Source organism: Bufo bufo, chromosome 8, assembly GCF_905171765.1.
Source record: "Bufo bufo chromosome 8, aBufBuf1.1, whole genome shotgun sequence".
Lineage (NCBI taxonomy): Eukaryota > Metazoa > Chordata > Amphibia > Anura > Bufonidae > Bufo > Bufo bufo.
This window is the reverse complement of record NC_053396.1, coordinates 167,988,968-168,277,325: the sequence shown is the minus strand read 5'-3', so window position 1 is coordinate 168,277,325 and position 288,358 is coordinate 167,988,968. Positions and strand designations below refer to the sequence as shown.

The following is a 288,358-nucleotide window of genomic DNA, read 5'->3' as shown; positions in this document are numbered from 1 at the left end:
CCAAATTTGCCATTCTCAAAATAACTAGTTTCTGGTATTTGAGGCCTACTTGAAATCTATCCCAAAAAGAATATCTTACATTGAAGGTACTGATAGTGTCATTCAGAAAAACCTAAGACACACGCTACCGTGCAGATAGAAGTCTGATTCTGAGATTAAACCTTAACCTGTCACACAGTGCAAAAAAAAACAGGTCTCACATTTCTATTCAAGCAAATCTGCACAGTTTTAGCTGGTCAAGTTATTTGTAGCAAACGTAAAAGCCCTATTTTTTTTCTGGGTTGAAAAACTATTTCCAAATTTGCCATTCTCAAAATTGTGGTGAACGGGAACAATGAGGAAAACATCTAATAAGGGACGCGGACGTGGACATGGTCGTGGTGGTGTTAGTGGACCCTCTGGTGCTGGGAGAGGACGTGGCCGTTCTGCCACAGCCACACGTCCTAGTGTACCAACTACCTCAGGTCCCAGTAGCCGCCAGAATTTACAGCCATATTTGGTGGGGCCCAATGCCGTTCTAAGGATGGTAAGGCCTGAGCAGGTACAGGCATTAGTCAGTTGGGTGGCCGACAGTGCATCCAGCACGGTCACATTATCTCCCACCCAGTCTTCTGCAGAAAGCGCACAGATGGCGCATGAAAACCAAGCCCATCAGTCTGTCGCATCACCCCCATGCATATCAGGGAAACTGTCTGAGCCTCAAGTTATGCAGCAGTCTCTTATGCTGTTTGAAGACTCTGCTGCCAGGGTTTCCCAAGGGCATCCACCTAGCTCTTCACCAGGGGTGGAAGAGATAGAATGCACTAACGCACAACCACTTATGTTTCCTGATGATGAGGACATGGGAATACCACCTCAGCACGTCTCTGATGATGACGAAACACAGGTGCCAACTGCTGCGTCTTTCTGCAGTGTGCAGACTGAACAGGAGGTCAGGGGTCAAGACTGGGTGGAAGACGATGCAGGGGACGATGAGGTCCTAGACCCCACATGGAATGAAGGTCGTGCCACTGACTTTCAGAGTTCGGAGGAAGAGGCAGTGGTGAGACCGAGCCAACAGCGTAGCAAAAGAGGGAGCAGTGGGCAAAATCAGAACACCCGCCGCCAAGAGACTCCGCCTGCTACTGACCGCCGCCATCTGGGACCGAGCACCCCAAAGGCAGCTTCAAGGAGTTCCCTGGCATGGCACTTCTTCAAACAATGTGCTGACGACAAGACCCGAGTGGTTTGCACGCTGTGCCATCAGAGCCTGAAGCGAGGCATTAACGTTCTGAACCTTAGCACAACCTGCATGACCAGGCACCTGCATGCAAAGCATGAACTGCAGTGGAGTAAACACCTTAAAAACAAGGGAGTCACTCAGGCTCCCCCTGCTGCCTCTTCTGCTGCTGCCGCCTCGGCCTCTTCTGCTGCTGCCGCCTCCTCGGCCTCTTCTGCTGCTGCTGCCGCCGCCTCGGCCTCTTCCTCTGCCTCTGGAGGAACGTTGGCACCTGCCGCCCAGCAAACATGGGATGTACCACCAACACCACCACCTGCGTCACCAAGCATCTCAACCATATCACACGGCAGCGTTCAGCTCTCCATCTCACAAACATTTGAGAGAAAGCGTAAATTCCCACCTAGCCACCCTCGATCCCTGGCCCTGAATGCCAGCATTTCTAAACTACTGGCCTATGAAATGCTGTCATTTAGGCTGGTGGACACACACAGCTTCAAACAGCTCATGTCACTTGCTGTCCCACAGTATTTTGTTCCCAGCAGCCACTACTTCTCCAAGAGAGCCGTGCCTTCTCTGCACAAACAAGTGTCGGATAAAACCAAGTGTGCACTGCGCAACGCCATCTGTGGCAAGGTCCACCTAACCACAGATACGTGGACCAGTAAGCACGGCCAGGGACGCTATATCTCCCTAACTGCACACTGGGTAAATGTAGTGGCGGCTGGGCCCCAGGCGGAGAGCTGTTTGGCGCACGTCCTTCCGCCGCCAAGGATCGCAGGGCAACATTCTTTGCCTCCTGTCTCCTCCTCCTCCTACTCAGCTTCCTCCTCCTCTTCTTCCACCTGCTCATCCAGTCAGCCACACACCTTCACCACCAACTTCAGCACAGCACGGGGTAAACGTCAGCAGGCCGTTCTGAAACTCATATGTTTGGGGGACAGGCCCCACACCGCACAGGAGTTGTGGCGGGGTATAGAACAACAGACCGACGAGTGGTTGCTGCCGGTGAGCCTCAAGCCCGGCCTGGTGGTGTGCGATAATGGGCGAAATCTCGTTGCAGCTCTGGGACTAGCCGGTTTGACGCACATCCCTTGCCTGGCGCATGTGCTGAATTTGGTGGTGCAGAAGTTCATTCGCAACTACCCCGACATGTCAGAGCTGCTGCATAAAGTGCGGGCCGTCTGTTCGCGCTTCCGGCGTTCACACCCTGCCGCTGCTCGCCTGTCTGCGCTACAGCATAACTTCCGCCTTCCCGCTCACCGCCTCATATGCGACGTACCCACCAGGTGGAACTCCACCTTGCATATGCTGGACAGACTGTGCGAGCAGCAGCAGGCCATAGTGGAGTTTCAGCTGCAGCACACACGGGTCAGTCGCACTGTGGATCAGACACACTTCACCACCAATGACTGGGCCTCCATGCGAGACCTGTGTGCCCTGTTGCGCTGTTTCGAGTACTCCACCAACATGGCCAGTGGCGATGACGCCGTTATCAGCGTTACAATACCACTTCTATGTCTCCTTGAGAAAACACTTAGGGCGATGATGGAAGAGGAGGTGGCCCAGGAGGAAGAGGAGGAAGAGGGGTCATTTTTAGCACTTTCAGGCCAGTCTCTTCGAAATGACTCAGAGGGAGGTTTTTTTCAACACCAGAGGCCAGGTACAAATGTGGCCAGACAGGGCGCACTACTGGAGGACAAGCAGGACGAGGATAAGGAGGAGGTGGAGGAGGATGAGGATGAAGCATGTTCACAGCGGGGTGGCACCCAAAGCAGCTCGGGCCCATCACTGGTGCGTGGCTGGGGGGAAACACAGGACGATGACGATACGCCTCCCACAGAGGACAGCTTGTCCTTAACTCTGGGCAGCCTGGCACACATGAGCGACTACATGCTGCAGTGCCTGCGCAATGACAGCAGAGTTGCCCACATTTTAACGTGTGCGGACTACTGGGTTGCCACCCTGCTGGATCCCCGGTACAAAGACAATGTGCCCACCTTACTTCCTACACTGGAGCGTGATAGGAAGATGCGCGAGTACAAGCGCACGTTGGTAGACGCGCTACTGAGAGCATTCCCAAATGTCACAGGGGAACCAGTGGAAGCCCAAGGCGAAGGCAGAGGAGGAGCAAGAGGTCGCCAACGCAGCTGTGTCACGCCCAGCTCCTCTGAAGGGCAGGGTTAGCATGGCAGAGATGTGGAAAAGTTTTGTCACCACGCCACAGCTAAGTGCACCACCACCTGATACGGAACGTGTTAGCAGGAGGCAACATTTCACTAACATGGTGGAACAGTACCTGTGCACACCCCTCCACGTACTGACTGATGGTTCGGCCCCATTCAACTTCTGGGTCTCCAAATTGTCCACGTGGCCAGAGCTAGCCTTTTATGCCTTGGAGGTGCTGGCCTGCCCGGCGGCCAGCGTTTTGTCTGAACGTGTATTCAGCACGGCAGGGGGCGTCATTACAGACAAACGCAGCCGCCTGTCTACAGCCAATGTGGACAAGCTGACGTTCATAAAAATGAACCAGGCATGGATCCCACAGGACCTGTCCATCCCTTGTGCAGATTAGATATTAACTACCTCCCCTTAACAATATATTATTCTACTCCAGGGCACTTCCTCATTCAATACTTTTTTTAATTTCATTTTACCATTATATTGCGGGGCAACCCAAAGTTGAATGAACCTCTCCTCTGTCTGGGTGCCGGGGCCTAAATGTGTGACAGTCGCCTGTTCCAGTGGTGGGTGACGTGAAGCCTGATTCTCTGCTATGACATGAAGACAGATTCTGCGCTGACATAAGGCCAGATTCTCTGTTACGGGACCTCTCTCCTCTGCCTGGGTGCCTGGGCCTAAATGTTTGACAGTGGCCTGTTCCAGTGGTGGGTGACGTGAAGCCTGATTCTCTGCTATGACATGAAGACAGATTCTGCGCTGACATAAGGCAAGATTCTCTGTTACGGGACCGCTCTCCTCTGTCTGGGTGCCGGGCCTAAATGTGTGACAGTGGCCTGTTCCAGTGGTGGGTGACGTGAAGCCTGATTCTCTGCTATGACATGAATACAGATTCTGCGCTGACATAAGGCCAGATTCTCTGTTACGGGACCTCTCTCCTCTGCCTGGGTGCCTGGGCCTAAATGTTTGACAGTGGCCTGTTCCAGTGGTGGGTGACGTGAAGCCTGATTCTCTGCTATGACATGAATACAGATTCTGCGCTGACATAAGGCCAGATTCTCTGTTACGGGACCTCTCTCCTCTGCCTGGGTGCCTGGGCCTAAATGTGTGACAGTGGCCTGTTCCAGTGGTGGGTGACGTGAAGCCTGATTCTCTGCTATGACATGAAGACAGATTCTGCGCTGACATAAGGCCAGATTCTTTGTTACGGGACCTCTCTCCTCTGCCTGGGTGCCTGGGCCTAAATGTGTGACAGTGGCCTGTTCCAGTGGTGGGTTACGTGATGCCTGATTCTCTGCTATAACATGAAGACAGATTCTGCGCTGACATAAGGCCAGATTCTCTGTTACGGGACCGCTCTCCTCTGTCTGGGTGCCGGGGCCTAAATGTGTGACAGTGGCCTGTTCCAGTGGTGGGTGACGTGAAGCCTGATTCTCTGCTATGACATGAAGACAGATTCTGCGCTGACATAAGGCCAGATTCTCTGTTACGGGACCTCTCTCCTCTGCCTGGGTGCCTGGGCCTAAATGTGTGACAGTGGCCTGTTCCAGTGGTGGGTGACGTGAAGCCTGATTCTCTGCTATGACATGAATACAGATTCTGCGCTGACATAAGGCCAGATTCTCTGTTACGGGACCTCTCTCCTCTGCCTGGGTGCCTGGGCCTAAATGTGTGACAGTGGCCTGTTCCAGTGGTGGGTGACGTGAAGCCTGATTCTCTGCTATGACATTAAGACAGATTCTGCGCTGACATAAGGCCAGATTCTCTGTTACGGGACCTCTCTCCTCTGCCTGGGTGCCTGGGCCTAAATGTGTGACAGTGGCCTGTTCCAGTGGTGGGTGACGTGAAGCCTGATTCTCTGCAATGAAATAAAGACAGATTCTGCGCTGACATAAGGCCAGATTCTCTGTTACGGGACCTCTCTCCTCTGCCTGGGTGCCTGGGCCTAAATGTGTGACAGTGGCCTGTTCCAGTGGTGGGTGACGTGAAGCCTGATTCTCTGCTATGACATGAAGACAGATTCTGCGCTGACATAAGGCCAGATTCTCTGTTACGGGACCGCTCTCCTCTGTCTGGGTGCCTGGACCTAAATGTGTGACAGTGGCCTGTTCCAGTGGTGGGTGACGTGAAGCCTGATTCTCTGCTATGACATGAAGACAGATTCTGCGCTGACATAAGGCCAGATTCTCTGTTACGGGACCGCTCTCCTCTGTCTGGGTGCTGGGGCCTAAATGTGTGACAGTGGCCTGTTCCAGTGGTGGGTGACGTGAAGCCTGATTCTCTGCTATGACATGAAGACTGATTCTGCGCTGACATAAGGCCAGATTCTCTGTTACGGGACCTCTCTCCTCTGCCTGGGTGCCTGGGCCTAAATGTGTGACAGTGGCCTGTTCCAGTGGTGGGTGACGTGAAGCCTGATTCTCTGCTATAACATGAAGACAGATTCTGCGCTGACATAAGGCCAGATTCTCTGTTACGGGACCGCTGTCCTCTGTCTGGGTGCCGGGGCCTAAATGTGTGACAGTGGCCTGTTCCAGTGGTGGGTGACGTGAAGCCTGATTCTCTGCTATGACATGAAGACAAATTCTGCGCTGACATAAGGCCAGATTCTCTGTTACGGGACCTGTCTCCTCTGCCTGGGTGCCTGGGCCTAAATGTGTGACAGTGGCCTGTTCCAGTGGTGGGTGACGTGAAGCCTGATTCTCTGCTATGACATGAAGACAGATTCTGCGCTGACATAAGGCCAGATTCTCTGTTACGGGACCTCTCTCCTCTGCCTGGGTGCCTGGGCCTAAATGTGTGACAGTGGCCTGTTCCAGTGGTGGGTTACGTGAAGCCTGATTCTCTGCTATAACATGAAGACAGATTCTGCGCTGACATAAGGCCAGATTCTCTGTTACGGGACCGCTCTCCTCTGTCTGGGTGCCGGGGCCTAAATGTGTGACAGTGGCCTGTTCCAGTGGTGGGTGACGTGAAGCCTGATTCTCTGCTATGACATGAAGACAGATTCTGCGCTGACATAAGGCCAGATTCTCTGTTACGGGACCTCTCTCCTCTGCCTGGGTGCCTGGGCCTAAATGTGTGACAGTGGCCTGTTTCAGTGGTGGGTGACGTGAAGCCTGATTCTCTGCTATGACATGAATACAGATTCTGCGCTGACATAAGGCCAGATTCTCTGTTACGGGACCTCTCTCCTCTGCCTGGGTGCCTGGGCCTAAATGTGTGACAGTGGCCTGTTCCAGTGGTGGGTGACGTGAAGCCTGATTCTCTGCAATGAAATAAAGACAGATTCTGCGTTGACATAAGGCCAGATTCTCTGTTACGGGACCTCTCTCCTCTGCCTGGGTGCCTGGGCCTAAATGTGTGACAGTGGCCTGTTCCAGTGGTGGGTGACGTGAAGCCTGATTCTCTGCTATGACATGAAGACAGATTCTGCGCTGACATAAGGCCAGATTCTCTGTTACGGGACCGCTCTCCTCTGTCTGGGTGCCGGGACCTAAATGTGTGACAGTGGCCTGTTCCAGTGGTGGGTGACGTGAAGCCTGATTCTCTGCTATGACATGAAGACAGATTCTGCGCTGACATAAGGCCAGATTCTCTGTTACGGGACCGCTCTCCTCTGTCTGGGTGCCGGGGCCTAAATGTGTGACAGTGGCCTGTTCCAGTGGTGGGTGACGTGAAGCCTGATTCTCTGCTATGACATGAAGACTGATTCTGCGCTGACATAAGGCCAGATTCTCTGTTACGGGACCTCTCTCCTCTGCCTGGGTGCCTGGGCCTAAATGTGTGACAGTGGCCTGTTCCAGTGGTGGGTGACGTGAAGCCTGATTCTCTGCTATAACATGAAGACAGATTCGGCGCTGACATAAGGCCAGATTCTCTGTTACGAGACCGCTCTCCTCTGTCTGGGTGCCGGGGCCTAAATGTGTGACAGTGGCCTGTTCCAGTGGTGGGTGACGTGAAGCCTGATTCTCTGCTATGACATGAAGACAGATTCTGCGCTGACATAAGGCCAGATTCTCTGTTACGGGACCGCTCTCCTCTGTCTGGGTGCCGGGGCCTAAATGTGTGACAGTGGCCTGTTCCAGTGGTGGGTGACGTGAAGCCTGATTCTCTGCTATGACATGAAGACTGATTCTGCGCTGACATAAGGCCAGATTCTCTGTTACGGGACCTCTCTCCTCTGCCTGGGTGCCTGGGCCTAAATGTGTGACAGTGGCCTGTTCCAGTGGTGGGTGACGTGAAGCCTGATTCTCTGCTATAACATGAAGACAGATTCGGCGCTGACATAAGGCCAGATTCTCTGTTACGAGACCGCTCTCCTCTGTCTGGGTGCCGGGGCCTAAATGTGTGACAGTGGCCTGTTCCAGTGGTGGGTGACGTGAAGCCTGATTCTCTGCTATGACATGAAGACTGATTCTGCGCTGACATGAAGCCAGATTCTCTGCTATGGCATGAAGAGACTGATTCTCTGCTGACATGAAGCCAGATTCTTTGCTATGGCATGAAGAGACTGATTCTCTGCTAACGTGAAGCCAGATTCTCTGCTATGGGACCTCTGTCCAATTGATATTGATTCATTTTTATTTTTTTTATTTTTATTTTAATTCATTTCCCTATCCACATTTGTTTGCAGGGGATTTACCTACATGTTGCTTCCTTTTGCAGCCCTCTAGCTCTTTCCTGGGCTGTTTTACAGCCTTTTTAGTGCCCAAAAGTTCGGGTCCCCATTGACTTCAATGGGGTTCGGGTTCGGGACGAAGTTCGGATCCCGAACCCGAACATTTCCGGGAAGTTCGGCCGAACTTCTCGAACCCGAACATCCATGTGTTCTCTCAACTCTACTCAGCAACACCAAAATACCCGGAAGACCACGGAAAACCACTGTGGTGGATGACCGAAGAATTCTTTTTCTGGTGAAGAAAACACCCTTCACAACAGTTGGCCAGATCAAGAACACTCTCCAGGAGGTAGGTGTTTGTGTGTCAAAGTCAACAATCAAGAGAAGACTTCACCAGAGTGAATACAGAGGGTTCACCACAAGATGTAAACCATTGGTGAGCCTCAAAAACAGGAAGGCCAGATTAGAGTTTGCCAAACGACATCTAAAAAGCCTTCACAGTTCTGGAACAACATCCTATGGACAGATGAGACCAAGATCAACTTGTACCAGAGTGATGGGAAGAGAAGAGTATGGAGAAGGAAAGGAACTGCTCATGATCCTAAGCATACCACCTCATCAGTGAAGCATGGTGATGTTAGTGTCATGGCATGATGATGTGACTGCTGACAAAAGCTGCAGGATGAATTCTGAAGTATTTCGGGCAATATTATCTGCTCATATTCAGCCAAATGCTTCAGAACCCATTGGACGGCGCTTCACAATGCAGATGGACAATGACCCAAAGCATACTGCAAAAGCAACCAAAAAGTTTTTTAAGGGAAATAACTGGAATGTTATGCAATGGCCAAGTCAATCACCTGACCTGAATTCGATTGAGCATGCATTTCACTCGCTGAGAACAAAACTGAAGGGAAAATGCCCCAAGAACGAGCAGGAACTGAAGACAGTTGCAGTAGAGACCTAGCAGAGCACCACCAGGGATGAAACCCAGTGTCTGGTGATGTCTATGCATTCCAGACTTCAGGCTGTAATTGACTGCAAAGGATTTGCAACCAAGCATTAAAAAGTGAAAGTTTGATTTATGATTATTATTCTGTCCCATTACTTTTGGTTCCTTAACAAGTGGGAGGCACATATGCAAACTGTTTAATTCCTGCACAGTTCACCTGATTTTTATGTAAATACCCTCAAATTAAAGCTGACAGTCTGCCGTTAAAACACATCTTGTTCGTTTCATTTCAAATCCATTGTGGTGGTGTATAGAGCCAAAAATGTTAGAATTGTGTCGATCTCCCAATATTTATGGACCTGACTCCAGTCCTGTATCAGCCATTTGAGGGTGCATATCTTTTTTCAAAATGTAAGCAAATTGCCCATTTGGAATCGCACGTCGAGTATCTAACCGGGCGAATTTCAACACTGAGAAGTGTTAACAATTTGGAAAAGAGTTTGCTGCTCAATGAGCAAGCACTCTATAGGGTAGATATGGGGGAGGGTGGTAGCGAGGAGGCTCAGGAGAGTGAGGTAGCTAGCTAGATAACAATTATAAAGCGGGGTAGAGGGAAGAGTGCTAGGGAGGCTAGCCCTGATCTGACACACCCCAGCAAGTTTACACGGTTGGCAGATGAGAGGGATGTCAGTTCAGGGAGAGCACTGCTGCAGCCAGACACTTCCTCTGCCAGTCAGGGGAATGTCAGCTCCAGTAAGCAGAGGACCAGGAATGCAGGGCAGGCCAGACAGGTGACAATTATTAGGGGTAAAGATAGGGCGCTCTGACACAAGGACCGGGATCGTTGAACTGTGTGTTGTCTTCCTGCCGCTCGAGTTCAACACATCGCGGATCGGGTTGACAGATTACTAGGAGGGGCTAGAGAAGATCCAGCGGTCATGGTCCATATCGGAACCAATGACAAAGTTGGAGGTAGGTGGAGCATCCTTAAAAATAATTTTAGGGATTTAGGCCAAAAACTTAGGGCAAGGACCTCAAAGGTAGTATTTTCCGAAATACTACCGGTACCACGAGCCACACAAGAAAGGCAGCGGGAGATTAGGGAGGTTAACAAGTGGCTCAAGAACTGGTGTAGGAAGGAGAGGTTTGGGTTCCAGGAGAACTGGGCTGACTTCTCTGTTGGCTACAGGCTCTATCGTAGGGATGGGCTGCACCTCAATGGGGAAGAGGCAGCTGTGTTGGGTTAGAAGATGGCTAGAAGGTTGGAGGAGTGTTTAAAATAGGTACAGGGGGAGGGGAACTACGTTATAGGATGGGAAGATAGTTCAGATAGAGATCAGGGGCAACGTAAGGGGACTGAGGGGAGGAATTAAAGGAGGGACTAGAACAGTTCAGAAGGAAAAGTATAGGGTAAAAAATATACATAAACCTCTTAAATGTATGTATACTAATGCCAGAAGCCTGACTAATAAAACTGGGTACCTGGAATAAGTGATGTGTGAGGAGGACTATGACATAGTGGGAATTACTGAGACATGACTGGATGATAGCTATGACTGGGCAGTTAATGTACAGGGTTACAGTCTGTTTAGAAAGGATCGCCAAAACTGGAGAGGGGGATGGGTCTGCCTTTATGTAAAGTTCTGTCTAAAGCCCACACTCCGGGAAGATATAAGTGTAGGACATGAACATGTGGAGTCACTGTGGTTAGAAATACATGGAGGCAAAAACAATTAATAAATTATTAATAGGAGTTTATAATAAACCACCGAATATACCAGAGTCCACAGAAAATCTACTACTAAACGAGATAGACAAGGCAGCAGATCATAATGAGGTGGTTATTGGGGAACTTCAACTACCCAGATATAGACTGGGAAACTGAAACTTGTATATCTCATAAAGGAAACAGGTTCTTGGCATGGGCGTCCGCAGAATTTTTTCCATACTCTGCTTGTTTCTGAGAATGTAATGAAGGGGAGGGGCATAGTCATTATCACAAAGTATAATAACACATGAGCTGTGCAGTGGCGGATCCAGAGCCTGGTCTCGGGAGGGGCACTTCCAGATTATTTTCTGTCCACCGCCACAAAACAATGGTGCTTATAGAACAGACTACACAGTGTAGTGGTATACTGTATATTGTGTGGCACAGTGTAGGCTATATGTGTATAAAATAAACATATTTCACATGAAAACTTACAATTACTTGTCTAGGCCCTTGGGGATCTCGGACGCCACTTCCACACTTTGGACGGGGGCTCAGCGGAGCTGATGTGTTTTATCCTAATGAGAAAGATTTCATAATAAGGATTTGGAGAAGGGGCAGAGGAATAGCAGAGCAGGGAGAGGATGGTGCTGCTACTAGGGGGTCATACCATGTGGGAGTAATAAAGCCCACCATAATGCCCCCCAGTAGAAATAATTCTCCTTATGATGTGACCGTGCAAAAAATACCCCCTTGTAATGCCCCCAGTTGAGCTAATCTCCCCATAGTGCCCCCATAATGTGCCAGTATAAAATACCCCTATATAGTGCCCCCAGTAAATGCCTTCATAGTGCTCCTCTCCCCCTTCCTCCTAGTGCCCCCCATAATGTACCAGTATAAAATGCCCCAGTAGAAGCCCTCAGTGTCCCCCATAATTTGCAAGTATAAAATACCCCTTCTTAGTGCCCCCCGTAGATGACCCCATAGTACTCCTCTCCCCCCTTCCTTATAGTACCCACCATAATGTGTCCCAGTATAAAATTCTACTGTACAGAGCCCCCTATATAAAACACCCCTTCTTTGTGGCCTCAGTAGATGCCCCTATAGTGCCCCCAATAATGTGCCAGTAATAACAGCCCCCCATCATGTGCCAGTAATAACAGCCCCCCCATCATGTGCCAATAATGACAGCCCCCATTATGTGCCAGTAATGACAGCCCCCCATTATGTGCCAGTAATGACAGCCCCCCATTATGTGCCAGTAATGACAGCCCCCCATTATGTGCCAGTAATGACAGCCCCTCATTATGTGCCAGTAATGACAGCCCCTCATTATGTGCCAGTAATGACAGCCCCCCATTATGTGGCAGTAATTACAGACCCCCATTATGTGCCAGTAATGACAGCCCCCCCATTATGTGCCAGTAATGACAGCCCCCCCATTATGTGCCAGTAATGACAGCCCCCCCATTATGTGCCAGTAATGACAGCGACCCCCATTATGTGCCAGTAGCCAGAGACCCCCATTATGTGCCAGTAGCCAGAGACCCCCATTATGTGCCAGTAGCCAGAGACCCCCATTATGTGCCAGTAGCCAGAGCCCCCCATTATGTGCCAGTAGCCAGAGACCCCCATTATGTGCCAGTAGCCAGAGACTTCCATTATGTGCCAGTAGCCAGAGACCCCCATTATGTGCCAGTAGCCACCAGTATTGTACACAAAAAAAAAATAAACACTTATACTTACCTCCTTGGCAGCGATGCGATGCAGGCCTCTTCTGTCCTGTGTCCCGCGCTGTACAGCTCAGGCGGCGCAATGACGTCAGAGGCGCCGGCCTCTGATAGGCTGCAGCACTAGGCCGATCAGAGGAAGGGAAAGGGACACGCCTCTCCCTCCCCTGCCTGAGGAACAAAAATACCAAACTTCAAAAAAGCTAAATTTAACCAACTAAGAGAGGGCATAGGCCTAACTAACTGGGACAAAGTCCTCAAAAATAAAAATACAGCCACAAAATGGGATATTTTTAAAAGCATCCTAAAAACTTGGGCCCTATTCTCTTCAATATATTTATTAATGATCTTGTAGAAGGCTTGCACAGTCAAATATAAATTTTTGCAGATGACACTAAACTGTGTAAAGTAATTGACACGGAGGAGGACAGTATACTGCTACAGAGGGATCTGGATAGATTGGAGGCTTGGGCAGAGAAATGGCAGATGAGGTTTAACACTGACAAATCTAAGGTTATGCACATAGGAAGGAATAATGCTAATCACCTGTGCATACTAAATGGTAAAACACTGGGTAACACTGACATGGAAAAGGACCTAGGAATTTTAGTGAACAGCAAACTAAGCTGTAGAAACCAGTGTCAGTCAGCTGCTGCTAAGACCAATAAGATAATGGGTTGCATCAATAGGGGCATAGATGCATGAAACTGGGGGAACATCTTTTCAACATCACACATGACCACTATGTGCCAGTAGCCACCAGTATTGTACACAAAAAAAAATAAACACTTATACTTACCTCCTTGGCACTGATGCGATGCAGGCCTCTTCTGGCCTGTGTCCCGTGCTGTACAGCTCAGGCGGCGCAATGACGTCATCGCGCCGCCTGCGCCGGCCTCTAATAGGCTGCAGGCACTAGGCCGGCAGCCTATCAGAGGAAGGGAAAGGGACACGCCTCTCCCTTCCCTGCCTCAGCACAGTCATCTGTATCGCTGTCCTGAGGACGGCGATACAGTTGACTATGGAGATGAGCGCTTCCACAATGGAAGCGTTCATCTCCCTGTGCCCGCCGTCGCCCCCCCCCCCACTTCTGAGCAGCTCGGGGGCAAGGGGGGGAATTGCCCCATTGCCCCCCCCCTGGATCCACCAGTGCTGCAAAGCAGAGGCAGAACTCAGTTCACAGATTTCCAGGGCCCCAAATCAAAGGTTATGCACATAGGAAGGAATAATGCTAATCACCTGTACATACTAAATGGTAAAACATTGGGTAACACTGACATGGAAAAGGACCAAGGAATTTTAGTGAACAGCAAACTAAGCTGTAGAAACCAGTGTCGGGCAGCTGCTGCTAAGACCAATAAGATAATGGGTTGCATCAATAGGGGCATAGATGCATGAAACTAGGGGAACATCTTTTCAACATCACACATGACTACTATGGGATACTTTCTGAATCTGCAAAGTACTCCAGGCAGAGTGTTTGTAAAAACTGGTCCTTTTAGTAGATGATCATTCAATGCAACACCATTGTACTTTGCTGAGCAATCAAATACTACTCTAATCTTATCTGGTTTCTTTGAGTGGTAAACACCTTGATGTTGGATGTACCACACTTCTCCTTCTTTAGGTTGGTTATTAACTTTTTCTGCATGTCCTTCTTCAAGGATACCTTCCATGAATTTCAAATATTCCTGCTTGAATTTGTGATCTCTTCCCATCTTTTTCTTCAAACAATTCAATATTGCTTGGGCAAGATTTCTGTTATTTGGCAGACAAGGTTGTTTTCTAAAAGATAAGGGCATTTCAAGATGACCTTGGTGATTCTGCTGAATACTTTCTTCTAGAGTGTGTACGAACTTTATGTCTTCTTGGGATACACTCTTTTCTTTAGAACTTATGTCTGCAAAGTCAGATTCAAGGATCTTGATTACTTTTGCTGGACTTACAGTTGGTAACTTGGACAGATATTCAATGACACAATCCTGTCACCTGTCTTGAGTTTGCGATCTGCTGTTTTCCTCCAACAACACCCCATCCTAGATTAGTTTTAAAAGCGTAGGGTTTACCCTTTTCTCCTGTGATTACCTTTGGTTGTACCAAGGCTTTGGGACAATCGTAGCCTATCAACAGTCCAACACCAAACTCCTTCAGCGGGGACATTTCACGAGATATGACAGATAGGTGCTCCCATTTATTGGCTGTTTCACAGGTAGGTATGCGATCGCGATCTAGAGGTATATCATCTTTTTTATAAGCTGGAGGTAGAAAGGCTAGGGCAGCATGGAGATTTTAAATTCTGATATGCTGATTACAAGGGTTAACTTTGTGAGTACAATAAACCTTTTACGGGACATACAGTTGCAAGAAAAAGTATGTGAACCCTTTGGAATGATATGGATTTCTGCACAAATTGGTCCTAAAATGTGATCTGATCTTCATCTAAGTCACAACAATAGACAATCACAGTCTGCTTAAACTAATAACACACAAAGAATTAAATGTTACCATGTTTTTATTGAACACACCATGTAAACATTCACAGTGCAGGTGGAAAAAGTATGTGAACCCCTAGACTAATGACATCTCCAAGAGCTAATTGGAGTGAGGTGTCAGCCAACTGGAGTCCAATTAATGAGATGAGATTGGAGGTGTTTGTTACAGCTGCCCTGCCCTATAAAAAACACACACGAGTTCTGGGTTTGCTTTTCACAAGAAGCATTGCCTGATGTGAATGATGCCTTGCACAAAAGAGCTCTCAGAAGGCCTATGATTAAGAATTGCTGACCTGCATAAAGCTGGAAAGGGTTCTAAAAGTATCTCCAAAAGCCTTGCTGTTCATCAGTTAACGGTAAGACAAATTGTCTATAAATGGAGAAAGTTCAGCACTGCTGTACTCTCCCTAGGAGTGGCCGTCCTGTAAAGATGACTGCAAGAGCACAGCGCAGACTGCTCAATGAGGTGAAGAAGAATCCTAGAGTGTCAGCTAAAGACTTACAAAAGTCTCTGGCATATGCTAACATCCCTGTTAGCGAATCTACGATATGTAAAACACTAAACAAGAATGGATTTCATGGGAGGATACCACAGAGGAAGCCACTGCTGTCCAAAAAAAACATTGCTGCACGTTTACAGTTTGCACAAGAGCACCTGGATGTTCCACAGCAGTACTGGCAAAATATTCTGTGGACAGATGAAACCAAAGTTGAGTTGTTTGGAAGAAACACACAACACTATGTGTGGAGAACAAGAGGCACAGCACACCAACATCAAAATCTCATCCCAACTGTGAAGTATGGTGGTGGGGGCATCATGGTTTGGGGCTGCTTTGCTGCGTCAGGGCCTGGACGGATTGCTATCATCGAAGGAAAAATGAATTCCCAAGTTTATCAAGACATTTTGCAGCAGAACTTAGGGCCATCTGTCCACCAGCTGAAGCTCAACAAAAGATGGGTGTTGCAACAGGACAACGACCCAAAGCATAGAAGTAAATCAACAACAGAATGGCTTAAACAGAAGAAAATACGCCTTCTGGAGTGGCCCAATCAGAGTCCTGACCTCAACCCGATTGAGATGCTGTGGCATGACCTCAAGAAAGCGATTCACACCAGACATCCAAGAATATTGTTGAACTGAAACAGTTCTGTAAAGAGGAATGGTCATGAATTACTCCTGACCGTTGTGCACGTCTGATCTGCAACTACAGGAAATGTTTGGTTGAAGTTATTGCTGCCAAAGGAGGTTCAACCAGTTATTAAATCCAAGAGTTCACATACTTTTTCCACCTGCACTGTGAATGTTTACATGGTGTGTTCAATAAAAACATGATAACATTTAATTCTTTGTGTGTTATTAGTTTAAGCAGACTGTGATTGTCTATTGTTGTGACTTAGATGAAGATCAGATCACATTTTATGAACAATTTGTGCAGAAATCCATATCATTCCAAAGGGTTCACATACTTTTTCTTGGAACTGTATATGTGAATGTGCTTCACTATTCTGTGACCCCTTGGTTTTTATAGGTTTGGATGAGGGGAGGAATTTTATGAGTACTTACATTTCGTCCTGTGCTTGGATCTGATAGCGTAAAACCGCGGTGTGAAAGAGGACCTCAGAAATATCTGCAGCGGGATCCTATTTTCGTACAAAGCGCATAGGCGTATACCTTCTTGTTCCTCCTTTTAGGATTTGAAATGCACACTGGCACAACCATTGATGTGCCATTGCATTTCCTTCCCTCACTCTGCAAGAGAATACCGATACTTTCTTTCCTTCCTCAGTATCTTTAGGTATTGAGGATTTATCTTTCTTAGGACGTTCTTCATGTAGTGGTGTAGGATGGTGTCCTTTGCAAACGCTGCATTTGGACTTTTTTTTACACTCCTTAGTAACATGGCCTTTTCTAAGACATCCGAAACACAGTTGGTTCTCAAGTACAAACCTTTTCTTTTCATCTGAGGGCTTCTGCTTCAATTGTTGGCACTTGTGCATGGAGTGGTTCTCTCCACAGAACATACATTTGAAGGTAGTCTGATTATTTGTCGGTTTTGTCTCTCTACTGATCCCAGTAGTGACTTTAAACTTGCTCTCGTAGGTATCTGGACCTGGTAGCTGCTGCGTTGGTTGCAAAGGTAGTTGTTATTACACGTCTTATCTCTCTTGCAGGCCTTTCTTCTAAGGATTTTAAGACGTAAGATGATGTTAGTGGATTAAATGCTATCCGTGCTTCCTTATTGACAAACTCAGAGAACTCTTTAAAACTTGGTAAGTTCTTGCCTAGATTTAACTGTTCAGTCACATAGCGATTCCATCTAGAAGCCACTTCTTCAGGTAGCTTGGCTAGCATCCTGTGGTTTTCTAGATAGTCGTTCAGTACTTCCAGTCCTTGAACATGTGGGATGGCATTGCTGCATGCTTGCAGGAAGTCACCATACTTTTGAAGTCTGAAGTGTTCTTTTGGACCTATTTTAGGCCAGTTATTAAATTTCTCTCTAAAAGCTCTTTGTACTAAGAAAGGATGATCATATATTGCATTCAATTTTTCCCAAGCTTGCTTGTAGGCTTCTTTGTCTTTTCTATAGAAGTAAACTTCAAGAACTTTTTTTGCTTCCCCACCAACATATCTCTGAAGGTAGAATAACTTGTCGACTGAACTGAAGAAATGATGCTCCATGATCATTTCAAAACTTGCCTTCCACTCTATGAACTTCAGTACGTCTCCTGAAAATACAGTAGGTTCTAGAACGGGAAATCTAGATAGCACTGTGGTCTTGCTAGAACAATGGTTGTAACATTCTCCTGAGCATTGCCGTGGCATCTAGGAATTGAATCATGCGGTTCTATTTTCCCACTTAGCTCTGAATTAGGTGAGTCCCTTTCTTCTTCTTCTCTGGTAGAGATAGAGGGTAAATCCACACACCTTTTCCCTAACACTGGACGAAGCCTCTCTTTGTCTTTCTGAGCAGGGATGGAAGGATGCAGGAATGGAAGGATAATGACTTATTTCTTCACTACATGCTGGAGATTTCCTTTCATTCTCTTGAGCGTATAAAGGAAAATAGGAGTCTTTTTCTTCACTTAGTACAGATTTGAACCTATGACTATACTGACTCATATCCTCCTTGTGTACTCTTACTCTGAGTCTGGCTTCTATGATCTTAACTTCTTTCTACCTTTCCAGACTTTTCATCTGTTGGTGCTGTGCCTCCATTTCAGCTTCTATCTGATGGCATTGTGCATCCATTTCAGCTTCCATTTTATGGTGCTGTGTTTCCATTTGACAGCGCTGTGCCTCGATGGCAGCTTCCATTTCTATTTCTGCTCTCTTGAGAGCAAGTTGTTCAGCTAATTCCTTTCTTTTGGCTAAAGTATTTGAGGACTCTGATATATGGGTGGCACTTCTGCTAGTGAAGGAAGTCACACTTGAGATTGTGGTTCCCCCTAAGGACCTAAAATAGTCTCTAATAAAAATCTCATTCATTTTACTTCTTGCTTTAAATTCATCATAATTATCTGCAGATGAAAGTTCTCTCATGAGCTTTACTAAATCTTTAGTGACTGCAGTACATGTGTCCATGTTTCTTACAATATCCTGGGAAGGTGTTGTAAATGACCACAGGTTGACATATGCTGCCATAAGCTCTGATTCATATTCTTCTACTGTCTCTACCATATCACTTAAGTTCCTTTTTATACTTTCTTGCTTTAGCTTTCTACGAATGTCTTTAATGTATGATTTCCACCTATCATACATCCAGGCAAAGTTTTTCTCTTTTAATGCTGCTTCTTGCTCCAAATTTTCCAGCATCTTTGAGGTTGGTTTTCTGGCACGCGATGAACGTCTTAGTTCATTTGTTTGGACTAGATTTGTTTGAGACAAGACTAATGCTGCATCAGACTCTTCTACCTCAGATAGGTTCCCTTGCTCTACAACTTCTACTCTATCTATCTTTGTATCCTCTAACAGTGGCATGGTAATACTAGGCTCAGACATTTTACTTTCAATGCTATAAAAATCAATAATAATAATAAAATGCCTTTCACTTTAAATGCAATATTGACAAATGAAGAAATAAATGACTTTCGATTTAAATGTAACAGCGTCCGTGTATTACAAACTGTCCTTTATCTTTTATTCCTGAACACGAAAATGTCACTTTATACCAAAACCTATGTGCAATGATAAGTAATAAGGAAAGCTCTGACCTTATTCTGAAGAGCAGGAACAAATGTCTGTCTTAAAGAGATGTGTCTTTTCTTGATGATGCGATGCTATGCGCTGACTTGCGCTGACTTGCGATGCTCTGTGATGACTTGCGATGCTCTGTGCAGGCTTGTGATGGTCTGTGCAGATTTTGGGCCTAGTGGTGGGAAACTAGCTGGCTACAGTACGTGGCCCCTTCGTGGATAGCGGTGCGGACACTAGCTCTGGACTTTGGCCTCACACCATGCGTCTCTTTCTCTCTCTAGGGATCGCAGGAGGGTTGGCGCTCTTACTCTGACTATTTTGCCTTTGCCGTTCTGCCACTTTAAGAGTCGGCTGCAGTTTGACTAATGCGCACGTTCTATGGCCTCTATGGTAGCTCTGCTGAGGTGTCTTTGCTTGCTCACTCAGGGAACAGTTGCTGCACAGCTGCTCTAATGCGCTCTTTACTGTGCAAGTTGATGAGCGCTATCGCTTCTCCCTCTGAGGGTAATAGTTCCACTGTGGCAGGTGCAACACTATGAAGTGCCTTTTGCGCTGTGGCATTAGAAGAATTCTGATATCTCAGACTTTTTAGTCTAACCAGACTGTCTATTACTCTAGAATTCCTCTAGCGCCGTTCTATGGAAACAGTAGGTTTAAAGAGCACACCAAATGCTTGAAATAACTTCTTTATTAACTTCAACTTTTCTTCACATATAACACTGCCGCCTCCGCAGCAGATAGTCCATGTATATAACACGTGTTGAAAAGATATCACAAAATGGCGGTATGCATAAGATGGTGGTTCAACTGTTCAATCTTGTCATTCAACATAAAATGGTGGATATATTTCTCTCTTCAGTATCTGTACTCTCACTTTAAGTTACTTAAGCACTTTAAGATCTCTCTGAGAGGTATATCTGAGGTCTAATAGTTAACTTGCTGAATTTGGTCGCAATTTGCAATATGCAGTTAGCAGTAACTATTTGCACATTGGTTGAGTATGATCTGGTATGGTTATATGCAATTTGGATTGCAATATGGAATTTGAATTTGGATTGTGAACTTTGTAGTTTGTAATTGTATGGTATTTGCAATTGGTGGAACTGTAAGTAAACACACATATAACTGGTTCAATATACAGTTCTAATCACTATATTAACAGTAGGAACATTATATAACTGTTTTAAATACCTATTTTGGCCTCTCTGCTTCCATAAAACACAGCTCTTAGTTGAGTGAATGTCTGTTCAGCTTCTCTCTCTCTCTCTCTCTCTCTGGAGAATAATGATTTCTAGCAGCTCCTGCTAGGGGAATTTCCCACACAGGCTGTGTGTGATGCTGGCTGTGATTGGTCAAAACTCCTGCTGTGTGTGAGGCTAGCTGTGATTGGTCTAGACTCCTGCCCAGCAACAACAGTTTAACTCTATGCTTTCTGTTGTTTCTGCTGTGTCATTGAGCTTACCTCACATCCATATAATAAATCTTATATGCATATTATCTTTTCTGCGTCTGTGAACACAATATACACTCACCTAAATAATTATTAGGAACACCATACTAATATGGTGTTGGACCCTCTTTTGCCTTCAGAACTGCCTTAATTCTACGTGCCATTGATTCAACAAGGTGCTAATAGCATTCATTAGAAATGTTGGCCCATATTGATAGGATAGCATCTTGCAGTTGATGGAGATTTGAGGGATGCACATCAAGGGCACGAAGCTCCCGTTCCACCACATCCCAAAGATGCTCTATTGGGTTGAGATCTGGTGACTGTGGGGGCCATTTTAGTACAGTGAACTCCATTGTCATGTTCAAGAAACCAATTTGAAATGATTCGAGCTTTGTGACATGGTGCATTATCCTGCTGGAAGTAGCCATCAGATGATGGATACATGTTCTCATTCTGTTTACGCCAAATTCGGACTCTACCATTTGAATGTCTCAACAGAAATCGAGACTCATCAGACCAGGCAACATTTTTCCAGTCTTCAACAGTCCAATTTTGGTGAGCTCGTGCAAATTGTAGCCTCTTTTTCCTATTTGTAGTGGAGATGAGTGGTACCCGGTGGGGTCTTCTGCTGTTGTAGACCATCCGCCTCAAGGTTGTGCGTGTTGTGGCTTCACAAATGCTTTGCTGCATACCTCGGTTGTAACGAGTGGTTATTTCAGTTAACGTTGCTCTTCTATCAGCTTGAATCAGTCGGCCCATTCTCCTCTGACCTCTAGTATCCACAAGGCATTTTTGCCCACAGGACTGCCGCATACTGGATGTTTTTCCCTTTTCACACCATTCTTTGTAAACCCTAGAAATGGTTGTGCGTGAAAATCCCAGTAACTGAGCAGATTGTGAAATACTCAGACCGGCCCGTCTTGCACCAAAAACCATGCCACGCTAGAAATTGCTTAAATCACCTTTTTTTCCCATTCTGACATTCAGTTTGGAGTTCAGGAGATTGTCTTGACCAGGACCACCCCCCTAAATGCATTGAAGCAACTGCCATGTGATTGGTTGACTAGATAATTGCATTAATGAGAAATAGAACAGGTGTTCCTAATAATTCTTTAGGTAAGTGTATATAACAGTTATATGACATCCAAACATGAAGTCACTGTAAATAACTCTGCTTTTGTCTTTAACACACAAACATAGGAATTGTATTAAGGTTATTGGCAGGTTTAGCTGTACACTGCGTGCAGAATTATTAGGCAAATGAGTATTTTGACCACATCATCCTCTTTATGCATGTTGTCTTACTCCAAGCTGTATAGGCTCAAAAGCCTACTACCAATTAAGCATATTAGGTGATGTGCATCTCTGTAATGAGAAGGGGTGTGGTCTAATGACATCAACACCCTATATTAGGTGTGCATAATTATTAGGCAACTTCCTTTCCTTTGGCAAAATGGGTCAAAAGAAGGACTTGACAGGCTCAGAAAAGTCAAAAATAGTGAGATATCTTGCAGAGGGATGCAGCACTCTTAAAATTGCAAAACTTCTGAAGCGTGATCATCGAACAATCAAGCGTTTCATTCAAAATAGTCAACAGGGTCGCAAGAAGCGTGTGGAAAAACCAAGGCGCAAAATAACTGAACTGAGAAAAGTCAAGCGTGCAGCTGCAAAGATGCCACTTGCCACCAGTTTGGCCATATTTCAGAGCTGCAACATCACTGGAGTGCCCAAAAGCACAAGGTGTGCAATACTCAGAGACATGGCCAAGGTAAGAAAGGCTGAAAGACGACCACCACTGAACAAGACACACAAGCTGAAACGTCAAGACTGGGCCAAGAAATATCTCAAGACTGATTTTTCTAAGGTTTTATGGACTGATAAAATGAGAGTGAGTCTTGATGGGCCAGATGGATGGGCCCATGGCTGTATTGGTAAAGGGCAGAGAGATCCAGTCCGACTCAGACGCCAGCAAGGTGGAGGTGGAGTACTGGTTTGGGCTGGTATCATCAAAGATGAGCTTGTGGGGCCTTTTCGGGTTGAGGATGGAGTCAAGCTCAACTCCCAGTCCTACTGCCAGTTTCTGGAAGACACCTTCTTCAAGCAGTGGTACAGGAAGAAGTCTGCATCCTTCAAGAAAAACATGATTTTCATGCAGGAAAATGCTCCATCACACGCGTCCAAGTACTCCACAGCGTGGCTGGCAAGAAAGGGTATAAAAGAAGAAAATCTAATGACATGGCCTCCTTGTTCACCTGATCTGAACCCCATTGAGAACCTGTGGTCCATCATCAAATGTGAGATTTACAAGGAGGGAAAACAGTACACCTCTCTGAACAGTGTCTGGGAGGCTGTGGTTGCTGCTGCATGCAATGTTGATGGTGAACAGATCAAAACACTGACAGAATCCATGGATGGCAGGCTTTTGAGTGTCCTTGCAAAGAAAGGTGGCTATATTGGTCACTGATTTGTTTTTGTTTTGTTTTTGAATGTCAGAAATGTATATTTGTGAATGTTGAGATGTTATATTGGTTTCACTGGTAAAAATAAATAATTGAAATGGGTATATATTTGTTTTTTGTTAAGTTGCCTAATAATTATGCACAGTAATAGTCACCTGCACACACAGATATCCCCCTAAAATAGCTAAAACTAAAAACAAACTAAAAACTACTTCCAAAAATATTCAGCTTTGATATTAATGAGTTTTTTGGGTTCATTGAGAACATGGTTGTTGTTCAATAATAAAATTAATCCTCAAAAATACAACTTGCCTAATAATTCTGCACTCCCTGTATAAAACATATAGGCTATATTAGCAACCTAGGACATGTCTTAGCTGGTGAGCTACACGGACTGTGCCACATCTCCTGTATAAAGTGTGCACAACCAAAAAATATCTGTGACACACAGTGTACTTTTTCAATAGATGGTGTCCGCTGCGGACAGTGACATTAGCTGTGCCACATCTCCTGTATAAAGTGTGTGCATCCAAAAAATATCTGACATCCAGTGTACTATTTCTGTAAAAGATGTCCGCTGCAGACAGTTACATTAGCTGCGCCACATTTCCTGTGTAAAGTGTGCGCATCCAAAAAATATCTGTGACAGGCAGTGCACTTTTTCAATAGACAGTGTCCGCTACGGATACTGACATAAGCTGTGCTACATCTGCAGTGTAACGTGTGCGCTTAAAAAATGTATCTGTGACATACAGTGTACTTTTTCCATAAATGATGTCTGCTGCGGACAGAGACATTACCAGTGCCACATCAGCAGTGTAACGTGTGTGCTTCAAAAATGTATCTGTGACATACAGTGTACTTTTTCCGTAGATGGTGTCTGTCGCGGACAGTGATATTACCAGCGCCACATCTGCAATATAACGTGTGCGCTTCAAAAATTTATCTGTGAGATACAGTGTACTTTTTCCGTAAATGGTGTCTACTGCGGACAGTCATATTACCAGCGCCACATCTGTAGTGTAACGTGTGCGCTTCTAAAATTTATCTGTGACATACAGTGTCGTTTTTCCGTAGACAGTGTCTACTGCGGACAGTGACATTACCAGCGCCACATCTGCAGTGTAACGCGTGTGCTTCTAAAATTTATCTGTGACATACAGTGTCGTTTTTCCGTAGAGAGTGTCTACTGCGGACAGTGACATTACCAGCGCCACATCTGCAGTGTAACGTGTGTGCTTCTAAAATGTATCTGTGACATACAGTGCACTTTTTCTGTAGACGGTGTCTGCTACGGACAGTGACATTACCAGTGCCACATTTGCAGTTTAACGTGTGCGCTTCTAAAATTTATCTGTGACATACAGTGTACTTTTTCCGTTGACAGTGTCTACTGCGGATAGTGACATTACCAGGGCCAAATCTGCAGTGTAACGTGTGCGGTTAAAAAATGTATCTGTGACATACAGTATACTTTGTCAATAGACGGTGTCCGCTTCTGACAGTGACATTACCAGGGCCACATCTGCAGTGTAATGTGCGCGCTTCAAAAATTTATCTATGACATACAGTGTACTTTTTTGCGTAGACCCTGAGTACAGTGATAGTACCTCTAGTGGTACCTCTAGATAGTGGTACCTCTCCTGTATAATGTTTCCTCATCCCAAATACCTGTGACATTTCCTGTAATTTTTCATTAGCCACTGGTGACAGCATTAACATTATATGCGGGATATCTCCTGTGTGACGTTTCCACATCCCAAATACCTTTTAAAATTTGTTTGCGCAAACACCTCCAAATCCTACACTACTGTACGTGTGACAGACTTTCAATCATATATAACATTTAATATGAAGAAGGCGAGCAGTAAGGGACGGGGCAGTGGCCCTGATGATAATGGTGCACGTAGAGCCCGTGGCGCGGTGAAACTGTGCCTGCTGCCAGAGCACAAAAAAACAATCACCCACGATACCTAGCTTCATGTCCCAGTTTGCAGGGCGGCACAGGACACCGCTCTTGAAGTCAGAACAGTACGACCAGGTGGTCGGTTGGATTGCAGCAGATAATGCTTCCAGTCGGTTAAACGCCACCCTGTCTTCCACCAAGTCCAGTCTCAGTAGCCAAGAGTCTGCTCAACCCAATGCTCACCCTGATCCTCCTTCCTCCTACCATGGAGAGTCTGGCCAAACAAGTTATCCCACACTCGGATATTCCGAGAAGCTCTTTTCTGCACCATTCCTTGATTTGGTCCTCTCGCCAAGCATGCTTGAAGAGGGACAGATCTTGTGCCCTGATTCCCAAACTCTTGAGCAGCCACAATCACAAGAAGAGGTGGATGATGATAAGACACAGTTGCCAATAACTCAATGGCAATTACTGTCTCAAGAGGTTGAGGAAGAGGATGAGACACAGTTATCAATCACTGAGGTAGTGGTTAGGTCAACAAGTCAGTAGGATGAGTAGAGAGGAAGTGGAAGAGGAGGTGGTGGACAATGAAGTCACTGACCCAACCTGGGAAGGTGGAAAGCTGAGTGAGGACAGCAGTACAGAGGGGGAGGGATCTGCTGCACCACAACAGGCTGTGAGAGGCAGTGGGGTGGCAAAAGGGAGAAGGCGGGCCACACCAAACAGGCCCGCAACTGTTTCATAGAGCACCCCCTTGCGGAAATCTCCCTTGCCAAGGGGTAGGCGCTTTTTTGAGGAAAGTGCGGACAACAAAAGAATTGTAATTTTCAACCTGTGCCATACAAAATGAGCAGAGCACCCTCACCACCACCAGCATGATCCGCCAAATGGCTTCAAAGCACTGAAATAGGTGGGCCGAATGCCTGGGTCCACAATCTGTGTCTGCAGGTCACACCACTGCCTCCTCTTCCCCTGTGTTACATTCTGGCCAATCCCCTGTCGAAGGCGCAGGCCTGGATGCCTCCAACCCCCCTGCACCCCTGCACCCCTGCACCTGGACCTTTGCACCATCAGCGACCACATCCACTTCCGTTTCCAGCGCAGTGTAAAAATGTCCCTACCCGAGGCATTTGAACGGAAGCGCAAACACCCAGCCACCCACCCACAGGCCATAGCGCTAAATGCGCAGCTTTCCAAATTACTGGCCCTGGAAATGTTGCCATTTAGGCTTGTGGACACTGAGGCCTTCCGCAGCCTGATGTCAGCGGCCATCCCGCGTTACACAGTCCCCAGCCGCCACTATTTTTCAAGGTGTGCCATGCCCGCCTTACACCAACATGTGTTCCGTAACATCACACGGGCCCTGACCAATGCAGTTACTGGGAAGGTCCACTTAACCACGGACACATGGACAAGTGCATTCGGCCAGGGACACTACATTTCCCTGACGACACACTGGGTGAACGTTATGGAGTCCGGGAGCGAGTCGTACCCTGGGATGGCACAGGTGCCACCGACACCAAGGATTGCGGGCACTACTTTGATCAGTGTTTCTGCCAGCACCTACGTTAGTGGCTCCAACCCCCACTTCTCCTCCTTCGCTTCCTCCTCCACTTCCACCTCTGAATTATCCGCGTGGAGCACCAGTCAGTCATCAGTCAGTAGCTGGAAGCAGTGTAGCACTGCAGTGGAGAAGCGGCAACAGGCTGTGCTGAAGCTGATATGCTTAGGGGACAAACAGCACACCGCCGCAGAGTTGTGGCAGGGGATAAGAGACCAGACTGAGCTGTGGCTCTCGCCACTTAACCTAGAACCAGGCATGGTTGTGTCTGATAATGGTCTTAACTTGATGGCGGCTTTGGAGCTCGGCAAGCTCACACACATCCCATGCCTAGCCCACGTCTTAAACTTAGTGGTTCAGCAGTTTCTCAAAACCTAACCCAATTTGCCTGAGCTACTGGTGAAGGTGCGCCGCGTGTGTGCACATTTCCGCAAGTCATCGACAGCTTCAGCCGGTCTGTCAGCACTGCAGCAGTGCTTGTAAAATTGCCAGCTCACCGGCTGTTGTGCGACATGAGCACACGCTGGAACTCAATGTTCCACATGTTGGCCAGGCTTTGTGAGTAGCATAGGGCAGCAGTGAAATACCAGAGGCAACATGGTCGTCGCCTTTCCAGTCTACTCAAACGCTCGCTGCACACAATTAAGGAAGATGTGGAAGAGGTGGAAATGGGGGAAGACATTACACTCAGTTCGTCTTCTCAGCGCAAATTAAACAATGAAAAGGAGGAGGAGGAGCAGGAGACGGTTGCCTCCACTACCGAGGGTAGTACACATGGAAGTTTAACTCCATCTGTTCAACGTGAGTGGGCAGAAGAGGAGGAAGAGGATAAGGATATTGAGAGTGATCCTCCTGATGACGACAGCGAAGTCTTGCCTTTTGGTGCTCTGGCACACATGGCTAACTTCATGTTAGGCTGCCTTTCCCGCGACCCGCGCGTTATGCGCATTTTAGACAACACGGATTACTCGTTGTTCACCCTTCTCGAACAGAGCTATAAAGAGAACTTCTTATCTCTCATTCCTCTGGTGGAGAGGTCAAGCAAAACGATGCAATACCAGAAGATCCTTGTTGAAAAATTGCTCCAAATATTTCCATCTGACAACGCTCGCGGCAGAGTCCGTAGTTCATTGGCCAACCGAGGAGGGGAGACAAGAAGAACACACAGCAGTTCCAACAGAGGCAGGGCAACACTCTCCAAAGGCTGGGACAGTTTCATGACACCCCACCAGCACCCTCACCCTGTGCATGGCCTAGTGTGACAAGGAGGGAAACATTTTGGAAGATGGTGAAGGAGTACATAGCAGACCGTGTCAGCGTCCTCAATGATCCCTCAGTGCCTTACAACTACTGGGTGTCCAAGCTGGACACGTGGCATGAGCTGGCGCTCTACGCCTTGGAGGTGCTGACCTGCCCTGTCGCCAGCTTTTTGTCTGAGCGGGTATTTAGTGCTGCTGGTGGCATTATAACAGATAAGTGTATCCACCTGTCAACTGAAAATACTGCACACTACACGTGCAGCAAGCACAGCAGCGCCGCAACAACAGGACACTCTCCAGCATCAATCATCAGCATTCCTTCTGAAAAGGACATCCAGGAGAGTGCACCAGCGGGCTCACGGTGCCAAGGATACAGACTTGATAAAGGGGTCCTGAGTACCCCGAAACGCGTCGTCTATTCAAAATAAAAAATCTCGTATCCAAGCTCGGGTTGTGATTTGCGCCTTAAGTCCATTGGCTCGCCGCACGTATCCAGTGCAGACGAGACCTGTTTTTATATATTCTAACTGAAAATACTGACAGGTTGACTCTTATAAAAATGAACAAGGCCTGGATTGTCCATGACTCCTCTACTCCACCAGAGGAAAGCGGCTCAACACTTTAAATGTGGTGTTTATAATGTACTGAATACACTGTATTCCCATGCACCCCTTCCACCACAAACAAGGGTATATGGTTGAATCTTCCTTTTCTCATCCTTCTCCTCCTCTTATCAACATGCTTATTTGTCGCATATAATGCCCTCGCATATATGTCCTTCGCATATAATGTTTTACAAGGTCAGCTCAGCTGCAGGCCCTCGCACATAATTTTTTAGAGGGTCATTTCACCAGCAGGCCTACACCTACAATGTTTTACAGGGTCAGCTCAGCTGCAGGCCCTCGCATATAATTTTTTAGAGGGTCAGCTCACCAGCAGTAGTAATGCACGAACATCGGCCAGGACGGTTCACAAACACGATCGCGCAAACGCAATCAAATGTTCACGAACCGCAAGTTCGCGGCGGGGCCCATTCACTTTAAACCTTCAGCTCATATTAGTTAGTAGAAGTGCACAAATAGTCCCACAACATGGACAGTGACATACTAGAGGGGGATCAATGACAAAAATTCCAACAAAAAATATGTATCTTAATCAGGGGACATTTTTATGCGTCTTAAAGGGAAATTCTTTGAAATGTGCCCTGTTGGAGCCTAGAGAAATTTTATTTTAGGCCACAGAAGTACGGGCCTTAGGCATTCACCTGACATAAAAGAAATTCTGATTATGTGGCTCGAGGTACATTATGCGGTCAATGGATAAAATTTTTACTGTAGGCCAATGGACTACAGGCCCCAAACATTAGGCATTTACTGGACAAAAAAAATCTAGTGATTATGTGGCCGGAGTTATATTAAATGGTCAAGGGATATCAATTTTACTGCAGGCCAGCACAAATACAGGTCAAATACATATGTTTAAAAGAACTAAAAATATTAAATTGTATTAAAAACATGGCTAACGAAATCCCCCCTCTTGAAAAAACACCTAATGATAATAGTTGAAATTCGATAACACGTGGTCATCACTGGTGTTGAATTCCTCCGAGGCCGCAACAATTATTCATTCAGCATACATAAAAGAACAAGTAAGTATGTGACTGGAGGTAGATTACATGGTAATTGGATATCAATTTTACAGCAGACAAGTCCCAAAAATGATGCATTCAGCGTATATAAAAGAAATGATTTGCTCCAATGGTGTTTGTCACTATCTGCAGCTAAGGTAATGCAGCTAAACCGCAAACAAATGCTGCACTACCCAAATGCACTATATACTGTATAAAGTATATTATTGGTATATAACACCCCTGCTTCAATCAGTTTTTTGGGGGGCAACTGGTATATCACAACAGTAGAAATTATGTGTTCAAAAAGCGTTTGTCACTGTCTGTAGCTGAGGTAAAGCAGCAAACCGCAAACAAATTCTGCACTACCCAAATGCACTATATAGGAAGTATATAATTGGTATATAATAGTGATGGACCAACATCTGATGGGACGGTTCGCAAACTCAATCATATTTTCAGCCACAAAATACTTACTAGATGTGCACACATAGTCCCACAACATGGACACTGATATACCAGAAGTATTAAGCGAATCTGCGATCTACGAGCATTCTTTTTTCATCTGCGAAATTTCGTCAAAGTATTAATCGCAAGAGCACATGCGCTAGAAAGGCGTGGCCTACAGCAACTGGTTTGCACCGACTAGAAATTAGATGGATGCGATGGTTGGAATGAAGTTCAGCAACGAAGAGGAAGAAATTCTGGTGACTGTAAGTAATCTTACATTAAAGTAGTGTATTTGATTACATTTCACCTGCATGTCTGAACAATCGCTAATAAAGAGTGTTATAAAAAAAAATCGCCAGTGCGACCTTCTGCTATTCTAATTTTTCTTAAGTGCACTAAACTTCACAGTTTATAAGGTCTCACTAGATATTATTGATTTTTGCACTGTTGCACGGAAAGTATTCCTGTGACATCACACCCACTATGTTAGTAGCATATTTGTATGGAAAGCATAAAAATATATTTAACACGCACATTGCACATCCATTGTCATTCCGCACACTATATACCGCACAAACACACACTATATACCGCACAAACACACACTATATACCGCACACACACACACTATATACCGCACACATACACACTATATACCGCACACACACACACACACACTATATACCGCGCACACACACATTATATACCGCACACACACACACTATACAGTTGCAAGAAAAAGTATGTGAACCCTTTGGAATGATATGGATTTCTGTGCAAATTGGTCATAAAATGTATTCTGATCTTCATCTAAGTCACAACAATAGACAATCACAGTCTGCTTAAACTAATAACACACAAAGAATTAAATGTTACCATGTTTCTATTGAACACACCATGTAAACATTCACAGTGCAGGTGGAAAAAGTATGTGAACGCTTGGATTTAATAACTGGTTGAACCTCCTTTGGCAGCAATAACTTCAACCAAACGTTTCCTGTAGTTGCAGATCAGACGTGCACAACGGTCAGGAGTAATTCTTGACCATTCCTCTTTACAGAACTGTTTCAGTTCAGCAATATTCTTGGGATGTCTGCTGTGATTTGCTTTCTTGAGGTCATGCCACAGCATCTCAATCGGGTTGAGGTCAGGACTCTGACTGGGCCACTCCAGAAGGCGTATTTTCTTCTGTTTAAACCATTCTGTTGTTGATTTACTTCTATGCTTTGGGTCGTTGTCCTGTTGCAACACCCATCTTCTGTTGAGCTTCAGCTGGTGGACAGATGGCTTTCAGTTCTCCAGCAAAATGTCTCGATAAACTTGGGAATTAATTTTTCCTTCGATGATAGCAAGCCATCCAGGCCCTGACGCAGCAAAGCAGCCCCAAACCATGATGCCCCCACCACCATACTTCACAGTTGGGATGAGGTTTTGATGTTGGTGTGCTGTGCCTCTTTTTCTCCACACATAGTGTTGTGTGTTTCTTCCAAACAACTCAACTTTGGTTTCATCTGTCCACAGAATATTTTTCCAGTACTGCTGTGGAACATCCAGGTGCTCTTGTGCAAACTGTAAACGTGCAGCAATGTTTTTTTGGACAGCAGTGGCTTCCTCTGTGGTATCCTCCCATGAAATACATTCTTGTTTAGTGTTTTACGTATTGTAGATTCGCTAACAGGGATGTTAGCATATGACAGATACTTTTGTAAGTCTTTAGCTGACACTCTAGGATTCTTCTTCACCTCATTGAGCAGTCTGCTCTGTGCTCTTGCAGTCACCTTTACAGGACGGACACTCCTAGGGAGAGTAGCAGCAGTGCTGGTGTCACGGATGGTGTACAGGAAACAAGACAATACCATATAAACAATGTCTCTCTGGATCCACAACTAAGGAACAAAGGGAGACCCCTGCAATAGACCTGCCGCTCTCCCTCACTGCTCAGCCTATGCGAACACCCCAAAGGTGGATGGCCGCATATCCACGTTCCTCGGCTATCTATTACCTGAAGACCCTACAATAGTGAAGGGACACGACCACCGGCTCCCTACACTGACACGGAGGGAGTCAGGGTCACCTGGATCCAGAAAAGACAAAATCATAAATACATAAACAGCACTTATCTTGCAGACGACTGACGACTGAGGACTGGGAACTGGGAACTGGGAACAGCATGCACACACACTCCAGGAAGTTGTATCAGCCGCACACTACTGCATTATGGGGAGGAACTTAAAGGGTAGCAATCAGTCCAACTGCATGACAGCTGAGATAGACTAACGAGATGAGAAACTAAACCAAAACAAAGAAATTCAAGGAGGAGGATCTGAGAAGCTCCTGTGAGCGCTTCTCAGCTGTCTACCTGTGACAGTACCCCTCCCTCTAGGAGTGGACTCCGGACACTCAGAGCCCACCTTCTCAGGATGGGACCTATGGAAAGCCCTGATGAGACGAGAGGCCTTAATGTCCGTCACTGGGACCCACATCCTCTCCTCAGGACCATAACCCTCCCAATGAACGAGGTACTGGAGGGAACCGCGGACAAGACGAGAATCCACAATCCTAGAGACCTGAAATTCAAGATTTCCATCAACCATAATCGGAGGAGGAGGCAAAGGCGAGGGTACAATAGGTTGAACATAAGGTTTCAATAAGGACTTATGAAAAACATTATGGATCTTCCAAGTCTGAGGAAGATCAAGACGGTAGGCAACAGGATTGATGACAGACAGGATCTTGTAAGGCCCAATAAACCTAGGACCCAACTTCCAGGAGGGAACCTTCAATTTGATATTCTTGGTAGACAACCACACCAGATCACCAACATTCAGGTCCGGACCAGGCACACGTCTCTTATCCGCCACACGCTTATATCTCTCACTCATGCTCTTTAGATTATCCTGAATCTTTTGCCAAATAGATGACAAAGACGAGGAGAATCTGTCCTCATCAGGCAAACCAGAAGAGCCCTCTCCCGAGAAAGTCCCAAACTGCGGATGGAACCCATATGCACCAAAAAATGGTGACTTATCAGAGGACTCCTGACGACGGTTATTCAAAGCAAACTCCGCAAGGGACAAAAAAGAACACCAATCCTCCTGATTCTCCGCCACAGCGCAGATATGTCTAAAGATTCTGATTGACGCGCTCTGTCTGGCCATTCGACTGCGGATGAAAAGCAGAAGAGAACGACAACCGAACCCCCAAGCGAGAACAGAAAGCCTTCCAGAATCTGGAAACAAACTGCGTGCCCCTATCAGAGACCATGTCTGAAGGAATCCCATGCAATTTGACAATGTGGTCAATAAATGCCTGCGCCAGCGTCTTAGCATTGGGCAAACCAGGAAAAGGGATAAAATGCACCATTTTGCTAAAACGGTCCACCACCACCAGAATCACAGACTTCCCCGAGGAACGAGGCAAGTCCGTTATGAAGTCCATGGACAGATGTGTCCAAGGACGGGAAGGAATGGGCAAAGGAAGGAGAGGACCAGATGGCCGTGAATGAGGGACCTTGGCACGAGCGCAAGTCTCGCAAGCTGCCACAAAACCCTCAACCGACCTACGAAGCGCAGGCCACCAGAATCTCCGAGCGATGAGATCCAGTGTGGCTCTTGCCCCCGGGTGCCCAGCAAGGACCGTGTCGTGGTGTTCTTTAAAAATCTTGTGTCTCAAAGCGAGAGGCACAAACAACCTCCCAGGAGGACAAAGATCAGGAGCTTCTGACTGGGCTGCCTGCACCTCTGCCTCCAATTCAGGAAAAAGAGCAGAGACCACCACACCTTCAGCCAAAATGGGACCTGGGTCTTCAAAATTCCCACCTCCCGGAAAACAACGTGACAGGGCATCTGCCTTCACATTCTTAACCCCAGGGCGGAACGTAACAACAAAATTAAACCTTGAAAAGAACAAAGACCATCTGGCCTGTCTCGGGTTCAGACGCTTGGCTGACTCCAAGTAGGCCAGATTTTTATGGTCAGTAAACACGGTAATAGGGTGTCTGGCTCCCTCTAGCCAATGGCGCCATTCCTCAAAAGCCAACTTGATGGCCAACAATTCCCTATCTCCCACATCATAATTTCTCTCTGCGGAGGAGAGTTTCTTTGAGAAAAAGGCACACGGTTGCCATTTGGCAGGAGAGGAACCCTGAGACAAGACCGCACCCACCCCTACCTCAGAAGCATCAACCTCAACTATGAAGGGTAACGAAATATCAGGTTGTACTAGGATGGGAGCGGAAGCAAAACTCTCCTTGATAATAGAAAAGGCCTTACGCGCCTCTACCGACAAGGAAGAAAAATCTACCCCCTTTCTGGTCATATCAGTGAGTGGTTTAACAACAGAGGAATAATTCAAAATAAATTTCCTGTAATAATTGGCAAAGCCCAAAAAACGCATCAGCGCCTTCTGATTCTCAGGAAGCTCCCACTCAAGCACAGCGCGGACCTTCTCGGGTCCATGCGAAAACCAGAAGCGGAGACAAGAAACCCCAGAAATTGGATTTCTGGAACCGCAAACACACATTTTTCCAGTTTCGCGTATAATTTATTCTCCCGCAGGATGAGCAAGACCTGACGTAAGTGTTCCTTATGAGTCTTGAAATCAGGAGAAAAAATCAAAATGTCATCCAAATACACTAATACAAATTTTCCCATTAAATGATAAAAAATGCTGTTGACGAAATGCTGAAAAACGGCTGGGGCATTCATCAAACCAAAAGGCATAACCAAATTCTCAAAATGGCCCTCAGGGGTATTGAAAGCCGTCTTCCATTCGTCTCCTTCTCTGACCCTAACCAGGTTGTATGCCCCTCTTAGGTCTAATTTGGAAAAGACTTTAGCCCCAAAAACCTAGTTAAACAGGTCCGGGATCAGAGGAAGCGGATAAGGATCACGAATAGTGATACTGTTCAGCTCCCTGAAATCTAGACAAGGTCTTAAAGAACCATCTTTTTTCTTAACAAACAAAAAACCAGCGGCAACAGGTGACTTCGAGGGTCGTATGTGTCCTTTTCTCAGACTCTCAGAGATATAAGCCCGCATAGCGACCCTCTCAGGTTGGGAGAGATTGTATAAACGAGATTTAGGCAGCTTGGCGCCTGGGATGAGATTAATAGGGCAATCATACTCCCTGTGCGGAGGTAAACCCTGAACTCCACTCTCAGAGAAGACATCCAAAAATTCAGAGAGGAGAGGTGGTACAGTCTTAGTAGAAACCTCAGAAACAGATGTTATGAGGCAATTCTCTCTGCAAAAGTTACTCCAACCATTTATTTGCCTCGCTTGCCAATCAATGGTGGGGTTATGTTTAGTGAGCCAGGGTAGCCCCAACACTAGAGGAGGCAAACCGCTAAGGACGAAACATGACACATCCTCAACATGAGCATCACTCACAAATAAACGGATATAGTGAACTATGCCCTTTAATGATTTCTGAGAAAGTGGAGCTGAATCAATAGCAAAAACAGGAATATCCTTTCCCAAAGTGCATACCTGGAAACCATGAGTTATTGCAAATTGATTATCAATGAGGTTGACAGCTGCTCCACTATCCACAAAAATCTCACAAAAAATGCTCTTGCTCTCTAGCGCCACCCTAGCAGGCAGGACAAAACGGGAACTACAAGCAAACGGAAAACCTTCAATTTCCGCCTCAACCCTGCCAATAGTAACAGACGGAACATTTTTAAAAGATTTTTTCCTTTTTGTCTCTTTATTACTCCCAGAAAACTGCCTGAATCTCCTAGAGGGACAAACATTTGCCAGATGATTTATACCTCCACAACAAAAACAAACCCTCCCCTGCGGGCTGAATCTTCTATTGTCAGAGGCAATTAACCCCAGCTGCATGGACTCCTGCTCAGAAGGGGCTGACAGCGACTGAGACCCCTGTGCACAGAATGAGACCGCTGCACTGTCCCGGGACTGAGTATGACAGGAAGGAGAGATCTCTCCTCTCTCTCTAAGACGCCTGTCAATACGAACAGCCTGAGACATAGCAGAATCCAAGGAGGTAGGTCTTTCATGAAAGGCAAATGCATCTTTCAATCCCTCTGAAAGACCATAGCAAAATTGACTTCGGAGTGCAGCATCATTCCAACCCGTATCTGCTGCCCATCTCCGAAATTCTGAACAGTATATCTCTGCGGATTGTTTACCCTGGCATAACAGACGTAGTCTAGACTCAGCCAGAGCAATACGATCCGGATCATCATATATCTGACCCAGGGCTAAAAAGAATTCATCCACTGAATGAAGGGGCCGTGCCCCCTCCGGCAGCGAAAAGGCCCAGGACTGAGTGTTACCCCTGAGCAGCGATATAATGATCCCCACCCTCCGTTCTTCATCACCAGAAGAATGGGGAAGAAGGCGAAAATGGAGTTTGCAAGCCTCTCTAAAACGCACAAAATTCTCACTACCCCCGGAGAACGTATCCGGGAGCGAGATCTTAGGCTCAGCACAAACTCCATGAACGCAAGCTAAACCGGTCACTTGAAACTGAGAAAAAGTCTTACGGAGATCAGCTACCTCCAAAGAAAGACCCTGAAAGCGTTCAGCCAAAAGTGAAACCGGATCCATGCTTGAGACGGTTTTGGCGGCTGATAATGTCACGGATGGTGTACAGGAAACAAGACAATACCATATAAACAATGTCTCTCTGGATCCACAACTAAGGAACAAAGGGAGACCCCTGCAATAGACCTGCCGCTCTCCCTCACTGCTCAGCCTATGCGAACACCCCAAAGGTGGATGGCCGCATATCCACGTTCCTCGGCTATCTATTACCTGAAGACCCTACAATAGTGAAGGGACACGACCACCAGCTCCCTACACTGACACGGAGGGAGTCAGGGTCACCTGGATCCAGAAAAGACAAAATCATAAATACATAAACAGCACTTATCTTGCAGACGACTGAGGACTGGGAACTGGGAACAGCATGCACACACACTCCAGGAAGTTGTATCAGCCGCACACTACTGCATTATGGGGAGGAACTTAAAGGGTAGCAATCAGTCCAACTGCATGACAGCTGAGATAGACTAACGAGATGAGAAACTAAACCAAAACAAAGAAATTCAAGGAGGAGGATCTGAGAAGCTCCTGTGAGCGCTTCTCAGCTGTCTGGCTGTGACAGCTGGACTGTCTCCAATTATAAACAATTTGTCTTACCGTGGACTGATGAACAGAGAGGTATTTGGAGATACTTTTATAACCCTTTCCAGCTTTATGCAAGTCAACAATTCTTAATCGTAGGTTTTCTGAGAGCTCTTTTCTGCGAGGCATCATTCACATCAGGCAATGCTTCTTGTGAAAAGAAAACCCAGAACTGGTGTGTGTTTTTTATAGGGCAGGATAGCTCTAACCAACACCTCCAATCTCATCTCATTGATTGGACTCCAGTTGGCTGACACCACACTCCAATTAGCTCTTGGATATTTCATTAGTCTAGGGGTTCACATACTTTTTCCACATGCACTGTAAATGTTTTCATGGTGTGTTCAATAAAAACATGGTAACATAAATTTTTGTTGTGTGTTATTAGTTTAAGCAGACTGACATTGTCTATTGTTGTGACTTAGATGAAGATCAGATCACATTTTATGACCAATTTGTGCAGAAATCCATATCATTCCAAAGGGTTCACATACTTTTTCTTGCAACTGTATACCGCACACACACACACACACACACACTATATACCGCACACACACACACACTATATACCGCACACACACAATATATACCACACACACACACTATATACCGCACACACACACACACACACTATATACCGCACACACACACACACACACACACACACACTATATACCGCACACACACACAAAGTCTATAGATTATAGTTTGTATCCTGTTGGTCAGGACTCAGGAGAAGCTTTCTTTGTCAGACCGCCAGTATTTGCTGGTTCATTTAGAGTTACCCAGGGTGCATCCCACGGAGGCGAAACAGCTGTACACCCCATATCGTACCGTCACTTCACTAGACAGGTACATCTCTGCTTAGCTGGACAATATCTGATAGCTCAGACCCCACCCACATACAGTCGTAATACAATCTCATCTTCTAACCGTAACAGTAAGGCCGCTTGCACACTGTGCTCTTGTCCACTCTGCAGGACGGCAGGCTGGGTATGTACGGTCCGTAGTTGTGAAAAAACACGCCCGTGTGCAGGCGGCCTAAATCTAATATTTCCACTTCAAAGCATTAAATACTTTTTGCAGTTTACTTGAGTAAATTATTTTCAATACTATTATTGTTAAAAATTGGGATTAAATAGAGAGCTTAGAGATAGCTTTCCCCTCTCTCTATGTTCTTCCTCCATCCCTTTGGAGAAACTATTAAACTCAGATGGGACATTACTCACAGACCAAAAATTACTGGAACATCTCCAAATTATACAATGTAATCCCATCCCACTGAATTTCCTCAAGTCAGAAATCCTTTCCTCCCTTAAAAACACTCCATCCCTCAAAGAACTCCACTGGTTCGAAAAGTTGCTGAGCACCACTTTACATCCCCCCAAACTCATCTCCACAATTTATAGGAACTTGAAGTCTGCAGCTTCTGTATCCAAACCTGCAATAGTAGGTTTATGGGGAAAGGATCTACAACGGTCCCTATCTGACTCGGAAGTCTCCTCCATGATGATTGCTCCGCACAGGATCTCCAGATATACTCAAACACAGGAGAACAGTTACAAGATCCTGTCTCGATGGTACAAAACACCAGATAAAACGTGTCTCTACAACAAAAACTCTCCTAATCTTTGCTGGAGTTGTAAAACAGCAAAAGGCTCCTATCTGCACATCTGGTGGTCCTGCAGCTTTATCAAACCATGGTGGGAGGAGATAGTGAAAAGTATAAATAAAATCTGTCAGACTACCATTACTTGTACACCGGAGTTGGTTCTCCTCTCCTTGGGGCTCCAGAAAATTCAAAAAAATAAAGCCCCTCTTTTCTCCCTTATGATGGGAGCTGCCAGGCTACTTCTTCCGAGATTCTGGCTCTCCTCTGACACCCCTAGCCTCGAGAATTGGTATGCCAAGATAGACCAGATTTATAGGATGGACGAAATTTCCCACTGGGAACTAAGAACGAGAGCTGTCTTTCTCGATGTTTGGGGCCCCTGGAAGAGGTTCAGAGGTTACTCCTGATCTTCTTGAGTATACTGCCTTATCCCTTACCTTACCTGCTAACTTCTCCCCCTCCCCCCACCTTTCTCCCCTCTTAAAATCGACACGCCACTGTTTTTCTTAAAGATGTAATGTATGCAAGTCCTGTACCTGTACCTTTTACAATTTGTAATAGTCATAATAATTATGCTCTACCATATATATTTCTATGCAATACTTGTGATACCTACAGTCGTGGCCAAAAGTTTTGAGAATGACACAAATATTAGTTTTCACAAAGTTTGCTGCTAAACTGCTTTTAGATCTTTGTTTCAGTTGTTTCTGTGATGTAGTGAAATATAATTACACGCACTTCATACGTTTCAAAGGCTTTTATCGACAATTACATGACATTTATGCAAAGAGTCAGTATTTGTAGTGTTGGCCCTTCTTTTTCAGGACCTCTGCAATTCGACTGGGCATGCTCTCAATCAACTTCTGGGCCAATTCCTGACTGATATCAACCCATTCTTTCATAATCACTTCTTGGAATTAGTGGGTTTTTGTTTGTCCACCCGCCTCTTGAGGATTGACCACAAGTTCTCAATGGGATTAAGATCTGGGGAGTTTCCAGGCCATGGACCCAAAATGTCAACGTTTTGGTCCCTGAGCCACTTAGTTATCACTTTTGCCTTATGGCACGGTGCTCCATCGTGCTGGAAAATGCATTGCTCTTCACCAAACTGTTGTTGGATTGTTGGAAGAAGTTGCTGTTGGAGGGTGTTTTGGTACCATTCTTTATTCATGGCTGTGTTTTTGGGCAAAATTGTGAGTGAGCCCACTCCCTTGGATGAGAAGCAACCCCACACATGAATGGTCTCAGGATACTTTACTGTTGGCATGACACAGGACTGATGGTAGCGCTCACCTTTTCTTCTCCGGACAAGCCTTTTTCCAGATGCCCCAATCGGAAAGAGGCTTCATCGGAGAATATGACTTTGCCCCAGTCCTCAGCAGTCCATTCACCAAACTTTCTGCAGAACATCAATCTGTCCCTGATGTTTTTTTGGAGAGAAGTGGCTTCTTTGCTGCCCTTCTTGACACCAGGCCATCTTCCAAAAGTCTTCGCCTCACTGTGCATGCAGATGTGCTCACACCTGCCTGCTGCCATTCCTGAGCAAGCTCTGCACTGGTGGCACTCCGATCCCGCAGCTGAATCCTCTTTAGGAGACGATCCTGGCACTTGCTGGACTTTCTTGGACGCCCTGAAGCCTTCTTAACAAGAATTGAACCTCTTTCCTTGAAGTTCTTGATGATCTTATAAATTGTTGATTGAGGTGCAATCTTAGTAGCCACAATATCCTTGCGTGTGAAGCCATTTTTATGCAATGCAATGATAGTTGCACGCGTTTCTTTGCAGGTCACCATGGTTAACAATGGAAGAACAATGATTTCAAGCATCACCCTCCTTTTAACATGTCAAGTCTGCCATTTTAACCCAATCAGCCTGACATAATGATCTCCAGCCTTGTGCTCGTCAACATTCTCACCTGAGTTAACAAGACGATTACTGAAATGATCTCAGCAGGTCCTTTAATGACAGCAATGAAATGCAGTGGAAAGTTTTTTTTGGGATTAAGTTAATTTTCATGGCAAAGAAGGACTATGCAATTCATCTGATCACTCTTCATAACATTCTGGAGTATATGCAAATTGCTATTATAAAAACTTAAGCAGCAACTTTTCCAATTTCCAATATTTATGTAATTCTCAAAACTTTTGGCCACGACTGTATACCTGTATTGTTCCTTGTTTTTGAAAATTAAAATTATTAATATAAAAAAAAAATTGGGATTATATGCTTGCATTTTTATCTTGCAGCGGATGTTGGGGCGGGGATATGACCGCAACCGGTCCCACGCCGAGAAGCAGCGAATTGTGCGGGAGCTGGCCTTTGAGATCTGGCGCCAAATGCGTCTCAAACACCGCCGTCTGGCCATCATAAAAAAATGGTCAGACATGAAGCGAAGACACCCCCGGTTTATAAAAAGAATCCGGGATGAAGAATGCCCAGGTACATGCGCAAATAACTTTTGTATGTTTTGCCAACACTCTGTAATGTATACAGTGCTAAGCAAAAGTATTCACCCCCCCCCTTGACTTTGTTCTTTTTTTTGTTTCCTCACTACCTGGAATTAACATTGATTGTTTGAGGATTTGCATCATTTAATTTGTAGAACATGCCTATAACTTAGACCTTTTTTTTAATTGGTTAATTGTAAAGCATACAACAAATAGGACAAAATAATAGAAAAGGTCAATGTGCATAACTATTCACCACCCTAAAGTCAATACTTTGTAGAGCCACCTTTTGCAGCAATCACAGCTCCAAGTCGCTTTGGATAAGTCTCTATGAGCAGTTGCCACATCTTACCACTGGGATTTTTGCCCATTCCTCTTTGCAAAACTGATTCAGCTCCTTCCAATTGGATGGTTTGCGCTTGTGAACAGCAATCTTTAAGTCTGACCACAGATTTTCTATTGGATTGAGATCTGGGCTTTGACTAGGCCATTCCAACACAATTACATGTTTCCCCTTAAACCACTCAAGTGTTGCTTTAGCAGTGTGTTTGGGGGCATTGTCCGGCTGGAAGGAGAACCTCCGTCATAGCCTCAAATCACGCACAGAGAGGGACAGGTTTTGCTCAATAATATCCCTGTATTTAGCACCATCCATCTTTCCCTCAACTCTGACCAGTTTCTCAGTTCCGGCTGCTGAAAAACATCCCCACAGCATGATGCTGCCACCACCATGTTTCATTGTGGGGATGGTGTTCTTTGGGTGATGTGATGTGTTGGCTTTGTGCCAGACAAGTGACGGACTGAACCATCACTGTATCTGCAGTAGAAGCTTGAGGGCTAGCCTCCTTCCTATGGGCTATTGACCCAGGACTATAGAGACCCCCACTCTGACCTATTTTGGTTAGAGGGAACTATAAACCATGATTTTTTTGGTTGAGTTTATAGGCCACATCTTTCCTATTCCCCATTAAAGTTGCATGGTCTGAATCCATAAACGGGTATAAGGGTTAACTCTGCTCTGAGACTACCAATGAATGTGTTAGTTTATTTGTCCCTTTGTTCTATTGTGTTAGTGATGGGATTAAGAAGTAGCTGACTCTGGTGTAGAGAAGTAGATCATCCTATGATACACTCAGGAGATAATCCCATCACATGGGTCTCCTCTCGCTCTATTGTTTCTTCAAGACACTGTGGAGGGGATGTCTTTTTGCATGCTGTTCATTTTTGATTGAGGGTTCCTTCACACCTGCGTTCTTTTCTTCCGGCATAGAGTTCCGTCGTCGGGGCTCTATGCCGGAAGAATCCTGATCAGTTTTATCCTAATGCATTCTGAATGGAGTGAAATCCGTTCAGGATGCATCAGGATGTCTTCAGTTCCGGAACTGAACGTTTTTTGGCCTGAGAAAATACCGCAGCATGCTGCGCTTTTTGCTCCGGCCAAAAATCCTAAAGACTTGCCGCAAGGCCAGATCCGGAATTAATGCCCATTGAAAGGCATTGATCCGGATCCGGCCTTAAGCTAAATGTCTTTTCGGCGCATTGCCGGATCCGACGTTTAGCTTTTTCTGAATGGTTACCATGGCTGCAGGGACGCTAAAGTCCTGGCAGCCATGGTAAAGTGTAGCGGGGGAGCAGCATACTTACCGTCCGTGCGGCTCCCAGGGCACTCCAGAGTGACGTCAGGGCGCCCCAAGCGCATGGATCACGTGATCGCATGGCACGTCATCCATGCGCATGGGGCGCTCTGACGTCATTCTGGAGCGCCCCGGGAGCCGCGCGGACTGTAAGTATACCGCTCCCCGCTCCTACTATGGCAACCAGGACTTTAATAGCGTCCTGGCTGCCATAGTAACACTGAAAGCATTTTGAAGACGGATCCGTCTTCAAATGCTTTCAGTACACTTGCGTTTTTCCGGATCCGGCGTGTAATTCCGGCAAGTGGAGTACACGCCGGATCCGGACAACGCAAGTGTGAAAGAGGCCTGAGTTATGTGTCATAAAGCTGGCAGCCACTGCAATTATATATAGATCCCTCCATATTGTCATTTCTTTATAACTAATGTTGTTAAGATTTCGGAGTTGCTTATCTAAAATCTGAACATTCTGTGATCACAGAAGTTCCTATTCCCTCTATTCGGAGAAGGCGATGGAGGTTGAGGAGGAAGAGGAGGAAGAGGAGGAGGAGGCTGGACCCTCTCAGCCTATTGAGCCACCCCACCAGATGTTGGAGAAGTGAAGGAGGTGGAGGTGGAAAGTGCTGGACCCTCCAGCACTGCCCCATCTCAGGACTCAGAGGAAGAGGAGGCGATCACCAGCCCCCGCCAGGAGGGTAAATATGTGCACATAACATGTACATAAACATTAAAAGGGCCAACAATGAGGCGACGACATACACTATAGTAATACAAAAAAGAACACTGGACAATAACTCTTTAATCTACATTAAAACCATTAACTTAACAAATAAATAATATTAAACTCTATAGAACTATGACTAACTAACAAACAAAATAAAATTATACTGTACTGAAATATCACTAACTAATAAACTATATAATCATCATAAATATCACTAACTAACGTATTGAGATTTAAATTGTCAATGTGTATAAAGACTTTAAATTAAAAAATAAAATAAAAGTTTAAAAATAGACAAACAGACATATTTTGTACCGCCGTGTACATATCGACCGCCTCTATAAAAATATCCTATGATCTAACCCCTCAGGTGAACATTGTAAAAATTAAAAATAAAGAAACAACTAACATCACTAAAAGTGCAACACCAAGCTATCAAAAAAGGCATATGCCCCAAAATAGTAACAATCGGTCATTTCATTCTGCCAAAAATGAGACCCTAACATTAGACAATCGCCAAATAAAAAAAATAATATGCCTCTCAAACTATGGAGACAGTAAAATATGAATTGTTTTTGGTTCAACACTGCTTTTATTGTGTAAAATAGAAATAACTAAAAAATAAGGAAAAATATTAGGTCCTGCCGCATCTGTAACAACCAGCTTTCAAAACAAAAATGTAAAACTCTAAAAAAATGCATTTTTTTGGACTTTTATCACAAAAAGGTGTAATAGCAAGTGATCATAAAGTCAGATGCACCACAAAATAAAGGTTTAAAGGTTTAATAAGAATTGCAAATAATGTTCATATATTTTTTTTCAAACAGTACTGAAGACATTGAAGGCCAAATTGGCCAAAATGCAGAAGGAGCACGGCAACGATATGCGAGCCATTCAGGAGCGCATGAAGGCCATGGAGGAGAGGCAACGCCAGGCCATGAAGGGGGTGCAGATGATCCTGCTATTGGAAAAGTTGCCATAAATTTTTTTATTTTTCTAATAAGTTATATAATTATAATTAGACATTTATAATGTGTATTTTGTTTTTTGTAATATTGCTCTGTTTTAGTGTAATAGCTCGGCCTAAATCAGCCAGAACTGACAGCAGCTGGTAAATACATGTCAAATACATATAGGGTCCATTCACACGTCTGTAAAATGGGTCCGAATCCGTTCCACAATTTAGCGGAATGTTTACAGACCCATTGATTTTCAGAATGCAGCATTTATCGAAGCAAGGCCTGGAAGTGCTGCATTCCGACAGCCCTCTGTGATGGTGATAACATTTCCGCCATTTTTTGTTTATACCGGGGGTCTAAGTACGTTACCACCCAGTACTGGTCCTTGCCCTTTATGCTTTTTATACGAGGGTCCCTCTTAAAACACTGGAGCATGAAGGCCCCCATTTGCACTAAACTGGAAGCGGTGTAGCGGCCTGGCTCCTGCTCATAATCCAGGATAATGTCGTCCTCATTCTCCTCCCCCATCCACGGACCAGGGATCCCAGAAAGGTTTAAATCATGCTCTTCTTGCTCCTCCTCATCCGCCCCAGCACCATCCTCCTCTGACTCCTCTTCAAACTCCTGTTGTTGACTTGTCTCAGATGGAGTTGCCCCCCTGGGAATTCATATAGCATTGAGACTTCCTCATCTTCCTGCTCCCGCTCCTCGACGACGGCGTCATAATTTTTTTACGCTCTAACATTTGGGTCTTGGAAGCCTGCCTTTTTCCAGAGAAACGTGAGGACGGCATGATGGAAGGTGGAGTGAAGGACAATTGTGAGGAGAGAGGAGAAGGACAAGGAGAATAGTCTGGCCGGTGAGAGCCTGGAGTGTGGCTTTGTGGGTTCTGACGGCGTTGCTTCCACTGGGCTCGGTGATGGGAGGCCAGGTGCCTTCTTAAGGGGGTCGTCCCTAGGTGAGTGTTGGGCTTGCCGCGACTTATGCGTTGACTGCAAAGGCTGCAGATGGCAACACTATTGTCAGCAGCGGACACGTTAAAAAATGACCACACTGCGGAGCCATGTGCCGGCATCCTGGGAGCGCCAGATTTGACCGTACATGGTTGATGGCTCGCTCCTGATTCATTAGCAGTCTGGTTTGTCCCTCCTATGCAATGCAAGTTCGGCCTGCTTCTCCTCCCTATCTGCTGGTCCATCTCTCCCTCTGAACTCCCCTCCTCTTCCTCTCTTGTGGGCACCCACGTGATGTCCATAGACACGTCATCATCGACGTCACCTTCCCCACCTTCCCCACCACTAACATTAGAGATCTCGGAGTAGGCAGCAACAGCGGGGACCAACCTCCTTGGGCTGATCTGGGTACTCGTCAGACTGCTGAGTGGCGGCTGTTGCTACCTCCTCTTCCTGATCCGATGCCAAGAATGGCTGCGCATCAGAAATGTCTTGTGATGTATCGGAAAATAATTCCTGTGACTCAAGCGAAGGGTATATGGTGGTTGTGGTGTTGGTGGTGGTGTCCTTTGGGGTGCACACAGCAGAGAGTGAAGAGGGTGCAGATAGAGAGGATGAGGAGGGTGCAGAAGAGGAAGGCTGAGTGAGCCACTCAGCCAAGTCTGGTGCGTCCTTTGACGTAATCGAATGCACCTTCTGCAACTTCCCACTTTGGCTCCAGCCTGGTGCTCCTGCCCTACCCCTACTACCCCTGCGGAAGGGCCAGCCTCTTCCTTTGCCTGTCATTTTTTAAATGACCTTGTGACAAAAGTCTCTAGAGAAGCGCAGTGTATGTGGAAGAAGGTATATAACACAACGTTTCAATCTGTCGTTTTGGGGGGCCACTGGTCTGTCACACCAGTTATAAAAAAAAATTCCAGTAACGGTTTGTCACTGTGTGTAGCAGAGGTATCGCAGCGAAAGAGGCTAAATTTCTGCAGTACCCAAATACACTATTATGAAAGTATATTGTTATATAACACCCCACTTCAATCTGTCGTTTTGGGGGGCAACTGGTCTATCACACCAGTTATAATACTTTTTTCCCAGTAACGTTTGTCATGGTGTGTAGCAGAAAAACAAAAAAATAATTCTGCAGTACCCAAATACACTATTATGAAAGTATATTGGTATATAACACCTCGCTTCAATCTGTTGTTTTGGGAGGCCACTGGTTTATCACACCAGTTATAATACTTTTTTCTAATTGCGTTTGTGACTCTTTGTAGTTGTAGTGTCGCTGCAGAAAAGCTCACCAGTCACAATGCTGCACAATACAATTCCACTATCATATCCTTTCTATATTAGAAAGTATATTATAAGTGTATTACACCCCTATATACTGCACACCAAACAATAGCACATCTATACCGGTCCTTAAAAGGACTTTTGTGGCCCTATTAGCTAGCTATTTGTGTCACTAACAGTCTGTCCCTGCTCCACACAGCAACCTCTCTCTACACTGACAAAGGACAGAATGTAAAATGGCGGCCAGATCAGGTTTATTTATAAGGTAGGGGGTATGTCCATGTGTTGAAATATCTCAATTGTCTGTCCTGTACCACCTGATGGATGTGTCATGGGCAAATATCGCCGTATGTTTGCATGTTCAGCGAACAGCGAACGAGCAAAGTTTGCCGCGAACCGCAAGACCATCTCTAGTATATAACACCCCTGCTTGAATCAGTTTTTTGGGGGGGGCAACTGGTATATCACACCAGTAGAAATTATTTGTTCCAATAGCGTTTGGCTCTCTGTGTAGCTAGAGTATTGCAGCAGAACCGCACACAACTGCTGCACAATACAAATGCACTATAATATACTTTTTTATGTTAGAAAGTATAGTATAAGTATATCACACCCCTCAGTAAGTCACTCCTATCGATAGCACACCTATACCAGTCCTTAAAAGGACTTTTGTGGCCCTATTAGCTAGCGATTGATGTCCCTAACAGTCTGTCCCTTCTCCACACAGCAACCTCTCCCTACACTGGCAAAAGACTGAATGTAAAATGGCGGCCAGATCAGGTTTATTTATGTGGTAGGGGGTATGTCCATGCGCTGAAACGTCTCAATTGGCTGTCCTGTACCACCTGATGGATGTGTCATGGGTTAAAGTTCTTCACAATGTAAAAGAATATGGCGCCGGCAGACATCGCCATATGTTTGCCCGTTCGGCGAACTGCGAACGAGCAAAGTTGGCCGCGAAACGACCGCCGGGCGAACCGCAAGGCCATTTCTAACCAGCAGGCCCTCGCATATAATATTTTAGATGGTCAGCTCACCAGCAGGCCCTCACCTACATTGTTTGACAGTGTCAGCTCAGTTGTAGGCCCTCGCATATAATTTTTTAGAGGGTCAGTTCACCAGCAGGCCCTCACCTACAATGTTTTACAGGGTCAGCTCACCAGCAGGCCCTTGCAGACAATTTTTAGAGGGTCAGCTCACCAGCAGGCCTGCATCTAATATGTTTTACAGGGTCAGCTCACCCGCATGCCTTCTCATATAATGTTTTACAGGGTCAGCTCACCAGCAGGCCCGCACGTAAAATCTTTTACAGGGTCAGCAACTGGTTTGCACCGACTAGAAATTAGATGGATGCGATGGTTGGAATGAAGTTCAGCAACGAAGAGGAAGAAATTCTGGTGACTGTAAGTAATCTTACATTAAAGTAGTGTATTTGATTACATTTCACCTGCATGTCTGAACAATCGCTTTATATGCATAAAGAGTGTTATAAAAAAAAATCGCCAGTGCGACCTTCTGCTATTCTAATTTTTCTTAAGTGCACTAAACTTCACAGTTTATAAGGTCTCACTAGATATTATTGATTTTTGCACTGTTGCACGGAAAGTATTCCTGTGACTTCACACCCACTATGTTAGTAGCATATTTGTATGGAAAGCATAAAAATATATTTAACACGCACATTGCACATCCATTGTCATTCCGCACACTATATACCGCACAAACACACACTATATACCGCACACACACACACTATATACCGCACACATACACACTATATACCGCACACACACACACACACACTATATACCGCGCACACACACATTATATACCGCACACACACACACACACTATACAGTTGCAAGAAAAAGTATGTGAACCCTTTGGAATGATATGGATTTCTGTGCAAATTGGTCATAAAATGTATTCTGATCTTCATCTAAGTCACAACAATAGACAATCACAGTCTGCTTAAACTAATAACACACAAAGAATTAAATGTTACCATGTTTCTATTGAACACACCATGTAAACATTCACAGTGCAGGTGGAAAAAGTATGTGAACGCTTGGATTTAATAACTGGTTGAACCTCCTTTGGCAGCAATAACTTCAACCAAACGTTTCCTGTAGTTGCAGATCAGACGTGCACAACGGTCAGGAGTAATTCTTGACCATTCCTCTTTACAGAACTGTTTCAGTTCAGCAATATTCTTGGGATGTCTGCTGTGAATCGCTTTCTTGAGGTCATGCCACAGCATCTCAATCGGGTTGAGGTCAGGACTCTGACTGGGCCACTCCAGAAGGCGTATTTTCTTCTGTTTAAACCATTCTGTTGTTGATTTACTTCTATGCTTTGGGTCGTTGTCCTGTTGCAACACCCATCTTCTGTTGAGCTTCAGCTGGTGGACAGATGGCTTTCAGTTCTCCAGCAAAATGTCTCGATAAACTTGGGAATTAATTTTTCCTTCGATGATAGCAAGCCATCCAGGCCCTGACGCAGCAAAGCAGCCCCAAACCATGATGCCCCCACCACCATACTTCACAGTTGGGATGAGGTTTTGATGTTGGTGTGCTGTGCCTCTTTTTCTCCACACATAGTGTTGTGTGTTTCTTCCAAACAACTCAACTTTGGTTTCATCTGTCCACAGAATATTTTTCCAGTACTGCTGTGGAACATCCAGGTGCTCTTGTGCAAACTGTAAATGTGCAGCAATGTTTTTTTGGACAGCAGTGGCTTCCTCTGTGGTATCCTCCCATGAAATACATTCTTGTTTAGTGTTTTACGTATTGTAGATTCGCTAACAGGGATGTTAGCATATGACAGATACTTTTGTAAGTCTTTAGCTGACACTCTAGGATTCTTCTTCACCTCATTGAGCAGTCTGCTCTGTGCTCTTGCAGTCACCTTTACAGGACGGACACTCCTAGGGAGAGTAGCAGCAGTGCTGGTGTCACGGATGGTGTACAGGAAACAAGACAATACCATATAAACAATGTCTCTCTGGATCCACAACTAAGGAACAAAGGGAGACCCCTGCAATAGACCTGCCGCTCTCCCTCACTGCTCAGCCTATGCGAACACCCCAAAGGTGGATGGCCGCATATCCACGTTCCTCGGCTATCTATTACCTGAAGACCCTACAATAGTGAAGGGACACGACCACCGGCTCCCTACACTGACACGGAGGGAGTCAGGGTCACCTGGATCCAGAAAAGACAAAATCATAAATACATAAACAGCACTTATCTTGCAGACGACTGACGACTGAGGACTGGGAACTGGGAACTGGGAACAGCATGCACACACACTCCAGGAAGTTGTATCAGCCGCACACTACTGCATTATGGGGAGGAACTTAAAGGGTAGCAATCAGTCCAACTGCATGACAGCTGAGATAGACTAACGAGATGAGAAACTAAACCAAAACAAAGAAATTCAAGGAGGAGGATCTGAGAAGCTCCTGTGAGCGCTTCTCAGCTGTCTACCTGTGACAGTACCCCTCCCTCTAGGAGTGGACTCCGGACACTCAGAGCCCACCTTCTCAGGATGGGACCTATGGAAAGCCCTGATGAGACGAGAGGCCTTAATGTCCGTCACTGGGACCCACATCCTCTCCTCAGGACCATAACCCTCCCAATGAACGAGGTACTGGAGGGAACCGCGGACAAGACGAGAATCCACAATCCTAGAGACCTGAAATTCAAGATTTCCATCAACCATAATCGGAGGAGGAGGCAAAGGCGAGGGTACAATAGGTTGAACATAAGGTTTCAATAAGGACTTATGAAAAACATTATGGATCTTCCAAGTCTGAGGAAGATCAAGACGGTAGGCAACAGGATTGATGACAGACAGGATCTTGTAAGGCCCAATAAACCTAGGACCCAACTTCCAGGAGGGAACCTTCAATTTGATATTCTTGGTAGACAACCACACCAGATCACCAACATTCAGGTCCGGACCAGGCACACGTCTCTTATCCGCCACACGCTTATATCTCTCACTCATGCTCTTTAGATTATCCTGAATCTTTTGCCAAATAGATGACAAAGACGAGGAGAATCTGTCCTCATCAGGCAAACCAGAAGAGCCCTCTCCCGAGAAAGTCCCAAACTGCGGATGGAACCCATATGCACCAAAAAATGGTGACTTATCAGAGGACTCCTGACGACGGTTATTCAAAGCAAACTCCGCAAGGGACAAAAAAGAACACCAATCCTCCTGATTCTCTGCCACAGCGCAGATATGTCTAAAGATTCTGATTGACGCGCTCTGTCTGGCCATTCGACTGCGGATGAAAAGCAGAAGAGAACGACAACCGAACCCCCAAGCGAGAACAGAAAGCCTTCCAGAATCTGGAAACAAACTGCGTGCCCCTATCAGAGACCATGTCTGAAGGAATCCCATGCAATTTGACAATGTGGTCAATAAATGCCTGCGCCAGCGTCTTAGCATTGGGCAAACCAGGAAAAGGGATAAAATGCACCATTTTGCTAAAACGGTCCACCACCACCAGAATCACAGACTTCCCCGAGGAACGAGGCAAGTCCGTTATGAAGTCCATGGACAGATGTGTCCAAGGACGGGAAGGAATGGGCAAAGGAAGGAGAGGACCAGATGGCCGTGAATGAGGGACCTTGGCACGAGCGCAAGTCTCGCAAGCTGCCACAAAACCCTCAACCGACCTACGAAGCGCAGGCCACCAGAATCTCCGAGCGATGAGATCCAGTGTGGCTCTTGCCCCCGGGTGCCCAGCAAGGACCGTGTCGTGGTGTTCTTTAAAAATCTTGTGTCTCAAAGCGAGAGGCACAAACAACCTCCCAGGAGGACAAAGATCAGGAGCTTCTGACTGGGCTGCCTGCACCTCTGCCTCCAATTCAGGAAAAAGAGCAGAGACCACCACACCTTCAGCCAAAATGGGACCTGGGTCTTCAAAATTCCCACCTCCCGGAAAACAACGTGACAGGGCATCTGCCTTCACATTCTTAACCCCAGGGCGGAACGTAACAACAAAATTAAACCTTGAAAAGAACAAAGACCATCTGGCCTGTCTCGGGTTCAGACGCTTGGCTGACTCCAAGTAGGCCAGATTTTTATGGTCAGTAAACACAGTAATAGGGTGTCTGGCTCCCTCTAGCCAATGGCGCCATTCCTCAAAAGCCAACTTGATGGCCAACAATTCCCTATCTCCCACATCATAATTTCTCTCTGCGGAGGAGAGTTTCTTTGAGAAAAAGGCACACGGTTGCCATTTGGCAGGAGAGGAACCCTGAGACAAGACCGCACCCACCCCTACCTCAGAAGCATCAACCTCAACTATGAAGGGTAACGAAATATCAGGTTGTACTAGGATGGGAGCGGAAGCAAAACTCTCCTTGATAATAGAAAAGGCCTTATGCGCCTCTACCGACCAGGAAGAAAAATCTACCCCCTTTCTGGTCATATCAGTGAGTGGTTTAACAACAGAGGAATAATTCAAAATAAATTTCCTGTAATAATTGGCAAAGCCCAAAAAACGCATCAGCGCCTTCTGATTCTCAGGAAGCTCCCACTCAAGCACAGCGCGGACCTTCTCGGGTCCATGCGAAAACCAGAAGCGGAGACAAGAAACCCCAGAAATTGGATTTCTGGAACCGCAAACACACATTTTTCCAGTTTCGCGTATAATTTATTCTCCCGCAGGATGAGCAAGACCTGACGTAAGTGTTCCTTATGAGTCTTGAAATCAGGAGAAAAAATCAAAATGTCATCCAAATACACTAATACAAATTTTCCCATTAAATGATAAAAAATGCTGTTGACGAAATGCTGAAAAACGGCTGGGGCATTCATCAAACCAAAAGGCATAACCAAATTCTCAAAATGGCCCTCAGGGGTATTGAAAGCCGTCTTCCATTCGTCTCCTTCTCTGACCCTAACCAGGTTGTATGCCCCTCTTAGGTCTAATTTGGAAAAGACTTTAGCCCCAAAAACCTAGTTAAACAGGTCCGGGATCAGAGGAAGCGGATAAGGATCACGAATAGTGATACTGTTCAGCTCCCTGAAATCTAGACAAGGTCTTAAAGAACCATCTTTTTTCTTAACAAACAAAAAACCAGCGGCAACAGGTGACTTCGAGGGTCGTATGTGTCCTTTTCTCAGACTCTCAGAGATATAAGCCCGCATAGCGACCCTCTCAGGTTGGGAGAGATTGTATAAACGAGATTTAGGCAGCTTGGCGCCTGGGATGAGATTAATAGGGCAATCATACTCCCTGTGCGGAGGTAAACCCTGAACTCCACTCTCAGAGAAGACATCCAAAAATTCAGAGAGGAGAGGTGGTACAGTCTTAGTAGAAACCTCAGAAACAGATGTTATGAGGCAATTCTCTCTGCAAAAGTTACTCCAACCATTTATTTGCCTCGCTTGCCAATCAATGGTGGGGTTATGTTTAGTGAGCCAGGGTAGCCCCAACACTAGAGGAGGCAAACCGCTAAGGACGAAACATGACACATCCTCAACATGAGCATCACTCACAAATAAACGGATATTGTGAACTATGCTCTTTAATGATTTCTGAGAAAGTGGAGATGAATCAATAGCAAAAACAGGAATATCCTTTCCCAAAGTGCATACCTGGAAACCATGAGTTATTGCAAATTGATTATCAATGAGGTTGACAGCTGCTCCACTATCCACAAAAATCTCACAAAAAATGCTCTTGCTCTCTAGCGCCACCCTAGCAGGCAGGACAAAACGGGAACTACAAGCAAACGGAAAACCTTCAATTTCCGCCTCAACCCTGCCAATAGTAACAGACGGAACATTTTTAAAAGATTTTTTCCTTTTTGTCTCTTTATTACTCCCAGAAAATTGCCTGAATCTCCTAGAGGGACAAACATTTGCCAGATGATTTATACCTCCACAACAAAAACAAACCCTCCCCTGCGGGCTGAATCTTCTATTGTCAGAGGCAATTAACCCCAGCTGCATGGACTCCTGCTCAGAAGGGGCTGACAGCGACTGAGACCCCTGTGCACAGAATGAGACCGCTGCACTGTCCCGGGACTGAGTATGACAGGAAGGAGAGATCTCTCCTCTCTCTCTAAGACGCCTGTCAATACGAACAGCCTGAGACATAGCAGAATCCAAGGAGGTAGGTCTTTCATAAAAGGCAAATGCATCTTTCAATCCCTCTGAAAGACCATAGCAAAATTGACTTCGGAGTGCAGCATCATTCCAACCCGTATCTGCTGCCCATCTCCGAAATTCTGAACAGTATATCTCTGCGGATTGTTTACCCTGGCATAACAGACGTAGTCTAGACTCAGCCAGAGCAATACGATCCGGATCATCATATATCTGACCCAGGGCTAAAAAGAATTCATCCACTGAACGAAGGGGCCGTGCCCCCTCCGGCAGCGAAAAGGCCCAGGACTGAGCGTTACCCCTGAGCAGCGATATAATGATCCCCACCCTCCGTTCTTCATCACCAGAAGAATGGGGAAGAAGGCGAAAATGGAGTTTGCAAGCCTCTCTAAAACGCACAAAATTCTCACTACCCCCGGAGAACGTATCCGGGAGCGAGATCTTAGGCTCAGCACAAACTCCATGAACGCAAGCTAAACCGGTCACTTGAAACTGAGAAAAAGTCTTACGGAGATCAGCTACCTCCAAAGAAAGACCCTGAAAGCGTTCAGCCAAAAGTGAAACCGGATCCATGCTTGAGACGGTTTTAGCGGCTGATAATGTCACGGATGGTGTACAGGAAACAAGACAATACCATATAAACAATGTCTCTCTGGATCCACAACTAAGGAACAAAGGGAGACCCCTGCAATAGACCTGCCGCTCTCCCTCACTGCTCAGCCTATGCGAACACCCCAAAGGTGGATGGCCGCATATCCACGTTCCTCGGCTATCTATTACCTGAAGACCCTACAATAGTGAAGGGACACGACCACCAGCTCCCTACACTGACACGGAGGGAGTCAGGGTCACCTGGATCCAGAAAAGACAAAATCATAAATACATAAACAGCACTTATCTTGCAGACGACTGAGGACTGGGAACTGGGAACAGCATGCACACACACTCCAGGAAGTTGTATCAGCCGCACACTACTGCATTATGGGGAGGAACTTAAAGGGTAGCAATCAGTCCAACTGCATGACAGCTGAGATAGACTAACGAGATGAGAAACTAAACCAAAACAAAGAAATTCAAGGAGGAGGATCTGAGAAGCTCCTGTGAGCGCTTCTCAGCTGTCTGGCTGTGACAGCTGGACTGTCTCCAATTATAAACAATTTGTCTTACCGTGGACTGATGAACAGAGAGGTATTTGGAGATACTTTTATAACCCTTTCCAGCTTTATGCAAGTCAACAATTCTTAATCGTAGGTTTTCTGAGAGCTCTTTTCTGCGAGGCATCATTCACATCAGGCAATGCTTCTTGTGAAAAGAAAACCCAGAACTGGTGTGTGTTTTTTATAGGGCAGGATAGCTCTAACCAACACCTCCAATCTCATCTCATTGATTGGACTCCAGTTGGCTGACACCACACTCCAATTAGCTCTTGGATATTTCATTAGTCTAGGGGTTCACATACTTTTTCCACATGCACTGTAAATGTTTTCATGGTGTGTTCAATAAAAACATGGTAACATAAATTTTTGTTGTGTGTTATTAGTTTAAGCAGACTGACATTGTCTATTGTTGTGACTTAGATGAAGATCAGATCACATTTTATGACCAATTTGTGCAGAAATCCATATCATTCCAAAGGGTTCACATACTTTTTCTTGCAACTGTATACCGCACACACACACACACACACACACTATATACCGCACACACACACACACTATATACCGCACACACACAATATATACCACACACACACACTATATACCGCACACACACACACACACACTATATACCGCACACACACACACACACACACACACACTATATACCGCACACACACACAAAGTCTATAGATTATAGTTTGTATCCTGTTGGTCAGGACTCAGGAGAAGCTTTCTTTGTCAGACCGCCAGTATTTGCTGGTTCATTTAGAGTTACCCAGGGTGCATCCCACGGAGGCGAAACAGCTGTACACCCCATATCGTACCGTCACTTCACTAGACAGGTACATCTCTGCTTAGCTGGACAATATCTGATAGCTCAGACCCCACCCACATACAGTCGTAATACAATCTCATCTTCTAACCGTAACAGTAAGGCCGCTTGCACACTGTGCTCTTGTCCACTCTGCAGGACGGCAGGCTGGGTATGTACGGTCCGTAGTTGTGAAAAAACACGCCCGTGTGCAGGCGGCCTAAATCTAATATTTCCACTTCAAAGCATTAAATACTTTTTGCAGTTTACTTGAGTAAATTATTTTCAATACTATTATTGTTAAAAATTGGGATTAAATAGAGAGCTTAGAGATAGCTTTCCCCTCTCTCTATGTTCTTCCTCCATCCCTTTGGAGAAACTATTAAACTCAGATGGGACATTACTCACAGACCAAAAATTACTGGAACATCTCCAAATTATACAATGTAATCCCATCCCACTGAATTTCCTCAAGTCAGAAATCCTTTCCTCCCTTAAAAACACTCCATCCCTCAAAGAACTCCACTGGTTCGAAAAGTTGCTGAGCACCACTTTACATCCCCCCAAACTCATCTCCACAATTTATAGGAACTTGAAGTCTGCAGCTTCTGTATCCAAACCTGCAATAGTAGGTTTATGGGGAAAGGATCTACAACGGTCCCTATCTGACTCGGAAGTCTCCTCCATGATGATTGCTCCGCACAGGATCTCCAGATATACTCAAACACAGGAGAACAGTTACAAGATCCTGTCTCGATGGTACAAAACACCAGATAAAACGTGTCTCTACAACAAAAACTCTCCTAATCTTTGCTGGAGTTGTAAAACAGCAAAAGGCTCCTATCTGCACATCTGGTGGTCCTGCAGCTTTATCAAACCATGGTGGGAGGAGATAGTGAAAAGTATAAATAAAATCTGTCAGACTACCATTACTTGTACACCGGAGTTGGTTCTCCTCTCCTTGGGGCTCCAGAAAATTCAAAAAAATAAAGCCCCTCTTTTCTCCCTTATGATGGGAGCTGCCAGGCTACTTCTTCCGAGATTCTGGCTCTCCTCTGACACCCCTAGCCTCGAGAATTGGTATGCCAAGATAGACCAGATTTATAGGATGGACGAAATTTCCCACTGGGAACTAAGAACGAGAGCTGTCTTTCTCGATGTTTGGGGCCCCTGGAAGAGGTTCAGAGGTTACTCCTGATCTTCTTGAGTATACTGCCTTATCCCTTACCTTACCTGCTAACTTCTCCCCCTCCCCCCACCTTTCTCCCCTCTTAAAATCGACACGCCACTGTTTTTCTTAAAGATGTAATGTATGCAAGTCCTGTACCTGTACCTTTTACAATTTGTAATAGTCATAATAATTATGCTCTACCATATATATTTCTATGCAATACTTGTGATACCTACAGTCGTGGCCAAAAGTTTTGAGAATGACACAAATATTAGTTTTCACAAAGTTTGCTGCTAAACTGCTTTTAGATCTTTGTTTCAGTTGTTTCTGTGATGTAGTGAAATATAATTACACGCACTTCATACGTTTCAAAGGCTTTTATCGACAATTACATGACATTTATGCAAAGAGTCAGTATTTGTAGTGTTGGCCCTTCTTTTTCAGGACCTCTGCAATTCGACTGGGCATGCTCTCAATCAACTTCTGGGCCAATTCCTGACTGATATCAACCCATTCTTTCATAATCACTTCTTGGAATTAGTGGGTTTTTGTTTGTCCACCCGCCTCTTGAGGATTGACCACAAGTTCTCAATGGGATTAAGATCTGGGGAGTTTCCAGGCCATGGACCCAAAATGTCAACGTTTTGGTCCCTGAGCCACTTAGTTATCACTTTTGCATTATGGCACGGTGCTCCATCGTGCTGGAAAATGCATTGCTCTTCACCAAACTGTTGTTGGATTGTTGGAAGAAGTTGCTGTTGGAGGGTGTTTTGGTACCATTCTTTATTCATGGCTGTGTTTTTGGGCAAAATTGTGAGTGAGCCCACTCCCTTGGATGAGAAGCAACCCCACACATGAATGGTCTCAGGATACTTTACTGTTGGCATGACACAGGACTGATGGTAGCGCTCACCTTTTCTTCTCCGGACAAGCCTTTTTCCAGATGCCCCAATCGGAAAGAGGCTTCATCGGAGAATATGACTTTGCCCCAGTCCTCAGCAGTCCATTCACCAAACTTTCTGCAGAACATCAATCTGTCCCTGATGTTTTTTTGGAGAGAAGTGGCTTCTTTGCTGCCCTTCTTGACACCAGGCCATCTTCCAAAAGTCTTCGCCTCACTGTGCATGCAGATGTGCTCACACCTGCCTGCTGCCATTCCTGAGCAAGCTCTGCACTGGTGGCACTCCGATCCCGCAGCTGAATCCTCTTTAGGAGACGATCCTGGCACTTGCTGGACTTTCTTGGACGCCCTGAAGCCTTCTTAACAAGAATTGAACCTCTTTCCTTGAAGTTCTTGATGATCTTATAAATTGTTGATTGAGGTGCAATCTTAGTAGCCACAATATCCTTGCGTGTGAAGCCATTTTTATGCAATGCAATGATAGTTGCACGCGTTTCTTTGCAGGTCACCATGGTTAACAATGGAAGAACAATGATTTCAAGCATCACCCTCCTTTTAACATGTCAAGTCTGCCATTTTAACCCAATCAGCCTGACATAATGATCTCCAGCCTTGTGCTCGTCAACATTCTCACCTGAGTTAACAAGACGATTACTGAAATGATCTCAGCAGGTCCTTTAATGACAGCAATGAAATGCAGTGGAAAGTTTTTTTTGGGATTAAGTTAATTTTCATGGCAAAGAAGGACTATGCAATTCATCTGATCACTCTTCATAACATTCTGGAGTATATGCAAATTGCTATTATAAAAACTTAAGCAGCAACTTTTCCAATTTCCAATATTTATGTAATTCTCAAAACTTTTGGCCACGACTGTATACCTGTATTGTTCCTTGTTTTTGAAAATTAAAATTATTAATATAAAAAAAAAATTGGGATTATATGCTTGCATTTTTATCTTGCAGCGGATGTTGGGGCGGGGATATGACCGCAACCGGTCCCACGCCGAGAAGCAGCGAATTGTGCGGGAGCTGGCCTTTGAGATCTGGCGCCAAATGCGTCTCAAACACCGCCGTCTGGCCATCATAAAAAAATGGTCAGACATGAAGCGAAGACACCCCCGGTTTATAAAAAGAATCCGGGATGAAGAATGCCCAGGTACATGCGCAAATAACTTTTGTATGTTTTGCCAACACTCTGTAATGTATACAGTGCTAAGCAAAAGTATTCCCCCCCCCCCCTTGACTTTGTTCTTTTTTTTGTTTCCTCACTACCTGGAATTAACATTGATTGTTTGAGGATTTGCATCATTTAATTTGTAGAACATGCCTATAACTTAGACCTTTTTTTTAATTGGTTAATTGTAAAGCATACAACAAATAGGACAAAATAATAGAAAAGGTCAATGTGCATAACTATTCACCACCCTAAAGTCAATACTTTGTAGAGCCACCTTTTGCAGCAATCACAGCTCCAAGTCGCTTTGGATAAGTCTCTATGAGCAGTTGCCACATCTTACCACTGGGATTTTTGCCCATTCCTCTTTGCAAAACTGATTCAGCTCCTTCCAATTGGATGGTTTGCGCTTGTGAACAGCAATCTTTAAGTCTGACCACAGATTTTCTATTGGATTGAGATCTGGGCTTTGACTAGGCCATTCCAACACAATTACATGTTTCCCCTTAAACCACTCAAGTGTTGCTTTAGCAGTGTGTTTGGGGGCATTGTCCGGCTGGAAGGAGAACCTCCGTCATAGCCTCAAATCACGCACAGAGAGGGACAGGTTTTGCTCAATAATATCCCTGTATTTAGCACCATCCATCTTTCCCTCAACTCTGACCAGTTTCTCAGTTCCGGCTGCTGAAAAACATCCCCACAGCATGATGCTGCCACCACCATGTTTCATTGTGGGGATGGTGTTCTTTGGGTGATGTGATGTGTTGGCTTTGTGCCAGACAAGTGACGGACTGAACCATCACTGTATCTGCAGTAGAAGCTTGAGGGCTAGCCTCCTTCCTATGGGCTATTGACCCAGGACTATAGAGACCCCCACTCTGACCTATTTTGGTTAGAGGGAACTATAAACCATGATTTTTTTGGTTGAGTTTATAGGCCACATCTTTCCTATTCCCCATTAAAGTTGCATGGTCTGAATCCATAAACGGGTATAAGGGTTAACTCTGCTCTGAGACTACCAATGAATGTGTTAGTTTATTTGTCCCTTTGTTCTATTGTGTTAGTGATGGGATTAAGAAGTAGCTGACTCTGGTGTAGAGAAGTAGATCATCCTATGATACACTCAGGAGATAATCCCATCACATGGGTCTCCTCTCGCTCTATTGTTTCTTCAAGACACTGTGGAGGGGATGTCTTTTTGCATGCTGTTCATTTTTGATTGAGGGTTCCTTCACACCTGCGTTCTTTTCTTCCGGCATAGAGTTCCGTCGTCGGGGCTCTATGCCGGAAGAATCCTGATCAGTTTTATCCTAATGCATTCTGAATGGAGTGAAATCCGTTCAGGATGCATCAGGATGTCTTCAGTTCCGGAACTGAACGTTTTTTGGCCTGAGAAAATACCGCAGCATGCTGCGCTTTTTGCTCCGGCCAAAAATCCTAAAGACTTGCCGCAAGGCCAGATCCGGAATTAATGCCCATTGAAAGGCATTGATCCGGATCCGGCCTTAAGCTAAATGTCTTTTCGGCGCATTGCCGGATCCGACGTTTAGCTTTTTCTGAATGGTTACCATGGCTGCCGGGACGCTAAAGTCCTGGCAGCCATGGTAAAGTGTAGCGGGGGAGCAGCATACTTACCGTCCGTGCGGCTCCCAGGGCACTCCAGAGTGACGTCAGGGCGCCCCAAGCGCATGGATCACGTGATCGCATGGCACGTCATCCATGCGCATGGGGCGCTCTGACGTCATTCTGGAGCGCCCCGGGAGCCGCGCGGACTGTAAGTATACCGCTCCCCGCTCCTACTATGGCAACCAGGACTTTAATAGCGTCCTGGCTGCCATAGTAACACTGAAAGCATTTTGAAGACGGATCCGTCTTCAAATGCTTTCAGTACACTTGCGTTTTTCCGGATCCGGCGTGTAATTCCGGCAAGTGGAGTACACGCCGGATCCGGACAACGCAAGTGTGAAAGAGGCCTGAGTTATGTGTCATAAAGCTGGCAGCCACTGCAATTATATATAGATCCCTCCATATTGTCATTTCTTTATAACTAATGTTGTTAAGATTTCGGAGTTGCTTATCTAAAATCTGAACATTCTGTGATCACAGAAGTTCCTATTCCCTCTATTCGGAGAAGGCGATGGAGGTTGAGGAGGAAGAGGAGGAAGAGGAGGAGGAGGCTGGACCCTCTCAGCCTATTGAGCCACCCCACCAGATGTTGGAGAAGTGAAGGAGGTGGAGGTGGAAAGTGCTGGACCCTCCAGCACTGCCCCATCTCAGGACTCAGAGGAAGAGGAGGCGATCACCAGCCCCCGCCAGGAGGGTAAATATGTGCACATAACATGTACATAAACATTAAAAGGGCCAACAATGAGGCGACGACATACACTATAGTAATACAAAAAAGAACACTGGACAATAACTCTTTAATCTACATTAAAACCATTAACTTAACAAATAAATAATATTAAACTCTATAGAACTATGACTAACTAACAAACAAAATAAAATTATACTGTACTGAAATATCACTAACTAATAAACTATATAATCATCATAAATATCACTAACTAACGTATTGAGATTTAAATTGTCAATGTGTATAAAGACTTTAAATTAAAAAATAAAATAAAAGTTTAAAAATAGACAAACAGACATATTTTGTACCGCCGTGTACATATCGACCGCCTCTATAAAAATATCCTATGATCTAACCCCTCAGGTGAACATTGTAAAAATTAAAAATAAAGAAACAACTAACATCACTAAAAGTGCAACACCAAGCTATCAAAAAAGGCATATGCCCCAAAATAGTAACAATCGGTCATTTCATTCTGCCAAAAATGAGACCCTAACATTAGACAATCGCCAAATAAAAAAAATAATATGCCTCTCAAACTATGGAGACAGTAAAATATGAATTGTTTTTGGTTCAACACTGCTTTTATTGTGTAAAATAGAAATAACTAAAAAATAAGGAAAAATATTAGGTCCTGCCGCATCTGTAACAACCAGCTTTCAAAACAAAAATGTAAAACTCTAAAAAAATGCATTTTTTTGGACTTTTATCACAAAAAGGTGTAATAGCAAGTGATCATAAAGTCAGATGCACCACAAAATAAAGGTTTAAAGGTTTAATAAGAATTGCAAATAATGTTCATATATTTTTTTTCAAACAGTACTGAAGACATTGAAGGCCAAATTGGCCAAAATGCAGAAGGAGCACGGCAACGATATGCGAGCCATTCAGGAGCGCATGAAGGCCATGGAGGAGAGGCAACGCCAGGCCATGAAGGGGGTGCAGATGATCCTGCTATTGGAAAAGTTGCCATAAATTTTTTTATTTTTCTAATAAGTTATATAATTATAATTAGACATTTATAATGTGTATTTTGTTTTTTGTAATATTGCTCTGTTTTAGTGTAATAGCTCGGCCTAAATCAGCCAGAACTGACAGCAGCTGGTAAATACATGTCAAATACATATAGGGTCCATTCACACGTCTGTAAAATGGGTCCGAATCCGTTCCACAATTTAGCGGAATGTTTACAGACCCATTGATTTTCAGAATGCAGCATTTATCGAAGCAAGGCCTGGAAGTGCTGCATTCCGACAGCCCTCTGTGATGGTGATAACATTTCCGCCATTTTTTGTTTATACCGGGGGTCTAAGTACGTTACCACCCAGTACTGGTCCTTGCCCTTTATGCTTTTTATACGAGGGTCCCTCTTAAAACACTGGAGCATGAAGGCCCCCATTTGCACTAAACTGGAAGCGGTGTAGCGGCCTGGCTCCTGCTCATAATCCAGGATAATGTCGTCCTCATTCTCCTCCCCCATCCACGGACCAGGGATCCCAGAAAGGTTTAAATCATGCTCTTCTTGCTCCTCCTCATCCGCCCCAGCACCATCCTCCTCTGACTCCTCTTCAAACTCCTGTTGTTGACTTGTCTCAGATGGAGTTGCCCCCCTGGGAATTCATATAGCATTGAGACTTCCTCATCTTCCTGCTCCCGCTCCTCGACGACGGCGTCATAATTTTTTTACGCTCTAACATTTGGGTCTTGGAAGCCTGCCTTTTTCCAGAGAAACGTGAGGACGGCATGATGGAAGGTGGAGTGAAGGACAATTGTGAGGAGAGAGGAGAAGGACAAGGAGAATAGTCTGGCCGGTGAGAGCCTGGAGTGTGGCTTTGTGGGTTCTGACGGCGTTGCTTCCACTGGGCTCGGTGATGGGAGGCCAGGTGCCTTCTTAAGGGGGTCGTCCCTAGGTGAGTGTTGGGCTTGCCGCGACTTATGCGTTGACTGCAAAGGCTGCAGATGGCAACACTATTGTCAGCAGCGGACACGTTAAAAAATGACCACACTGCGGAGCCATGTGCCGGCATCCTGGGAGCGCCAGATTTGACCGTACATGGTTGATGGCTCGCTCCTGATTCATTAGCAGTCTGGTTTGTCCCTCCTATGCAATGCAAGTTCGGCCTGCTTCTCCTCCCTATCTGCTGGTCCATCTCTCCCTCTGAACTCCCCTCCTCTTCCTCTCTTGTGGGCACCCACGTGATGTCCATAGACACGTCATCATCGACGTCACCTTCCCCACCTTCCCCACCACTAACATTAGAGATCTCGGAGTAGGCAGCAACAGCGGGGACCAACCTCCTTGGGCTGATCTGGGTACTCGTCAGACTGCTGAGTGGCGGCTGTTGCTACCTCCTCTTCCTGATCCGATGCCAAGAATGGCTGCGCATCAGAAATGTCTTGTGATGTATCGGAAAATAATTCCTGTGACTCAAGCGAAGGGTATATGGTGGTTGTGGTGTTGGTGGTGGTGTCCTTTGGGGTGCACACAGCAGAGAGTGAAGAGGGTGCAGATAGAGAGGATGAGGAGGGTGCAGAAGAGGAAGGCTGAGTGAGCCACTCAGCCAAGTCTGGTGCGTCCTTTGACGTAATCGAATGCACCTTCTGCAACTTCCCACTTTGGCTCCAGCCTGGTGCTCCTGCCCTACCCCTACTACCCCTGCGGAAGGGCCAGCCTCTTCCTTTGCCTGTCATTTTTTAAATGACCTTGTGACAAAAGTCTCTAGAGAAGCGCAGTGTATGTGGAAGAAGGTATATAACACAACGTTTCAATCTGTCGTTTTGGGGGGCCACTGGTCTGTCACACCAGTTATAAAAAAAAATTCCAGTAACGGTTTGTCACTGTGTGTAGCAGAGGTATCGCAGCGAAAGAGGCTAAATTTCTGCAGTACCCAAATACACTATTATGAAAGTATATTGTTATATAACACCCCACTTCAATCTGTCGTTTTGGGGGGCAACTGGTCTATCACACCAGTTATAATACTTTTTTCCCAGTAACGTTTGTCATGGTGTGTAGCAGAAAAACAAAAAAATAATTCTGCAGTACCCAAATACACTATTATGAAAGTATATTGGTATATAACACCTCGCTTCAATCTGTTGTTTTGGGAGGCCACTGGTTTATCACACCAGTTATAATACTTTTTTCTAATTGCGTTTGTGACTCTTTGTAGTTGTAGTGTCGCTGCAGAAAAGCTCACCAGTCACAATGCTGCACAATACAATTCCACTATCATATCCTTTCTATATTAGAAAGTATATTATAAGTGTATTACACCCCTATATACTGCACACCAAACAATAGCACATCTATACCGGTCCTTAAAAGGACTTTTGTGGCCCTATTAGCTAGCTATTTGTGTCACTAACAGTCTGTCCCTGCTCCACACAGCAACCTCTCTCTACACTGACAAAGGACAGAATGTAAAATGGCGGCCAGATCAGGTTTATTTATAAGGTAGGGGGTATGTCCATGTGTTGAAATATCTCAATTGTCTGTCCTGTACCACCTGATGGATGTGTCATGGGCAAATATCGCCGTATGTTTGCATGTTCAGCGAACAGCGAACGAGCAAAGTTTGCCGCGAACCGCAAGACCATCTCTAGTATATAACACCCCTGCTTGAATCAGTTTTTTGGGGGGGGCAACTGGTATATCACACCAGTAGAAATTATTTGTTCCAATAGCGTTTGGCTCTCTGTGTAGCTAGAGTATTGCAGCAGAACCGCACACAACTGCTGCACAATACAAATGCACTATAATATACTTTTTTATGTTAGAAAGTATAGTATAAGTATATCACACCCCTCAGTAAGTCACTCCTATCGATAGCACACCTATACCAGTCCTTAAAAGGACTTTTGTGGCCCTATTAGCTAGCGATTGATGTCCCTAACAGTCTGTCCCTTCTCCACACAGCAACCTCTCCCTACACTGGCAAAAGACTGAATGTAAAATGGCGGCCAGATCAGGTTTATTTATGTGGTAGGGGGTATGTCCATGCGCTGAAACGTCTCAATTGGCTGTCCTGTACCACCTGATGGATGTGTCATGGGTTAAAGTTCTTCACAATGTAAAAGAATATGGCGCCAGCAGACATCGCCATATGTTTGCCCGTTCGGCGAACTGCGAACGAGCAAAGTTGGCCGCGAAACGACCGCCGGGCGAACCGCAAGGCCATTTCTAACCAGCAGGCCCTCGCATATAATATTTTAGATGGTCAGCTCACCAGCAGGCCCTCACCTACATTGTTTGACAGTGTCAGCTCAGTTGTAGGCCCTCGCATATAATTTTTTAGAGGGTCAGTTCACCAGCAGGCCCTCACCTACAATGTTTTACAGGGTCAGCTCACCAGCAGGCCCTTGCAGACAATTTTTAGAGGGTCAGCTCACCAGCAGGCCTGCATCTAATATGTTTTACAGGGTCAGCTCACCCGCATGCCTTCTCATATAATGTTTTACAGGGTCAGCTCACCAGCAGGCCCGCACGTAAAATCTTTTACAGGGTCAGCTCAATAGCAGGCCCTTACAGACAATTTTTAGAGGGTCAGCTCACCAGCAGGCCTGCATCTAATATGTTTTACAGGGTCAGCTCACCCGCATGCCTTCTCATATAATGTTTTACAGGGTCAGCTCACCAGCAGGCCTACACCTAAAATCTTTTACAGGGTCAGCTCACCAGCAGGCCCGCACCTAAAATCTTTTACAGGGTCAGCTCACCTGCAGGCCCTCGCATTGAATTTATTAGAGGGTTATCTCACCAGCAGGCCCTCACCTACAATATTTTACAGGGTCAGCTCACCAGCAGGCCCTCACTTACAATCTTTTAGAGGGTCAGCTCATCAGCAGGCCCTCACCTACAATCTTTTACAGGATCAGCTCACCTGCAGGCCCTCACCTAATTATACCTAATAGGTAATTTGCGCGCATGCTGCCTTGCTTGGAAGTGGTAGCCAGAGCTGTTTCTCAGGCTCTCTCTCCGGAATCAAACCCTGATTCCCCCGTTACCCATGGTCACCGTGGTTCCCTCTTAAAATAACATCGAAAGTTGTTAGGGCAGACATCCGAATGGATCGTCGCCGTGACGTGGACGTGGAATCGGGCGCAGGTTATCTTGAGTCACCAAAGCGGCAGCAGGCCCTCGCCCATAATGTTTTAGATGGTCAGATCAGCAGGCCCTTTCTCCAAATGTTTTTGAGGGTCACCAGTAGACCATCAATTATAATTTTTCAAGGCTGTGTATGATGCCCTCCTTTATGTGTAACAAAGGGTGCATTGTAGTGCCTGTTCCTTGTAATTTTTGGCAACTCTTTAACTTATTGCTTAGGCTTTATGAGTGTAGGAGTCCCACTACATGAACAATTGTACCACAATGTAAATGAGGCCCTCCTTTATGTGATATACAGGTTGTATCGGAATGCCTCTTCCTTGTAATTTTTGGCAGCACTTGCACTTTATATACAAGTAAATATTCAGGAAATTTTTTTCCTCTAAAATCAATTTTATCTTCGGTTTTGTGCGTATTATTGTCTCTTCTGCAAAAGTGGCGTACTACGCGGACAACATTCTTCCCAGCAGCGACCTGGGAGTACAAGATGCATCCGGACATCCTCTCCATGCTGTTCCTGAACCATTTAGATGGTGTTTCCATCAATTTCTGACCTTTTCCTATGAACCACGCACCATCCCCTCTTCAGAGCATTGGGTGCCTGGTTTAATGCTCGGGTTCTCCCATTGACCTTCTTTATACTCGGGTGCTCGGTAGAGCACCCGAGAATCCCGATGTGTTCGGCCCCTGCCCCCGAGCACTATGGTGCTCGATCAACACTAGTTGGTAGTCCTTAGGAACATTTTTATTACTGTTAAAAGTACAGTAATGCTGCTATTTCTGTGCATAACTTTGGTGGGTTTATGGAAGGATATGGATAGCTTTCCATTGAATGGACGTGGCTGTGCTCAACCAAAGTGGCACTGTAGAAATACAGCCTCGGAGATACCAGCATTGCCATTTGGGCCGTCCTCGGATAAGTAGAACCTCTGTGCACCCAATATTGTTGGCCGACCCGTTGGAGTGAGACCATATTGTCCAATTGTGCCCAACAGTAAAGTTGACTCTTATTTACCAAAGCTACTGCCTTGTTAGGTGCTGTCTCAGTCTGTTACATTCTAACTCTGCAGGTGCTAAGCCAGTCCCCTTTGCCTGCTATAAACTACGAGAGACCATCATTGCTTGTAATAGTAGCATGCATGCATGGGGAACATTGGTGGTGTCAGGACTTGTAGTAATTTAGCAGCGGTACTGCCGTGACATGAAATGACATGAATGCATGAAGAAGTCTAAAAGTCTTTGGGTTATTTGTTTTGTTTTTTGCTATTCTTTTTCTTTTACTGTCGGACAACCCCTTTAATGCACTGGTGCTCAGTGGGATTAGAGTAAAGGAGGGAACTTAGTTTATATAGGGCAGGTGATAGTCCCTGAAAACACACGTAACATTATGTCTGAGATTAGGGACAATCATGATAGTAATTCATTGCATGTTCTTCAGGTTTTCCATGGTTGGACAAGGATTTAGGAGTGTGTGTTATATGTAAATGTAACAATGGAGCTCACTGCTAATAGGCTGCTATAATGACCTGATTGTGCACAAAGCTGCATTGATCTAACATGAGAGAGCACAGGATAACTTCCTCTATGTGCAGTGTATATGTTTTTTTAACAATTTTCCAAAAATAGGGCACTATATAACTTTAATGATATTTCATGGCAATTATTTCTTAGGAAACTCTGAACTTGGCCGGCTGCCTAGTACCAGACATCCTTATGAAGGAACGTTATGTTCCACATAAATAGAGAGAATATCTATTAGATTCAATAGATTATATATTGAAACATAATTACTTTCAATATATCAATATAGAGGAGATTTTTACCGGCAGAAACGTGGGACAGCAATGGGGACAACATTTGCCCCTCATATGTTAATCTCTTTATGGGAGCATTCGAATCAGATGAGGGACTCCTTGACCAACATCAGGTTTTATAAAAGATACATTGATGACATCCTTTTTATCTGGCAAGGTGACCTCAGGACATTGGACAGTTTCATTAAGGAGATTAATTCCAATTCTTGGAACTTAACATTTACAGCCCACATATACCCCCCATACTGCAATTTTCTTGGATCTCGATCTGTCCTCTGCAAACAACCACATTACTACCAGTACTCATTTTAAAAGTGTAGAAGTGAACATCTATTTAGATTTTAATAGTTGCCAGAATAGGAAACTTAATATTCCAAATGGCCAAATAAAAAGAGTAAGGAGAAACTGTTCTGACAACACTGCACTTGAAAATCAACTGACTACCATACAGAATAGATTTTTGGATAAAGGGAATCCTTCCGGTCTTATCCAAGACTCTAAAGAAAAAAATGATGCAGCAAAGCCAGACTGAATGTCTAAAACCATGGGCCCACAAAAGAAAACAATGGAGCATAGTGCTCCAATTTCATTACTAGATTTAATTCAGATCACAGTCGAATCAAACAAACTTTAAGAAAACATTGGTCCATTCTTCTTAAGGACCCCATTATAGGGGATGATCTACCCAAGCAAGCAACTGTCATTTTTTTACACAGCTCGTACATTAAAGAATCTGTTAGCTCCATCACGCCCAAAAGCTTTAGATACGCGGATGGAGTTCGCACCTGGTGAATGTGATGACTCAAAGAAAAAGGCTTCATATAGGTGTGGCTACAGACGCTGTAAGTGTTGTGAAACTATCTCTCATGGTACTGATGTGGTATTGATAATGAATACAAGAGAAATTATCAAACTGAAACATTATATGAACTGTGGTTCCAGTGATATTATATACATGTTACAATGTCCTTGTGGTCTCCAATACATCGGCCGCACAACCCAAACACTAAGAGAACAATTGAACCAACATTGTTCAAATATTACCGGTCAGTACCTCAAACACAGTATATCTAAACACTTTTCGGAGAATCATAGGATCCCAGTGGGGTTGAGATTAACACCTATAGATTGGATACCAAATTCCTACGTACAACTCTGATGAAAGGAGATGTTTTAGATTTTTCAGTTTCACACTCTAACCCCCTATGGACTCAATGAAACCCTGGAATATGCCAATTATTGATTATTATTTTTAATTTTTTTTTTATCATATAGCATATCATATTCATTAGGTCCATCATAATGATGGACCTAATGAATATGATATGCTATATAATAAAAAAAAATAAAAAATGTTGTATTAAAAAATTTTTTAAATGTTGTATTTCATTCTGATTTTATTCATCATACATTGGATTATATCAGTTATCTGTTTAAAAAATGTTTTCATATTATGTCACTTCAATTTATCGTATGTCATATTTATTATCATTCATATCATTAGATTTACTATTATTATAATTATATTTATTATCATATTTTATTAAGATTTTATTTATTATTTATCATATGTATTATTTTTATACCCCTTGGGAATAGGTTCTTATTAAGGCACAATTGTGATTTATTATTATATCTTTTTATAAATTAAATTTTTGTAAGAGATAATTGCGGCTCTTATATATTTGTCTATGTTATCTTCTTGTTAGGTTTTCCTTTGTTAAGAAACCTTTTTAGATGGTATGCCCCATGAGGTGGTGCGTCCCACTCGGACACACACCGAGTCTCTTGGTGGGGCGACGTGCTTCATCCCAACATGCGCTGCCCCTACTATGGCGGTGCCTTTGATGGTGGAGCACTCCGCCTAATGCAGCATATTGTAGCCCGATGAGTTCCTGTGCAAACGCAAACCGGAAGAGAAGGGCCCTAATGCAATGCTGTTGCCCGCTGCGCTCCACACTGGAAGGCAAACTTAGTAGAAGTGTACAAATAGTCCCACAACATGGACCGTGACATACTAGAGGGGGATCAATGACAAAAATTCCAACAAAAAATATGTATCTTAATCAGGGGACATTTTTATTTTAGGCCACGGGAGTATGTTGTTCCAATGTCGTTTGTCACTATCTGTAGCTGAGGTAACGCAACAAAACCGCAAACCAATGCTGCACAATCCAAATGCACTATATAGAAAGTATATAATTGGTATAACACACACCTGCTTTAATCAGTTTTTTTGAGGGGAAACTGGTATATCACACCAGTAGAAATTATTTGTTCCAATAGCGTTGGGCACTCTGTGTAGCTGAGGTAACGCAGCAGAACCATACACAACTGCTGCACAATACAAATGCACTATAATATACTTTCTATGTTAGAAAGTATATTATAAGTATATTACACCCCTCAGTAAGTCACACCTATCGATAGCACACCTATACCTGTCCTTAGAAGGACTTTTGTGGCCCTATTAGCTAGCGTTTGGTGTCCCTAACAGTCTGTCCCTGCTCCACACAGCAACCTCTCCCTACACTGGCAAAAGACTGAATGTAAAATGGCGACCAGATCAGGTTTATTTATAAGGTAGGGGGTATGTCCATGTGCTGAAACGTCTCAATTGGCTGTCCTGTACCACCTGATGGATGTGTCATGGGTCAAAGTTCTTCACAATGTTAAAGAATATGGCGCTGGTGGACATCTCCATATGTTCGCATATTCGGCGAATCGCAAACAAGCAAAGTTTGCTGCGAAACGATCTCCGGGCGAACCGCAAGACCATCTCTAGTGAAGGGCTGCCCCGCTTCTGGTCCGGCCTTCTCGTTCTCCCGCGTAATACAAGCAGTTTCCATGCTGATTGGCACTATAATATTGGTATTTTTATTATTATAATGATGTAGCATTATATAATATATATCTATGTATTCCACAAGTTACAATTATATTCATTATGTACTCCAATAATGAAAAATAGAATACATTTCTGGTTTAGAGATCACATGAAAGGAAATTAATTTGAATGTCATGTGACTAGTCATGTGCTACCTCATGTGACTAATCATGTGCTACCTCATGTGACTAATCATGTGCTACCTCATGTGACTAGTCATGTGCTACCTCATGTGACTAATCATGTGCTACCTCTTTGCACCTATTTAAGTGTTTGATTTTCTGTTCACTGTCTATGCTCCTGAAGAAGAGGATTTTATATACATTCCCCGAAACGCATTGAGCTTGTTTCTAATAAAGCACCTTATGTTTGGAAGTACCCCGGGTCATCCTTGTGGACGTGGTGGTTTTAACATACTACAGGCGATCTCAGCGAGACAGGGGAGGGTGTCAAGTGTCTTGAGTTTATCTTGTACACCCTTAAAACATCAACTTTATTAGGATTAAGTAAAAAATTTCTCTTAAACCCAGAAATAAAGGTAACTACTGTGGGCAAAAAGATGACCCAACAGATTTAATAGATATAGTGTCCAAATCATGGCAGGTACCGTATGATGACAACAGATAGTAAAGTAAAAGGTACAGGGTAATTGGACAGTACAAGTTGGAAATGCAGAGCGGGGAGCACTTTCCCTATAGCTGCTTCATTGAGCACCCTACCAGAGGCAGCCTGGTGACTTTTTGGGCACTTCACATGTTGTTGTATCCTCTTCCTCAAGCCCATAAGGAACATGTGATGTATTTCTTACCCATTATCATGTCTGCCTAACCTGCATTTCTGTGTCTATGTAACTGCATCAAATATATCATTAGTGTGGATAGGACTATTTTTGACTAATACCGACCCCCTGAGAAACCCATCTGGGGGAATCGGGTTGATGTTATTAATAATCCAAACCATCTAGGGCATTCCAGGGTCTTGCAGGACAGGCACGAGGACAGGGACACCCCACCATTAGGGGTCGTCCCTGGGCCGAGGTGTAACTAGGGCCTCTATAGGGAAAGTGCTCCCCGCTAGGTATTTGCAACTTGTACTGTCCAACTTGTACCCCCGTCGCTTTTACTTTACTATCTGTTGTCATCATACCTGCCATCATTTGGACAATATATTTATTAAATCTGTTGGGTCATCTTTTTGCCCACAGTAAGTTTCCTTTATTTCTGGGTTTAACATTTTTTTTTAACTTAATCCTAATAAAGTTGATGTTTTAAGGGTACAGTACTTCCTTTGCAAATTAATTTACTTTCTAGTCTCTAAGGACACCACTACTATCTCCTACGGTATATCCCTTATTATTTTTTATCTTGTACACCCCCCTCCCTAGTGAAGTAAGCGTCATATTCGATTCAACTGGCCTATTATTATTTTTAGCGTATGTTTTAGGGTTATAATTCTAATCATTGTGTCTACCTCCTATGTGTATACCTTTTATGAGCTAAAAGATAAGATTGCTCTTTTTTATACCAATTGTGCCGTTTTATTCTATTCACTTGAAAAACATACTGTGGCACCCCATACACTTGTTGATTCTATTGTTTAGTACCAGACAAAGCAGGGAAGGGGTGACACTGGATCACTTTGCCACTCCCACCACCAGCCTCCGCACTAACCCAGAATCACTCCCTTTGGCTGCAGGGGCATTTCTATACAACAAGAGCAGAGTTTTGGTGAATCATAAATTTCCTTGTCTTACAAGTTTGTCAGAAGAAACGTAAGACAAGAAATTAACATACTGTGATGTAAGCTAAGAATTTCCCTAGCTTTTAGTAACCAGTGTTATGATCAGAGGCGATTCATTGTTAGATGTAGGAATACAGTAAATACACTTTGGTAGGTGGGACTTACAGAGGGGTGTGATATACTTAAAATATACTTTCTAACATAGAAAGTATATTATAGTGCATTTGTATTGTGCAGCATGGGTGTGAAATACCAATAATATACTTTCTATATAGTGCATTTCGGTAGTGCAGCATTTGTTTGCGGTTTTACTGCTTTACCGCAGCTACACAGAGTGACAAACGCTATTGGAGCAAATAATTTCAACTGGTGTGATAAACCAGTTGCCCCCCCCAAAAAAAATGGATTGAGGCAGGGGTGTAAAATACCAATTATATACTTTCTATATAGTGCATTTGGGTAGTGCAGAATTTGTTTGCGATTTTGCTGCATTACCACAGCTACACAGAGTGACAAACGCTATTGGAACAAATAATTTCAACTGGTGTGATATACCAGTTGCCTCCAAAAAAACTGATTGAGGCAGGGGTATTATATACCAATAATATACTTTTTATATAGTGCATATGGGTAGTGCAGCATTAGTTTGGGGTATTGCTGCGTTACCGCAGCTACACAGAGTGACAAACGCTATTGGTGCAAATAATTTCAACTGGTGTGATATACCAGTTGCCCCCCAAAAAAACTGATTGAGGCAAGGGTGTGAAATACCAATAATATAATTTCTATATAATGCATTTGGCTAGTGCAGCATTTGTTTGTGGTTTGCTGCGTTACCGCAGCTGCACAAAATGACAAACGCTATTGGAACAAATAATTTCAACTGGTGTGATATACTAGTTGCCCCCCAAAAAAACTGATTGAGGCAGGGGTGTTAAATACCAATAATATACTTTCTATATAGTGCATTTAGGTAGTGCAGCATTTGTTTGCGGTTTGCTGCATTACCGCAGCTACACAGAGTGATAAAAGCTATTGGTGCAAATAATTTCAACTTGTGTGATATACCAGTTGCCCCCCAAAATAACTGATTGAGGCAAGGGTGTGAAATACCAATAATATACTTTTTATATAGTGCATTTAGGTAGTGCAGCATTTGTTTGAGGTTTTGCTGCGTTACCACAGCTACAAAGAGTGACAAACGCTATTGGAACAAATAATTTCAACTGGTGTGATATACCAGTTTCATCCAAAAAAACTGATTGAGGCAAGGGTGTTATATACCAATAATATACTTTCTATATTGGGCATTTGGGTAGTCCAGTATTAGTTTGGGGTATTGCTGCGTTACCGCAGCTACACAGAGGACAAACGCTATTGGAACAAATAATTTCAACTGGTGTGATATACCAGTTGCCCCCCCAAAAAACTGATTGAAGCATGGGTGTGATATACCAATAATATACTTTCTATATAGTGCATTTGGGTAGTGCAGCATTTGTTTGCGGTTTTGCTGCGTCACCACAGCTACACAGAGTGACAAACGCTATTGGAACAAATAATTTCTACTGGTGTGATATGCCAGTTGACCCCCCAAAAAAATAATTGAGGCAGGGGTGTGATATACCTTCTTCCACAAATACTGCTTTTTTATAGGGACTTTTGTCACAGGGTCATTTTGAAAATGACATGCAGAGGAAGAGGCAGGCCATTCCACAGGGGTGGTAGTGGTCGGGCTGGTGCACCAGGCCAGAGCCTAAGTGAGAAGTTGCAGAAGGTGCGTGCGATTACGTCAAAGGACGCACCAGAATTGGCTCACTCAGCCTTTCGCTTTTGCACCCTCCTCATCCTCTCTATCTGCACCCTTATCACTCTCTGCTGTGTGCACCCCCAAAGACACCACCACCACTGCCATATCCCTTCCACTTGAGTGAGAGGAATAATTTTCCCATCCATTCCAAGACCTTACTGATGCGCAGCCATTCTAGGCATCGGATCAGGAAGAGGGCGTAGCAACGGTCGCCACCCAGCAGTCGGACGACTGTACCCAGATCAGCCCAAGGAGGGTGGTCCCCGCTGTTGCTGCCTACTCCGAGATCTCTAATGTCAGTGTTAGTGAAGGTCACGATAATGACGTGTCGATGGACGTCACGTGGGTGCCCAAAAGAGAGGAAGAGGAGGGGAGTTCAGAGGGAGAGACGGAGCAGCAGATAGGGAGAAGAAGCAGGCACGACTTACAGTGCACAGGAGGCAAAAAGCAGACTGCTAATGTATCTGGAAAGAGCCATCCACCATGCAAGGTCACATCTGGCGTTCCCATGACGGCGGCACATGGCTCAACAGAGTGGTCTTTTTTTAACGTGTCCGCTGCTGATAATAGTGTTGACATCTGCAGCCTGAGCTGTCAACGAATAAGTCGCGGTAAGCCCAACACTCACCTAGGGAGTTGCCAAATACCCCGGGATCCATGATGTCTTGCGGCAGGCCAGGAAAATCTCTGGACATTTTATAAGATCTAACACGGCCATGACTCGCCTTGCTGACGTTCAGCAACGACACCACCTGCCCGTCAGACATCTTATTTTGACTGCCCGACGCAATGGAACTCTACCTTGTATATGCTTGATAGGCTGCTCCAGCAGAAAAGTGAAGTTAACCACTGGGGATCTTAGTTTTTTTTCACCGCGCCAGTGGCTGCTCATGCGTGACGCATGCAGACTTCTGCGGCCATTTGATGAGATCACCAAACTGGACAGTCGCAGCCAGGGCGCCATCAGTGACATCGTACCTTACGCCATCTTTCTGGAGCGTGCATTGCGTTGTGTCATTGATCAAGCCGTCGAGGAGCAGGAGCAGGAAGATGAGGAAGTCGCAATGCTGGATGAATTCCCAGGAGGGGCTACTCCATCTGAGACAAGTCAACAGGAGTCTGAAGAGGACTCAGAGTAGGATGGAGCCGGGGCGGAGGAAGAGGAGGAGCAAGAAGAGCATGCTTTAAACTTTTCTGGGATCCCTGGTGTTGTCCGTGGCTGGGGGGAGGAGACGACATTATCCTAGACGATGAGCAGGAGCGACCACTTCACCGCTTCCAGTTTAGTACAAATGGGGGCCTTTACGCTCCAGTGATTGAAGAGGGACCCCCATATAAAAAGTGTAAAGGGCAAGGAACAGTACTGGGTGGCAACGTACTTAGACCCCCGGTACAAAAACAAAATGGCGGACATGTTACCAGAGGGCTGTCAGAATGCACCACTTCCAGGCCTTGCTTAGAGAAATGCTGCATTTTGTTTTTGCGGGCGCTGGCAGAGGAATTTCCACTCCCAGAGAAACAGTTGTGGGTATCAATCCAACAGCGCATGATGTGTTGGTCACTTCAAATATGAGATCATTCTTGCATCCAACCCATCGTCAGCCGCCTAGATGGAGAGGTGTCCGACTACATCGGGATAATGGCCGATGTGGACGCTCTGAGAAGCAAGGAACCCCTGGACTATTGGGTGTGCAAGCTTGACCTGTGGCCAGAGGTGGCACAATTTGCCATGGAACTCTTGGCTTGCCTCTCGTCCAGTGTCCTGTCCGAAAGGACGTTCAGCGCAGCAGGGGTGATCGTGACCGATAAGCGCACTCGCCTAGCTCACGACAGTGTGGACTACCTCACATTTATAAAAATGAATGAGGCATGGATCTCGGAGGAATTCAACACCTGTGACAACCACGTTTAATTGAATTTTCTTATGCCAGCTCACACATATCCTACAACACCAAGAACAAAGAATTTCCCTGTCTTATGTAAATAATGAGGCATAAAAGGCCTTTTCTGTCCGTTGAATGCCTAATGTTTTGGGCCTTGGAGGAATTCAACACCTGTGACGACCACGTGTTTCAACTATTATAATAAGTTGTTTTTTTAAGAGGGGGGATTTTGTTAGCAATGTTTTTATTCCAATTTTATATTTTTAGTTCTTTTAAACATATGTATTTGACCTGTATTTCTACTGGCCTTCAGTAAAATTTATATCCATTGACCGTCTAATAGACCTCCAGCCACATAATCACTTGATCTTTTATGTACGGTAAATGCATAATGATTGGGGCCTGTAAATACACTGGCCTGCAGTAAAATTGATATCCAATGACCGTGTAATCTACCTACAGTCAGATACTTACTTGTTCTTTTCTTTATGCTGAATGTATAATTTTTGGGGCCTGTAGTCCACTGGACTGCTATAAAATTGATATCCAATGACCGTGTAATCTACCTCCAGCCACATACTTACCTGTTCTTCTCTGTATGGTCAATGCATAATTTTTGGGGCCTGTAGCCTAGAGATGTTGCGAACATAAAATTTTCCGTTCGCGAACGGCGAATGAGAATTTCCGCAAATGTTCGCGAATGGGTGAACCGGGCGAACCGCCATAGACTTCAATAGGCAGGTGAATTTTAAAACCCACAAGGACTCTTTCTGGCCACAATAGTGATGGAAAAATTCTTTCAAGGGGACTAACACCTGGACTGTGGCATGCCGGAGGGGGATCCATGCCAAAACTCCCATGGAAAATTACGTAGTTGACGCAGATTCGGGTTTTAATCTATAAAGGGCATAAATACCCAGCTCTACAGAGGCTGTCCTCTTTTTTTTTATAAAAAAAATCAGTTCTTACCAGTTTAATCTCTGTTTTGTCCCCTATCAGGGGCCAGTGTGGTGTCTGGAATAGATTTTAGGAACCGGGAGATGAAAAAGATGCTTGGTCGGTCCTCTTACTTCCAATTTGGGGCACTGTGCTACCCGATATGAGTGGTATGTTAAGTAGTACTATTCCTATCAGTTTAATCCCTGTTACGTCCCCTATCAGGGGCCGGTGTATGGAATAGATTTTAGGAACCGGGAGATGGAAAAAGATGCTTGGTTGGTCCTCTTACTTCCAATTTGGGGCACTGCGTGTGTGCCGTGCAATCTACAGTGCTACCCTATATGAGTGGTATGTTAAGTAGTACTATTCCTATCAGTTTAATCCCTGTTACGTCCCCTATCAGGGGCTGGTGTATGGAATAGATTTTAGGAACCGGAAGATGGAAAAAGATGCTTGGTCGGTCCTCTTACTTCCAATTTGGGGCACTGCGCGTGCGCCGTGCAATTTACTGTGCTACCAGATATGAGTGGTATGTTAAGTAGTGCTATTCTTATCAGTTTAATCCCTGTTACGTCCCCTATCAGGGGACGTGTATGGAATAGAGTTTAGACAGCCGCAAAGAGTTGTCAATAGTTGACACACTCATGACATAAATTTTATTCCTCTATGCGTCAAACATTGGTGTAGTAAAGACCGTGTTCGTGCGCACATTTGGGAGATTGCAGTCGATGGCGGTTTTTCAAAGCCTATGGTCGTGCTGAGGTAGTTCAGTGACAGTTAAGTGACCCAGAAAACAATGATTCTGCAGTGTGGGCCCAATGTTGGCCTAGTAGGCTTTAATGATCACCTTAGATGATCACAAAGAAAATTAATGTTTTTTCTATGCAAAATTATCCAGCCGATCGCTTTTGGTCTGTTCACAATGAAGCAACAACCTTAATATCTGGGGTGTGCCAACATTGCCATTGCCAACACACTCATAGAGGTGATCGCTTCATTGTGATACGCAAGCCCCTTCACCACAACAAGGTAACGATCACGAAGGGGGATTGAAACATGTATGTGCCTTTTTTTTTTTGCAGCCACAGTGCAGCACCAGAGGCCAGAAAAATTAGGCATGTACACTACACATGCCTGAAAAATTAGGTATTGTTGCAGCCGCTGCTGTAGCAGCGGCCGGAAAACTTTATGTTTTCCAGGCAGAAAGTGCACTAAAACATTGCGGCTTGAACCCTAGTTGGTGGCGGAGAAGTCACGCAAGTCATCCGGCATGCAGAGATTAAATACAACAGCGTGTGGACCATTTTATAGCCCAAAGCATCTCATCAGGCCTTTCTTAGTCAAATGCATCCCCCACTGTCAGTCCCTTGGGATCCTTGCCTCATTCATCTTAATAAAGGTGAGGTAATCTAGACTTTTTTGACCTATGCAACTTCTCTTCTCAGTGACAATACCTCCTGCTGCGCTGAAGGTCCTTTATGACAGGACACTTGAAGCGGGGCAGGCCAGAAGTTCTATCACAAATTGGGATAGCTCAGGCCACAGGTCAAGCCTGCACACACTCTTTACGCTCATCTACGGCCTGATCCAGCACTCTTCGCAGGGCACGCTCCAGGAAGAAAACAAATGGCATGAGGTCGCTGATGGTGCCTTCGGTGCAACTGACTAGGTTTGTCACCTCCTCAAAAGGACGCATGAGCCTACAGGCATTGCGCATGAGCGTCCAGTAACGTGGCAAAAAAATACCCAGCTCCGCAGAGGCTGTCCTAGCACCCCGGTCATACAAATACTCGTTGACGGCTTTTTCTTGTTGGAGCAGGCGGTCGAACATTTGGAGTGTTGAATTCCAACGTGTCGGGCTGTCGCAAATCAAGCGCCTTACTGGCATGTTGCTTCGCGGCTGAATATCTGAAAAGTGCACCATGGCCGTGTAGGAACGCCTGAAATGGCCACACACCTTCCTGGCCTGCTTGAGGACGTCCTGTCAGCCTGGGTACTTATGCACAAAGCGTTGTACGATCAGATTCAACACGTGTGCCATGCACGGCACATGTGTCAACTTGCCCAAATTCAATGCCGCAAACAAATTGCTTCCGTTGTCACACACCACTTTGCCGATCTCCAGTTGGTGCGGAGTCAGCCACTGATCCACCTGTGCATTCAGGGCAGACTGGAGTGCTGGTCCGGTGTGACTCTCTGCTTTCAGGCAAGTCAACCCCAAGACGGCGAGACACTGTCGTATCCGGAATGTGGAATAGCCCCTGGGGAGCTGGGGGGGTGCAGTTGATGTGGAGCAAGACGCAGCAGCAGAAGAGGACTCAGCCAAGGAGGTTAGCGAAGAGGATGGAGTAGGAGGAGTAGAGGAGGTGGAAGCAGGCCTGCCTGCAAGTCGTGGCGGTGTCATCAACTCCTCTGCAGAGCCACGCATTCCATGCTTGACAGCCGTCAGCAGGTTTACCCAATGCGCAGTGTACGTGATATACCTGCCCTGACCGTGCTTTGCAGAGCTGGTATCAGTGGTCAGATGGACCCTTGCCCCAACACTGTGTGCCAGACATGCCATGACTTCCTTTTCCACAATAGAGTACAGGTTGGGGTTTGCCTTTTGTGAAAAAAAATTCGGCCGGGTACCTTCCACTGCGGTGTCCCAATAGCTACAAATGTTTTGAAGGCCTCAGACTCCACCAGCTTGTATGGTAAAAGCTGGCGGGCTAAGAGTTCCGACAAGCCAGCTGTCAGACGCCGGGCAAGGGGGTGACTCTGTGACATTGGCTTCTTACGCTCAAACATTTCCTTGACAGGCGTCTGACTGTGGGCAGATGAGCAGGAACTGCTGAAGGTGAGAGGCGGAGTGGCGGATGGTTGAGAGGGGGCAAGGAGGACAGCAGTGGTTGACGTGGCTGAAGATGTTGGACCAGAAGGAGGATGGTGGCTTTGAGTTTGTGTGCTGCTTGTACTTATCATGTGTTGATCCCATAGGCTTTTGTGATGTGAGATCATGTGCCTTCGCAAAGCAGTTGTACCTAGGTGGGTGTTGGACTTCCCACGACTCAGTTTCTTTTGGCACTGGTTGCAAATGGCATCGCTGTTATCAGAGGCAGACACACAAAAAAAATGCCACACTGCTGAGCTTTGCAATGACGGCATTCTGATGGTGGCAACAGCATGCGTTGATTGGCGTGCTGTCTGGCTGACCCCGGGTGCCGATACATGCTGTCTGACTGTGCCACTAGCTCCTTGCGACGACCTCCCCCTGCTTCCAACTCGTCTCCTCCTCCTCTCTGTCTCCCCATCTGAACTTTCCCCCTGTTCTTCTTCTCTTCGAGCGGGCACCCACGTGACATCCACGGACACATCGTCATCATCAACCGCTTCACTTGTATCTGACAACTCAGCAAAGGAAGCAGCAGTGGGTACAACATGATCATCATCACACCGTACGTCCATGTGCGTAATGCTGCCTGACTGAGACATATCATATCCCTGTTATCTACATCCTCTGGCAATAATGGCTGCGCATCACTCATTTCTTCCAACTGATGTGTAAATAACTCCTCTGACAGATCAAGTGAAGCAGCTGTGGTGCTAGTGTTGGTGATGGCGGCAGGCGGGTGAGTGGTAACTTGAGAGGTGCCCGAAGCTGAGCTGGAGGAGGATGGTGCGTCAAGGTTCCGAGCGGAAGCTGTAGAAGATTGGGTGTCCTGTGTTAGCCAGTCAACTATGTCCTCAGAACTTTTTTAGTTCAGGGTACGTGGCCTCTGAACACTGGGCATTATTCTGGGGCCAACGGAATTTTTTTTCAATTAGTTGTACTATGCGTGCAAGCTACTGTGACACCAGGTATGAGTGGTGGCACTGGGCACTGGCAGTAGTGGGCACAGTACACGTTGTAGGCCTGACACACACACTTTCAGGCAACTGCAATTATATTACAGTGAAAAATTGTTTTTTACTTTTAAATGCAAGCTACTGTGACACCAGATATGAGTGGTGCAACTGGGCACTGGCAGTAGTGGGCACAGTACATGTTGTAGGCCTGACACACACGCTTGCAGGCAACTGCAATTATATTACAGTGAAAAAATTGTTTTTTTAAAAATGCAAGCTACTGTGTGGAATGACCGGCGTCACGCAAAGGGAGGGAAATGGGAAGGCCCTGTCCAAGGGAGAGGGAAAGGTGGTGACCCGTGACTCACCTTGAGGCTGGCACCTGACTGCCCTGACGTTCCTAGACGGGTTCCTCACCCGTACGCCGATCCGGTGACTAAACCCTTGCTTTCCCTAAGATGAGCCCTATGTAGTGAACGGGGCGGTGGGATCACTAGTTCGCACCACTGACACTAAAAGGAAAACACCAAGGAGAGGACAGACAATACAGACAAACATATAATCCCAGGTGGGCGACAACAGCAGACCACAAAGGCCCAACAGGGATCCGGAGGGTAACGCTCTGAAACAACAACCAGGGAACACAGCTACACAGCTCTAGTGGGTCAGTATAGAAGTCCAGGCAGGAAGCTCTATATCTGGCAACCAGAGAAGTGGGAGAGGGGAATATAAGGAGGTTGGGAGTGCTGGACAAGAGACAGCTGAGGAGAAGGAGCTACGGATCCCTGAGTGAGCCAAAAAGGGTTGCAAGGCAAACCCAGAAAGCTACCATAAATAAACAGCACTATTTTTCTACATAGAGCACGCAGCCACCCGCTGCGACTTCCTGACCCCGGGTATAACGGAGCCAGGCGTGGCTCTTGACACCCTCGTGACACTGTGACACCAGATATGAGTGGTGCAACTGGGCACTGGCAGTAGTGGGCACAGTACACGCTGTGGGCCTGACACACACGCTTGCAGGCAACTGCAATTATATTACAGTGAAAAAAATAGTTGTTTTTTTTTAAATGCAAGCTACTGTGACACCAGATATGAGTGGTGCAACTGGGCACTGGCAGTAGAGGGCACAGTACACGTTGTAGGCCTGACACACACGCTTGCAGGCAACTGCAATTATATTACAGTGAAAAAATAGTTTTTTATTTTAAATGCAAGCTACTGTGACACCAGATATGAGTGGTGCAACTGGGCACTGGCAGTAGTGGGCACAGTACACGTTGTAGGCCTGACACACACGCTTGCAGGCAACTGCAATTATATTACAGTGAAAAAATTGTTTTTTATTTTTAAATGCAAGCTACTGTGACACCAGATATGAGTGGTGGCACTAGGCACTGGCAGTAGTGGGCACAGTACATGCTGTGGGCCTGACACACATTCTGGCAGGCAACTGCAATTATATTACAGTGAAAAAAAAAATATATTTTTTTTAATGCAAGCTACTGTGACACCAGATATGAGTGGTGGCACTGGGCACTGGCAGTAGGGGGCACAGTACACGCTGTGGGCCTGACACACACGCTTGCAGCCAACTGCAATTTTATTACAGTGAAAAAAAATTAGTTTTTTTTTAAAATGCAAGCTACTGTGACACCAGATATGAGTGGTGGCACTGGGCACTGGCAGTAGTGGGCACAGTACACGCTGTTGGCCTGACACACACGCTTGCAGGCAACTGCAATTACACTCACTTAAAGAATTATTAGGAACACCTGTTCTTTTTCTCATTAATGCAATTATCTAGTCAACCAATCACATGGCAGTTTCTTCAATGCATTTAGGGGTGTGGTCCTGGTCAAGACAATCTCCTGAACTCCAAACTGAATGTCAGAATGGGAAAGAAAAGTGATTTAAGCAATTTTGAGCGTGGCATGGTTGTTGGTGCCAGACGGGCCGGTCTGAGTATTTCACAATCTGCTCAGTTACTGGGATTTTCACGCACAACCATTTCTAGGGTTTACAAAGAATGGTGTGAAAAGGGAAAAACATCCAGTATGCGGCAGTCCTGTGGGCAAAAATGCCTTGTGGATGCTGGAGGTCAGAGGAGAATGGGCCGACTGATTCAAGCTGATAGAAGAGCAACGTTCACTGAAATAACCACTCGTTACAACCGAGGTATGCAGCAAAGCATTTGTGAAGCCACAACACGCACAATCTTGAGGCGGAAGGGCTACAACAGCAGAATACCCCACCGGGTACCACTCATCTCCACTACAAATAGGAAAAAGAGGCTACAATTTGCACGAGCTCACCAAAATTGGACTGTTGAAGACTGGAAAAATGGTTTCTTGAACATGACAATGAGTTCACTGTACTAGAATGGCCCCCACAGTCACCAGATCTCAACCCAATAGAGCATCTTTGGGATGTGGTGGAACGGGAGCTTCGTGCCCTGGATGTGCATCCCTCAAATCTCCATCAACTGCAAGATGCTATCCTGTCAATATGGGCCAACATTTCTAAAGAATGCTATCAGCACCTTGTTGAATCAATGCCACGTAGAATTAAGGCAGTTCTGAAGGCAAAAGGGGGTCCAACACCGTATTAGTATGGTGTTCCTAATAATTCTTTAGGTGAGTGTATATTACAGTGAAAAATTTTATTTTATTTTTTTAATGGAAGCTACTGTGACACCAGATATGAGTGGTGGCACTGGGCACTGGCAGTAGTGGGCACAGTACACGCTGTGGGCCTGACACACACGCTTGCAGGCAACTGCAATTATATTACAGTGAAAAAATTGTTTTTTATTTTTAAATGCAAGCTACTGTGACACCAGATATGAGTGGTGGCACTGGGCACTGTCAGTAGTGGGCACAGTACACGCTGTGGGCCTGACACACACACTGGCAGGCAACTGCAATTAGATTACAGAGAAAAAAAAAAAGCAGACTGATGTACTAGCCCTAAAAAGGGCTTTTTGGGGTGCAGTCAGGACGCTGGGGTGCAGATCAGATGAGTCTTTGAGGACTGTAGTGGACACAGAACACTGGCTTAGCTAACGATTTCCCTATTAAATCAGCAGCAGCTCCACTGTCCCTGCTCTCATTAACACTGCAGCTTCCGAATGAATCTAAGATGGATGCTGTCCTTGCTTTTTGATAGCAGTTGGGAGGGTCTGGGAGGGAGGGTCTGCTGCTGATTGGCTGGAATGTGTCTGCTGAATGTGAGGTACAGGGTCAAAGTTTGCTCAATGATGACGTATAGGGGGCGGACCAAACATCGCATATGTTCGCCCCCGCCGCGGCGAACGCGAACAAGTGATGTTCGCCGGCGAATAGTTCGGGACATCTCTACTTATGACTCCATCTAACGTATATGATCCATAGTAACAGATATAGTGGCAATTTGTCCTATGGGTCAATGACCCTATGAATACATGCCAGTATATATTTGCAATGGCAGTTCACTAGATAAGGCAGTATACGAAAAGTCTTCATTAAGGCCGTTCGGACTCAGTGACCGTAGCCTATGTATCCACCTAGTTTCCTCCTGTAGCAATTTCTGATCCAGATTCCCACTTCTTGGGCCTAACTTGATCCTTGCAAGTCCCCAGTATTTCAGGACTTACACATTGTTATTATGGACATAAGATACATGTCTGTATAGGGACGTGTCCTTTTTTGTATTTATAGCACTAATGTGACCTGAGATTCTTCTCCTTAGTTCCTGTACAGTGTTACCCACATAAAGTTTGGGGCAGGTACATGATGCAACGTAAACAATGCCACTGCTGCGGCAATTGAAAAAATCCCTTATTGTGTATTCACGTCCATCCACTGGGTTCGTAAAACCTTTAATTCTGGGTAAAAACCTGCAAAAAGTACAGTTCCCGCAGGGAAAAGAGCCCACAGTTTTTGATTTTAGCCACATTTCGTTATCAATTTGTGCTTTAGGGAGGAAGCTGTGGACCAACTGATCTCTCAGATTAGGTCCACGTCTATATGTGATACTTGGAAAGGATGGTATTACCCCATGTAGGTCTGGATCACTCGTAAAAATTTGCCAATGTTTCCTGAGGATACTTGTGATTTGCTGCTGACACCCATCATAGGTGCCAATACATCTGATGGTCTTAGTCTCATTTTGAGTACTTATCTGATTCTTGTGCAGCAAAAGGTCTTCTCTCCTTTCATTCTTAGCTCGATTAAAAGCTCTTTTGAGACTTTTACGTGGGTATCGACTAGTTCTAAAACTCTTATATAACTCGTCCGCCTCTTTTTTGAAAGCTTCCTCGGTGGCACAGTTTCTTATGGCCCTCAAGTACTGACCAACAGGTATACCATTTTTTAACGAGGTCGGATGCCAGCTAGACCACTCCAAGAAACTGTTCGTTGAGGTCGGTTTTCGATAAATATCTGTCAGGATGCGTCCGTCCATGTCCTTACATATTTTTAAATCCAGATAACAAATCTCATTGGGATGAATCTCATGGGTGAAATGCATCCCAATGTCGTTTTTATTTAGTTCACTGACAAACTCAAGGAAAAAGCTATATTCTCCTTCCCAAAACAACAGCACATCGTCGATACATCTGCCCCAAAATAAAATGTGACTAGTAAATTGTGACAACATATCCGAAAAAACTATTTGGTCTTCCCACCACCCATGGGACTCTATGGCAGAGGGAGAGAAATAGTGTTATTTACATGGGACTGTATATTGGGGGGGGGCTGAAAGGAGGGGAGTGATGTTATTTACATAGGACTGTATTTTGGAGGGGGCAGGAGAGATGGTGTGATGTTATTTACATGGGACTGTATGGTGGAGGGAGCATTAATTATAAATAATATATATAATATATTATAATTACTGAGGGCACTTCAGGGTGAGCATTATAACAGTAGGGGGCAGTATAAATACTGGGGGCACTGTTGGGTATTATAAATCCAGGGGACATTTTAGGCATTCTTTTAACTACCGGGGGTTCTATAGAAGGGACTTATAGATTCGCCTTATTTCTACTAAGAGCACTATGGGGGAAGGAGCTTTATTACTACTGAGGGGTCTGTAGAGAGTTTTATAAACACTGGGGAACAATAGGGGGCATTATTTCGACTGGGGGCTTTGTGAGGGTATTATCAATACTGGAGGGCTCTTCTACTAATGGGGGCACTCTTGGGGAGCGTTATCATGGTTGGGGGCACTGTAGGGGGCAGTATTACTAATGGGGGAATTCTTGAGGAGCATTATCACTGTTGGGGGCACTGTAGGGGCAGTATTACTAATGAGGGCATTCTAGAAGGAAATTACTATTGGTGGGACTATGAGGAGCACTATTACTATGGAGGCACTAATATTTCTTCAGGATAGTATTTGGGGGTATTGGGGGCACAGCGAGCAGCAGGATAACACTGTGGGGACTCCAGGTTGGGAGATGATGAAGTGAGGAAGCTTAGATGTCTGTGTGTCACGCTCTGCAGAGACAAGGTGCGGCTGAGAGAAGATGTACGGACCGAATGGAGAAGATGATGACAGAGAATATCTACATCAGAGGAGACGTCACCTGGAGGCCCTGGCTGTGAGAGGTATGTGCTGCTGTATAGCAAGTACAGCAAAATGCGGTGCGTGGGGGGGCAACTTAGAGAACTGGCCCATATTCATTGCGGCTTGGGACCTTTTGAGACCCTAGCAAAGCTTCTGTTCTTAGGCCTCTTTCACACAAATGAAATGGATTGTGTCAGGATGTGTTCAGGATGTGTTCAGTGAAACTTGCACCATTTCGCAAGCAATTCAGTCAGTTCTGTCTGCGATTGCGTTCAGTGATTGTTCTTTCAGCACGGGTGCAATCAGTTTTGATGCATTTTTCACGAGCGTGAAAAAAAACTGAAGACTTACAAACAACATCTCCTAGCAAACATCAGTGAAAAACGCATTGCATCCAGATTGCACTAATACCTTGGAACCGATGCCGAGTTTGGATCCAAGTTTTAAAGTGGTTTTCCACTTTAAAAATCAAATACCAAAGTCATTCAATGAAGTCTCACGTGACTTTGCGAATAATTAGCTTTGCCTCATCGGAGGCCATACATTTTAATGAGAGGGATCTCCGTACAGCATTAATCCGAAGTTTTGAGCAAAGCGACTTTGAATCTAGGATCCAAAGCTCGATTCGCTCATCACTACTGCTTAGGCTTTGAGAAAAGCACTTAAAAGTTCTGCCCACGCACAGCTCATGCAGCAGAGGGGGGAGTAGGACTGCTTTAGCTGCTCATATCTCTGGATTGGTAGCTGCTAGAGACTTGTGCCTCGCCTTGTTTGGCATTCCAATCTTTCATAGAAGAATAGAATTACAAAATGCAAAGAAAAAATAGGGGTTAGTCAACATATTCCAATACGTCGGTGCACATGTCATGGCTGAAAGCACAGAAGCAAAGACACTCCTAACTAAGCTATTCGTCCCATAGGCTGATTTTAAGTATAAAGCTATAACCTGATCTCCCTGCATTTATTGGATGACATCTGGCACCAGGAGAGGTAAAATATAAAGTGGGCTTAGCATGCATGTAAAGCCTGCATTCCCTGAATTTAATGGAGGCCATTTGTGGCACCAAAAGAGGTATAATATAGTGTTGGCTCAGCATGCATGTGGAACTTGCATCCCCTGAATTTAATGGAGGCCAGTATGGCACCAGCAGAGGTAGTAAAAGAGATAAGAGATCGTCTTGTCATTGGCGGACAGGCACAAATGATTTTGTAGAAATGCATTTGCCAAGAATCTCACATTTCCCTGAATTTAATGGAGGCCAGCATGGCACCAGCAGAGGTAGTAAGAGAGATAAGAGATCACCTTGTCATTGACGGACAGGCACAAATGATTTTGTAGAAATGCATTTGCAGTAGTACATTTTCTATAGCGAGTATGGCACTATTGTATTTACCTGATTATTTGAGTTATCACAGTGCTTTTGCATTGTGTTTTTTTTTTAAGAATTACAGAATCACAGCATTATTTTATCTCCACTACATCAGGAGATATAGTTGTTAGAAATTGAGTCAGGAGTAGAGTTGAGCGAACACCTGGATGTTCGGGTTCGAGAAGTTCGGCCGAACTTCCCGGAAATGTTCGGGTTCGGAATCCGAACCCGACCCGAACTTCGTCCCGAACCCGAACCCCATTCGGCACTAAAAAGGCTGTAAAACAGCCCAGGAAAGAGCTAGAGGGCTGCAAAAGGCAGCAACATGTAGGTAAATCCCCTGCAAACAAATGTGGATAGGGAAATGAATTAAAATAAAAATAAAATATATAAAAATAAACCAATATCAATTGGAGAGAGGTCCCATAGCAGAGAATCTGGCTTCACATCAGCAGAGAATCAGTCTTCATGTCATAGCAGAGAATCAGGCTTCACGTCACCCACCACTGGAACAGGCCACTGTCACATATTTAGGCCCAGGCACCCAGACAGAGGAGAGAGGTCCCGTAACAGAGAATCTGGCTTCATGTCAGCACAGAATCAGTCTTCATGTCATAGCAGAGAATCAGGCTTCACGTCACCCACCACTTGAACAGGCCACTGTCACATATTTAAGCCCAGGCACCCAGGCAGAGGAGAGAGGTCCCATAACAGAGATTCAGGCTTCATGTCAGCAGAGAATCAGTCTTCATGTCATAGCAGAGAATCAGGCTTCACGTCACCCACCACTGGAACAGGCCACTGTCACATATTTAGGCCCAGGCACCCAGGCAGAGGAGAAAGGTCCCATAACAGAGATTCAGGCTTCATGTCAGCAGAGAATCAGTCTTCATGTCATAGCAGAGAATCAGGCTTCACGTCACCCACCACTGGAACAGGCCACTGTCACATATTTAGGCCCAGGCACCCAGACAGAGGAGAGAGGTCCCGTAACAGAGAATCTGGCTTCATGTCAGCACAGAATCAGTCTTCATGTCATAGCAGAGAATCAGGCTTCACGTCACCCACCACTGGAACAGGCCACTGTCACACATTTATGCCCTGGCACCCAGACAGAGGAGAGAGGTCCCGTAACAGAGAATCTGGCTTCATGTCAGCACAGAATCAGTCTTCATGTCATAGCAGAGAATCAGGCTTCACGTCACCCACCACTGGAACAGGCCACTGTCACACATTTAGGCCCTGGCACCCAGACAGAGGAGAGAGGTTCCGTAACAGAGAATCTGGCTTCATGTCAGCACAGAATCAGTCTTCATGTCATAGCAGAGAATCAGGCTTCACGTCACCCACCACTGGAACAGGCCACTGTCACACATTTAGGCCCCGGCACCCAGACAGAGGAGAGAGGTCCCGTAACAGAGAATCTGGCTACATGTCAGCACAGAATCAGTCTTCATGTCATAGCAGAGAATCAGGCTTCACGTCACCCACCACTGGAACAGGCCACTGTCACATATTTAGGCCCAGGCACCTAGGCAGAGGAGAAAGATCCCATAATAGAGATTCAGGCTTCATGTCAGCAGAGAATCAGTCTTCATGTCATAGCAGAGAATCAGGCTTCACGTCACCCACCACTGGAACAGGCCACTGTCACACATTTAGGCCCCGGCACCCAGACAGAGGAGAGGTTCATTCAACTTTGGGTTGCCCCGCAATATAATGGTAAAATGAAAATAAAAATAGGATTGAATGAGGAAGTGCCCTGGAGTACAATAATATATTGTTAAGGGGAGGTAGTTAATGTCTAATCTGCACAAGGGATGGACAGGTCCTGTGGGATCCATGCCTGGTTCATTTTTATGAACGTCAGCTTGTCCACATTGGCTGTAGACAGGCGGCTGCGTTTGTCTGTAATGACGCCCCCTGCCGTGCTGAATACACGTTCAGACAAAATGCTGGCCGCCGGGCAGGCCAGCACCTCCAAGGCATAAAAGGCTAGCTCTGGCCACGTGGACAATTTGGAGACCCAGAAGTTGAATGGGGCCATCAGTCAGTACGTGGAGGGGTGTGCACAGGTACTGTTCCACCATGTTAGTGAAATGTTGCCTCCTGCTAACACGTTCCGTATCAGGTGGTGGTGCAGTTAGCTGTGGCATGGTGACAAAACTTTTCCACATCTCTGCCATGCTAACCCTGCCCTCAGAGGAGCTGGCCGTGACACAGCTGCGTTGGCGACCTCTTGCTCCTCCTCTGCCTTTGGGAATGCTCTCAGTAGCGCGTCTACCAACGTGTGCTTGTACTCGCGCATCTTTCTATCAAGCTCCAGTGTAGGAAGTAAGGTGGGCACATTGTCTTTGCATCGGGGATCCAGCAGGGTGGCAACCCAGTAGTCCGCACACGTTAAAATGTGGGCAACTCTGCTGTCGTTGCGCAGGCACTGCAGCATGTAGTCGCTCATGTGTGCCAGGCTGCCCAGAGGTAAGGACAAGCTGTCCTCTGTGGGAGGCGTATCGTTATTGTCCTGTGTTTCCCCCCAGCCACGCACCAGTGATGGGCCCGAGCTGCTTTGGGTGCCACCCCGCTGTGAACATGCTTCATCCTCATCCTCCTCCACCTCCTCCTCATCCTCGTCCTCCTCGTCCTCCAGTAGTGGGCCCTGTCTGGCCACATTTGTACCTGGCCTCTGCTGTTGCAAAAAACCTCCCTCTGAGTCACTTCGAAGAGACTGGCCTGAAAGTGCTAAAAATGACCCCTCTTCCTCCTCTTCCTCCTGGGCCACCTCCTCTTCCATCATCGCCCTAAGTGTTTTCTCAAGGAGACATAGAAGTGGTATTGTAACACTGATAACGCGTCATCGCCACTGGCCATGTTGGTGGAGTACTCGAAACAGCGCAACAGGGCACACAGGTCTCGCATGGAGGCCCAGTCATTGGTGGTGAAGTGGTGCTGTTCCGCAGTGCGACTGACCCGTGCGTGCTGCAGCTGAAACTCCACTATGACCTGCTGCTGCTCGCACAGTCTGTCCAGCATGTGCAAGGTGGAGTTCCACCTGGTGGGCACATCGCATATGAGGTGGTGAGCGGGAAGGCCGAAGTTACGCTGTAGCGCAGACAGGCGTGCAGCAGCAGGGTGTGAACGCCAGAAGCGCGAACAGACGGCCCGCATTTTATGCAGCAGCTCTGACATGTCGGGGTAGTTGCGAATGAACTTCTGCACCACCAAATTCAGCACATGCGCCAGGCAAGGGATGTGCGTCAAACCGGCTAGTCCCAGAGCTGCAACGAGATTTCGCCCATTATCGCACACCACCAGGCCAGGCTTGAGGCTCACCGGCAGAAACCACTCGTCGGTCTGTTGTTCTATACCCCGCCACAACTCCTGTGCGGTGTGGGGCCTGTCCCCTAAACATATGAGTTTCAGAACGGCCTGCTGACGTTTACCCCGGGCTGTGCTGAAGTTGGTGGTGAAGGTGTGTGGCTGACTGGATGAGCAGGTGGAAGAAGAGGAGGAGGAAGCTGAGTAGGAGGAAGAGGAGACAGGAGGCAAAGAATGTTGCCCTGCTATCCTTGGCGGCGGAAGGACGTGCGCCAAACAGCACTCCGCCTGGGGCCCAGCCGCCACTACATTTACCCAGTGTGCAGTTAGGGAGATATAGCGTCCCTGGCCGTGCTTACTGGTCCACGTATCTGTGGTTAGATGGCACTTGCCACAGATGGCGTTGCGCAGTGCACACTTGATTTTATCGGACACTTGGTTGTGCAGGGAAGGCACGGCTCTCTTGGAGAAGTAGTGGCGGCTGGGAACAACATACTGTGGGACAGCAAGCGACATGAGCTGTTTGAAGCTGTCTGTGTCCACCAGCCTAAATGACAGCATTTCATAGGCCAGTAGTTTAGAAATGCTGGCATTCAGGGCCAGGGATCGAGGGTGGCTAGGTGGGAATTTACGCTTTCTCTCAAATGTTTGTGAGATGGAGAGCTGAACGCTGCCGTGTGACATGGTTGAGATGCTTGGTGACGCAGGTGGTGGTGTTGGTGGTACATTCCATGTTTGCTGGGCGGCAGGTGCCAACGTTCCTCCAGAGGCGGAGGAAGAGGCCGAGGCGGCGGCAGCAGCAGAAGAGGCCGAGGCGGCAGCAGCAGAAGAGGTAGCAGAGGGGGGGCCTGAGTGATTTCTTTGTTTTTAAGGTGTTTACTCCGCTGCAGTTCATGCTTTGCATGCAGGTGCCTGGTCATGCAGGTTGTACTAAGGTTCAGAACGTTAATGCCTCGCTTCAGGCTCTGATGGCACAGCGTGCAAACCACTCGGGTCTTGTCGTCAGCACATTGTTTAAAGAAGTGCCATGCCAGGGAACTCCTTGAAGCTGCCTTTGGGGTGCTCGGTCCCAGATGGCGGCGGTCAGTAGCAGGCGGAGTCTCTTGGCGGCTGGTGTTCTGATTTTGCCCACTGCTCCCTCTTTGTCTTTTGCTATGCTGTTGGCTCGGTCTCACCACTGCCTCTTCCTCCGAACTGTGAAAGTCAGTGGCACGACCTTCATTCCATGTGGGGTCTAGGACCTCATCGTCCCCTGCATCGTCTTCCACCCAGTCTTGATCCCTGACCTCCTGTTCAGTCTGCACACTGCAGAAAGACGCAGCAGTTGGCACCTGTGTTTCGTCATTATCAGAGACGTGCTGAGGTGGTATTCCCATGTCCTCATCATCAGGAAACATAAGTGGTTGTGCGTTAGTGCATTCTATCTCTTCCACCCCTGGGGAAGGGCTAGGTGGATGCCCTTGGGAAACCCTGGCAGCAGAGTCTTCAAACAGCATAAGAGACTGCTGCATAACTTGAGGCTCAGACAGTTTCCCTGATATGCATGGGGGTGATGTGACAGACTGTTGGGCTTGGTTTTCATGCGCCATCTGTGCGCTTTCTGCAGAAGACTGGGTGGGAGATAATGTGAACGTGCTGGATGCACTGTCGGCCACCCAATTGACTAATGCCTGTACCTGCTCAGGCCTTACCATCCTTAGAACGGCATTGGGCCCCACCAAATATCCCTGTAAATTCTGGCGGCTACTGGGACCTGAGGTAGTTGGTACACTAGGACGTGTGGATGTGGCAGAACGGCCAAGTCCTCTCCCAGCACCAGAGGGTCCACTAACACCACCACGACCATGTCCACGTCCGCGTCCCTTACTAGTTGTCTTCCTCATTGTTACCGTTCACCACAATAAGAAAAATATTTTTCGGGCCAATGTATTGAATTAAAATTCAGGCCTTTTTTTACAGACACCTAACACTGTCTGGCTATCTATTTAGGTACCGTATTACACTAATACAGGCACACAAGTAATGACAGATTTGGTTGAATATAAATGTCAGGCCTATTTTTTACGCGCTGTGTGACAGATATACCTTTAATCATAGAATTAGACTTGTATCTGCACGGTAGCGTGTGTGTTAAGTTTTTCAGAATGACACTATCAGCACCTTCAATCTAAGATATCCTTTTTGGGATAGATTTAAAGTAGGCCTGATATAGCAGAAACTACTAATTTTGAGAATGGCAAATTTGGGAATAGTTTTTTAACCCAGAACAAAAACTGTGCTTTTACGGTCACTAAATATAACTTGACCAGCTAAAATTGTACTGATTTGGAGGAATAGAAATGTCAGGCCTATTTTTTACGCGCTGTGTGACAGATATACCTTTAATCACAGAATTAGACTTCTACCTGCACGGTAGCGTGTGTGTTAAGTTTTTCAGAATGACACTATCAGCACCTTCAATCTAAGATATCCTTTTTGGGATAGATTTAAAGTAGGCCTGATATAGCAGAAACTACTAATTTTGAGAATGGCAAATTTGGGAATAGTTTTTCAACCCAGAACAAAAACTGTGCTTTTACGGTCACTACACATAATTTGACCAGCTAAAACAGTACAGATTTGGTTGAATATAAATGTGAGGCCTATTTTTTACGCGCTGTGTGACAGATATACCTTTAATCACAGAATTAGACTTGTATCTGCACGGTAGCGTGTGTGTTAAGTTTTTCAGAATGACACTATCAGCACCTTCAATCTAAGTTATCCTTTTTGGGATAGATTTAAAGTAGGCCTGATATAGCAGAAACTATTAATTTTGAGAATGGCAAATTTGGGAATAGTTTTTCAACCCAGAACAAAAACTGTGCTTTTACGGTCACTAAATATAACTTGACCAGCTAAAACTGTACTGATTTGGAGGAATAGAAATGTCAGGCCTATTTTTTAGGCGCTGGGTGACAGGCTCAACTTGCCGCTGATGTAGTATATGGCCTAAAAATAACCACCCTATTGATGGTTAAATGCACTTGCGTGACACAGACTCAGCCTGCACCTGATGTAGTATATGGCCAAAAAATAACCACACTGTTGATGGTTAAATGCACTTGGGTGACACAGGCTCAGCCTGCACCTGATGTAGTATATGGCCAAAAAATAACCACACTGTTGATGGTTAAATGCACTTGGGTGACACAGGCTCAGCCTGCACCTGATGTAGTATATGGCCAAAAAATAACCACACTGTTGATGGTTAAATGCACTTGGGTGACACAGGCTCAGCCTGCACCTGATGTAGGATATAGCAAAAAATAACCACACTATTGATGGTTAAATGCACTTGGTGGTAGCTTGTGCTGGCGCACCACAAGCCACAAAATGGCCGCCGATCACCCCAGAAAAAAGTGATATAAAAACGCTCTGGGCAGCCTAAAAAAAGTGAGCAATTCAATATCAGCACTTCAATGATCCACAGCTGGAGATCGATCACTGAATGAAGTCTTTTGGAGGAGTTAATCTGCCTAATCTCGCCCTAACGTCGCAGCAGCAACCTCTCCCTACGCTTGTATCAGCAGAGTGACGTGCAGCGCTACGTGACCCAAGCTTATATAGAGGCTGGGTCACATGCTGCACTGGCCAATCACAGCCATGCCAATAGTAGGCAAGGCTGTGATGGCCTCTTGGGGCAAGTAGTATGACGCTTGTTGATTGGCTGCTTTGCAGCCTTTCAAAAAGCGCCAAGAAAGCGCCGAACACCGAACCCGAACCCGGACTTTTACGAAAATGTTCGGGTTCGCTCCTCCCTAGTCAGGAGTAAAAGCGATAAAACCAGATTTTTACTTTCACTTTCAGCTGTATTCGCTATCACAATTTCTAACAGCAATATTTTCCAATGTAGTGAATAAATTGCTGTGATTCAGGTATTATTTGAAAATTTGGAATGCCAGCTTTCAAAGAAGAAGCTGCTACCAATCCAGAGATATGAGCAGCTAAAGCAGCCCCCTCCCCTTCAGTCTGGAGGAGGAGAAGAGGCAGTTGGGGAGCTGACGGCCTGCATTTCATCATTGTACTTACTCAAATAATAAAGTTATGTTATTCACCACTGTGAACGTCGTAAATAAATTCCACAAAATAACATTAATATTACTGTTATCATTCCCCCTAAAAATAAAATTATAAAAGTTATTTAATACACTATATATACCTCAAAATGGTTCCTAAAAACTTACAACTAATCCTGCAAAATAAAAACAAAAATTTAGAAGAAAAAATGAAAAAGCTATGCCTACAGGGAACACAATCAGGGAATATGTTATTGATCCTTAAAGGGGTTGTCCGGGTTCACAGCTGAACCCCCACATATCCCCATTTTCACCGAGGCAGCCCCCCTGATATGAGTATCGGAGCATTTTATGCTCCAAAGCTCTCCCTTGCCCTGTGCTATATCGCTGTTTGTTTATGTTTTTTACATTGCTAGGAGGAGGCTTCCACCTAGCAGTGTTGCTAGCAGTGTTGCCTTGTGTGGGGTTTCGCTCTGGTAGATAGGTTAAAGGGAATCTGTCACTAGCATATTAGCAAAATAATTTTTTTATGAATCCATGTGTAATAAAGTACCTTATTTCCATATGTCTTGTTCTTTTTATTCTGTGTCTTGTCATTTCTTCAAAAAAACGCTTTTTATGATATTCAAATGAAGCTGTAAGGAGCCCAGAGGGGCGTTATTCTTTGTCCACGGTGCCCAGGAACGCCCCTCTGAAGTGCCGTGCCCGCCTAAATTTGAAAACTAAGAACTCCTCCAAGATCACCTAAATCGCCTCCCAGAGGCGAGGCTAAGTGCTCCCCCCCCAGCGTCGCGCTCTGCGGAAAACACCCCCGATCCTCCTCTCGCCCGCATCCGAAATCCCACGCAGGCGCAGTGCCGGCGATTGCCTGCGCGATGATAAGACGACTGAGGGCAACAGCTTCAACAGCGTCACTGGGCATGCGCCGATCCCAGCTGGCTGAGGAAACAGCGAACACGTCACGTCACTGGGATCGGCGCATGCCCAGTGACGCTGTTGAAGCTGTTGCCCTCAGTCGTCTGCGTGCGATTGGGGGGGAGCACTTAGCCTCGCCTCTGGGAGGCAATTTAGGCGATCTTGGAGGAGTTCTTAGTTTTCAAATTTAGGCGGGCACGGCACTTCAGAGGGGTGTTCCTGGGCACCGTGGACAAAGAATAACGCCCCTCTGGGCTCCTTACAGCTTCATTTGAATATCATAAAAAGCGTTTTTTTTAAGAAATGACAAGACACAGAATAAAAAGAACAAGACATATTTGGTACTTTATTACACATGGATTCATGGAAAAAAAAAATTGATAATATGCTAGTGACAGATTCCCTTTAAGCGGAGGCAGTACAGAGGCAAAAGACAAGTTCTTAATGCAAAACTTCAGTGTTTATTCACACTTGAGGCAAATGCACAAAGCAATGCGTTACTTTGCAGTCTTGGTGTTTACTTCACACACAATGGAAAGTACATATTGGTGTTACTTCACACAAATTGGAAAGTTCATATAAGACAAGTCATCTTGATGTCAGTTCTGCCTCCAGCAGTCCACGGCAGGCTTTATGGGCCCTGTTCCTCGGTCCATGGGTCTCAGCCCTCCAACCTGGCACCAGGCCTCAGATCCCAACACAGAGATCCTGCTGCTGAGCCCAGCTGCCTATTTAAGGACAGCCAGGTGCTGCCAAAAACCCAGACAATTAAAATCCAGTCCGGTATTTGACCCCACCTGGCTGCAAATCAGCCCAGCAGCACACGCTGGGAGGAAAATACCTATTTTCCCAGACCATTCCCCTCACTGTGTCAGACTAGCTTACCCATGGAAAGCCCAGTATGTCACCAGATCTCCAAAAAAATCCTTTGCCCTGCGAGATTCAGCCTAGGGCAAAGGAGAGCATCAGAGCATCAAAATGCTCCACTGCTCATATCGAGGGCTGCCTGGGTGAAAATGGAGATATGTCCAGGTTCATCTCTGAATCTGGACAGCCCTTTTAATGTTAAAATTACTAATGTCACTAAGGGGTTAAAAAATGCAATTGTGCCCCCTGAGTTGATTTAGATTTACTTCACACACATATTAAAAATAAACAATAAAAAGTAACATTTTTGGTAGAGTTTTTCAAATTTTATAGTGACTGTTATGAGGTTAAAAGGATTGTTGTGCACTACTGCTGCAGTGTGGCATCATGACTGAGGCTAGAGAATCAGTACAGCGTTGCCAGTGACAATGGAGATGATGTCACCAGTGGTCTTCTTGCCATGGAGCAGACCACATGGCTGCTACAGGGCCCGGGGGATTGGGATATCGGGAACTCTTTTTTCTGTTCCCAACAGGAAAACATAGCATTTTCATGCAAATTTCATAAGGGGGAGCGCAGTGCAAAGAGAATATTACAACTTCCATTGCAGACAATGGTAACTGTATAAATTCCTTTATAGTAGCTGCAGGCAGCCAGCTTTGTTGTATGTTATGTGAAGGGAAACAGGAGATTTCTCAATCTATGTTGTCTGGTGTTGTCTGTTATGCAGTTGTATGGTATAAATACATTGAGAAATATGGTTTTCAGCATGCGCTCCTCATTTTTGAAGCGCCTGTTTCACTTTTTCCAACATAGAAGTCAAATGAAGTAGGTTTGGCTGAGGGCAACTTTATTATTATAATTTATTTATTTTTAGTAAAATTTCTTCCACTTAATAAAAATATTGTAAATTGGTCTCAAATCCAGGACATTGTGCTTTGAATTCTTCGATTGTTTGACACATGAGTACTGGGAAACTAGGTAGGGCGGGGAAGGGGGGGGGGGGGGGGTCGATATTATGTTTCACTATGGCTCCCTATGAGATTTGTGTACACCCTTCACAGGGGTCCGGAACCAGCAGGTACGATGGAACTGAGCACCAGTGAATAGGTAAGTGTCTTGGTTTCTTTATGTTAATCACTTTCAGGACTACAATTGCTTTACAGGTCAGATAACGGCAGAAAAAACAGCAGCAAAACCCTGTATCAAAAAGACACATTTGAAAGAACCCAATGTATTTGTAATACTACTTTAAATTTAAAAGACCCAATACACACAATGTATGATGCCCCAGGGGAAATGTATGGCTAGCTGGTAATTTTAGCTGATTGCCAGGGGCAGAAGCTGGGCCCAGATCAGTTGATTGCTGGGTAGGCTTCACTTTTAGGCCTCTTTCACACGGCCGTCTGTCCCCCGTGGCCGTATTGCGGCCCACATACGGCGGGTCCGCATTACACAAGGCACCGGCCATGTGCATTCTGCATCACTTGAATGGGTCCGCAAATCCGGAGATGCGGTGCGGAACGGAACCACTGAACGGAAGCACTACGGAGTCCTTTATGGGATTCCGTTCCGTACTTCCGTTCCGCAAAAAGATAGAACTTGATCTATCTTTTTGCAGAACAGACAGATCGCGGACCCCATTCAAGTGAATGGGTTCGCGATCAGCATGCGGCTGGTCCACAGTCGGTGCCCGTGCATTGCGGACTGCAATTTGCGGTTCGCAGCACGGCCATGGGACACATACGGTTGTGTGAAAGAAGCCTTATGGTGAGATAACCCCTTTAACATTATTTTCACTTTAACACATTGGCAAACAGTACAGATGTTAGGGAAGGCCAGTGTCCCTGTATGTAGAACATATTCCATTTGCATTATTTCTTAGATGGAAATCCAGTTTTTGTCTTCTTTGTTTTAGATTTTTCGACTAGGAAGCACTGTTGTAATGTAGTCCTACTTCATTTATGTGACGTTTTCTGCAATCAGATTAATTAATCTCAAACTGTTTTATATACAAAATTAAATAGGTGTCCATTATGTATATACTGTACACAATTATGTGTGGAGGGACTAGAAATAAGAAAGTGCTCCCTTCATCCATACTTTCTCTGAGAGTGGCCAGCAGTAGGTAAGTTTCATCAAAAATAAGTGACATTATCACATCCTGTCTTCGACGTCACTGTTGGTATCTCATTAGCATCTTTGTGTTCAGTGTTGTCAGCAATATGTTCGTAACGTTCTCCACGATGCTGGGCCAGTGCCGGTCCCCAGTTGTTAGCTGGTCTGCAGGTCTTAGATTATATTTAAATGGTTAATATGTGATAAAAAGAGGATTTATGACATATTTTACACAATAGTGTACAAAGATGAAAGGGTCCCAATAGCAAAGATTAAAATGGGCTCCTCATTATGGATCAGGTTTTGCACCCAGGACAGAAAGATCAGTTTGAGTCAATTTCCCATCCGCTTGCCTGCTAACAGTGCAGTTACTCTGTAGATTCTGCAGAGTGGATGGAACCAGTCAATGCTGGGCCAACTGTCTACAAGGACCTCTTAACAATCCCATGGTCAACATCTTTGTTACGTACATCTTTGGTTTTAAAGTAAGTAAAAAGGTGCACTTAAAGGGACTGTGGCGTACAGTGTTCACAATTCAATGTTAAAAACTCTGGAGCTGCCGAGGAGTTGTTGTGAGGGGGTATGAATGTGCATCCTAGGACTTATGCACACTTTGTGGTAATGTTATAATTGCTGGAAATGGGCAGTCACTCGGGAACATGGAAAGGACAAATACTGGTTGTTTCAACCAATGGATTTTACTGGTCAACTAGACTGCAAATGGTTTATGCAGGGCAAGCCCGAGGCACAATACTTTAACAGTGAGTATGGGAAAGATGAGAACACTTCATCTAAACTTGTAGTCTCAGTACTAGCTGGCTGTAATATTTCTACTACTGCAGTCTAAATCCCCGTCTACGCTCAAGGTTTTGCCAGACTCAGTTCCCTGACAGTCTCTACTGGGCTACATCTTTGTGAACCTGAGTTTGCCTCTTAGTAGCAGAAAGCTCACCAGGCCTAGATCAGTTTCTATCTCTGTCATCTTCTACCGTATATACAATGTATGCTTTACTTACTTGCAAAAAGTTTCCTTTTGCTTGGACAACTTTTATTACAGCTACAATTGGAATCCATAGAAGGCAGAATATTATCATACACCAACCCAGAGCTATCCCCCAGGTAGGATACCTGATGTTCCCATATGATGGAGGTTCAAAAGTAATCAATGACCACAAAAGGATAGCCTGTAAAACACAGAAGAACATTTGTGGAACATCAGTTTTACAAACGATGACTACTTCAAATTGTAAGATGTATGACTACAATGACCTATTATGTAGGATATAAATATTTGTAAACCCTAAAGCATTTTCATCTACTTCCTTATGCTAAGCTCAAAGGCTAAAGTGGTTTGTGCATATAACTAATTCATGTTGGAGAATATAATTGTTTTCTGCAGGATTCAGTGGTGATCTAACATGTAGTGGGTCTAACATACTGTATCTTTCTAGGTTTACTGGTTTGAAGGACTAGTTGGGATGATGAGCTGGCCATGCTGAGTTTTCCCTGTGAATGATTTTGTTAGGACAACTCATAGCAGAAGCAACACCAAAGGTTTATTCTCCTTCCTCCTTCATGGACTGACTGAGCCAAACATGTACTGTATTAATAAAAGATGTCATCCTTATGACAGCTGAGCCATCAAATACAGACCTAACATGGAGCTTCTAGGTTCCAAAGCAAAATCTTTAATATCACCACCAACCTACCATGTGCCATTTATAATACAGGTAAATTCTTGATCACTAATGGTCACTAACTTATGATTAGAGTTGAGTGAACACCTGGATGTTCGGGTTCGAGAAGTTCGGCCGAACTTCCCGGAAATGTTTGGGTTCGGGATCCGAACTCGACCCGAACTTCGCCCCAAACCCCATAGAAGTCAATGGGGACCCGAACTTTTCGACACTAAAAAGGCTGTAAAATAGCCCAGGAAAGGGCTAGAGGTCTGCAAAAGGCAGCAAAATGTAGGTAAATCCCCTGCAAACAAATGTGGACAGGGAAATGAATTAAAATAAAAATAAAATAAATTAAAATTAACCAATATCAATTTGGAGAGAGGTCTCATGGCAGAGAATCAGGCTTCATGTCATAGCAGAGAATCAGGCTTCACGTCACCCACCACTGGAACAGGCCATTGTCAGATATTTAGGCCCCGGCACCCAGACAGAGGAGAGAGGTCCCATAGCAGAGAATCAGGCTTCATGTCATAGCAGAGAATCAGGCTTTAAGTCATAGCAGAGAATCAGGCTTCATGTCATAACAGAGAATCAGGCTTCACGTCACCCAACACTGGAACAGGCCATTGTCATATATTTAGGCCCCGGCACCCAGACAGAGGAGAGAGGTCCCATAGCAGAGAATCAGGCTTCATGTCATAGCAGAGAATCAGGCTTCATGTCACCCACCACTGGAACAGGCCACTGTCAGATATTTTTAGGCCCCGGCACCCAGAAAGAGGAGAGAGGTCCCATAGCACAGAATCAGGCTTCATGTCATAGCAGAGAATCAGGCTTCATGTCACCCACCACTGGAACAGGCCACTGTCAGATATTTTTAGGCCCCGTCACCCAGACAGAGGAGAGGTTCATTCAACTTTGGGTTGCCCCGCAATATAATGGTAAAATGAAAATAAAAAAGGATTGAATGAGGAAGTGCCCTGGAGTACAATAATATATGGTTAAGGGGAGGTAGTTATAAATGTCTAATCTGCACAAGGGATGGACAGGTCCTGTGGGATCCATGCTTGGTTCATTTTTATGAACGTCAGCTTGTCCACATTGGCTGTAGACAGGCGGCTGTGTTTGTCTGTAATGACGCCCCCTGCCGTGCTGAATACACGTTCAGACAAAACGCTGGCCGTCGGGCAGGCCAGCACCTCCAAGGCATAAAAGGCTAGCTCTGGCCACGTGGACAATTTGGAGACCCAGAAGTTGAATGGGGCCGAACCATCAGTCAGTACGTGGAGGGGTGTGCACACGTACTGTTCCACCATGTTAGTGAAATGTTGCCTCCTGCTAACACGTTCCGTATCAGGTGGTGGTGCAGTTAGCTGTGGCGTGGTGACAAAACTTTTCCACATTTCTGCAATGCTAACACTGCCCTCAGAGGAGCTGGCCGTGACACAGCTGCGTTGGCGACCTCTTGCTCCTCCTCTGCCTTCGCCTTGGGCTTCCACTTGTTCCCCTGTGACATTTGGGAATGCTCTCAGTAGCGCGTCTACCAACGTGCGCTTGTACTCGCGCATCTTCCTATCACGCTCCAGTGAGGGAATTAAGGACGGCACATTTTCTTTGTACCGGGGATCCAGCAGGGTGGCAACCCAGTAGTCCGCACACGTTAAAATGTGGGCAACTCTGCTGTCGTTGCGCAGGCACTGCAGCATGTAGTCGCTCATGTGTGCCAGGCTGCCCAGACGTAAGGACAAGCTGTCCTCTGTGGGAGGCGTATCGTCATCGTCCTGCGTTTCCCCCCAGCCACGCACCAGTGATGGGCCCGAGCTGTGTTGGGTGCCACCCCGCTGTGAACATGCTTCATCCTCATCCTCCTCCACCTCCTCCTCATCCTCGTCCTCCTCGTCCTCCAGTAGTGGGCCCTGTCTGGCCACATTTGTACCTGGCCTCTGCTGTTGCAAAAAACCTCCCTCTGAATCACTTCGAAGAGACTGGCCTGAAAGTGCTAAAAATGAACCCTCTTCCTCCTCCTCCTGGGCCACCTCCTCTTCCATCATCGCCCTAAGTGTTTTCTCAAGGAGACATAGAAGTGGTATTGTAACTCTGATAATGGCGTCATCGCCACTGGCCATGTTGGTGGAGTACTCGAAACAGCGCAACAGGGCACACAGGTCTCGCATGGAGGCCCAGTCATTGGTGGTGAAGTGGTGCTGTTCCGCAGTGCGACTGAGCCGTGCGTGCTGCAGCTGAAACTCCATTATGGCCTGCTGCTGCTCGCACAGTCTGTCCAGCATGTGCAAGGTGGAGTTCCACCTGGTGGGCACGTCGCATATGAGGCGGTGAGCGGGAAGGCTGAAGTTACGCCTGTAGCGCAGACAGGCGAGCAGCGGCAGGATGTGAACTCTGGAAGCGCGCACAGACGGCCCGCACTTTATGCAGCAGCTCTGACATGTCGGGGTAGTTGTCAATGAACTTCTGCACCACCAAATTCAGCACATGCGCCAGGCAAGGGATGTGCGTCAAACCGGCTAGTCCCAGAGCTGCAACGAGATTTCGCCCATTATCGCACACTACCAGGCCGGGCTTGAGGCTCACCGGCAGCAACCACTCGTCGGTCTGTTGTTCTATACCCCGCCACAACTCCTGTGCGGTGTGGGGCCTGTCCCCCAAACATATGAGTTTCAGAATGGCCTGCTGACGTTTACCCCGGGCTGTGCTGAAGTTGGTGGTGAAGGTGTGTGGCTGACTGGATGAGCAGGTGGAAGAAGAGGAGGTGGAAGCCGAGTAGGAGGAGGAGGCAACAGGAGGCAAAGAATGTTGCCCTGCGATCCTTGGCGGCGGAAGGACGTGCGCCAAACAGCTCTCCGCCTGGGGCCCAGCCGCCACTACATTTACCCAGTGTGCAGTTAGGGAGATATAGCGTCCCTGGCCTTGCTTACTGGTCCACGTATCTGTGGTTAGGTGGACCTTGCCACAGATGGCGTTGCGCAGTGCACACTTGATTTTATCGGACACTTGGTTGTGCAGGGAAGGCACGGCTCTCTTGGAGAAGTAGTGGCGGCTGGGAACAACATACTGTGGGACAGCAAGCGACATGAGCTGTTTGAAGCTGTCTGTGTCCACCAGCCTGAATGACAGCATTTCATAGGCCAGTAGTTTAGAAATGCTGGCATTCAGGGCCAGGGATCGAGGGTGGCTAGGTGGGAATTTACGCTTTCTCTCAAATGTTTGTGAGATGGAGAGCTGAACGCTGCCGTGTGACATGGTTGAGATGCTTGGTGATGGAGGTGGTGGTGTTGGTGGTACATCCTCTGTTTGCTGGGCGGCAGGTGCCAACGTTCCTCCAGAGGCGGAGGAAGAGGCGGAGGCGGCGGCAGCAGCAGAAGAGGTAGCAGGGGGAGCCTGAGTGAGTTCCTTGTTTTTAAGGTGTTTACTCCGCTGCAGTTCATGCTTTGCATGCAGGTGCCTGGTCATGCAGGTTGTGCTAAGGTTCAGAACGTTAATGCCTCGCTTCAGGCTCTGATGGCACAGCGTGCAAACCACTCGGGTCTAGTCATCAGCACATTGTTTGAAGAACTGCCACACTAGGGAACTCCTTGAAACTGCCTTTGGGGTGCTCGGTCCCAGATGGCGGTGGCCAGTAGCAGATGGACTTTCTTGGCGGCGGGTGTTTTGCTTTTGCCCACTGCTCCCATTTTTGCTACGCTGTTGGCTCGGTCTCACCACTGCCTCTTTCTCCGAATTCTGAAAGTCAGTGGCACGACCTTCATTCCATGTGGGGTCTAGGACCTCTTCATCCCCTGCATCGTTTTCCACCCAGTCTTCCTCCCTGACCTCCTGTTCAGTCTGCACACTGCAGAAAGACGCAGCAGTTGGCACCTGTGTTTCGTCATCATCAGAGACGTGCTAAGGTGGTATTCCCATGTCCTCATCAGGAAACATAAGTGGTTGTGCGTTAGTGCATTCTATCTCTTCCACCCCTGGGAAAGGGCTAGGTGGATGCCCTTGGGAAACCCTGCCAGCAGAGTCTTCAAACAGCATAAGAGACTGCTGCATAACTTGAGGCTCAGACAGTTTCCCTAATATGCATGGGGGTGATGTGACAGACTGATAGGCTTGGTTTTCATGCGCCATCTGTGCGCTTTCTGCAGAAGACTGGGTGGGAGATAATGTGAACGTGCTGGATCCACTGTCGGCCACCCAATTGACTAATGCCTGTACCTGCTCAGGCCTTAACATCCTTAGAACGGCATTGGGCCCCACCAAATATCGCTGTAAATTCTGGTGGCTACTGGGACCTGAGGTAGTTGGCTCACTAGGACGTGTGGCTGTGGCAGAACGGCCACGTCCTCTCCCAGCACCAGAGGGTCCACTAACACCACCACGACCATGTCCGCGTCCGTGTCCCTTACTAGATGTTTTCCTCATTGTTAACGTTCACCACAATAAGAAAAAAATTATTTGGCCCAATGTATTGAATTCAATTCAGGCTTTTTTTTACAGGCACCTAACACTATCTGGCTATCTATTTAGGTACCGTATTACACTAATACAGGCACAGCAGTAACGACAGATTTAGCTGAATATAAATTGTAGGCCTAGTATTTAGGCGCTGGATGACAGGTATCCCTTTTACGGACAGAATTAGACTTGAAAATGCACGGTAGCGTGTGAAGTTATTGAGGATGACCCTATCCGCACCTTCAATCTAATATACCCTTTTATGGATAGATTTAACCTTGTCCTGATAGAGCAGAAACCACAAATTTAGGGAATTGCTAAGTTGGGAAACAAAAACTGTGCTTCGGCAGACAGCAGAGAGTATTACAATTGGCTAGCCACAGCTGAAACACCAGATTTAGGCTACTGCTATTTTGGCAATTGTATTTTACCCCTCAATAAATTAGCAAGCACAGCCAAGCCCCTGATGTAGGCTATAGCAAAAAAAACAACAACACACTATTGATGGTTAAAAATGGACTTGGTGGCATCTTGTGCTGGCGCACCACAAGACACAAAATGGCCGCCGATCACCCCAGAAAAAAGTGACTGAAAAACGCTCTGGGCAGCCTTAAAACAGTGAGCAATTGAATAGCAGAGGTTGTATGATACACAGCTGTATATCGATCACTTCAGTAAATAAATCCCTGCCTAATCTCGCCCTAACAGCAGCAGCTGCATCCTCTCCCTACACTGATCAGCACTGAGTGACGTGCGGCGCTACGTGACTCCAGCTTAAATAGAGGCTGGGTCACATGCTTCACTGGCCAATCACAGCCATGCCAATAGTAGGCATGGCTGTGATGGCCTCTTGGGGCAAGTAGTATGACGCTTGTTGATTGGCTGCTTTGCAGCCTTTCAAAAAGCGCCAAGAAAGCGTCGAACACCGAACCCAGACTTTTTACGAAAATGTTCGGGTTCGGGTCCGTGTCACGGACACCCCAAAATTCGGTACGAACCCGAACTATACAGTTCGGGTTCGCCCATCCCTACTTATGATAAATCAATCATAAAGGTGAAAATATAAAACTGTAAAATATTTTACTACAGAAAAAACACTTATTTTTTCCATTTATCACCTCCCCCCCTAAAATCACTTTCTCCAACTCAAAAAAAAATGTCAGCTCTCCCATGCCATAGAAGTCAATGGGGTCCCCTCCTGTTCATTTTGTCTATAGCCTGTGTAGCTGCTCTCAAAAGACAAGAGGTCGTATTTTAGGCCTAGAGGCCAGTGTGAAAATTGTAGAATTATATGAAATTTTTAAATATAGATAATGACATTGAAAATTGATTTAAAAAACTCACAAAAAATATTTAACATAAAAACACATTTTAAACAATAGGTCGTTTTCTAATGACACATTGACTTTAATAATGGCTTATTGTATATGTCACTGTTTGACTATTTATAGGTAATATTTTACAATCATTCAGCAGAAATATATTATAACATTGCTACTGTAATATCAAATGATAAAGAATTATAACATATATTTTCATATCCCTAGTAGGATAATGTAGGCTGGAATAATCTCAAAAGCAGAATATATAATCCTTTCAGAAATATCCTTTACTTACCACTAATAAAGCTGGTGAAACAAAAATCCAGCAACCTCTCCACCACAACCAGAAGCTCCAGTGCTTTTTTCCAATCATCATTTCAATGTCCTTAATAAAATTATTGCCACCTACAGTAAAAGATCATGAACTTGGCATGAAAACATTTAACATTGTTAGATAGATAGATTGGAGGTAGTTAGATACACTCCTCAACATTGAAATTCCAACACCAAAAAGAAAATGTCATCGATTATGGAAATCCCAGGATCAATTGGGTCATTTATCAAACTGGTGTAAATTAGAACTGACTGTAAAGTAGAACTGACAATCAGATTCCACCTTTCATTTTCCAAAGGAGCTGTCAAAAATAAAAGGTAGAATCTGTTTGGTTGCTATGGGCAACTAAGCCTGTTCTATTTTACCTAATATACTCGGTAACTATGGGCAACTAAGCCAGTTCTACTTTATCTACACTGCTCAAAAAAATAAAGGGAACACAAAAATAACATCCTAGATCTGAGTTAATTAAATATTCTTCTGAAATACTTTGTTCTTTACATAGTTGAATGTGCTGACAACAAAATCACACAAAAATAAAAAAATGGAAATCAAATTTTTCAACCCATGGAGGTCTGGATTTAGAGTCACACTCAAAATTAAAGTGGAAAAACACACTACAGGCTGATCCAACTTTGATGTAATGTCCTTAAAACAAGTCAAAATGAGGCTCAGTAGTGTGTGTGGCCTCCACGTGCCTGTATGACCTCCCTACAATGCATGCTCCTGATGAGGTGGCGGACGGTCTCCTGAGGGATCTCCTTCCAGACCTGGACTAAAGCATCTGCCAACTCCTGGACAGTCTGTGGTGCAACGTGACGTTGGTGGATAGAGCGAGACATGATGTCCCAGATGTGCTCAATTGGATTCAGGTCTGGGGAAGGGGCGGGCCAATCCATAGCATCAATGCCTTCGTCTTGCAGGAACTGCTGACACACTCCAGCCTCATGAGGTCTAGCATTGTCTTGCATTAGGAGGAACCCAGGGCCAACCGCACCAGCATATGGTCTCACAAGGGGTCTGAGGATCTCATCTCGGTACCTAATGGCAGTCAGGCTACTTCTGGCGAGCACATGGAGGGCTGTGCGGCCCTCCAAAGAAATGCCACCCCACACCATTACTGACCCAATGCCAAACCGGTCATGCTGGAGGATGTTGCAGGCAGCAGAATGTTCTCCACGGCGTCTCCAGACTCTGTCACGTCTGTCACATGTGCTCAGTGTGAACCTGCTTTCATCTGTGAAGAGCACAGGGCGCCAGTGGCGAATTTGCCAATCTTGGTGTTCTCTGGCAAATGCCAAACGTCCTGCACGGTGTTGGGCTGTAAGCACAACCCCCACCTGTGGACGTCGGGCCCTCATATCACCCTCATGGAGTCAGGGCTCTGGCAGTGCTCCTCCTGTTCCTCCTTGCACAAAGGCGAAGGTAGCGGTCCTGCTGCTGGGTTGTTGCCCTCCTACGGCCTCCTCCACATCTCCTGATGTAGTGCCCTGTCTCCTGGTAGCGCCTCCATGCTCTGGACACTACGCTGACAGACACAGCAAACCTTCTTGCCACAGCTCGCATTGATGTGCCATCCTGGATAAGCTGCACTACCTGAGCCACTTGTGTGGGTTGTAGACTCCGTCTCATGCTACCACTAGAGTGAAAGCACCGCCAGCATTCAAAAGTGACCAAAACATCAGCCAGGAAGCATAGGAACTGAGAAGTGGTCTGTGGTCACCACCTGCAGAACCACTCCTTTTTTGGGGGTGTCTTGCTAATTGCCTATAATTTCCACCTGTTGTCTATCTCATTTGCATAACAGCATGTGAAATTGATTGTCACTCAGTGTTGCTTCCTAAGTGGACAGTTTGATTTCACAGAAGTGTGATTGACTTGGAGTTACATTGTGTTGTTTAAGTGTTCCCTTTATTTTTTTGAGCAGTGTACTTTACAAGTTCTACTTTATCAGTTTGATAAATGACCCCAAACATTTTCAAAATATCTTGATTTGTTCAGTATCGAGTATGTGTGCCACCCACAGACATACACACACTTACATTTCTTAGCATGCTATCAATGAGATTATTAACAATTGTCTGAAGAATGTTCTGCTATGCTGAATGCACTTAGGCTTGCAAATCATCAAGATCCAGTGCTAGCAGCTCCTTTTCCAACTGCCCGGATGATATAATCCCAGATGTGCTCAGTGGGCAGTCTGGAGAAGCTACAGACCATGGTAACACATTTAGGCAATGCAGGGTGCTCAAAGTAGTACAAGCAAAATGTGATCTAGCATTGCGCTGTTAAAAATGGCACCTGGGACATTTTGGAGAAATAGCCGTACCACTGGTTCCACAACCTGAAATGTAGACTAGAGTGGTCTGGCTATCGTATATTATCCCACCTCACATCATAATCACAGGAGTAGGACCAGTGTGACATTCCCTTATAAAGGCCTCTTTATAGTTTTGCCCACATGGTCTCCAGACCAATCTCCAGCTATAATTGTGTCCAAGACAAAAGATGAACTCATCACTGAAGAGGATAGACCTCCATTCCATCCTCCATTGCCATCTTTCTATGTCTATGACAGCCTTTGAGAGCTGTGGTGTGAGGTCATCGGAACACATGTTGCTGGACATCTGGGTCATATCCCAATGTCATGTAAACACCTTCTGATGGTTTGTGTAGACATTGTTTGCCATCCTAGTCTTGGAATGTGACATCCAATTTCACTTGCAGTACAGAATGGGTCACTACACACCATTCTTTTAATAAGACGTGATGGTTCGCCTCTGTGCACTTCTTACTGTCATTACAGTTTGTCATTGTTCTCCCATCCACCCAGACACGCAATGTTGAACAGTACTGACACCTAAGATTAGGTGCATAATGATCTGCTGGAGTGATAAAACCAAGTTCTCTCAGTTCAATGGTTTTGTTGGTCTCAGTTTGCAACAAGTGGAGATAACTGGAACCATCAACGAACAGGAGGCATCGAACAATCATTTCACATGACTGGATCCAATTTTTGAGGTTTTGGCTAAAAACAACAACTTTGCTTTCAATCTGGCTTTTATGCCCTTCCCACATGCCACAGATTGGAGCTAGGTGCTTGACAATTTAATCATCTGCAGATCTTATTGACACTTGCATAACCTTATAGCTTGTCTTCAATTTGCATAACCTTATAGCTTGTCTTTCTTGGTGTTGCAATTTCAGTGTTTAGGAGTGTAGATAGATAGATAGATAGATAGATATAAGATACATACATATAAGATGTATAGACAGGAAGAGGTTTGTAAATTTTATATATTATTGCATAAATTTGGCATAAAACTACATCAGATTTTCACTTAAGTCCTAAAAGTAGATAACCAAACCAAATAACCAAAGATAACCAAATCAAACAAATGAGTCAAAAATATTTTATTTAATTTTAACGGTTGAATTTACCGATTACTACAGCTACCATTGCTCTGTGTAATGTGACCACTTTTTTTTTTATATATATAAAGTTTTATTTAGGAAACAACAAAGTTACCAAAAAAAATTACATAATCGATTAATATAGTTCATGTCCCCCCTTTTTTTTTCTCTCTATTTCCAACCAATCACCCAAACCCCCAAACCTACCCTCCCTCAGTTTGTGATACGTCTCAAAAAAAGAAAAAATTACAAAATAAAAATTGCAAAAAATAAAGGGGGAGGTTTCTCTTAGGGTACTTTCACACTAGCGTTATTCTTTTCCGTATTGAGTTCCGGGTTCAATACCGGGAAAAAACAGATCAGTTTTATCCGAATGCATTCTGAATGGAGAGCAATCCGTTCAGTAAGCATCAGGATGTCATCAGTTCAGTCACTCTTACGGTATTGAAATGCATTAATGCCGACTGTGTTTCGGCAAAACGCAAAAAAATAAAAAATAAAAACAGATTTGTTTTTCCGGATGATACCGGAGATCCGGATCCAGTGTTTCAATGCTTTTGTTAGACGGATCAGTCTACCAATACTATCCATTTGCACACGGATTTCCGGGTCTTCACAACGCAAGTGTTAAAATACCCTTAAAATGCATTTGTTAAGCCAACTCGGGGTAATATGTAAAATATTAAATTGCACCAAAATGTGATTCGCTTTGTGCGATACTAATCTTAAATAAGCAAATATGTTTCCCCATTCCTGTGGCAAAACCATAGGACAGTAATTTTCCCAGGCCCTCTGGTCCAGGGAAACAGCCTGATTAAATAGTGCCTTAACTGATAATTTATATAATTGGGAAATCTTGCCCTTCTGGCCTGAGCTCCCTATCACTGTATTTAATAGTGAAGAAGTATCAATCTTCAACAATGGAGCTTCTTTTATACTAAAAAGTGCTGAACGTAATTGAAAGTATCTAAACCAACTTAAATGACCTAAATTCCCCAATTGTGCTAAATCAGAAAAGGAAAGTACCTCTCCATTTCTCGCAACTTGTGAAATATACTTAATATTACTATACTGCCAAAACTTATCACCACATAATTGACCAATTCCCTGTAAATAAAAATTGTGCCAAAGAGGGGTGCACAAGAGAGATTTATCCCCATCTTCTAATAGTGGTCCAAGATCTAGAGAATAGCCTTCCAGTCGCTCTATTTTCTTGTTCAGCCTTAATTCCAACAAAATGAATATATTATCAAATGGGGATCGTTCCACCAAAGTCTTACACAAAGCACTTTTCTCCCATTCACAAAATAACCATAACTGCCCGGCTATAAAATAGCCCTTGAAATAGTGAAGCTTCAGCCCTCCCTGCTCCAATGGCTTATAAAAATATGTGGGGGATTGAGTCAGCACAACCTGTATGTAGGTGCACATCACTATGGCGAAATACATATACAAACGGAAAATGCAAATGTGATCGTGCTCTACATCCAGCATTCTGCCCTGCCTCCATGCTGGATGAGACATTGGTGTACATTTTGGCCAAAGCTTAATAAGCCACTCACCACGTCAAGGTCGCCTAATTTGAGTGGTCCCTAACACTAGTTCCTACCTGTTTGTGGGCCATGACAGCCACACAAAGTCCAGGGAATGCAGGTCAGCATGCAAGCCAAGCACACTCTGCTTTTAACCCCGTCCGGTGCCATTACAGCTTTCATCGGATCCAGGGATGCAAGTACCAACATGCACGCTGAGCCCACCATATACTTCTCCTGGAGCCAAATGGCTACTGGTAGGTTCCATATAAGCAGACTCAGTTTTATACTGACTTTAAAACCAGCCTCCAGGACAGATTGACTGGTCAGGTGTGCATGACTCCAAGGAGATCGCTACGCCTCCAATATATACTACAAATAAAAAATGTGGGGGATTGAGTCAGCACAACCTGTATGTAGGTGCACATCACTATGGCGAAATACATATACAAACGGAAAATGCAAATGTGATCGCACTCTACATCCAGCATTCTGCCCTGCCTCCATGCTGGATGAGACATTGGTGTACATTTTGGCCAAAGCGTAATAAGCCACTCACCACGTCAAGGTCGCCTCATTTGAGTGGTCCCTAACACTAGTTCCTACCTGTTTGTGGGCCATGACAGCCACACAAAGTCCAGGGAATGCAGGTCAGCATGCAAGCCAAGCACACTCTGCTTTTAACCCCGTCCGGTGCCATTACAGCTTTCATCGGATCCAGGGATGCAAGTACCAACATGCACGCTGAGCCCACCATATACTTCTCCTGGAGCCAAATGGCTACTGGTAGGTTCCATATAAGCAGACTCAGTTTTATACTGACTTTAAAACCAGCCTCCAGGACAGATTGACTGGTCAGGTGTGCATGACTCCAAGGAGATCGCCACGCCTCCAATATATACTACAAAGAAAAAATGTGGGGGATTGAGTCAGCACAACCTGTATGTAGGTGCAAATCACTATGGCGAAATACATATACAAACTTATAAAAATAGTCCAGCTTTAACCTCAATCGCTTTCTTCCCCACAAAAGGTCGTTGATCAGCCTCTCAATAAGCTTAAAAAACGTATCTTCGATCCAAATAGGAGAGTTCCTAATGATATAAAGAAGTTGAGGCAAAATCACCATCTTAACCAGGGAGATTCTATCGGCTCTAGTTAAAGGTAGTTGATGCCATATTGTAATTTTTTATCTCAATTTACTTATCACTCGAATGAGATTAAGTTGGGTAAAATCTTCAATTCTACGGGATATTGTCATGCCAAGATACTCAAATAAATCAACCCTCTTTAACATCGAGAAGGGCCTCTCACTCAGATATTCAAAATTATCCAGTAACATAAGGGAGGTCTTTGACCAGTTAACATCAAAACCAGAGACTTCACCAAAGGAATTAACTTTACAGATGGTTCTTGGGAGGATTATATTAGTACGATTTCTAAAAAAAAAGAACATTGTCCGCATATAGAGAATCCTCTAGTCCCTGCACTCCAAAATTTTCAATCCTAGTATCTTGCCTAATACTTAATGCCAGAGGCTCAATATAGATGTCAAAGAGGAGAGGAGAAAGTGGACAACCTTGACGAGTGCCTCTAGTTAACGTAAAGCTTGAGGTGAGACTACCATTAAGATTCAACTTGGCTATAGGGGAGTTGTACAGGAGCCTAACCATATTTATGAACCTCTTACAGAATCCCATCCTTCCCAGGACCCTCCATGAAAATCCCCATGGGATTCACTTTTGAAAGATAACAAGTCACTATTTGATTGTCAATCGTCATTGGTACAAAATATATTTGCCTAATACATCCCTTAGACTTGGCCATTTATTTCTTGAGTAAAATGATCAAATATCACAAGTCTGAGACTGGCAGTGCTGTCAGTATCTGGTATGACCCTCTTTTGCAGCAATAATTGCAACTAAACATTTCTGATAACTGATTAGTCCAGTACATTGGCCTGGAAGAATTTTAGCCCATTCCTCCATACAAAACAGCTTCAGCTCTGTTATGTAGAGATGGCCTTGCGGTTGGCATGGCGGTCGTTTCGCGGCGAACTTTTCTCATTCACGATTCGCTGAACATGTGAACATATGGCGATATTCGCACACACCATATCTTTTTGCATAGCGCCAAACTTTGACCCATGACACATCCATCAGGTGGGACAGGACAGTTAATTGAGACATTTCAGCACATGGACACACCCCCTACCCTATAAATAAACCTGATCTGGCAGCAATTTTACATTCTTTTTTTTTGCCAGTGTAGGTAGACGTTGCTGTGTGGAGCAAGGGCAGACTGTTAGGGACGCCAAACGCTAGCTAATAGGGACACAAAAATCCTTTTAAGGACTGGTATAGGTGTGCTATCGATATGTGTGACATACTGAGGGGTGTGATATACTTATAACATACTTTGTAACATAGAAAGTATATTATAATGCATTTGTATTGTGCAGCAGTTGTGTGCGGTTCTGCTGCGATATTGCAGCTAGATAGAGGGACAAACGCTATTGGAATAACTAATTGCAACTGGTGTGATATACTTGTTGCCCCCCCAAAAAAAACTGATTGAGGGGTGTGATATACCTATAATATACCTTCTAACATAGAAAGTATATTATAGTGCACTTGTATTGTGCAGCAGTTGTGTGTGGTTCTGCTGAGATACCGCAGCTAGATAGAGGGACAAACGCTATTTGAAGTAACTAATTGCAACTGGTGTGATATACCTGTTGCCCCAATAAATAAAAACTGATTGAGGGGTGTGATATACCTATAATATACCTTCTAACATAGAAAGTATATTATAGAGCATTTGTATTGTGCAGCAGTTGTGTGCGGGTCTGCTAAGATACCGCAGCTAGATAGAGGGTCGGACGGTATCGGAATAATTAATTGCAACTGGTGTGATATACCTGTTGCCCCCCTAAAAAAAAATGATTGAGGGGTATGATATACCTATAATATACCTTCTAACATAGAAAGTATATTATAGTGCATTTGTATTGTGCAGCAGTTGTGTGCGGTTCTGCTGAAATACCACAGCTAGATAGAGGGACAAATGGAATAACTAATTGCAACTAGTGTGATATACCTGTTGCGCTAAAAAAAAAATTATTAAGGGGTGCGATATACCTGCTTCCACAAAATACAGATTAAGGGGTTTGATATACCTGCTTCCGCAAAATTCTGATTGAGGGGTGTGATACACCGGCTTCCACAAAATATTGATTGAGGGGTGTGATACACCAGCTTCCACAAAATATTTATTGAGGCCTGCGATACACTGGCTTCCACCAAATATTGATTAAGGGGTTTGATTTACTGACTTCCAGAAAATACTCATTAAGGGGTTCTATATACCTGTTTCCACAAAATACTAATTTTGATGTTGAAATATTGATTGAGGCCTGCGATACACTGGCTTCCACCAAATATTGATTAAGGGGTTTGATTTACCAGCTTCCAGCAAATACTCATTAAGGGGTTCTATATAACTGTTTCCACAAAATACTGATAGAGGGGATTGATACACCGGCTTCCACCAAATATTGATTGAGGCATGCGATACACCGACTTCAACCAAATATTGATTAAGGGGTTTGATTTACTGGCTTCCAGCAAATACTTATTAAGGGGTTCTATATACCTGTTTCCACAAAATACTGATAGAGGGGATTGTTATACCGGCTTCCAACCAAATATTGATTGAGGCCTGCGATACACCAGCTTCCACGAAATATTGATTAAGGGGTTTGATTTACCAACTTCTAGCAAATACTCATTAAGAGGTACTATATACCTGTTTCCACAAAATACTGATAGAGGGGATTGATATACCGGCTTCCACCAAATATTGATTGAGGCCTGCGATACACCGGCTTCCACCAAATGTTGATTAAGGGGTTTGATATACCAGCTTCCAGCAAATACTCATTAAGGGGTTCTATATACCTGTTTCCACAAAATACTGATAGAGGGGATTGTTATACCGGCTTCCAACCAAATATTGATTGAGGCCTGCGATACACCAGCTTCCATGAAATATTGATTAAGGGGTTTGATTTACCAACTTCTAGCAAATACTCATTAAGAGGTACTATATACCTGTTTCCACAAAATACTGATAGAGGGGATTGATATACCGGCTTCCACTAAATATTGATTGAGGCCTGCGATACACCGACTTCCACGAAATATTGATTAAGGGGTTTGATTTACCAACTTCTAGCAAATACTCATTAAGAGGTTCTATATACCTGTTTCCACAAAATACTGATAGAGGGGATTGATATACCGGCTTCCACCAAATATTGATTGAGGCATGCGATACACCGACTTCCACCAAATAATGATTAAGGGGTTTGATTTACCGGCTTCCAGCAAATACTCATTAAGGGGTTCTATGTACCTGTTTCCACAAAATACTGATAGAGGGGATTGATATACCGGCTTCCACCAAATATTGATTGAGGCCTACGATACACCGGCTTCCACCAAATATTGATTAAGGGGTTTGATATACCAGCTTCTAGCAAATACTCATTAAGGGGTTCTATATACGGTACCTGTTTCCACAAAATCCTGATATAGGGGATTGATATACCAGCTTCCACCAAATATTGACTGAGGCCTGCGATACATCAGCTTCCACCAAATATTGATTAAGGGGTTTGATATACCAGCTTCCAGCAAATACTCATTAAGCGGTTCTATATATCTGTTTCCACAAAATCCTTATAGAGGGGATTGATATACCGGCTTCCAATAAATATTGATTGAGACCTGCGATACACCGGCTTCCACCAAATATTGATTAAGGGGTTTGATATACCAGCTTCCAGCAAATACTCATTAAGGAGTTCGATATACCTGTTTCCACAAAATACTGATAGAGGGGATTGATATACCGACTTCCACCAAATATTATTTGAGGCCTGCGATACACCGGCTTCCACCAAATATTGATTAAGGGGTTTGATATACCAACTTCCAGCAAATTGTCATTAAGGGGTTCTATTTACCTGTTTCCACAAAATACTGATAGAGGGAATTGATATACCGGCTTCCACCAAATATTGATTGAGACCTGCAATACACCAGCTTCCATGAAATATTGATTAAGGGGTTTGATTTACCGGCTTTCAGCAAATACTCATTAAGGGGATCTATATACCTGTTTCCACAAAATACTGATAGAGGGGATTGATATACCGGCTTATAGCCAAATATTGATTAAGGCCTGCGATACACCGACTTTACCCAAATATTGATTAAGGGGTTTGATTTACCAGCTTCCAGCAAATACTCATTAAGGTTTTTCAGGTTCGCTTGCCATTAAAGTGAATGGGGCCCGCCACGAACTTGCAGTTTGCGGACATTTGATCGCTTTTGCGCGATCGCGTTCGCGAATCGTCCCAGCCGATGTTCGTCCATCACTACTGTTATGTTGGTGGGTCCTACAATGCAATGCACACTTCAGGTCCTTCCAGAACATTTTTATTGGATTAAGTCAGGATTTTAACTTGGCCATTCCAAAACTTTAAAGGGAACCTGTCACCTGGAAAAGACAATTTACACTAATCACAGTACCTTAAAGTATCTCTCATAGTGTGCCCAAAGATGTATTCATATCTTCTTTCTGCGTTGGGCTGTCTCATAAAATCGACTTATAAAACTGTGTTTGGCACCTTTTTGAAGTCGTGCTGAAGTCACGGGGGCAGCGGCCTCCTTGACTCAACCGTCGGATAAGCCCGCCCCTATGCCGCTCCTCCGCATATTGATGGATAGTTTTCCCTGTAGCCGCGACCGCGCTCTTCTCGCGCATGCGCCGTGCGCGTCCTGCCGCAGCGCGATCCTGGCTACAGCTCCCTCCCTCCCTGGCATCTGCATATTCACTGCGCCTGAGCCGTTCCTATACAGCGCGCTCGCGCCCATCGATTCTCCGCTGCGGCGTGAGCGCGATCACTGTCTGCTTGCACTGCAGCGCAGGCGCAGTGAACATGCAGATGCCAGGGAGGGAGGGAGCCGTAGCAGGGATCGCACTGCGGCAGGACGCGCACGGCGCATGCACAAGTAGAGCGAGAAGTCACGGCTATAGGGAAAACTGTCCATCAATATGCGGAGGAGCGGCATAGGGGCGTGCCAAACACAGTTTTATAAGTCGATTTTATGAGACAGCACAACTCAGAAAGAAGATATGAATACATCTTTGGGCACACTATGAGAGATACTTTAAGGTACTGTGATTAGTGTAAATTGTCTTTTCCAGGTGACAGGTTCCCTTTAACTTTCTTCTTTAACCATGGTTTGGTAAAACAACATGTGTGTTTAGGGTTGTTGTCTTGCTGCATGACCTCCATCATAGATTCAGCTCATGGACAGATGTCCTGACATTTTTCTTTAGAATGCGTTGGTATGATTTAGAATTCATTGTTCCATCAATAATGGCAAGCTGTTCCAGTCCAGATGCAGGAAAACAGGCCCAAACCATGATAATAATACCACCACCATGTTTCACAAATGGGATGAGGTTTTTATTCTACTGTAGGTGTTTTCATTTCTCCAAACATAATGCTTCTTATTTTAACCGAAAAGATCTATTTTGGTTTTATCCGTCCACAAAACATTGTTCCAATAACCTTCGGGCTTGTCAAGGTTATCTTTAGCAAACTTTAGAAAGGCAACAATGTTTTTTTTTTTGGAGAGCTGTCGCATTCTCCTTGCAATCTTGCCATACACCATTGTTGTTCGGGGTCATCCTGATGGTAGACTCATGAACATCAACATTAGCTAATGTGAGAACGGCCTTCTGTTGCTTAGAGTTTACCTTGTGTTCCTTTGTGATCTCACAGACTTTACTCTTGGCGCGATATTTTTTGGTCGACCACATCTCGGGAAGGTAATAATGGCCTTGAATTTCCTCCATTTGTACACAGACACAATCTGTCTTACTGTGGATTGGTGTAGTCCAAACTCTTTAGAGATGGTTTTGTTACCTTTTCCAGCCTGATGAGAATCAACAATCAACTTCTGAGGTCCTTAGAAATCTCCTTTGCTCATGCCACAATATACTTCCATAAAGGTCAGACTTTGATAGATGCCTGTTCTTTAAATAAAACAGGTCACCTACTCACACCTGATTGTTATCCCATTTGCTGAAAGCACCTGTCTCTAATTTGACCTTCAAATTATCTGCTATTCTTAAAGTGTCACATACTTTTGCTACATGTGATATTGGATAATTTTCCTCAATACAAAAGTGACAAAGTTTAATCTTCATGGCTCATTTGTTTGATTCGGTTAATCTTTATATACTTTTAGAACTTGTTTGAAAATCTGATGTCGTTTTTGGTAAAATATATGTGGAAATCTAGAAAATTCCAAAGGGTTTACAAATTTTTCGGCACCACAGTAGATAGATAGATAGGAAGATTATAGATTTAAAAATAAATTAATACATAATCTCTGTAATGAGCTATTTAGTACCGTATATTATTAAAAAAAATTATCTATGGAGCCTAATGGTATAAGCACAAGTGGCCAGCAGATGGCGAGGTAAAGCTATCTTTCCTTTATTACTCTTTAGACTACATGCACACGAACGTAAGGGCTCCGTGCCCGTGCTGCGGACCGAAAATTGCGGTCCGCAATGCACGGGCACAGACCGTGGTGCAGCCAAATGCGGATCGCGGGCCCATTCACTTGAATGGGGTTCGCGATCCGCATCCGACGGTCCGCACCGCCAAAAAGTAGTGCATGCGCTACTTTTTTGCGGTGCGGAGGCACGGCCACAAACGCCATGGAAGCGCTCTGTAGTGCTTCCGTGGGGTTACGATCCGTCCCTCTGTTCCGCATCTTCGTGATTGTGCACCCATTCAAGTGAATGGGTCCGCGATCCGTGATGTGGAATGCACACGGCCCGTGCCCGTGTATTGCGGACCCGCTGCATGCGGGCCGCAATATTGCCACGGGGGCACACGGTCGTGTGCATGTAGCCTTAGAGTGAAGCTTGTTGTAAATTGTTTTGTCTCACTACAATAAATTGCTGTGAAATCACTGTCCATAGGAAATGCATTGATAAGGTTTATAATCACAAATCAATGCAGCAATGTGAGCAGCTGGGAATTTTTTTTAACCTCTTAAGTACCGGGACCATTTTCATCCACCGCCCACATTCCAATAACCATAACTTATTTAATTTTCTGTTCATATAGGCATATGAGGGCTTATTTTCTGGCTGGATAAATTGTATTTTTTAATGGCATCATTTAATTTACCATGTCTTGTATTGGAAAAAAGGAAAAAATTGTTTGTGGGTTTAAATTACTGCAATACCAAATTTGTATAGTTAACTATAACAACCGATCATTGGCCCATGTAAAGGAGCCTTTAGACTGCTTGTCCAAGTTTACTGTCTACCCTTATTGGCAGAGGCTGAATATAAAATATATAGAATACGAAGACCATACCATATATCCAGCAAACGCCAATTAGCTCAAGCACTGCAGCAAAAAGAATGGCCCATCCACTACAGAAGTAGTCAATCAGATTTACCCAATAAATTCCGGCCTACAAGAAACAAAATATATATAAATATATTGCATTCTGTACAAGAATCTGTGGGGTCAGAGAACATTATTCTAGTGTGTATGGCTTAAAGAGTCACTGTACACAATTTGATTTAATTTAATAAAGAATGATGTAACTATCAAATTTTTAAATCATTTAATTTAAAAAATATACCTGCATCCACCTAAAAAAGCAGTAAAGTCATGGTTACTAGGGGTCTCACTTCCACCTACTGTACGTTGAAGTTCAATGCCTGTTGTCAGGCAAGATCCATCCCTAGTGATAGAGACTCAGAAGATGGCAGAGAGGAAGTGGTGACGGGTCGAGCTAGTGGAAATTGTGAACCTGATGAAATAACTGCTTCTATACTGGTTCTGAAGATCACAGGAGCCTCCTTCCTTTCTGTAAGTTTGATATATCCCTCCTTATCTGTTCTATTAGCTCAGGAGCTGAAAACAAACATAGTGGGAAGTAAGGAAAAGGATGCCACAGTGCTGGCAGACTTCCATAGAAGGGAGACGCACCCTGCTTCTGAGTGAAATGCATCTAGCTGTGCAGCTGAAACAGGGAATAATATGGCTGTAAAAAACTGAGAAGTCCAAACATAACTGTTCCTTCACAGTTATGATTGTTCAAAGAAACACATCTAATAAGCAAACTTTTTTTTTGAAAACTCAGATACTCTTTAATCCTTTAGTAAGCCCTTAAAACATGTTAAATATGCATCCTAGGAAATTTGTGCTTGCACAATTCCCATTGTCTCCTCCTCTTGAAGCAATACCTGAGTAACACAAAGGAGCCCAAGAAGAAACAGAACACAGCAACAGCAAATGGTGATAGGGATCCGATGTTTTTTCATCAACTCAGGAAACGCATCTAGTATGGATGTTGTGATAGTTTCTGTAAGAGAAGTTACTGGTGTTACGGAATCTAGCTAGATATAGTTATAATTTATTCCTAGAAAAGGCACAAAATGAATGGATTTACAGTAAATAAAATTTTGTGAAATGTTATAGATACATGTGAGCAGATCACACAGATAGGCAAGATACTCAGCTGTTTAGGGGCCTGTGGTACGGGGGTATCTTCTTGACTCTGAACTTTCCCCCACCCCCTTTGATACTGTAATATAGACTACCTACAATTGCCACTAGGGGCAGCTCTCTGCATACAGATTAATACAGCACCCCTTGAGTTTAATATTACCCACATAAATCCATATGTCATTAGGAAAATTCCTCTATACTCATGTGTTATGCAAGGGATATAGAAGGGATATAGAAGTATATATATATATATATATATATATATATATACATATACAGTACAGACCAAAAGTTTGGACACACCTTCTCATTCAAAGAGTTTTCTTTATTTTCATGACTATGAAGGCATCAAAACTATGAATTAACACATGTGGAATTATATACATAACAAACAAGTGTGAAACAACTGAAAATATGTCATATTCTAGGTTCTTCAAAGTAGCCACCTTTAGCTTTGATTACTGCTTTGCACACTCTTGGCATTCTCTTGATGTGCTTCAAGAGGTAGTCCCCTGAAATGGTCTTCCAACAGTCTTGAAGGAGTTCCCAGAGATGCTTAGCACTTGTTGGCCCTTTTGCCTTCACTCTGCGGTCCAGCTCACCCCAAACCATCTCGATTGGGTTCAGGTCCGGTGACTGTGGAGGCCAGGTCATCTGGCGCAGCACCCCATCACTCTCCTTCATGGTCAAATAGCCCTTACTTTCAAAGTTTTCCCAATTTTTCGGCTGACTGACTGACCTTCATTTCTTAAAGTAATGATGGCCACTCGTTTTTCTTTACTTAGCTGCTTTTTTCTTGCCATAATACAAATTCTAACAGTCTATTCAGTAGGACTATCAGCTGTATATCCACCTGACTTCTCCTCAACGCAACTGATGGTCCCAACCCCATTTATAAGGCAAGAAATCCCACTTATTAAACCTGACAGGGCACACCTGTGAAATGAAAACCATTTCAGGGGACTACCTCTTGAAGCTCATCAAGAGAATGCCAAGAGTGTGCAAAGCACAAGAAATTGTATCCAGTAACGGCCTAATGTACCTCCAGCCACATAATCACAAGGCCTTTTCTGTCAGGTGAATGCCTAATTTTTGGGGCCTCTACTCCAATGGCCTACAGTAAAAATTTTATCCGGTGACCGCCTAATGTACCTCCAGCCACATCATCACAAGTTCTTTTCTGTCAGATGAATTCCTAATTTTTGGGGCTTGTGCTGGCCTACAGTAAAATTTTTAGCCAGTGACCATCTAATGTACCTCCAGCCACATCATCACAAGTTATTTTCTGTCAGGTGAAAGCCTTTTTTTGGGGCCTACAGTAAAAAAAAAAAAATCCTGTGACCGCCTAATGTACCTCCAGCCATATAAATAACAAGTTCTTTTCTGTCAGATGAATGCCTAATTTTTGGGGCCTGCACTCCAGTGGCCTACAGTAAAATTTGTATCCAGTGACCATCTAATGCACCTCCAGCCACATCATCACAAGTTCTTTTCTGTCAGGTGAAAGCCTAATTTTTGGGGCCTGTACTCCCGTGGCCTAAAATAACATTTTTCTAGGCTCCAGCAGGGCACACTTTTGGAGTTTCCCTTTAAGATGCATAAAAATGGCCCCTAATTAAAATATATATTTTTTGTGGGAATTTTTGCCTATAATCCCCCTCTGGTGTGTCACTGTCCCTGTTGTTGGACTATTTGTGCACTTCTAGTAAGTATTTAGTGGCTGCAAATATGACCTGAAGGTTTTTTAGGTTCACCTGCCATTAAAGTCATTGGGGCCCACGAACCGCCCCGGCCTCCGTCCGTCCATCACTAATCCTGGCAGTTCCCTGGTACTCACCCTTTAACTCCTATACAGAGATATACAGAGAGGGGGGTCACCAGACAACTACCTCATGGAGTAGTCCCAGTGTGGTTATCAACTGACCCACAGATGTCAGAGACACCAGTGTTGGGCACTGAGTGATCAAGCAAAACTCATAGTCAGAAACAGGCCAAGGGCAGGGCAAGCGGAGTTTGTGCAAATCCGTGAAATAAGTCTGAGGCCTGGGCAGGCACCAAAGGGTCATTATGATAACCAGGAAGAGGTCAGTTCAGGCTGCAGAGGGTCTGAGTCAGGAATTAAGCAGAGTTCGGTACACTGGCAGACAAACGGAACAGCCCACCTTACACAGGGATTAGCAATCTAGATCAATTTATTGCTCAGGCAGAGAATGAAACAAACAGTACAGCATATATAACTGAAGCTGATTAACACATTTTAACAGCCTAGTGGCTTCAGATAGAGTCAAACAAAGATTAAACCCTTCCAATATTGCAGAATGAAATAAGTTTCAATGAAGAATATTCCCAATAGGCACACAGATCACTGGTGCCCAGGCACTGCAATCGTGACCACCTGAAGCAGAAGGTCAGCGGCAGGCATAAGCTGCCAACATAACAGACACATCTATATCTGGGGTATATATATGACAGCCAGAGACAGATATTGAAGGCAACTTTTGAAGATAGCATCAGTAGAAACAAGAAAGTCACTCTGCGGGCTGAACAGGGGTCTATGACCTCAAATATTGTACCTTTAGGGTGGACATATAGATATTGACTATTTACAGCTGATGCAATAATTAATAACAATTCAATATTTTTCCTGTATCCTGTTTAGTACATTAAGCACAAATCCTAATAGGGTGACACCCCACTGCCAACCGCTTGGTAATCATAATGCAATGGTATTTGAACAATATGAACATGAAAAAAAAATTATATTCTTACCTACTATTGCAAATTGAGAGTCCAGACCCAAAGTTAGAAGCATGAAGAAGAACAGGAACGACCAAAGAGGGGAAACTGGAAGTTGAGATAAAGCTTCTGGATATGCAATAAATGCCAACCCAAAGCCTAAATCACAATGGAAACAAATGTATAATGTGAATGTATGTTACAAAAAGACCCAGACACAGACACACCTCTTTAAAATGCTCCCCATATACATTAGTGTATTATTGGCAGAACTCACAGTTTTTGGCCAGATCAGCTGACAATCAAATGTGTATAGGGATCTCCAAACTTTCCCCCAACAGAAAATGTTGGGGAAGAGAAGGAACATGCAAATAAAAATTTTTCCCTTTTTCAATCCTTTTGTTCTCCTGTATCAGATTTTTCTGGCAATGGCTTTCTCCCCTCTTCCCATTAACAACACATCATCAACACAAAAACTAGCTTGAACTGAGACTGAGTGAGCGTTCAACCAACATTGAAGACTATTGAAGGTGTATGGGCTCTTTAAGAAATAAAGTAAGATAGCAATTGCCCTTTTGACCTAAAGGGGTTGTCTCAGTTCAGCAAGTGGCATTTATCATGTAGAGAAAGTTAATACAACTCTACAAAGCGTTGGTGCGGCCTCATCTGGAATATGCAGTTCCAGTCATAGAAAGGACGCTCTGCAGCTGGAAAAAGTACAAAGGAGAGCGACTAAACTGATAAGGGGCATGGAGGGTCTTAGTTATGAAGAAAGATTAAAATAATTACATTTATTTAGTCTTGAGAAGAGACGTCTAAGGGGGGGACATGATTAACCTATACAAATATATAAATGGGCCATACAAAAAATATGGTGAAAAACTGTTCCATGTCAAATGCCCTGAAAAGACAAGGGGACACTGCCTCTCACTGGAGAAGAAAAAGTTCATTCTCCAGAAGCATCAAAGCTTCTCTACTGTGAGAACTGTGAATCTGTGGAATAGGCTTCCTCAGGACGTGGTCACAGCAGGAACAGTGGACAGTTTTAAAAAGGGTTTAGATAAATTCTTAAAAGTAAATTATATTAATGCTTATGAAAATGTGTAAAAATCTGAGTCTCACTTCCAGGGCCCACGTCAGCACCCAGCAAAGCAGGGCAAGTGCTGGGGCCACTGCTCTTGGGGGGGGGCAAACAGATCTAGTCGCAGATCGCTAATCAGTGGGAAATCCAGATGAGTCGGGACTCTTCCAGGCTTAGGAGTCCCTGCTATGACTCCATATATGGATATGTCCATATATGGAATCAGTGCTATGACCATGAAGGGGGTATCCCCAAGCATTGTCAGTATGCTTGGGGACACCCTGTGAACAGTATTTAAGTCTAATTACCCTCTCTTTCTAAAATGTTCCTGCTGGGATTTGAACTCACAACCTTCTACATTAAAGGCACGGTCACTGCCACCAGAGAGGTTACCGCTTTTTCCTATAGCGTACAAGCAGGACCACCAGTGATGGATTGCAGAGTCATCATAGCCATGGAAATGTGCAATGTATAATGCAATGGATATATGGACAATCACAATGCATTAGTAAGTGCCTTACATGATAAATGCCATTTTCTGAAGAGAGACAACCCCTTTAAGTGTAATGGATTCCTCTATCTAGAGCTTGCTTCCCCAAAGGATGAGCTGATCAAGGACCACATGGATAGTGACTACAGCTTACTATTAACATAGTAGCAGCATTGCAGGGTAATTTCTGATTTTCCCATTTAACACAATCTACCATAAGGCTACATTCACACGACCATATGTGTTTTGCAAAAAAAAACGGATGACATCTGTACGCCATCAGTTTTTTTTGTGGATCCATTGTAACAATGCCTATACTTGTCCGCAAAACGGACAAGAATAGGACATGTTCTTTTTTTTTTGCGGGGCTACGGAACAGACATACTGATGCGGACAGCAATCCTATCCGCAAAAAAACAAAAACGGAACGGACAAGGAAACAAAATACGTTTGTGTGAATGTAGCCTAAGAGAAAGGCATTGTCAAAGGTGGAAAACCTATTTAAAGTGCAGTAAATATTAGTTTGTGAGCTGCTCACTTTAAAGTACAGGTGGCCCACAAAAAAAGTAGCCCGCCTCCAGCGGCAGTATGACAACATGAGCGAGCAAGTGTAGTGTTTTTTTTTAATTACCGCAAAAGATGCTGAAAGTGTTCCCCATTCATGTTTTGCATTTTTGAGATGTTGGATTATGTTGGCTGATGCTGCAGAAGAAATTGTTCTGCTTTTTCCAACAAGATGGGGCAACATGCCGCACCTCATGGAGCTCACTGGCACTGGTTTGTGAACTGTTTACGGAGGTGCACTGCGAACAAGTGGTAATGGCCACCGCGTTCCCCAAATGTACGCTAACAATCCACATGCCCTGGATGAACTGAAGGAAAATATCACAAACACTATCTGCAGTATCAGCCAACAACGTGCCCAAAGATGCAAAGACCATCTTTTGTAACTTGTGGGTAATTAAAAAAAAACAATCCCCTTGCTTGTTCCCCTTGTCATGCTATCGCTGGAGGTGGGCTACTTTTTTGTGGGCCACCCTGTATTAGGCTACTTTCACACTAGCGTTCGGGGCTCCGCTTGTGAGCTCCGTTTGAAGGGGCTCACAAGCGGCCCCGAACGCATCCGTACTGCCCCAATGCATTCTGAGTGGATGCGGATCCGCTCAGAATGCATCAGTCTGGCTCCGTTTGTCCTCCGCTCCGCAAGCGGACACCCGAACGCTGCTTGCAGCGTTCGGGTGTCCGCCTGCCCGTGCAGAGGCAAACGGATCTGTCCAGACTTACAATGTAAGTCAATGGGGACGGATCCGTTTGAAGATGACACAGTATGGCTCAATTTTCAAACAGGTCCGTCCCCATTGACTTTCAATGTAAAGTCTGGACGGATCCGTCTGAACTACTTTCACAACGGATCCAAACGTCTGCATTATAGGAGAGGATCAGTCTGTGCAGACAGCAGACGGATCCGCTCTGAACGCAAGTGTGAAAGTAGCCTTAAGGCCCCTTTCACACGGGCGAGTATTCCGCGCGGGTACAATGCGTGAGGTGAACGCATTGCACCCGCTCTGAATCCCGACCCATTCATTTCTATGGGGCTGTTCACATGAGCGGTGATTTTCACGCATCACTTGTGCGTTGCGTGAAAATCGCAGCATGCTCCTCTTTGTGCGTTTTTCACGTAACGCAGGCCCCATAGAAATGAATGGGGTTGCGTGAAAATCGCAAGCATCCGCAAGCAAGTGCGGATGCGGTGCGATTTTCACGCACGGTTGCTAGGAGACGATCGGGATGGAGACCCGATCATTATTATTTTCCCTTATAACATGGTTATAAGGGAAAATAATAGCATTCTGAATACAGAATGCATAGTAAAACATCGCTGGAGGGGTTAAAAAAAATAAAAAATAATTTAACTCACCTTAGTCCACTTTTTCGCGTAGCCCGTCATCTCCTTCTGTCTTCATCTGAGCTCTGTGCAGCAACAGGACCTTTGGTGACGTCATTCTGGTCATCACATGATCCATCACCATGGTAAAAGATCATGTGACGTACCATGTGATGACCGGAGTGACGTCATCAAAGGTCCTGTTGCTGCACACAGCTAAGATGAAGCCAGAAGTAGATGCCGGGCTACGCGAGCAAGTGGATTAAGGTGAGTTAAAAAAAAATTGTTGTTTTTTTTAACCCCTCCAGCCCTATTGTACTAAGCATTCTGTATTCAGAATGCTATTATTTCCCTTATATACAATGTTTTGCACTCGTGCGGAAAAATCGCTGGTGTTCCCGCAACGCACCCGCACATTTTCCCGTAGCCTTAACTGTATTGGCTGTCAGTTTCTGACAATTTTCTAGAAGGGTTCTCACTGCTGATTCCTGTGCAGCCAGCTGTAATCTGTAATGGAGATCGGTGGCAAGTGTTTAATTTGCCTGCATGACACCACAGGTGTAATGAAGAATTGCACAGTTCCTATTGAAACCAACAGAGCATAAAAATGTTAAGTCCTCCAGAGCAGGAGATGACCTCTGCACCCACTCTCCACTCTGGCTAATTGGGGAGGGTCCTAAATGAGAAACCTCTGTCTAATTACCTATACAGTCTTCAATATGGGTTTGAAAATAACTGGGTCATCGTAATATAATATTGCTGCATTTACAGTTCCTATGGGGTCGAGATTAGCTTTTCTTAAGCTTCTCAATGACAAATCATACACAGAAACAAAGGAGTGGGGGATGTGCGACTACAAGTACACTTGTTGAGCCGGTCACATTCCAGTAACAGAACATTCTGTCTTCCCATTTCATATACTCAGATTTACACTTTCACTTATACCCAGGGTAATGACATTAACAGATAGGAATTCTAGGTACATTGTATGTCTGAAATGTTCATTGATTTGCAAAAACTTATTTTGTAAAACATGCAAAAGTTCAAGGATGTTTCTTTCGGGGAAAATTCTTTTACAAAAATGCAGGAAATAAAGTCTATTTTTCAGGAATCTGTGTTTTTGTTTATTGTGTGGGACAGGTAACAATTCCCCTGATATGGTCTAAAAGTTACATTTACAGTGATTATTATATTATTATATTATATGTCTTGTACTCACTTATATAGCGCTGACATATTCAACAGCGCTTTACAGACATTAGCCCCAATGGGGCTCACAATCTAATGTCTTAGGCCTCCTGCACACGACCGTTGTGTGCACCCGTGGCCGTTGTGCCGTTTTCCGCTTTTTTTCGCGGACCCATTGACTTTCAATGGGTCCGTGGAAAAATCGGAAAATGCACCGTTTTGCAGCCGCATCCGTGATCCGTGTTTCCTGGCCGTGAAAAAAATATGACCTGTCCTATTTTTTTCACGGCCAACGGTTCACGGACCCATTCAAGTCAATGGGTCCGTGAAAGAACACGGATGCACACAAGATTGGCATCCGTGTCCGTGATCCGTGGCCGTAGGTTAGTTTTTATACAGACGGATCTTCTTTTATACAGACGGATCTTTTTCAAAGCTGAGTTTTCACTTCGTGAAAACTCAGAACCGACAGTATATTCTAACACAGAAGCGTTCCCATGGTGATGGGGACGCTTCTAGTTAGAATACACTACAAACTTTGTACAAGACTGCCCCCTGCTGCCTGGCAGCACCCGATCTCTTACAGGGGGCCGTGATCAGCACAATTAACCCCTTCAGGTGCGGAACCTGAAGGGGTTAATTGTGCTGATCACGGCCCCCTGTAAGAGATCAGGGCTGGCAGGCAGCAGGGGGCAGACCCTCCCCCCCCTCCCCAGTTTAAATATCAGAAGATTCATACTTACCGGCTGCTGCGATGTTCGTGTCCGGCCGGGAGCTCCACCTACTGGTAAGTGTCATTGCTAAATGAACTGTCACTTACCAGTAGGAGGAGCTCCCGGCCGGAAGCAGACATCGCAGCTCCCAGGTAAGTATGAATCTTTTACTATTGTACTATTGCTAGTAACCCGCTGCCACCAATGATCGGGGGGGGGGGGGGGGTAGATGGGAGGCCGCACACTGGCCACCAATGTTGTTAATGCTATAGAGGGAGGGGGGCCAATGGGGGGCGCACACTGTGCCACCAACGATTACAATAGAGGGAGGAAGGGGGGGGCACACTGTGCCACCAACGAATTATTACAATAGAGGGAGGAAGGGGGGGGGCCGCACTGGCCTCCAATGATATTCAAACTGGGGAGGGGGGAGGGGGGGGTCTGCCCCCTGCTGCCTGGCAGCCCTGATCTCTTACAGGGGGATATGATAGCACAATTAACCCTGTAAGAGATCGGATGCTGCTAGGCAGCAGGGGACAGTCATGTACACAGTTTGTAGTATATTCTAACTAGAAGCGTCCCCATCATCATGGGAACGCCTCTGTGTTAGAATATACTGTCGGAAATGAGGTTTCACGATCTAACTCATATCCGACAGTATATTCTAACATAGAGGCGTTCCCATGGTGATGGGGACGCTTCAAGTTAAAATATACCATCGGATTGGAGAAAACTCCGATCCGATGGTATAGGGACTCCAGACTTTACATTGAAAGTCAATGGGGACGGATCCGTTTGAAATTGCACCATATTGTGTCAACGTCAAACGGATCCGTCCCCATTGACTTGCATTGTAATTCAGGACGGATCCGTTTGGCTCCGCACGGCCAGGCGGACACCAAAACGACTTTTTTTTCATGTCCGTGGATCCTCCAAAAATCAAGGAAGACCCACGGACGAAAAAACGGTCACGGATCACGGAAAAACGGGACCCGTTTTTGCGGACCGCAAAAAAATACGTTCGTGTGCAGGAGGCCTTATTCATACAGTCAGTGTTTTCCATCAGTGATTTTGAGCCTAAACCAGGTGCGGCTCTAAACACAGAACAGGTGCAGATCTTTCCCCTATACCTAATGTCTGTGGAGGCTCCAATTCCGGTTTTGGCTCCTAATGACTGATGGAAATCACTGACCAAAACACTCACATGTGAATGAGGCATTGATGTGCATCTGCATCACCTAAGAGCAGGGGGTACCTGCAAAAGTGAAGGAGTTAACCAACGCTGACACAGCCCCCTTCAGGAAGCTTGGGTATTGATCCTAGATCCACCCAACTAGACTGTTAGAGTGAGTTGTGAGTCAGCAAAAGAAGAGTAAGGAAGCAACTCCATGTGCTCCCTCCTCACATGATTGGATCAAGGTGTTAGAGCATCATCTTCTCTGAGGATTGCCTACTAAATGAAAGACCTCACCAATTTTCAACAGTACTCAAGAAAGTAAGAGAGAAAGAGATAAGACGGTTCATAAATCTGCATGGCCGAGCATTAGAGCATCCTGTTTCCTAAGCTTTTTAGACTTTACTGCAGTGAGGGAAATACAATTAAGACTGTTAAAGGGATTCTGTCATGACATTTTAGGCCTATAACCTAAACATATGGGCAGGTCCGTACTAATAACCTGAATCCAAAACTTATTAAATCTGCCTGTGGCTCTATTAGCACATAAAACAGGTTTTTATAACCTGTCATTCACCTACCTAAGGTGCCCAAGGGGACGTCGCTTCATACAGTGTGCCCGGCTGCACCCATCTCCGTCTGGTGCCCAGCGCCGCCTTCCCTGTTGAAATCGCCGCCCTCCCTGTCTATAGTGCCGCCTTCCTCACCTCAGCGCCGCCTCCGCAATCATCCAGTCCCTCAGGTTATGCCTAGTGCGCACGCATACAAAACCATCTGGGGAGATTGTGGAACTGTCTTTTGTTTTTTCTATCGTTGGATGTACTCCAACTCCCATTTTGCACTACAGTAAAGAGAGACATTTATTCTTATTAATCTGGCCTGCTTACTCACTCCTGCACCATATGCTGGCCATTGCTTACCAGACACCCTGTCTTGCACCCATACAAACACTCAACATCACCCCAACTACCAGGAGAACCAGAACTAGGGTGTGCCTTGAGGGAAGAAAGGGTGCGATGAAAGCTCTAGGTGTGAGGACAGCCAGATCCACTATCATTCCCATATTCCACTCTGGCTCCTCCGGGGCCACATGTAGATGGCATGTCACACTTCCAATCTGGGGGGAAAGGGGGGGGGGTCAAAGAAGCAGAAACAGGATGTAGAAATATCTGAAGGGGAGACTTTTTTCTTTTAGCTTTTTCCTTTTAGACCATGCCTACCCTCCTGGATATTTGTTACAGCCTCAACCATTTTATGTGTTTTTCTGGGACTTTATTGTTGATGATCCAGTCTGACGCTAGGCCATCAATATCAGATCGCTGAGGATAAAACTCCAGGCCCTCCACCAATCAGCTGATGGACAGGATTGTGGCACTCCAGCATGCACTGTCACTCATTCAACTTCATTGCTTAGTAGGTGGACATACATGGAAACACAGGTCTTTGCAGCTCAGTTTCATTCAATTGATTGCATAAGCTGCAACACTCAGCAGAACAGCTATTCAAGGTACAGAACGGTGCCTGGTAAACAACGAAGATGACCACTGTGGACCCTTCAATCTGCTAATTGATGCACTATGCTGGTTTTATAGCACTGTCTCACTTTTAGGATTTTTGAGGTTCCTATCATAGTGCCCCATAATCTATAACCCTCTGTCGGTTCAAGCCACTGAAATTGTCAAATCTTCTTTCACGTTTGTGTTCATATTTACTTTGTAGCTCAAGTTAGGATGTACTTTCTGTATGTTAGATGTAAGTACAATAAAGGCGAATGATTATGTTCTTCTCAAATATGAAATACCTGAGTCTACTACTTCGGAAACAGATTTTTCAGACACATACGCCATGTGTCCCAAAATAGAAAATATAGCAAATCCGGCATACACACTGGTGACACAGTTGGTTACACAGACTATGAGTGCGTCTGAGTAGCAATTATTATGAAATTTGTTGTAGGAAGACAGAGCAATGAGTCCACCCCAGGCCGTGGAGAGGGAAAAAAATATCTGAGTAGCAGCATCTTTCCAAACCTGAAATGAATAAAATATTAAGACACATTAGAAATGAGAATGATCAGGCCTGATGAATCACGATGACTTGTGTAGAGTAAATCAAAAGTTAACGAAGTGGACTTCAATCTGAATTTCAGAAAAATTTAATTTGTTATGAAGCCGAATTTTTTAGTTCTTCGTGGTAACAAATCAATTTTCCCTGAAATGGCATTAAAATAAAAAAAATCATAATCACCACGCGAAGTATGACATCACGAGATTTCGCACTGGATCTTCAAGCAAGATAGCCGCGGCAGCCTCTTCGCACTCAAATGGATGCAGTAAGTACAATAGAATTTTTTTTCTTACTGAGCAATCCCTAAAATGCTTTCATTTTGATCTCATATGCCGCAATCAGCAATGAACACGGCATCTGAGGGGTTCTATGATGGGGGGTCAGCGCAATCGCTGTTCCTTGTCATTGCACCTGCTACTTTACTTACAAAAAATGTGCTTTGTGATGAGGAGGGAGTGATGTTATTTACATAGGACTTTATGTTGGAGTGGGCTGGGGTAGGGTGATGTTATTTACATAGGACTGTATGTTGGAGGGCGCTGGGGCAGGGTGATGTTATTTACGTAGGACTGTATGTTGGAGGAGGCTGGGGCAGGGTGATGTTATTTACATAGGACTTCATGTTGGAGTGGGCTGGGGCAGGGTGATGTTATTTACATAGGACTTTATGTTGGAGGGGGCTGGGGCAGGGTGATGTTATTTACATGGAACTGTATGTTGTAGAGGCGGTGGTAGGGGACTATGTTATTTACATGGGACTGTATGTTTTAGGGGGCTGGGGCAGGGGAATGTTATTTACATGGGACTGTATGCTGGAGGTGACTGTGGAAGGGAGTGATATTATTTACATGGGACTGTATGTCAGAGTGGGCTGGGGGAGGCAGTGATGTTATTTACATGGGACTGTATATTGATGACGGCTGTGGGAGGGAGTGATGTTATTTACATGGGACTGAATGTTACAGGGGTCTGAGGGAGGGAGTGATGTTACTTACATGGGACTGAATGTTCAGGGGGTGATGTTATTTACGTGGGACTGTATGTTGAAGGTGGCTGGTGGGGGGGAATGATGTTAGTTACATGGAACTGAATGTTGAGGGGGTGATGTTTACATGGGAATGCATGTTGGAGGCGTCTGGGAGGGGGTGATATTATTTACTTGGGACTGTATGTTGAAGGCAGCTGGGAAGGAGGTGATGTTATTTGCATGGGGTTATATTTCGGAGGGGGCTGTAGATAGAGGGGGTGTTATTTACATGGGACTGTATGGCGGAGGGAGGGAAATAGTGTTATTTACATGAGACTGTATGTTGGAGGGGGTGAAGGGAGGGGAGTGATGTTATCTACATTGGACTTTATTTTGGAGGGGGCAAGAGAGATGGTGTGATGTTATTTACATGGGACTGTATGGTGGAGGCGGGAATATAACAACAGGGTGCACTGTAAATTCAGAGGACATTATAGGCGTTCTTATTACTACTGAGGGCTCTATAGGATGGACTTATAGATCCGCCTTATTTCTACTAAGAGCACTATGGTGGCCTTATTACTACTGAGGGGTCTGTAGAGAGCTTTATTACCACTAGGGGAACAATAGGGGGCCTTATTTGTACTGGGGGCTCTGTGAGGGTATTATTAATACTGGAGGTCTCTTCTACTAATGGGGCACTCTTGAGAAGCATTATCATGGTTGGGGGCACTGTAGGGGGCAGTATTACTATGGGGGTACTAATTTTTCTTCAGGATAGGATCTGGGGGTATTAGGGGGCACAGCGAGCAACAGGATAACACTGTTGGGACTCCAGGTTGGGGGATGATGATAGAAATGTGAGGAAGCTAAGATGTCTGTGTGTCACACTCTGCAGAGATGATGCACGGCTGAAAGAAGTTGTATGGACCGAATGGAGAAGATGATGACAGAGAAAATCTACATCCGAGGAGATGTCACCTGGAGGCCCTGGATGTGACAGGAATGTGCTGCTTTATAGCAAGTACAGCAAAATGCGGTGTGTGGGGAAAGGGGGGGAGACTTAGAGAACTGGGCTATAATTATTGGGGCTTGGGCCCCGGATCTTTTGAGACCCTAGCAATGCCCCTGTCTGCAATGCCCAGTCTGCAGGGTGCACAGCTTAGATCCAGGTGGGCAGGTAGTCTCAGAATCTTATAATTGAGGTTTGTATCGGGACCAATTAACACTGTCCACATGCAGTAAAGTCTATTGTGATAATAAACATGGGTTTACCTTACTGTCTCAGTTCAAGAACTGCTTTTTAGTGGTTCTCAACCATATGAATATGTGTGTTCTCTTTCTCTCAGTGGTATTCTCTCAGTTCAGTTGCTTCTCGGGCAGCTTTCAGGGATAAAGGTTCCCCGCACTAGGCAAAATTCTGTGATGCTCACAACTGCAAGGCCTTGCTCTATGCCTGGGGGACAGAACCAACCTGTCTCCTGGTAACTTCATGACTGATTTTCACTTTTTTCATTAATCATGGGATAACCACTTTAAAGGGGGACAGAGGATAAGTGTCTGATTGTTGCAGGTCCATGCATTGGGACCCTTTATGAGAACTGGGCTCCTATGTCTCTCAGTTTGAATGCAGCATTGGTTTTGCATGTCCACTGCCACTCCTTCTCTATGGGACTGCTGGAGATAGGTGAGTATAGAATTCGGCAAAGGTGAATGGAGTGGCAACGGACATGTACAACCATCGCTTTATTCCAACAGGGTAATATTGGACCCTTGTTTTTATGGTGTTCGAGGTTCTAGTGGTCAACTGATCAGACACTTATCTCCTACAATGTGGATAAAGTATAAGTAGGGTTTGTGGGGAAACTCTTTTAATTTTTTTTTACATCATTTTATGGACATTGTTAAATCCATTTTGCAACTCAAGGAGTGTGTGCCTTGTGTGACACAATGTGCCAAATGTCAGCATAATTTCCATATAAACGAGACATAAGTAACATACCACAAAGTATTGTTTTAATTTCGCATTTTGCAATTATTAATATGCGCAGTCATATATTGTTTGATTCAATAGGTAAGGAATTTGGAATCTGAATAGAGTGCTGTTTTTCTATCACACCCAGGTCAGTCTTCCATTGCATGGACAGCTGCCAAGTTAATAATTAGCAAAATTTGCATATCATAAGACAAAAGCATGTGTCAGGGCTTAGTGTGACCTCAACATTCAAGTGTTTTTAATAACATAAGAAGAAAAAAAAGATTATATGGGTGCAGCTATAAAAAAATAAATTGTCCATCGGATGTATGTATTAGTGTTGGGCGCGAATATTAGATTCACAAATTTTAATCGCGAATATCGCCACCTTGAGAATCTGCGAATATTTAGAATATAGTGCTATATATTTGTATTCACGAATATTCTAGATTTTTTTTTCATCAGTAACTTCCCTTCTTGCTTGTGGGCCCATGTGAAGGTTCAATGTCTTTGTCTGAGCTTAGCAACATCCCTAGCAACCAATCGGAAAGTTGCCTACCCCTTACTATATAAGAACCTCCCCAGCAGCCATTTTCTGCAGTTTTATGGAGTTCTGAGAGAGAGAGCAGTGTCATTGCTGTGCTCTGTGCTTTACTGTTTAATTATATTAGATAGTTAGTTAGTTAGCTTATATATATAATACAGATAGTTAGAGGGAGAGTCAGTGTAGGTTAGATAGTGATATAGTGTAGATGAGGTTCTGCTGTCCATACATACATGCTACAGACATAGAGCTGTGATGTCACAAGTTCACAACAATACTTAGTTCACCAATCAGTAATATGTAGTCATGCATGCTAAAATGTGAAGTTGCCCGTATTGCGCCAAAATATGCGCATCATTAATTGCTGATTTGCACAATCGCAAATATAAAGCTATTGTAATGTTCTGCTGTGCCAACCCTTTTCTCCAGTCTCAGGAAACTTCTAGCAGCTTGAAAAATGTAGAAACAGTGAATATTACATTGCCGATTTTCACAATCAAGAAAATTATCGTGAATTCTCAAATTTGCGAATATATGACGAATATTCGCCCAAATATTAGCGAAATATCACAAATTCGAATATTGCCCCTGCCGCTCATCACTAGTATGTATGTGACGTCATTGAGTAATGCACCCCCAGAGTGGCATTACCACTTTTGCACCCCGCTACTGTCTTTATTGGTTAACCTCATGTCATCATATGTATTTATTCCAAGTCCTTCACAATGTGCATTTCCTATTTTGCAACTGTTATAATGTAATTTACCTGGTTCACCAGTAGGAGGCAGAAAGCATGGCAGAGCTACAGTTAGAGAGAATGGAACCCTTCTTTCCATTCTAACTTTCCCTCTAAGGAGGGGAGGGGACTAGTTAGTAAGAGGTCAGTTTAGCTTACACCCTGCTAGAGGAGAGTCTACCTTAACCCCTGCTAGGGGAGAAAAGCAAGGGCTAGGCATGTCACCGTTGGATGCGCCCCAGCACCCAACAACCCAGCTAGACCACCTTCAGCTCTGTTGGACATGGAGGCCACAGCTTAAAGCCTCAGAAGCCAGGAGGAGTTTTCCCTGGACAAATCTAGAGACAGACCAGACTACTACAAAGTGAGGTACAGCAGAAGCTGAGTTCTATAGCCAGTCAGTACAGCAGAGCCAGAGAGCAACAGATGTAGCAGAAAGGAGTTTGCGTGCCACAGTTTTCATGCTAAAGACTGCTGGAACTAAGATAAAGTCTATAAACCGTTTGGAGAAACGTTTGTGCCAAGTAAAGCTGTTATTGATCTTCATCACAAGGTCTGAACTGAATTTATTCTTCATCCCCAAGTTAACTACCTCCTTATTTTCTGATTTGGATGACAATGCCTGAGGTCCAGTTGTATCCAGGTAGGAGCACCGTGACACAACATTACTTAAAGGGACATTGTAGGCCACCCTATACCACTTGGCTATTCCTACACCATTCCTTAACGGGACTCTGTCCCGTTGTTGCTTTACTGCAACTGGCATCACGAAGATTTTTTAAAGGGACCCTTTGCCGCTGTCGGACGTTGCAATTGTATATCTAGTGGTGGTGGTTTAACTTCACCTGAACATGTTTCAGCTCTCACCCATCTGACTGTGGCAATAAGTAGGGCTGGTCGGCGCTGGCATTCCGTGTGTACTGATGTCAGAAGAGCTTGATCTATCAGAGAGCAGGGATGTTGGGCCAGTCAGGCTTGGTGCTGGAGTCCCTGCTTCCTTACAGCCGGATATTTGAACAGGCTGGCAACAGACGCATCTGATTGGTCTTCTTACCTAATATGGGTCATTTGCTCTATATCCTGGATTCCTGGATTTATGACCTTGGATTTGCCTTTTGACTTTACCTCTGACTGCAGATTTAATCATTGATGTTTATCCTGGTGCTGATCCTGTCTGATATTTGACTACGTGTTTGTTTCTCGTTCTGGTCCTGACATTACTGTCTGGTTTAGATTTTGCTTGTTCCTGGTTATGTGTTTGGATTCTAATTTGGCCCTTGTCGTTCCCAACTGCTTCTAACCTGGTTTGTCTGACTACATCTCTCAGGTTCCATGCACTTAGCAGTTTATTTACCGTCGCCCAGTTGGAGGCAGCTGTTTATGGCAGATTATCTAAGTAAGTTGGGACAGTGGTGTGGATTGAATTTTGGGTTGCACTGTTCCCTAACTGATGTGACAATATCTCAGTATTATAGTGCCACATGGTGGCGCCATACATTGTACTTATAGATTACTAGTACAGAGCTGTAGGGATCCTGTGCACCACCACATAGGCTCTAAAAAGCAAATTTTAGCTTGTTGGTAATGAATCAATAAATGTAAAAAAAAAAGAATTATAACTAAAAACAATGGACTTCACATCGCAATTGTAATGTTTGTATCAGAACTTACATGTGAATAATATTTATAACAGTGGGAATGATTTTTACTTGGAGAGTTATTAGTATCCAGCACTGTACATACTGTATAATTAACTGCATGCAAAGTAATTGGGGGAAAATCCCCAGTGTTGGTGAACCTTTTGCCGAAAAAAGACTATACGGTAACTGCCCAAAAGAGTAAAGTCAACTAAACCTGCCAATAGCTCAATAATCTATTTCGTAATCTCTTGACACCTGCCTTCAGGGAAAAGATTAGAGTATTGTATTTCAACATCCCAACTGTTGTGGCAGGGGATACACAATGGTAGTTAAAATGAACATGCTATGTCAAAGTTCTGGCTAGGTACGTTTATGAGGGAGTCAGAAGACGTATCAATTTACTGAACAAGCATTTGGATGTGTCATTTGTGTAATTGGCTTAAAACTGGCCATAGAAGATGTAGACCAATTAGTGGAATTAAAATAAAGTGTAACCTCGACCTTCGGATATCTAGGGCTGTGATACTCTTAAAGGGACATTTCCATCAATTTTGTAAATCACATATTAACATTCTAAACAGTATGTAGCTATTCTCTCTCTCTCTCTCTTGAGGAAGCCTTCCTAACATAAATTTTCCTTATTTCATAATCACACGGATATACAAATACTACTTAATAAGCTTGTGATCACTATACTATGTAACTGGTACAATGAACATATGTATAAACCCATTTTATACAAACTAGATAAACTCAGCATTGTATGGTGGTATGGTTTAGGGACTATTATTTGGCTTATTAGTTGGCGATACATGGTAGTAGCGTGTTAGCACTATATGGAGACATTGTGTTGAAATGATATTAAAAAAATGTCTAAAAATGCAGCCATATTTTTCTTAGTCTACATTGCCCCTATATTCTATAGAACCGATCCTGCATGTATTAGATGAAAAGTTGAGGTTATTGCACTTGCCTCTGCTTCCATTATCTTTGTAATGTTTGACTGTGTTCCAATATAATAATTTATGCCTTCAAATGCACCTTCTAGAGTTGCTCCTCGTACCAACAAGATGGTAAGGACTATATAAGGGAAAGTTGCAGTAAAGTACACCACCTGCAAATATATACATATATAATCATCAAGAGACACAATATATTGTCACACATACAGGGAGGGCAGAATTATTAGGCAAATGAGTATTTTGACCACATCATCCGCTTTATGCATGTTGTCTTACTCCAAGCTGTATAGGCTCGAAAGCCTACTACCAATTAAGCATATTAGGTGATGTGCATCTCTGTAATGAGAAGGGGTGTGGTCTAATGACATCAACACCCTATATTAGGTGTGCATAATTATTAGGCAACTTCCTTTCCTTTGGCAAAATGGGTCAAAAGAAGGACTTGACAGGCTCAGAAAAGTCAAAAATAGTGAGATATCTTGCAGAGGGATGCAGCACTCTTAAAATTGCAAAGCTTCTGAAGCGTGATCATCGAACAATCAAGCGTTTCATTCAAAATAGTCAACAGGGTCGCAAGAAGCGTGTGGAAAAACCAAGGCGCAAAATAACTGCCCATGAACTGAGAAAAGTCAAGCGTGCAGCTGCCAAGATGCCACTTGCCACCAGTTTGGCCATATTTCAGAGCTGCAACATCACTGGAGTGCCCAAAAGCACAAGGTGTGCAATACTCAGAGACATGGCCAAGGTAAGAAAGGCTGAAAGACGACCACCACTGAACAAGACACACAAGCTGAAACGTCAAGACTGGGCCAAGAAATATCTCAAGACTGATTTTTCTAAAGTTTTATGGACTGATGAAATGAGAGTGAGTCTTGATGGGCCAGATGGATGGATTGGTAAAGGGCAGAGAGCTCCAGTCCGACTCAGACGCCAGCAAGGTGGAGGTGGAGTACTGGTTTGGGCTGGTATCATCAAAGATGAGCTTGTGGGGCCTTTTCGGGTTGAGGATGGAGTCAAGCTCAACTCCCAGTCCTACTGCCAGTTTCTGGAAGACACCTTCTTCAAGCAGTGGTACAGGAAGAAGTCTGCATCCTTCAAGAAAAACATGATTTTCATGCAGGACAATGCTCCATCACATGCGTCCAAGTACTCCACAGCGTGGCTGGCAAGAAAGGGTATAAAAGAAGAAAATCTAATGACATGGCCTCCTTGTTCACCTGATCTGAACCCCATTGAGAACCTGTGGTCCATCATCAAATGTGAGATTTACAAGGAGGGAAAACAGACACCTCTCTGAACAGTGTCTGGGAGGCTGTGGTTGCTGCTGCACGCAATGTTGATGGTGAACAGATCAAAACACTGACAGAATCCATGGATGGCAGGCTTTTGAGTGTCCTTGCAAAGAAAGGTGGCTATATTGGTCACTGATTTGTTTTTGTTTTGTTTTTGAATGTCAGAAATGTATATTTGTGAATGTTGAGATGTTATATTGGTTTCACTGGTAAAAATAAATAATTGAAATGGGTATATATTTGTTTTTTGTTAAGTTGCCTAATAATTATGCACAGTAATAGTCACCTGCACACACAGATATCCCCCTAAAATAGCTAAAACTAAAAACAAACTAAAAACTACTTCCAAAAATATTCAGCTTTGATATTAATGAGTTTTTTGGGTTCATTAAGAACATGGTTGTTGTTCAATAATAAAATTAATCCTCAAAAATACAACTTGCCTAATAATTCTGCACTCCCTGTAAATACACATAATGTGAATTCATTCAACCCAATGGGAATCCAGTGAATTTAATCATAAAATACTAGAAAAACGTGAAAAATCTAAACTTTGTGGTTGGTAGATTGAGAGGCACTTCTAATATTACCTTTCCAGATGATTTGATTCCTTTAAACAGAGAAGCTCCAACAATTATCCAAGCTAAAAGTAGGCACAGAGCCAAGTACCAAACAACTTCACCAGTCTCATCCATGCCACTGGACTGACGGAGTGCTACTTTCCTACAAAAAGGGGGTATGAAATTATGTGCCAGTCCTCAGTCCTCCTAGGTACAGATGACTCTGGATTTTTGCAGTTAACAATAGCATTTTAGTTACTTATATACACTGAACAAGCAGGACATGTAGGGGAAATGTCAACCCTGAGGGCTGCTGAACTGTGAAATCAGCTGTTATAGGGGGACTGTCACCTTCAGAATTGATTATAAAACAAGCATACCGCCATGTCTGGTCTTCCAATACTGAGAAATGTTTCTTTTTCTTTTTATACAAATAAAGTGCACAGCTCTGTTTCATGCACCCTTGCTTCACCATAATGCCACCCAGAGCGTCTGCCTCTTGTTTGATTGACAGTTCCTGAGATTTCAGAGCCAGTAGTGATGACACAGGAAAAGCAAGGCGCAACAAATGGAGAAAATCCAGCCAAAGTACACCAAAAAATGTATTTACATAAAAACAAAAATAAACATTTCTCAGGATTAGAGAACAATAATGGTATGGTTATGTTTTAGGGCGCCTAGTCTACATGGCAGTTTACTTATCCTAGGGACTCTTTTACATAGGCTGACAGAGTGGCCACTGGTTGAGAATGAGGAAGCTCAATGATCGCCGCAGCAATGATCGTTCAAGTCCTGGAGAAGATGCTTAAAGGGCTTGTGTCACTTCAGCAAATGGCATTTATCATGTAAATAAAGTTAATACAAGGCACTTACTAATGTATTGTGATTGTCCATATTGCCTCCTTTGCTGGCTGGATTGGTTCATTTTTCCATCACATTATACGCTGCTTGTTTCCATGGTTAGGACCACCCTGCAATACAGCAGAGGTGGTCATGCTTGCAGACTATAGGAAAAAGCTCCTGCCTCTCTGGTGGCTGAGACCACGGGAGCGCACATAGGCTGGTGCCTTTTCCTATTGTGTGCAAGCACGGCCACTGCTGCTGGATTGCAGGGTGGTTGTAACCATGGAAGCGAGCAGTGTAAAACATGATGGAACAATCAATCCAGCCAGTGAAGGAAGCATAATGAATAATAACCATACAGTAGTAAGTTGTTTCTCTACATAATATATGCTATTTGCTGAAGTGACACAACCCCTTTAAATTCACACTTTAGGCCCCTTGCAGACGAGCGTTCCTCCCGCAGCGAGTCCGCATCGCAGCACCTGGCCTGACCTCCCATCGCTGCCGGGAGTCACATAGCATTATATTGATTTATGATGCTATGTAACCCTTACAGTTCTGGAATGTATTGGATAACACTGGCATAATGCTGTTAGTGTTATCCAGTACATTCCAGAACTGTAAGGGTTACATAGCATCATAAATCAATATAATGCTATGTGACTCCCGGCAGGAATGGGAGGTCAGGCCGGGTGCTGCGATGCGGACTCGCTGCGGGAGGAACGCTCGTCTGCAAGGGGCCTAACAGTCACTGGCTCAGTTGAGATTATTGCATGACGAGGAGATGGGTGAGGTCTTCACTCACTGTGACTGAATACCCAGAAGAGTTGAGTTTACTTATCACTTGGGCTTTGTTTACATGTGCAGTATGTGGTATAAGGTCCTACTTATATAAGATTGAAGTTGGCCATACATATTAAAATAATGCTGCCCGAACGCATCAATTTCTGATGACTACTTCCTCCTCTCTCCACCTTCAAAACACATGCACGCTTGGTCAAGCAGAGCAGGAATGTATATGGAGGAGTCTGGCCATCACCTATTTGTGGTGTATGGCAGGTCTTAGAGCTTCCTCTATTGCTTAATTTACATAAAGGGGACATCTTCCAACATAGGAAAGTACTATGCAGTCTAAACAATAACCTCCTGGAATGTTTTATCTTACTTTTGTTTCCTTAGATTCAGTCAAGTTTCTTTCTTAGGCAATCGTTCTAAATCATAGCACTTCATGGGTCTATTGATTGTATGATTTTAGCTCCACTGAAAACTTGAACAGGCCAAGTAATTTGATATAAAATGCTATGAATATGGTGCATAGAACCAACATAAAGACGTGTAACACAGAAAGGGAACTGGTATTGATAAGCCATAAAAGCACTTACTCCCAGTACTGTTTGCTTGGCAATTCCACATCGTCCAGGATAGTGGTGTTGACTATGCATGTATGGTTATTTTCTCTAACCCAGGTTAGATTTGTTGTACTTATGCTGTCATTTATTAGTACACTGCATATGCCTAAAATGAGACACATATGAAAATTCTTTATTAATATATGACAATCATAACTTGTAAAGATTCATATTAAAGTCACAGTAGAGATGAGCGAATCGATTCTAATGTATTTATTCATCTCATTAGCAGGACATCTTTACCTGTAAGGGTAAAGCCCCGAAGGTGAAGAGGCACCAACCTGCCACTAGATTGACAGGGCTGGACATTTAGCCTGGCCCTGTCAATTTCCTGCCAATTTCATGCACAGTCGCTGCTTCGGTACCCCCACAATTAGCAGCCGATTTGGTACCTCCATTAGCTTCTTCAGGCAGGCATGACGCTGAAAATTACACAGTATACAAAGAGGAAGGGTCCGTAAACGGTGTAGTTTATAGCATCAGCATACTGCAGTACCCTGGCCGGCCACTAAACTGTGTATGGAGTTGTGCTCTGTACGTATTATAGTTTCTGGCGGCACGTTTACCCGAAACAGCTCATTTTTGGGTGGCCAGGTATTTGAGAAAATTGGAAAAGTTCATTTCAGCCGCCGGATGAAACATTGGAATCCTTTATTGAAAAATAGTCATAAAATCCAGGTATGCCAAACACATAAAAAACACACACAAAAAACGCACCTCCTGTGACGCGTTTTTGGATGTATGTAACACCTTAAGTCATAGCAAGGTGGTCTAAATACTGGCGCTGCTTATATCTGAGGTTGGGGCGCAACTGGATTCAATTATATAGAAAATGTAATGCATGTATGACAACAGCTCACAGTGAATGACCCCCACTAGCCTCAGATACAGCAGACACAACCGGAGTGCACATAGGAAAAACTAAAGTGAGAAAATAAAAACACACCAAAACAGGTCAAAATCAATAGTGTAATATAAAATCTTGCTTGCGGTTTAGTCCATTAGGTACACAAGTATCCAATTTCAATATCCATCTAGCTTCAGCATTTGATAGTCTGCGGTGTGCATCTCCACCTCTGACTAGCAAAGTCACCTTTTCAATGGCTTACACCTCCAAGTGTGAACTGTTACCTTCATGCACATGGAGAATATGGTGGGAAACAGCAGATATATGTTTTAATGTTTTTTGCTCTTATTTTCCAAGTTGGTACCAACCGATAAGTGTCTGCAGATTCTGATTTTCATCGGTCCCACTGTGCGGCCCACGTACTGTAGGCTGCAAGTTTTCCATGTAATAAGGTATATTACATTGTTGGTATTACAGTTCATATACTCTTTGATTTTGTGCTTGGTACCATTGGCTGAAGGAACAAAATCTTTGAATATTCTTATTGCACTACTAAATAACTGATTGGGCTTCTACTGATTATTCTGATTGTGACATCCTCAGCTTGTTTCTGGATTATCCCCTTGGCTTTTGTTTAAGCTTCTACTGACTCTCCTGACTTAGACTCTGGCTTGTTTTACTCTCCTGCTTCTCCTTGAAATCTGGAAGGTCTGCTCTGCCTTACTCTGCAGACATAACCTAGGTCCCTAGCAACCAATTCCAACCGCCTTGTAGCAGGCTCTGGTGCACACCTAGTGGTAGCCTTAGATCTTATAAATACAGTAGGGAAAAAAGTTACTGTAGTTAGCAGATTTTGAGTTTGCTAGTGGTTGTTCAGGACAGTGACTATATTTCTCACAACTGTAGTCTTACAAGTGGAATAGACTTAGTGTCTGTTTTCAGTTTTGTAGTTGGGCAGAAGTACAGTCCTTTCCTTGGTGGTTTCTTTGGACACCAATTTGAATTTTGTAATAAAATATTTAAAAAACTTTTACTGATTTATTTCCTAAATATATCTTTACACTGTTTGGGGCTCCATTTTTTTAATGCTAGGGCAAAATACCCTCAAATGTTTAAATTATACATTTGTGGTTACCTGCAGCCATTACTAAGAGGATTATTAATGGGGTTGTGTGAAGAAGCAATTTGGTGCACATATTTTGATTGCACTACAAGATGTGCATCGCGTGTGTCCACACTTGAAGCAGCCATTGTACTGTAACCAAGGTGGCTGAGCGGGGCCCCCAGCCCTGTCCACAAACAGTCTGGGGGACAGTATCTGTGCTAAAGATTTAGCATTTTTTGGAATACATTGAAGGCCACCTTTGATTACTTCTGAGAAGCCAGGATCAATGTTCAGCACCGTTAAATACTTCTTCACAATACGGCTGATTGTGATTGCTTTAAATTCACAGCTGTATGAGGTAGGGAAATCCACCGTTTTAGCAGTTTTACCCCTGTACAGTGACTGATCTGTTGGAATACAACAAATCCATTCAGTTTTTTGACCTCACTATGTTCTCAGCTCTATTTAGCATCCATGAGGGATAACCGCGGTTGCTCAGTCTGCTCCTAATGTGAACAGACTGTTCCCAAAGTACTATTTGAAACCATCATCAGTGGAGAAGTTCATTTTGGTGTGAGTAAATTCACCAATTGGAACTGACTTGATAGTACTGAATGAGTGACATGAATCTGCATGCAGTATGGTATTGCACGCTGTGCTTTTCCTGTGGGTTGTACTTAAAACATTTTGGGTCTTCCAGTCTATTTGTAAATTTAAATCCCAAAAAGTAATATGTTCCTGATGATGGTAATGTGTAAAAATAAGATTGAGGGTGTTACTGTTCAGGAAATGGATGACCTCCGGTATGGCCGCCACGTGGCCGCACCATATGAGCAGCAGGTTGTCAATGTAGCGACCATACTGTTAGTTGTGCCACTATCTGTGACTTTTCCCTGCTCATGCCCCAGGTCTAAAAAGGTGGATGTGGCGTGGGCTGGGAAGGGGATAGGCCGGCAGGCCCGTCTCATTTACCATTTTCAGAAAATATAAGGGAACATTTTTGAATATCATTTACGATTTTATTTGCCTGTTTTAGGAGTAGAAAAAGGTCTAAATGTAAGACAGCTTGGAAGCTGTCTTACATTTAGAACTGGCGCAGGGCCCGCTGAAGTTATGAAGTGGCCGGAACCTCTTCATAACTTTGGTGGATCCACCGCCAGCTTCGGGGTTTATTAAAACCGGCGTCTAAAACACTAGTCTTAATAAATGTGCCCCTATGTGTTTGGCATACCTGGATTTTATGACTATTTTTCAATAAAGGATTCCATTGTTTTTTGACAGGTATTGGTACCCCACCAATCTGATGTTTATGACCTGCCCTGTGAATAGATCATCATTATCTGTACCCCCAAACAACCCCTTTAAGTCATTGAGTTTTCATACCCATCAATAGTGTTGAGTGAGAATATTTGAATTGCGAATTTTAATCGCGAATATCGCCACTTCGAGAATTTGCGAATATTTAGAATATAGTGCTATATATTCGTATTCATGAATATTCTAATCGCGAATTTATTGCGAAATTATCGTGAATATCGGCACTTAGCAACATCCCTAGCAACCAATAGGAAAGTTGTCTATTGTAGTGTTGATAGCGAATTTTCATATCGCAAATTTTCATATCGCAAATTTTCGATTGCCAAATTTCGCAATCATGAAAATAATGACTGGAGATCACAAATTCTAGAATTCACTAATATATGATGAATATTCGCTCAAATATTTGCAAAATATCGCAAATTCGAATATTGCCCCTGCCCATCAATAGTACAGTCAAATTAAATATAGATCCACAACAAAAATCTATAGAAATTAGTCCCTATGCTTTTCTTACTTCCAGCCAACCATGGGCCATTGGTCTTGAGGTCATTATCAATTCTCTGTGTTAACCTTTACATGCTACATTGATATAAACATGCATGGCTCTAAAGTCAGATGCAGATTTGGTTGTCTTCTGCTGGGCCTTTGGGACTGATTTTATTGTGTAATAGTTTGGACCTTCTGATATACTTCAAATTAATAAGATCTATATGGGTTTTGTACTGTTTAACAATCTTACAAGGAATACATTTCCATTTAGCTCCCATTTTCAACATTTATTACTATTTTACGTCTTTTAATATAGCAAGTAGCAACCCAATGTATATGATGGTAAATATGTCTAGGAAACCAGAGAATGCAAAGCCAAAACAACAGAGATATTTCCACAGTGCAAAACCTCCCACAGAACCGCAGTGGATCTAATAGAAATTTTCTATATGAAGTAGTCTCAGTTAACAAATATACTTGAAGGTTCTAAAACCCCTTTCTCAAGTACAAGAAACTGTCTTAGACAAAGAGACCTTTGAGCCTTGAAATGCATTGTGTCACGGAGACTACCTTAAAATGGAAATTTGTACTAGAACCATTGCAGTCCTATGAAATTTTGCACAGTGAAGGTGTCTCTGTAGTTTTGGGTCTGCATCCATTGGCTTCCTACATATATCCAATGTATTATTCCTGGAAAAGGCGGCACTTAATGTGCATGGAAGTAAATACTGGCTGCTCACTTCTGTCTATAGATGTATTATACTATTGTACCAATCTTAGCACAACACAACAAGGTGAACCTCAGCCCTGGACAAGATGTCCAAATTCAATGTAATGCCTATTTTTCTTCTTCTGTAGTCCACTCTACAATCATTTTATTTAATTGCGTCCTTAACCATACAAACATGTGTACAGCATTCTAACAGGTTACCTCGTATAGTTTTGCTGCATTTTTCATCGGACCAGCTGAAGCAATCTGACCATGGCAGGATACTTTGAAATGAAGCAAACATGTAGTACAAGCTGTAGGCAATGATGACATTGTAGTAGATGGAAACTAATGTAGAAATGAGCACCATCATGATGCCAACACCTAGGAAAAAATAAAAAAATATATAATTGTGTCTATATAACCTAATATGGCACAAATAACTGATGCTAATAACGAAAGATATGTCACAATTAGGCTCTATTCATGCATATATTTAATTTGTAGAATTGTACAGTATGTCATATACTCTTTTGACACAGGTTAAGCCCAATATATTTACATGTTGCGGACATAATCTATTGTCAGATAGACAACACCTTCTTTTCTGATCTCCCTCTGTGCCAGCAAAGGCTATATGACATCAAGAACCTGAAGATGTTATTCCTCCCCACAGGTGGTCCTTAAAAATGATTAATTCATAATGTCAGGATGCATTCCACTTACTGGCAATAATCCTGCAAAGATGGAGTAATTTTGCTTAGTATAGAGTCGTGGTGTCAGGAACTTACTCAGCTATGTTCCTGTGATGTTCCAGCAGGGTTGCCATGCCAACTAGCCAAGCCCCAGCTGGTCGACCTACCTGAACGTCAAACCAATCAGGTCCCAGGCTTGGCGTCCAATCCTTGAAATAGGTGGGGGATTTAAGTCAGGCACTTATTACTTCTCAGTGCCTGTGATTTTGTTTTTATGTCTTCTGTTTGTTCTTTGTGCTGCACTTCTGTTGGAGCTTCCTGTTTATTGTCAGCAAGTTGTTTCAGAATTTATCCATTGTTTACTGATTCGGTTTTTACTGGTTTTCCTGAGTTTGAAACCTTGATTTGTTTCCAGATTAGCCCCTTATCTACTAATTGTGCTTCTACCGATTCTTCTGGTTTTGACTCCTCAGCTTGTTTCTGGATTATCCCCTTGGCTTTTGTTTAAGCTTCTACTGGCTCTCCTGGCTTAGACTATGGCTTGTTTTACTCTCCTGCTACTCCTTGAAATCTGGAAGATCTGATGCCTGTGAATTTGCACCTGTTTTCTGCTGCCTTACTGTAACGGTCACGTCCACATACACACAGGGGGAAGGGTAGTGACCACTGCGCTCCACCCTCACCCCTGGCCTGCCTACTTGCCTCACGAGTCCTGATGACAGGGGACAACTGGACGGCAATCCCTAACTTAGGATATGTGCAGGGAAGACAGACAAGACAAAATACGGAACATGAACGGACCGGGTCAGAACCAAGAGAGCTACGCAGTACAATGGATTAAGCAAAGAATGGTCAGGAGAAGCCGGGGTCAAATACCAGGAGAGTAGAGAAGTACAAGAGGAGTCCTAAGAGAGTAGTCAGGTGGGAGCCGAGGTCACAATACCAGGATGTATGCGCAGTACAGGAGGAGCAGGCAGAGGATCGTCAGGGAACAGGATCAGGTAAATATTCAGTAGTCCAACAAATAGCCAGGAGCCTAGAAATTAACAGGCAACCTGTAGCCAGCAGGCTGCCTGTATTTATAGTGGGGAGTGAGGGTCATGTGACGTGGCCAGCATCACATGACCGACAGACCAACCAGTCGAGCACCGAGTGATCAGCTCGGCGCTCAAGGCAGACTAGGAGCAGGGAGCCACCCAGCTAGTAAAGCCGCCCTGGGAATGAGGTCAAACACAGAACCTCATTCCAAAAGCTAAGCAACAGTTCTGCGGGCAATGGGGGACCGAGTGCACCTTCGGAACCCCGTGACAGTACCCCCCCTTTTACGAGGGGCCACCGGACCCAAGACTTCAGGCGATGGCTTTTCAGGGTGTTCTAAATGAAATTTACGAACCAGTCTAGGAGCATGAACCTCCCTGGCAGGTACCCAAGATCTCTCTTCAGGTCCATACCCCTTCCAGTGAATCAGATACTGCAAGGAGTTACGCACCTTCCTGACATCCACTATTTTAGACACGACATACTCGACAGCATCATTAACAAGAACCGGCGGAGGCGAGGCTTTCGATGGTACTACCGGTTCAAAATATTTTTTAAGTAGAGATTTATGGAACACATTATGAATGTGGAATGACTCGGGCAGCTCCAACCTAAATGATACCGGGTTAATCACCTCCGTGATCTTATATGGACCAATAAAACGAGGAGCAAATTTTCTAGAAGCTACCTTGAGAGATAGATTCTTGGAGGACAACCATACTTTATCCCCAACGTGAAAGTTCACCCCCCTTGAACGTCTCCTATCGGCCTTGAGTTTTTGAGAACTTTGAGCCTTTTCTAGGTTCGATTGAACCCGGGCCCAAACTGTGCACATTTCGGAGGAGAGTTTATCAGCTTCAGGGTTAGAGGAGGAGACGGACGACCCAGAATGAAAACGGGGATGAAAACCATGGTTACAAAAGAAAGGGGAGACCCCAGCAGAAGAATTGACACGGTTATTCAGAGCAAATTCAGCCAACGGAAGGAATTTGACCCATAATTGCTGGTCATCAGCAACATACAACCTCAGGAATTGTTCCACAGACTGATTAAGGCGTTCAGTCTGCCCATTACTCTCAGGATGGTAGGCGGAAGAAAAAGACAACGAAATTTTACATCTTTGATAGAAGGCCCTCCAGAATTCGGACACAAACTGCACACCCCTGTCCGAAACAATATTTTCCGGGATGCCATGTAAACGAACAACCTCTCTCACAAAAATAGACGCCAGGGTTTGAGCATTCGGAAGTTTAGACAGGGGAATGAAATGAACCATCTTGGTAAACCTATCGACCACTACCCAAACCACAGTCTTACCCTCCGCCAGCGGTAGGTCAGTTATAAAGTCCATCGAGATATGGGACCAGGGTCTACTGGGAATGGGTAGGGGTCGTAGGTTACCAGCAGGGCGAGTCCTAGGTGTCTTAGACCTGGCACAAACCTCACAGGCTGACACGTAGGACTTGACATCCCTGGTCAGAGTGGGCCACCAATAAGATCTAGAAACCAGATCCTTAGTGCCCTCAATACCCGGATGTCCACAAAAGGCAGAATCGTGACACTCACCCAACAGCTGGAGACGAAATTGTACGGGAACAAACAACTTATCTGTTGGGGTGGATGCCGGTGCCAGATGTTGTTCAGCCTTAATGCAAGCCGAGATATCCTGGGTTAGAGCCGCTAAGAAGATGTTTGCTGGTAGGATGGATTCAGGCGGCGTCTCAGTGGGTTGAAAAGCATGGAAGCTCCGAGATAATGCGTCTGCCTTCACATTTTTACTTCCCGGCCTGAACGTAATGGATAAATCAAAACGGGTAAAAAACAGAGCCCATCGGGCTTGTCGGGGATTCAACCTCTTAGCGGACTCGAGAAACATTAGGTTTTTATGGTCAGTGACAACAGTTACTCGATGCCTTGCCCCCTCCAAAAAATGTCTCCACTCCTCAAATGCCCATTTAATGGCCAACAGCTCCCTATTCCCTATGTCGGAGTTTCTCTCTGTGGGAGAGAATTTCCTAGAGAAGAAGGCACACGGTCTCAGGTTAGTGAGGCTAGCAGGACCTTGTGAAAGGACTGCTCCTGCGCCGTCCTCGGACGCATCCACCTCCACAATAAAGGGTCTCTCCTGATCAGGCTGGATCAGAATGGGAGCGCTACTAAATGCCTTTTTTAATGTTTCAAATGAAGAAATGGCCTTGGTAGACCAATTCTCCAAATCCGCCCCTTTCTTAGTAAGGTCGGTCAATGGCTTAGCAATTACAGAAAAATTCATGATAAATTTACGGTAGTAATTAGCGAAACCCAAAAACCGTTGTAAAGCCTTTAAGGATGAAGGCCTTACCCATTCCTTAATTGCTAAAACCTTACCAGGATCCATCTTAAAGGCGTGAGGAGTCAAAATATGCCCTAGAAACAGTATCTCCTGTACACCAAATACACATTTCTCTTGCTTAGCGGATAGCTGGTTCTCCCTCAACACCTCTAATACTTGTTTGACATGGGACACATGAGATTTGAAATCAGGAGAGAATATCAAAATGTCGTCAAGATAGACAATAATAAATTTACCTAAGAACTCCCTAAGAATATCGTTCATTAAGTTTTGGAACACAGCTGGGGCATTGCTGAGTCCAAAAGGCATCAACTGATATTCAAAGTGTCCTATCGGAGTATTGAACGCTGTCTTCCATTCGTCTCCCTCCTTGATTCGGATTAGATTGTATGCCCCTTTCAGGTCAATCTTGGAAAACCAGGTTGCCCCCAAAACCTGGTTAAATAAATCCGGAATCAATGGGAGAGAGTATCTATTTTGGACAGTGATTTTATTTAATCTCCGGTAATCAATACAAGGCCTAAGACCACCATCCTTCTTTTTAACAAAGAAAAACCCTGCTCCCATAGGAGAGACTGAAGGTCTAATATGCCCTTTAGCAAGGCTCTCCTTAATATAATCCTCCATAGCCTTGCGTTCGGGCCCTGAAAGATTATAAATTCGACCTTTAGGAAATTCGGCACCCTCAATTAGCTCTATGGCGCAATCATAAGGTCTATGGGGGGGTAGAACCTCTGGAGTAAGGGACGAGAACACATCAGAATATTCCTTAATAACAGAGGGTAATGTATTAGACCTTACTGAAACCCCAGCCTGGACCACGGACAAGCATGAGTCACACTTAGGTCCCCATTTCACCAACTCTCCTTTGGACCAATCAATTGTGGGGTTATGTAAACGGAGCCAAGGCAACCCTAGTACCACCTCAACCGGTAGGTTCTCCAGGACTAGAAGAGAACATCTCTCAGAGTGGCACACACCCACGGACAGAGAAATTTCAGAGGTACATGACCTCACCGTACCACCAATCAGGGGAGTAGCATCAAAAGCCATGACATGGATAGGTGTAGGTAAAGCAAACATTGGAATACCCAATTTACAAGCAAACTCAAAGTCAATAAAGCTGGCCGCTGAACCGGAGTCAATAAAGGCCTTACCCGGACACTTATTAACCCCCAGAGAAATTGTTATGGGTACCAAAAGCTTACCTTTAGAAAAATAAGGGTGTACCTGGTCTTTAGGTTGTCTTGCTTTAGAAGACTTGTCAGAGAGGTCCCTCTTAGGACACTTGTTGATCCAATGGCCAGGATCTCCACAGTAGAAGCACTCTCCGCGTCTGCGATGAAGATTACCCCGGGTCATGCCAACCTGCATGGGTTCCTCGGTGGAGACCTCAGTGTTGTCCCTGGAAAAGGCCTCTGGCTGGACCACCATCTGAGAACTAAACTGTCGTTCTTGTCGTCTCTCTCTAACTCGTCTGTCAAGTCGGACAACTAGGGTCATCATCTCCTCTAAGGTCTCAGGAATTTGGTAATTGACAAATAGATCTTTTAAATTATCAGATAGACCAGACCTAAACTGACTCTTCAGGGCTGGTTCATTCCATCCTGAGGGGACACACCACCGTCTGAATTGGGTGCAATACTCCTCCGCAGGGAGATGGCCCTGAACCAGTGCCCTAAGAGCTGTCTCGGCTACCATCATAGAGGGTACCCAGGGCCTGAAAAAACCCCTCCACAGAAGTTAGACAACTGGCCCCAGGAGGTAACGAAAATGCCCAGTCCTGGGGATCACCCTGTAGTAGAGAAATGATAATCCCCACGCGTTGGCTCTCGGGACCGGAGGACAAGGGGCGCAAACGGAAGTAGAGTTTGCAATTCTCCTTAAAGGAGAGAAACCTCTTCCGGTCTCCAGAAAAGGGTTCTGGGAGCTTGATCTGGCGTTCAAAATATGGACTGGAGGACAGAGGAGTGGAAGAACCTTGCCCTAACTCACAAGAACGGAGTTTCTCTCCTAGCTCCTGCACCCTCTGTGTCAAGTTAGAGACATGGTCAGTCAGGGTAGTAAGAGGATTCATGATACAGTGGTTATTGGGCCTGTTAATCTGTAACGGTCACGTCCACACACACACAGGGGGAAGGGTGGTGACCACTGCGCTCCACCCTCACCCCTGGCCCTGCCTACTTGCCTCACGAGTCCTGATGACAGGGGACAACTGGACGGCAATCCCTAACTTAGGATATGTGCAGGGAAGACAGACAAGACAAAATACGGAACATGAACGGACCGGGTCAGAACCAAGAGAGCTACGCAGTACAACGGATTAAGCAAAGAATGGTCAGGAGAAGCCGGGGTCAAATACCAGGAGAGTAGAGAAGTACAAGAGGAGTCCTAAGAGAGTAGTCAGGTGGGAGCCGAGGTCACAATACCAGGATGTATGCGCAGTACAGGAGGAGCAGGCAGAGGATCGTCAGGGAACAGGATCAGGTAAATATTCAGTAGTCCAACAAATAGCCAGGAGCCTAGAAATTAACAGGCAACCTGTAGCCAGCAGGCTGCCTGTATTTATAGTGGGGAGTGAGGGTCATGTGACGTGGCCAGCATCACATGACCGACAGACCAACCAGTCGAGCACCGAGTGATCAGCTCGGCGCTCAAGGCAGACTAGGAGCAGGGAGCCACCCAGCTAGTAAAGCCGCCCTGGGAATGAGGTCAAACACAGAACCTCATTCCAAAAGCTAAGCAACAGTTCTGCGGGCAATGGGGGACCGAGTGCACCTTCGGAACCCCGTGACACTTACTCTGCAGACATAACCTAGGTCTCTAGCAACCAATTCCAACTGCCTTGTAGAAGGCTGTGGTGCACACCTAGTGATAGCCTTAGGTCTACTAATCAAAGTAAGGAAGGAAATTACTGTAGTTAGTAGATTTTGAGTTTGCTGGTGGTGGTTCAGGACAGTGACTATATTTCTCACCACTGTAGTCCTACAAGTGGAATAGAGGTAGTGTATATTAATATACAGTATATCACCAGGAGTTTCGTAATGACTAGTGATTTTTTTGCTTATTTTCAGTTTTGCAGTTGGGCAGAAGTAAAACTGACAGTGAGTCCTTTCCTTGGTGGTTTCTTTAACCCCTTAGTGACCAAGCCTGTTTGGGCCTTTATGACCAAGCGTTTTTCTTCCTTTTTTTATGGTCTCGTTCCAAGAGCTATAACTTTTTTATTTTTTCATCCATATAGCTTTATGAGGGCTTGTTTTTTACGGGACAAGTTGTAGTTTTTAATGGTGCCATTTTGGGGTACACATAACTTTCTGATTAACTTTTATTAACTCTTTCTGGGAGGGAGATGGGGAAAAATAGCAATACTGCCACTGCGTTTTTACATTATACATTTTTTGGCGTTCATTTTTCGGTACAAATAACATAATATCTTTATTCTCTGGGTCAGTACGATTACAGTGATGCTAAATACTTATAATTTTGTTTACATTTTACAACTTTTTTTGCAATAAAACACCTTTTATTAACCCCAAAAATTATTTTGCATTGCCACTTCACAAGACCCATAACTTTTTTTTATTTTTTTATATGGAATTGTGTGAGGGCTTGATTTTTGAAAGACAACTTGTATTTTTCATGGGTATGATTTTGGAGTAAATACCGCTTTTTGATCGCTTGTTATTACGTTTTTTTTCTGTGGAAACTAAGAATAAATTTGAAATTCTGTCTTTTTTTAATGTTTTTTTTTTACGGCGTTCACCATAGGGGATAATTTATGTAATATTTATGTAGTCCCGGTCGTTACGGACGCGGCAATACCAAACATATGGGGGATATTTTCTTTTTGCAATTTTTTTTCATTGAAAAGCGTATTTTCAATGGAAAAAAAGGCATATTTTTTTATTTTATGGAATTTTTTTTATTTAATAAATGTGTATTTTTTTTCTATTTTTTTTACTACTTAATAGTCCCACAAGGGGACTATAATATACAGTATTTTGATTGCTTTTAAAATGTAATGCATTATCTCTATAATGCATTGCATTTCAATAGCAATGCTATTCGAACATTGACCAGCAGGCTGCGCCAGAGAGGCACAGCCTGCTGGAAGTGACTGAAGACAGGCTCGGGCCCTCATCGGAAGCAAGGTAAGCTTCCCAGCACATCAGCACCCCGCAATCGCATTTTCGGGGTGCTGATGGGAGACAGAGGGAGTCCGCTCCCTCTGTCACCACTTTACATGCAGCGGGCGCCATTGCGCCCGGCATGTAAAGGGTTAAACAGCCCGGATCGGCACTCCTGCCGTTCCGGGCTGTTAGAGCAGGGACCCGGCTCTCATGTGAGAGCCAGGTCCACGCTCCCCGCTGCACGGGGGAGCCGCGCGGCGCTTAAACTGGGCCGCCGTAAAAACGCGGCGGCCCAGCCTAAGGCCCCTTAGTGACCGCCGTAAAAACACGTATGGGTGGTCACTAAGGGGTTAAAGAGAAATGTGTTTCATTGGACACTAATTTGAATTTTGTAATAAAATATTTTAAAAAACTTTATTTACTAAATATATCTTTAAAGTGTTTGGGGTTCCATTTTTCTAATGCAAGGGCTAAATACCCTCATAGGTTTAAATTATAAATTTGTGGTTACCTGCAGACATTACTAAGAGAATTACTAAGGGGTTGTGTGAAGAAGCAATTTGGTGCACTGATTCAGAAAAAAATAACTTCAGCTCCTATAACAGTGGATTATAAAGTCAGTATGCAAAGCTTTTGGAACTTGAAATGTTGGACCCTCCCTCAAAGCTCTGGAATACATTTTTTTGTAAATATTATTATCTACAAACAAATTATGTTCAAGAACAATTTAGTTAATAATATATCCAAGATTACTCCATTAGCAGTCAATATATTTTTGCTTATACCCCATTACATAAAGTGAGTAATTTGGACATTGCATTCTATAAATAGTAATTCCGCTTATATGATAGTAATAGGGATTGTATAGGCGGGGGCTTCCCTTTTAACTCCTTCCTTCCTGCTCTTCCCTCCAAATGACCTCAAATCAAGGAGGTGAACCAGAGAATTAAATAAACTCTTTCCTTATTTCCCATATGTATATCGCAAAATAGTTGATCCGAAAACTATTTCTCAATCTATAAAAGGGCTTTGAGCACACAGGGTAGATTAATTTAATTATAAAAATTAAACCCATGGGCAGTGCTACCATGTTTTTGCCAACTTCCTCATGTTTCTATTGAATACAAAATGCAAGGAAGCGAGACAAGACTCACAGAGCAAATACATACAGGAGGAGGTCAATAACAGCCATTGTTCATATCAAGACATTGACACAATTTCATAAAAGTTCTATTGATGTTATAATAGAGGCACATGCTGCTGTGTTTGATGTGTAACTTGAAAATTAACCCCTTAAGAATACAGGCTACTTTTGTACTTAAAAGCCATGAACACCTTTAGAAGTAGTATAAGGTTAGATAGTACTGATTGCGTGGGCAATAGGAGATGGTTCCCAAACCAGATAATGATAGAATTTAGACTCCTGTACTCCACTTGGTTTTCAAGAATAATGCTTTTATTAATGTGCAGTTCCAGTCAAAAAAGTTTTTCGGCTTATCGCCTTCTTCAGTACAACCGGTTTGAGCCGCATAGATGGGTGAAAAAAAGCATGGAGTTAAATGATCCCTTGGTGGGTAGCAGGATGCTGCGATATTCAGGGGCTCTGTGGCCCTGTGTGGCGAGCGCTGTAGTAAGGCTATAGCTGTAGTATGGCGCCCTCTTCCTTAGGCCGTAGCCTTACTACAGCGCTCGCCACACAGGGCCACAGAGCCCCTGAATATCGCAGAATCCTGCTACCCACTGAGGGATCATTTAACTCCATGCTTTTTTTCACCCATCTATGCGGCTCAAACCGGTTGTACTGAAGAAGGCGATAAGCCGAAAAACATTTTTTGACTGGAACCGCACATTAATAAAAGCATTATTCTTGAAAACCAAGTGGAGCATTTTCTTTTTGTAATAGAATTGTATTCATTTTGGGCCAAAAATCTTTTTTTCAATTGGTCTTCTCCTCTACAGCTTTTAGTTTCTCTGCATCTATAGACTATTGCATTCTCCTTTACAGTGAATACATCACCAAGCTGCTCTGATGGTTGGCTCTATAGAATTATCACTGGATTCCTGACTGCTAATAAATACTCTTTTAAGTTAAATTCTTATCAAACTCCTAAGAATTTAGCTATAATGAGTGTTTGTGAGTTGTCGGGAGTTCAGAGATAAGGAGTTAGAGCCATTCTCAAGTCAGAGAAAGGATCTAATGTTGAGCTGAAAAGTTGCAACCACTTGGGTGAATGAAGAGACTTTTTCTCTGAAGATTGTCGGAGTGCTGCCTTAAGGGCTACAAATCAATCTGTTAGAGCAGTTGCCTGGCAGATTCAGCATGAGGCAGAGAGCAACATTTTGCGGGAGTGCTGCCTTCCTTTTGAAATTATTTGTACAGATTTTCAATTCAGGTTACTTTTTACATATTTTTAAAAACTTTTTTCAAGTGTTTTTATTTTGGACCTGCGACCATTTGATCTCTTATACTATACACTATGATACTTCTGTATACAGTGCATAGTGATTCTGACAGGCAGTCTATTACATCCAGCGAGAGGGGTGGCTGACCGGAATATGGCAGGTCTGGAGTCCTTCAGAAGGCCCCCCTATGCATTCTCTGGGTGCCAATCGGAGGACAGAAGAAGGTTCCTCTTTCTGTCTAACCTCTCAGATGCCGTTGTCGCTACTGACTTTGGCATCAAAGACGTTAATGTGCCAGGTTCAGAGTCATCTCAATTTCTAGTAGCTGTACCATGGTGCCAGCTGTTTGATACAGTTGGCACCCACAATTTAGGGCACACAGCTGATCTCTTAAGCCCGTGCCATCCCTTTGATGTACTATTACAGCACTGAGCATTAACTACCTGCACTCTGTGCCATAATAGTACGTAACAGAGAACAGAGGCTAAATTAAAGTAAAGGCAAGAACTGCTTGTATATATGGCTGTGACTGTGCTTTGTACTGCAGCTCACTTTAGCGAAGTCCCATTTACTGTAAATGAGTGGGACTAAGCTGCAATACTGGCACCATCGGAAGTATATTTATGGTGCTATGCCTGTGGTAGCACATTATACAGTGATTCCAAAAAGAAAGTACTAGGATTGACACACCTATTCATTTTTTCTTAGACAAAAGACTGTCACAGACGTACCGAGAAATACGGACGTCCCGGCGACAGTGAGTGGCAGGAGATCTGTGAGACTGGCAACACGTGGTTTGATCTGACAGGTTTTCCTTGTGGAATTAATAGGTGTCTGTGTTGTTTCTGGTAATGGCCACACCTCTTACCTCCAGGTGTTGTTTATGTGGTCATTTAACCTTCTTTATTTATAGTTGCTTCTCCCACTATGCTGTGCGGTTTACAGCTTCTGTGCCTGTGGATTGTTTGTGGTTGGATCTCTGCTGAGTTCCTGGTGCTTCCATAGCCTCTTTTGAAGTTAAGTATTTTCTTTCCCTTTTGTATTTTGTTTAGGTTCTTTGTGTTGCCTTTCCCTATTGTTTGTATTAGGCCTGAAGGAGACTCCTATTCATCCTTCCTTTTGGAGAAACAGGTAGTCTCGTCCCTGCCATTAGTACCAGGGTCCTATAGTGCAAGATAGGACTCTAGGTATTCCTGCGTATGAACTCACCTACCTTTGGGGTCTGTTCATACTGGTAGTCAGTCGGAATTTTGGTTAGGGTTTTCACTAGGAGGTGTCCATCTTCCTTCCCTAGTTCTAAGGTCTGATTTCCTGTTTCCCCCTTCCCTCCTATGCTCAGTGTGGTATTTCCCTCCCACACCGAAGCATGACAAAGGCGTTATCCTGGAAATAATATTGATGACCTATGCTCAGGATATTTTTAATGTATCATTTGCGGTAGGTCTTGGGGGTTTCATAGGCCAAGCATTGGAAAAAGAAAACTCTTGGTTTGGCCAACATCCTTAGTCATGTTGCAACTCCTGTTAACGTCTCAGTACCTCTAATAGGTGACACGACAGAGACAGCTTTCTTCCTATTCAAAGAGCTAGTTTGCATTTAATTTGCACAGTGTGGACAACATTAAAATTCATAAATGCAAATTGTACATCGCTGCTTTCACATGGTACTAACAAATCAATATCACAATAATTTTCTACCATAAGAAATAGTGCTATGATTGCTGTTCTAGCAGTATATGACAGTCACTACAGCCTGTAGGGATTAGCCTCTAAGCCTCTGGAGCCAAAAACCTGAATATGATTATTTTTTTCCATTTTGCAAGTATCCTAGCAGTGGATTTATTTTTCAGTTTTAGGATTAATATTCTGCATTGCATATTAAGGTACCTTGTAAGATTGGCACAACCCGCCAAACAGAAATTGGACCCAAGCTGGAGAATTGTCCCATGGAGCATTCCAAGAAGAAGAGTGGGAGGCCAGAGAATGCAAGCATAATCGTGTAAGGTATGAGAAATGCCCCTGTAGAATATACATTTTTAAAAGATTAATATATGACATTATTTTATTTGTGTAATAAGAAATGCATATATTGCAGTGTTATAGTAAAATATAAGACATGCAGATGGAACTTCATTTAGCATTTTTCTGGATACATACAGCTAGAAATAATATTTTTCCCAATTGCAATCAATTTCACATATTATGCTAAATGATGTGAGTGGAAAAAAATACTTGGAAATGCCTTTAATATTGGATCTTACCAAGGAAACCTATACCCTTTTTTGATTATCAATATAAGGCACTCATTATAGTGTACCTGTCATCACAGGTTACCGTACATTGGCGAATATGCAGTCATGTTTGTACACTGTTACATAACAATTTCCCCTCTGCATGCTCTAGCTCTTATTTTCAGTCATCCCTTAGCTAGTGGGTAGAGACTAGCTTCTATGATCTCTCCCATACACTCTCCCATCTTTTTTTAGTACACCCTTGGATGGATCAGCAGAATGGAGGACATTATACAGCAGTTCTGAGCAGTGTAGCCGTGAATCCAGCCAACCTTTTAGAGCCAGCAGCAATGTCTTTGTATTTCTTTACCTCTGTCTCACAAGAACAGCATCTACTCATTTCACCCCTCTCGACTGTACATAGGCTTCTATGGACACCTGATCCTTCACTGAGTTGTTAGCTGAGGATGAACCAGTTCGGAAGGCAGAAGGACTCAAAGTGGCTCATAAATGGAGATGGACGCAATTTTCTCTAATAAGATATATATTTAAAATAATTCCTATAATCAATCAATAATTATCTTTAGATTTCATGGAAGCTTCAAGTTCCTAGAGGCATATTATAGGGATCCCAGTTATTTCAACTGCATATGTCCTGCTTAATACCTGTAAAAAAATTCTAACATTGGAATTTTACTTAGTGCTTTGTCTATGCCATGTTGATTTTTAGAAGAAGATTTTTTTTAACTGATATATGTGTGGTCCAAAAAACATAATGGTGAATGATATTGGCTACATGAGCTCAAGACACCTCATGTCGAGCTCAAGTCAGAAAACAATTCATTGACCTTTGTGGGAGAGTATAGTGAGTATGGTCTGCGCTATGTGCAGTAGTCACTGTGCAGAGAGGCGGAGGAGGAGCTGAATGGTTCCTATCATCTGTTTTCTAAGATCCTTTATTATATGACTCCGGCTTTGTAATAGAAGTATTACCTTTCATTGTAATCCTATCCTCTGATGAAAACGGGAGGATTGTTGACCCTATCCACAGTGTGCACAGCAGTAGCCATTAAGTCAACGATACAAAACAGGCTGCTCATTTTAAGAGATTAGCTAGAGTGAAAAACTGCAATATTTCAATTCAATATAGATAGTTATGTGAAAAAAACATCAAAAATACTAAATCAAAGCTGTAATGTTGCAAGTGTAATGAGCATCACTGATTCCTTTCGGTATTTTAAATATAGAAAACATCACAGTTTCCTCCAAGTGGTAAGTGCATATTGAGCAAAAGCCAAAAATGTGCACAATGTAATCTAGCTATACATTTTTTTCTCAATGACAACCATTGTATCTATTTGTGAATTCCTTTGTCTGCTACAAGAATGCATGGCATAACCCTATAATTGCTTTGCCCTCTGAGGGATTAATGTCCATATTGAATCTTTATGGACTGTTGCACTAATTATTCCCAGAATGATAAATCTGCATTACTGGTTCCAGTCTTTATTATTAGCGCATTGTAGTACTGTTGTGAAAGTTTAAGTAAACATGTGAAGTCCGTCACTGATTAACTGGGCACCGAACAAACAGGGAGTGCATCCGTTATTAACCAGGGCTTGACATATCAGTCAGAATGAAGTACGTCATCAATCAATGCATGGAAGAGACACATAATAACTACTTCAATATTGACAATTGCAGGTCAATGTACTGTATAATAGATATAATAACATACACAGGAAGATGTGACTTCATGAGACCATCAATGTGACTGCCAACCTTCCTCCCAAGACTTCCTTAGCGGAGGACCCAATGCCCAAATTGAGGACATCTCTTAGGAATCTTAAATGCATTGGTGACTCATAAAAGAAATCTGGTAGTCACAGTTAAGTATGCCTGCTTGAGATAGGTGCCATTTCCATGCCTAGCTGTAATCAAGTCAGACCTAAGTAGAGTGGATCCTCAAGTCAATCAACCAATAAGAATAAGCACTAAAAAAGTAAAAAGGGTTCGGAGTGTCAATATTAACCATGGACATGTCTATAATGGGTGCAAAAAAAGTAATCACAGAAGGGTCTTGGTGACTGAGGAGGCCCAAATGGACTTCTGCCACAGAGGATACCTGTTTTATAAATGGCTCTTAGTAGATGGAGAATGAGAAGGAATGGTGATTAAACAACACATGTAAATCCGTTGTTGTTTTTTATTTTAGAGGAACCGCTTTCTATTGAGGACAGAAACTTCTTCAAGGTCTATGCAATGTACCTAATGTATATTAATAGTAAAATTATGATGATCTCATTGATCTCTAAAGGAGCACCTTATCTTGGCACAGGTAAAGAACAGAACAATTCAATGCCATACCTTAGAGAGGTGCTAGTAAACGGCCAATCAGTACATGCATCTGGGACTGCCAATGATTACAAAACTAAAGGGAATGAGGTCCTTTCAGCTTGGGACTTATTTACATGGGTAAATTAATGGACCAATTATTAGCCCATTCATATGATAATTGGTCTGTAGAAAAAATTTGTCAGCTGATCACAAAAATGTTATTGTGAGCAGCTATTGCCCTATAAATAGGGATGTGCAGCTTACTAACAAAGAATCTATGTGAGATAAATGATTGTAGTAACGATTGTTCATCCACATAGAGAAATCATCTTTGTTGCTTGTAACTGCTATTGAATGAGTGGGCAATAAACAGGAATGAACGGTTTGTTCACAATCACTGTTATTTATATTTTTCTTTGTCAGAGGGTCCACCTCACATCCACCCATTATAAATAGAATTGTAACACATCTTCATTTAAGTAAATTAATTTTAATTAGGTGTCTTTTTGCAAACTGCATAATAATTAGAGGTGTGACGCTTTGAAAAATAAAATTTGGATGCTTTACCAAATTTCTCCGAGAAATTTGGTTAATCACAAATGAATTTGTCACAAAGCATGCTAAACCAGGTCTATCCCGGCCTGCAGTTTAATTTGCGGGAGAGTGCATCTCAGTGTACATATGTGTGTATTGCACCAACATGCATAGTTAAAATTACAGATAGGTCACATATATGGACCAACATTCCTAGCCAATCCGTTCTGTTAAACCAAAAGAAAAGCATACAGCAGCCTTCAGTAAAGAAAAAAAAATGCTATGTGCCCCTGCAGTAGCTGTGCACCTTTATTTACTGGAACAAAATAAAGACATGGAGGCAATGCCAATAAAGTAGTGGATAAAAAAAAGGTTCTTTTAATCCATCTTGTGGCAGTGCAAACAGATGCTTTTGAATCCCTTCTGTCAGCTGTAGAATGACTGTATGTCATTATTAGGCACAGTTCAGTTATTTGGTCAGTTATTTGGTCAGTTATTCTCATAATTTATTTATCTATATAATTTATTGTCAGCCAAAAGCAGGTGCAGGTCAAACCTACAGAACAGATGTAGATCTATTCATGATACCTAATCCAAGAGTAGAAAATCAACATCCAGCAATATAGGATATGAGTCAAAATGATGGGTTAAAGGTCAGAATTTAAGTGGTCCAGCTACAACGTAACCCTTACAAACAAATAAACTTTAATATTACTACTACAACAAACAATTTGTCCATTAGTGTCCAGGTGCATACCAATCCACCAAGATGCTAGCCAGAAATTGGGAAAAATGACCCTAATTACATGTCCTAAGACTAGGCCCTCAGCCCAGGGGCGACTCCTGAAGGTGGAGGCCCCCTGTCCTCGAACCTACCTGGCAACTCCTAGTTTACCCTATTATGTATGGGCTGATAATCGTTGACGTAATGGTGGACCGGTATAGGCATGGACAGAGAGGATCAAATACAACGTGCACAGTGTATACAACCCTGATGGTATGAAATACCAAGAGGTACACGGTGCAACCAACTACAGATATAAAAGACACCTAATTACGATAACTACTGATACCATAGAATTAATCTGTGATCAATCCCAACGCGTTTCCCCCACGGTGTGGGATCATCAGGGGGTAAATGAATTTAGATATTTAAGTAGATACATGAATAGAAATTGTCGAGCGGAGGGAGGCCCAAATAGTATTGGCGCATCCGTGATGTAGCCGTTCAACAAATGGTGTCAATAATGACGGTCAATAGTGGGATTAAAAGATTGGACCAGATGACAATCCTGGGAGGAATAGGAGGAGGGGACAAATACCAACAGTCTTGATGTATAGGACACTGTTGGTATAGGGTAAACTAGGAGTTGCCAGGTAGGTTCGAGGACAGGGGGCCTCCACCTTCAGGAGTCGCCGAGGGCCTAGTCTTAGGACATGTAATTAGGGTCATTTTTCCCAATTCCCGGCTAGCATCTTGGTGGATTGGTATGCGCCTGGACACTAATGGACAAATTGTTTGTTCTAATCCGAGAGTAGGCTTGATTCCTGAATTTGGCTCACAAAAACTGATGGAAATAACTGACCAAATAACTGTAGTGTGAACTCAACTTTAAAGGTCAATGTTAGCATCAGGTCAAATTTATCGGCTTGGACTGAACTGTGCAGTGGCCCAAGATTTAGAGGGACTTCCTGCCTCCATCTCACCCGCATACAGCCACAGTCTGTCGGGGTCATCTGTGTCATCTTTGTCGTTGTCCTCTAGCTCCTCATGCTCCTCCTGCTCCTCTCCTGTAACTTGAGCAGATAAAGCACCTTGTTTTATATAAAATTCATGGGCATTGATGTCCTTCTCCTCATCCTTATCCTCCTCCTGTGGCAGTTCAGTCCCTACAGGGCTCAGGTGGACATGAGATTTAGGTGCCATGACTTCTGTCTCCTCACCATCATTTGCAGCTCAAGGAGGGCATGTTTTGCACGGTAAGAGTGGCTGAAGTGCATGCACAAACGTCTTGCAGTTGGGTGGAAGACTTTAGGAACCAGGTGACAACCAGATTGAAGATGTACCTCATGCAGGGTGCATGGTTCAGCCCTCCCTGACACAGCACAGACAGAATTTTCTTCCTGTTATTGGTGACCCATGTTGGCAAGGAGACAGCCAGGATTTGATTTCTTGGTTAATGACATGGAGCAGTTCCTCAATGGTGTGACTCCATTCACTAAGGATGACCAGGTGCAGAACCACATGACAACCTCATGTTTTGCATAGGTGGTATACTGAAGAACCACTCTGCCCTATATTGGAGGCTGAGGACAAGGTGGAGCATGAGAAGGCAAAGGAGTACATTGGTGCAGAAATCCCATGATTACAACGCAGAAGCGGCATTGCCATCACCTGGCCACATTTCTGCTGTGCTAGAACCACATTTACCCACCATGAACTGAACCAGAAGCCGAAAGGCTCAAGTACTGGCCGACCATCTGCTCAACATACATTTTCAAGGATGGTACAGCTTTTCTTTAGAGAAGTAATGGTGGCTTGGGACTCTCTACTTTGGCTGGGCACAAGCCATCAGTTCTCTGAAGTCTTCAGAGTCAACAATATGGAAAGGGAGGGACTGTAGTACCAGTAACTTGGCCAGATGCACGTTCAGCTTCTGCGCCATTGAATGAGTATACTGTATGTATACTGTTGTCTCTTTGCCTCGGTGATCGATTGCTTGCGAAACACGTGATGAGAAGGAGCAGAGTAGAGATGAGCGAATTGAAGTTGACGAAGTGGAAATCGATCCGAAATTCAGGAAAAATTTGATTTGCACCGAATCCGAATTTCCTCACGCTTCGTGGTAACGAATCACATTTTTTCCTAAGATGGCTGCTGCACATGTTAGGACATGGAGCAAGGAACTCTGGGAATGAGGGATCACCCACAATGCCATGCATGCAGCCAATCAGCAGCAAGCCAGCCATGTGATGTCATAGCCCTATAAATAGCCTCAGCCATCTTGGATTCAGCAATTTTCCAGTGCACTTAGTGCAGGGAGAGATGTCAGCAGGCACTAGGGACAGTGGTAGAAAAGACTTTAAAACTTTTATTTTGTTGTATAGAAGTTCAGGGAAAGGATAGGGAGGAATATTTCCACAGCATTTATGTTGAACAGGGTTCAGTAGGGAAGGTTACAGCCTGGGTAATAGGAACAATCCTATTATACCTTGCTGCACTGACTGAGGATCCAAATAAACATTATACAGCTCTGTAATTCCAGCAAACCGTTCTTGTTATTGGGGTGCAAGTGCTGTTTGATACAGCCATTGGTATAGTGAGGCACCAAGAACAGGTAACTGGTTACAGGAAGGGTATGATGAAGGGGACCTATCTGTAATCCCCGAAACTCGTTGAGCTTTTACTTTATTATAAGAATAAAAAAAGCATCCTTTATTTGGAAGTCCTCCAGTTCATCTCCATCATGAGGACGGGATGTGCATTCATCTTACAGGCGACATCGGCGGGGGAGCTTAGGAGGACAGGTACCCAGATCAGCCCAAGGAGGATGGTCCCCGCTGTTGCTGCCTACTTCGAGATCTCTAATGTAAGTGGTGGTGAAGGTGATGATGATAATGTGTCGATTGACGTCTAGTGGGTGCCCACAAGAGAGGAAGAGGAGGGGAGTTCAGAGGGAGAGACGGAGCAGCAGATAGGGAGGAGAAGCATGCAGAATTTGCAGTGCACAGGAGGCAAAAAGCAGACTGCAAATGTATCTGGAGCGAGCCATCCACCATGCACAGTCACATCTTGCATTCCCAGGACACCGGCACACATGGCTCCGCAGTGTGGGCTTTTTTTTAAGTATCAGCTGCTTATAATAGTGTTGCCATCTGCAGCCTGTGCTGTCAATGCATAAGTCGCGGTAATCCCAATATTCACCTAGGGATGACCGCCTTAAGAAGGCAGCTGGCCTCCCATCACCGAGCCCAGTGGGAGCAACACCATCAGAACCCACAAAGCCACACTACCGGCGCTCCACGTCCTGCCTCTTCTCCTTCTCCTCTCATTTGTCCTCTACATCACCTTCTACCAAGCCGTCGTCGCTTTTATCTGGCACAAGGCAGGCTTCCGTGGCCCAAATGTTCGAGCGTTAAAAAAATTATACCAGATAATCCTCTTACCCAACATTTAACCGCTGGCTTGTCGGAACTGCTAGCCCGCCAACTACTGCCATATAAATTGGTGGACTCAGAGGCCTTTAGAAAATTTGTGGCCATTGGCACACCACAATGGAAGGCCCCCGGAAGGAAATATTTCTCCCAGAATGGTGTCCCTGAACTATATAGCCACGTTCAGCAGCAAGTGAATATATCTCTGGCAGACAGTGTCGGTGCCAAGATACATCTGACCACAGACGTGGTCTAGCAAACACGGGCAGGGAAGGTACATAACTTTTACTGCCCACTGGGTGAACCTTCTGACGGCTGTCAAGTATGTAACCCGTGGCACCCATGTGGATTTGGTGTTACTGCCACGGATTGCATGCAGGCCTGCCTCTTCTTCTCCTCCTCCTACTCCATCCTCCGTCTCCTCCTCGGCTGACTCCTTCTTTTCCACTACTACCGCCTCTTCCGCTGCACCCCCCAAGCTCCCCAGAACCTATTTGACGTGCCAATTGAGACATTGCTATGCCGTGCTGTGGCTGTTGTGCCTGGAAGCCAAGAGCCACACCAGTCCTGCACTCCTTTCAGCTCTGCGGTCATAGGCCGATCAGTAGCTAACCTCACTCAATTAGACAGTTGGTAAAGTGGTGTGAAACTGAAACAGGGCAAAATGACACACGAGCCATGCATGGCACACATCCTGAACTTAGTCATGCAGCGATTCATTGCCAAATACCCCGGGGTCCACGATGTCTTGCGGCAGGCCAGGAAAATATCTGGCCATTTTAGAAGATCTTACACGGCCATGGCTCGCCTTGCTGACGTTCAGCGGCGACACAACTTGCCCTCAGACGTCGGATTCGTGACTGTCCGACGCGCTGGAAGTCCACCTTGTTTATGCTTGATAGGCTGCCGTGCCGTTAACGACTTCTTGTACGAACTCTGCGGCAGAAGAGGTTCTGGGGAGCTTGGTTTCTTTTCACCGCGCCAGTGGCTGCTCATGCGTGATGCATGCAGACTTCTGCAGCCATTTAATGAGATCACTAAACTGGTCAGTCGCAGCCCAGGTGCCATCAGTGACATCATACCTTACGTCTTCTTTCTGGAGCGTGCATTGCGTCGCGTCATTGATCAAGCCGTCGAGAAACAGGAGCTGAAAGATGAGGAAGTCGCAATGCTGAAGGAATTCCCAGGGGGCCTACTCCATCTAAGACAAGTCAGCAGGAGTCTGAAGAGGAGTCAGAGGAGGATGGTTGCTGGGAAGGGGAGGAGGAGGAGGAGAAGCAATAAGAGCAAGCTTTCAACTTTTCAGGATTCTCTCTGGTGTTGTCCGTTGCTGGGGGGAGGACCTTTGCGCCACAATCTGAGTCAGAAATAGCCTAACATAGATGTATTTCTATATAATAAATGACCACCTAATTGTATTTTTATTCAGGGGGTAGGGATAATATCTTTAAATTATATAGATTCTCCTGTCACGGCTGTATGTGAGCAACAATAGTATACACAGTAAAAGAGCTACTGACCGGACCCAAACTAGGGAGGATAAAGGGTGACCCCTGTCCGACCCTCAAAGCTCTCCCTATGCTGCTAAAGCACATGCCCGGATCCAAATGGCGGAACGAGGCATGCCCACGTGCCTAAGACCACTGTAACCCCTACAATAGTGGAAGGGGCACGACCACCGGTGCCCTACTCAGTATATGGAGGGAACCGTGGCCACCTCAGATCCAGTCAGAAAACAATCAGGTACACAACAATGTCTGTACACTTAGCTGAAGGTGTTGCAGCCGCAGAGAAGACGGATCCAAGGACAGCTGGCAATATCCGGAGTGCTTGCTGCAGCAGAACACAGGTCCAGTGAACTGATAGCTACAAGTGAAGATACTAAAGCAAGAGCTACAACTGAAATGAGAACTATAATCCACGCCCTACAATAGGAGGAGGGGTGATATAAAGAGAGGGAAATCACCTGTACTGGGTGGCTATGTAATTAGACCCCTGGTACAAACACAAAATGGCGGACATGTTACCAACATCACAGAGGGCTGGCAGAATGCAGCATTTCCAGGCCTTGCTGCGAGAGATACTGCATTCTGCTGTTGTGGGCACTGGCAGAGAAATCTCCACAGCGAAACCAGTGCGGGAACCAATCCTACAGCGCCTGCAAAAAAAGGGGGGTTTGAAGATGTGTTGGTCATTTTGGATATGAGATCATTCTTGCAGCCAACCCATCGACAGCCGCCCTCTGGATCCAGCCTCAGGAAAACCTAGACCGACAGGTGTTCGACTACATCGGTTTAACAGCTGATGTGGACGCTCTGAGAAGCGAGGAATCCCTTGACTACTGGGTGTGCAGGCTTGACCTGTGGCCAGAGCTGGCACAGTTTGCCATGGAACTTTTGGCTTGCCCCTCGTCGAGTGTCCAGGGGGGATTGTGACCGATAAGTGCACTCACCTAGCTCACAACAGTGTGGACTACCTCACATTTTTAAAAATGAATGAGGCATGGATCTCGGAGGAAGTCAACACCTGTGATGACCACATGTAATTGAATTTCATCATGCCAGCACACACATATCCGCCACAACCCAGAACAAAGAATGGTCCTTGCTTTATGTATATACAGCGGCATAAAAGGCCTTTTATGTCGGGTGAATGCCTAATTTTTTGGGGCCTGTACTGGCCGACAGTTACATTTTTATCCCGTGACTGCCTAATGTACCTCCAGCCACAGAATCCAAAGTTCTTTACTGTCAGGTGAAGGCCTATTGTCTAATTTTTTGGGCATGTACTGGCCAACAGTTAAATTTTTATCCTGTGACCGCCTAATGTACCTCCAGACACAGAATCCAAAGTTCTTTGCTGTCAGGTAAATGCCAATTGGCTAATTTTTGGGGCCTGTACTGGCTGAGAGTTACTTTTTTTTATCTCTATCCACATAAACATACCCCTGTCTCACTTCTCTGCCTTTCATTATGGTGGCGTATGAACCGCATTCACCATAAGTACCTTATAATGTCACAGGGTCATGTGACTGTGCCCCCCACCCTGTTCTGTTCCCCTCATTCTGTACTGTGCCCCCTTATACCCTGCATTGTGCCCTCTTACCACACCTTGTGCAGTGCCCCTAGTCATTCCCTGTACTGTGCCCTCTTGTACCCTTTTATCCAGTCACGGTATGGCTGTGTTATCTGGTCACTGTACAGAGGTGTTATCAATGTATGGTGGTGGTATTCAATAACTGGATGACCATAACTATATCCCTTTCCCTGCCCACGCTATTTTTTTTTAGACCTAGCATAAGCAGGAAAAATATGCAGATTGCGGTGCTAAGGACCTTTGCGCCACAATCTGTGTCAGAAATACTCCTAACATAGATGTATTTCTATATAATAAATGACCACCTAATTGTATTATTATTCGGGGGTAGGGCTAATTTCTTTAAATTATATAGATTCTAGTGTATTATACGGTGCCCTGTATAATGCACTGTAGAAAAATGATCCTTGGGAAACGCAGTCCTCATTCCTGACCACCAGGACCAGGTAGCGCTCTGTCAGTACATGGCGGCCTCCCCTCTTCGCCACGCTGCTCTGCTGTGTACTGTGCTTATTCTGACACTAGAGCTGGGTTCACATCCTATTTATGCCATCCATTTAAATACATACCAAAAATGCTAACAGATGCCTCAGACTGATGCCGTACAGTGGCGTCCGTTCACCATACAGTTCCATGGTAAAAAAAAAAATGTCAGAATCCAAGATGGCTGATGCTATTTATTGGGCTGTGACATCACAGGGCTTGCTGGCTGCTGATTGGCTGCATGAATGGCATTATGGGGGGTGATCCCGCCTTCCCAGAGTTTCTTTCTCCATGTCCTCACACAAAAATGCGATTTGTTACAACGAAGTGTGACGAAATTCGGATTCGGTGCAAATCAAATTTTTCCTGAAATTCGAATTGAATTCCACTTCGTCAACTTTGATTCGCTCATCTCTAGTTACTATGTTACTATGTTAAATGGTTAATCTAATAATGGGTCTGCCATATTACGTTTTAGTCACGTATGTTTTTCTTAGTTAAATTTTAACACTTTAATTTATGTTGTACTCAACATAATGTGAAAACTTGTAAGGATTGATTCATCTAAGTTTTGTATAGAAACATAGAAACATAGAATGTGTCGGCAGATAAGAACCATTTGGCCCATCTAGTCTGCCCAATATACTGAATTTACTGTATATTGGCTATTTTCATATCTATGTCAAATGTTACATCAGGAGGCTCTATCGCAGATTTGGTCATATTTGTTGAGAAGAATAGAGCAGAATGCAGTAACAGAACCTCAACAGACGTCATCATACAGTCAATCCATGGGTCAAGGTTGATATCTGTTGTGGATTTATTAATGGACGCAAGTGCCTGTGAACTGAGACTTAGTGACAATAGATTCGACCCAGCTTCTGTGATGTATGAAATGTCTTTCTTTATAGCAAATTAACATCTGCATTTCTTTAAAAAGTATTTGGAAAATCTTTACCTCCTCCATTCTTGTATGCAAGATAAGGAAATCTCCAGACATTCCCCAAACCAACAGCATAGCCGATCATAGACAACAAATAGTCTGATTTTCGGGACCAGTTTCCACGTTCCTTGTTTTCATCATTGGAGTCCACATGAGAGTCCTTGAGAAATAACATCCTAATTAATTGCTTCATATAATTGTCATAAGCACAACATTTTTAGTATAAAATTGTAGCAGTGCAGCACCAGTCTAAATGTAAGACAGCAAGGAAGCTGTCTTACATTTAGACCATTTTCTACGCCTAAAACAGGCGTAGAATATGATGAATGAGACGGACCTGCTGGCCCATTTTCCTAGACCTGGCATGAGCGGGGAAAAGTCGCAGATTCTGGCACAAGTAACCACTGCACTGCGATCTGCGCCAGCAATATGCCTAATATAGGTGTATATCTTGATAATAAATGACCCCCTATATCTGTATTATTGGCATAACCAAGTCATATAGAATAAGGTGGACAAAGCCTGAAATGGTGACGTTATTTTCTAGTTTGTTCAAATTACTAATTATCATACTATGCACTGCATCTTATCATGACCAATAGTCACCGGACTCTATGGATCTGATTTATCACAATTTGACTCCAGAATTCTGGCTTCAAAAATAATAATAAGGCTTTTGCGACTTTTTGAATTTGCTTGCCAAAAAGTGGGTGTGGTTAGCTGTATCAATGATTGTCATTTCAGAATTATCATTGAGAAAGTCACAAAAAAATTTGCCATCTCTCTCCAGCAGCAGGGTGGAGTAGGAAAACTAGACTAGCTTTTCTAGACAAAAGTGTTAGGTTTAAAGGGCTTCTGTCACCCCACTAAACTCTTTTTTTTTTGTGTGTACTTATAATCCCTATCCTGCCATATTGCCATACATTATGTTATTAATAATTTTCGTTCAGTAGATTTAGCAAAAAAATTACTTTTATGATATGCTAATTACCTTTCTACCAGCAAGTAGGGCGTCTACTTGCTGGTAGCAGCCGCAGAAAACCGCCCCCTTCTCCTGTTGATTGACAGGGCCAGCCGCGATCTCCTCCTCCGACTGGCCCTGTCAGCATTTCAAAAATCGCGCGCCTGTGTTGATTCGGCGCAGGCGCTCTGAGATAAGGAGGCTCGCCTCCTCAGCACTCCCTCAGTGCGCCTGCGCCGATGACATCACCGAAAGAGAAGACGTCATTGGCGCAGGCGCACTGAGGGAGTGCTGAGGAGGCGAGCCTCCTTATCTCAGAGCGCCTGCGCCGAATCAACACAGGCGCGCGATTTTTGAAATGCTGACAGGGCTGGCCGGAGGAGGAGATCGCGGCTGGCCCTGTCAATCAACAAGAGGAGGGGGCGGTTTTCTGCGGCTGCTACCAGCAAGTAGACGCCCTACTTGCTGGTAGAAAGGTAATTAGCATATCATAAAAGTAAGTTTTTTGCTAAATCTACTGAGCGAAAATTATTAATAACATAATGTATGGCAATATGGCAGGATAGGGATTATAAGTACACAAAAAAAAATATGAGTTTAGTGGGGTGACAGAAGCCTTTTAAGGATGAGACAAATTTATCAAACAACATGAGACATTTGATAAATGTGACATAAAGTACACCAACACAGACTCAAGAAAAACTGACTTTAAATATTCCCCTCATGATAAATTCTCCCCTATATGTTATGGGCCATATCCAAAGCACTGCATCTCATCATGGGGCATACCCAAAAGCCTGCACACACTCCCCTACCCTACAGAACACCATATGTTGTGTAAACTTGGCCACAGAAATAATTTTTAGGAGTTGTATGCTTTTTACTATTGATGACCTATCCTCAGAATAGGTCATCAATATGAGATAGGCGGGGGTGCTGGCAGTTGGACCAGCTGTTTAAAGAGAAGACAGCTCTCTTGCAAGTGCTGCCTTCTCTGCTCTGTTTACCTGCTCTCTGCAGCAATTGCAGTAGTGTGCAGTGTAATTACAAGTATGGCACATACTGGCAATTACATCTCTTCCCCACTGCAATTGCTGTGGCAAGCAGGTAAACCGAGCAGAGAAGACAGCACTTGCAAGAGTGCTGCCTTCTCTTCAAATAGCTTCAACTTTCTTTGGATCTACTAAAGGCCATTGCAAAATATCATCCCTGTGAATGAGTCAATTTAAAATGCTGTCCATTCCAAGCTTGGACAGCAGCTGGATGGAAACATTGATCATGTGAAAGCAGGCTTAACCTCTCATCTTAAAATGACCAAACTGTAAAATCAATTAAATGGAGAAATCCCTGGATCTGCAAAAACTTTGTGAAAATCCACCTGCACTGATTATGCACCCCCTCAATCGTACCCACTGAGTTACAACCATCTGAGGATGCCTGATACTTGCCTTGTAGGGCACAAAAAAATAAAAAAAAGAGCCAGACCATCAAATGCAACCTCGAAAAACCATACCTGGGATTTAACTACCCACCTTCAAACCATTTCCAAGGATTAACTAACTTGAAAAAGTTGCTTTGCATGCTGAGCATATGTTCCCCACTTCCTTTCTCTATACACCTAATCCAATTCCCCCCTAGCTATATCCAAGAAAAAGTCCTCCATCCAAACGACATCATGCCGGCCTGGCCATATTAACCCACTTGTAGGTGTACTTGTGAAACGCATAACCATCAATAGGTTATCTACAATGACTCTCTAAAGGATATAATGAGGAGGCGAAAATGGAGGCAGTAAGGAATAATACTTAATGGCAGCAATTATGGTACACAAAGTTAAATATTAACGTACATCTTGGACAAGGAACAAAAAGCAAGTATTCCTTCTAAATGGTCAATGGAGTTTGAAAGGCATTAAGGTTATTTACATTGTTTCTAACACATTCAAAGTGGATATTTCTGTTCTGTGTATATAAAATGTAGTACCATTTTCTGAATTTGCATGTACAGTACAGACCAAAAGTTTGGACACACCTTCTCATTCAAAGAGTTTTCTTTATTTTCATGACTATGAAAATTGTAGATTCACACTGAAGGCATCAAAACTATGAATTAACACATGTGGAATTATATACATAACAAACAAGTGTGAAACAACTGAAAATATGTCATATTCTAGGTTCTTCAAAGTAGCCACCTTTTGCTTTGATTACTGCTTTTTACACTCTTGGCATTCTCTTGATGAGCTTCAAGAGGTAGTCCCCTGAAATGGTTTTCTCTTCACAAGTGTGCCCTGTCAGGTTTAATAAGTGGGATTTCTTGCCTTATAAATGGGGTTGGGACCATCAGTGGCGTTGAGGAGAAGTCAGGTGGATACACAGCTGATAGTCCTACTGAATAGACTGTTAGAATTGGTATTACGGCAAGAAAAAAGCAGCAAGTAAAGAAAAACGAGTGGTCATCATTACTTTAAGAAATGAAGGTCAGTCAGTCAGCCGAAAAATTGGGAAAACTTTGAAAGTAAGGGCTATTTGACCATGAAGGAGAGTGATGGGGTGCTGCGCCAGATGACCTGGCCTCCACAGTCACCGGACCTGAACCCAATCGAGATGGTTTGGGGTGAGCTGGACCGCAGAGTGAAGTCAAAAGGGCCAACAAGTGCTAAGCATCTCTGGGAACTCCTTCAAGACTGTTGGAAGACCATTTCAGGGGACTACCTCTTGAAGCTCATCAAGAGAATGCCAAGAGTGTGTAAAGCAGTAATCAAAGCAAAAGGTGGCTACTTTGAAGAACCTAGAATATGACATATTTTCAGTTGTTTCACACTTGTTTGTTATGTATATAATTCCACATGTGTTAATTCATAGTTTTGATGCCTTCATAGTCATGAAAATAAAGAAAACTCTTTGAATGAGAAGGTGTGTCCAAACTTTTGGTCTGTACTGTATTTAAAGTGTGCTATGTTAAAATATGTACTAAACAGCCTTATTGTGGCTTTATGTTAGCATTCACATTATGACCATACCTGGACTTCCTGCAACTCAACTGGAACCTTGTTGTGGGACACCAAGTTGTTGCTGGTATAATATTGACTTAAATGTGGTGGCAATATATGGACCCTAGGTGTCATTGTATTATATTCCGCTGAAAGCATTATTCCCAAAGCTGCTGTGTAGGTCTATAGTCCAAATCTGTTCTGGTCTATGTAAATGCAAACTGATGTGACTCAACTCAGAACAGCAAAAGGCAGAGTCCCTAATGGCCATGCTAGTTTTTTTTTTACGCTGCTTCTAAAGAATATCTCCTTAATTTTGAAGGTGATGGAAAAGGCTTTACCAGCCTTCCCCCAAGGATTCTAAAACAGATTCCTGTGAAAGCTTATATGGGCACTTAAGACACTATAGTTTGCTCATAGGAGCAGGACCAGAGACCCCCATCTGTAGACAACACTGTTTTTGGGCTCTTGCACTTGGAGGTATAGAGCAAGGTACTGGTTGGTAGCATCATATGCCTTAGATGCAGCACAAGGGGGCATTTTTTTTTGCTCTCTATAGATGAACACCAAAATTGTGCTGTCTATAGATGGGTATTGCATTGCCAGAAAAATAAGTCTCTATATTGCTTTGTTTCTTCAATGAGAATATCTCCTCAAGTGTGTCTAGAGTGTCTCATACAGTCAATCAGTACTGTTTTCTGTACTGATTAGGGGCTAGAATGCTGACACAGTGCTGTCTACAGATGCGTATGTCTGGTTTGGCTGATAAGAGCTAATTATTGTACACTTGAGGACCAAATTTGTTATTACAGCATATATTTTGCAAATGCAAGAAATGCTATACATTTTTACATAAAGAACCATATTAAGTGATTATGTATTAGGAAAAGCTTGTTCTATAAGATCTTTTAGTAGTCCAGAAAGGCAAAGAAGTCAATTTATGTCCATCATTTCGTATCACCTATAAAAGGTATCTCAGCCGATGTAAATACAATTTTATCCTAACAGTGGGCATACAGGTGAAACTCGAAAAATTAGAATATCGTGCAAAGTTAATTTATTTCAGTAATGCAACTTAAAAAGTGAAACTAACATATGAGACAGACTCATTACAAGCAAAGCGAGATATTTCAAGCCTTTATTTGTTATAATTTGGATGATTATGGCTTACAGCTTATGAAACCCCAAAGTCACAATTATGAGGTCCCCTTTGCTCAGGGGGTATGGATTAATTAGCTGACTAGAGTGTGACACTTTGAGCCTAGAAAATTGAACCTTTTCACAAAATTCTACTATTAAGCTGCATTAATGCAATTCCTTTTAATTTGCATTACTGAAATAAATGGAACTTTTGCACGATATTCAATTTTTCCGAGTTTCACCTGTATCTACTTGGCAGAGTACCTGTTGTACTTCTGTGAATTAGCTATTCCTTTGCAGTCTAGAATTTGTTTCCATGAGTTATTCATTTACTCCTTTCATGCAAGTTGCAAACTCTTTAGGAGCTTAAGTAGTTATTTGTCTACTCACCTTATTTCCACCAGAAGATGTTTTATTCTTCAGTTTCAGAATGTCTTTCATACCCATGATGATTAGACTTCAAGGCTTCTTTACCCAGTAGAGATGTTCCTTGGGTTTTCACTCTTGGGCTGTGCTGGTGAAATGTAAAAAATTGAGGAGCTTTTAAGCCTTACATAGCTGGCAATGTTTTTTTTTTCCTATTCACTAAGGTGTGTAACTGGCAACTGGCACCTCCCTCGGTTGTTACTTAATACAGCAGGACACATGAAAGACATCATCATAAGTTAAAAGTTAATACTTAGATTCAATTATGCAGATATACCATAATTAACATGTTCCTGAAGTAGACTTTGCACAAAAAAATGACATGTAATTGTATAACCGTATCCCATAAACAATATATTGCCGTTGATATTTGTTTCAGGAGAATTCACTGGTGGCTTCATGTGTATCGTCGTGCTATTTAACACGTGTCTACTCATAATGGAAAATTAGGCTTCTTTGGGTGCCATAGACAATTCTATTTTATACACTCCAAAATACTCCAAATAAGGAGCACCAGAGATGCCTCAAAGCTGATGTTTTTGACATTATCAACTGAAGAATTCATGTATTGGATGCTGATAGACTGTTAAATACCAATAACCAAGTTTCACAAAAAAAGACCAGTTTGTGGTGCTGCAATGTAATCACATTTAAGTCAATGGGGCTGAGCTACAATACCAGACACAACCTTTAAACAGGTGTGGCACTGTTTTGGATGAAAGCAGTCGTTGTTTCTACTCCTGAACAAGACTTGCCACTTAGAGAAGACATAGGATCATAATTAACACTTAAGATGGTCAAACACTTTAAATAGCTCTCAGCTGAATGTTTCACCCACAGGTGTGATATGCATACTTGGACAAGTATGCATGTCTTATTTATGGAGAGAAGGGAATATGCTGCTGTCAGACAACTATGGTGGCTGCTTACCTCCCACGAGAATAAAGGATTGGGCGTGTTGAAATCCAACATCCCCTTTCCTGACTACAGAGAATGGCACATCTGCAGAGATGCTTGCTGCCCTTAATTTTGAGTCAGAAGGGGTAAGGGACCTGCTGTGCCATCATGGTTACATAGTAATGAGTGTACAGGTCTTGCATCCAGTGCTTGCCTACAGTCTGGAGACTAGAAAGACACCACAGAGGATTAAGAAGGAAGCCTATCAAACTCTCTTCACTGACTGCATTTTCTTCACCACTCCCATACTGAAGGTAGCATTGTCCCCACCACTACCGCCGTAGCAGCAACATTCTTCCCACTACTTCTCCTATAAATGAAGTCTCAGAATTCCACCTTTCTCATCCTTCAACCACTCGCAGAAGTATTACCCCCCCTTTCCTCCACTTTGCACTGGAAATGGTACTTTCCCCTTTTCCCACTAATAGCAGCATTCTCTTCCCTGCCTTCCCCACTGGCTGCAATATTGACCCCCTTCTCGCCCCTTACCCACTGGCAGCAGCTTTCTCCCCTTCCTCTTTCCACTTCTCCACTGGCAGTGAAGTACCCCAGAAGGACTACTGCAAAGGGTTAATTACTATTAACAGCATTAATGTAATATTTAAGTTAAATGCTGCAATTTGTATAACCTGGCAAACTGTTTTCGGTTGTCAGGGTGTGGAACCAGGTCTTCCCCCTGGCTAGATAGATTATAGACTTGTCTGAAACAGCTTGAAAGAAAAACATGTTTGAAAGACCTCCGCACAACTAGGTCTAAGTTCAGAGAACCCTGGTCTTTGAGCCTACAACTGTCCAGAAAGCAGCCATATTACCAGAGTACTCCAAAGAGAAGGAGATTAGAAGGTGTAGAACCCAACAAGGCCATGTAATGGACTCAGACTAGTTATTGTGCTAATTTATGGCCAAGGCTCTGTTCAGGGTCTCCATCATAAAGTTCATCAAAAATAGTGGAGAGAAAAATCCTGCATGCAGGACTTTTTTCTCCACAAAAAAAAAAAGAGGCAGAAGAAAGAAAATAAATAGCGCTGATGGAAGCACCCTAAAGCATCCCCCATACTTTGAGATGGATTGGCCATGGGTATATCAGTTCTACACTCCTCAGCCGGGGAATTGCAGAAGGATTTAGCAAAAACCTTATTGTAAGCCTGCGGCTCTGCTGGATGACTTTAAAGTATCCATACGCTGTCATCTACATGTGAACTGTGCCTTTTGCTGCTATTTGTGCTATTTGTGCTGCCATATTTACTGCAATGAACGGACCTGGTTATTGTCACCACCATTCACCTGTAGTACCAAGGTGTGCCCTCAAGTCACTAAACAGCCCCATGGAGCGTCAGAGGGAGAGTGCTTCTCACAGCACTGCCCCTGCAGGTTGCTGCTGAAGATTCCTACCTTTCCCTCATGGCAGCATTCTCCATCTTTCTTCCAAAACAGCACTAGAAGCAGCAAATTCTGCAGTCATTAGGAAAAGTTATCATGGTACTCTGGGCTGGATGGAGCATAAAAGGTAAGTGAATGATTCCAATCAGGTATGTCACTTGTGAGTCACCACTGTACAGTATGTCATAGTTATGTATATTGCCTGTGACTGTATTTTAGCAATGCTGTATTTATTTGCGTGCTCTGAAGTCAAGATCTCTTAGTGACTGCTGTAAAATGGCATATTGGTGGTCACTAAAAGGGTTAAATTGGTGAAATGTCCAGGATATTACACATTAATAAAAAAAGAAGACATAAGCTCTGTTCTCTTATTTGAGCTTTAAGGCTACTTTCACACTAGTGGCACTGACCTCCGGCAAGTTGTTCCGTCGGGTGAACAGCCTGTCGGATCCATCCTGCCGCAAGTGACCGCGTGCCTCCGGACTGCCACTCCGTCCCTATTGACTATAATGGGGTTGGGGGAGGAGTTCCAGCGAGGCACGGCAGCGCTCGGCGAGAGGCTGCCGGAATAAAACTACGACATACTGCAGCACTCATACTGCTGCTCACTTCTTGTTTGAAAAAGTCACCTGTGAGTGCCGAAACGCCGCGCGTCCCAGCAAAGATTTTTGGGAGTGCCGGTTTTCTTTCATTCTTCTGATTTTGGGATTACGTCCACACAAACCGAGCACCCCTCAACCAGTACGCTGTGCCGCCTGACTTCATTACACAGTAAAACTACGACATGTCTGACATTTATTCCGGCAGCCTCTCGCCGTGCGCTGCCGTGACTCGCCGGAACTCAGCCCCCACCCCCATTATAGTCAATGGGGACAAAGCTGCAGTCTGGAGGCACATGGTCACTAGTGGCAGGACGGATCCGACAGGCTGTTCACCCGACTGAACAGCCTGCCGGAGGTCTGTGCCACTAGTGTGAAAGTAGCCTAAGTATGTAATTTCATTGAATTACTTTAAATAAATTGTCCCACTACAGGAGCACACCACTGCACCACAGCTTACTACCATATTTAAGTCCGCTGAAGTGTTGGATTCATGGGGCTGCGTCCCAGGTATAGCAAAGTACATGAGGGATCTTTATAGCATCAACTAAAGAGAAGTAAAAGCCAAATTTATTTACTATACATGTATATCGAATAGATTTGGATTTAGCTTTTCATCGGTTGTTGGTGGAAATTTCCTAGTTTAGTATGTTTCTTCAAGTGTAGCCATTAGCGATGAGCGAAATAATAAATATGGTTACAAATTATAGTGCAATCATGGCATATGCCATACTGTAAGGCTACTTTCACACTAGCGTTTTAGCTTTCCGGTATTGAGATCGGTCATAGGGGCTCAATACCGGAAAAAAAAACTCTTCAGTTTTGTCCCCATTCATTGTCAATGTGGACAAAACTGAACTGAACAGGACGGAATGCTCCAAAATGCATTCCATTCTGTTTAGTTGCGTTCCCATACCGGAGAGCAAACCGCAACAGTTTGCTTTCCATCCTGGGATGCGGAGCAAGACGGATCCGGCATGACCCCTAATGCAAGTCAATGGGGACGGATCAGTTTTCTCTGCCACAATCTGCCACAATAGAAAACGGATCCGTCCTTCATTGACTTTCAATGGAGTTCATGATGGATTAGTCTTGGGTATGTTAAAGATAATACAACTGGATCCGTTCATAATGGATGCAGACAGTTGTATTATCAGTAACAGAAACGTTTTTGCTGGACCCTGCAGGATCCAGCAAAAACACTAGTGTGAAAATAGCCTTAGACTATTTTACGTCACAAAATAATAAAGATTTTTAGCAATTGTGACGGTCTTATAGACTGCAGTTTATAAAAGTGCTCAGAGTCCCTCCAAGAAGGAAAATATTGATCATTCAGAAAGTAAAAGAATATAAAAAAATGCAACAATACCGTAGGTGATTTCCAATTTTGTCTAATCCAGTCAATTCAATGAGTCAATAATGCATAAAGTGAGAGCTGTAATTTTCCCTTCAATGGCATTTGGTGTTGTGCAATCAGTACTCTTCGAAAAAAGGAATTGAATACATTCTTGAAAGCTTTCAATGGTCGTGATCCTTTCAAGCTATTCTGGTATTCTTTCCCTGCAGTGTGTAAGGAAATCCTGGAAATCCAGGAGTGAGCAACACCAACTTTTTGGAAAGTAGGATGGATGGTATCTGATGAACACAATGTGGCCTTGGACATGATAAAAGGTCCTGGTTAATCTTTACAATGCACTATTTTCCTGAAACTTCCCCACTGGCCTTGAACTGTGTATGGCATTGAAGCATGATAACACCATAAAATGTGGAAAATCTGCAATAAATATATCAAGCATAAAGAAGAAGTACAGTTTCTGGGGGGGAAAGGAGACCATTTTTGTAAACCTGGGGAACATCTTTAATATCTGTGCTACTAGAAAGACGACTGTGATCTACCTTTTAGGACCTTTTGAAACTATTACCTGACAATTTCCCATTTTGAAATAAAACAAGTTTACTGGTGCTCTCACGTAAAAATGTTGTGAGTATGCTGCAAGGAAGGTCAGTGCCACAATGACAAAGTGAAGAAGTAAAGGAAGAATTTCTGTGCGTACTCTCTGACTGCACCTAAGAACCAATGACTAGAAACGGGATTCTACCACTGCTGTCCTCTAAGTTATAAGTAGTATCTAAATGTGACACCGTCATGCCCGTACTTGTACTTCTAGAGGAGTGTCTGCGATGTTGATGTCTGTGTAGTGGTAAATACTTGATGGCTGTCCTGATCCTCCAGTCTGGTGGAAGCAGTCAGGCTGTTTTCCCCAGGCTGGCAGCACATTTTCCAACTATACAGTCTGACCGCTTCCACCGGATTGGAGGATCGAGACAACTATCAAGTATTTACCACTACACATCAGCATCGCGGACTCTCCTCTAGAAGTACAGGTAGGGTGTGACGGTGTCACATACTGATACTACTTATAACTTAGGGGACAGAAGACATGGCAGAACCCCACTTCTAGTCATTGGTACTTAGGTGCAGTCAGAGAGTATGTGCAGGAATTCTTCTTTTAATTTCTCATTTTGCCATGTATGATAACTCCACTCTACCATTAGGGTTATATGGTAACAGATGAGTAGGCACCTAAATGTGGTATCTAGCTCTATTTCCCTTGTACTTACTTCACTTTTAGGAAACTGTACCTCTTCAATTTTTGTTAAACTTCTAAAGTTCAAGTGCAGACCAACCAAAACTTGTACAATTTGGTGCAAGAATTTTATTTAGGCATCGGGGTCCTATAGAGTAGACCCTTCATTGTGACAGCTAGCTCTCCTTCCCTTGAAGTGGCTTCCCTATCAGAGAAGTTAAACACGTCTTTAAGCTCTGTTCAAAATATATCCAATTTTCTGCAATAATTACTAGTGAGCGGCAGGGGCTATATTTGAATTCGCAATATTTCATGAATATTTGGGCGAATATTCGTCATATATTTGCGAATTTGAGAATTAGAGAATTTGAGATTATTTTCTTGATTGCGAAAAATCGGCAATGTAATATTCGCGTAATGCGTGCGAAATACAGGCGTGGGTCACTTTTGCTACATTTTCCAAACTGCTAGAAGATTCCTGAGGCTGGAGAAAATGGTTGGCACGACAGAACATAAAAAATGGCTTTATATGCAGTTAGAGTGCTCCAATAAATTTGCGATTGCGCTAATCGGCACTAATGATGCAAATATTTTGGTTCAATACGCAAAACTTCACATTTTAGCAGGTCTGCATCTATGTATGGACAGCAGAACCTATCACACTACCTAACACACTGCACTGCAACAGCTACACTATATCAGGATATAACCTACACCGACTATCTCCCACTAACTATCTGTATTATATATATAAGCTATCTAACTATCCAATGTAATGAGAGGAAAGCACAGAGCACAGCAATGTCACCGCTCTCTCTCTCTCTCAGAACTTTAAAAAACTGTAGGAAATGGCTGCTGGGGAGGTTCTTATATAGTAAGGGGTAGGCAACTTTCCTAATGGTTGCTAGGCATGTTGCTAAGCTCAGACAAAGACATTGCAGTCTTCTCATTGGCCCATAAGCAAGAAGGGAGGTTACTGATGAAAAAAAATTCTACAATATTCAAAATTACGAATATATATCACTATATTCTAAATATTTGCGAATTCTCGTAGTGCTGATATTAGCGATTAATATTTTCGATTCAAATATTCGTGCCCAACACTGATACCCACCTATTTTTTTAGATGCTCTGGATATATTCCATGTGTCTTATAATGGACTGTGTAGAGCAAGTCTGCAATTTCCTACCTACAAATCAATCCATGACTGAACAAGGAAGGAAAGCTAATTTATTAAAAAATTTTGGACATATTGTAAAATATCTATTTACTTGTGTTAATGTGTTTATTAGCGACCAGGAACAATACCATGCCAGTTCACAGGTTGGGTGCAGTATGGATGCTCAGCCCCATTTATTTCAATAGAACTGAGCTTGAGAACAAGAAACAATCCATGGGCAGGTGTAGCACTTTTTATAGAATTACGTAGCCATGGTTTTCTAATTCGGGACATCCTATTTTTAAAATAAGAGTCATACCCATCTCATACATTGATGGTATATCGCTAGGGTATGCCATTAAAGTCAGATAGGTGAGGGTCCCACCCCTGGGACCCTCTCCTATCTCTACAATCGGCCTCCCCAAAGTGAAGGAGTGTTCAACGCGCATGGTGGCATGTATTCTTTCACTTCTATAGGAGTTCTAAAAATAGCCAAGTGAGAGTACTTGGCTATTTTTGGTAGTCCAACAGAAGTGAATGGAGAGCTCACTGTGCATGCACCACCTCCTCTCCATTTACTGCTATGGGCCTGCCAGAAATAGCCAAACCAGACCCGCGGCTCTTTTCAAAACTCCCATAGAGAATGGAAGATGGTCGGGCTTGCACGGTGCACTCTCCTTCATTTTAGGGGGCCTGTTATGGAGATAGGAGCTGGTCCCAGCATTGGAACTTGCACCCAGACTTAGATTGGCCCACAGGGGTACAGGTGAATCCCCCTAGTGGGCCACTTAGCAAGGTGGGCCTCTAGTCTCCCACCCCCTGCACAAGTAGCACTTAACACAGTAGACTTACTGCACTACATACATATATTTAATGTACAGCTCCTCAACCAGCCTATGTTCATATAAAAAAAACTTGATAGATTATTAAAGAAACTCCCCAGTTTATTATTATAGACACGATCAGAGCGGAGATGACTTTTAGGTATAGAGGAAAGCTAGCTAGTGTCCTCTTTTCCCCAGGACCTACCTTCTCAAAGTTTCTGCAGGGACCCCATATTCAATCATCTGGTAGCATCTTGCTGCTTTGTGAGCAGGTAATATTTTAATGTAAATTTTACCGGTAGGCCCTAGGCACCCCAGTTCGACAATGTTTGCACCTATCTGACATTGGTGCTATATCCTAGCAATATGCCATCATTGTCTGAGATGGGAAAATCCTTTTAAGTATACTTATGCATTTCAAGTTAACGATTGCAAGAAGCACTTGTATTAAATAGGTGACTAAATGATATTGAGTCCTCCAACGAATTGTACAGTAAGTCAGAGGTCCTGAAAGTGACTAGCTATCATTTTTGGCGCCCATTGTGCAAGTTTGGGTGGTTGATAGAATATTTTTCTATTTTCTGTTTCTGATTTTTATTTATGATTCTTTAAAATTGATTGATTGCATATCAGAAGATCAAATGTATGATAATACCAGGAGGGGAGTTAGCAGGACTTCGTAAAAAGTGTGTAGTTCAAGGTTTAGATTCACATACAGGGAGTGCAGAATTATTAGGCAAATGAGTATTTTGACCACATCATCCTGTTTATGCATGTTGTCTTACTCCAAGCTGTATAGGCTCGAAAGCCTACTACCAATTAAGCATATTAGGTGATGTGCATCTCTGTAATGAGAAGGGGTGTGGTCTAATGACATTAACACCCTATATTAGGTGTGCATATTTATTAGGCAACTTCCTTTCCTTTAGCAAAATGGGTCAAAAGAAGGACTTGACAGGCTCAGAAAAGTCAAAAATAGTGAGATATCTTGCAGAGGGATGCAGCACTCTTAAAATTGCAAAGCTTCTGAAGCGTGATCATCGAACAATCAAGCGTTTCATTCAAAATAGTCAACAGGGTCGCAAGAAGCGTGTGGAAAAACCAAGGCGCAAAATAACTGCCCATGAACTGAGAAAAGTCAAGCGTGCAGCTGCCAAGATGCCACTTGCCACCAGTTTGGCCATATTTCAGAGCTGTAACATCACTGGAGTGCCCAAAAGCACAAGGTGTGCAATACTCAGAGACACGACCACCACTGAACAAGACACACAAGCTGAAACGTCAAGACTGGGCCAAGAAATATCTCAAGACTGATTTTTCTAAGGTTTTATGGACTGATGAAATGAGAGTGAGTCTTGATGGGCCAGATGGATGGGCCCGTGGCTGAATTGGTAAAGGGCAGAGAGCTCCAGTCCGACTCAGACGCCAGCAAGGTGGAGGTGGAGTACTGGTTTGGGCTGGTATCATCAAAGATGAGCTTGTGGGGCCTTTTCGGGTTGAGGATGGAGTCAAGCTCAACTCCCAGTCCTACTGCCAGTTTCTGGAAGACACCTTCTTCAAGCAGTGGTACAGGAAGAAGTCTGCATGCTTCAAGAAAAACATGATTTTCATGCAGGACAATGCTCCATCACATGCGTTCAAGTACTCTACAGCCTGGCTGGCAAGAAAGGGTGGAAAAAAAGAAAATCTAATGACATGGCCTCCTTGTTCACCTGATCTGAACCCCATTGAGAACCTGTGGTCCATCATCAAATGTGAGATTTACAAGGAGAGAAAACAGTACACCTCTCTGAACAGTGTCTGGGAGGCTGTGGTTGCTGCTGCACGCAATGTTGATGGTGAACAGATCAAAACACTGACAGAATCCATGGATGGCAGGCTTTTGAGTGTCCTTGCAAAGAAAGGTGGCTATATTGGTCACTAATTTGTTTTTGTTTTGTTTTTGAATGTCAGAAATGTATATTTGTGAATGTTGAGATGTTATATTGGTTTCACTGGTAAAAATAAATAATTGAAATGGGTATATATTTGTTTTTTGTTAAGTTTCCTAATAATTATGCACAGTAATAGTCACCTGCACACACAGATATTCCCCCTAAAATAGCTAAAACTAAAAACAAACTAAAAACTACTTCCAAAAATATTCAGCTTTGATATTAATGAGTTTTTTGGGTTCATTGAGAACATGGTTGTTGTTCAATAATAAAATTAATCCTCAAAAATACAACTTGCCTAATAATTCTGCACTCCCTGTACACAGAGACTGCCTTCATACACAACACAGAGATTAAAATGACATGGATCCACACACTTGTAAGGCATATTCAATGGCCTTAGGCTACTTTCACATTAGCGTTTTTTGCGGATCCGTCATGGATCTGCAAAAACACTTCCGTTACAATAATACAACCGCATGCATCCGTCATGAATGGATCTGGTTGTATTATGTCTTCTATAGCCATGACGGATCCGTCTTGAACACCATTAGAAACATAGAAACATAGAATGTGTCGGCAGATAAGAACCATTTGGCCCATCTAGTCTGCCCAATATACTGAATACTATGGATAGCCCCCGGCCCTATCTTATATGAAGGATGGCCTTATGCCTATCCCATGCATGCTTAAACCCCTTCACTGTATTTGCAGCTACCACTTCTGCAGGAAGGCTATTCCATGCATCCACTACTCTCTCAGTAAAGTAATACTTCCTTATATTACTTTTAAACCTTTGCCCCTCTAATTTAAAACTGTGTCCTCTTGTGGTAGTTTTTCTTCTTTTAAATATGCTCTCTTCCTTTACCGAGTTGATTCCCTTTATGTATTTAAAAGTTTCTATCATATCCCCTCTGTCTCTTCTTTCTTCCAAGCTATACATATTAAGGTCCTTTAACCTTTCCTGGTAAGTTTTATCCTGCAATCCATGTACTAGTTTAGTAGCTCTTCTCTGAACTCTCTCTAGAGTATCTATATCCTTCTGGAGATATGGCCTCCAGTACTGCGCACAATACTCCAAGTGAGGTCTCACCAGTGTTCTGTACAGCGGCATAAGCGCTTCACTCTTTCTACTGCTTATACCTCTCCCTATACATCCAAGCATTCTGCTGGCATTTCGTGCTGCTCTATTACATTGTCTTCCAATCTTTAAGTCTTCTGAAATAATTACTCCTAAATCCCTTTCCTCAGATACTGAGGTCAGGACTGTGTCAAATATTCTATATTCTGCCCTTGGGTTTTTACGCCCCAGGTGCATTATCTTGCACTTATCCACATTAAATTTCAGTTTCCAGAGTTCTGACCATTCTTCTAGTTTTCCTAAATCCTTTTTCATTTGGCGTTTCCCTCCAGGAACATCAACCCTGTTACCTATCTTTGTGTCATCAGCAAAAAGACAAACCTTACCAGCGAGGCCTTTTGCAATATCACTTATGAAGATATTAAACAAAATCGGTCCCAGTACAGATCCCTGTGGAACCCCACTGGTAACATTACCTTGTTTTGAATGTTCTCCATTGACTACAACCCTCTGTTGTCTGTCACTCAGCCACTGCCTAATCCACTCAACAATATGGGAGTCCATGCTCAATGACTGCAGTTTATTGATAAGTCTTCTATGTGGGACAGTGTCAAAAGCCTTACTAAAATCTAGATATGCGATGTCTACTGCACCTCCACCGTCTCCAAAGTCAATGGGGTACGAATCCGTTTTCTGTTGTGTCAGAGAAAAAGGATCCGCCCCCATTGACTAACATTGTGTGACAGGACGGATCCGTCTTGTCCCCATCGACAATGAACGGGGACAAAACTGAAGCGTTTTCTTCCACTATTGAGATCCTATGATGGATCTCAATAGTGGAATTGAAAACACTAATGTGAAAGTAGCCTTATCTGGGAGAGAAGGCTACTAAATCTAGTAGGGGTTGAAAAAAAGAAGTTGTTTTGGTGGTCATCAGGATGGGGGGGGTCAAGCCATCCTACGGGATTATACTGCAACAGTAGAGACTCTTGGACAGAGAAGATGCCAATCATGTCCACATGTCCAATGGGAACCTCTCTCATCACCTGAATAAAAGAACCTAGGAGTCTTGCTGAATCAACTGATATTTATGATGGTTCCTTAGGTTGTGCCACAGAAAGAAAACATTTTCAACTGAAGGAACTTTGTTATTAGAAGTGTTCCCATCCCATCAAATATCCTGACATGAAGGTATGTAAAGGTGAACCTTCACTTTTTAATCCACATAATATGCTTATGATTTTTTTTACTTATCATAGTCATACATAATACATTGTAGTAACCTTACAGTGGTCAAATTTTAATAAAATTTTACTAACGAGAATCAAAATCATATCACCCAAACTGTTTATATTACAAGTTCCATGAAGCAAGAGGCAAATGTCACACAACTCACAAGCATGAGGCATTCATTCCATCAAGGCACTTCTCGCTGAAAATATAGTAATGTAAACACATCGGGGGTCATTTTTCAAACTGGTGTAAAGTAGAACTGGCTTAGTTGTCCATAGCAACTTCTTTCATTTTCCAAAGCAGCTGTCCAAAATGAAAGGTGGAATCTGATTGGTTGCTATGGGCAACTAAGCCAGTTCTACTTTACCCCACTTTGATAAAAGACCCATCATACACACTTTGGGGGAGCTTTATCAAACTGGTGTAAAGTAGAACTGGCTCAGTTGCCCATAGCAACCAATCAGATTCCTCCTTTCATTTTCCAAAGGAGCTGACCAAAATGAAAGGTGGAATCTGATTGGTTGCTATGGACAACTAAGCTAGTTCTACTTTACACCAGTTTGATGAATCTCCCACTTTGTGACTATGCTATATACAAATATTATCTTACAATACACTATTTTTAAAACACTGTTTCTGTAGCATCCCCGAGACCACTAGTGCCATGAGCATCCAACAGCCATCAGTAAACTGAGACTTGTGGAATCTTTAGCCCTGGCAGGAATTGCTTCATATCTGACCTAACTGGAAATGAAGCACAATCACTTTATAAAATGCACCAGAATGATATTCAAAATTTTAGCTTACAGATATATCAATTTTCTATAACTGTGCAACTTAGAGGTTCAGTAGGACTAATGACAAATCCATGTAATCTACTATGGCATTAATTTGTACTACTGTTTCACTCTTATTATGCACCAATATAAGTTGGCACTGTAATTAAATGTTGTGTGAATTCTGGGGAGTGCGTTATGATTTAGGTATCCCCTAAAATTATAATGGAGTAAGTGGAAAGGACTGGCTGTAGCTCAGGTTAATCCTAGGTACCAACTCACAGGTGATGGAACTCTACATAGCACCTCCACCACCAATAGGCAAGGTAGTTTGGCATATAAAGGATGGGGGATCTGTCTTCAGAAATATCTGCCCTTCCACAAGTGAAAGGAATAAGTGATCGAATAATGGGCCCTTCTGTCTGGGATTGGGGGTTGTGTGATGGCATGAGCTAGCACCTAGAAAAAGGTTGTTTTGATTTTTGCTAAGCACATCCCCTCTCCTCTATTTGACCTTCTATGATTAGACAGTTTATTGATAGGGTTGAGCAGTGCTTTGACGCAAGATGGCCGCGGTGGACTCTTTGCAATCAAATGCATAAGGTAAGCATTTTTTTTTACTGATTAATCCCCGAAAGCCTTCAAATCATCACAAAGCAAATTTCTTTGTGAAATTTGGCGTAGCAGCCAAATCGATTTTTCCATAACTTATCTCTAATTGTTGCACCATACGTTTACTATATAGCACCAAACTGATTGGAGACCATTAAAATTTTGCTGAGATCATAAGATGTACCTATATGTACCTGGCTGATGGCCCTCTGAAAGTTGAACCACCAAGAAATTTTCCAGTCCACCCATGCCTGCCTGGCTTTGATGTGTAGTCAGATAGAGGCTACTGGTATTCATGTGTAGTCAGAGAGTGGTTTCTAGCATTCATATGTAGTCAGATAAAGGTGTTTCATACAAAAAAATGGCAGGAAGTTCTTTCTGAAAACACATGAATGCCAAAAACCTTTATCTGACTACATTTGAATGCTAGAAACCACTCTCTGACTACACATGAATACCAGTAGCCTCTATCTGACTACACATCAAAGCCAGGCAGGCATGGGTGGACTGGAAAATTTCTTGGTGGTTCAATTTTCAGAGGGCCATCAGCCAGGTACATCTTATGATCTCAGCATTAATGTAAGAACATCAGACACTTATGCACCCACCCAGTAGCCGCAGATGCCTTCCTTAATTCAACTGTATTACCATTCTCAAGACAATGATACAGTTTCATACCGTGGCACCGGCAGCAGTATTTTGTGCTGCACTGTGGTATCTGTTTCTGCTGGGAAGGTATTTCATTCTTCACTACGGTATTGCTGGCCTCGTTTTCTTCTATTGTCCCGCCTGTCAATTTGGACCTGCCTACAACATGAGGCCACTTTTAGTTTTTTTTCCAGGCCAATTGAAGTTCCCAGTCCATGTCTGCTGGCAGGAAAATCTGTCTGACTACACGTAAATGCCAGAAACCACTCTCTGACTACACATGAATACCAGGAGCCTCTATCTGACTACACATGAATGCCAGGAACCACTCTCTAACTACACATGAATAACAGGAGCCTCTAGCTAACTACACATAAATGCCAGGAACCACTCTCTAACTACACATGAATAACAGGAGCCTCTAGCTAACTACACATGAATGCCAGGAACCACTCTCTAACTACACATGAATAACAGGAGCCTCTAGCTAACTACACATAAATGCCAGGAATCTCTCTCTGACTACACATGAATGCCAGGAACCTCTCTCTGACTACACATAAATGCCAGTAGCCACTATATGGCTACATATGAATATCTGGAGGCTCTCTATGACTACATGTGAATTCTGGGAAACGCTTTATAACTACACATCAAAGCTAGAAGCCTCTATCTGACTATATTTAAAAAGCAGGAACCTCTCTCTGATGCCACACGAATGCCAGGAGCATGTCTATAACTTGAATGCTAGGAGCCTCCTCATGTCTAAACCTGAAAGCCTTCTCTTTCACTACACATGTGTGTTGGAAACTTTTTTTTTACTGAATGCAAATGTAAATATGCTGCAAAATCTTTATTTTACAGCCTGTCACATACAAATGGAGTAGATAAGTGCAGGTAAGACGTCAGGTGTCTTTCATGTCATTTATATACCCAAGCGCAGACCTATCTCAATAATAATTGTTTTTACATTGCTTTGTACATTCCTGTCCTCAAAAAATCTGTGCAAGTTAACCAAAAACCATTACATCTGTATCCTTTGTAGCTAGGCCACCACATTCAATAAAATAGTAATAATTGGACACCACAGTCACTATTCATATTCATACAGGGCATCATGTAAATCCTGTTGAAATTGCTATTCCTGTATAACATATCTTGATATGACAATGTGTAGGTCTACTCTTCTCAATCTGTCATGGTGAAAGAGTCTTTATGGACATCATCACTGCCTGCTGCTTATCCCCTAGGATGTTGTCTGAGAAGCTTCTCCTTGTGGCTGATTCACTAGAAATGACATAATTTTGATGGTGAGGACCACCAGTGTTTGCAATATGAGGGCAGGAAGAAGAATTTGTGAATCCCTGCTGTAGGAAACCATTGCATTGTAAAAGTGTCATCTGAAACGCAAGGCAGAGTATTTTAGAAAATGTTACAAAGAGATCTGTTGTATATTTCTCTATAGCTGATAACACAGCCATAATTTATATTAAAAAAATCTAGTAGTAGTCTTTCAGTCCATTGTGCAGGTAATGCTTTGGTTTTTAAGTGTTGTTTCCTATGAAAATGCTTTGTTGTCGTAGCCTCCCAGGCCTCCTTCAATTGTGGGAATCTCTAGACCATTGGAAACTTTTGAGATGTCACTAGTATCTTTGTATCTTCCGGTACGAAATTTTTCCAAAGCAGGTCCCCATTCAGCAGTTGGAGAGCAAAGTCTTCGAAAACGCTGTTGAGAAATTGAGACGGTTACTTGATGATGAAGTGCATGGCCTTCACTTAAAGGAAATGTGTCACCAAAAATATTATCTGCCAGTTAAAAACAGATAGCAGCACATCTCCAGTTTATATTTCCTCGACATGATTATGGGGACGGCCATCTTGTCTGAGATATAGATAATGACATGGAAAATTTTAAATAACATAATCATAAATTCTTCAAAAAATGTTAAACATAAAAAAATTATTTAAACAAAAGGTCATTATCTGATGACACATTCCCTTTAATACTAGGTTAAAGCAGATCTTCCACCGAATAAGGTAAGGACAGCATAGGACAGTCCACCCAACTCTCAGCTAAAACAAAACGGAAAAACTTTGTGCCAATAGGAGCAGACTTGGGGTACGGCCATACAGTTAGGTTTCCTGATGCCATTTTGAAAGACAAAACCAGGAGCAAATTCAAAAAAGAGGAAAATTCGTATCTGTCCTTTATACTTTCTCTGCTTTTATGATCCACTCCTGATTGTGGCCTCTAAAACTACATACTGAAATCTGACTGTGTGAGTACGATGTATTCATGAGAGGAGCACCTGCATGGTGGTGTTTGGCAGACATCTGTCTATAGGTGCAGGCACTACAGGGAGAAGTGAAGGAGCGCTCTCCTCATGATTACTGCAGACTCGTACTGTTGTATTCTTTCATCATTCTTATTAGTGATGAGCGAAGTTCTTGAAAATTGATTTGGCTGCTTCGCTGAATTTTACAAAAAAATTTGCTTAGTGGCGAATTTCTTTGTCACAAAGCGCATTTCTTTGTTATTAGCGGACGCAATAACAGGGAACAGCGATTGTGCCACCCCAGTCATTGAACCCCTCAGATGCCATGTTCATCGCTGATCATGGCATCTGAGATGAAGATTGTTCCTTTCAGAGGTTAATCCGGTGAGGAAAAAAATTTAATACTCACCTCATCCATTTGATCGTGTATAGGCTGCCACTACCATCTTGATTGAACATCCAGCGCAGCCCAGCGTGGAGACGTCATACGTCAATGTGCACGTAATTTTTCTACTATATCTCCAATCAAGATGGCCAAGGAGGTCTCTACACAATTAAATGGATGAGGTGAGTTTGAATCCCCCCATCATTTCAGAGAAAATTGATTCGTTACTATGAACCACGAGGAAATTCGGCTTTGTGGCAAGTCGAATTTCCCCTCAAATTTGGATCAAAGTCCACCTCAGATACTTCAGACACTAATACTTATTATCCAATCGGCACATTTTTTTTTGTCTCTCTCTCTCTGGCGATTCCGTATGAACCCATGAGAAAAAAAAAGCAAGGCACGCAGTATTGCTTCTAACAAAGATGCCTATAGGTCTATGAGATTGTGGGGACTCTGTGTGCCAACATGCAGACTGTGTGCCATGGATTTGGTGTGTAATCTCAATCTGCTCTCAGTCTGCCTTTGTGGGACCCCGGTTGCATGCAAAAACTTAAAGGGGTTTTCCAGCCTCTTGATACTGATGACTACAGATGAGCGAATCGAATCCATCGAAGCCGAATTTCCTTGTGCTTCGTGGTAGCGAAACGATTTTACCTGATATAGTGTAAAAAAAGAAAAAATTCAAACTTCCCGCATCCATTTGCTCGCAACGGGCCGCCAGCTGCCATCTTGATTAAAGATCTCGGCTGAAATCCCGGCGTGACGACATCATCTGCCGCGCGAGATTTCATGCCAGATCTTCAAGCAAGATGGCGGAGGCCGGTCCGTCGCAAGCAAATGGAGGCGGTAAGTTTGATTTATTTTATTTTTATTTCATTTTAATTTTATTTCTACACTCATATGCCATGATCATGTATGAACTCGGCATCTGAGGGGTACAATGATGGGGAGCAGCGCTATCACAGCTCCCTGTCATTGCACCCGCTACTTACAAAAAAATGCGCTTTGTGACGAAGTAATTCGCCGCAAAGCTAATTTTTTGGTAAAAGTCGACGAATCAGCCGAATCAAACTTTTTCATAATTCGCTCATCTCTACTGATGACTAGTGTTGAACAAAACTGTACTGAACTTTAGGATTTTCGGTACCCGGACCCGAACCCAAACTTTTCCGGGCAGCCAATCAACAAGCTTTTAAGCTGTAGGCACTTAGAAGCCATCACAGCCATGCCTAGTAATGGCATGGCTGTGATTGGCCTGTGCATCATGTGACCCGGCCTCTATAAAAGCTGGATCACGTGTAGCACATCACGTGGATCACGTGTAGTGCAGGGAGAGGAAGCAGGCAGCTAAAGTGAGGAGCAGTGTTAGGAATCTCATCTGGCTATTTGTTCTGTTGGTGACCTATAGTGAATTTTTTGTGGGTGTTATACACCAGCTTTGCACCCCTGACACAGAAATATAATAATTACTCTGGCTGTTAATTCTGTGGGTGACATATAGCGATTTTTTTGTGGGTGCAATCCACCATCTCTGTACCCCTGACACAGAAATATAATAGTTAATCTGTCTGTTAGTTCGGTGGGTGACATATTCCCATTTTTTGTGTGAGGTACACCTGCACTGCATATGTGACAGGGAAATAAATATAGTTAATCCGTCTGTTAGATTGGTGGGTGACATATTCCCATTTTTTGTGTGAGGAACACGTGCATTGCATACGTGACAATGAAATTGATATAGTTAATCCGTTTGTTAGTTTGGTGGGTGACATATTCCCATTTATTGTTTAAAGTAAACCTGTATTGCATATGTGACAGGGAAATTAATATAGTTAATCCGTCTGTTAGTTCGGTGGGTGACCTCAAAGAATGAGGAGTGCATCAAATAAGGGACGTGGTGCTGCTGGTGTTGGTGGAGCTCCTGTTGCAGGTAGAGGACGTGGTCGATCTGTGCCAGCTACACACCCAAATAAAACACCTTCCTCAGGTGCACATAGGCGTCAGAACGTTCAGCCGTTATTTTTTAAGCCCAAATACCGGTGTAAGAATGGTGAGGCAAAAACAAATAGAGGCGGTAGTAGATTGGGTGGCTTACAGTGCCCCCAGTTCTTTCACATTGTCTCCCACCCGGTCCCCTGCTGAAAGCACAGAGTTGGCACCTGCAGCCCGTGGCCATCTGTCTTTCACCTCACCCCCTTGCAAAGCAGGCAAGCAGTCTGAGCCCCAAGTCATGCAGCAGTCTCTTATGCTTTTTGATGACTCTGCTGGCAGGGTTTTCATGGGCCGTCCACACAGCCCTGCCCCAGAAGTGGAAGAAATTGAGTGCACCGATGCCCAACCACTTATGTTTCAGGATGTGGACATGGGAGGACCACCACATCACGTCTCTGACGATGACGAAACACAGGTGCCAACTGATGCAGCTTTATGCAGTGTGCAGACCGGCAAGGAGCACAGGGGTCAAGAGTGGGTGGAAGATGATGTGGAGGATGATGAGGTCCTAGACCCCACATGGAATCAAGGTCATGTGAGTGTTGTGTGCAGTTCGGAGTAAGAGGTGGTGGTCACACAGCGCCAGCCGCACAGCAAAAGAGGGAGCAGTGTAGCCTGTACTCCTGCTACTGCACACCGCACCCAGGGACTGAGCACACCAAAGCCAGCTCCAAGGAGTTCCCTGGCGTGTCAGTTCTTCAGGCAATGTGCTGACGACAAGACGCTGTGCAATCAGAGCCTGAAGCAAGGCATAAATGTTCTAAACCTGAGCACCACCTGCATGACCAGGCATCTAAATGCAAAGCACGAGCTGCAGTGGAGAAAATACCTCAAAAACCACGAAAGATCTCAAGCTACTCCTGCTCCCTCGTCTGCTGCAGTCTCGGCCTATTCCTCCCCCTCTGAAGTGACAATGGCACCTGCCACCCCGCAAACAGAGGATGTGGCAGCAACGCCACCACCTCCATAACTGTCACCAAGCATCTCCACACTGTCCCATGGAAACATTCAGCTGTCCATCTCCCAAACACTGGAGAAAAAGAGAAAGTACCCCTCTACCCACCCGCGATCCCTGGCCCTGAAAGGTCAACATTTCAAAATTCTGGCCTTTGAAATTATGTCATTCTGTCTGGTGGAGACGGGGACTTTTAAAAACCTTATGGCGGTGGCTGTCCCACAGTATGTGGTTCCCAGCCGCCACTACTTTTCCAGGCGAGCCATCCCTGCCCTGCACAACCAAGTGGAGGACAAAATCAGGTGTGCACTGCGCAACGCCATCTGTGGCAAGGTCCATATAACTACCGATACGTGGACCAGTAAGTATGGGCAGGGACGTTAGATCTCCTTAACTGCACACTGGGTAAATAAATTGGCGCCTGGGCCTGAGACGGATAGCAGTTTTGGCGCATGTCCTTCTGCCACCGAGGATTGCAGGACTTTTCTCTTTGCCTCCTGTTGCTTCCTCCTCCTACTCCACTTCCTCCTCTACCACCTCCTCATCTGGTCAGCGTAACACCTTCACCACCACCTTCAGCACAGCCAGGGGGAAAGCAGGCTGTTTTGAAACTCATCTGTTTGGGGGAAAAAACCCACACCACACAGGAGCTGTGGAAGGGCATGGAACAACAGACCGATCATTGGTTGGTGCCACTGAGCCTCAAGCCCGGCCTGGTGGTGTACGATAGCGGGCAAAATCTCATAGCAGCTCTGGGCCTTGCCGGTTTGACGCACATCCCTTGCCTGGCGCATGTGCTAAATTTAGTAGTGCAGAGGTTCCTTAAAAATTACCCCGATATGTCAGAGCTGCAGAAAGTGTGGGCCACCTGTGCACGCTTTCGGCGTTCTCACCCTGCTGCTGCTCGCCTGTCTGCACTGCAGCGTAACTTCGGCCTTCCAGCTTATCGCCTCATATGCGACGTACCCACAAGGTGGAACTCCACCTTGCACATGCTGGAGAGACTGTGCAAGCAGCAGGTGATAGTGGAGTTTCAGCTGCAGCACGCACGGGTGAGTCGCTCTGCGGAACAGTACCACTTCACCACCAACGAGTGGGCCTCCATGCGGGACGTGTGTTGTGCTGCTTCGAGTACTCCACCAACATGGCCAGTGCCGATGACGCCGTCCTCAGTGTTACTATTCCACTTCTATGTCTCCTTGAAAAAACACTTCGGACAATGATGGAAGAGGATGTGGCACAGGAGGAAGAGGAGGAGGAAGAGGGATTATTTTCACGGTTATCAGGCCAGTTATTTACAAGTGGCGTGGGTTCCTGCACCAACAGAGGCCAGGTACAAAACTGTCCAGCCAGGGCACAGTTCTGCAGGATGAGGAGGAGGATGATGATGATGAGGAGGAACCGTGTTCACAGCAGGGTGGCACCCAAATCAGCTTATGGGCATCAATGGAGCGTGGCTGGGGGGATACAGAGGACGCAGACGATACATCTCCTACAGAGGACACATGAGCGATTACATGCTGCAGTGTCTCCACAACGACCGCTGAGTTGCCCACATTCTAACTTGTGCTGATTACTGGGTGGCCACCCTGCTGCATCCCTGCTACAAGGACAACGTGCCATCCTTAATTCCGTCACTGGAGTGTGATCGGAAGATGCGCGGGTACAAGCACACGCTGGTAGACGCGCTGCTGGTGGCATTCCCACCTGATAGCGGGGGCTTAGTGGAAGCACAAGGCAAAGGCAGAGGACGAGGAAGAGGTCGCCAACGCAGCTGGGGCACCGCCAGCACCTCAGAATGCAGAGTTAGCATGGCTGAAATGTGGAAAAGCTTTGTCAGCACGCCACAACAACCAGCACCACCAGCTGATATGGAACGTCTTAACAGGAGGTAGCATTTCAGCAACATGGTGAAGCAGTATGTGTGCACACGCCTACACGTACTGACTGATGGGTCTACCCCATTCAACTTCTTGGTCTCCAAATTGGGTACATGCCCTTTACGCCTTGGTGGTGCTGGCCTGTGTATTGTCTGAACATGTGTTTAGCACGGCCGGGGGTGATCACAGACAAGCGCAACCGCCTGTCCACAGCCAATGTGGACAAGCTCACGTTCATTAAAATGAACCAGGCATGGATCCCACAGGACTTGTCCGTACCTTGTGCTGAATAGACAAGTATACCGGCTGCAACCAGCCATTGTTATACTCCAGCGCACTTTCTCTTTGCATTCTCTTTTCTATTTCCCAATGTTTTGGGGTCTTCCCAAATTTATAAAAATAAAAAAAATAAAAAATAAAGAAAAAAATAAAATAAACAACAAAACCAGTGTTGGCTACTTCCTCCACCAATGCTTCTACCTACACTGCAACGTCCACCGCCTCCTCAACCTCCTACTCCACTTTGACCGCCGCCTCCTAGTTTAACCCCTTAAGGACTCGACCCTATTTCACCTTACGGACTTAGCCATTTTTTGCAAATCTGACCAGTGTCACTTTAAGTGCTGATAACTTTAAAACGATTTGACTTATACAGGCCATTCTGAGATTTTTTTTCCGGCACATATTGTACTTCATGACACTGGTAAAATGAAGTAAAAAAAATTCATTTTTATTTATAAAAAAATACCAAATTTACCCAAAAAATTAAAAAAATTGCAAATTTCCAAGTTTCAATTTCTCTACTTCTATAATACATAGTACTACCTCCAAAAATAGTTATTACTTTACATTCCCCATATGTCTACTTCATGTTTGGATCATTTTGGGAATGATATTTTATTTTTTGGGGATGTTACAAGGCTTAGAAGTTTAGAAGCAAGGCTTAGAAGTTTAGAAGCAAATTTTTAGGGACCAGTTCAGGTCTGAAGTCACTTTGCGAGGCTTACATAATAGAAACCACCCAAAAATGACCCCATTCTATAAACTACCCCCTCAAGGTATTCAAAACTGATTTTACTAATTTTGTTAACCCTTTAGGTGTTCCACAAGAATTCATGAAAAATAGAGATACAATTTCAAAATTTCACTTTTTTGTCAGATTTTCCATTTTAATAATTTTTTTTCCAGTTACAAAGCAAGGGTTAACAGCTAAACCAAACTCAATATTTATGGCCCTGATTCTGTAGTTTACAGAAACACCCCATATGTGGTCGTAAACAGCTGTACCGGCACACGGCAGGGTGCAGAAGGAAAGGAATGCCATACGGTTTTTGGAAGGCAGATTTTGCTGGACTGTTTTTTTTTACACCATGTCCCATTTGAAGCCCCCCTGATGCACCCCTAGAGTAGAAACTCCATAAAAGTGACCCCATCTAAGAAACTACACCTTTCAAGGTATTCAAAACTGATTTTACAAAGCAAATTTTCCATTTTAATCCATTTTTCCCAGTAACAAAGCAGGGGTTAACAGCCAAACAAAACTCAATATTTATGGCCCTGATTCTGTAGTTTACAGAAACACCCCATATGTGGTCGTAAACAGCTGTACCGGCACACGGCAGGGTGCAGAAGGAAAGGAATGCCAAACTGTTTTTGGAAGGCAGATTGTGCTGGACTGTTTTTTTTTACACTATGTCCCATTTGAAGCCCACCTGATACACTTTTTGTGAGGCAAGATAACAAGAAATAGCTATTTTGGCACCGTTTATAAATTTTTTGTTATTTACAATTCATCTGACAGGTTAGATCATGTGATATTTTTATAGACCAGGTTGTCACGGATGCGGCGATACCTAATATGTATACTTTTTTTATTTATGTAAGTTTTACACAATGATTTCTTTTTTGAAGCAAAAAAAATCATGTTTTAGTGTTTCCATAGTCTGAGACCCATCATTTTTTCAGTTTTTGGGCGATTACCTTTATTGGCACTATTTTGGGGTGCGTGTGACTTTTTGATCGTTTGCTATTACACTTTTTGTGATGTAAGATGACAAAAAATGGTTTATTGAGCACAGTTTTCATTTAAATTTTTTTTACGGTGTTCATCTGAGGGGTTAGGTCATGTGATATTTTTATGGAGCCGGTCGATACGGACGCGATGATACCTAATATGTATACTTTTTTTTTATTTATGTGAGTTTTACACAATGATTTCATTTTTTTAAGCAAAAAAAAACATGTTTTAGTGTTTCCATAGTCTGAGAGCCATAATTTTTTCAGTTTTTGGGCGATTACCTTGGGTAGGGTAAGATTTTTGTGGGATGAGATGACGGTTTGATTGGCACTATTTTGGGGTGCATATGATTTTTTGATCGCTTGCTATTACACTTTTTGTGATGTAAGGTATCAAAAAATTGTTTATTTAGCACAGTTTGTATTTTTTATTTTTTACGGTGTTCATCTGGGGGGTTAGGTCATGTGATATTTTTATAGAGCCGGTCGATACGATCGCGGCAATACCAAATATGTATACTTTTTTTTTATTTATGTAAGTTTTTCACAATAACAGCTTTTTAAAAAAAATAAATGGTGTTTTAATGTCTCCATATTCTGAGCCATAGTTTTTAAATTTTTTGGGCGATTGTCTCAGGTAGGGGCTCATTTTTTGCGGGATGAGGTGACAGTTAGATTTGTACTATTTTGGTGGGCAAATTCATTTTTTGATCGCTTGCTGTTGTACTTTTTGTGATGTAAGGTGACAAACAAATGGTTTATTTAGCACAGTTTTTATTTTTTATTTTTTACGGTGTTCATCTGAGGGGTTTTTTACCAAATTTTTTTTTACTTTATTTGGGGAAAATTACGTTTTTGTTTATTTTTACTTTCAACTTTTAATTTTTTTTGGGGAAAACTTTATTTTTTCAACTTTTTTTTCACTTTATTTTTTGTCCCACTTTGGGAATTGAACTTTTGGGCGTCTAATCCTTTACAATGCATTCCAATACTTCTGTATTGGCTGTGTGAGTAATACTGTGTGTATTACTCATACAGGTCCCGGCCTGTGAGATCCAGGGGGCTGGATCTCACAGGCTCTTCACCGGAAGGCAGCGCGATGCCTTCCTTAGACATTTCGCTGCCTTCCATGCCATCGGGTCCCCCCCACAGCCGCATGGGGACCCGATGGCACCGTCCGCTGCCGCCGCAACCGCAGGTAAAAGCCGAAAACCGCAGGTCTGTCACAAGACCCCGCCCCCCGACGTTGTGACAGAATGCCCGCTGAATGATTTCAGCGGGTATCCTGTTCCTATTAACCCGCGCCGCAATGTACTTTTAAACTTAGGATGTACCGGTACGTCCTGAGTCCTTAAGGACTCGGCAAACATGGCGTATCGGTACGTCCTAAGCCCTTAAAGGGATTCTGTCATCAGAAATGAGCCCTATAAGCTAAACATATGGCGATGTCCCTTGTAAAACACTGAATTCTAAAGTGAGTTTATCAAATGCCCCTGTGGCTCTATATTCATAAAAAAGAGGTTTATATCACCTGTCAATCACTTCAAGATGTGGTGAAAAGTGCCTGGCTGCAGCCATCTCGTTTAGGTGCCTAGCGCCGCCTTCTGAGCTGAAATCGCCGCCCTCCCTTTCATTCGATCCGCCTACCTCAGATGACTAATCTTCCTTGTGCCCAGCCACGCCCAGCCACGCCCGCCTGTGAAGTAGCCCAGCACCGCCTATGTCTCCTCCTTTCATCAGCGATAGATAGCCGTAATCTCGCGATGCGCGAGCTCGCGCATGCGCAGTGCTGGTATAGTGTTCCTTCCCTGTGCTGGCATCAGCCTCAGGGAAAGAACTGCGCATGCGCGAGCTCGCGCATCGCGAGATTACGGCTATCTATCGTTGATGAAAAGAGGAGACATAGGTGGTGCTGGGCTCCTTCACAGGCGGGCGTGGCTGGGCACGGCTGGGCACATGGAAGGTTAGTCACCTGAGGTAGGCGGATCGAATGAAAGGGAGGGCGGCGATTTCAGCTCAGAAGGCAGCGCTGGGCACCTAAACGAGATGGCTGCAACCAGGCACCTTTCACCATGAGACGTCCCCTTGGACACATTTTGAAGTGATTGACAGGTGATATAAACCTCTTTTTTATGAATATAGAGCCACAGGGGCATTTGATAAACTCACTTTAGGATTCAGTGTTTTACAAGGGACATCGCCATATGTTTAGCTTATAGGGCTCATTTCTGATGACAGAATCCATTTAAGGGGTTAAGATTATTATTTATTTTTTTAAATTATATTCTATGTCATTTTATGTTATTTCCCTATCCACATTTGTTTGCAGGGCAACTGTCCTGCTCTTACCCCCATTTTGCTACCTTTTGCAGACCTCTAGCCCTTACTGTGACTATTTTAGTTCGGATCCCCATTGACTTCAATGGGGTTTGATTTCGAGGTCAACTTCATAGAAACATAGAAACATAGAATGTGTCGGCAGATAAGAACCATTTGGCCCATCTAGTCTGCCCAATATACTGAATACTATGGATAGCCTCTGGCCCTATCTTATATGAAGGATGGCCTTATGCCTATCCCATGCATGCTTAAACTCCTCCACTGTATTTGCAGCTACCACTTCTGCAGGAAGGCTATTCCATGCATCCACTACTCTCTCAGTAAAGTAATACTTCCTGATATTACTTTTAAACCTTTGCCCCTCTAATTTAAAACTATGTCCTCTTGTAGCAGTTTTTCTTCTTTTAAATATTCTCTCCTCTTTTACCTTGTTGATTCCCTTTATGTATTTAAAAGTTTCTATCATATCCCCTCTGTCTCGTCTTTCTTCCAAGCTATAAATGTTAAGGTCCTTTAACCTTTCCTGGTAAGTTTTATCCTGCAATCCATGTACCAGTTTAGTAGCTCTTCTCTGAACTCTCTCCAAAGTATCAATATCCTTCTGGAGATATGGTCTCCAGTACTGAGCACAATACTCCAAACTTCGGGTCCCGAACCCGAACTTTAAGCCGAAGTTCGGCCAAACCCGGCGTACCCGAACTTACAGGTGTTCGCTCATCCCTTCTGATGACCTATCCTCATGATAGGTCATTAATATCCAATCGGTGATGGTACAACACTCCGTACTCACCTGGATCAGCTGGTACCTACAGCCTTTGGTGCTGGAACCGACAGCTTGAATGAAATTGGTAAGAACAGCGCCATTCAAGGTACAGTGGTCGTTCTGCGTTACTACAGCTCAGCTACCACTGTAGTGAATAAGAGCTCAGTTGCAGTAACCTCAGGTGCAGATGTAGCAGTGCTGTATTTGTCAATTAAATCTTTTGTTAGTGCCTTGTAAAACAATGATCATTATTAAAATGATTATCATCATTATATTAAGATGAAAGGTGCTAAAAGACAACTTTAGCTCAGATAACACATTGCTTGTAACCAGAAAAAAATATATTATGTTTAGGTTCTTGTATACTTATGTACATACACATCTTAAGAAAATCTTTGTTTCTTGACTTCTGCAATTACTTACTTGCCAAAGTGTTCCTTCAGATTTACACATTTTTATTACAGCCAGTATGGGTATCCAAATGATGCAGAAAATGATCATGCACCATCCCAGGGCGACTCCCCAGATGGGATATTCAACATTGCCATGCTTTGGAGAAGAGAATGTGACCAGGGACCAGATCAGAATAGCCTGTAAATGGAATAGAAAGGAGCTAAGAGGACAGATATAAACGCCAGTCTATCTATCTATCTATCTATCTATCTATCTATCTATCTATCTATCTATCTATCTATCTATCTATCTATCTATCGACAGTATCTCACTCATATCTATCTCACTGATATCAAATTACAACTCAAATTAGCTTTATTGGCAGGGTTAAATACATTTTAGCATTGCCAAAGCAAGTGGAAAATAATTGGGTAGGGTTGGGGGATGGAGACAGATCCAGGGTGGGGGTATAGGGTAAATATGGGGCATGGGGACACATCCAAGGTGGGGGTATAAGAGTCCATGACATATCAGGCTCCTCTCAGGCTATGGCTACAGTAAATGTATTGTGCAGCTATGGCCGCTGTGTTCTCGACTAACCCCAGCAGTATGGAGAGTCTCTCTTCCTCCTCCATGGAGGTGAAATCTGGGAGGAGATCAGACAGTCTCCTGAAGTGAGCGTCCCTCACTGCTGAGTATTTGGGGCACTGCAGCAGGAAATGAGCCTCATCCTCCACAACCTCCTGGTCGCACTGCTGGCACGGTCTGCCCTCTCTGGGCATGTACCTCTGTTGGTACATACCCAGAGAGAGCAGGTACCGACAGAGATATATGCACAGAGACAGCATCTATTTCACATATCTATCTCACTATCTATCTTTCTATCTATATCATATCCATCTGTTCAACTATGTCTATACATTATATGCATAAACTTTTGTAATATTCAGACTTACAGTCAGAAGAACAGGAGTGACAAAGAACCAGCAAATTCTCCACCAGAGCCAGAAGACCCAATTTTTCTTTCCAATCATCATTTCAATGTCTTCAATAAAACGGTTACCACCTTGACATGGAAAACAAAATCAGAAAGAATTTTTCATGATGCTTATCTTATTTCTTACATGACAAGCAGCGGTAAAATGACCATCACTAGCAGACTATCGCCACAAGGCAAAGGCACGATTTTGCATGTCATGACTACAAAAAAAATTGTATTTCTCTGTGTTTTAAATTCCACATATTCAGAATGCTCCTGACATACTCTGTGCCGCTGTGTATAGACCAGAACAACAGCAATTAGCTCTATGCCTGATTATTACTTAGTTGTATTATTGCACTTGCACAGTCATTTGTATAGCTTTCAGATATACTTACCATAAATCCAGCAGATCCCAACCAATTCTAGAATGGCAGCAATAAGTATTCCCCAGCCAGCACAGAAATAGTCAATCAGATCCACCCAGTATATTCCTGCCTGAAAAATGTATTACAATTTAATACAAATTTTATAAAAACAAGACTATACAGTCGTGGCCAGAAGTTTTGAGAATTACATAAATATTGGAAATTGCAAAAGTTGCTGCTTAAGTTTTTATAATAGCAATTTGCATATACTCCAGAATGTTATGAAGAGTGATCAGATGAATTGCATAGTCCTTCTTTGCCGTAAAAAAATTAACTTAATCCCAAAAAAACCTTTCCACTGCATTTCATTGCTGTCATTAAAGGACCTGCTGAGATCATTTCAGTAATCATCTTGTTAACTCAGGTGAGAATGTTGACGAGCACAAGGCTGGAGATCATTATGTCAGGCTGATTGGGTTAAAATGGCAGACTTGACATGTTAAAAGGAGGGTGATGCTTGAAATCATTGTTCTTCCATTGTTAACCATGGTGACCTGCAAAGAAACGCGTGCAGCCATCATTGCGTTGCATAAAAATGGCTTCACAGGCAAGGATATTGTGGCTACTAGGATTGCACATCAATCAACAATTTATAGGATCATCAAGAACTTCAAGGAAAGAGGTTCAATTCTTGTTAAGAAGGCTTCAGGGAGTCCAAGAAAGTCCAGCAAGCGCCAGGATCGTCTCCTAAAGAGGATTCAGCTGCGGGATCGGAGTGCCACCAGTGCAGAGCTTGCTCAGGAATGGCAGCAGGCAGGTGTGAGCGCATCTGCACCCAGTGAGGTGAAGACTTTTGGAAGATGGCCTGGTGTCAAGAAGGGCAGCAAAGAAGCCACTTCTCTCCAAAAAAAACATCAGGGACAGATTAATCTTCTGCAGAAAGTATGGTGAATGGACTGCTGAGGACTGGGGCAAAGTCATATTCTCTGATGAAGCCTCTTTCCGATTGTTTGGGGCATCTGGAAAGAGGCTTGTCCGGAGAAGAAAAGGTGAGCGCTACCATCAGTCCTGTGTCATGCCAACAGTAAAGCATCCTGAGACCATTCATGTGTGGGGTTGCTTCTCATCCAAGGGAGTGGGCTCACTCACAATTTTGCCCAAAAACACAGCCATGAATAAAGAATGGTACCAAAACACCCTCCAACAGCAACTTCTTCCAACAATCCAACAACAGTTTGGTGAAGAACAATGCATTTTCCAGCACGATGGAGCACCGTGCCATAAGGCAAAAGTGATAACTAAGTGGCTCGGGGACCAAAACGTTGACATTTTGGGTCCATGGCCTGGAAACTCCCCAGATCTTAATCCCATTGAGAACTTGTGGTCAATCCTCAAGAGGCGGGTGGACAAACAAAAACCCACTAATTCTGACAAACTCCAAGAAGGGATGATGAAAGAATGGGTTGCTATCAGTCAGGAATTGGCCCAGAAGTTGATTGAGAGCATGCCCAGTTGAAATTGCAGAGGTCCTGAAAAAGAAGGGCCAACACTGCAAATACTGACTCTTTGCATAAATGTCATGTAATTGTCTATAAAAGCCTTTGAAACGTATGAAGTGCGTGTAATTATATTTCACTACATCACAGAAACAACTGAAACAAAGATCTAAAAGCAGTTTAGCAGCAAACTTTGTGAAAAGTAATATTTGTGTCATTCTCAAAACTTTTGGCCACGACTGTATATACATACCGTATGTTATTGGTAGACATCATAAGGAAAAAAAAATCATGACATCAAACTATTTCCAGTGTTAGAGCATTTCCTTATCAGAATCCTGCTGTAATAAATTTCTCACCACTAGCTGGCGCTCTATAATGAGGATTGAGGAAATGTCATTTCTGAATGTCAATGTTGTGCTATAACATACTGTATCCGAATGTCTTGTTCCCGAAACTTCACCCACCGCTCCCTCATTTTCAGCAGCAAAAAGGATGTATAACAATTATTATTTTAAATGTGTATGAACTTTTTAAAACTAGTTAACTCATTTTAAGAGGGGCTGCACTCTTTTGAAAGTCTCCCAAAAAAGTGATCACATGGTGTCCCACTGCAGGGATCCTCAGCAATCATGCATTAATATCAGCTGCATATAGTTCATATCTTTGGGGAAATTAGGCATTGCACGATGCCCATTGAAATCCGTGGTCTGGCCTTGCAATGCACAGATATGGCAGTCTCCCTATGCTCTGGTCTATTGATGAGAATCTTTGGTGGGACTTTATAAGTTTACTAAATCAGGCTACCTCCTTGATGTGGCAGGCACGTAGAATAATTCTATAAAACCATACCTCAGTGACGCATAAAATTCCAAGCAAGAAAAACATGATACAGGCACCGACGGTGATAACTCCCCTCATTTTCTTCATCACTTTTGGGAACGCATCATGTATGGTGGTGGTTATTGTTTCTGTTAATGGAAATAAATCAACAGGTTAATCAGCCTCCTTGATTTAAAGATGTTCTGTCACTTCAGCAAATAGCATTTATTATGTAGAGAAAGTTAATACAAGGCACTTACTAATGTATTGTGATTCTCCATATTGCTTCCTTCGCTGGCTGGATTCATTTTTCCATCACATTATACACTGCTCGTTTCCCTGGGTATGTCCACCCTGCAATCCATCAGTGGTGATCGTGCTTGTACACTTTAAAAAAATGCGCTGGCCTATGTGAGCTCTCACATCCCGGCCACCAGAGAGGCCAGCACTTTTTCCTATAATATGCAAGCACGACCACCACTGATGGATTGCAGGGTGGTCATAACCATGGAAAGGAGCAGTGTATAATGTGATGGAAAAATTAACCCAGCCAGCAAAGGGAGCAACATGGATAATAACAGTACATTAGTAAGGGCCTTGTATTAACTTTCTCTACATGATAAATGCCACTTGCTGAAGTGAGACAACCCCTTTAATTCATGTTATTCTGATATTTTCTTAAAGTGCCCCTCCAGTCAAAGAAAAAAATATACATTTTATCTGATGGGATGTTTAATCTCGCCATTAGTAGATGTAGTGCTCTCACTAATATAATGGAGATACTCTGCTCAGTTTACCAGCAAATGTCACATTTTAGAACTAGTCAGACGATGTAAAATGCATCACCCAGCAGAGGGTGACAATGAGTACAGAAGAAAGGTCAAATACACTGCCTGTCCAAAAAAAAAGTCGCCACCAAAAAAAGATTCTCAATGGGGTCTAGGTCTGGACTCTGTGGTGGACAATCCATATGTGACAATGATGTCTCATCCTCCCTGAACCACTCTATCACAATTTGAGCCCGATGAATCCTGGCATTGTCATCTTGGAGTATGCCCGTGCCATCAGAGAAGAACAAATCCATTGATGGAATAACCTGGTCATTCAGTATGTTCAGGTATCCACTGACCTCATTCTTGGAGCACATTCTGTTGCTGAACCTCGACCTGACCAACTGCAGCAACCCCAGATCATAGCACTGCCCCCACAGGCTGGTACAGTAGGCACTAGGCATGATGGGTGCCTCACTTCATCTGCCTCTCTTCTTACCCTGATGCGCCCATCACTCTGGAACAGGGTAAATCTGGACTTATCAGACCACAGGACCTTCTTCCATTGCTCCAGAGTCCAATCTTTATGCTCCCTAGCAAATTGAAGCCTTTTTTTCTGGTTTGCCTCACTGATTAGTGGTTTTATTACGGCTACACAGCTGTTCAGTCCCAATCCCTTGAGTTCCCGTCGCATTGTGCATGTGGAAATGCTCTTACTTTCACTATTAAACATAGCCCTAAGTTCTACTGTTTTTCTTCGATTTGATTTCACCAAACGTTTAAGTGATCGCCGATCATTCAGAATTTTTTTCCTGCCACATTTCTTCCTCGAATACGATGGGTCCCCACTATCCTTCCAGTTTTCAATAATGGGTTGGACAGTTCTTAACCCAATATTGGTAGTTTCTGCAATCTCCTTAGATGTTTTCTCTGCCTGATGCATGCCAATGGTTTGACCCTTCTCAAACAGACACTAACATCTTTTCCACGACCACGAGATGTGTCTTTCGACATGGTTGTTTAAGAAATGAGAAGCAACCCATGGCACCAGTTGGGGTTAAATAACTTATTGCCAGCTGAAAGATAATCGCCCATGCAGTAATTATCCAATAGGAGGCTCATAACTATTTGCTTAGTTAAATCCAGGTGGTGACTTTTTTTTTGGACAGGCAGTGTACAATGAAAAATCTATCATACATCCTTTGGCATTAAGGGAGTTAATTTGGGAATAAAAGAAAATGGCAATTGTAAAAATTATTTTAAAAAAATGTCTTTATCATTAAAGGAGTTTTCTCTTCCGTTTTCAAACCTGCACTTGGTTCTGAATACTTTTGTAATTGCATTTAATTATAAATCTAGTATAGCCACTGAGTTATGAGCTTTGAGTCAATAAAATCTATCTGTATAGCGCCACCTGCTGTTCCGCCAACTGCCACCAGCCATATTTTCTGTTACAAGCTGTGTCAATTACAGGGCATGCCCCTTGTGCAAGGACACACACCCTGAAAAAAGACAAGCCTGCTAAGCTGGCAGCTTGAAATAAATCTCGCCATTGTAGCAAATGATTGAGGAAATCTGTGGATCAATGTGAGGTACAGGGCTGGTTCTAGCTTTGTTAAAAAAGAATAGTGTGTACTATATAATGTCCGATTTTCATTGTTAAATGGGATAATCCTTTGAATAATATAACAAAAATGAAAATCAGACATCATATAGGACATAACAATCTCTTTCTAACAAAGCTAGAACCAGCCCTGTACCTCACATGGATCCACAGATAACCCCAATCGTTTGCTACAATTACTCTGATAGATTTATTTCAAGCTATTGGCTTAGGGGACATGTCCTTTCTGCAGCTGGTGGCAGTTGATGGATGGTACTGAGCATGTGCTTCCATCTCAGTAAGCAAATTGATGTTAATATCAGGTTTAACTTGTTCAAGGAACATTCCAGAAAAATCTGATACATACAATAATAATTAGTGATGAGCGAATTTAATAAATAAATCCTCTTCTGAATCTCGTGTGGCCTGAGATGACATCATCTCTTCAGCCGGCGTGGTGATGTCATACGTCACCACGCATGGGATTTCAGCCGAGATCTTCAAGCAAGATGGAGGCAGTCAGCCCATTGCGGGCAAATGTATAAGGTAAGTATTATATTTTTTTTGTTTTTTTACAAATCAGGTTAAATCGATTTGCTATCGTGAAGAATGAGGAAATTCGGCTTCGCGGCGAATCAAATTTATCCTGAAATTCGGATCGTGCTCATCAATAATAATAGTAATCTTTATTTATATAGTGCCAATATATTCCGCAGAGCTTTACAGTTCAATGCCTAGTGCAGGGCCTGATACAGATCACTGAATATCAGTAGCACAGGTCATGAAGACCTCTGGACCTGCAAAAGTCATAACATATTAACAGGCTCTCAGTAGGATAGTCCCAGCCTAAATATTGCATATTGGCTCCTGCTATATGCAGGCAGAATAAGACATTGGCCGCTTTTATATATCTACAGAAGGATGAAGGCCCCATGTATAAAAAATTAGTGCAGACAAAAACTGGAGGTGTTCCCGATAGCAATCAATCTGATCCCTGCTTTCATAGTCAGATCTTCTCTGAAATAATATAAGCTTAAAGGGATTGTCTCACTTCAGCAAGTGGCATCTGTTATGCAAAGGAATTTAATACAATTCACTTACTAATGTATTGTGATTCTCCATATTGCTTCCTTTGCTGGCTTGATTAATTTTTCCATCACATTATACAGTGCTCATTTCGATGGTTACGACCACCCTGCAATCCAGCAGTGGTGGTCGTGTTTGCACACTATAGGAAAAAGTGTTTGCCTCTCTGGTGGCTGTGGGTGCTCTCATAAGCTGCTGCTGGATTGCAGGGTGGTCTGTAACCATGGAAACGAGCAGGGTATAATGTGATGGAAAAATTTATCCAGCCAGCATAGGAGGCAATATGGATAATCACAATACAGTAGTAAGGGCCTTGTATTAACTTTCTCTACATGACAAATGCCATTTACTGAAGTGAGACAACCCCTACAAGGTGATATTCCAGCAACAACAATGTATCCCTTATCCAGTAGACAGAGATTGTTAGAAATGTGGAGATCCAACCTATGGGACTCCAACTGATCCCGTAGGACTAGAGTAGTGGACCAGCATCTCTATGGGATGACTGGAGACAGCGCCTGGGGATAGGGGATACCATTTTGTAGCCGGAATACCTCTTTACATGTTATTGACTACGATAGGCAACGCCTCCAGTTCCAATCTGCTCCAGTTTTCGTACAGGAGGACCTATTCTCTTGCCAATATTATACAAAAAGACAATGTGAGCGAAGCTCAGCCAAAACACAACCTCGACATGGCCCGCTGCACTGGAATTCTCATCAAGATTATATTTAATGAACTTAATTAGAAGCAAACAATCTTGTATTTGGAAACTCCCTATTAGCAGAGTGGATGGGAGTTGCTTTACAATGTACTGTATTGTATTCTCTCTTCAAATATTGAGTTTTCTCCGGGTAATATTGAGGTTCTGACAAACTTTTAGACCATAAATTTGTCTTGTAGATGCTTGATTTGAGAAGTCTTCTCTAGATCCCCTTTCCCATACCTACCAACATAGCAGTTCAGGGCATGTAAGCCCAGCCCTGGGAATGACCAAAGATGCTGAGACTAGAGGATAGATAAGCCCCATCCATTTTCAGTCCAGTAAAGATCAAATTTGCTGGGACGGTCTCTGAAAATTACAGACAGTCCCTACAAACTTAGGACTGTTGGCAACTATGCTGGCAACAATTGCAGTGTTAAACTGGGGTTCCTTGGGCCCACTACAGATGACAATCCTTATGGCTGACCCTTCTTTTGTTCAAAACATGTGCACATCCAATTTTTATTCAGTCTTAAACTTTCATTGCACATGTAGGACATATCAATAGGATCTAAGGAACCAAGCTTGCTGGTAAGTGATTGTCTCCAACAGTCAGCTCCAAATGCTGGAACTTGATGGCCCCTTAGTTAGAACCTGGGCTGACCAGAGAACTCACTGGTCTCTGGATGGTCCATACTGACCCTACAAATATGTATAGGGAATACTATACACAATTATTTTGCTATATTTTAAATTATTCCTCCACCATTCCCCATAGCCCTACAAAACATTTTTTTGCAAAAATATGGATCATCCAAAAATGGAGGATTCTTGTATTTTTAGATATGCCTCCTAATATATTTCATTGATAACTGATGATTTGATGTAATAAATGTACATTTTCTATGTCTTGCAGAAATTTTCTTTCTGGGACAAATGCCTCGGGTTGTCTCATTATGGCCCCACCCTTTGGCACACCATACATTACATCATACATTGCGGCTGCACCTGTTACAGTGAATAATTCACAGGTGATTATAGGAAATACGTGTTGTGTCACATCCCTAATTATCGCCACTCAACTATTTCCCAGAGCATGACAAACTGGTATTTTAAAGTCACAAGGGAGAGGCATCCAATAAATCTCATTATTCTTCTATTCTTCTTCTATGCTTGTAGAGACATTTAAATTGTTATGATTCTTTAGTTAAATCCTTGCTTCAATTAGCAGAAAAAGTAGCTTGAACACACACGCAAATGAGTTGTTCCGACCTCCGAGGGCGCCAGAATTTCAGCAAGTGGATAGAGCACTTCTTTTCTCCAGGGTAGGAAGAAGATGACCTACTTGTGCTGGAATATTTGTGCATTGCGCATGCATGAGATGACTTGGCCAAGTGGGCAGCACTCAGATGCCTGGCCCTGTCATTTACCAAGAGATAGGAGGAGCTTAACGAGCAGAGGAAAGGAAGAAGGATGCACTGATGGGAACTTTTCTAATTACTTGTTCTGCTAATTGAAGCAACAAGTTCATTAAAGAATGGTAACACTTTAAGCGCCTCTGCAAGCACTACCTGACTCAATACTTAGTTTACCATGCAAACACAAAGTAACAATATAATATGCTTTAAAATACACATGTGTATATTGCTGTTACAATGACCTGTAGAAAAAAAAGGCAGGGAAGTCATAGAGAAGAATCTTCCCTGCACTATAGAATTAAAAAAAGATTAGAAAAAAGCTACAAAATGAAAATTGCTAAATGGTAAAAAATAAAAAAATAAAAAAATATATGCAAGCACTACCTGACTCAATGCTTAGTTTACTATGCAAACACTAAGAAACAATATAATATACTTTAAAACACACATCTACAGATCGCTGTTGACAAGAAAGGCAGGGAAGTAAAAGAGGAAAATCTTGGTAAAAAATGTATATATATATATGAAAGAAAAACAAACTTGGCACATATGTCAAGTGATGTTCCATAAATAACCCTATTTCCCTCAGTCCTAGCTATAGTATTAGTCTACCAGTGTCAGGAGTGGTAAACTTGGCACATAACAGTCTCTTGTCTAGATTCAGTTTGCAACATTATTTCAAGTTTATAGCACCTATATAAATCTAGGGTCCCATACAGCCCTATAAGGGGTACTGAGGTAACAGTCATGCTCATGCCCTAGTGTCTGAGGGGGGCCTAAAGGTCCATCCACATAAGAAGTCACCAGGATTATAAATGGTACAAGGTAGGTGGGCGGGAATCCAGTTACACATTTTAAATTGGGTCTCAGATCCTTTAAAGGGGTTTTCGGGGTGTACAATATTGATGACCTATCCTCAGGATATGCCAATCAGTCCCTGATCGTTGGAGGTCTGACTCCTGGCACTCCTGCCAACCAGCTGTTTGAAGAGGTGACAGTGCTCCTGTGAGTGCTGTGACCTCTTTGCAGCATACCAAGCACAACACCTTTCATTTTAAAGTGCATATTGTAGACCAAGACCACTCACTTGAATGGGACCAAGCTGCACACAGACCATGTGATTGATGAACGTGATGTCACTGGCCTAGAAAAATGAGGAGCGCTCATAGCAGCGCCACTGCCTCTTCAAACAGCTGATTGGTGGCACTGCAGGCATGCAAACCCCTCACCGATCAGATATTGATGACCTATCCTGAGGATAGATCATAAATTATTTACTCCTTTAAGTTACACCTCTAGGCCCATGCTGTAACCCCATAGGCAGAGGCATACAGAGGTTGTCATGTATTCAACTAGATATTATACTGGCGATGTATGCTACCCTAGAACTGAAGAAAGGCACCATACATGGAGTGCCTAGAGTTCCATAAAACAAAGCCATTGAAACCTTGTGTACCTTAATACATGAAGTCTTTCTAGCTACCAACTATACTTATTAATACATCTACTTTTATATTACTGTATCATGTATACATTGTATTATACATCAAAATTGTTGAAAACATTGATATGATAATTAATAAAAACACATTACAACTGTACTCACCTACTGAGGCGAACTGGGAATCAAGCCCTAAGGTTAAGAGCATAAAGAAGAAGAGAATGGACCATAGTGGAGCTACAGGCAGCTGAGACAAAGCTTCAGGGTATGCAATGAATGCAAGAGCAAATCCTAGAAAAAGTGAAAGAGACACATGTTACTATTATGGTGACTATACCGTCTCACATCATTGGTAATCAAGAATTCAATATCCACATAAAACATCATGGAGAGGTTTCAAGTCCCAGAAGTTGTGTAATATCTCTAAACCTTATATTTAGTTAAAGGCATTGTCTCATCACAGAAATCCATTTTATACGAGAGCCTCACATGCCATTTCACCTGCTGATTTTGCTACAGAAACTTACAATTTCTGCTGCAGTGGCCACTACAGGATAAATGTAGTATTACATGTGGAAATTCAAATAGGTGACTGTGTACGTAATTAAAGGGATTGTCCGGGTTTAGAGCTGAACCCGGACATATTCCCATTTTCACCCCTCTAGGCTTCCACCTAGCAGTGTTCCCAGTGACATCGCCAGCTGTTATAGGCGGGCTCTACAGGCAGAGGCAGTGCTAAAACCCGCCCATTAGTGCCGGGCTCACTGCTAGGCGGAAGCCTCCGCCTAGCTTTAGCCATGAAGAGCCCGGTACGTCAACGGATCTCCAGAAAATGCCTTTGCCCTGCTCCGATGCTCATATCAGGGAGCCGGAGGGGTGAAAATGGGGATATGTTCGGGTTTAGCTGTAAACTCAGACAACCACTTTAAGGCTTCATGAAAACCATGAATCCACACAATATGGATACCTTCCATATACACTCCTAATTTTTCTCACTCCTATCAATAGAAATGACTAGTCTCATCTCAATGCAGTACAGAAAAGACATGTTCTATAACTTGTGGAATGGTCACAGGGATGTGCAAACATACGGATGTGTGCATGGCCCCATAGAAATAAATGGGCCAGTGCGCTATCTGCAAAAATATGCATAGCACACAAATGAAAAATATGGTCATGTGCATGAGACCTAATGGATAGACAGCTCATAGGCATAGGTCATCATTGGGTAACCTACTTCTATGACACCCTACTAAGGCAATGAGACAACCCCTTTAATACACTGACATACAGGTTGTAATGGGTAGTGTTGATCGAGCACCAAAGTGCTCGCGTGTTCTGCCGAGCACCCAATGCACAATGGAAGTCAATGGGAGAACCCCAGGCACCCTCTGCTCTGAAGAAGGGAGGGTGTCTGGACTCTAGTTCGGCTTAGGAGTCCATGCTCTAACTCCATATATAGCTATATCCATATATGAAGTCAGTGGTTGGGGACACCCCAGTGTATTTAAATCTAATTTCTGAAAAGGTTCTGCCAGGATTTGATTTACCAACGTTGTACATTAGAGGCAAGCACCTGATCCACTCAGTCATAAAGCTGAATGCTAAACTGTCAGAAAAACCTCATAGAAGTTTTTGATGTAGTGAGTATTCCTATTCAGCAGAGGATTTATTTTATATTTCTGTGTAGTTTAACATGTACAGATGTGGCAGGGTTAGCACTCAAACTCTTAACTCAAATTTCTTAAATCATTGTGTTATCTTGAAACAAAAGCCATTGAAAAGCAATTGAAGGTGTTTGCTTAGTTTAGATAACACATCTCAGAAATCTCAGAACGCATGAGTGTTAACTCTACTACATTGGAAGCTGTATTGTGTAGTGGTTAAAATCCTTGCCTCTAATGTACAAGGTTGGGAGTTCAAATCCCAGCAGAAACATTTTTATATATATATATATATAAGTTTTTAGCCATAATATATTTACATATATTATTATATATTTAGAATCTATAATATATTATAATATATGTAAATATATTATGGCTAAAAACATCGGTAGTAGTTTACCACATATTATGCATTCATATATATCAGAAGTATGATTATATATAAATATGGCGTCACCACTGGGTGAATAAACAGTTTTCTTTTTTCACTATACCGGAGTGCTGCTCTATTTTTTATTTTTATTATCCTGGGACGCTTTTCCTATTGGAGCTTGCACCCAATCTTCAAATCTAAAGGTTGGTGCTGCCATTCATTGCATTTTATATATATATATATATATTATTATTTATTTTTATTTTTTTAGTAATTACATATTTATTTTGTGCCATACATTTTTTACAATTACAAAAAAAAAAATATATATATATATATATATATATATATAAATTTAAACTCTATTTCTGAAATGTTTCTGCCGGGATTTGAACTTCTAACCTTGTACATGAGAAGCATAGACCTTATCCACTCAGCTATAAAGCTGAATGCTAAACTGTGTTAGAAAAACCTCATAGAAGTTTCTGATGTAGTGAGTATTCTAATTCAGCAGAAGACTTACTTTATATTTATGTGCAGGTTAACATGTAGCTCTATAGTGTAGTGGTTAGCCTCTAATGTACAAGGGTTTGGGAATTCAAGTCCTGACAGAAACTTTTCAGAAAAAGATGCTAAATTACATTTAAATACACTGACTCGATCAACACTAGTAATTGGTAATATAATCACAATATGATTTCACCTCACCTGAGTCTACTACATCCTTTACTTCTTTCTCAGCTTTGAATGCCATGTGCCCCAATATAGAGAAGATGGCAAAGCCAGCGAACACACTGGTGAGGCAGTTGGTGACGCACACTATGATGGCATCCCCATAGCAGTTATTGTGGAACTTGTTGTAAGATGAAAGTGCCACTAGACCACCCCATGCTGTGGACAGAGAGAAGAAAATCTGTGTGGCCGCATCCTTCCAAACCTAGAATGATTCACAAGCAAAAGGCATGCATTATCACCAGAATTCTGACACATGAGGTTGGACATAATTAGTACAAGGACAGACACTTTAGATTTTGAAATAGACTATAATACAGAATAAAGGCCAATGTGAATAAGATAACGTATAATCCACACAATGTCAACACTTAAAATTGCAGTTAGAGTTTGTTTCGATTTTATTGCAGGGATATTTTAAATAATCTGCATGCTGTCGTTAAGGGGTTGTCCACTTTTTACAATCCTTTTATTAAAAAGGGTTTTTCTTAAAATAAGCTGATCAAATAAATCCCCAGCAATCATTATAGGGAACTGACAGCAACTAATTCCCCTACAGCACTCCCACGGGAGAAATGAAGTACCGCATGATCATCGATGTCATGCACAGATCAGCTGGAACCTCCAGAAAGTTCTCTGCTGGGTTTTCACCAGGGGGGCTGGCATTTTATCAGACAAAATAGACCATGGCACTATTTAGATGGCTTATTTGATGGAATCTGCCCCGGAGGCTCCAAATGGAGATGTGATCAAAGCCTCTAGTGACCCTTTACTCACATAGAAGGGAATCAATTTCATATATTTGTTTCATATTCATAAGGTTGAGAAATACATGTAGTTGATTGAATTTTTTGAAAGTGTCAGAATACTTGCATTGCTATAAAAAAGAACAAGGGTCAAAAATGTCCAACAGATGTGTACCATCCTTGAGTTAACTGAACAATGAATTACTAAGAAAAAATCTTTAAAAAAAAATTAAAGAACCATTAAAGAAACTTACTTCTGCACTTGTAAGTTTTGAAATGTCTGACTGGGTTCCAATATAATAGTTTATCCCTTCAAAGGCGCCTTCCAGTGTCGCTCCTCTGATCAAAAGAATCAGCAAGACCACGTAAGGAAAAATGGCAGTGAAGTATACCACCTGTCAGAATAAGCATGAAGATGTTAAAAAAACAATGCTAATTAAAAATAAAAAAAACTCTGCAGGTTCCTACTGAAAATGTGTGCAAAGCCCATTGTCCTTAATCAGGCTTTCATGAGACTTAAAAGCTTAGCTCTGTGTAATTGTCATCTGATCGTCTACAGTGCGCTGCTCTCTGATAACAAGAACACAGCAGAAGTTTTAATTTAGCTTTCTGTATGAAAGAAGAAGAAAACAAAATAGAATGGAACCAATTATGTAAAAACAAAATATTTGCAATTTTTTTTTAGGTGATACAGTATTTTATATGGTACATGTAACAAGATAATACAGGGGAGTAGTTGTATGGGGAAGCAAAGAAAGCGGTTGCTTTGGGGCCCAAAATTTAGAAGCGGCCCTCCTAGGGGGAGGACTAAAAGATTTTATTATCAGGGCCCCCTCAGCAGTATTACGCAATGATATTATATACAGTGACACTGTATATAATGGATGCAGTGGCTTCAGGGCCTCAACTAAGATAGCAAGCTAGACTAGCCTCAAGAGTGGGGGTTGCAGAGGAGGAGGGGATTGCAAAGAAGTTGCTGGGGGGGGGGGCATTCAAAATTTTGCTGTGGGGCCCAGTCATTTCTAGTTATTCAACTGAGATAATAGTTGGCAATCTTGAACTTGAAATTACAGAACAAGCTCAAATGTCTAGTAGTACAGTATGCAGAGATTTCAGTTACTGGGAATGTGACACAACATTCTATGAAAAATGATATGACCGCCCATTTGGTTAAAAGAATATGTTAGATTTCGAGCAATGCAGTTGGCTGTAGCCCATAGTACATGGAAATTCCAAATTCTACCAGAAATTAATCTATCGATCTCCTATCTATCTATCTATCTATCTATCTATCTATCTATCTTTCTTATACTATTTTCTGCACAGCAAGGCCAAAAAATATTTTTTCCAGTGCTACTCTGTTGATATACAGTCTGGAAATACAATAATAACCCAAAGCAATCCCAGTGACATTATCCTGTTAAGGACCATGCACCATAAATGGCACATGCACATAAATTGTAAAGCTCCTGCTCCTACAACCTGGCAGGAGCAGGACCAGTCGTGGAGAGAATCGTCTCTTGTGTCTATACATATTATTCATAAAACACATTGTACCGTTTCATTTTAATGTAAATTTCCAAATATAAAAACAAAAGAACCATTATATATAGTACAATTTATTCCTATTGAAAAGCCCTAGGTGTTATGAAAATAAAGTGCAAAAAAAAATAATATTTTGAGGGCTATTAAACCACCACATAGTGGTTAAGCAAAATTGCTAAAACATGTCTGGTAATTTAGGAATACTCTGGTTGTTAAGGGGTTGTAGAACAAAGTATTGACCTCACTACTATGATTTGTTAATATTTGGTAGAAATGGATTTTTTACAAGGTAATATAATTTCACAGTGGAGACAACTGGGTGCTTTATGACACCATCTATTTTAATGGTTTACCATGAAGTGAATTTTTGGCCGCCTGTATCATTAACAGACCAAAGACTTTATTGGTTTACAGTGGGATATGCACTGTAGACAGTGTATGGGGTTGTTCCTGTGATGTTTTGTATGGTCTAATAGTCTATAGTTTAATGCGCCATATAGAGCACTTTTAATGACTTGTTTTTCAGTCTCGGTTTGGCCTAGTGATCTACAAGTAGTGGATTTCATGTCTGGAATGTTTATGGTATACTGTATAATGTAATGGTGTATAAGACAGTGATGCATAATTGTCTACTTCTGTAACATTACTACATATAATTTGCTATTTACAGAAGACAATTGAAATTCATAATGAATGACTTTCACTAGCCTACAGGAAGCTAATAAAAGTTCATCTTGATTAACGCACTTGTGGATATGATATTTACATGTTAATATTTGAACTGACTGCTAAAATGCCTTATTTCACAGTCAATAGGGCACATTACTAACACTGAGGTGAAACAGTATGTGACTGGAAAAAAAAAGTGGATGCTACTAGTTATAGCGATTTCCCCACCATTAGTAGTAGTGGTATATGGTTATCATATATAAGACTTGTTAGGAAACCGAAGCACTCTATCGGTATACTAACGGTATACCGATCCTTTATGTGGTGGTTCCAGCAGTGTTGGGAGCCAGTCCGAAGCTCCCCCAGACATAGATAGGACTTGTAAGGAAACCGCAGCACTCTCTAGTCTTCAGTATCCAAAGGTTTATTCACAATACAGTGCAACGTTTCGACCAGTGTGGTCTTTCTCAAGGCTTGAGAAAGACCACACTGGTCGAAACATCGCACTGTATTGGTGAATAAACCTTTGGATAGTGAAGACTAGAGAGTGCTGCGGTTTCCTTACAAGTCTTATCTTGAAATATCGCAAATTCGCAAATTCGAATATAGCCCCTGCCGCTCATCACTAGTGGTTCCATCCACTTGATGTTCAGACAACTGCTCTGACTAAAGGGACTACCAGCAACAACTCACCCATTGATTCCTGGCAGGGGAACCTTAGCTGGTTATTCAAAGGTGACTGAACACGAAGGCCACAATGTAGATATAGAGTTTTGTCCTGAAAACATCTTTTTTTGTAGCTTGTAAGTACTCAACTGCATGACAAGCAAGTATCCAGGATTTGGACAGCCGTTCCTACCCTAGTAGAATGTTCCTGTTTTGAAGTCTAACTGCAAATATTGGCACAGAAATAGAAACATTCAAGTAGCTGCTTATTGGCTACTCGCATGCAACTTCCCCTTAGTGGAGTAGAAGGTAATATAGAACCATGGAAGTGGTAGGTGTCTTGTATTATGGCAGTACTTTGACTTGCACATTTGTATAGGCACTATAGAAAGTTAGCTTCTCTGGCTACTGTGATGTTCAAGATAGTAAAAATAATTGGCATCAAGGTCTGAGGGGCTTCAAACCTAAAAGAAGTTATATGTCTGCCATGGCTGTTTTGACATTACCCAAGTCCCACTGCTTTCTATTGCCACCACTACCATCTTGACATACAGGAAATGCCCTGTTTGCCAATCAATGGCCACAATAGTGACCAGGCTTTTATTGGCTAAGACATTTCCTATGCTTTCAGTAGGAGTCAGAAGAAGAGTGCCTCAGGGCTCAAGGCAGCATCGATGAAGGTGAATATGTCTTCCTTAATATTTTAAGCACTTCTAACCCCACTGAGAAGCTTAAAAACAATTTATTGAACAATTTGCTTATGAAAAATGTACGTGGCTGGCACCATATTATGAACAATTCGGGATTGAGGATGTTCCTTGTCTTCTGCTCGTCTACTGTTTTAGCTGCACTATATCATGGTCAGAGCAGTTGGGAAAGGCTGCAAGGCAGCAGCACTTTGCAGATGCTGTGTGGCTCTAGAGTGGCTCTGAGGGTGCTAGGCTGGGGCATTAGAAGTCCCTGATTGACAGGCGGCAATTATTGGGGTTCCCCAAAGACAGCTAACTGACCACCCCAGTTATATAGATATTTATTGGCCAGATAAATGGTATTACCAGGGCAATTCCAACATGACAAAATACATTCAGCTATAGAGATGAGAAAATTGCACAAAATTCAATTCGGCTTCGGTGTGGCCGAATCAGTGGACTGATTTGATTCAGGTCCAAATTGGTTCCACCGAATACAATCAATTGTTCTGAATACATCAATTGGTCTGAAAATGTGTGTAGGACTCATATTTTATCTGTCTTGTCTCTAATTAAAAAAATATATTTTTTCTTCTTTATCTCTGTTTTTCTCTTTTCCCGACTTGAAATTCACCTGGAGTGAATCACCAAAATTTCAGATACGGATCCATCTCAATAAAAAAAAAAAATTCAGGTTGAATCCAAAATTTAGAATTGATTCACTCATCTCTAGTCATCTATACCAAAGTATATTTAGATAGGACTAGTTCTGCAAATTATTCCTCCCCCAGCTAGAAATACAACAGAGAATGGTACTTATGACAATCTCACTAACCCAACCACTATTTATGAGTGGTGAACAGCCTATTGACTGGCAGAGGAAGATTTATTGATCTTCTGGAAAAACAAATTCAAAGACACCCACGTTCACTAGTAAATTAGGTTATTGTCTGTGGTTACATGGGCGCATGAGTCTTACAGAAGGTGCTACCTACTCGACAAGCCAGTTAAAATAATGCCTAAAGCATTTACAGTATGACACATACAGGGAGAGGCACCAATATATTTTCTTGGAAGTGTTGGTTGTGCTTTGTGTTGATAATTGTCTAATCGCAGACAAAGCTTTTACACTCTGTATTTGAAATACACATAATTTCTGTGCATAAGATAAGCAGAACCTAGGTAGAGATCAAGCTTGCCAACCATCCATAAATTTCTGGACAGTCCGTAAAAATAAGCGACTTTTTTTTTCTGCGTCCGTGAATTGTCAGTGACTTTCTGAGGCTGCTGGTACTTGACTAGATTATTTTGGTGCAAATTTTTAGAGATGAGCGAATTTAATATTTAAAAATTCGTTCACGCTTTGTTTGGTGGTAAAAGCAGAATTGCGTTATGGATTCTGTTATCACGGACCATAACGCTATTCTATGAGGAAATGCATAACTGAGTGCCTTTAGAGGCATTCCGTTATTCATTCAGTCATAATAGAAGTCTATGAGCTGCAAAACTGATCCGTCCCGTTTCTGTTATGCAGGGGAGTCCTCTCCTGCATAACGGAAACGGGATGGATCTGTTATGCAGGCCTTAGACTTCTATTATGATGGAAGGAATACAAACCTTTTCCTACTTGTACAATGTACAAACCTTTTCCTACTTAGCCAAGCAGAACTGACCAATTATCACATATAAGGGTTTTTAAAATTGTTCAAATCACAGAGAAGTTTGCATAAAGACTTTCTTACCAGTGCCATGTCCTAATGCAGTCTCAACCACTCTCCTCCACCAAGCAAAAATAGCCAAATGGTACATATCTCTTCCCCTTAATGGCTACTAGAAACTATTTTGCCAAGTGTTAGTGTCGTCCCACCACCATTCCAACATATGTTCGATGTGCTCCCCAAGACCTTGCCCAGCTGCAAATGGATGCTGACACTTAAAGGGGCATTCAAATGTTTTAATATGGATGGCCTATCTCCATTGAGCTGTATGGAGCAGCCCTGCAGGTACCAGCTATGTCCACTACACAATGGATGGAACTATGTAGTTCTAGAACTGACGTCCAACGTCAGAGCTACTTTGTAACAGCTGTTCAGACAGGGTGTGGACTGTAGGACCTTCAGTGATCTGATATTGATGATCTATTATGAGTATAGACCATCAATATTAAAATCATGGAATACCTCATTTAAGAGATGCTAGTATTTAGACAGTAGTTCCTGGGGAAGGGATCCTTGACTCCCTATCCATCACGATTCATTTTCATGCTGGTCAGTATGAATTTTTAGAATTTGGAGAGACACTACACTGCATGCAGAATTATTAGGCAAATGAGTATTTTGACCACATCATCCTCTTTATGCATGTTGTCTTACTCCAAGCTGTATAGGCTCGAAAGCCTACTACCAATTAAGCATATTAGGTGATGTGCATCTCTGTAATGAGAAGGGGTGTGGTCTAATGACATCAACACCCTATATTAGGTGTGCATAATTATTAGGCAACTTCCTTTCCTTTGGCAAAATGGGTCAAAAGAAGGACTTGACAGGCTCAGAAAAGTCAAAAATAGTGAGATATCTTGCAGAGGGATGCAGCACTCTTAAAATTGCAAAGCTTCTGAAGCGTGATCATCGAACAATCAAGCGTTTCATTCAAAATAGTCAACAGGGTCGCAAGAAGCATGTGGAAAAACCAAGGCGCAAAATAACTGCCCATGAACTGAGAAAAGTCAAGCGTGCAGCTGCCAAGATGCCACTTGCCACCAGTTTGGCCATATTTCAGAGCTGCAACATCACTGGAGTGCCCAAAAGCACAAGGTGTGCAATACTCAGAGACATGGCCAAGGTAAGAAAGGCTGAAAGACGACCACCACTGAACAAGACACACAAGCTGAAACGTCAAGACTGGGCCAAGAAATATCTCAAGACTGATTTTTCTAAGGTTTTATGGACTGATGAAATGAGAGTGAGTCTTGATGGGCCAGATGGATGGGCCCGTGGCTGGATTGGAAAAAGGGCAGAGAGCTCCAGTCCGACTCAGACGCCAGCAAGGTGGAGGTGGAGTACTGTTTTGGGCTGGTATCATCAAAGATGAGCTTGTGGGGCCTTTTCGGGTTGAGGATGGAGTCAAGCTCAACTCCCAGTCCTACTGCCAGTTTCTGGAAGACACCTTCTTCAAGCAGTGGTACAGGAAGAAGTCTGCATCCTTCAAGAAAAACATGATTTTCATGCAGGACAATGCTCCATCACACGCGTCCAAGTACTCCACAGCGTGGCTGGCAAGAAAGGGTATAAAAGAAGAAAATCTAATGACCTGGCCTCCTTGTTCACCTGATCTGAACCCCATTGAGAACCCGTGGTCCATCATCAAATGTGAGATTTACAAGGAGGGAAAACAGTACACCTCTCTGAACAGTGTCTGGGAGGCTGTGGTTGCTGCTGCACGCAATGTTGATGGTGAACAGATCAAAACACTGACAGAATCCATGGATGGCAGGCTTTTGAGTGTCCTTGCAAAGAAAGGTGGCTATATTGGTCACTGATTTGTTTTTGTTTTGTTTTTGAATGTCAGAAATGTATATTTGTGAATGTTGAGATGTTATATTGGTTTCACTGGTAAAAATAAATAATTGAAATGGGTATATATTTGTTTTTTGTTAAGTTGCCTAATAATTATGCACAGTAATAGTCACCTGCACACACAGATATCCCCCTAAAATAGCTAAAACTAAAAACAAACTAAAAACTACTTCCAAAAATATTCAGCTTTTATATTAATGAGTTTTTTGGGTTCATTGAGAACATGGTTGTTGTTCAATAATAAAATTAATCCTCAAAAATACAACTTGCCTAATAATTCTGCACTCCCTGTATATTTGAGCATACATTATCCAAAGACCAATGGGAATATAAAGATTTAATACGCATATTCAAATGTTCACCTATCTTTTCTCTTCCAGGGTGAGCACTGAATAGTATTACAGGAAGGTGCAGCAAAATTAATATTGTACTACATGGCAAACAGCTCTTCTACAAATAGACATGTTCTTGTTATGAATATTTAAACATATCCTACAAAAAATATAAAATTCTTGGGTCGATTATTACCTTTCCTGAAGACTTTATGCCTTTAAACAAAGCTGCACCAATTATAATCCAAGCTAAGAGAAGACAGAGGGCCAAGTACCAGACAACGTTCCCTGTTTCATCGAGCCCACTTGATTGACGAAGTGCCACTTTTCTGTGAAGGTTACATGATACATTATCAGCCTGACTCAGCAAATCATGATTAACACAAGGAAAGTGTATTTTTGTAATTATGAAATCCCAGCAAGTCAGCATGGAAGCTATGCAGTGAAGTCCTCGTATTGATTATATTTCTGTATTAAATCCTTAAAGGGAATCTGGCATCTTCCAAATATTGTTTCATCTGCTAGTAGCCAGAGAAAGCCAAGCACTTTACTCGGCTATCTTCAGCAGTCCCAGGGAGTGCACAAAAAATAAAAAATGATTTGACCATTGTTTTGTTTTTCATCATTCAGCATTAAAGAGTGCATAACCTCATTGTTCAGATCCAGACAAGTGTTGGGATATATAATAAGTGTAGGTTGTATAGGCTGATTTTGTCTACTTTTTAAAAAAAAATTGATTTATTTAAAAAAAAGTAGTTATTAAAAAAAAGCAATTTTTTGTGTCGTGGGATGTGTTTTATAACTCTTTATTTATAGTATTTATTTAATTTCCCTAGGGAACTTTTGCTTTTTACTAATTTTAAAACATTGTACGCTATACAACATTTTGTCTATATCACAATGCATTACTGACTCTGCGTGTAAAATACAACAAAGGCAAGTGTTGGGGGATAACATAGGTAATAAGTCATAGGCCTCATGCACATGTGCTCCCTGCATCACGGATGCAATCCGAAGCTGTGGTGTGGAATGTAGGCACACACCCCACGGAAGCACTATGTTTCTGTCCATGCCTCCGCACCTCAAAAAACTAGAACATGTTCTATTTCTTTGCGGTGCGGATGGATCACGGACGCAATCAAGTTGAATGGGTCTCGATCTGTCCCGGCCGCCGCACGGACGTTGCCCGTGCATTGGGGACACGGTCGTGTGAAAGAGCCCTAAGTCTGGAATTGAAGCTCAGTTTCCATTTAAGAACATGAAGGATAGCTGCAAACCCAGACATGGCCAATAGAAAATAGTGGTGCTGTTTCCGAGGAGGAGAAAACCCTTATTTTTTATTCTCATACAATCCCTTTAAACCTCCAGTATTCTACACATATGACTAATCTATAGAACAAGGTGCCTGGAGTCTTATAAATAGTGTTGAGTGAGCATGCTCGGCCGAACACCGCGTGTGCTCGAGCCAGTGTATTTAAATCTACTTTAACCTCTATTTCTATGCAGAAGATCGCTGTACAGTGAGGGAATCCCTCAGTGTAAGTCCGCGGCTTAGGAGTCCCTGCTCTGACTCCATATATGGCTATATCCATATATTGAGTCAGTGCTTGGGGACACCACAGTGTATTTAAATCTATTTTAACCTGTATTTCAGAAAAGTTTCTGCCGACATTCAAACTCATGACCTTCTGTATTAGAGGAAAGTCACTTAACCACTCAGCTATAATAACTGCATAGCCAGTTACTTAAAAAAAAAAAAATAGATAAATACTGTACTGTACTTCTACTGAGACCTATACAGTAGAAGTCTCATTTTTTTATATTTTTTTTTGTGTCTGCTTATGCAGCTCTATAGTGTAGTGGCTTAAGTTCTGCGCTATGATGCAGAAGTTGTGAGTTCAAATCCTGGCGCAAAATTTTTCAGAAATAGAGGTTTAATTCAGATTTATATATTTTATATATATTTTTGTAATTTTAGAAAATGTATGACACAAAAAAAATGTGTAATTACAAAAAAATTAAAAAATAAATATATATAATATATATACAGTACAGACCAAAAGTTTGGACACACCTCATTCAAAGAGTTTTCTTTATTTTCATGACTATGAAGGAATCAAAACTATGAATTAACACATGTGGAATTATATACATAACAAACAAGTATGAAACAACTGAAAATATGTCATATTCTAGGTTCTTCAAAGTAGCCACCTTTTGCTTTGATTACTGCTTTGCACACTCTTGGCATTCTCTTGATGAGCTTCAAGAGGTAGTCCCCTGAAATGGTCTTCCAACAGTCTTGAAGGAGTTCACAGAGATGCTTAGCACTTGTTAGCCCTTTTGCCTTCACTCTGCGGTCCAGCTCACCCCAAACCATCTCGATTGGGTTCAGGTCCGGTGTTCATCTGGCGCAGCACCCCATCACTCTCCTTCATAGTCAAATAGCCCTTACTTTCAAAGTTTTCCCAATTTTTTGGCTGACTGACTGACCTTGATTTCTTAAAGTAATGATGGCCACTCGTTTTTCTTTACTTAGCTGCTTTTTTCTTGCCATAATACAAATTCTAACAGTCTATTCAGTAGGACTATCAGCTGTGTATCCACCTGACTTCTCCTCAACGCCACTGATGGTCCCAACCCCATTTATAAGGCAAGAAATCCCACTTATTAAACCTGGCAGGGCACACCTGTGAAGTGAAAACCATTTCAGGGGACTACCTCTTGAAGCTCATCAAGAGAACGCCAAGAGTGTGCAAAGCAGTAATCAAAGCAAAAGGTGGCTACTTTGAAGAACCTAGAATATGACATATGTTCAGTTGTTTCACACTTGTTTGTTATGTATATAATTCCACATGTGTTAATTCATAGTTTTGATGCCTTCAAGTGTGAATCTACAATTTTCATAGTCATGAAAATAAAGAAAACTCTTTGAATGAGAAGGTGTGTCCAAACTTTTGGTCTGTACTATATATATATAGTTAGATAAAATCATACTTCTGATATATATGAATGCATAATATGTGGGAAACTACTACTGATGTTTTAGCCATAATATATTTACATATATTATAATATACGGATGTAGTAGAGTTAACACTCATGATTTATGAGACATGTTATCTAAACTAAATGCGTTAAGCAAACACCTTCAATTGCTTTTCAATGGCTTTTGTCTCAAGATAACGCAATGAGTTAAGAAATTTGAGTTAAGAGCTTGAGTGCTAACCCTGCTACAACTGTATTATATATTCTAAATATATGTGCAAATATATTATGGCTAAAAAAAATATAATATTATGGCTAAAAAGCTAAAAACGCATATATATATATATATATATATATATATATATATATACAGTACAGACCAAAAGTTTGGACACACCTTCTCATTCAAAGAGTTTTCTTTATTTTCATGACTATGAAGGCATCAAAACTATGAATTAACACATGTAGAATTATATACATAACAAACAAGTGTGAAACAACTGAAAATATGTCATATTCTAGGGGTTCTTCAAAGTAGCCACCTTTTGCTTTGATTACTGCTTTGCACACTCTTGGCATTCTCTTGATGAGCTTCAAGAGGTAGTCCCCTGAAATGGTCTTCCAACAGTCTTGAAGGAGTTCCCAGAGATGCTTAGCACTTGTTGGCCCTTTTGCCTTCACTCTGCGGTCCAGCTCACCCCAAACCATCTCGATTGGGTTCAGGTCCGGTGACTGTGGAGGCCAGGTCATCTGGCGCAGCACCTCATCACTCTCCTTCATGGTCAAATAGCCCTTACTTTCAATGTTTTCCCAATTTTTCGGCTGACTGACTGACCTTCATTTCTTAAAGTAATGATGGCCACTCATTTTTCTTTACTTAGCTGCTTTTTTCTTGCCATAATACAAATTCTAACAGTCTATTCAGTAGGACTATCAGCTGTGTATCCACCTGACTTCTCCTCAACGCAACTGATGGTCCCAACCCCATTTATAACGCAAGAAATCCCACTTATTAAACCTGACAGGGCACACCTGTGAAGTGAAAACCATTTCAGGGGACTACCTCTTGAAGCTCATCAAGAGAATGCCAAGAGTGTGAAAAGCAGTAATCAAAGCAAAAGGTGGCTACTTTGAAGAACCTAGAATATGACATATTTTCAGTTGTTTTACACTTGTTTGTTATGTATATAATTCCACATGTGTTAATTCATAGTTTTGATGCCTTCAGTGTGAATCTACAATTTTCATAGTCATGAAAATAAAGAAAACTCTTTGAATGAGAAGGTGTGTCCAAACTTTTGGTCTGTACTGTAGATATATATATTTTTTTTTATTAAGTTTAGCCTCTATTTCTGAAAAAGTTTGTGATAGGATTTGAACTCACAGCCCAAAACTTCAACCATTACACTATATAGCTGCATAGGCAACCAGCAACCAGCAACCAGCAACCAGCAACTGGCTATGCATCTGTTATAGCTGAGTGGTTAAGTGCCTTGCCTCTAATATAGAAGGTTCTGGGTTTGAATCCCAGTGGAAAAAAAAAATCTGAAATACAGGCTAAATTAGATTTAAATACACTGGGGTGTCCCTAAGCACTGGCTCCATATATGGACATAGCTATATATGGAGGCTGAGCATTGATTCCTAAGCTGAGCTAGATTCCCAACACCTCCCCTCTTCAGAGCAGGGAGTGCCTGGGGTTCTCCCATTGACTTCCATTTTTCTTGGGTGCTCAGTAGAACACCCGAGCATCGCAAAGTGTTCTACACGAGCACTGCTCGATCAATACTACTTATAAACTGAAAACATATGTGCTAAATTATAGCCTCCGAACATTGATTTATAGAACAATTGAGTCAATCCATTCAATAATCAAATTTTCAATCTCATATGTCTATGAACAAATATCAGTAAGTCATATAACTCTTTGTATACTTACTCCCAGTATTGCTTGCTGGGAAGTTCAGTGTCCATAAACTCAGTGGAGTTTTCAACACACGTATAATTATTATCCTTGACCCAGGTAAGATTCACCATTTCAACGATATTTGACTGTATAGTCACGTTACAGAATCCTATGGACAGAAAATGAGTTATTAGGTAGTCAGAGGGGTTGTACATAGTTCCAAAAGCATGACTGCTTTCAAACAAAATCAGTGCCACACCTGCCCAGTGCCCACATCTTGAGTATGCAGGCACGGACTGGGACCTAAAAGTGGCCCTGGGAAAAAAAAAAGGAAAAGTGGCCCCATGTTGCAGGTGTGTCCAAAATGACTGAAAGCAGGGCAAAATAATTAGGCAGGTCCAGCAATACCATAGTGCAGAGCAATATACCTCCCCAGCTGAACCAAATACCACAGCACAAAATACTGCCATCTGTGCCAAAGTATTCAACTGTATCACTGCCCTGAGGATTCAGGTGGGCACCTGCGGCTGCCAGGTGCGTTAGAGAGAATCAGATCATTATGCACCTGGCTGGCGGCCATGAGTTGAGCTTAGGTGGTCCTCCAAGGAATCGGCCCATCGGGAAATTTCCCTGTATGGTCTATGGCCAAACCGACCCTGTCGGTTGATGCACAGCCCACTTTAACACTACCCCTGGACACACTTGTGGCACTTTTTTTCTGAAAGAATGGAACCATGTATTTCTACTAACAGATAAATTAATACATTTCATAGATATTCAAAATGCACATACATTTCTATTCTTTCTAAATTTTTGGAGGGACAGATAAGTATTGCTGCTGAGGTTTGTTAAAGAACATCACACCTTAGCCTCATGCACTTAAATGGATGACTGAGCACATCCAATGGACAAGAGCACTGCAAGCACTAGAAAAATTGTTTTTACTTAATTTCATACAACGCTTTCTAAATAGCACAGTATATTACTCTATCGAAAGGACATTACAATAATCTGATTGTTGCCTTTCCTCATGGAAAGATTTGACACTCACTGTGCCACTGGCAGCACCTAGAACACATAGGGGGACTGAGTGGATCAAATATGAGAGATGGGGACCTTCAAAGGGGTTGTCCACTTTTAAACAAATTATTGCCTATACTCAGAGTAGGCCTTCACTAGCTGACCTGTTGGAGTCCAACACACTGCGCTACCAATTGTAGCGGTGCTGGACTGATCAGCTCAGTCCACTACAAAGTAGATGGAGATGTCTGCTTCCAGCACTGGAGCGATTGTTGAACAGCTTATCGGTGGGGGAGGGGTGCCAGATGTTGGGCTTCCACAGATCAGCTAGTGATGGCCATCACTTAATAAAAGGTGTAAACCCTATTTTATTTTATCCATTCACCAGGTCTGCATTATGAATACAGGCAGCAATCATTGGGCACTCATTATGGCAATATATCAGTCACCATGCTGGTGACTACGTGGGTATGCAGACAGGTGTTCTCCTGCTAAGGGCTCATGCACATAAATGTATTTTTTCGCTATGTCCGTTCCATTTTTTTTGCGGCCCATATCCAGAACCATTTACTTCAATGGGGCCGGAAAAAAAACTAAAACGGAAATTACTCGATATGCATTCTGTGCCCGTATGTCCATATGGCCATTCCACATAAAAATAGAACATGTCCTATTATTCTGACAGGGATAGGGATATTCTTGTAAATTTAGTTTTATTGAGTTTTCAAGGATAAAAGCATACAAAATAATCCCTGCATGTTTCATCCATCAAGAATAATAACATTAATAAGCTGAGATATATGAAATTTTACAATTCCAACAGTAAAAATAATAATAAAAAAGGTCAGTCAGTCAGCCGAAAAATTGGGAAAACGTTGAAAGTAAGGGCTATTTGACCATGAAGGAGAGTGATGGGGTGCTGCGCCAGATGACCTGGCCTCCACAGTCACAGGACCTGAACCCAATCGAGATGGTTTGGGGTGAGCTGGACCGCAGAGTGAAGGCAAAAGGGCCAACAAGTTCTAAGCGTCTCTGGGAACTCCTTCAAGACTGTTGGAAGACCATTTCAGGGGACTACCTCTTGAAGCTCATCAAGAGAATGCCAAGAGTGTGCAAAGCAGTAATCAAAGCAAAAGGTGGCTACTTTGAAGAACCTAGAATATGACATATTTTCAGTTGTTTCACACTTGTTTGTTATGTATATAATTCCACATGTGTTAATTCATAGTTTTGATGCCTTCATAGTCATGAAAATAAAGAAAACTCTTTGAATGAGAAGGTGTGTCCAAACTTTTGGTCTGTACTGTATATCTATATATTATTAGATAGAAAGGGGTCCACCTTTTAATCAATCAGAAAAAAGAAAAAAAGGAGCATGAATACAGTAAATGGGGAAAAAAGAAAAAGGAGAACAAAACAGGGAATAACATTGTCACGTCATGACGATATCTTAAATCAAAAAAGATTTAGGGAGAAAGAAGAAAAAATATAATATTCTATTAGGGGCCAGTCCTTCCAATCTGAAAAATGAGAAATGCACACGGCTGGTCTCCGTGTTTGGCAGATCCTTAATTTGCGGATCGCAAAACATCCAACGGTTGTGTTCATGAGCCCTAATCTGTCTTTTCTAAGCACAATCTAGCAATTTATCGTAGTTTTCAGTCAATGATTTATTTACCTTTGGGTGTTTTGCTGCATTTGCTGTCAGACCACTCGAAGCATTCAGACCACGGTAACACACTTGTAAATGAAGCAAATAAATAATATAAACTGTATGCGATGATAATGTTATAATATATAGTGACCATTGTCGAAATCAGGACCATGGTAATTCCCACTCCTGCAGAATCGAAAAAACATAAAAGCACAAGCTGTAGTAAAAACATGTAATGACAGATTACAGTAAACTCAGTACATAAATGCAATGTTATAGTATAGCAATAGATTAGAATAAATTAAAAAAATATATAGATTTAAAGCGGTTGTCTGACTATATTTTTTCAAAAGGAGAGGAAATTGCAGCATGATTTTAAAAAAGTATTCCCGCTGTTCTTAACCCCCTATAAATTCTGTCCCACCGTTTAGAGTGTAGTAACTATATGTCTGTATACCGCATGTGACCATAGCTGCTAATCTCTGACCTTAAAGGTATACACCACAAAACCGCTGAGGCCAGTGATTGGATGCAGTGTCTCAGACGGTATATGGGCACATCACAATTGCAATTAGGAAGACAAAGCACAGTGGGGAAGGCGGTAGGATGGACCTGGAATGGAGGTGGTTCATTGTGGTGAGAATATGCATGCATATGTGTGTATGTAGTAGGGTGTATATGTACCGAGTATGTGGATTTCTCTACTTGCCACATAGTTACATAGTTGGTACATGCCTCTCTAAAAAGTCACTGAAGTCTCCCCAATCAAACACCTGTCTAGTGCACCCATTGTCCCCATAAACAATACCAGTCCAGTGTAGTCCCATAAGTAACACCAGTAGAGTTTCCCCTATAACTGCCATGAGTGTTTCCCAAAAATGATTACAATGTAGTGTTACCCACAGTTGGCAGGAGTGCCACCCCATAAACAATGCCATGAAAGTGTCCCTGATTAACTTGAGGAGATTGCCCGCATAAATAACATCAGTAGGATGTACAGTGACAGCTAAGTGTCCTCCAATAAGCAGTGCAAGAAGAGTGCCCCCAGTCATAGCAATGCAGTATCTCACATAGACAACACAGGAGAGCACCACTCCCTGCGAACACACATAAAAAGCACCAGCATGGGCAATGTATGGACTATCAGATGAGCATTTAATACCACTATTAAGCAAATTTTATATTATCGTTATAGCAGGCTCCTGTATCTGTAAGTATTGCGCTCAGAGGGACATTTAGACTATTGATGCTCTACTGACCTTCAAATAGAGGAAGCACCTTCCACATGGCCACGGGTCCTGAACTGGAAAATTGTCCAAGGGAACATTCCAAAAAGAATAAGGGTAACCCAGCAAGAGCCAGCATGATAACATACGGGATAAGAAATGCACCTAAAAAGTAACAGAAATACCATTGTTGGCACAGCCATTGATTAGGTTATTGTATGAGTTCCCTTTTACATATATTAGCTTAACCTTGTCACACACTAGATCATTGGTCAGCAACCTCTGGCGCATTATCTGTTATAAAGCCTAATTTTTTTTTAACATTCGCCATGCACTTCTATAGGTGTTCTGAGTACAGTTGAGCAAGTGTGCATGCTGGGAGTTGTAGTTTCATGACAGTTAGATTGTCAGAGATTGCTGACCCTTGCAATAATGACAGAGTAAACTGCTAATTTTGGTGCAAGTGGACAACAATTTAATGTGTTTGAGGTCTCCTTACTCTTTCCCCATGGCAGATGTAGGAGGAGAGAAAGATTTATCTGTTAGATTTCAACATGTCCAATCTTTTTGTCTTCAGTGTAGATAGGCCGCCAACAGAAGTGCATGCCAGTGGCTAATTCCTGTCTCTCCACTGAGTTCACATGCACATGCAGTGGCAAAAGAGATAGCTGCCGGCCAAATGTGCATTCGGCTGACAGCTGGCTAATGTGTATGGTCAGCCATAAGTCCTCCAAACAAGTTAATGTATTGTTGGATGAACCCCCCAGTTTTGAAGGGACTGGATGTGATATCAATCTAATGTGTATGAGGAGCCCCCGACGCTCCCTGAGATATGATGTCAGGGCAGAGAAGGATCTCTTGTTCTGAATTTCAGCAACCAATCTTTTTGTTCTACTGGGAGATAAGCCACCACCAGTGGTGTCCTAGTTGATTAACTCACTATTCTTTCTCCCCATTGAAAAGACACGTTTGTCAGGCTGAGCATATATTTGAATGGGGGAGTTGAGTTAGTTAGTTTTGGGCAATTCTATTGAATGTATATGGACTTTTTTTTAGTAATTGCAGACTTAAATAGCTGTATACATAGCATGTTTATTCACTTTCTTCAATCGTTGCCCAAGTGAACTAACATTACTTCAGTAAATACCTTCCTCAACGTTGACAAAAGATTAAATCACCAAGGCCCAGTAGAAAGCGAAGATCCTGCCAATATTTGTTTTGGTTTTGGAATAGCAGAATTACGTGTATGTGCAAATGGCGATAGCACATTGTAATCCAGGCAAATAGGTTCTTCGTAGAATTGGAAGCCTGGACCTCAACACTTCGAAGACAGTATGTGAAATCTCTCCGTAAAAACTCAAAGTCCCTCAAAGTGACTGTTGTCAGAAAGTGGCTTTCCGTACGGTCATCACACTTCCACTTGTGGTTGCATTATACTTATCATCCAAGGGATAAAGTTGAGAAAATAGTTGTAAGACCTATGACCACTATGTAACACAGGTCTAGTGTGGTTCAGATGAAGTTGTAAGAGACCCTTTTAGAAGGTGCAGATGCCTCTAATGTTCCAAACCTTAGCAGGCAGAGTTGCCCAATATACCTTATGAGCTAGAAGATGAGAGGATTGGGCAAACATATTCTCTCACGTGTAGCTACAAGAGAAACAATTATCATTATGCAAAATCACAAAACTGAAACTGCTGACAGTATATAGATGATGATGATTAGACTTAATTTGCATTAGTTCCCCATTAGCCATGATCCACAGTCTATAGCGTCTGAGGTAGGTGTGGCTGTGCCTTCTACATGTTTCAAATAAGGGTTCCTCAAGTTTAAGACCATATCATAACGGTATGCCGGTTCCTTCAAAGGCTACATTTCACCTCTCTTGATATGTCTGTTTTAGTAACAATTTGCATTTAATAACAATTGTGGAGCATCTTTTTGCACGTTACTCTATGTTGTGCCATTCATTGGTTATTCCTTCTGGAAGTTTATGATTGATCAGCAGGTCCAACTCGGTTTTATCAGTTGGAGGTGTGTCTCTGCACAGTCTAACACTGGCAGTCCTGATTGGATAGTGTCAGAATGTGCAGAGACACACCCCAACTGGTAAAACCCACCTGGACCTTCTGTCAATTTATTCATAAATGTTTAACAGGAATTAAAGAGTAATGGCACAACATAGAGTAACATAGAAAAGATACTCTAGAATTGTTACTGTGTGGTGATCGAAAGTTATATTAAAACAGACATAGGTGACAGGTGAGAGATGACAGGTCCTCTTTAAAGTCCATTCTAAGTTTCTATTTATATGTGACTATCCTATCAAAAAATAAAGCATTGTAGTCAATTACCTCCTCCATGTTGAAAGGTAAGGTAAGGGAATCTCCACACATTTCCTAAACCAACAGCATAGCCAACCATTGACAGGAGGTACTCCGACTTGCTGGACCAGTTTCCACGTTCTGTGTTCTCATCTGTGTTTTCCACTCGTGAATCCTAGTGATAATAAAAGAAGCCATATCAGTGAATTGTTCCCTGCCTTCACCTGAGACAAATCCCTTATCTCTTCTGTTACCCATTTTTGCCATTTGTCTGACATTATTGACTTTTTTACGCATAAGACATTGGACTTTTAGTAATTATTCATTTTCAAAGCCTTTAACATTTCAATAACCTCGGTCTGCTCTTGACGCTTTATTGACCAGACATATTTGTTCTCCTCATGGCTCCTTGGCTGTTTTTTTTTTTTTTTTTTTAGCTTTCATAATATTTAAACTCTAATCAAAGATTGAAGACACTTCAAATACTCACTGTTTGCTTCGCTGACAAGGTATTTCATGTAGTTTATAATAGATGTCAACTTAGTTCAGCCCCTTAAAAACTTCAAGATCAAGGGCTGTGTCCTAGGGCTTAATTGGATGATTCAGGATTAACAAACCTGCCACCGGAATGAGCACCTAAAAAGCTAGAACTTTATAATATACACTATATTAAAGCTCTGTTTTCTCAGGGAGCATAGTTGTATGGACTTTCTGAGGAGATTGACTGTGATCATATCAACAAACTCATAAGGCAAAATAGACACCTGCTTAGGGCTATTCATATATAAGACAGTTGGGAAATATGTACAATTCTGTAACCTGTATTTGATTTACATTCAATGTTTTATATTATTTACATATTATTTCACCTAATAACAAATGATGCATAATGATATGAAGTGCACATGTATGTAGGGTCAATGGAAATGTCCAGCTGGTGGCAAAATTTAGAGTGTACCTCCAATTATAAAACAATTTTCCATGAACAAATAGTGAATGTGAATGTAAGAAACTTTGTAATATATCTTGTTAAAGATAAAGGCTTCTATCCACTTTTATCAGGCTGCTTTTCTCTTTTCTGCTTTAAACATTGATGTTTATGGAGAGTTGAGGAGGGAGGAAGAGGCTGCTAGATGAGAGACACAAACTACAGTTCCTTAGATCTGCTACACTTACAAACTTAAAAACTGGCATCAGCCTCCTCATCCCTCCTCCCCTCTCCATCATCTTTTGTGTGTGAGGCTGAAGATAGAGATGTTCCTATTAGATATATGAAAATGAGTGAAGAGACAGAGAAGGTAATCAGCATGAGAAGCCCTTGAGGAAGCATGATTCTTTAATAAGATACATTACAAAGTTTCTTATAGTCATCTGTTCTATTCATTTATGAAGACTTGTTATAACCGGTGGTACAGTTTAAATACAACCCTGACTGTTTAAAATGTGTGTGGGGGTTTGGAGGGAGAAGAGGTGTAGTGGTTAAAAAAAAATTGAACAACAAATAAATGATTCCTTTAAATCTCTGGTCACATCTACTTTGCAGTCTCTCTGTGAGTCTTTATTGTAGATTCTATCAAAATTGGCAGAAAATACAGGGTAACATGGTGAGCTATTTTTCTTTTCAAGTAGAAGACCATGATGAAACCAATTACAGTATAATCAAAGGAGTGTTTCAGGTCACAGAACAGAGAAATGGATATTCAAACACAAACTAAAATTCAGATTGTTATACAAATGTTAAAATTAATTATTAAGATTTCATGCATTTCATTTCAATTTTTATGGGAACACAATATGATGCCCAAAGAAGTCTAAGAGCCTATAGTGTATGTCTCTAATTCATTTTCTCTTGGAGCCATATGGAATCCAAGAGATAAAAAAATTCTGTCATGTTTCATCTGATGCAAAATAATGGATATAATGTACCTTAGGCTAGAATAATGGTGCAAATAAGTGTACCATATGGCGGTACACTGCATGCCTACTCTTTTATAGCAGCCCTAACAGTGAATGTCTATTTGTGAGATTTACTTTTCCCCTATTGATGATGCTTACTATGAAAGGCACAATCTGGGTGAATCACAATGTGCCGGTAGTGAAAGTTTTAAGTATAATTAAAGCTTTGGATTATTTTATTGTTCATTAATTACATAGATTCTTGTCTTCAGTCCTGAAGCAAAGGGAGATGTATTCTTTTGCAGTATGACAATACATCACTTATTATTGTATGGATTACAATAGCAGAATGATGATATCTGCAGTCATGTCCGGCTGGCTACCGTGCACTGCTACCTTACCTTATACAATGTAACTAAAATGCAAAACCACATTCACTAATCATTAAACCGGAATTTAAATCAACAGTGAAAATAAACCTTGCACTTTGCGTTTACAGTCAAACATCGCTGCTTGCTGCCTTAAGATTTACTTACTTTGCTCACCTATATAGCGCTGACTTATTCCGCAGCGCTTTACAGACTTTATTTCCACTGCTGATCTCAATGCATTACAAAGAACACAGGTGTAGCAGGGGTGGGTTTCACATTTACACAGTGATATCAGGTAACCCTACTGCCTTATTGTAACTTGAGTCAGCTCTGCTGCATCTAAAGAATTCAAGAAATTTTAGTTTTTGCAACCAAAATATTTAGATGGTTTAGCAAGAGTCACAAAAAAGAGCTGAACCCTACTTGCAGAACAACTCGAGAAAAAACATAAAAGAAAAAACATTTCTTGGCCGACTTCCCATACACTTGGCCTACTATTCTACTTGTTCCCTGAGTACCACTTGCACAAGTTAAGCACTTACCACTAGGTCCTTGCTGGCTTTCTTGTTACAGCACTTGAGGAAATTCGGTAAAAGCCCCATTCTTGAAGTAGACTTTAACAGAGGATGTATTATGTCCCTGTTCTTCTCAGGTGATGTGATTGTCCTTTGTACCTCCTCCCCCTCCTCACACACTGGAAAATGAGATTCTCATAGAAGTCTCCTTTTTAAAGACAGATCACCACCTCCCCATTTTTTTTTATTTTTTTAATTACGAGCTTTCCTAGGTGGGTTGGACTAATTATTTTGCAACATTCAATGCAAATCATTGAGGTGCTGGGAGTTTCAGTCAGATAATAGTTGACTCAGACTTTACACTTGAATATGTTGTTCTTGCCAAGTCAAACACACTTGTGCCAACCTGCTAGATTTTATTCATGAAACTATTGTACAAGTGCTTTGTGTTACCTGTGTTAATATATGGGGGGTATAAACAAAAGAGAAAGGCTGTTATCATCCATAAAATGATATAGGTAGGTGATATGTGCCAAATATTTACCGGGGCACCTACCAATTGCATGTATTGTAATACAACTGGTGTCCTTCACTAGAGACAATTGAATCCATTCTAAATGAAAAGTCAAATCCAAATCCAAAATGTTCGCAACTAATGTGAATTTCCTCGTGCTTTATGGTAATAAATCAGTCTTTCTTAATATGGCGGCTGCGCATGTTACAAAGTGAGAGTAAGAAGCCCCGGAATGCAAGATCACCCATAATACCGCGCAGCCAACCAATCCATAGATAGCCATCCCCTGTGATGTCACAGCCCTATAAAACCCTCATCCCGCACAGTCCCCGACATTGTCCTGTGAGCTGAGCATAGGGAGAAACGTGGCAAGTGCTCATGCGCTTGGAACAGTGTTGCTGAAAACGATTAATAGAAGAATATTGGAGAGGCAGAGTGCAGGGAGACTGCAGGGAGAGTGCAGGGAGAGTGCAGGGGAAATTTATGCTGTGCCAGTTTTATTTATTTATTCCTACATTTACTTATTCCTACATCAGCCATTAATGTAATTCAATACCAATAAGACGGAAGCCTTTATTATTCCGGGGCCAGCGTGCCGACCAATACCATCCAGCCTGCACTCCTTAGGAGGGCCATGTCTTAGTCATGACCATCCTCATCTTTTGCTGACTTCACTTCTACCAAATCATCCTTCAAAGTCTCCTTATCCTAGAAAAGTCAGCCAGATGCAGAGAAAGAAGAGGAGCGGGATGACATATGATGACATATTCTCATCGATATAAGATGATGTGGAAAAGGAGGAAAAGCAGATGGCAGAAGAAGGGTTCCCACTTGTAGGGCAGGAGAGCAATAGGGTTGGAGAAGTGGGTATGCCAGAGCTGATATTCTCTGTTTACTGTCCAATAACCTGCAGGAGATTGAAGGCCAGAACAGCAATAATATGCATATTGTGCCCCTACCTAACCAGCCAAACCCCATGCCAGCAAAATCCGCTGTTTACAGGTGCATTTAAGCTGCCTCGCTGCCATTAACAATGAAGACCAACTATACAGTGCGGTCTTCATTATTACATGAAAGGCAGCTGCGGGCTAATTGGCTGTGCAGTCCTTCACCGCAGGATGGCTGCAACCTACACACAACACGGCCGCTCGTGAGGCTGTACCCTAAGGCAGAGTGGCCTGAGATTTATAGGGATTTAATTTCTTGGCTAGCTTCGACGAAGTTGCCGAATTAAATTTTTCAATATTTTGCACATCTCCAATTATTACAATTATTAAAGAAAAACTCCTACTGTACACAATTAAAAGGGGGTTGTGTCACTTCAGCAAATAGCATTTATTATGTAGAGAAAGTTAATACAAGGCACTTACTAGTGTATTGTGATTGTCCATATTGTCTCCTTTTGCTGGGTTGATTCATTTTTCCATCAAATTATACATTGCTCACATCCAGTTGTTATGACCACCCTGTAATCCAACAGTGTAGGTCGTGTTTGCACACTTTGGAAAAAGGGTCGACCTCTCTAGTGGCCGGGACCATGAGAGTACAGACAGGCATGCATGGGCAGCAGATTCTGTCCCGGCCACCTTGTATCTGTGCATTTGCAGCGGTAGTTGTAACCCCTGGATATAAGCAGTGTATAAAGTGATGGAAAAATAAATTAAGCCAGCAAAGTAGGCAATATGGACAATCACAATACAGTAGTAAGTGCCTTGTATTAACTTTGTCTACATGATAAATACCATTTACTGAGGTAAAACAACCCCTTTAATGCATATGAATAGTATCTGCCATAAATATGTCATACACTACATGAGAATCCAAGATCCTCACTTGGGGTCCAGTTACCTACCAAAGTACAGCCGCTTATTATTGCCTTGACAACCAGCATCAGAGTACATGTGCTGTCTGTCATTAGAAATTAGCAAAGTATTAGAAAATTTGATTTGGCTGCTTCGCCTAATTTTACAAAAAAAAATTTGCTTTGTGACTAACTACTTCATCACAAAGTGGATTTCTTTGTAACAAGTAGATGCAATGACAGGGAGCTGCAATTGCGACGCTTCCCGTCATCGTACCCCTCAGATGTATCTGATAGTAAAAACACAGTGTAAAATTAACAGAACAATAAATTAAATCATACTTACCTCCTCCATTTGCTCGCAACAGGCCGGCCACCGCCAATTTGCTCGCAACAGGCCGGCCACCGCCATCTCGATTGAAGATCTGGTGCAAAATCTTGTGCGGCCCGAGATTACGTCATCACGCCGGCATGGTGATGTCATATGTTTTTTTACATTATTTCAGGTAAAATTGATTCGCTACCACGAAGCCCAAGGAAATTCGGCTTTGCAGTGAATCGAATATTATCCTGAAATTCTGATCGCTCAACGCTAGCGGTCATTTTCGTCAAAGTGGTGGCTACACACATGGTCATCATGAACATGTTGATTTATAGATGGGGTACTTAAAGTGTAAATGTCATTTTATTTTTCCAATGTGTTGGGGCAGTGATGCTGACCATTTTTGTAATATACTTTACTTACTGAAATTGTACATTTCTGTTCGAAAAATAGCTCTAAAGTGGCCCATTTTGAGCATTAGCAATACCAGCCTGTCTTCTGTTTACATAACATTGTAGACTTGCTCAGCATTGACCATGTTATGTAAACAAAAGACAGAAGAGCGTTGCTAAGGCTTAAATTGAGCCACTTTAGAGCTATTTTTCTAACAGAAATATACAAACTCAGTCATTAAAGTAAAAAACAAAAATGGTCAGTATCACTGCCTCTATACATTAAAAAAAATAGAAAAAAGAATGACAGTTACACTTTAACCCCATAAGGACCCATGGTGTACATGTACGTCATATCTGGCCAGGACTTAAGGACCAGTGACGTACATGTACTGCATGGTGATCGGGCGTTTGCAAGAGCTGCTCGATCAGCGGCAGGGGTCCGGCAGTCACTGATAGCAGGAACCCTGCGGGACGCGGCACGTGCGACATATGGGGAGGGAGGGAACTTCCTTAGGCATCGTGGCTGCCCATGACAGCCTGTGAGATCCAGCGCCCTGGATCTCACAGGCAAGAAGCTCTAAGTGTATTAGTTAGTTTTAACTGATGATATATTCTCTGGATAGATCATCAGAATCTGATCGGCGGGGGTCCGTCACCCAGGACCCCCGCCGATCAGCTGTTTGAGAAGGCAGCGGCGCTATAGCAGTGCCGCGGCCTTCTTACTGTTTACCGCTGGCCCAGTGACGTCACGACTAGTATCAACTAGCGTGGGCGGGGCTTAGCTCTGTTCACTTGAATGGAGCTTAGCCCCGCCCAGGCTAGTTGATACTAGTCATGACGTCACTGGGCCAGCGGTAAACAGTGAGAAGGCCGCGGCGCTGCTATAGCGGCGCTGCCTTCTCAAACAGCTGATCGGCGGGGTCCCGGGTGTCGTACCCCCGCTGATCAGATGCTGATGACCTATCCAGAGGATAGATCATCAGTTAAAACTAACTGCAGAACCCCTTTAATACACTTACTGCCAATGCATTACAATACAGGAGTATTGTAATGCATTGTAAAGGGGATCAGACCCCCAAAAGTTGAAGTCCCAGACAAAAAATAAAGTGAAAAAATAAGTTAAAAAAAAGTTTCAAGTAAAAAAAAAAAAAAAAAAGCTTCCTTTTCCCAAAATAAAGTGAAAAAAAATTGTTAACAATATGGAAAAAAAGAAAAGCAGAAATATTAGCTATCGCCGCATCCATATGGACCGGCTCTATAAAAATATAACATGACCTAACTAAAATAAAAACTGTGCTAAAAAAGCTTTTTTTTGTCATCTTACATCACTAAAAGTGCAACACCAAGCTATCAAAAAGGCGTAGGCCCGCCAAAATAGTACCAAACAAACCGTCACCTCATCCCACAAAAATTGAGCCCCTACCTAAGACAATCTACCAAAAAATAAAGACTAAAACATGATTTTTATTTTGTTTAAAAATTTCTATTATTGTGTAAAACCTAAATAAATAAATAAAATATACATATTAGATATTAGCACGTCCGTAAGACCTTCTCTATAAAAATATCACATGACCTATCCCCTCAGATGAACACCGTAAAAAAAAAAAAAAAACGGTGTCAAAAAAGCCATTTTTTGTCACCTTGCATCACAAAAAGTGTACCAGCAAGCTATCAAAAAGTCATAAGCACCCCAAAATAGTGCCGTCATCTCAATCCTCAAAAATTATACCCTACGTAAGACAATCGCCCAAAAAAATAAAAATAAAATATGGCTCTCAGACTATGGAGACACTAAAACATGATTTTTTTTTTTGTTTCAAAAATGATATTATTGTGTAAAACTTAAATATATTAAAGAAAGTGTACATATTAGGTATTGCCACATCTGTAACAACCTGCTCTATAAAAATATCACATGACCTAACCCCTCAGGTGAACACCGTAAAAAAAAAAAAACTGTGTAAAAAAAAGCTATTTTTTGGTCAACTTACATCACAAAAAGTGTAATACCAAGCGATCAAAAAGTCATGTGCCCCCCAAAATCATACCAATAAAACAGTCATCTCATCCTGCAAAAAATGAGACCCTACCTAAGACAATCACATAAAAAAAAAACTATGGCTCTCAGAATATTGAGACACTAAAACATGATTTTTTTTGTTTCAAAAATGCTGTTATTGTGTGAAACTTAAATAAATAAAAAAAGTATACATATTAGGTATTTCCGCATCCCGTAAGAACTTGCTATATAAAAATATCACAAGACCTAACCCCTCAGGTGAACACCGTAAAAAAAATAAAGTGTGTCAAGAAAGCCATTTTTTGTCACCTTTCATCACAAAAAGTGTAATACCAAGCGATCAAAAAGTCATATGCACCCTAAAATAGTTGCAATCCAACTGTCATCTGATACGGAAAAACGAGCCCCTATATAAGACAATCACCCAAAAAATAAAAAAAACTATGGCTTTCAGAATATGGAGACACTAAAATTTTATATATTTTTTTTTAAATGCTTTATTATGTAAAACTGAAACAAACAACCATGGAATTGTCGCATCCTTAACAACCTGCTCTATAAAAATACCACATGGTCTAACCTGTCAGATGAACATTGTAAATAATAAAAAATAAAAACGGTGCCAAAACAGATATTTTTTTTGCCTCACAAAAAGTGTAATATAGAGCAACCAAAAATCATACGTACCCTAAAATAGTACCAACAAAACTGCCACCTTATCCCATAGTTTCCAAAATGGGGTCTTTTTTTTAAGTTTCTACTCTAGGGTTGCATCAGGGGGTCTTCAATAGTGACATGGCAACTTAAAATTATGCCAGTGAAATCTGCCCTCCAAAATCCATATGGCGTTCCTTTCCTTCTGCGCCCTGCCGTGTGCCTGTACAGAAGTTTGCGACCACATATGGAGTGTTTCTGTAAACTACAGAATCAGGGTAATAAATATTGAGTTTAGTTTGGCTGTTAACCCTTGCTTTGATACTGGAAAAAATTGATTAAATTGGAAAATCTGCAAAAAAAGTTAAATTCTGAAATGTCATCTACATTTTCCTTTAATTCTTGTGGAACACCTAAAGGGTTAAGAAAGTTTGTAAAATCAGTTTTGAATACCTCAAGGGGTGTAGTTTCAAAAATGGGGCCATTTATGGGTGGTTTATGTTTTGTATGCCTGACAAAGTGACTTTAGACCTGAACTAGTCCTTAAAAAGTGGGTTTTGGAAATTTTCTGAAAAATGTCAAGATTTGCTTCTAAACTTCTAAGCCTTCTAAAAAGGGGAAAGCAGTCGGCACTCCTCTGGCAGAGTCGTGGTGCACGCGTCCAGGGTATGAAAAGCCCACTTACAATATGGAACAGAAGACCGGCACTTCACTAAGCCTTCTAACGTCCCAAAAAAAAGAAAATGTAATTTACAAAATAATCCAAACATGAAGTAAAGGGAAAAGTAAAGTAACAACTATTTTAGGAGGTATCACTATCTGATTTAAGAGCAGAGAAATAGAAATTTTGAAAATTGAGAATTTTTCAAAATTTTTGGTAAATTTGGTATTTTTTTATAAATAAAAATGAAGTATTTTCACTGAAATTTACCACTGTCATGAAGTACAATATGTGACAAGAAAACAATCTCAGAATGGCCTGGATAAGTAAAAGCGTTTTAAAGTTATTACCACATAAAGTGACACATGTCGGATTTGCTAAAAATGGCCTGGTCCTTAAGGTGAAAAATGGAAAGGTCCTTATAGGATTAAGGTAAGGCCATAAAAAAGCAGATCTTATTTTTTTACAAAAGGATCACCTGTAGAACAACAAACAAGGCCCATCCCTGTTCCATAAACTTGAAGACCCTGATAAGCAATTGAAAAACAGGTTTTAATGCAGCAATATGTACTGTCATAAAGAACTCTTCGTGGCCAAAGGCAGAGGACCCATTTAAACCCATATCTACTGTATAGCATAAGAAATACACCTAAATGAACCTGGCGACCTGCAGGCAAGAAGCAGATGAACCGACGTTGTGTAAACCAAGCTCCGCAAATTCTTGTAAATGAAATCAGGCATGGAAAATTCTTCCAGGTAATACTAGAATATGACTTTATGGGCTGAGGGAAGCAGGGACATCTTACACATTTTATTTAAAGCTCTAACGTGAAGGGAAGTAGTACATGACCCATATATTATACAGGGTTAACAACATAGTTTTAAGTGACTGATATAAAGTACTTATTGTGTGTTCGCATTAAAATCCGTATTAACACACAGTGCCTGCTGTACGTATAGCAGGTGCATGGTCTGTTGGTAAACCCTATCTAGGGGCGTAAATAGGTGGTTCTGTGTTTATGTAGTCAGAGATCCACTTTGATTATTTTGGTGAATCTAATGAATTTTGTTTGGTTGCTATGGCTGATAAGACATTTGTTTTCTCTGAGACTACATAGGTGCTTGAGGATTAATGGGTATCAATGAGAAGATGTATCATGGTGCAACTGAGGCGTCCACTGGTTCTAACTTGTAAAGAGTCAGTCCTTAGCAAGAATCTTTTATGCATGACATCCCACACTAGGATGGAAGAAGAAATACAGTCAGACACAGGACAAACTTGCAAGAAGAATATTTACTGGTCTCCAGTAGGGCAGCATGCTTGATGGTTTCAGTAGTCTTACAAAAGGCTAGAGGCGTAGTGGGTACATTCTCACATGGGTCAACAAGCATATGGTTACAGAGTCTCTCAAGGAGACCACAGTCTGAGACAGAAGAAACAGGTGTAGCAGTAGTACTATCTTAAGGGGTTAACAGCTACTCTCTCCCTTGGCTTGAGGTGAACATAACTTCTATGGTTGCCAACACATGCTGGAGTCTTCTCATTGTGGCAATGGTGTAGATGACTAAACTGCAGTTGGTTCTATGGTATTTCTCCAATTGGCATGGTCCTGCAAAGTATGGACATTTTCCAAGTGCTACCAGATTCTGGTATCTCTATTCTCACAAGTTGCAACCACTGTGCACTCTGCACTGTCCTTCCATAGTTAATGTATCTTCCTCCTCACAACACAAGGTTTTGCACACAGTTTTGCTTACAGTAAGTCACCTCTGCATAATGTGCTTGGGGACAGGCTGGCTGGTCTTGGTCACAGGCCTATCTTCTCTACAGGCCTTGGCTGATACCTGGATATGGGGCTAGACATCTTCTTTCTACCCCTATGCTCTGGGTTCTACTTTTCTGCATCTTTTCATCCTGCCTAGGCCCTGAGGTGGCACACCTTTATGGCTAGTTCCATTCAACTGTACAGCTACTGTAGCTAGCTACATGCAGGAATCAGGGTTTTCCATCGTACACTAGTACGGTGACTATCTCTCCACTGTATGACCATGAGGTGCCATTATTACTCTGGGGAACATTACAGCTTACGAGGGGACTCTGGCATCAAACTGACTTCTGACCCAGCCCAGCTTTTTCTCCGTTACTAGATGGTTAACACTTCACTGCTACCAATGTTCCACATAATACAGTGCAATACACAGCACATACAGTGTTTTATACTGGCATCTCTCAGAGGTACAAGGCACATAATACTGCATATTAAACATCAGAACATGGAGTATAATAAATAGTTGTTAGTGTTGATCGAGCATGCTCGGCCGAACACCAGTTCGGCTCGAGCATCTCGATGCTCAGCACATGGCGGTATTCGGCTAAATACCGCATATCCTCGAGCGCAACGCTTGAGACTCCTCCCCGCACGTTTGTTGGCTGCCACGTGGCCAATAAACATGCAGGTAAGTACTGCCCTTCACTGTAATGCCGTAGCCATGTTGGTTACTGGCATTACAGTGATTGGCTGGCCAGAACGCGTCATCGGGTACTATATAGCACCTGATGACACCTGTTCGGCTCAGTGTTAGTCAGGAAGAACTGTGCTGAGGAAGGGAAAGATAGTGTAGGGGGTGAAATATATATTTTTTTTAATTGAAAAATTTGTGAGAGACCCAAAAGTCCTTTTAAGTCCTTTTGTGTGTGGCAACAACATCTATTTTTAGCACATCCTGCGCTAAATATCGTGAGATAGGTAGGCCGCTACAGACAGCGACATTACGCGTGCGCATCCCAAAAATATCAGTGACATCCAGTGTACTTTTTCCGTAGATGGTGTCCGCTGCGAACAGTGACATTAGCTGTGCTAGATCTCCTGTATAACGTGTGCACATCCAAAAAATATCAGTGACATCCAGTGTACTTTTTCCGTAGACGGTGTCCGATGCAGACAGTGACATTACCTGGGGTACATCTCTTGTCTAACGTTTCCACATCCAAAATACCTGTGACATTCCCTGTAATATTATATTAGACGCTGCTGACATCCGCAACATTATCTGCGGTATTTCTCCTGTATAACATGTGCGCATTCCAAATACCTATTTTAATTTTTTTGCGCATACACTTACAAATCCTATGCTACTGTACGTGTGGCAAACTTTCAAGCATATATAACATTTAATATGAGGAAGGCTAGCAGTAAGGGACAGGGAAGTGGCTGTGATGCTGATGGCGCACCCAGAGGCCGTGGCCCTGAGCGCATTGAAACTGTGCCTGCCGCAAGAGCACAAGAAAAATAATAATCCATGATACCTAGCTTCATGTCCCAGTTTGCAGCGCGGCACAGGACAACGCTCTCGAAGTCAGACCAGTGCGACCAGGTGGTCGGTTTGATTGCAGCAGATAATGCTTCCAGTCGGTTAAGCACCACCCTGTCTTCCACCAAGTCCAGTCTCAGTAGCCAAGAGTCTGGTCAACAAAATCCTCACTCTGATCCTCCTTCCTCCCACCATGGAGAGTCTTGCCAAAGAAGTGATTCCACACTCAGATATTCAGAGGAGCTCTTTTCAGCGTCATTACTTCATTTGGGCCTCTCGACAAGCCCGCTTGAAGAGGGACATGAGATCTTGTGCCCTGATTCTCAAACTCTTGAGCATCCACAGTCACAAGAAGATGACAGTGGGGAACGTCAATTAGTGTTTCATGAGGTGTATGAAGAGGATGAGACACAGTTGTCAATATCTGAGGTTGTTGTCAGGTCAAGTCAGGAGGATGAGCAGAGTGAGGAATTGGAAGAGGAGGTGGTGGATGATTTAGTCACTGGCCCAACCTGTGAAGGTGGCAAGCCGAGCGAGGACAGCAGTACAGAGAGGGAGGGATCTGCAGCACCGCAACAGGCTGGAAGAGGCAGTGGGGTGGAAATAGGGATAAGGCAGGCCACACCAAACAGGCCCGCAACTGTCCCCCGGAGCACACCCTTGTGGAAATCTCCCTTGAGGTAGGTGTTCCGCAGTCTGGTGCTTTTTTGAAGACAGTGTGGACGCCAAAATAATTGTAATTTGCAACCTGTGCCATACAAAAATGAGCAGGGGTGTGAACACTAGCAACCTCACCACCACCAGTATGATCCGCCACATGGCATCAAAGCACCGTAATAGGTGGGCTGAATGCCTGGGTCCACACTCTGTGTCTGCGGGTCACACCACTGCCTCCTCTTCCCCTGTGTTACGTGGTGGCCAATTCCCTGTCGAAGGCACAGGCCTGGATGCCTCCCGCCCTGCACCTAGACCTTCTCAGGCACCATCAGTGACCACATACACTTCCGTGTCTAAGCTCAGCGTACAAATGTCCTTACCCCAGGCATTTGAACGCAAGCGCAAATAACCAGCAGCACACCCACAGGCCATAGCACTAAATGCGCAGCTTTCCAAATTACTGGCCCTGGAAATGTTGCCATTTAGGCTTGTGGACACTGAGACCTTCCGCAGCCTGATGTTGTTGGCCATCCCTCGTTACACAGTCTCCAGCCGCCACTATTTTTAACGTGTGCCATGCCCGCCTTACACCAACATGTGTCCTGTAACATCAACCATGCCCTGACCAACTCAGTTACTGGGAAGGTCCACTTAACCACTGACACATGGACAAGTGCTTGTGGCCAGGGACTCTACATTTCCCTGATGGCACACTGGGTGAATGTTGTGGAGGTCGGGAGTGAGTTGTAACCTGGGATGGCACAGGTGCTACCGACGCCAAGGATTGCGGGCCCTAATTAAATCAGGGTTTGTGCCACCACCTATGTTAGTGTCTCCAACCCCCACTTCTCCTCCTTCACCTCCTCCTCCACTTCCATCTCAGAATTATTCTCTTGCAGCACCAGTCAGCCAAAGTCGGTAGCTGGAAGCAGTGTAGCATTGCATTGGGGAAGCGTCAACAGGCCGTGCCTTTGTTGATCTGCTTAGGTGACAAACAGCACAGCTTTCGCCAGCCTGTCAACACTGCAGCAGCGCTTACAATTGCCAGCTCACCGACTGGAACTCAACGTTCCACATGTTGTCCAGGCTTTGTGAGCAGCAGAGGGCAGTATTGGAATACCAGCTGCAACATGGTCGTCGCCTTTCCAGTCAGCTTCCGCTCTTCACAAGCGAGGAGTGGGCATGGATGTCTGACCTCTGTGAGGTTTAAAGAAACTTTGAGGAATTAACACAGATGGCGAGTGGCAATAACGCTATTATCAGCATCACCATCCCACTTCTGTGTCTACTCAAACACTCGCTGCTCACAATTAAGGCCAATGCTTTTCATGTGGAAGAGGTGGAAATGAGGGAAGAGACGGTTGCCTCCGCTACAGAGGGTATTACCCATTGAGGTTTAATTACATCTGTTCAGCATGGATGGGCAGAAGAGGAGGAAGAGGATGAGGAGATTGAGAGTCATCCTCCTGATGACAGTGAAGTCTTGCCTGTTGGGACTCTGGCACACATGGCTGACTTTATGTTAGGCTGCCTTTCCCAAGACCACGTGTTTTACGCATTTTGGACAACACGATTACTGGTTGTTCACCCTTCTTGACCCCCGCTACAAAAATAACTTCTCATCTCTCATTCCTGTGGTGGAGAGGACAAGCAAAATGGTGCAATACCATGTGGAAAAATTTCTCCAAAAATTTTCAGCTGACAATGCTGGCAGCCGAGTACGTAGTTCCTTGGGCAACCGAGGAGGGGAGACAAGGGGAACACAAAGCAGTTCCAACAGAGGCAAGGAAACACTCTCCAAGGCCTGGGAAATTTTCATGACACTCCGCCAGCACCCTCACCTTGATGCTCGGCCTAGTGTCAAAATTAGAGAAAAGTTTTGGAAGATGGTGAAGGAGTACGTAGCAGACCGTGTCAGTGTCCTCAATGGTCCCTCTGTGCCTTACAACTACTGAGTGTCCAAGCTGGAAATGTGGCACAAACTGGCGCTCTACGCTTTGGAGGTGCTGGCCTGCCCTGCCGCCAGTGTTTTGTTAGAGTGGGTATTTAGTGCTGCTGGGGGCATAATTACTGATAAGCGCATCCGCCTGTCAACTGAAAATGCAGACAGGTTGACGCTTATCAAAATGAACAAGGCCTGGATTGCCCCTGACTTCTCTACTCCACCAGAGGAAATCGGCTGAACATAAAGGCACTTTAAATGTGTTTTTTTATAATGTACTGAATACACTATATTCTCATGCACCCCTTCCACCACAAAAAAGGGTATTTGGTTCAATCTTCCTTTTATCACCCTCCTCCTCCTCTTCCATCATATCAACATGCTTATTAGTCTTCCCTCACTTCTAATGTTGTAGAGGGTCAGCTCACCTGCAGGCCCTCACCTATAAACTTTTAGAGTGTCAGCTCACCAGCAGGCCCTCACCTACAATCTTTTAGATGTTCAGCTCACCTGCAGGCCCTCGTATTTAATATTTTAGAGGGTCAGCTCACCAGCAGGTCCACACCTACAATCTTTTAGAGGGTCAGCGGAGCTGCAGGCCCTCGCATATAATGTTTTAGAGGGTCAGCTCACCAGCAGGCCCACACCTACAATATTTTAGAGGGTCAGCTCACCTGCGGGCCCTCGCATATAATGTTTTAGAGGGTAAGATCATCAGCAGGCCCTCACCTAAAATCTTTTACAGGGTCAGCTCACCTGCATGCCCTTATATGTAATGTTTTAGAGGGTCAACTTACCAGCAGGCCCACACCTACAATCCTTTACAGGGTCAGCTCACCTGCAGGCCTTCGCATATAATGTTTTAGAGGGTCAGCTCACCTGCAGGCCCTCGCATATAATATTTTAGAGGGTCAGCTCACAAGCAGGCCCTCAAATACAATATTTTAGAGGGTCAGCTCACCTACAGGCCCTCACATGTAATGTTTTAGAGGGTCAGCTCTCCAGCAGGCCCTCGACCATTATTTTTTTCAATGGTTAGCTAAGCAGTAGTGATGAGCGGCATAAGCAATATTCGAATTCACAATATTTTGCGAATTTTTGCCTGAATATTCGCCATAAATTCGCAAATTCAAGAATTCGTGATCTCCAGCCATTGTTTACTTGATTGCGAAAAATCGGCAATGTAATATACTCGCAATAAATTCGCAATGAATTTGCAATAAATTCGCGATTAGAATATTCAACACTATTCGCGAATACAAATATATACCAATATATTCTAAATATTCGCGAATTCTCGAAGTGACGATATTCGCAATTAAAATTCGCAATTCAAATATTCACGCTCATCACTACTAAGCAGCAGGCACTCGCCCATAAATTTTTGCAATGGTCAGCTCAGCAGCAGGCACTCGCCCATAATTTTTTTGATGCTCAGATCAGCAGCAGGCACACGCCCCTAATGTTTTAGAGTCAGCTTTGCAGCAGACCCTCACCCCTAATGTTTTAGATGGTCAGCTCAGCAGCAGGCCTTAGCCCATAATGTTTTAGAGGGTCATCAGAAGGCCTTTGCTCCTAATGTTTTTGAGGGTCATTAGCAGGCTGTCGATCATAATTTTTCAAGGGTGTATGATGCTCTCCTTTATGTGTAATAAAGGGTGTATTGGAGTGCCAGTTCCTTGTAATTTTTGGAAGCCCTCTCACTTAGTACATAGGCTTTATGAGTGTAGGAGTCACACTATCTGAACAATTGTACCACAATGTGAATGAGGCCCTCCATTATGTGATATACAGGTTGTATCGGAGGGCCTCTTCCTTGTAATTTTTGGCAGTACTTGAACTTTATACAAAATAATATATAGGAAAGAATGTTTCCTAACAATTTTTCCTCTAAAATCAATTTTATCTTCGGTTTTGTGCGTATTAGTGTCAGTCTGTAAAAGTGGCATACTTCTCGGACAACATCGTTCCCACCAGCGACATGGGAGTCCAAGATGCATCCAGACATCCTTCCCATGCTGTTCCCGAACCATTTTGGTGGTGTTTCCATCAATTTCTGACCTTTTCGTATGAACCAGACACCCTTCCCGCTTCAAAAAAGGGGGTGCCTGGTTTAATGCTAGGGTTCTCCCATTGACTTCCATTGTGCTAGCGTGCTCGAGCATCCCGAGGTGTTCTACCCGAGCACCCGAACACCCGAGCACTTTGGTGCTCGATCAACACTAATAGGTGTATAGCTAAATGTAACAGAGAGAGAAAATTTTCCTGGCAATTGGGGAATGTTACTCTTCCATTAAAGGTAGAATGGCCAATGCAAGGGTAGAGCTTTAGGAGGCTCAAAGGTAGAAGTCACATTCAGACTCTGAAACCCTGCTGTAACATAGGAAGATATAAGTGTTATAAATGGTACATGGTGAATGGGTGGTTGGGGACTGTTATCCATTTTGCTTTGGCACCTATAAGATAAGCCTCAACTTTCTATGTAACTGCATTGTTTTGCTATTCATCTTGTGTTAGCTGCCCATGGCAGGAAGGATTGCTATACACCTAATATAAACTTAAGTTCTGCCAAGATGTATTTGCATTATGACCTGAAGTGTACATTATATCAAGTTTCTATTATGCTATAAATCTGAAATTGAACACAGAGCTGCACGTTCACAATGCACAAGCACAGTACAATTATGAAGTTACGCATTATTGTCACAGGCAATTAAAGCGATCAATGTCTGAAACATACAATGTAATGAGTTAAGTAATGGGAATATATACGCTAATACATGGAAATTATCTGAAGGCTGCAATCCCTTTAATAGAGAAGACAATTAGGTCCTATTTGTTATCAGGAAACCAAGCATCTCCATAAAGACTCGATCATTTTTAATACTCTAGTTAATTTTATGAGAGTGACACAGTGAATGACTGCTGTATGTTGATTGAATTGATGATTATGTACTCGCTGGCTGCCAGAATTTCGAGTACACGCCTTGGATATCATATTGTGACTGGGTCAGCATAGTCTCGAGATATATACTTCATATCAGAATCATTCCCCCTATAAGCAGCAGTAACCCATAGAGACTTGAAATGACTTGCTCTGTTGACTGGGTACTGTTTGCTGATATTGGAAAGCCGGCCACATGCAACTCACCAAGTTGTGCAAGATTACCGGGTCTCCCAAATACTATCCAATGGCAGATGTTGGGAAAAGAGGGATTTAGCAGCTTATTCCACTCTACAACATGTAAATTTGGCCAAGCTGAGTGCACATATTTCTAGGACGCTGTTGGAGGTGCCATTTTGGGTCTGTATTTGATTGTTTTGTAATATTCAGTCTGCTGTAACCTTTTGGAGGTGACATTTGGCAATGGATTTCTATGTTATAACTAAAGATGAGCGAATCAAAGTTGACAAAGTGGAATTCGATCCGAATTTCAGGAAAAATTCGATTCGCTCCGAATTTCCTCACGCTTCGTGGTAACGAATCTCAATTTTTCCTAAAATGGCTGCTGTACGTGTTAGGACATGGAGCAAGGAACTCTGGGAATGAAGGATCACCCACAATGCCATGCATGCAGCCAATCATCAGCCAGCCAGCCCTGTGATGTCACAGCCCTATAAATAGCCTCAGCCATCTTGGACTAGCCATTTTTAAGTGTACTTAGTGCAGGGAGAGACGTCAGCAGGAGCTAGGGACAGTGGTAGAAAAGACTTTAAAACTTTTATTTTTCTATATAGAAGTTCAGGGAAAGAATAGGGAGGAATCATTCCACAGTATTGAAGCAGAACAGGGCTCAGTAGGGGAGATTACAACCTGGGTAATAGAAACAATCCTATTACACCTTGCTGCACTGACTGGGGATCCAAATTGCCATTATACAGCTCTGTAATTCCAGCAAACCGTTCTTGCTAATAGGGTGCAAGTGCTGTTTGATACAGCCATTAACAGAGTTTATTACAAGGAAATATTTCTACGTCTTATTTGCCCTTGTGCGGTGCAGTTATATGTTCTAAAGCATTTTTTGGCTTGTACTAGTGGGAAAAAAGAGGCTTATTAGCCGTTGTGTGGTGAAGTGAGAAAATTACAGCCCTTTTTGGCATGTATTAGTGGCAAAAATATATATATTATTTGCCGTTCTGTGGTGCAGCTATATGTTCTAAAGCCCTTTTTGGTGTGTATTAGTGGAACAAAAATATATATTATTAGCGGTTCAGCGGTGCAGTTATATGTTCTAAAGCCGTTTTTGGCACGTATAAGGGTACTTTCACACTTGCGGCAGGACGGATCCGACAGGCTGTTCACCCTGTCAGATCCGTCCTTCCGCTATTTCGCCGTGTCGCCGGACCGCCGCTCTATCCCCATTGACTATAATGGGGATGGGAGTGGAGCTCCGGCGCAGCACGGCAGTGCACGGCCAATGGCCGCCGGACTAAAAGTCCTGCATGTCCGACTTTTTAGTCCGGCGGCCTCTCACCGCGAACTGCTGTACTGTGCCGGAGCTCCGCCCCTGTCCCTATTATAGTCAATGGGGACGGAGCGGCGGTCCGGCGGCACGGCGAAATAGCGGAAGGACGGATCCGACAGGGTGAACAGCCTGTCGGATCCGTCCTGCCGCAAGTGTGAAAGTACCCTTAGTGGCACAAAAATATGTATAGGCGCGGTAGACGCCGCATTTGTGTGAGGGGAGGCGCCAGCACCACTACAAAAGGTGGGAGCAGGGAGCTCCCGGGTGACGCGGTCTTCAGCTTCAGCTCGGCTGACGTCACTTCCGGGATTCTCCTGCTCCCATTCTTGCTCCGGCGTCGGCATGGATACGCGATCCCCCGATACTTCCTCCGGTGGGTAAGTATAGGGCGTGCAACCGAAGCGAGGGGCCGTACATCGGTACACACGGAGGGTAAGTGGGGCGGGGGGGCGGCACGGCGCTGACACCAGCCAGACAGGTTCACACTCACCAGCGGCAGCCGGATCACTGGCACGCACGCCCGATCCTTGCGCCGCATCCACCCGCCTCCTCACATGTGTTCTTTCCACAGGTCGTCGCTAGTGGCAGTCCGGCATCCCTCACTATAGCAGCGCTTACTGTGGGTGTGTTACAGGTATTGTCTGGGGATGTTAGGGCCGTGGCACTGCAATTCTGGGATTTGATCATAAAGTACATCTTCCTTTACAGGGCGCCAGTCTCAGTAAAAAATGAAAAAAAAAAAAAGGGGGGAGTATCTGCCTGTGGGGGAGGGAAGAGGAAATATGGGCGAAGGTGACATTATCCTGCTGCATGATAGGTCGTGTAGGGGAAATATTCATAGGGGGCAGTACGGCCCGGGTATCTGCAACAATCAGCTGCGCCCCCCCATCGCTGGGGCGCCAGTCGCGCATCACCATGTATTGTCAGGCTCACGTGTCTGTCAGTCCCCTCTGAGTACCCAAATACGTGGATCAACGGTCAATGTTTTAAAAGCGGTCCGTGACGTGTAGCGCTTTGGGGCGAAGGGGGTTGGGCTCCAATGGTCAAATGATCGTGGTTAGGATGGTTACCTTCAAAGCTACATCCGTGTGTCTGCATTTACTTTTGTCCTATACGCCATTCACTACTAGAGCAGCGTACTCTGCTCACTTCAGATTGCATTCATACGGCTGCTCCATACCATGCTCCGCATATTCACTCAGAGCTGTGCCCATACTATGTTTTAGGCTCCACTCACATCCAGAGCTGCATTTACCCACTTGTTCTTACATCATGTGGTATACTCCGTTTCCACCTAAAGCTGCATTTCTTTCATTACTTCATAAGGGTCACTCCGTATTCTTACTAGGGCTATCAGCGCACTGCTCTGATACTGCTCTTCCAATAAACATAGCTGCTCTTTTCAGGCTTACGTTTCTTTCCTCGGTGGTTTGTTACATTCCTTAGGCCTACCTTTTTCGGTGTGTTCTTTAAATCCTGGTTGGCATTCACTCAGACTGGTCTTCTTTACTTCTGGTTCGTATTCACTCAGATTGATCCCCCGCCCCAGTTAACCAAATAGCTCCCTAGCGGATAGTGGGCCAATAGGAGTTAAGTTCCTACTATGTTTTCACAGCTGTTCATTTTGGTTGTCATGACAAGGGTCTTTGCTTAGCGAAACGCATGCCTCTGGCTCTTGGTTTCTCCCATCTGTTCAATTTTGCGGTCGGTTAATGTTTCGTTTATGCAAGTGGTTCGGATCACTAATGTCATGCATTTTCCATTAGGTCTGGCTCACGTTTTAAAGTACTTATCGTCACTGTAAAGTCATCCAGGTCAGTCTCTTGGCCTTAGGGGGCCTCGTGGCTTAGGGGGCCCGATGACCGTTCGTTAGGGGCACATATATGCGAGTCCCCAAGTCATACTGGAGCTGCATAAGTGGTCAAAAAAAAAAAAAAAGAAAAAAAAAATATATATAATTAAAAATCCGCCATTAGAATATCTCTCGCATGGCTCCGCCATTAGTCTCTCACGCATGACTTCTCCGTTGTAGTGTTGCACATATGGCTCCACCATTAGAGTCTCCCACGCATGGCTTCTCCGTTTCCAGGTTACACATATGACTCCGCCATGAGTCTCACGCTTGGCTCCGCCATTAGTCTCTCACGCATGGTGCTCCGGTTAGTTTCACACACATGACTCCGCCATTAGAGTCTCCCACGCATGGCTTCGCCATTAGTTTCTCACCATGGCTTCTTCGGGTTTTTGGTTACACATATGACACCGCCATTAGTCTCTCGCACGGCTTCCCCGTTTTAGGTTTACACATATGACTCCGGCATTAGTCTTTCACACATGGCTTAGCCATTAGTCTCTCACGTATGGCTTCTCCATGCCAAAAAGGGCTTTAGAACATATAACTGCAATGCTGAATGACAAATAGGTCCTTACTTTTTTCGACTTATACACTCCACAAAAGGCTTTAGAACATATAACTGCACCGCTGAACGGCAAATCCTGGCTGATCCATGCTTGATTCATCTTGACAAAGGTCAGTCTCTCCACATTTTGGGTGGACAGGTGAGTTCTTCTTGGGGTAACTGTGGCCCCCGCCGCGCTAAACACCCACTCTGATGCCACACTACTGGCCGGGAAGGACAAAAATTTGCAATAAAAAATTTGAATCCGAAAATTTTAATTCCAAAAATTTGCATATTACACAATCATTACCTTTCCGATTTTTTTGAGTAAAAAAAATCATGAATTTTCGAATTTGCGAATATTCGACGAATATTTACAAAATATTTGCGAAATATCGCGAATTCGAATATGACCCCTGCCGCTCATCACTAGTTATAACCATTCCTCCAATTCATTGGAATTTTCTATTGCTTATGTACATCTGACCCTAATATGACACACTCCTGTGGTGTGTGTTTGTCTATGCCAATTCATATATGTTATTATATATGTATTTATTTATATGTATTATACTTATTTTAAACTTTAATAAAGATTATATATTTTTTTCGAACATCTTCTATATCTGTGTGTATATGGTGCTTTAGATTTTTCATATAGGTGGTATTCATATTTCTAGTAGAGTATGGAGAAATAGCTGTTAGTCAGTTCTCATGTGTCAAGAGGTTGTCCAGTATATACAAAATGTTTGCCTAAATGTTGGGAGCACCTTAGTATAATACAATTACACGTACATACCTGTTTAAGCTGCTGCCAGTCGGGCACTGCTGGTACTTCAGTCCCTGTTATCTCCACTTACTAAGCAGCTGTCATGTGCTGTCAATCACTTGTGTCAGTGACGATACTGACGAGACTGGTGATTGGCTGCAGCGGTCATTGAGCTTAGATGATGTGACTGCTACCCAGATGTAAGCGGTGACTGCCAGAGAACTGTCCAGTGGAGTCTTAAACAGATGAGTATTTTTTTTTAAGTGCTCCCAGCGTTTAGTCAAAAATTTGTTTACACTTGAAACCCCCTTTAATTATGTAGGGATTTAGGGCTCCCTACTCCCATATTACACAATCTTTTTATTGCCCCGCAAGATTTACAAACCACCTGCCAATCACTGCTGGTGGGATGGTGTGGGGCTAAATACAATTATATACACCAACCAGAATATAAACCCCACAAAGGAACACGCATAGTTACAAAGTAACAAAACTTTATTAATTTACTAGAAAATATAATATAAAATCAATAACAACAGCGGCATAGCCATATAAAGAAAAAGAGGGTACAATGGTCATGTAGTAAATACATACATATACTGGGCGGGCTTAATTATCATCAAATTTGCTGGGTACATCAACTTAAATCAAATGTAAAGTGCAAAGTGCTAGCAGAAATAGAGTATATAAATCCCAGAATAATAGAGGGTAAGAGCAACAAAATATAAGAACCAATAGTGGTTATGCATGTAAGAGCCCTACATAAAAGTCAGATACAGACCAGTGTGCCTCCACCCCGACGTACGTTTCACTGTTCAGCTTCCTCAGGGGAATCTTATTATTGACTGGTTTGCAAATGTAAAAGAATGCCCAGATGAAAAGAGTAGGTTTTTCTATACGCCAAATGCCCATTGCAAAAAACTACCTTTGTCTAGAAAAGTGTTTTCCAGCACTGGGGAGAAGGAGCCATTTCTGTGGTGGAAGTTCAAAATTTCAAGAAACCTGTCTTTCCAATTTTTTAGAATTTTATTTTGAATTTGCCTCATGTTTGATGAATAGACTACAGATGTATTCTTCATTATCTTTCCTGGTTCAACATATCCTAATATGACTTGTCATAATGAGGAGGAGCTTTGAAAAAAAAGTTTGTTAGTCAGTGAATCATATAGTAGTGTAGTACCAATTCGTGGTATCTATGATTTGGTTTGATGACTTTCCGGGTAATCATTGACTGCAGAGTATATTCTGATATAGTCTGGAACTTGAGTTTCTTGTCAATCTTCAACAGACTAAATTATCTTGAATCTACAGTCAAGTGATAAGATTGGATTGAGGCTTCTGTTTTCTCTTAAAATCTACTTTCATAAACAGGCTTCACTCGTTTGTAAGGAATAGGATTTACCAGGTCATCATGAGTTCCTTTGTGAGGTAGAGAAGACTTGAAAGTAGCATTGAGAAGGTTACATTAATGCAAATGGTCTTCATGGCTCATTCTAAGAGAAAGTCATTATTTTCTACACATGCCATTACAGGTTTAGGATGTAACACATTGAAAAAACAGTACATTTTGTGGATTGCAGTTGAGTTTCTGTGAACAATAGGAACATATGGTAGACAAATAGGTTTCATGCAAAGTCTCACTAGGTGGACACATTTGATTGACTGTTTAATCTCATCACAGATTATCCAGCATGATATGCTGGTATCAAGCATTGTCTGTTGTTATCCATTTGGTAAATATGCTTCGTGTTAGTGCAAACCAACCTTTTTGTTCTGCTATGATGAGTTTATGGCTTATCTTGACATTTGCAATTTAGGAAATCTAAGGTCAAATTGGACCACAATAGTAAAAATAAATATTACTTAATATACTAATTAGAATGAGCAAAGTTTTCAAAAATTTGATTCAGACGCATCTCCAAATTTTTCCAACAAATTTTATTTGATCCGAATTAATTTGTAATGAAAGGCATTATAAATCAGCTATTTCCCAGCTGCAGGGAGCATGTATTTCGGTGTACAACACCGGCCATTGCAAAAACCTGCATAGCTAGTCCGCTGTGGTAGTGAAGCAGTTAATGTGCAACAGTATGACAGTATGACAGGCGTCACTCTTAGAATCAGTTCACACTTCACTTATTAGGTAAGTTACGAGTCAAAAACGGACTAAATAACTGAAGTGAGAAGGTCAATGTTAGCGTCAGGTATGTATAGAGTGAAAGCAGGGCCACACCGCCAATTAGGCGAGGTGAGGCGATCACCTTGGGAAGCGTGGCCTGGGAGATAAGTGGGGGGCAGAGGCAGGTCCATGGGAAATGAGCGCTTCCATTGTGGAAGAGCTCATCTCTCTATATCCAACTGTATTGCCGACCTCAGAACAGCGATACAGTTGGATGCTTCGGTGGGGCAGTGGAGAGGTGTTTCCCTTTCCTGTTCCGCTGATAGGCTGCAGGCACTAGGTCTAAAGCCTATCAGAGGTTGGCGCAGGCGGCACAATGACATCATTATTATTGTGCCACCTGAGCAAGGCAGCATACAGTGCGGGACACAGGCCAGAAGAGGCTTGTATCGCATGGCTGACAGTATTAGTGTTTATTTTTTTAATTTATTTGGCACAATGCAAGAGAGAAGCACTATGGGGGCATCTAGGGGCACTATATAGGGGTATTTTATACTGGCACATTATGGGGGCACTATGGGGAAGGGGGGAGAGGAGCACTATGGGGGCATCTACTGGGGGCACTAAGAAGGGGTATTTTATACTGGCAAATTATGGGGTACACTATGAGGGCATCTACTGGGGGCGCTGTATAGGGTTATTTTATACTGGGACACACTATATAGTGGTATTTTATATTGGCACATTATGGGGGCACTATGGGGAAGGGGGAGCACTATGCAGGCATTACTTGTGGGCATTATATAGGGGTATTTTATACTGGCACATTATGAGCACATTATGGAGAAGTGGAGGGGTTGGAGCACTATGGGGGCATCTACTGGGGGCACTATATAGGGACATTTTATACTGGCACATTATCGTGGCACTATGGGGAAGGGGCGAGAGGAGCACTATGGGGACATTTACTAGGGCATTATATAGGGGTCTTTTATGCTGCCATATTATGGGGGGCATTATGGGGAAGGTGGGAGGAGAGTACTTTGGGGGCATTTACTTGGGGACGTTATTTAGGGGTATTTTATACTGGCACACTTTAGGGGGGCATTATGGGGACATTAGCTCAACTGGGGGCACTAAGAGGGGGCATTTTTGCACTGGCACACATTGTAAGGGGGCATTATTTGTACTGGCGCACTTAAGGGGCATTTTTTGTACTGGTGCTCATTTTAAGGGGGCATTTTTCTACTGTCACATTACAAGGAGAATTATTATTACTGGGGGGCATTATGGTGGGCTTTATTATTACTTGGGGACTATGGGAAACATGATTATTAGTATGGGCACTATAGGAGCATTATTAATTCTGGGGTACAGTTGGGACATGTTGGGGGGCCCTGTAGAAGCACTATAACTACCAAGTGCGCTCTGGCAGAGAATTATTGCTGTTGGTGCGACTTTTGGGAGCACTATTACTGTGGGGCACCCTGGCACAGTATCAGCTTAGCACAGTTAATTTTGGGGGACATTATGTTTACAACATTATTAGTGTCAGGGGCACTATTTGCTGGGCCCAGTTATTTTAGGACACTGCGTATCAATAATTATTGAAGGACACTATATGCATGGTACTATTAATATCAGGGGGTTTATCTGTTTCTGCAGTATAATATTGGAGAGCACAGCAGGCACAGTTTTGGGGGTCGTAGGATGATTTGTCCAGAAGGTAGGAGGATGATGGAAAAGTAGAAAACTAAGATGTGACATTACTGGATGTTAGAGGTATGGGGCACTGTATTACCCTGTATGTTTTGTAGTGATATATGTAATGTTAGGGGAGAAGGGGTTGGGTTGAGAACTTGGTATAAGGATTGGGAAAGGTGGGGCGCTGTTTCAATTTTTACCTCCAGCAGCAGAAAGGTTAGGTGCACCCCTGAGTAAAACAGCGCACTCCTTTTACATCATCTGCTGATTCCACATAGATTACTACATAACCTGTTCTGTTATAGTTAATAAGATTTCTGGAGATGTTGTTGATCCAGGGAGTGATTCTTATCGGCTGATTAGAGTCTGGAAAGTGCGGAAAATTGGTTTCTCCCCTTCCACTGGATCAACTTTCAAGATAACAGGCTGAACTGGGTGGACTTATGTCTCTTCTAATGCCATTATGCCACTACTGCAGCCTGCCTACATCATGTTCTGTATGGCTTCTCCTGGCTCCATCATGCCAGTGCTGCCGCCTGCCTATCAACATCTTCTGTATGGTTGCTGCTGTCTCTGTCATGCCACTGCTACCATCTTACCACTGCTGCTGCCTGCCTACCATGATCTTCTGAAAGGCTTCTGCTGCATCTATCATGCTGCTGCCTGCTTGCCAACGTGTACCATATGGATGCTGCTACTGCCACCACCTCAACTGCTGCTGCATGTAGTGCGTAGTGTGTTTTTAAATATGCTGTGTGTTAACGCCATCAAATGTACGTTTACCCATAGCTATGTATGTCAGTGTCATTCAGACATGATTTACTTTTGCTGTTATTGCATTCAAGAGCCTAGGAGACTAGAGGGTGTGAAATACTAATTTCCATGGCAAATGGAGTCAATTTGGTTCGGTCCGAACTGATTCGGGTCTGAATCGTACTTTTGAAGAATTAGGAGAACCAATCCGAACCTCAACAGGTTCACTCATCTCTAATTTCAGTACATTAGAAGACTTTTACAATTACTGAGCTTTTCAAACACTTTTGATATGTCATAGAGACAAATAAAAGGTTTTGATTGTGGGGAACTGAGTGCTGAGAACTCTACCGATTGGCAGGAGAAGCTGAGCAGATTGATATATAGTTTTATAAGAAACAACTAAGTAAAATGTATTCATTCAAATCTGTGTGCATTCTGAGCTTATCAGTAGCATGTATGTATGGACACCTAGAAATATATCTCACATGCACTTTGCACCTCCATTTTCCTGCCGCACACTACATACCCCCCTTCCCCACACACACACACAAACAGTCTATAGATTAGAGTTTGTGTCCTGTTGGTCAGGACTCAGGAGAAGCTTTCTTTGTCTTACCGCCAGTATTTGCTGATTCAATTAGAGTTACCCAGGGTGCACCACGGGGAGGCAAACCAGCTATATACCCCATACCGTACCGTCACTTCACTAGACAGGTACATCTCTGCTCAGCTGGCCAATATCCAATTGCTCAGACCCCACACACATACAATCACAATACAATCAGATCTTTTAACGGTAACATTAAAACTAATATTTCCAGTTCAAAGACTTAAATGCTTTTTGATGTTTTGTTGAGGACATTATTTTCAATACTTGTATTAAAAAAATGTGGGATTATAGGCTTGCGTCTTTATCCTGCAGGGCATGTTGTAGCTGGGCTACGACCGCACACGGGTCCACGCAGCGAAGCAGGCCATTGTGCAGGAGATCCAGTCTGAGCTCAAAAGAAAATTTAAGGTCAATCACCCTCAGATGCCCGTATTGAAAAAATGGTCCGATTTGAAGCGTCGGAACCTGGATCGGATCAGAGAGATCTGTGATAGCATATGCCCGGTTAAAATGCTTACATTACTTTTGTATCTCTCTCCAACACTCTGTAATGTATATATACAGTTCTGAAAATAAGTATTTCATCCCTTTACAAATGATTACTTATTAACTGGTGTGACATGTAGCAAATCAGCCGGTTACATCATACATCTCTACCTCGCCATGAGTATATATATATATTTATACACACAGCGAGGTAAAAATGTATGATGTAACCAGCAGATTTCATGCACTTTACACACACACAGAAATATATATATGTGTGTGTATATATATAAACTGCAATCATCATTCTGTATTCCAGTAAAACGACCTGTACATCATTACATTAGATAAATCACACACTTAACTCTTTAACGCCCGATGACGTACATGTACATTAGATCTGGATGTGACTTAAATCCCAGTGACGTAAATGTACTGTATGGTAATCGAGCGAGTGCCGGAGCTGCTCCCGCTCGATCGGGGGCAGGAGTCTGGCAGTCACGCATAGCCGGACCACTGCTGTATGTGCCGGCATCCGTGAAATCACCGATGCCCGCGCATTAACCCCTGTAAAGTTAATCAGACCCCCAAAAGTTGAACTCCCAGAAGGGGAGGGGGGGAAATAAACTGAAAAAAAAAGTTAAAAAATTAAAGGTTTCAAAAAAATATATAATTTTCAATTAGAAAAATAAAGCGTCCTTTTCACAAAATAAAGTTAAATAAAAATTTGAAAAAATAGGGAAAAAAAGAAATTTAGACATATTATGTATCGCCGCGTCCGAACGGCTCTATAAAAATATCCCATGATCTAACCTCAGGTGAACACCGTTAAAAGATAAAAAATAAAAACTGTGCTAAATAAACCATTTTTTTGGCACATTGCATCACTAAAAGTGCAGCATCAAGCGATCCAAAAGGCACCCAAAATAGTACCAATCTAACTCTCACCTTATCACGCAAAAAATGAGCCCCTATCTAAGACAATCGCCCAAAAAATTTAATTAAACAAATATGGCTCTCAGAATATGGAGACACTAAAACATTATTTTTTTCGGTTCCAAAATGCTATCACAAAAAGCGTAATTCCAAGTGATCAAATTTTTTGTAAATTTGGTATTTTTTTAAATATAAAAATAAAAATTTGAGAATGAATTTTACCACTGTCATAAAATACTATATGTGACGAGAAAACAATTTCAGAATGGCCTGGATAAGTAAAAGCGTTTTAAAGTTACTACCACATAAAGTGACACATGTCAGATTTGCTAAAAATGGCCTGGCCAAAATGGTGAAAAATGGCCCGGCCAGAATGGTGAAAAATGGCCCATTCATTAAGGGGTGAATTTGCATATGTTATGAGTTCTGAGTTTTGTCTAAATTCTGAACATTGTGTGATTACAGTGGTTCCACTTCCCTCAGTCCGTCACAGGTCGTCGACGGACGAGAAGGAGGAGATGTCCGGCGAGGAGGAGGAGAGAGACCAGACTGGACCCTCCCAGCAAGACCCTGATGCACCACCAACACCACCTGAAGTGGGTGAGGAGGTGGAGGTGGAAGAGTCTGGTCCCTCCCAGAAGCCAGATTCCACACACCCGCCTCCTGATGAGGAGGAGGAGGTTGTTACTAGCCCCCGCCAGGAGGGTATATATGTTTACTCAGCAATATCATTTGGTATCCATGCATCTTAATCTGAATTGCACTTAATTAAAAAAAAAAATTCTATCCTAACAGCACTAATTCAATTGCAAAAAAAAATTAGCCAGCTGCAAGCCCAACACGATGCAGGCATGCAGGACATGCGGAGGCGGCTGTAGGACATGCCAAGGCAGCTGCACAAGATGAAAGTGCTGCATTGAAAAAGAATGAAGGAAATGTCAGACCTCCATGAAGTGTTGAAAAAGTTTCCTTAGAGGCATGTTTGTAAATAAATATTGTTTTCCGGTTATAACGTGTGGTTATGTTTTTTAATATTGTTATGTTTTCATGTAATTTAAACCAATAAGATTGCAGTTAGGACCCTTTAGTCCTGGGTAAAACTTATCAGGATCAGGACAGGTAGCAGTAGGTAAATGGTAACGTGGTAGTATAAGGCCTACACATAGCTCCACCACACTCATCAGGACAAACATAAGCAGGTAAATGGTAATGGTGTAGTATAAGGCCCTACACATAGCTGGTCCAAACTCAGTAAGAACAGACAGGATCCGGTTCTTTGTTTGTAGGATGAATATGGTCCCACAAATGGGCCCCGCCAGACCGAGGCAACCCCAAAAATAAACTTATACATGTTCTTTGTTGGCAGCAGGAATGTGTTCCCATGCATACAAATTTCAATATATTCCTTTGACAATTTTTATTTTAAAGCATTTTTCAGTAAAGCCCACCAGAAAAAATAAAATAAAATAAAAAATATATATACAGTCATGGCCAAAAGTTTTGAGAATTACATAAATATTGGAAATTGGAAAAGTTGCTGCTTAAGTTTTTATAATAGCAATTTGCATATACTCCAGAATGTTATGAAGAGTGATCAGATGAATTGCATAGTCCTTCTTTGCCATGAAAATTAACTTAATCCCAAAAAAACCTTTCCACTGCATTTTATTGCTGTCATTAAAGGACCTGCTGAGATCATTTCAGTAATCGTCTTGTTAACTCAGGTGAGAATGTTGACGAGCACAAGGCTGGAGATCATTATGTCAGGCTGATTGGGTTAAAATGGCAGACTTGACATGTTAAAAGGAGGGTGATGCTTGAAATCATTGTTCTTCCATTGTTAACCATGGCGACCTGCAAAGAAACGCGTGCAGCCATCATTGCGTTGCATAAAAATGGCTTCACAGGCAAGGATATTGTGGCTACTAAGATTGCACCTCAATCAACAATTTATAGGATCATCAAGAACTTCAAGGAAAGAGGTTCAATTCTTGTTAAGAGGGCTTCAGGGGGTCCAAGAAAGTCCAGCAAGCGCCAGGATCATCTCCTAAAGAGGATTCAGCTGCGGGATCGGAGTGCCACCAGTGCAGAGCTTGCTCAGGAATGGCAGCAGGCAGGTGTGAGCGCATCTGCACGCACAGTGAGGCGAAGACTTTTGGAAGATGGCCTGGTGTCAAGAAGGGCAGCAAAGAAGCCAGTTCTCTCCAAAAAAAACCCAGGGACAAATTGATCTTCTGCAGAAAGTTTGGTGAATGGACTGCTGAGGACTGGGGCAAAGTCATATTCTCCGATGAAGCCTCTTTCCGATTGTTTGGGGCATGTGGAAAAAGGCTTGTCCGGAGAAGAAAAGGTGAGCGCTACCATCAGTCCTGTGTCATGCCAACAGTAAAGCATCCTGAGACCATTCATGTGTGGGGTTGCTTCTCATCCACGGGAGTGGGATCACTCACAATTTTGCCCAAAAACAGCCATGAATAAAGAATGGTACCAAAACACCCTCCAACAGCAACTTCTTCCAACAATCCAACAACGGTTTGGTGAAGAACAATGCATTTTCCAGCATGATGGAGCACCGTGCCATAAGGCAAAAGTGATAACTAAGTGGCTCGGGGACCAAAACGTTGACATTTTGGGTCCATGGCCTGGAAATTCCCCAGATCTTAATCCCATTGAGAACTTGTGGTCAATCCTCAAGAGGCGGGTGGCCAAACAAAAACCCACTAATTCTGACAAACTCCAGGAAGTGATTATAAAATAATGGGTTGCTATCAGTCAGGAATTGGCCCAGAAGTTGATTGAGAGCATGCCCAGTCGAATTGCAGAGGTCCTGAAAAAGAAGGGCCAACACTGCAAATACTGACTCTTTGCATAAATGTCATGTAATTGTCGATAAAAGCCTTTGAAACGTATGAAGTGCGTGTAATTATATTTCACTACATCACATAAACAACTGAAACAAAGATCTAAAAGCAGTTTAGCAGCAAACTTTGTGAAAACTAATATTTGTGTCATTCTCAAAACTTTTGGCCACGACTGTATACTGTATATATATATACACACACATGACATGGCACAGCCTCAAGAAAATGTGCGTTTATTCAACCAAAAGCGACTTTGCAGTCCACACAACGGGACCTTTCTCAAGCAGTGACAAAAGTGAATGGTGCCAAGTACAAATACAAACTCAGGTGATTATTTCATGAAAATTATTAATACCGGTAATAGAATTTTATTTAATGTGTTAGATTTGTATTGTGTCTAAAATAAAAATAAAAAAATGCAATAATATATCGTCCTGATCAAAAGTTTAAGACCACTTGAAAAATGGCCAAAAAATCATATTTAGCATGGCTGGATCTTAACAAGGTTCCAAGTAGAGCTTCAACATGCAACAAGAAGAAATGGGAGTGAGACAAAAAATGTTTTGAGCATTCAATTTAAAGGGCTTCTGTCACCCCACTAAAGTGATTTTTTTTTTTGGGGCTAGTTAAATTAGTTATATAGCGATATATGAAAATATATTTGTGTTCCTTACTTTGATCCAGCAGTTTATTCAAAAAACGAAGTTTTATCATATGCAAATTCGGTCTCTACCAGCAAGTAGGGCGTCTACTTGCTGGTAGCTGCTGCAGAAATCCGCCCCCTCCTCTTGTTGATTGACAGGGCCAGCCGGGATCTCCTCCTCCGGCCAGCCCTGTCGGCGTTTCAAAAATCGCGCGCCTGTGTTGAATCGGCGCAGGCGCTCTGAGATGAGGAGGCTCGTCTCCTCAGAACTCCCTCAGTGCGCCTGCGCCGATGACGTCTTCCATTTCGGTGATGTCATTGGCGCAGGCGCACTGAGGGAGTTCTGAGGAGACGAGCGTCCTCATCTCAGAGCGCCTGCGCCGATTCAACACAGGCGCGCGATTTTTGAAACGCCGACAGGGCTGGCCGGAGGAGGAGATCCCGGCTGGCCCTGTCAATCAACAAGAGGAGGGGGCGGATTTCTGCAGCAGCTACCAGCAAGTAGACGCCCTACTTGCTGGTAGAGACCGAATTTGCATATGATAAAACTTTGTTTTTTGAATAAACTGCTGGATCAAAGTAAGGAACACAATTATATTTTCATATATCGCTATATACTGTAACTAATTTAACTAGCCCCAAAAAAAAAAATCACTTTAGTGGGGTGACAGAAGCCCTTTAATGAAAACAACGAATAAACTGAAACAGACTGTTTTTCAGCTGATCAAAAGTTTAGGACCACACCTCCAAAAAAAACTAAACCCCCCCAAAACAGAAATCCAACTTCCAAACATGAACTCAGTAATGAGTAGCTTCACCGTTATTGTTTATCACTTCCAAAATTTGTTTCGGCATGCTTGATGCAAGCGTTTCCATGAGGTGAGTGGGAACATTTCTTCAAGTAGTGAAGACGGCCGCACAAAGGCCATCTAACTGTTGTCCATTTTTGTAAACTTCCCTTGCCATCCATCCCCAAAGGTTCTCAATTGGATTTAGATCAGGGAAACACGCAGGATGGGCCAAAAGAGTGATGTTATTCTCCTGGAAGAAGTCCCTTGTCCTGCGGGCATTGTGTACTGTAGCGTTGTCCTGTTGAAAAACCCAGTCGTTACCACACAGACGAGGGCCCTCAGTCATGAGGAATGCTCTCTGCATCATCTGGACATAGCCAGCGGTCGTTTGACGCCCCTGCACTTCCTGAAGCTCCATTGTTCCACTGAAGGAAAAAGCACCCCAGACCATTATGGCGCCCCCTCCACTGTGGCGCGTAGAAAACATCTCAGGTGGGATCTGCTTGTCATGCCAGTAACGTTGGAAACCATCAGGACCATCAAGGTTACATTTTTTCTCATCAGAGGATAAAACTTTCTTCCACCTTTGAATGTCCCATGTTTGGTGCTCTCTTGCAAAGTCCAAACGAGCAGTTCTGTGGCGTTCAAGGAGACGAGGTCTTTGAAGAAGTTTTTTGTTTTTGAAGCCCTTCAGTCTCATGGTTATGGGGCTGCAGTCTGATGGTTATGGGGCTGCAGTCAGCACCAGTAAAGGCCTTAATTTGGGTCAAGGGTCGCCCAGTGTCTTGACGGACAGCCAATTGGATCCTCCGGCTCAGTGCTGATGAATTTTTTTTTGGGGTTTCACTTGACTTTTTTGTTCCATAACCCTCAGGATCATTTAAGATATTCCAAATGACTGTCTTACTGCGTCCCACCTCAGCAGCGATGGTGCGCTGTGAGAGACCCTGCTTATGCAGTTCAACAACCCGACCACGTTCAAAAAGGGAGATTTTTTTTGCCTTTGCCATCACAACATGTGACTACCTGACAGAAAATGACAATGAATCCACATCTTTGCACAGATTTGGCCTTTTAAAGGCATGTGGTCCTAAAATTTGGATCAGCTGAAAAACAGCCTGTTTCAGTTTAATCATTATTTTCAATTAATTGAATGCTCAAAAAATGTTTTGTCTCACTCTCTTTTCTTCTTGTTGCATGTTGAAGCTCTACTTGGAACCTTGTTAAGATCCAACAATGTAAAATATGATTTTTTGCCATTTTTCAAGTGGTCTTAAACTTTTGATCAGGACTGTACTAGGATACATACTGTGGAGAGAGTAATAACTTCCATTAACGTATGTGAATTTATATTATCTGCTTTATTCATAAAACTTTAATATTAAATAAATATATCGAAAAGCTATTTTGTCACAAAAATATCAGGTGTACTGATTAAAAACATAATGGAGGTGGCCAAGAACTAACCAGCATGGATTCAATATAGCGTCCCGTTTGGTTAACTGCGCATGTTGGCGCATTGCTTCCGCATTACATAAAGAAAAATGTGATGCAATAATGTGATCGCATCGAAGGAGGAACACACACAGGCCGCGAGTGTCCATAGACAGGGCATTCAAATGATAACAGATCACATGTTCGCACCAGAAAGTGAACGCAAGCTGAGCCACATCGCATCCAATCTATGCGGTCACATGATAACAAACCTTGGAAATGATAAGAATAACTCCCAAAATGGTGACACGGCTGCAAGAAAATTATTATTATATATACCACATTTTATATTGTAAAGTGAAAAGCTTTGATTCTATAAAAATTGCATGTGCACATTATCATTACATAGTTGTCAAGAAGTAACATCAAGTAAAAATGTATATATAGATATATACATGTGGCAATAACGTTCCACTCCCAAAACAGGATTACCACACGGATGAGTAGAAAGCCAGTCACACCCAACCATGTGGAGAGGTCAACATGGAATTTAGGCACCCTGTTCAGGACGACAGACAACACCATGTTTGAACCTATATCCTAATTAAAACAAACAATAAAATAATACAATTTAATTAGGGTCCTTAATCAGTCCTTTACAATGTTAACTGCACAAGACCTTTTGACAAGTGAAGCCCACATGCAGTTCCCACCTAATTTTTGTAAGAACTACAACTAGGGCCGCCCAAAACCCAAGTAAAGCAAAATTATAACATATAAAATAAAATAAATAAAAAAAAACTTTTTGGGGTGAATGAAGCATAACACCGAATGATTATATTATATTCAAACAAATCTTAATATATATATATATATATATATATATATATATTGACAATCTATGATGAACAGAGCACATGCACAAAAAATTAAGCATGCACAACAGTTTAAGAGAATTCTAATAATCGATAGTTGATAAAGTCCAAGGACGAATAAGTGATCCATGCTAGTAGTCCTCAGTAGGATCAGGACAAACAGCAGCAGCAGATAATTGTTAAAGGTATAGTATAAGGCCTACACCTAGCTAGATCAAACTCAGCGAGAGCAGGTCAGACTGCAGCAGGTAAATGGTAATGCTGTAGTGTAAAGCATACACAGAGCTTTGCCTATCTCAGTAGGAACAAAATAGACAGCAGCAGGGAAATGGTAACGCTGTAGTATAGGGCATACACATAGCTTGGCCTAACTCTGTAATATCAGGACAGATAGCAGCAGCTTGAAAATGCTAACGCTGTAGTGTCAGGAGTACACATAGCTGGGCCTAACTCAGCAGAAACAGAACAAACACATGGAGCGAAATGATAATGCTGTAGTCTAAGGCATACACATAGCTGTCCCTAACTCAGCAGGAACAGAACAGACAGCATCAGGGAAATGGTAATGCTGTAGGACAAGGACGATACATAACTCATCAAGATCAGGACATACAGCAGCAGATAACGGTAATGGTGGATATAAGGCCAACACATAACTTAACATGATCAGGACAGACAACAGCAGGTACATAGTAATGGTTGAGTCTAAGGCCTACACATAGCTCGGCCTAACTCAGCAGAAACAGACAGCAGCAGGTTCTTTGTTCGCAGCAGGAACAGAACAGACAGCAGCAGGGAAATGGTAATGTTGCAGGACAAGGCTGACACATAACTCATCAAGATCAGGACAGACATCAGCAGTAGATAACGGTAACGGTGGAGTATAAGGCCAACACATAACTCAACATGATCAGGACAGACAGCAGCAGCAGTCTCATGGTAATGTTCGAGTCTGAGGCCTACACATAGCTCGACCTAACTCAGCAGGAACAGACAGCAGCAGGTTCTTTGTTTGCAGCATGAATGTGTTCCCAGGAATGGGCCCCCACCAGAACTGGGCAACAACAAAAATAAACTTAGACACCTCTGATAGCAGCAGGTTTTTTGTTTGCAGCAGGAATGTGTTCCTAGGAATGGGCCCCCACCATAACTGGGCAACAACAAAAATAAACGTAGACACCTCTGACAGCAGGTTCATCGCCTAGAGCAGAAATATGCTCCCATGCATACAAAATATGTTTATTGATTCTATTTTCCGTTTGTACAGCCCACAATAAATTAGTACGATATTAGCTACACACGCTGCCCGCACCGGTCTGCTCTCAGTTTCCATATCGGGCATATCGAGTCTGCCGCGCTGTGTGCTGATTCCTCCAAGCCAGAGGGCAGCAGGACTGGCGTGGTTTAGCAGCGGCTCTCTCATCCTCCTTTTGTCTGTTAAGAGTCATGGTTACCGACGCTCGCACAACCAATACATGATCAGCGCCACACACATGCCGGGTTCCAGCCATCGGCAGCACCCAGCCGTTCTCTGCCTGTCAGAGCACAGAAACCAGTAAGGAACCAGCTTGCCTCAGCCCGGGAGTGGAAGTGTCCCAAGTAGTGATGAGCGAGCACCAAAGTGTTCGGGTGTTCGGTCCAAACACATCGCGATACTTGTGCGCTCGGTCGAGCACCCGAGTATAATGTAAGTCAATGGGAGACCCCCTGCTCGGATGAGGGGAGGGTGCCTGGACCATAGGAAAAGGTCTGAAAGTGATGGAAACATCTCTGAAATCGATCAGGAACACCAGGGGGACTATGTCTGAATGCATCTTGGACACCAATATCGCTGCTGGGAACCATGTTGTCCAAGTTGTACGCCACTTTTACAGACTGACTAAAGAACGCCCAAAACCCTGCCCCCACAAAAAAAATATCCTTTTTAGAGGAAAAATTGTTAGGAAACTTTCTTACCTGTAGATTCAATTGTATATACAGTGTAAGTGCTGCCAAAATTTACAAGGAAGAAGCATTCCGATACAGCCTGTATTTCACTTAAAGGAGGGCCTCATTCACATGGTGGTACAATTGCTCAGGTAGTGGGACTCCTACACTCATACAGCCTATGCACTAAGTGAAAGGGCTGCCAAAAATTACAAGGAACCGGCACTTCAATGCACCTTTTATTACACATAAAGGAGGGCATCATACACACCCTTTAAAAATTATAATTAATGCCCTGCTGGTGACCCTCAAAAAACAATAGAAGCAAGGGCCTGCTGGTTACCCTCTAAAACATTACGGGTGAGGGCCTGCTGTTGAGATGACCCTCTTAAACATTATGGTTGAGCGCCTGCAGGTGAGCTGACCCTGGAAAACATTGGAGGTGAGGGCCAGAAGGTGAGCAAACCCCATAAAGCATTGTAGTGAGGGCCTACAGGTGAGCAGACCGTATAAAACATTGGAGGTGAGGGCATGAAGGTGAGCGAACCCCATGAAACATTGTAGTGAGGGCCTACAGGTGAGCAGACCGTATGAAACATTGGAGGTGAGGGCCTGAAGGTGAGAGAACCCCATAAAACATTGTAGTTAGGGCCTACAGGTGAGCAGACCGTATAAAACATTGGAGGTGAGGGCATGAAGGTGAGCGAACCCCATGAAATATTGTAGTGAGGGCCTACAGGTGAGCAGACCGTATGAAACATTGGAGGTGAGGGCCTGAAGGTGAGCGAACCCCATAAAACATTGTACTGAGGGCATATATACTGTATGGAGCAGGAGGAGGATGAGAAAACAAGGTTCAAACATATACCCTTTTTTGGAGGTGAAAAGGGTGCATCTGAATTTTGTGGATTGAGTACATTGTAAAGCATACATTTAAATTGTGTGTTTGTTCCTCATTAGCTCAGCGTTCCTCTGCTGGAGTGGAGATGTCAGGGGCAATCCAGGCCTTGTTCATTCTTATCTTAGTCAACCTGTCAGCATTGCCAGTGGACAAGCGGATACGCTTATCTGTTATAATGCCACCAGTAGCACTAAATACACGCTCAGACAATACGCTGGCGGCAGGGCAGGCCAGCATCTCCAAGGCATAGAGTGCAAGTTCGGTCCACGTGTCCAGCTTGGACATCCAGTAGTTGTAAGGCACCGAGGGATCATTCAAGACGCTGACACGGTCTGCTATGTATTCTTTCACCATCTTCCAAAACATGACCCTCCGTGAGCCACTAGGCCGCGCTTCAGGGTGAGGTTGCTGGCGGGGTGTCATAAAAGTGTCCCATGCCTTGGACAGTGTTGCCGTGCGTTTGTTGGAACTGATGTGTGTTCCCCTTGTCTCCCTTCCTCGGTTGCCAAAGGAAGTATGGACTCTGCAGCCAGCATTGTCAGATGTAAATGTTTGGAGCAATTTCTCAACAAGGACCTTCTGGTATTGCACCATTTTGCTTGCCCTCTCCACCGCAGGAATGAGAGATGAGAAGTTCTCTTTGAAGCGGGGGCCGAGAAGGGTGAACGCCCAGTAATCCGTGTTATCTAAACTGCGTATAACGCGAGGGTTGCGGGAAAGGCAGCCTAACATGAAGTCAGCCATGTGTGCCAGAGTACCAGAAGGCAAGACGTCTATGTCGACGTCAGCATAACTCTCCATCTCCTCCTCCTCATCCCCTTGTGCCCATCCACGTCGAACCAGTGGAATTAAAGTTACGTCGGTAGTACCCTCTGTAGCAGAGGCAACCTTCTCCAGCTCCTCCTCCTCATGGTCTAATTTGCGCTATTAAGACGAAATGTGGGTGATCTGGCTATCACCCACACTAAAGTCCTCCCCCATTTCCATGTCTGCCACATTCAGAGCGTCGTCCTTAATTGTGAGCAGCGATCGTTTGAGTTGACACAGAAGTGGGATGCTTACGCTGATTATAGCGTTATCGCCACTAACCATCTGTGTGGATTCCTCAAAGTTTCTTAACACCTCACAGAGGTCTGCCATGAATGCCCACTCCTCGCTTGTGAATAGTGGAAGTTGACTCGAAAGGCGACAACCATGTTGCAGCTGCTATTCCACAACTGCCCTCTGCTGCTCACAAAGCCTGGACAACATGTAGAACGTAGAGTTCCAGCACGTGCTCATGTCGCACAACAGTCGGTGAGAAGCCCCAAGCGCTGCTGTGGACGACTTGCGGAAATGGGCACCCATGCCTTTACTAGTAGATCTGTCAAATTTGGGTATGTTTTAATAAAGCGCTGAACCACTAAGTTTAATACGTGCGCTAGGCATGGCACGTGCATCAGGTTGCCGAGCCCCAAAACCGCCACCAAGTTACGTCCATTGTCCGACACAACCATGCCTGGTTGTAGGTTGAGTGGCGACAGCCACAGCTCGGTCTGGTCCCTTATACCCTGCCACAGCTCTGCAGTGGTGTGCTGTTTGTCCCCTAGGCAGATCAGATTCAGCATGGCCTGTTGACGTTTCCCCACAGCAGTGCTACGCTGCTTCCAGCTACCGACAGATGGCTGACTGCTGGAGGTAGAAGTGGTAGAGGTAGCGGCGGAAGAGGAGGAGGAGAAGTGGGTGTTGGAGCCAGTAACGTAGCTGCTGGCGGAGACCCTGATGGACGTAGGGCCCGCAATCCTGGGCGTGGGTAGCACCTGTGCCATCCCAGGGTACGACTCACTCCCGGCCTCCACAACATTCACCCAGTGTGCGGTCAGGGAAATGTAGCGTCCCTGGTCACCAGCACTTGTCCATGTGTCCGTGGTGAAGTGGACCTTCCCAGTGACTGCATTGGTCAGGGCACGGGTGATGTTCTGAGACACATGTTGGTGTAAGGTGGGCACGGCACACCGTGAAAAATAGTGGCGGCTGGGGACTGAGTACCAAGGGACGGCCGCCGACATCATTCTGCGGAAGGCCTCAGTCTCCACAAGCCTATATGGCAACATTTCCAGGGCCAGTAATTTTGAAAGTTGCGCATTTTGAGCTATGGACAGTGGGTGGGTGGCTGGGTATTTCCGCTTGCGTTCAAATGCCTGGGGTAAGGACAATTGGACGCTGTGCTGGGAAGTGGATGTATTTGCTGATGGTGCATGCAAAGGCCCAGGTGCAGGGCAAAGGGGCATCCGGACCTGCGCCTTTGACAGGGGATTGGCCAGCAGTGCGTAACACAGGGGAAGAGGAGGTAGTGGAGTGGCCAGCAGACCCAGATTGTGGACCCAGGCGTTTGGATCACTGATTAGGGTGCTTGGATGCCATGTGGCATGATCATGCTGGTGGTGGTGAGGTTGCTGGTGTTCGCACCCTGGCTCATTTTGGTACGGCACAGGTTGCAAACTACCACTCTTTTGTCATCTGCACTTTCTGCAAAAAAGTGCCATACTGCGGAACACATACCCCTTTGCAAGGGAGACTTATGCATGTGGGTGCTCAGTGTAACGGTTGCAGGCCTGTTTGGTGTGGGCCGACTTCTCCCTTTTGCCACCCCAGCTTGTTGCGGTGCTGCAGATCCCTCCCCGTCTGTACTGCTTTCCTCGGCTTTTCACCTTCCCAAGTTGGGTCAGTGACCTCATTGTCCACCACCTCCTCTTCCACTTCCTCATCCCCATCTTCCTGACTTGACCTAAGCACAACCTCAGTGATTGACAACTGTGTCTCATCCTCATCCACCTCGTGAACAAATAATTGACGTTCACCACCCTCATCTTCTTGACCCTGTGATAGGTCAAGAAGTTGTGAATCAGGACACAAGATCTGTGCCTCTTCAAGCGTGCTTGGCAAGAGGGCCAAATCTAGTGAAGGCGATGAAAATAGGTCCTGGGAATGTCCGAGTGTGTTATCAACGGTTTGTCCGACTCCTGACTCTAAATGGTGGGAGGAAGGAGGATGAGGGTGAGGATTCTGTGGACCAAACTCTTTGCTAATGAGACTGGTCTTGATGGAAGAGGTGGTGGAAGAATAATCTTGTCATCCAACCGACCACCTGGTCGCACTGGTCCCACTTGGACAGCGATGTCTGCGACGCCAAGTTAACTGTGAAATTAAACTGGGTACGGTGGTTTTTTTCTTTTTTCCAGTTTCACCGACAGCTGGCATAGTTTCATTGCACCCATGGCCACGGCCTTTGCCTGAACCGTCAGCAACACACCCACTTCCCCGTCCCTTAGTGCTCGCCTTCTTCATAATAAAAGTTTTATTGTATGTTGGACACAGGGGAGCACCCAGGAATTTTCTTTAGGGGGGGTCCGAAAGGCAAAAAAATGCGGCATGTGTAGTGCGCTATGCTAATTGAATTTTTCAAAGCCCCCTTTATATTTAAAAATGCAGGGAAAAGGTGTAGTGTGTTGTGCTGATTCTTTTACATGGCGATTCTAAAAGGCCTGCAGGAACACAAAAATGCGGCGCGCGAATCGCGCCGCAAATTTTTTGGCCCCGCCCATTATTAAAAGCCCCTCCTACATATAATCGGCCACTCCCAACAAACACTGTACAGCTGACATTCTATAGTTGCGGCCTGTCTCTACACATCATACGGAGAGGGGAGCGTCTGTCCTGGCTGCACTGCCTGCTTATATAACAAGCTGCAGCCAGGAAGCTCCTCCGCTCTCCTCCCTCCCCTGATCCTGCTCAAGGCCTGTGGTTCCCCCCACCATCTGCCACCCGCCCGTGGCCTGCTGCCCCCCTTGACCGTCCTCACCCAGCTCTGAATCCTCCTTCTGCAAATGGCAGGGGGGGGAGCCGGAGCATCTCCTCTCCTACATAGCGCCCCATACCTCTTACATCCAGTGATGTCACCTTTGTTGTAGACGTTCTCTTTCCTCATCTTCTCCATTCAGACCAGACCGCCATGATGATTTTTCAGCCATCTCCCATCTCTGCAGAGATTAACAAACAGACATTAGTTTCCCACATTTCCATCATCTTCACATCTTCTGAACACCCTTTCCTGCCACCCCCAATACTGTGCCCGCTGTGCCCCCAATACTATACTACAGAAACAGTCCCCCTGGAAATACTACTACCACACAGATAGTGCCCCCCTCAACAATTATTGGCACACAGTGCTCTAAAAAAATAACTGCGCCCAGACACTAATAGTATAAAGATAATGTCCCCCAAAAATTATTGTGCTAAGCTGATACTGTGGCAGGGTGCCCCCCAAAGTAACAGGGCTCCCCAAAATAGAAATAATTCTCTGCCAGAGCACACTTAGTAGTAATAACGCCCCTATAGTGCCCATACTAGTAATCATGTTCCTCATAGCCCCCCAGTATTAGCAAAGCTCCGCATAATACCTCCTAGTACTAATAATTCTCCCTACAATATGACAGTACATGAAATACCCCCGCTTAGTGCCCGCTGTTGAGCTAATGTCCCCATAATGTATGCCAGTATAAAATACCCCTATATAGTGCCCCAGTAAATTCCCTCATAGTGCTCCTCTCCCTTCCCCATAGTGTCCCCCATAATATGCCAGTAAAAAATGCCCCTTCTAAGTGCCACCATATGCCCCAATAGTGCTCCACTCCCCCATAGTGCCGCTCTCCCCTATAGTGCCTACCATAATGTGCCAGTAAAAAAATGCCCCCTTAGTGACAGCAGATGCCATAATGCCCCCATAATGTGCCAATAAGAATAAAGGCCCCCTCAGAGCCCCCACTTCCCCTTAGTGCCCCCAAATAATGCCCCTATAGTGCAACCAGATGCCCCATAGTGCCATTCTCCCCTATAGTGCCCCCATAATATGTCAATAAAAAAAAAGCCCCTTTAGACCCCCCAGATGCCCCCATAGTGCTCCTCTCCCCCATGGTGCCGCCCCATAAAGTTCCACCATATGCCCCAATAGTGCTCCACTCCTCCATAGTGCCGCCCTCCCCTATAGTGCCTCCCATAATGTGCCAGTGAAAAATGCCCCTTAGTGCCACCAGATGCCATAATGCCCCCATGTGCCAATAAGAAAAAAAGGCCCCTTTAGTACCCCCACTTCCCCATAGTGCCCCCAAATAATGCCCCTATAGTGCCACCAGATGCCCCATAGTGCCGTTCTCCCCTGTAGTGCCCCCCAAAATGTGTAAAAAAAAAAGCCCCTTTAGAGCCCCCATAGTGCTCCTCTCCCCCATGGTGCCCCCCAAATAATGCCCGTATAGTGCAACCAGATGCCCCATAGTGCCGTTCTCCCCTATAGTGCCCCCCATAATGTGTAAAAAAAAAGCCCCTTTAGAGCCCCCATAGTGCTCCTCTCCCCCATGGTGCCCCCCAAATAATGCCCCTATAGTGCCACCAGATGCCCCCTTGTGCCGTTCTCCCCATAATGTGTAAAAAAAAAGCCCCTTTAGAGCCCCCATAGTGCTCCTCTCCCCCATGGTCCCCCCCCCCATAATGTGCCAGTAAGAAGTGCCACCTAAAAAAAAAAAAGAGTACCACCAGATGCCCCATAGTGCCGTTCTCCCCTTTAGTGCCCCCATAGTGCCAGCTCCCCCCCTCCAAAAAAAACAAAACAACAAAAATAAAATAAAAAATACACTGATACTTACCTCCATCAGCAGCGATGCGATGCAGGCTCTTCCGGCCTGTGTCCCTGCTGTGTGCTGCCCGGCTCAGGCGCGTGATGATGACGTCATCTCGCCTGAGCCGGCCTCTGATAGGCTGCAGGCATTAGTGCCTGCGGCCTATCAGAAGAACAGGGGAGGGACACGCCTCTCCCTCCCCTGCCGCAGCACAGCACAGGCATCTGTATCGCTGTCCTAAGGACGGCGATACAGATGGATTAGATATGGAGATGAGCGCTTCCACAATGGAAGCGCTCATCTCCTAGTACTCCCACTGCCCCCCCGGCCCCCCCACCACCGCCGCGGCCGCAATTACATCCAGGGCCGCGCCGCCTGTGGTGATCGGCGGTGCGGCCCTGAAGGATTAAAAAAAAAATAATTCGGTTGGTTGTTCTAGGGGGGGTCCAGACCCGCTGGACCCCCCCTGTAGGTGCGCCACTGGTTGGACAACTTTGTTAAATATGCCACCAGAAAATTTCTTCTCTGCTGGATTACTGTATATATGGTTGCAGCCTAAATGCAGAAACAGATATGACCTAAACCAGTGAAATTTGTCACAAATAGAAATAATTCTCTGATGAATTACTGTATATATAGTTGTGGACTAAATTCACATACAGAAGTCACCCAAACGAGTGAAATTTGTCCCAAATAGAAATAAATCTATGCTGAATTACTGTATATAACGGTTGCGGCCTAAATTCACGCACAGATGTGACCAAAACCAGTGAAACTTGTCACAAATAGAAATAATTCTCTGGTGAATAACTGTATATATGGTTGCGGCCTAAATTCACGCACAGAAGTCACCCAAACTAGTGAAATTTGTCCCAAATAGAAATAAATCTATGCTGAATTACTGTTTATAACGGTTGCGACCTAAATTCGATTTTCCAGCCCTGGACTATCTGTCCCTTCCTGCAGACGCCAGTCCCTAATACTGCTGAATTTAAACCTTGTTAAAACAAAAGAAAATGCTGCACTGCTGTCAAACACACACTTTAGTCCTGAAGAGGACTGTTTTGTCTTTCAAGAGCTTTTTGGGAGTTCAATTGTTGTAATTTCAGCAAACCGCTATATGTCCCTGCCTACTGTCGGCTCTCCCTGACGCTGAATGATCCGAGCGCGGGACGTCGGCTCCTATATAAACTAGTACCACGTGTTCTGGCCAGCCAACCAGTGTAAGGCTTATAGCTAACATGGCTATGGCATTACACTGGAGGGAATTACGTACCTGAACGCTGATTGGATGCTTCAGGAGGCGCCAAAAGTGCAGGGCGGAGAATCGAGCAATGCAACGAGCACATGTGGTATTCGGCCAAGTACCGTCACGTGCCGAGCATAACGATGCTCGAGCCGAACCATGCTCGCTCATCACTAGTCCCCAGCTCTGTCGCCGGGATCAGTTCCCCTCCCCTCGATGATGACTCTGTCACGGTCCCCGGCTGCAGCCTCCAGTGCGCAGCCCGGATCATCGATCGCAGGTCATGCTGCTGAATAAGCCTTTAGCTGCGAGGCTTGGCCACACACGGGAGGTAGTGTCACACAGCCCGGGGAAGACTTCACCAGCAAGGGGCTGACAGGCACCGGGGAGCACCTACACTGTCATCCAGCAGAGCGGAGTTTGTAGTCTGTTTTGAAGGCAAAATGTGTTCTCCAGTTACATAGAACTGCCGTTAAACGTACCCCACAAAACAAATGCAGCTGTGCTTCATCTTTGTGGACTTGACATAGAAAATCAGATCCTGTAGGTTCCAGAAAAACGTACAGTAATACGGTCCTCTACAATGCAGATGTCTGGAGGAGGAAAAAATTTCAGGGCTTCCAGGGAGAGATGGGGTAGAAAGATAGATTATAGCATGATGGAAAACATGTATCTATCTATCCTATCTCTCCCTGGAAGCACTGCATTATTCTCCCCCTCCAGACCTCTGCATTGTATAGGACCGGATTACAGTACGTTTTTCATGAACTTAAAAAAATATGAATTTCTATGTCAAGTCCACAAAGATAAAGCAAAGGTGCATTCGTTTTGTGTGGTAAGTTTACCGGCTGTTTGATGTAACTCGAGAACACATGGTGCCTTCAAAACAGACTCCAAACTCTGCTCTGATGGATGACAGTGTAGGTGCTCCCCGGTGCCTGTCAGCCCCTTCCCGGTGAAGTCTGCCCCGGGCTGTGTGACACTAACCCCCGTGTGTAGCCAAGCCTCGCAGCTAAAGGCTTATTCTGAAGCATGACCTGCAATCGATGATCTAGGCTGAAGTCGCTGCCGATCCAGGACTCGTTCATTTTGATAAATGTCAGTCTGTCCACGGAGTCAGTGGACAGATGGGTCCGCTTGTTGGTGACCACCCCACCTGCCGCGCTGAATGTCCACTCAGACAATACGCTGGGAGGGGGGCAAGACTTTCAGCGCATACTGAGCGAGCTCATGGCAGGTGTCCAGCCTGGCAAGTCAGTACTCAATTGGGTCGTCGGTGCTCATGCTGTCGGAAGCACCGACGGACCCCATGTAGTCTGCCACCATGCGGGCCAGCCGCTGGTGGTGACTGCTGCTGCTGCTACTGGATCGCGCAGGCTGGTAGAACAGCCTCATCTCACCCATAAGATCACCTGCTCGGCAGGAGGTGCTTGGGCCAGCCACCTGCTGGGTGAGATGGGCGGGGAGAACTGGAGCGTGAGGCTGAGGGTTTTCCTGCTCCAGCCTGAGGAGCAGACAGGCCCGCAGGTTTTGCATTCGGGCCTCCCTCCAGCTGGCTGGGATGAACTGCTCCAGTTTCCCCATGCAGCGAGGGTCTAAAAGGGTGGCCAAACAAGTTAGGACAGGGATGCGGTGGCGGTTGGGGAGCATCTCGAAGTGGCTGTCAATCCTACGTACCCTTGGCACAATGTCGCTCAACCTTGGGTATGTGCGTAGGAATTTCTGTACCACAAGTTTGAGGACATGTGCCATGCAGAGCACGTGTGTGAGACTGCCAGCATGGAGGGCGACGAGGAGGTTCCTCTTGTTTCACAGACAACCATATCTGCCTGGAGCCTTCGGGGTGTCAGCCACTTGTGGACCTGAGCCTGGAGGGCTTGTGAGTGTGTCTCCATTCTCCTAAGCTCACAAGCTGGAGCACGGCCTGGCAGCGGACGTGCCACACACTTGGATAGCTACGGGGACGCTTGCTGGGGGGCTCAGCAGCGGTGGAGACAGTGGCATGAGGGAGAGCAGCAGTTCTCCCCTGGACACCCCGGGGTGGCACCACAAACTGAGATGCCGCCACATCTGATGATCCCTCCTCGGCGCCTCAGAGGGACACCCAATAGGCAGTAAAGCTTATGTATCATCCCTGCCCAAGTCTGCTGGTCCAGGCATCCATTGTCAGATGTACCCTGTTGCTGACATAGTGATCCAGCGACAGTGATACATTCTGCACAATGTGCTGGTGCAGGGCAGGGACGCCAGTCCTGGCAAAGAAATGGCGGCTGGGGACACGCCATCTGGGTCGGGCCTGTTCCAACATCTGCCGGAATGGATTGCAGTCCACAATATTGAAGGGCATCAGATGTTGGGCGATAAACCTTGCCAGGAGCCCATTGAGTGAACGCACGCATCGGTCCCCGGGGGCGTAGGGCGTGGTGCGTTCAAATGCGTCAGCAACCAACAGCTGGCACCGGCGGACGGCAGTGGAGGCGAAAGAGGAGGTTGCAGAGGAGGCAGAAGGTCTGGCTGCCGGTATCAGTACCTCTAGGAGAGGGAGTGGGGGAGTGGGAATACATTGTTGGAAGGGGTTGGGGTGGCTGCAGGACAGTGGCAGGAGCTGCTGTCCCCTGTGCACTGCTGCTGGTGCTGCTATGACCACCCTGCATATGTTCCCACTGCCACCAAAAGTTGACTCTCAGGTGCTGAGTAAGGGCAGTGGTACCCAGCCGAGCAATAGACCTCCCTCTCCTCACCCTGGCATGGCATAGCATAGCTGACAGATGGCAATTGTCATATCATCTGCTGCCAGGGTGAAGTAAGCCCAAACAGGTGACTTATGCACTGACCTCCTGTCAGATGGGGTGGTGCTGGCTTGCGCCTGTTCGGGCTCGGAGCGCACAGGTGGAGCTGACACCTGTGGCTGCTGCTGCTGCCATTACCAGTGGAGCCCCTGCCACCGGGCTCCCTGGTGACCTGGTGTACTGTGTACCTCGGGTGCCTACCTTCCTAATCATTGCTGCTGTCACCTGACAAGGGAGGTGGCACTCATTAAAAATCACCCTCTTCTCCATCGCCTCTAATGTCAGACCCAAGGTCGGCCAGTGGTTGACTGAGGGGAACAGCAGACGTGGAACCCCTGACCTGGCTCCGCTGTCCCCTCGCTGACGCCTGGGTCTGACTAGGTGCGGGGGTTCTGTGGCTTAAACCACCCGCACCAGTTGGAAGGAATGTCACTGGGGTACTCACGGGCGGTAGACCCTTCTCCTCCATCCCTTCCAATAGGTCCTAACCATCCGGACCAAGCTCTAGCTCACTCTCCTGCATCACCACCCCCAAGACGTCCCTCTCACTGTCACCGTCAAACAGCATCAGGGTTGATTCTTGGGGGCTGGGGGCTGGTCCTGCAGGAGGTGGAGAGCTGCTGCTGCTCAGAGTTGGGGTAGAGGACTCCATGCCACTGGCTTGGTTCAGGAATAACACCACTGCCTCAGCGTCCTGAGATGAAATGGGGCGGCTGCCATGCCCCAAAAAATCATGAATCAGGTGGACGCCCCTGCCATCTGCGCCCGCCCCTCCGTGCTGGCAGCGGTCCAGCACTGGAACCAACTCCCCTACCAGGACCACGGCTGCCGGAACGACTACAGCCACTCATGATTTTGACTAATAATTTACAATAAACCAAAAAGTTTTTAAACAACACAAAAAAAATAGAGAAAGAAAATAATGAGGGAGTTTGGGCAAACTTTATTGGGTTGGGGACAATGGGGTAAAACTTTAATAATATAGACACGAAACCCTAAATCACAAGCAAAATTTTATTTAATTTTAATTTTTTCAATGACAAAACATGCAGACAATAATCCCTCCCTTGTACAAGAAACCCTAAAACAGTAACACTAAAACAAAAATACTTTTTTTTTTTTTCCCACAGAAAAAAGACGCAGACAATAATCCCTCCCTAACAAACAAAACCCTAAAACTGTTACACTAAAACATAGGCGAAGACTTTTTTTTTGTATTTAGTTTTTTTCATAGACAAAAGACGCAGACAATAATCCCTCCCTAAAAGAACGAAACCCTAAAACTGTTACACTTAAACATAGGCAAAGACTTTTTTTGTCACAGACTAAACAGACAGCAATAGGCTACACTATACTATATCTCTATTTAACCTACACTACACCCTGCACTAAACCCTATCAGCTACACTATTAACTAACTAACCTACACTATCTCACACTAACTATCTGGATTATATTTATGACTGAGCTATCCAACTAATGTACCTAACACCCTACACTGGAACCTATCAACTAACCTATTTCCTAACTAGAACCTATCAGCTACACTAACTAACCTACACTATCTACCACTAAATATCCGGATTATATGTGAGGTATCAGAAGTATTATAAAACAGCAATTCAGCACAGCACAATTATCACACTCCTATCTCTCTCACTACTGCATGAAACAGCACAAAATGGCTGCTGGAAATTTTCTTAAATAGTAAGGGGTAGGCAACTTTCCTATTGGTTGCTGGGGATGTTGCTAAGCTATGACAGAGATCTTGCAGTCTTCTCATTGGCCCTCAAGCTAGAAGTGTACTGTGAAAAAAAAAAATCTAGAATATCCGAAATTACGAATATATCACTATATTCTAAATATTT

At 43.6% G+C, this 288,358-nt stretch overlaps 2 protein-coding genes and 1 long non-coding RNA gene across 3 annotated transcripts; 1 reads left to right on the top strand and 2 right to left on the bottom strand.

Annotated features, from left to right (window-relative positions):
* Nucleotides 1-99,108: 99,108 nt before the first annotated feature.
* LOC120977383 (sodium- and chloride-dependent neutral and basic amino acid transporter B(0+)-like) lies at nucleotides 99,109-178,601 on the bottom strand. Its single transcript, XM_040405311.1, has 14 exons — nucleotides 178,437-178,601; nucleotides 172,969-173,113; nucleotides 161,062-161,193; nucleotides 148,800-148,961; nucleotides 144,081-144,213; nucleotides 141,886-142,018; nucleotides 140,015-140,155; nucleotides 132,914-133,142; nucleotides 124,615-124,740; nucleotides 121,581-121,699; nucleotides 120,700-120,799; nucleotides 107,239-107,348; nucleotides 100,504-100,671; nucleotides 99,109-99,660 (listed from the first exon to the last, which is right to left on the bottom strand). The coding sequence occupies exons 1-14, from the start codon at nucleotides 178,491-178,493 to the stop codon at nucleotides 99,508-99,510; spliced, it is 1,908 nt and encodes a 635-aa protein (XP_040261245.1). The 5' UTR covers nucleotides 178,494-178,601; the 3' UTR covers nucleotides 99,109-99,507.
* A 4,902-nt stretch (nucleotides 178,602-183,503) lies between these two features.
* Nucleotides 183,504-205,472, top strand: LOC120977386. The gene is made up of 4 exons (XR_005773887.1): nucleotides 183,504-183,793; nucleotides 190,101-190,186; nucleotides 193,129-193,161; nucleotides 205,339-205,472. It is a non-coding gene; the product is annotated as an uncharacterized LOC120977386 (long non-coding RNA).
* On the bottom strand, nucleotides 193,103-241,051 carry LOC120977382 (sodium- and chloride-dependent neutral and basic amino acid transporter B(0+)-like). The gene is made up of 14 exons (XM_040405310.1): nucleotides 240,875-241,051; nucleotides 238,096-238,240; nucleotides 235,775-235,906; nucleotides 234,540-234,701; nucleotides 231,875-232,010; nucleotides 227,144-227,276; nucleotides 219,726-219,866; nucleotides 218,702-218,930; nucleotides 216,119-216,244; nucleotides 208,963-209,081; nucleotides 206,645-206,744; nucleotides 206,224-206,333; nucleotides 205,298-205,465; nucleotides 193,103-193,990 (listed from the first exon to the last, which is right to left on the bottom strand). Exons 1-14 carry the CDS (start codon nucleotides 240,932-240,934, stop codon nucleotides 193,823-193,825), a joined length of 1,929 nt encoding a protein of 642 aa, XP_040261244.1. The 5' UTR covers nucleotides 240,935-241,051; the 3' UTR covers nucleotides 193,103-193,822.
* Between the last annotated feature and the right edge of the window lie 47,307 nt (nucleotides 241,052-288,358).

Excerpts from the sequence above, each read along its gene's own strand:
- LOC120977383 (XM_040405311.1), bottom strand. The coding sequence starts at position 178,493 with ATGGGTATGAAAGACATTCTGAAACTGAAGAATAAAACATCTTCTGGT. Across the intron at positions 133,143-140,014 it reads CAAAGATAATGGAAGCAGAG|GTTTGGAAAGATGCTGCTAC; the intron begins GCAAGTGCAATA and ends TATTCATTTCAG. Across the intron at positions 107,349-120,699 it reads TGGCGTTTGCTGGATATATG|GTGGCAATAATTTTATTAAG; the intron begins GTATGGTCTTCG and ends CTTTTACTGTAG.
- LOC120977382 (XM_040405310.1), bottom strand. The coding sequence starts at position 240,934 with ATGGGGCTTTTACCGAATTTCCTCAAGTGCTGTAACAAGAAAGCCAGC. Across the intron at positions 238,241-240,874 it reads AAGCCAGCAAGGACCTAGTG|GATTCACGAGTGGAAAACAC; the intron begins GTAAGTGCTTAA and ends TATTATCACTAG. Across the intron at positions 234,702-235,774 it reads GGTGCTTCCTCTATTTGAAG|GAGTGGGAATTACCATGGTC; the intron begins GTCAGTAGAGCA and ends TCGATTCTGCAG.